The sequence below is a fragment of the Ochlerotatus camptorhynchus genome, unplaced genomic scaffold, assembly GCF_037179485.1.
Source record: "Ochlerotatus camptorhynchus isolate MF236.1 unplaced genomic scaffold, CSIRO-AGI_Acam_v1.1 ptg000380l, whole genome shotgun sequence".
NCBI lineage: Eukaryota > Metazoa > Arthropoda > Insecta > Diptera > Culicidae > Ochlerotatus > Ochlerotatus camptorhynchus.
In genome coordinates, this window is record NW_027040868.1 from 608,577 (window position 1) to 896,934 (window position 288,358).

At 38.6% G+C, this 288,358-nt stretch overlaps 9 protein-coding genes across 9 annotated transcripts in view; 5 read left to right on the forward strand and 4 right to left on the reverse strand.

The window, feature by feature from the left end:
- LOC135710384 (uncharacterized) overlaps positions 1-1,824 on the forward strand; it is a 4,131-nt gene extending 2,307 nt beyond the window's left edge. Inside the window, exons 1-2 of the mRNA XM_065232948.1 lie at positions 1-960; positions 1,292-1,824. The exon at positions 1-960 is cut by the window's left edge and continues 2,307 nt beyond it. Of these exons, the coding sequence (XP_065089020.1) occupies positions 1-960; positions 1,292-1,822 (1,491 nt within the window). The 3' untranslated portion in view covers positions 1,823-1,824. The remainder of the gene's footprint in view (positions 961-1,291) is intronic.
- A 30,232-nt stretch (positions 1,825-32,056) lies between these two features.
- Positions 32,057-42,343, forward strand: LOC135710389 (phenoloxidase-activating factor 2-like). Its single transcript, XM_065232954.1, has 3 exons — positions 32,057-32,195; positions 41,555-41,760; positions 41,825-42,343. The coding sequence occupies exons 2-3, from the start codon at positions 41,575-41,577 to the stop codon at positions 42,341-42,343; spliced, it is 705 nt and encodes a 234-aa protein (XP_065089026.1). The 5' UTR covers positions 32,057-32,195; positions 41,555-41,574.
- A 27,229-nt stretch (positions 42,344-69,572) lies between these two features.
- LOC135710390 (uncharacterized) lies at positions 69,573-71,274 on the reverse strand. The gene is made up of 2 exons (XM_065232955.1): positions 70,192-71,274; positions 69,573-70,139 (listed from the first exon to the last, which is right to left on the reverse strand). Exons 1-2 carry the CDS (start codon positions 71,272-71,274, stop codon positions 69,573-69,575), a joined length of 1,650 nt encoding a protein of 549 aa, XP_065089027.1.
- Positions 71,275-73,379: 2,105 nt separating this feature from the next.
- On the forward strand, positions 73,380-91,043 carry LOC135710394 (phenoloxidase-activating factor 2). Its single transcript, XM_065232960.1, has 5 exons — positions 73,380-73,453; positions 73,840-74,003; positions 74,093-74,226; positions 90,000-90,165; positions 90,230-91,043. Exons 2-5 carry the CDS (start codon positions 73,848-73,850, stop codon positions 91,019-91,021), a joined length of 1,248 nt encoding a protein of 415 aa, XP_065089032.1. The 5' UTR covers positions 73,380-73,453; positions 73,840-73,847; the 3' UTR covers positions 91,022-91,043.
- A 9,234-nt stretch (positions 91,044-100,277) lies between these two features.
- On the forward strand, positions 100,278-202,593 carry LOC135710401 (uncharacterized). Its single transcript, XM_065232967.1, has 7 exons — positions 100,278-101,495; positions 146,964-147,418; positions 155,677-155,866; positions 187,873-188,074; positions 189,521-189,888; positions 189,952-190,411; positions 199,137-202,593. Exons 1-7 carry the CDS (start codon positions 101,484-101,486, stop codon positions 202,163-202,165), a joined length of 4,716 nt encoding a protein of 1,571 aa, XP_065089039.1. The 5' UTR covers positions 100,278-101,483; the 3' UTR covers positions 202,166-202,593.
- A 12,178-nt stretch (positions 202,594-214,771) lies between these two features.
- On the reverse strand, positions 214,772-217,004 carry LOC135710391 (uncharacterized). Its single transcript, XM_065232957.1, has 3 exons — positions 216,768-217,004; positions 215,314-216,699; positions 214,772-215,272 (listed from the first exon to the last, which is right to left on the reverse strand). The coding sequence occupies exons 1-3, from the start codon at positions 217,002-217,004 to the stop codon at positions 214,772-214,774; spliced, it is 2,124 nt and encodes a 707-aa protein (XP_065089029.1).
- Positions 217,005-217,904: 900 nt separating this feature from the next.
- Positions 217,905-233,752, reverse strand: LOC135710395 (uncharacterized). Its single transcript, XM_065232961.1, has 3 exons — positions 232,672-233,752; positions 218,463-218,737; positions 217,905-218,393 (listed from the first exon to the last, which is right to left on the reverse strand). Exons 1-3 carry the CDS (start codon positions 232,769-232,771, stop codon positions 218,307-218,309), a joined length of 462 nt encoding a protein of 153 aa, XP_065089033.1. The 5' UTR covers positions 232,772-233,752; the 3' UTR covers positions 217,905-218,306.
- A 7,717-nt stretch (positions 233,753-241,469) lies between these two features.
- On the reverse strand, positions 241,470-243,668 carry LOC135710396 (leucine-rich repeat neuronal protein 3-like). The gene is made up of 2 exons (XM_065232962.1): positions 243,651-243,668; positions 241,470-243,588 (listed from the first exon to the last, which is right to left on the reverse strand). Exon 2 carries the CDS (start codon positions 242,973-242,975, stop codon positions 241,533-241,535), a length of 1,443 nt encoding a protein of 480 aa, XP_065089034.1. The 5' UTR covers positions 242,976-243,588; positions 243,651-243,668; the 3' UTR covers positions 241,470-241,532.
- Positions 243,669-283,261: 39,593 nt separating this feature from the next.
- Positions 283,262-283,909, forward strand: LOC135710392 (uncharacterized). Its single transcript, XM_065232958.1, has one exon. The coding sequence runs from the start codon at positions 283,262-283,264 to the stop codon at positions 283,907-283,909; it is 648 nt and encodes a 215-aa protein (XP_065089030.1).
- Positions 283,910-288,358: the final 4,449 nt, after the last annotated feature.

The following is a 288,358-nucleotide window of genomic DNA, read 5'->3' on the forward strand; positions in this document are numbered from 1 at the left end:
GAACTGGTTTGCTGTAGTTCCGAACCTGAGGTAATTGCCAGTACATGCCAATGTGTACCTTTTAATCAGTGCTTGGACGGTACTGCCAACATGAGCGGTAAAAATCTGCTAGACTTGAGGAGTACTAATCAAGACTGCCCAGGAAATCAAGTTTGCTGTTCTAATCCAAGACCTAGCCATATGGAAACGGCAAACTCAAACGAGTGTAAAGGAACGTGCGTTCCATTTTATCAATGCTTGAATGGAAAATTCAACACGGGAGGAAAAGACATTCTAGATCTTCGTTTAAATAACTGCCCTGGAGATTTAGTGTGCTGTGAAGCTCCAACAGTACCAAAGATTCCCGATAAACGAGTTTGTGAGGGAGCATGTGTTCCAATACGGCAATGCAATACGGCTGGTAAGGATATTCTAAACTTACGGAGCTATTACGATTGCCCAGGTGACCAGATCTGTTGTGAATTATCAGCGAAAGTAAAACAAACAAGCAAGCTATGTGATGGAAAATGTGTCCCCCCGGCGCAGTGTAGCGATTCGCCAAGCACAATGGTGACACAACTCATAGATGCTCGATTAGGATTAACCTACACTGGATGTTTGGATGGTAATGTGTGCTGTGCAAATCCAATAAGAATGACTCCAGATGCAGATAAATGGATGGATTGGATAAACGACATAAACAATATGGTCGTTGCCCAAAATGTTAAAAAGACTGGAAAGTGCTCCTTGGACATTGTTCGTGGTGTTGAAAGTATCAAGGAGAATGAAATTCCGTGGTTGGTGACAGTTTGGAGAAGAAATCATCGTTTAGGGGTAATGCATGACGAATATCTTTGTGCTGGAACACTTGTGAGGGCAGACGTAGTTTTTGTTCCAGCCGATTGCATCCAAGGCGATCCTAATGCCCGATTATTCGTAAGAACAGGAAGCTATAATTTGAAAGCGATGAGTGGTTATAAGGTATGTATCTAGACATTACAAAAATTTCTTATTAGAATAGACATTGCTCCCGAAAACACGACCACAAGTAAATTCTCTATCTGGTAAATTTTCTCTAATGTAGCACAAAATGTACGAAGAATCAATGAAAATTAATGGCATACAATAACTGTTGGACTACTATTTCAGAATGCCCATTTATTCCTTTTTTTTAGAACTTAAAATCATTAGATGGATCAGATCTCAACATTGGTGGATTAATTAAGTTCTTGTACGTTTAAAATAATCTAAATAACTCCAAATTAATAATTAATTTAAAACATCACCTGCATTTTTTCTTCTTCAATTTCAGGAGCTCCAGATAATCAGAAAAATTATTCATCCGGATTACGACAACGCATACAACCCGAACAATGCTGCTTTACTATTCCTGCCGGAACGCAGTAAAAATAAACCTCATGAAGCATGCATATTCGGCATCAAGGAACAATTGCGCGAACAAGACTGTCTGATCGCTGGATGGAACAGCCTTGACTTGCGGGATGTTCGCAATCCGTTCACCATGCCGAAGAAATTGTACTCACCAATTGTAAGGACAACAACCTGTCGGCCGGGTTCTTTCTGCACGGGAAGGAATCAGTTCATTGAAAGCTGCGACAGACTGCATGGCTCACCGGTTATATGCCTCGATCAGTCCGGACACAACTGGAAGATAGCGGGAATGGTTGTAAAGAATAATGTACGATGCGACCAAAACGGCATCCCGGATTCGCTGCTCGAGGTTACCCGTTTGGAACCTTGGATTCGAGAACAACTTTCACCGAGCTTTGTGCAAAAACCGGCTGTCCATGAACCATCTCGAAAGTATTTACCTGTTAAGTAATGAGATGACTCAAACTCTCTGTTCGTACTTAATCAAAAACATATGTTCAAGTGCGGGCATTGTACAAATGTAATTAAATCTAGGGTTATTAAATAAATTTTGAACCGGGTAGTAGTAGTAAAATTTACGTTTATTTTCTGGGTTTTATGTTTCAACATTTGATTTAACATTTCAATTGGTTAGCCTTTGGCTCTTCATCTTTGTTCTAGTTAATTGGTTATTCTAATGTGATGATTGCGTTTAGCGCTAATTTACAGGATACCCTTTGTGGGATTGTTTTGGTTTGAATTTAAAAATTTGATAACCTACCTACTTGAGCACCTAACTACTTATACTAGGTTGCCAAATCACGAATGATCTGGTGGTTTGATCGCAGACAGGCGACTCTGAACCTTTCCAGCGTGGAAGTCTTTCGTTCCTCGAGTGTTTGAAGACCGGCCAGGTGGTGAATCTCAGAATTACGAGTTCGCGGTGGACTGTTAAGGATCATTCTGAGGATCTTGTTTTGGATCCTCTGAAGCTTTAAGTGGTGGCACTTAGCACAACTCTCCCAGATTGGCATACCATACTCAATAGCCGGCAGAATGATTTGCTTGTGGACAGCAAGCTTGTTTTTGAGGGACAGGGTGGACTTCCTGTTTATCAGAGGGTAGAGCGACCTGATCAAGATGTTACACTTGGTGGATGTCTTGTCCACATGGGATCGGAATAGCAATTTGCTATCGAGGGTGAGACCAAGGTAGACTACTTCACTCGACCATTCAATGGGAGTGCTATCAAGATGGACCTTGTTGTTAGCAGGTGGAACAAGCCGAGGTGAATTCGAGTGTGGGAACAGAATGGTTTGTGTTTTAGCTGCATTGATACAAATCTTCCAGCTCTTAAAATAGTCGGACAAAACATCCAGGCCTGATTGTAGTTTACTCGCCAGAGCACGGATCACTCGACCCTTATAGATGATGGAGGTGTCATCTGCGAACATTGACAGGATACCACCACCCGGCAGGGGAGGAACGTCTGACGTGAAAATGTTGAATAGGATAGGCCCAAGCAGGCTACCTTGAGGGACCCCTGCATCAACGTTGAACGTATCAGAGGAGACATTGTTCAAGTAGACCTGGAATGATCTGCCCGACAAGTAGTTTTTGATGATCTTCACGAGGTAGTTCGGAAAGTTGTATCGATGCAGCTTGTACACTAGACCATCATGCCAGACATTGTCGAACGCCTTCTCGACGTCCAACAATGCCATGGCAGATGTTTTGGAAACGGACTTGTTCCGCTTGATGATGTTAGTAACCCGTGCGAGTTGGTGGATGGTAGAGTGGCCTTTCCTAAACCCGAATTGCTCTTTGAGAAAGATGTTATTATCATTTGAAAACACCAGCAGACGGCTGAGTATCAATTTTTCGAATAGCTTCGAGATGGAGGACAAGAGGCTGATGGGGCGATAGCTTTTGGCACTGGTAGGGTCTTTGCCAGGTTTGTGAATTGGAATAATTTTGGCTAACTTCCAGCATGCAGGGAAGTAGCCAAGCATTAAACACTTGTTGAAGACCACTGCAAGGTGCTTGAAGAAGTCAACACTCAAGTTTTTCAGCTCGAGGTTGACCACTCCATCGACACCAGCGGCCTTCATGTTCTTTGTTGCTTTAATCGCTGCTATCACCTCATCAGCCGATATTCTACTTTCGTCAGGGACAACTACGGGGGTGGCAGCGACACTAGCCATTGCCTGTGATACTGCAGGCTCGTGGGGACTCACCATGGCGTGGCCAAGGTTATGTGAATTTTCAAAGTGTTGTCCAAGAGCATTGGCCTTTTCAAATGGGGTTATTAGTAAAGATGGGTCCGAATTTTGGTTAGGAGAGGAAAGGGGAGGAATGGGCCTCGGCTTATTTTTCAAAATCTTTGCCATTTTCCAGAATGGCTTAGCACAATCTGGGAGAGAGCGAATCTTGTTTGCAAAATCGATATTTCTGAGATCCACCATCCTGGCTTGGATGATTTTGCTCAAACGGTTGCAATTGGTCTTCAGATTAGGCAGCCCAGTACGCTGGTACTGCCTACGGATCGTGTTGCGGAGTCTAATGAGGTCTTTAGTAGGCCTGTCAAGGTTCAGAGTGTTACTCACCTGTCTGGATACTGGCACATGTAGCTCCCTGGCCCGGGAAATTGCTTGATCGATGGAACGCAGACACCGGTCAACATCTTCGGACGATTCCGGTTGGACATCGTAGTCTACAGCGGTGTCGACGCAATGTTGGAACTGACCCTAGTCAACACGATGATAGTTGCGCCGGAAAGCTTCAAATCGATTTACGGAGGATCCCACCTCAGTCACCACCGGGTAGTGGTCCGAGCTGAGTTCCTGATAGGTGATAGGTTGAGCGATGTTGTTGCCCATGTTGCTGATGAATATATCGATGGTAGCGTGAACACCGGACCGACTCAACCGGGTGGGAGTTTCCGGACTCAAGATGTTGTACTGCGCTTCCTGCAGGTCGTTGTTCAGGATGGTGCCGTTTTGATTGCGCCGATTGTTGCCCCAAGCTTGATGTTTGGCGTTCAGGTCGCCAGCGATGATAAAGTTTTCCCGTCGTCGTGTTAGCTTGATAATATCTCGTCGCAGATCTGCTGCTGATCCGTCCCTGATGTTGACTTGTTTGGGGCAGTAAGCCGCGACGATGGTGATGGGGCCGATAGGAGTAGAAACTTCCACCCCTACGGCTTCGATGATCTTCAGCTGAAAGCTGGGCATCAGTCGACAGCAGATGTTTCTCCTTATTGCAATAGCCACTCCTCCTCCTCCAGAGTTGGTTCGATCTAGCCTCACGAGCCGGAAATCGGGAAGGTAGACGTTTGTTTCAGGCTTCAGGTGGGTTTCAGTTATGATGGCAATGTCGATGTTTCGTTCATTGAGAAACTCAACAAACTCGATGTTTTTGCTCTTCAAGGAGCAAGCGTTCCAATTTACGATCTTGATGGCTTCACGGTCCATACTTAGTGACAAGGGACAGGGCAGCATGAAGCTGTTCAGATCGAGTCTTGCAGGTGCGCAAGATGATGATGACCTCGGCCACGAGCGTCACAAGTTCCTCCGAGGTGAACGGAGAATCGTCGACAGGCTCACCTGAGACAACACCAGCGTATGATAAACCAGGGGCGGTGGAGGGACCTGGCATTGGCTGGGCAGCAGCAGCAGCGAGACGATGCTGGACTGTTCGATTGTTAGGAATACTCACATGCTTGACTTGTTGGTTGTTGAGCGGAAGTGGTTCTAAGTTCGGAACATGTCGACGGGGCTGGAGAGCTGGGTACTGGACTTCCGTGTGTGCAGGAGGCGAACGATGATTACGGAGGCGACCGGGCTGATTATTGATCGTAGCCTTCCGACGGATATTGATGAACTCCACTCGCTTGGGACATCCGCGATTTGAGGCTTGGTGGTTACCACCGCAGTTGACACACGTTGGCTCGATGTCATCATCTTGCTCACAGGACGCAGTCGAGTGAGTTCCAGCACACTTGCCGCAGATAGTCTTCATATGGCAGTTTTTGGTGCCATGGCCGTAGGAGAGGCAGTTCATACACTGCGTAACATCACGATGTTGGGATTTGTAATGCTCCCAACTGATGATGACCTGAAACAGGTCCCGGATTTTGGATCTCAGAGCCGCTAGACTGGTGGATCCCTTCGTGAAGTGCACCAGGAACAACTGGTCACGGAAGCTGGTGTTGTGGTTGGAACGCCGGTTTATTGGGAACACCGCCTCAGGTTTGAGCCCAAGCCGCTCCAGCTCGGATTTAACCACAGCCGCCTCGAACGACGGTAATCCACGCAATACCAGCTTCAGTGGCTTGCTTGATGGCAGATCGTGCGTGAAGAAGTCAACGTTGTTTTCCTTTAGGAAACATCCTGTTTGATTGTACTCCTCCAGGCTGGAGCACATGATTTTGGTGCCGATGCTGCAAAGCTTGAAGCGAGGCAGCAGCTTGTGTTTTGCCAGTTCGGCACGCAGCTTGGCAACATCCTTCTCCGACGTGAAAAGCGGGGGAATCCGCTCTCTTGCAGCGATGGGAACGACGTCACCATCGCCATTTTCTTCGGGGAGCACCGCAAACTGGTTGGCTTGCAGTACCCGTTTTCCGGCGTCATCCTGCGACGCGCTGTGCTGGATTACCACCTTCTTTGAAGGGCCCGCTGCTGAATCATTGGTACGTTTACGCACCATTTGTTTCGTGTTGGCAAGTTGCAGTAAACTTGCCAGAACGCGCGAAGGTGGCGACGCTTCCACGGCGCAACGCGACAGCACAAACCGAATCGAAGCGAGAACTCGAGCGAAAAAGAAAACGAACTGAACAGCTCAACAGTCGAGCAAAGAGTGATTTTTGAACAGGGGTTTTTACTGCTGTTTTTATATTTCGTTTTCACTTGTCCTAGCATCCATTTAGACTACATTTTCTTCAAGCACCTCTGTCACTTCATTCGTTTCCTGGCCACTGTTGTCCAAAGACCCTCCTACATCAACGGACGTAGGGTAAGAAGTTAGAAAACGCCCCCTGAGCATGTCTATGAATAAAGCATACAGCCTTTAGCATACAGTATACAGCCTCTTTGTTGCGGGAGCATATTAGATGATATAGTTTGTATAGTTGATAGATGGGGCATATTGCCCCGCCTAATTGAAGAACCCAGAATTTTAGTGCAGTCGCAAAAAAAAAGTACTTTTTTGTTAACTACCTCTGGAGAAAAAATAATGATTACCGGTTATTTCTTATTCCCAATGCCACGGGAATACATGATAATTCAGTTAATGATAGTGAAAACGGTAAAAGCATAACTGTCTCTCCTTAAGGTGATTCCTTGTAGAGCCCACAAATGGCCGCCACGTGCACTTCCACCTCGAATTTTCAATTTCACAAATATCGGAAATTAGAGTTCCATTTCACTTAAAATTGCTACTGCTTGTATGTTGCAGCGCAGCAAACGTGGAGTAACAGTTTCATCGTAGTACGTGTTGTCGAAACTGATATTTGTGCACTTAAAGTTTCGAAGTGGTAGCGAGAATAAGGATCTCACAGCGATCTCATTTGTGAGCAAATGAAACAACGCAAACGTTTGGGGTTTTTTTTGCATTAAATTGCTTAAATCTTTGACTATATGTTTTTAGTATTACTTCTACGTGAAGTCAACAATTTACATAGTTGAAGATGCTAATTTCAAATAACAGACTGTAGTGGTAATTTTTATACGATAGATGGAGTAGATGAAAGCATAGAGTTGATAGTTCCGTTAGAGTACGGCAGTGTGAAGATTGTATATAGATATTAGACAAGCGAGATAGGACAACTTTTATGGAAGGTACAAATCGGTTTTTTCATCTCTCTTTGCCAAACTCCCCCTTTGGAGAGGGATGGTGAGGGGTTTCTCCTTTAGCTTACTTAAATCTTTGGTTTTAATTAGTTAGGTAGGTTCCGATTCAACACATTGTAGTTTCATTTATATACCTGTGATCTTGACTTTTATACCTAGGGGATGAGTACTTAAAGGGGTTAGATTTTGATAAGTTCTTTAGTGGGAATGACACTGATGAAGACTGCACATTGTAGTCGAAATACGTATCTGTCATGGATACCAAAATTAATTAAGTGGAATTAAATGGAAGATAACCTTTTTTTGCTGTTTTATTAAAGCATTCCGCTAACAACCCAATTTCATTACTTCATTGTGATGGCTACCAAGCCTTTGGGATTTTCCTTATTAGAGAGTTGAATAGATTTTTCTCCTTTAGCTTACTTAAATCTTTGGTTTTAATTAGTTAGGTAGGTTCCGATTCAACAATTGTAGTTTCATTTATATACCTGTGATCTTGACTTTTATACCTAGGGGATGAGTACTTAAAGGGGTTAGATTTTGATAAGTTCTTTAGTGGGAATGACACTGATGAAGACGGCACATTGTAGTCGAAATACGTATCTGTCATGGATACCAAAATTAATTAAGTGGAATTAAATGGAAGATAACCTTTTTTTGCTGTTTTATTAAAGCATTCCGCTAACAACCCAATTTCATTACTTCCTTATGATGGCTACCAAGCCTTTGGGATTTTCCTTATTAGAGAGTTGAATAGATTTTTCTCCTTTAGCTTACTTAAATCTTTGGTTTTAATTAGTTAGGTAGGTTCCGATTCAACAATTGTAGTTTCATTTATATACCTGTGATCTTGACTTTTATACCTAGGGGATGAGTACTTAAAGGGGTTAGATTTTGATAAGTTCTTTAGTGGGAATGACACTGATGAAGACTGCACATTGTAGTCGAAATACGTATCTGTCATGGATACCAAAATTAATTAAGTGGAATTAAATGGAAGATAACATTTTTTTGCTGTTTTATTAAAGCATTCCGCTAACAACCCAATTTAATTACTTCTCTGTTATTTGAAATTAGCATCTTCAACTATGTAAATCGTTGACTTCACGTAGAAGTAATACTAAAAACATATAGTCAAAGTATATAACTCTGGATGGGAGCATACCATCAATTACTGTCAATGGTCGAAAGGTACAGTAGCAGCACCTACCCCACCCGTGTCCCCTCGAGATCGTCAAGTCGACGATGACAGGAGCACATATGACCTCTGTGGCTCCTTGGGGTCACATCGGAAGAAGGTCGCCTCCGGTGGGGATTGGTAGTTGGCGGGCGTTCTAGAGACTTGAAAAATGGACAAAACTTACTTTAATCAAATGGAACTTATTCAAAAAAGAATTTTGTTCTATGTGAATCTCTAAAACCCAGAAAAAAAATATTTAAAATTTAGAAAAAAAATAGGGGAATTTACGTATTCTCGGCAACCTTAGCAGCGAACTTCTTTCTATAGCCTTTTTCTCTAACGAACGGACACATATGCAGTATTGGTTTGTTTACAATCTTTTGCTGCCAGCTGCTCTAACAATTTCAGTCGAAAGAATTGTCAAAAACTGTTTTGAAACGCTTTTACAAAGCTCCAATCTTCTCTAGTGAGAGCGAGTATTGTCGGCAACCAGTTTTTCTTCGGCAACCGTTCCATTTGAACTGCATGTAAATCTGCTGTTCTTTTATCGGCAACTCGAAATCAGCTATAATTTGTAGTGCGTGTGTTGCATTTCAAGAAAACCTTGCTAGATTGCTTTTTCTCAGTGGTAAAAATATAGTCAAATTGAAGCTGAAAGCATAAAGAATCGTTTGCATGCATTCAGCGAAGTGTTTTCGTAAGAAAATCCAGTGAAAATAGTGTTTCAATTTGGGTTGCCGAAAATAGTCTGGCATGCCGAAGCCGTCATTTCCCCTATCTGAAACAAAAGTTGATTTTTCACTGTTTTTTCCACTTTAGACAGACCTGAAAATTACTCATTGTTAATTTTTTTTTTCATGATATCAGTAATTCACATTGAGTAAAAACCTATTTCCTTTAAGATACGCCAGGTTTCAAGTCATTTGGATGAGAACTTTTTGAGTTATCTTTCCCGCCAATTTGGAAAACACCGTTTCGAGAAAAACGCGTTTAAAGTTTTAGATTGTGTAAAAACATGATTTCTGGAACTTACGGTTAATCGGCGATACCGGGGCCAAAGATCACTCCTTCCTGGTGCTCGTAGTATTTAAAAAAAAAATAAAGTAAAATATAAAAAATCGATAAAATATTTTTTTTACTTGTATTTCCCCCCTTAAGGGGGCGTGTTATACCCATTTACCCTACTGCTGCTGCTAAACACGGTCACACAAAATCAAGTATAGAAAAAAATATTATAAATTAATCATCTATTCTATGTTGAAGTACTGAAATTGGGTTGATAGCGGAATGCTTAAATATAACAACAAAAAAGAATATCTTCCATTTAATTCCACATAATTAATTTTGGTATCCATGACAGATACGTATTTCGACTACAATGGGCAGTCTTCATCAGTGTCATTCCCACTAAAGACTTATCAAAAACCTAACCCCCTTAAGTACTCATTAGACAGATGCAAAATTTGAAATTTTCGAGTTGTGGAAAACAGTAGGCTGTGGAGTTTTGACTTCTTCAGAAGAGTTGTTTATTTTATCAAGATAAATAACTTTGCCAAAGTCGTGAAGTCTTCAAAACGCCATTTCAATGCATTAAAAAAAGTTTTAGAAACAAATACATGCTCCAATGAAATGATAAAATCTCGAAAACACCAAAATAAACCTCTCTCAAATTAAGATATTTTGTTTATCGAGTATTGCTAAATTTTTGCTGGAAATGTCAGGTTGCGATTTTTTGCGTTTTGGGAGATATTAAAGTTCAAAAATTGTTGTTTTTTTCGGAATTTCAACAAGATCTTTAAATTTTAAGCTTTAACCAGTATGTTTCTCCACAAAAGTTATTTGTTTAATGCATTGGCATAAGGAAAAATGTAACATTATATGGTTGTCAGCAAAAAAAACCGAAACAGAAAGAAAAAACCATATAATTCGGAATCAGTAGGCTGTGGAAATTTTACATCTTCAAAAGAGTTGTTTATTTTGTCAAGGCAAACAACTTTGCACAAGTAAACCAAGTCTCCAGAACGCCAGAGAGAGAAGTTAGATTGTGGCGCCATCTTTGCGGAAGAGTTTTGAACTATTTGTTTATGTCAATAGATGGTCCTTATTATGATCAGAAACTTTACCGGAGACATCAAGTCGTGGGAATGCTTCGTTTCGGAGTTATAAATTTTGCTCCGCTAGATTGCATTTTTTAATTTTTTATTATTATTTACTTGTCTTCGTATAATAAAAACGCACAGACAGAATTATTAATGTCTAGTTAAAGAACTAATCCTATTTTTAAACATGGTTTCCGAAATATTAAAATCATAATCTTCACGCGATTTGTTGAAACGACGGCAGCAAACATCCAGTGGATTGTTTTGACCGTAGACTGTACGATGCTGAGGAATACGGAGTAGGTCATTTTGTCGCGTCTGCCTAGCCGGTGCATTGAACTGGATTTTCCCTAGAAGTTCAGCACAATCTACATTGTTGTCTAGAATGTCGAATATGAACAGCCGTTGCAGAAGAATCCTTCTATCAGCCAATGTTGAAAGACGAATTAAAGCACAGCGATCCTCGTACGGCGGAAGAACAACCGGATCGTTCCATAGTAACAGTCGTAGAGCGCTACGGACAAAGTTACGTTGAATCTTTTCAATGCGAAAGCAAAGCGTGACGTGATACGGTGCCCATACTAGAACGCCAAATTCCAGTATGCTACGCACTAGCGAACAATACAATGTTTTTAGACAGTATACATCCTCAAATTGCTGCGTGTTGCGCTTGATGAACCCTAGTATCGCATATGCTTTGGCGGTGGTTGTTGCAATGTGCTCGGTGAATTTCAGCTTACTGTCCAGTATTAATCCAAGATCCTTGATTGATGACACACGGTTGAAATTGAAGCGTTCATCTTATAATCGAAAATGGCAGTTGTCCTAGATCGGTTGAACGAGATGATGTTACATTTACGAATATGTATTCACTTCCATTCCGTTTAATGAGCACCATTCAAGAAGCGAGTCGATATCCATCTGAAGAGCGCAACAATCGACCATGGAGGTTATCAGGCGGAAGAATTTCAGGTCATCAGCGAACATGTACTTCGGTGATCTGATGAGTCCGCACAGATCGTTAACAAACAGCACGAAAAGTAATGGTCCCAAATGACTTCCTTGGGGAACCCCGGAAGTAATTGAGAACATTTCAGATGAGGTTCCACCGAGGCGTACAAAAGCCCAACGCTCAGACAAGTACGATTCAATCCATTGATTAACCCCTTGAGGGAATCCCATGCGTTTGAGTTTTTCCACTGTCAGTGCATGCGGCACTTTGTCGAATGCTTTAGAAAAGTCGACATAAACTGCATCGACCTGTTGTCGCTTTTCAAGGCTGTCGACAAAAGAAGAAACGTAGCACATCAGGTTGGTTGTTGTTGACCGCTTCCTGACAAATCCATGCTAACTCTCTGATATCACATGTTGAACGTTACGATACAAATAATCATGGACAAGACTCTTCAAGACTTTAGGAAAGCAACTCAAAATCGAAATTGCACGATATCTTTCGACGTCATTAACATTACCACTTTTACGAACAAGACTCTCCAAGACTTTAGGAAAGCAACTCAAAATCGAAATTGCACGATATCTTTCGACGTCATTAACATTACCACTTTTATGAATGGGAGTGATGGCTGCAGTTTTCCATTTTTTGGGAAATATGCCCTCCGAAAGATATCTGTTGAAGAGTATACTCACAGGCAAAGCGATTGACTCCGCACACCGATTGATGAAGAAAGGTGACAGACGATCTGGACCTGCTCCTTTCGAAGTGTCGATAGAAACCAGCTTAGCAAAAACATCTTGCCGAGAGAAGTTGTAGACGGTCACGTTCAAGTCGAAGTGCGGAAAATTGCTCAAGTACGATTCAGTCAAAGGTGGTCGGTTATTACTTTGCACACTTCGAAAGAACGCCGAGAACAGATTTGCAGATTCTGATGGAGATTCAGCTGCCTCACCTTGGTAACGAAAATGTCGAGGCATTCCGTTGGATCACTTACGGGTCTTCACATATTGCCAGAATTGTTGGGGGTCCTATTTCAAACTTGCTTCAGTACGATGAATGTAGCAGCGAAAGCATTGTGCATGCAAAGAGTTATATTCGCTCTCTAAGTCACGCAGCTCAGCCTTATGCTGTTCATTCCTAGACCGAAAGTAACGCTTCCTAGCCCTGCGTAGACGATTTCGCAGCCGTCGCAGTTCATTGTTCCACCATGGTTGTTTCTTCCTGTGGGTGTGAATCCGTTGTTTTAGAGGCACTACTTCGCTGATGATTCCATAAAGCTTGTCGTAGAATATCGATACCGCTTCGTCGACACTGCAACCAATTAGAAGATTCATCCATCCGACGTCCGAAATCATTGAGCTCAAAACTGCAAAATCACATCGCTTGAAGTCAAAACCTAACGGATCAGTTACTCGGGAAATTTCACATTCGCTTGCAGTTTCAATCACAAGCACCAATAGTGTATGATGTTCATCAACACGCAGTAGCGGTGACGGGGGCTCCACAAGCTCGAGTACATTGATATCAGTAGAGAAAACCAAATCTAGTATCCTTCCATTCGCATTACCATAATGATTCAACTGATGCAGACCATTAGCGATGAACGATTCAACCACAGTGAACTCCTGATCAGAAGACGTATTTGTATGTAGCAAACATTGCAATTCATCATCATGGTCCCAATTCAAGAAGGGTATTTTTTTTTTTTTTTCCTTTGGTTTGTTTTTTCCGTCGATCTTGTTTTCCGTGCTGAGCATCAATGCTACCGACGTGCCAGGAAGGCAGCTCCCACACCTGGACCCTACCTATCGACCCATCAACTCATGAACCGGGGACCAACGGCTTTACTTCCCATCCGAAGGAAGGCGTGTTTCAAGAAGGGTAGATTGTAGTCACCAACAACAACAACCAAACCACGATCACTCGCTTGATCCATCAGTCTTTGAACACATGAACAGTGCTGTTCATACAATGCATTGTCGCTGTTGGGAGGGAGATAAATACAACAGACGAAGAGTTCAAAAGTAGGCAGCTTGATCCGAACGATTATTTGCTCCAGACACTCGGTACCAGCAATCGAAACAGCGGCACTGTTCAATGCATTACGGACGCCGACCAAACACCACCACCTCGTCGAAATTGGCTTGTTGTGGTGTTGCGATCACAGCGATAGATTGTATAGTTGTGTGATAATTCAGAATTTGAAATATCAGCACCGAGCCAGGTTTCGGTGAAAGCTATCACATCGTAGTCAGATTGGGATAGTGCTAGCAGTACTTGGTTTGTTTTGGTGCGTAACCCACGTACATTCTGGTAGTACAGCGTGGACGTACAATGTATATTGTTAGTGAATTGCTGCTGTCTATCAGTGGAGTCTGGATGTAAAGGAGTGGTTGTGTTTCGGGACTGTGTTGTTGTGGTTATTGCCATATCAGTTGAACAGCTGATCATCTGTGAGGCTGCACCGATATCTAGGCCGCCCAGTGAACTACTGTGTTGTGGGTCCGAAGCGAAAAATAGGCCGATCCGACGATGATTGCTTGGAATCGAATGGACGAAATACTATTCCTTGTTGGCACGTCGATCCAAAGCAATCCAGACTTTGAAGGAAACAAAAGTAAGTTCGTTAAGATTTTTGCCTTTGGGAACTAACTTAGTTACTTCAATGTCATCATCAGTGTCGAGATTATCCTTGACGAGCTTTTCGATTTGAGTTGCTGATGCTGAAGGGTCGAAACCGGACAAGTACAGCCAAAACTTCTTTTGCTTTTTAGCTGTTGCAAGTGGGATGGTAAACCCGGGTTCAATTTGTTTCGTCCCAGTAGACTCTGTTTGTTGTCGTGTGTCGTTGCCAGAAGTTATCGGTGTTGGCTGGGTTTGTTCGTTAAGCGTTGCTGATTGTTCGAGAATTGTGTTGATTTTGGTAGTGTTTTGAGCGATCTCGTTCCTCAGTTCATTCAATACCTTGTTTTGATCTTCAACCAAAACATGCATTGCAGTATTGGTGGACGCAATTGCTTGTCGAAAGGAAGCGTTCGCCATCATTTTGGTGCAAGCTTTGCACATCTAAAATAGTTGGGAACAAGCTGCAATGTTATCACGAGTAGCTGGGGTCTGATGAACGCATTTCAGATGAAACGACGACTTGCAAAATCCATTGCACATAATTTCATCAGCTTTGGCGAGACTTCTGGCACAAGAGAAACACACAGTTTCCATTGTTACTATGGCGGATCACACGTAGTGTACGTTGAGACGGTAAATCGATGAATTTGGCTGATTAAACGGTATGTAGGTGCGGTACTCCAGCGGGATGCGATAGGGTGATGTGAAAAGTACTCGATGGGTCGTTCGAGTGTAACAATTTTATGAAAAACGTTAAAAAATCACGGCCCAGTGTGCATTGGTGTTTATGGTGCGTAGTATAGAGGACAAAAATCATGGCTACTATGTCACACTGCAGAATTCAGTGTTGCTTACAATACAGTTGCCTAATCTTTCCATAAGATTAGCAATCTCTTAAACAATTAATAACTATTTCATTTGACGTTTGTCTGAATTTTCTGCAAAGTTGTAGCTGATAAAAATCCCAATCAAACGGCGCCGGTGGTGTAGTGGTAAGCGTGATTACCTCTCACCCCAGCAGGCCTGGGTTTAATTCCAGTCGGCGTTGCCGGGATGTTCTGAGGCATAACATCTCTGATCACGCCTTCCTTCGGATGGGAAGTAAAGCCGTTGGTCCCCGGTTCATGAGTTGATGGGTCGATAGGTAGGGTCCAGGTGTGGAGCACTGTGGAGCGAAAATTTCAAATTTGCACCAGTCTAGTACTCATCTCCTGGATAAAAATGTCAAGATTACAGGTATACAAATTAAACTACATGAATCGGAACCTACCTAACCTATAATAACCAAAGGGGAATCAAAACATATAAGGAAAAACCCCAAAGGCTACCAACATCATAATTTAAATGTGTTATGGGGAAATAGCTCTAATGTTGGCCTATGGATATATGCTATTTATCAATTTTATCTAGATGTCATTGGGACGGTACTAAAGACTGAAACGCGCACAAAATGGTCAACTTCAAATTGGTGTATTTCTGTTAAAAATGCATAATGCATACAATGGTTGCTATGATGAGTTTTCACCGTTTGCTCTCCAGTTTTCAAAATGACGTCCAAGCAAGAGGAGCAGCGGGTCAAAATTTTACTCGCGCAGCAAGAGAATCCGACGTTCTCACACGCCAAGTTGGCAAAATTGCTGGAAGTGGCCAAATCGACCGTGACAAACGTTTTGAAAGCGTTCGGGGAGCGTCTGTCGACCACCAGGAAGCCTGGAAGCGGCGGCAATCGTAGTCCGGACGTGGCAGCGACGACGAAGAAGGTGGTGGTGAAATATAAGCGGAATGCTAACCTCTCTATCCGGGATGTCTACTGTGCAGCGGGCCAAGAAACGAGCCGGGTTGTCGACGTTTAAGAAGGTGAAGGCGGCGAACCGAGATTACAAACAAAACACGTCGGCAAAGCAGCGGTCCCAAAAGCTGTATACGAATCTGCTCACAAAGTTCGACTGTGTCGTCATGGACGACGAAACTTACGTGAAGGCGAATTTCAAGCAGCTTCCGGGACAGGAGTTTTATACCGCATCAGGAAAAGGGAAGGTGGCTGAAATTTTCAAAACCATCAAACTATCGAAGTTCCAGAAAAATATCTCGTCTGGCAGGTCATATGCACGTGTGGTCTAAAAAGCGGCATTTTCATTACTACGGGAACCATCGATCAAGAGATCTACGTCCAGGAGTGCCTGTAAACGCGGCTGCTACCATTCTTGCTGCTCTGACCGGACTTAGTGAGCTACCACTATGGGAAAAAGGCAATCAAGTGGTACGATGCGAACAACGTGGTCAGCACAGAACTCCGCCCTATCGAACGGTATTGGGCCTTGGTCAAACGGAATTTAAAAAAAAAGCTAATAAATCCATGGAAAACGAGCAGTTTAAATCTAACTGGCGTTCGGCGATGAGGTCGATGAGACCACTGTGCCAAATTTAATGGAAGGGGTTAAGCGGAAGGCACGGCAGTTCGGATTTGACAAACCAAAAGAATAAACGAACATTTTTCCTTTAAATATATGAACTGAACTTCCAAAAGAAAAATAAGAAGATTTTTGTGATATGAATTTTGACTGAAAGAAACGATTTTTTGTCGACTAATGTTTGCGCGTTCCAGTGGATATTTTTGGTCGCTATTGAAAATTTATTCGATTGCTGAATTTATGCATGGGCTCAAATTAGGGGCATTTAGGCCAACATTACATCCATTGCCCCTATTAAAAAAAACTCTCATACGTAAGTACCACTTGAATTCCATTACGACCATTTTTTTGCTATACGCTATGAATTCACTAAAAGTCGATTAATTATAGCACTAGGATATTAGGACAACCCAACAAACAATTTTAGCAGCAGAGTAGTTAAAAAGCTAATCTGCTGCTAAAATCTTTTTTTTTTCAATTTCAAGATAATAGAAGCGATATTTCATGATCAACGTGGGACTTAGGCTGAACGGCAATGCTTTTAATGCAGATTTTTCACGAATAATAGGGCTATCCACGTAAATCACCAGCCCCATTAAAAACGTAAGAGGAAGTCTAGAGAATGCCAAGACGTACAACCAAGTGAGATTCTGTAGAACATCAAATAGAATTCTAGAGTATTCTAAGTGGTATTCTAATTCTGGCAGAAACTCCGAATAATCTGAACAGGAGAAAATGAAGAACAAAATAATGAATTCCGCAGAATTCCTCGAGGAATTGAAGAGATGAATCTTATTTGAATTCTAAAAGTTCTTATGGAGAAATTTTGAAAAATGTCAACATTTTAATTTAATTTTTACCTTAAGAAGCAAATGGCCCGATATTTATGGAGAATCAATGAGGAAATCAAGAAAATAACATAAATCGGATAATTCCACTAATACATAGATTATAAATAATCCGGACAAAAATTCAGTATAATCCCATCAGAAATTTTAGAGCATCCTACAAGATGTGCCGATCATTTCCAAGTGGGATTTTTGAGGCCCCAATTAGTTATTTTGTAGAATACTAATCCAAGAGTGCTTCACAGAATTCCGGAAAATTTCTAGAAACTTGCTAGACTGCTTTGCCGTAGACAAGGTACTTCTCCCAAGTAACCATAAGCATTAGTATTGTATGTATGTATGAAAAGGATACCACCCATTGTTGCAAGGTACAGCAATTAGACAGTGGATCGTCCTCCAAGTATGACTTGATCAAATTTGACATCTGCCAGTATTCATACTAACACTGTATGAAGGGCCAATAATGGAGTGGTGGACCCGCAAGCAGAAACACTTACGAGCAATTCGCGGGATCCGGAGAATCTCCTTCTTATGATAAAATCCTACAACCTGATGTAGAACAAGCCCAAGGCGGATAATCCAGACGGCTACTGAACATTTGAAGTCGTTGCACGTGGTCATCAAGTATCGCCACCAAGGCTGGCCCGAATCATCATCGGTAGCATTCGGCCAAATGACCTGGAACCTTAAATTGGTATCGATTAGCCTGACATAAGACGTAAAATACCAAAGAATAATAGCTAAAAAATGTTCCCACAATATCATTGCAAATCCAATTTATGCAAATGCAATACCAAAACGATACAACACAGGAAATATTTTTTTATAGCCATGTTATAAACGAAAGAGATAGTCGGTAAAGAGAATCGATCAATGTTACTTAGGACCTAGCCCATTGTTCGAATTAATATCTGTTCTGATTCAACTGTTTACTCAATCACAATATGCAATAATCCAAAATATTAGAACATTAACACATGCTGTAGCCTTGATTTCATTCTCTACTCGACTTTGCTCAGATATCAGTCACACCATGCCTGTTTGATCAGAAAGGATTCCATTGTAAATTGATTCGACTGTGATTGTTTATATTTTCGAGTTATGGCTCTGTAGTCTTAAGATTTGAAATCACTGATATGCTTTCTTATAGCATATAAGTGTTTTCAATGTTAAAGATTGTAGAGCCAAAACCCGGTAACGAAAGGATTTCGCATAACGCTACCAGGGATCGACTAAAAACTCAGAGTGGTGCAAAAACACTGGTGCTTCTCTAAAATAAGGGAGCGCGTCCCTTATATTTGGAAGGAGAAAGAGACTAAGGAGAGAGAGATTTCATATTTAGGAGAGAGCAGTTGGAAAGCTCAGGTATAGGTGCGTATAGCACAATCGAGTAGTGCACGGTGTTATGACGGGAGTAGCACTTTTCAATCGGGAGAGACGTGGCTTAGAGATGGCTGCTTATTTTAGGCTGGGTGCAGAATATTTTTACACTCATATAATATATGTTGCAGTGACTGTATGGTACTCAGAAGCGTAGGAAAATGCAAATTTTTATGCTTTTCCTAAAGAGATATTTTTAAGATCGATGTGTAATTTTCTTCACAAGGGGGTTAGCTCTGGTCGACATTCCGGCGAAAAATCTAAGCCAACCCGATACCAACCTGATTTCTAGCAAACCCCAACCCGATGTTGACCTGACATTGACCCGACATAAACCCCAAATTGACCCAACAACAATACGACATTGGGTCGACATCGACCCTAAATTAGCCTTACATTGATCCGACATCGGGCTGACTTGTCTGTTCGGGATCATTTTGCTGGGCTATTTCCACACTCCACTGTCGTATATAAAATGATAGTTGGGGACTCAATTGACAGTGAGAATGAGCTTCGAATGAGAAAGGGGCTCTTCAAATAATGGGCACGAGAGATTTTTTTTCTCTGAATCGATTTAATAGTTGTATTGGTTCATCTTCAATCAAATGATATGAAAATTAACAGTACTGATGCTAGCTATCCTACAATGCTACAGTTATAGAGAAAGTACACTGTCGGAGAAACAAAGAGAGAGAGAAAGAGACAACACCGTTGGAGCGGCAGCTCTCCAACACAAGAAGAATGAAATGTGCTGCACGATTTAAACTGCTCTTTCACGTCTCTTTGGAAATGAAAGTGTAGTCTCGCAACAGCGTGTGTTTTACTCGCGAAAAATTGAGTAGCACCCGATCCCTGAACGCTACTAGAAACTTCTTACGATCCCATAATATCGATGAATAACGTGAAAGTAGGGAAACAGGTTTACAGAAACTTAAATTCGGGGATTTTCTTGCAGAGGAGTTAACAGCGTTTATCCAGTTCATCACTGATGGCAGTCAGTCTAAATAGTGTTTGCAGATTGACTGGACGGAAATATTCGAAGTGGAACATAAAATGACGTTGAAAATTGTACGGCTCTTTGTGATTTTATGTGCCATTTTTCAGAATCATATCCAGTCATTGGTAGAAGAAGTACGAAGTAAACGAAGATTACAGTTCTAAAACGTTATTATTTTTCCCAAAGGCTTGCGATGGACGATGTGAACTAATTGTCTGCGATAAGGAAAAAATAGCTAGTGAGGTCGAAAAGCCCACGTTCAATCTCAGGTAATATATATATTTTTTTTTTCTTCATGCGTGCGTGTGTATGAATGTGTCTGTAAAGAAGGGTGCTAAAGCATATATTTGAGAAAAAAGCCCTCGAATTAGTTAAACCGACATATACAACATGTTTATTGAATCGAAAAAATATCAAGTGCAAAATTTTGGCTCAATCGGACGCAAAATCGCCAATTTAGGGGTCGCTCAAAATAGCCAAAGTTTGAGTTTTTTATTAAACCGATAAATCACCCGAGGGAGAGAGGAACATTAAATATCAGTTAACGATAAAAAAATGATGCTAAATCGAGATCTGGTTCGAAAATACACTGGGGTCGCTTTTTAAGCGGTTTTTTTTTACACGGTTTTTTTTACGCGGTTTTTTTTTTACGCGGATTTCGGAATTTACGCGGTTTTTTTTTACGCGAATTCCGGAATTTACGCGGTTTTTTTTTACGCGGATTTTGGTTTTTTTTACGCGGATTTCAGAATTTACGCCGTACATCGCTTTTTACGCGGTTTTTTCTTACACGGTCTTTTTTTACTCGGGTTTTTTTTTACGCGGATTTCGGAATTTACGCGGTTTTTTTTTTACGCGGATTCCGGAATTTACGCGGTTTTTTTTACGCGGTTTTTTTTTACGCGGGACGTATCACCCGCGTCAAAAGCGACTCCAGTGTAACCAAATAACCTAAAATAACGCGGGAACACCTTGCTCAAAGGGCTTGAAGTTTGTATGGGAAAAAGCGAATAAATGTATTGGAGAACGAGCCATTTTCACATTCGTGGCTCTAAGTGGCGCGGTAATTGGTCGATTTTCTTCGTGTACACAATGTAAAAACTTTGGAGTATTGGGAACAAGACCGGATGTGAATCCGAGTTAACCCCGAAAAGTTATTAGCGCTTCAAATGAACACCACCTGCGCTTTGTGAGGTTTATACGAACAGGCATACGAATAGCAATTGCTGTACGGGTTTTTGATTCACCATTAAACTGGCTGAAATTTTCACAGTGAGTAGAAAAGTTATCGAAATTATGGTATCCTGAAAATTGGAACAGAATTGGGCCAGCTGGTTTCAGATTTATTCTAGGTTTCCGAGTGGCAATCGAAAAGGTACCAGTCATCTAGATCAAGGTGATGCTGGAAATCCACAGCAACAGGCATCAACAGTTATAGAGGAAATGGCTCTAATGTTGGATCTAAATGGATCTAAGATTGGGCCCATCGCTAAAAATCTAGTTGAACGCGTCATTGGCTCCAAGTGGTGATCAGATGACCCACTGAAAGATTCGGAACATCCGTAAAATTGGTTGCTGCGTAAATTAGATCAAAGTAGGCCTTGTTTTTTCTTTGCAACTATTTATAATTGAGTCAAATTGTTATTTTTGACATATTAGATGATCATTGGCTTCGAGTGGCCACCAGATGACCCACCGGAAGGTTTGGAACATCTGTAAAATTGATTGCTGCGTAAATTTTAACAAAGTAGGCCTTGATTTTTATCTGCAACTATATAAAATGTAGTAGAATGGTGATTTTTGATATATTAGCTGGTAGTTGGCTCCGAGTGGTCACCAGATGGCCCACCAGAATATCCGGAACATCCATAACATTGATTGTTACGTATATTTTATCAAAGTAGGCTTAGTTCTTTTTCTGTAACTGTATCCGAGTGGTCACCAGACAGTCTACCGGATGAGTCTTAACATCGGTATACTTTATTATCATGTGTTTCAAATCAAAGCATACCGGGACCTCCGTTAGTTCAGTCGGTAAAGGCGCAGCTACAAAGCAAAACCATGCTGGAGGTGGCTGGGTTTGATTCCCGGTCCGGTCTAGGAATTTTTCGGGTGGGACAATTTGTCGACTTCCCTGGTCATAGAAGTATGATTGGAACACATGCAACACAATTATACCAATGTAAGAATGGTACAGGCATCGAAAGCTCTCAAATAATAACTGTGGATGTGCATCTAGAACACTAAGTTGAGAGCATGCAAAAAGCTAATATACGATAAACAATGCTACCGACGTGCCAGGAAGGCAGCTCCCACACCTGGACCCTATCTATCGACCCATCAACTCATGAACCGGGGACCAACGGCTTTACTTCCCATCCGAAGGAAGGCGTGATCAGAGATGTTATGCCTCAGAACATCCCGGCGGCGCCGACTGGGATTGAACCCAGGCCTGCTGGGGTGAGAGATAATCACGCTTACCACTGTACCACCGGTGCCGTTGTTGTAAATCACTTTGTCGTTTCTAAAACCGTCTTTGGCGTATTTCATCAATCTTTTTTGACGAATTAAGATAACTTTTATGTGATACGTGACAACATTTCGTGTTTAGGACAAATTTGGCGTTGTTAAAGTTAGTTTGTTGCTTATGATCCATTTTGGTGATTCTAGGTCCTTTTGGCATTTCTAAGACAATTGTTGGCGTTTTTAAATGTTGATGATTCGTGGGTATGTTGGCGTTTCTAAGTTTGGCGTTTTGGAGTCATTTAGGCGATTAAAGGGCATTTTTGGTGTTTCAGGACATTTTAACGTTAAGTGGTCATTATGAGTGTTGTTTATTAATTTATTTTATAAGGATCAATCAAATTAACTTTACAGAGCCGAGGGTTCGTGTTCATACAAAACATCTTAAAACTATAATCAAAAGGTACAGCACAATAAACACTTTATCTTCCGCTATCCAATAAGCCTCCTCCATCAGAACAGGAGCCGCTTAAAGTGATTTCATGGTATGGCAGTATCGCCAACGGAAGGCAGAGCGCTTTCATTGCAGCAATGGACGAAAAACGTGGTTAGCACTCACACACTCACCACTAAACGGTTTCCTTTCCAAAGTCGACGACGCATCGACTGAAAGAACTGCTGATGAAGAACAATGAGGAGGACCACACAATGGTTGCTGCCGAGTAAACAGACGATCGCGTGACACACATCGAGAGTAGCCTGCTTCTGTCGACAGCCGAGTGGTCATTATGGTGTTTTTAAATTTATAGTAGATTTTTAACCCATTTTGACATTGTCAGGCCTTTTTGTTGATCGGCGTTTTATCATGAGCCGAACATTATTTTTTATGATATTTATTTATCTTTTAACCAAATTTTAGTAGCCCCTTTCGTGTTGTCAGACCCTTTTTACCTTTTTTGGCTATTTTGGCGCTTTTAAGCGATGGCGATCGGTGTTCTAATGGCATTCATATGGCTTGCAAGTTATTATGCATTTTAATGTCTTTTGACGTAGGACTACGTCTTTTATTTCTATATGGGGGTACACTTTGTGAAAACCGAAAACGGAACATGTAACAAATTAAGAAAGATTTTGAACGTTATTAACTCAGCTGCCCCTGGTCAAATTTCAATCATTTTATCACCAATCGATCATAAATATGGCTACGCATCGATAAAAATGCTTCCGAATGTTGATTTTCAACAAGAAACTATTGAAAAACTGGTAAATGTCCAGCATTGTCCAAAAGCGTCGAATTAACTAACAAATCCACCAATTACCTACATGCATATGCTGCTACCCCAGCACAGTCGTCAGAGAGTAGTAAGTAGACGAAACAAGTTGAAGTGGCATTCGCCTCCGATCCTCGGGCGCGTGCAAATAGAGAGGATGGAATTGCGTAATATTTTGCACACTCATCGCCATATTCAGAACCAAACGCAAATTCTTCGAGATAACTACCATCCGTCGTCTGGCTCGCCGTGGCGGTGTCTGACGTATCTCCGGTCTGATTTACGAGGTGTGTTGAAGGTGTTCCTGAAAAATGAGATCCGTGATGCTGTCACCTACACTAAACACGCCAAGCGTAAGCGGCCATGGATGACATCTACGTTTTGAAGTGACAGAGACGCATCTGTTTGGTTTCGGATGTTAAATCATCACCAACTTTGGCAACAAAACGTCTCTTTTCAGGGCCACCAAGCTTATTACAGTAAAGAGTAGGAATAGAATTCATCTGCCTGTTTGTCCATATTCAGAACCAACGACCACACAAATCGCTCATGTAATCAAACTGGAAGCAGGGGTACAAATTACTTGATCAACCTTGATCAACTTTGAATCGCCACGGCCGGATATTTTCGATGGAAGAAGCAACAATCTAGCATCTAATTCGACGAAGACAGCAGGAAAGATTTGTGAAGCCGAGCCGAACAAGAGTGTTGATGAAGAGAATCTATCAATGTAGATAGGACCTATTGAAAAGTGATGCGAGATTTGTTTTCCGTACTGAGCTTCAATGCTACCGACGCCAGGGAGGCAGCTCCCACACCTGGACCCTACCTATCGACCCATCAAATCATGAACCAGGGACCAACAGCTTTACTTCCCGAAGGAAGGCGTGATCAGAGATGTTATGCCTTAGAACATGCCGGTGGCACCGACTGAGATTGGACCCAGGCCTGCTGGGGTGAGAGGTAATCACGCTAACCACCGGCGCCGATATCTTTCAAGGTGATATCACGGCGAATGAGAAAGACCCAAATTTGAGTTTAGTTATCTCAGAAATAAGACATAAAGTGCAGAAACTCAGCAATGAGTAAATTTGCCTCATGTTTTCCTAGATTTTTCCAGGATTTTCCAGGGAAAAATTCCCGAATTTGAGAAAAGTAAAGATTAGATTCACTCAGTCTATTAGTACTACTCCGAGACTGAATAAAATTTTCGTCAATTTCCTCATTTTCTGGCATTTTTTTTAGGTTTTCCACAGGAAACCATGAAACAAATTTACTCATCACTGAGTTCCTGCACTTTTGGCGATTATGAGTGAACTACGCAAAAGGAAAAGAGCCAGTGTCGCTACTTGATAGCAAACTACTCATAATGGGAGGAGTCTTTGTAGCTTTTATACCACTTGGTTGCACATCATTCTGCTTTAACCTGAAAAGATATAAAAAAGCGCTGCTGTATGGCATTAGCTCATTTTCGCTTCGGACGGCGTGGTGAACAGCAAAGCTCTTCGAGATAACCGCCATCGGTCGTCTGGCTCGCCGTGGTGGTGTCAAACGTATCTCCAGTCTGATCTACGAGGTGTGCTGAAGGTGTTCCTGGAAAATGAGGTCAGTGATGCTGTCACCTACACTAAACACGCCAAGCGTAAGTGGCCATGAATGTCCTCTACAATAAAACGGCTATTTTCAGGGCCATCAAGCTTATATCAGTAAAGAGTTGGAATAGAATTTATCTGTGCCTGTTTGTCCATATTCAGAACCACAAGCCCCCAACGACCACACAAAATGCTCTCCAGAGTTGTAATCTTGTAACCAAACTTGAAAGCAGGGGTGCATGTGAATTTGATTGATTCTCGTAATCAACTTTCTCTTTGAAAAAGATTACTACAAATTTGGTACGCCTACAATTCAAAAACGGAAAGGGTTGAGATAATAGATAATTGATCAATTAAAAGAACTAAATGCTCTTCACATTTATTCCGTATTTTGAACGTTAATAACTCAGCTGCCCCTGAACCAATTTCAATAATTTTATGACCAATCGATCAGAGCTACGCTTACGTATCAATGCTTTTGACTGTTTATGTTCAACAAGAAACTATTGAAAAAGTAGTAAATGTCAAGCATTGTTACGTACATGCATATGTTGCTTCCCCAGCACAGTCGTCACAGAGTAGTATGTAGACGAAACAAGTCGAAGTGGCATTCGTCTCCGATCCTCGGGCGCGTGCGAATAGGGAGGATGGAATTGCGTAATATTTTGCACACTCATCACCATATTCAAAACCACACACTTCAAACGACCACACAAAATGCTCTCCAGAGTTGTAATCTTGTAACCAAACTTGGAAACAGGGGATACACTCAAAAAATATATCACATATGTAATGCATGAAATCCATGTGAATTTTACATAGCTTTCCAAAAAAATTGACGACAACCTAAAGAAATCGTTTATGGACTTTGTCGTTCAGTTCTTTCCTGGAACCATTTGTTAAATAAGCTAGAATTAAATAAAAAGGGTTTTTTTCCCATACATTTTTCAACCGCTTTATATTCCCCAAAAAAGTATATTCCCCAAATCTAGCAACACGGTCATTACCCGAGTGCTGCGATGCATATTTGATAAAACAAACAAATCAAGTGTCAACGTATCATGAGGGCAAAGAACTTCGCCAACTGCACATATGCTTTGTAAGCAGTTGCGACATTTATTTGTACTTTGTTCTGATCGCACGATGGTTATTCCAGGCTGCTCCAAGTAGGTCACCATGCATGCGTGTACAATTGGATAGCTGAATAAACTCACTCTTGTTTTAGCCTTCTCCAAGGGAACATTTAATTGAGAGAACAGTCCCCTTCAACGAGATATGTTACACTACCAATCCCCAGAGAGCCAAAATATTCAAATTTCAAAGAGAAAATTCACTCTCACGATCTCAATATCTCAACATGCCATGTATTTTGATGGCACTCTGTAACATTTGGTAGGGGTGGGAGGATTAACATTTGAAGTCCCTCCCATTTTACATATTCTGCATAAAAAATACATAAAAATTCCCTCCTGTTTAACATATTCTGCCAGAAAATACTAATTAACAAAAATTTCTAGGAAAAAACTGAACGATAATGAATGATTTCTTTTGACTTATTTTGACCATAATATGCATCGAAAGCGTTCCATCCACTTTTCAAATTTCTAACTTACTATCAATGGAACAGCGCCATCAATGAGAAAAAATAGCCTTCTATCATAGCGTTGGTGGTATTCGAAGTAAGACGAACAGTGAGGGTAAGACGGTCAGTTGATGGCTTAACCATTTGATAATACGTTTCACAACTTTTTTTTATGTGCGAGTGAAAGGGACAGGTGCTGAGGGTTAAGACGACAGTCTTGTCAATTTAATGTTTCTGCATTATAATATCATATTTCGGTTGATTATCTTAGGTCATTATGAGAATTTAAGACCGCATTAGCCACGTCCGGATACCCTGAGGGAAGTGGGCAACAACTAGTATGTGCCGATAGTTATCATAAGACACATTAAGTCACTTTAAATAGCATTCAAGAACAAGATCATTAGCGGTGACGGTTGATCTATTTTCGAATTCTAGGCATCTATAACATTAAGTGAATTCGTACATTAGAATTTGTTTCTTATGAATTATTGGCTGGTAAACTATTTACGAAAACGCTTCTATTTGCAAACGTAAATTCAAAATTGGATTATTTATTCATGTTATGGTCAACAGGTAAAATATTCACCCCAATGGCAGTATATTTATTCTAGAAAAATTAACATAACTACTCTTGAAATTGCGTTTTTTTTTTTTTTTTAACGGGAAACATTGAAGTCTAATACATTGTAGCATCCGTTAAAGATGCGACACATGCTCCGCATGGGCTCATTCCATCCGTAGTTGATTCGTGAGAGGCGGTTTTTCAGGAAAGCATGCGATCGTAGATTACGGTGGCGGGTATTGATATCGATACTACTCAGCAGTTTAGAACAGTCAATGTTTCCCTGAAGAAGATCACAGAAGAAGCTCCAAGTTGATAAGCATACAACGACTTTCATAGCTAGGCAGATTTCTAGGGTCATTCCAGCGAAAATTAACTTCCGTTGAATAGCTCCAAAATAGTCGCACCAACTAACAGTATAGTTGTGAAGAAGCTTTGGATACTACGTATGCAAAATGATGCTTGAAGCTGAGCTTAGAGTCGATCAGTATTCCCAGATCCTTGATAGTTGATTCACGTTTCAAAGCTATGCCCGTCAGGGTGTATTCATGATGAAGAAGCGAACGCTTGTGGCCAAAGGAAAGCAATTGCTTTGTCAATCTAGGAGAATATGTTATATTGAGGTATTTTTAAGGAGTAGCAAGTTATAACGAAAAAAATGTCGCCGTATGAACAAATTTCACACAGTATGAATAATTACGCTTTAATTGATAGGCAATAAAACACTTTCATACATCTATGTATAATTAAATAATATGTGACTGGTTATTGCTCAACAGTTGTAACAGTTTTTTACTAAATAGATAATCTTTGAATGACTCTTTAATGCATGGTGCTAATGCAGACAAATTAAAAATATCCCTATATTTTAGTATTCATATGGCGCACTTAATTTATGCTCCTATTTGGTATAATAATCACCATAAATATTGCACGGCATGCTGTGAAGCATTTACAGATTGGTTTAAAATTATAACAACTGTCTTATTTTCAATGTACAATAATATCAGCAATTATTACCAACTGACAAGGATCATGATTTCACATCAAACATCGAAAGAATAAAACCACAATAAAATATTTCTCAATATTAACTATCATCCAAAAACCCCAACTTAAAACCTTCAAAGTTGTCAAAATGTTTTGCGTATCATGTTTTATCAACTTCTTCAGGAGCGATTTATGCGGTTGTAATATAGTTTTATGGTAGTCATTAGAAGGCTGTTAAAACTTTCTGACCTGGAGGAGGTTTTATGTTTTCATTTTTCACAATCACGTCTAGAGTGTGATAAAACTGACATAAATCCTATGCTCCTAAAGTAGTTCGCATATCAAGTTTTAATGACTGCATTAAAACTGGGCCAATTGGCCATGAGATTGTTAAAGCAATGTGGTCGTCAGTGAAGGTTTTATAATTTGGTTATATCAACTGCTATAAAACTTAAATAAAACAAAAATTGTTGCTTGGGAATGCATTTCGAGACATTCAGTGACATGCTATTAATACGACACCACTTAGCGAAGACTTCCAATTTCTAATGCAAGAAAATGGCATCCCTAGGTTCTTTTATCACGAAGTAGAGTTTCAGGTCGTTCGCATACGATAGGTTGGTATTGACGTCATTCATGTACAGCCGAAACAAAAATGGCCCAAGATGGCTACCTTGGGGAACGCCGGATGTCACGGAGAAGGATGACGAAACATAGTCTCCAATCTTGACAGGCATGTTTTGACTAGGTAAAAGTAGAGTTAAAGGGTGTCCACGATGAAATTGCCACACTATTAAATTGCTCTAACTTTTTAACCGTTGGGTAGAATTTAATAAAAATTTTGGTGGATTTAGTTCATAGTGCATTATTTACATCCTGCAAGTTTTAAAGTCCTGTGATCAAAACTCGCGGAAATGGAGTCGAAAGAACAGCTCGTGCGTGATAAAATCTTGCGCATTCATCACGAGAACAAGGATCTCTCGCATCGTTCCATCGCTAAAACGTTGGGAATCGCGAATTCCACGGTGTCGCGAGTGATTAAGCGGTTCGAGGAACGGTTGACCACCGATCGGAAGCCCAGAAGTGAAGGAAAAAGTATTCCGTACAACACCAAAAATCACAACCGCGTAGTTGGGGCCTTCAACAGAAATCCGAACGCCTCCGTTAGGGATGTGGCTAAGAAGCTGCACCTAAGCCGAAGTTTTGTCCAGAAGGCCAAAACTAAGGCTGGGCTTCGAACGTTCAAGGTACAAAAGGCCCCTAATCGCGACGAGAAGCAGAACAAGTCCGCCAAAACCCGTGCCAGGAAGTTGTACCTCAACATGCTGACGAAAGTTGAATGCTGCATCATGGACGACGAAACATATGTGAAGGCCGACTTCAAACAGATCCCCGGCAACCTGTTTTTCACGGCCAAGGTAAGTTCAGCGTTCCGGAGCATGTCCGCACTCAGAAGATGTCCAAATTTGCGAAGAAATTCCTGGTTTGGCAAGCCATCTGCACGTGCGGGAAACGGAGTGCACCTTTCGTGACCCAGGACACGATGAACGAACAGGTGTACATAAAAGAGTGCCTCCAGAAGCGGCTGCTTCCTCTCCTGAAGGCCCACAACGTCCCAACAATCTTCTGGCCGGATTTGGCCTCATGCCACTACTCCAAGGACGTGCTGAAGTGGTATGCGGACAATAAGGTCAATTTCGTGCCGAAAATGTTCAACCCTCCCAACACTCCGGAGCTCCGCCCCATCGAGAAGTACTGGGCGATTATGAAGCAGCACCTTCTTAAACGACCTAAGGTAGTGAAGACAGTCGAGGAACTGAAGAAAGTATGGGTTTACATGCAAAAAACGGTTGATTCACAGGTTGTGCAGAATCTTATGGCCGGGGTTAAGGCCAAGGTGCGGGCATTCGCGTATGGACTGTAAATAAAATACGAGTAAAATGGTAAAATGAAGTTTAATGGTTATTTCTCAATCCCTGAAAATTTGATGGCAATCGGATGAAAACTCGAATTTTGCGAATCAATTTTGTGTGTGGCAATTTCATCGTGGACACCCTTTAAGTAAGCAGGTCGTCGTGAACACCTATCCTGTGTTATTTATATAGCCAACGCAATGTCATGGCTGATTTTGTCAAATGCTGCGAAGAGGTCTGTGTACATCTACTTGATGGCCACGTTTTACTTCACGAATGATGAACGAAGTGAACGTAACTAAATTGGTCGTCGTGGAACGCTTACGCATGAAGCCATGCTGGTCCGTCGAGATACAGTGTACAAAACTTAGAACCAATTTTTCGAGTAAAATCACCTCAAAAAGTTCGGAGGTTGCACTTAACGAAGCTATTCCACGGTAGTTTGAAACAGTCCTTTTGCAGCCATCCTTGTGGATGGTAACACGAAACACTCTTTCCAGCAAGCTGGGAAAACCCCAGACATCAAGGAGAGATTCAAAACGTTGGCTAGAGGTGTCGCGAAAGCAGTCAGGCAGCGTTTGAGGACTAACGTAAACAATGTTGTCAGCATTTTACTGTTTACTTATGTTTACTGGGTTTTTACTCGTACTTTACAACCATAGAAATTGTACACTGAAATTTACATCACTTGGCTGCTGGAAGAATTACTTTTTAATTTTGCTTATAGTTTTTACATTTGACAGCTCACGTGTGTTGGATATCATGGAATGCAATAAATATCGAAAATTAAGAGTGGATGTGACAAAAAAAAACCTATTATTCAATAGTTAAGCCTTCATACAATAGACTGTCCTTCTTACCCTCACTCTCTGTTACTCCGAATACCGTTATGCTGTGTTAATACAGTTGTCTTAATCACCTTTAATGCAAGGAACCTTTTTTTTTCCCTTTATTATAGAGATTTTTAGCCATAGGCTAGTTCATCTCTTAATGCAAGGAACCGAGTTAAATAGTTAAGCCCTCTGAAGTGTGAAAACACCCTTTGTCAATTAAAAACAGAGCCCTTGGTGACAACATCAAACAGTGACAATGATATGCTTCAAAGTCCTTGTCTCAACCACTTCAAACATCAAGAAGAACGAGTCACATAGAAGACTAACCCATTTTTCCTTGTTTAAAGATCATACTCGATGGGCAAGCCGAGTCTTGTCACTATCAACATGGTATGAAACGTAGTAAGGACTAAGATATGTTCCTTTGATTACTGAAAAATCTAAATGTCTAGTTTGAATCAGTTAGGACAAGGGATCGGTGGTACATCTGAAGCCGTAACGCACCACGAAAAGGTGATCTATCCGCTTTACGAGGCTACAAAATGCTGTATTTATTGACGATAAATAATAAACACTCCTTTAGGTGTCCGTCTTACCCTGGTTTCTCCTGGGTAATTTTAATTAATTTTGGTATCCATGACAGATACGTATTTTCATTTTTATATCTGTGATCTTGACTTTTATACCTAGGGGATGAGTACTTAAGGGGGTTAGATTTTGAATAGTTCTTTAGTGGGATTGACACTGATGAAGACTGCACATTGTAGTCAAAATACGTATCTGTCATGGATACCAAAATGAATTAAGTGGAATTAAATGGAAGATAACCTTTTTTGCTGTTTTATACAACTTTCTTTTCCATAGACTACTGTTCATAGTGTTTACGTTGGGATTCGCTACTGTTGGATTTAGGTGTGAACATTTGGTTCAACACTGGTAATTTTAGCATATTCCCGATTTTTTCAAACACAATTGCCTTTCCATTATCTCTGTCCATCATTTCTCCAATGCTATTTGTATTTTATGGTGTATTTTTCATCAGTTAACGATTTAATTCATATTGTTATTATCTTAGGGTGAAGGATTCGCTGTGTTACCAAAGCAATTTCCAATTAGATTTCAGAACGATGAATGCCCAAACAACAATATGGAAGTATGCTGTTCGCTGGATTCAATCAACAATAATGAAATAAAACCCCTTCCTGCCGATAAAATCAATAAATGTGGTGTTCGAAACAAAGAAGGAGTTGGTGTAAAAATAGTAGGAAATGAGCTAGGAGAAGCACAGTATGGTAAGCATATGCTAGTTTTACATTGTTATTACAACAGGGATTAAAAAAAAATCATGGCTTCGCATAATTAACGTGCACTAGTAGGGGAAATGGCTCTTATGATTGGGCCCATCGCCAAAAATCTGCTATTTATCAATTTTATCTAGATGAATGCGTAATTGGGATGGTACTAATGGATATTTTTGGTTGCTATTGAAAGTTTAGTCGATTGCTGAATTTATGTATGGGCCCAAATTAGGGACACTTAGGCCGACATTACATACATTTCTCCTATATCTGGAAAACAGTGGAAGAAAAGAGTCGAAATAAGCGATGTTTTGGGAATTGTCATATTATTAAAGGAATCTGTACCACCCGTCCATTTCAAACATTAAGGTGATCGAGAGGCGGTCCGAAATGGCGGATTAATAAAATTTCATGTACATCGGGGATTCGCCAAAAGTTATAAAATATGTTTGTACAACATTCAAAAATTGTTGAAAATCTTAGAAAAAAGTGATACTAAAAATTAATGTTATCAAAGGCCTTTCACAAACAACGGTATAGGGAAATGGCTTCAATGTTGGCCTGTGGATCTAAGATTGGGCCCATCGATAAAAACCTGCTATTTATCCATTTTAGGTAGATTAAAGCGTCATTGGGACTAATTAAATAATGGATATCCTCCTACGCTAAAGATATTTCACCAACAAATGTTCACTCGCTTGATGCAAAATGCCCAATATACGTAGGAAATATCTCAGATAACTTTAAAACTTCTGTGCAACTGCTAAAATTTCCGTAATCTATACAATTTTGATTGTTAATTTGCATGTTTATAAATGGGTGGCAACTATGATATTTTTTCATAGTTCTGACCATGTTGATCAATAGCTGCATTTAATGAGATCAAAGTGTTGTACATTCATTTCTGTATTTTCGGGATTTTTTTTACCGCTATTTTTCTTGTGATCAAAAAGCAACTTTTTTCAAACAATCACATAGAAAATCATCATCTTCTTCATTGGCTTTATTACGTCCTCACTGGTACTTTACGCCAATTCTCTCAACTTAGCGTTCTTTGAGCACTTTTACAGTAGTTAATTGAGAGCTTTCTCAGCCTTCATCATTTTATCATAAGTTTTATTTTGTGGCAAGAACAATTATTAGGACTGTATCGAAAACAAGTTGTAAACTAATCTTTCTTTCCAAATCCGTAAAAAAATATGTGTTAATACAAAATAGTTCTTCGATTATGAGTGTCATGTCCTTCTTTAAACCTTAATAACGAAAAACAAAGCCAACAATATTCCTTAGGAAACTGGTATCATGTTAGATTTGGTTATATATTTTATTTAATGATTTCAACCGACTAGTTTGATGTCCAAAAGACTAAAAGCTAACAAAAGTTGTCTTCGAAGAGAGTCGCGTGACATGTCAAAATCAAAAACTGAGGAAACTCGGTTGAACGTTCGTTGGAGGGTGGTTAGCAAGGACAAGCTCTTGAGATCCAGAGATATCCACACTTGCTCAACGGAATTCCATTATTCATTTTCGATAATAGAGGCCTTGAGCCCGTTACGTACTGCTACTATGACACTCCTACCGAAGCCTGCGGATTGGTATGATTTTTGCTACCTTCCGGACGCTTGGAAAGTAGTGCAGTTTCAAGCATCTGTTCAAGATAGCAGTTAGAAGAGATTACACTTTCATGCTGAGTCTCTTCAAGATCAAGTTGAATATATCGTCAAATTCGGGGTCCTTCATGTTCTTGGTGCATTTCAGCACTGAGAAAATCTGCTGTACTGTAATCATATCCACCGGAGGCACGACACAAGGAGAGGCATCTAGGGGTTTGAATTCATTGCGCAACCTGTATCCCACCAGTTGAGATGGTGGCAATCTTTACGCAGGCAGCTTCTAGCAGGCACCACGTTGACACCGACTTCAGTCACCACCGGTTGGTGGTCGAAGCTGAGATCGTTGTGCGCCTCCGGCTTGGATAGTCCATGATGTTTGGCAGGCAAAAGTCCACGGTGGAGAGATTTCCCGCCGGAGAGATGAAAATTGGTTCGTCTGGAAATTGCACAGTGTACAGTCCATGTTGTGCGTGGTCGAACATTAGACATCCGTTTCGGTTCCGCTGGTAGTTCCGCCAAGCTTCATAGCAGGCATTCAACGATGAATCGGGAGCTAGTACGGGTGATGGCGGTCAGGTCGTTCTTGAATTGACCACGCACAACATGGACTGTACACTGTGCACTTTCCGGACGAACCAATTCCTAGTCAGTTGCCTGCGGTATACTGGCGTGGGCAGTAAACAGCGATAAACCGGACGTTTCCAGTTGGTGATTCCACCTCCACACTAACGGCCTCGATGATAGATGTACGGATGTGGGGGAGAGTGCAGAACTTTATTCCCTTTCTGACGATGACAGGTACACCCCCCCCCCCCTGGAGCTGATGTGATCCAGCCGGATAATGTTGTGGTCAGGCAACCAGAAGCTGTCACTGGACTTTAGGTGGGACTCGGTTGGAAGACCCATGTCGATGCTATGCTTGCGGAGGAAGTCGACAAGCTCAATCTGTTTAGCTCTTACAGAGCAAGCGTTCCAGGTAGCGATGGTTAGTGGCTTAGGCACCATACTGGATGATAAACTTACCGAGCACTTGTATATGTTCGGGCTTATTGCGGCACTTACGTAGAGCACCGGTCATGTTGATGAAAATCTCCATCAGTTCATCCGCTAAGCACAGATCGGTATTATTTGTTTGAGCTGTTGGTTGTCTCCAGAATCCAGGGGGATAGAGATCTTTGTCCAGCAGAAGATCGAGACGTTTCTTGATGGGGGGACGGATCGCATCCGTGAATTCGCTTGTCCATGAAGAGGCAGAAAGTCCTCCGCCCTGAAAGCCGGAGCCTTATCCCTACTTCGTCCTGGTTGATTATTGGTGGACGCCTGTTTTCGGATGCGCCTGAAATCCTCGTGTTTAGGGCACTGCTTGTCGGATCCTTGGTGAGCACCACCACAGTTGGCGCATTTGAGCGGATGGGTTCCAGCGGGTTGAGCGTCACCGTTCCCTTCTGGAAGTGTACCAGGAAAAGGCAATCCGGATACGCCTTCACATTCTCGTCTCTTCTTGTCATCCGATAGACTGCACTTGGGGCCAGCTTGTTCTTCTTCTTCTTTTTCGCATTTTTAAGCTTATTGCTTAGCGCAAATTAGCTTATTGGGTGCTCTCAACTTAGTGTTCTAATGCACTTCCACAGTTATTAATTGAGAGCTTTCGATGCCAATACCAATGCATGAATTTTGTATATTGTGTGGCAAGCACAATGATACTCTATGCCCAGGGAAGTCAAGAAAATTTCCAAACCGAAAGATTCCCTCGACCGAACCGGGAATCGAACCCGCCGCCTCCGGCTTGGTAATACCGTGCCTTTGCTGACTAGGCTATGAGGTCCCTGCTGACTAGCCAGCTTGTATCGGTCTCTGATTTCAGCTTCTATAAACTTCGGGTCGAAGTTTGGTAGGCCCCCGATAACGACCAAGAAGGAATTCTTCACCCACGACATTCCCGGTGAGAAACCGTTCATCACCGGGAATGTCGTGGGTGAAGAATTCCTTCTTGGAAGTTCTCAGGTGGGTGACGACCATGTCATACTCCGCTTTGGTACACAGCAAAAAAATAATTTTGATATCACATCAAAGTGGATGCACTACAATCATGTCGAAAATTTCATGTAATTTTTATGACCACATAAATAAACAAATGCAGTAAAAGCAGCGTAATGTCAGTTCTTGCATTGTATTAATGATAATTTTGTCCGTTTTAGCAAGTAATATTACACCATATTTTCGACATGATTGTAGTGCATCCACTTTGACGTGATATCAAAATTATTTTTTTGCTGTGTACGGAGTACCACCTTGGTGCCGACTCGCCCAACTTGTATTCAGCGTCCAGCGTCGCTAGATCCGCGATGAGCTCATTAAGATGGGCATTTTTCACTACCAATGGAGGTAGCTTCACTTTTGCCGCACTCGAATCGGCAGAATTTTCGTTGTCGTTGTCGTTGTCGTTGTCGTAGTTAGCGGCGCCGGTGGTGTAATGGTAAGCGTGATTACCTCTCACCCCAGTGCTCAATTCCAGTCGGTGTGTTCTGAGAAATAACATCTCTGATCACGCCTTCCTTCGGAAGGGAAGTAAAACCGTTGGTCCCCGGCCCATGAGTTGATGGGTCGATAGGTAGGGTATGGGAGCTGCCTCCCTGGCATCGGTAACATTGGTGCTCATCACGGAAAACAAGATTGACAGAAACAAATCTCGCGTCACTTTTCAACTTTTCAACTCAACCACATCTTGTTCAATGCTCCACTGCCAACAACATTAGCTCTATCATTAATCATATTATGATGCAGTCCTCTCCCTCTGCCATACCGATGTTTACCGCATCAACTGCTACAACCGCTTTTTATAAAAGTCACAAATATTTACTAAACAGCTGGTTTATAAAGCATTAATTATAAACCAGCTGTTTTTTTCAGGTTTTTTAATGTTTTTTTAAATTTGCTGTTGAAATTGCATTAATCGAATCTAACATTGTTTTAATGGGAGATTTCAACATAAATCTCCTTAAACGTGATTTATCTTCTACTGCAGCATTAATAGATCAAGTAAATTTAATGCCATTTAAAATATTACCTACTTCTACTATTTGTTTCTCATCGATTATGTTACTAGGAATTGTATCAGAACGCTCATCAATCTTCTGCGGCGGGAATCAGCGATCATGATCTTATATATTTTGATTTTAGAACTAAACCCTCTAATCAAATCTCTGAAACGTATTACACAAGATAATTTCTTAAAATATATTTTGATAGCTTTGTCACAAATTTACAAAACTGTAATTTGAACCTAATTTATACCTGCTGTGGTGTTAAATCAAAGTTACAGGTATTGAACAATTTCATTCTTGATCCTGCTGCTCCTTGAATCAATTCCCAAGTGCACGTGCTTTTTAATAAACTATCAATCGGGAATAAATGGAAATTGATAAATCGAACATGGCTAACTGAAATATTTTCACTAGAATACGAAATAAAACAAATCATGTTATTAATCAAACTAAATTATCATTCAAAGTGTTTTTATGTTACTTCATACGCGAAGTTAACGATTTTCAGAGTTGGTTGGAAATGCTAACATGAAGCTTTAGTGTGATGATTTATTAGCTAGAGAATGATCTTTAGAAGAGGGTAGGTGGATAGTTCCGTTAGAGTACGGCAGTATGAGAATTGAATAGAAGTTGAAAATGAGCGAAGGGCCATTAATGCGACAGTTTTTCAAGATAGACGCACATTTTTGCCTAACCCGTACGATGTACGCACCACCCTACTGCTTTCTCTCTGAGATGATCACGTTGGTCATGACGAGAGGAGCACACAATAGTTGGGTAAAGAAGAACTGCATTATAACACACCATCGACTGGAAATGCTCTCGCAACGTGGGGCTTTAGGTAGTGATGAAAACGTCGCTAGAACTATTCCACAGCCGCAGTCAGTTTATGAGCAACAAGAGGGACGCACATTTTTGCCTGTGGACTTGGAGACATACTTCAAGTCCCCGCGTACATCGTACGGGTTAGGCAAAAATGTGCGTCTATCTTGAAAAACTGTCACATTAATGGCCCTTCGCTCATTTTCAACTTCTATTCAATTTTCATACTGCCGTACTCTAACGGAACTATCCACCTACCCTCTTCTAAAGATCATTCTCTAGCTAAATGAATCATCACACTAAAGCTTCATGTTAGCATTTCCAACCAACTCTAAATTATCATACTTTTCACAACAACTAAACCCTAACCATCCATCTACTAAATAAACTTTGGAAAATTTAAATCAACTGGAGCGGTGCAGGTGGTGTAGTGGTAAGCGTGACTGCCTCTCACTTCAAAGAGACTGGGTTCAATCCCATTCGGCAGCGTCGGGATTTTCTGAGGCATACAATCTCCGTTGGTCCCCAGTCCATGAGTTGATGGATCGATAGGTAGAGTCCAGATGTGAGTGCTTCCTCCCTGGCATCCGTAAGATCGACGGAAAACAAATCTATTTGTTATTTGTAGAACATAGGGGAAATGGATGTAATGTCGGCCTAAATGCTCCTAATTTGGGCCAATACATAAATTCAGCAATCGACTTAATTTTCAATAGCGACCAAAAATATCCATCCCTATCGTCCCAATGACGTGATCATCTAGATAAAATTGATGTAAAGCAGATGTTTAGCCATAGGCCCAATCTTAGATCCATAGGCCACAATTAGAGCCATTTCCCCTACCTCAGTTATTTTTGGTACTTTTTTTAAACAGTTTATTTGTTCCAAATTCAAAATAAATTTCATTTCATTTTAACCTAGGTGCTCCAGTTACTACAGTAACTTACCAGCCTTAATTGTTTTGATATATATCTAAGTGTTTAAACATTGTTCCTGCCTTGGCAATTCAGTATTTTAAACAGGTTTTTTAAACCTACATGTCAGTATAACAATTGAAATCTTAAAACTAAAAACTAAAACTAAATCTTATCTAAGTAATAAGGGAATTAATCGCTGCAATTGAGGATTGCAACGATTTTTGCCGGAAATTATTAATTATTTTGTTGGAAATTTGTTCTAAAGTCTCCTCTCAACATTCGAAATTCTATGTACTTCGGAAGTCCTGTACCAGGGAGGCGACTTCAAAATCATCTTCAGAACTTTGTGCTTTTTTCCTGGTAGTGCAACAACTAGACCATATTGGCACAGCGTAAAGCATGGTCGGTCTAAAAACTTGTTTAAATATTAGAAGTTTATTCATCAGCAAAAGTTTGGATTTCCTGTTTATAAGAGGATACAAACATTTTATATATTTGTTACATTTGGCTTGAATGTCCTCAATATGATCTTTAAAAGTTAAATTTTGGTCTATTACTAATCCACGATATTTCATTGGTTTGACCAGGAAATTGGAACTCCGTTCATAGTGACTATGTGACTACGACTAGGTTTCAAAAAGGAAGCTCTAGCCTTATGTGGAAATATTATATGTTGAGTTTTGGAAGCGTTGGTAGAAATCTTCCATTTTTGTAAATAAAAAGAGAAAATATCTAAACTTTGCTGCAGTCTGCTGCAAATAACACGAAGACTTTTTCCTTTAGCGGAAATGCCTGTGTCATCAGCGAACAAAGATTTGTGGCAACCCTGAGGCAAATCAGGCTGGTCCGAATTGAAAATGTTATACAATATAGGCCCAAGAATGCTACCCTGAGGAACTCCTGCTCTAACAGGTAGTCGATTAGATTTGGAATTTTGATAATTTACCTGCAGACTTCTGTTAGTTAAATAATTTTGAACTAATTTCATAATATAAAGTGGAAAATTAAACTTTTTCAATTTAGCAATCAATCCTTCATGCCAAACATTGTCGAATGCTTTTTCTATGTTTAGAAGAGCAACTCCAGTTGAGTAGCCTTCAGATTTGTTTGAACGAATTAAATTGGTAACTCTTAAGAGTTGATGAGTAGTTGAATGCCCATGGCGAAATCCAAACTGCTCATCTGCAAAAATTAAGTTCGTATTGATGTGAAGCATCATTCTATTTAAAATTATCTTTTCAATAAGTTTACTTATTGAAGAAAGCAAACTTTTTTTTTCATTATTAAAGAGACTTTGCGCCTGTAGCTGGTTCGTCCTTTAAGAAAACAAACTTATTGAACGGTAGCTAGAAGCTTCAACTGGATTTTTATCTGGCTTCAAAATTGGAACAACTTTTGCATTTTTCCATTTATCAGGAAAGTATGCCAAATGGCAGCATCTGTTAAATAATTTTACCAAGAAAGACAAGGTACTCTCTGGGAGTTTTTTATATAGAAAATTCCATCATCATCTGGAGCTTTCATATTATGAAACTTTTTAGTAATAGATCTTACTTCGTTCAAATCAGTCCCCCAGGAAGCATCAAAAATATTTTTCCGAGAGAAAATATTCAGATAATCCCGAGCAACCTGATTCTTAATAGGACTAGTAAGACACAAACTGAAATTATGGAAACTCTCGAATTGCTTAGCAAGTTTCTGAGCTTTTTCCAAATTTGTGATCAAAATTTTACCACCTTCTTTAAGCGCTGGAATAGGCTTATGAGGTTATTTCAAAAATTTTGTGAGTTTCCAAAAGGGTTTGGAACTCGGGTCTAATTTAGAAACATTATTTTCAAAAGTTTTGTTCCTCAGGGTAGAGAATCGCTTTTTAATTTGTTTTTGCAAATCCCGCAAGATAACTTTCATGGCAGGATCGCGTGATCTTTGATATTGTCTCCTACAGACATTTTTAAGACGGATCAAGAGCTGAAGATCGTCGTCTAATATAATTGAATCAAAGTTTCAAAAACTTTGGTTTCAAATGAAGAAAGAATTTTATGTTTGATTCGTCTATGAACAATGATGGCAACGCCACCACAGGATCCATTAAGACGATCATTTCTATAAATGAAATAATTTGCGTTCTTCTTAACCTTATGGTCAGCTGTAAGGAACGTTTCAGTTATAACGGCAATATGCACGTTATGAACCCTCAAAAAGTTAAATTACTCGTTTTCATTATCTTTAAGAGATCGAGCATTCCAATTTAAAATATATAATGCTTTAAAATCTATTACTGAATTTAAAAGTCATGACAATATTGTTTGCAAATTTTACTCCAGCTTGAATAGCATCAAACAAGGAGTTAGATTTAAGCATATCAGAAAGCATGTCAATTAATGATTTCTGTAAAAATTCCATTTTAGGGGCAGTAATGCTTACTAAGTCAAAATTGTCAAAATTTCCGTTAGAATTACGTTGGTAAGTATTTTGATTTCTACCCGGTGCAATAGCGGAATAGCGGGAAATTTTTCATCTATACCTACTCCCCTCGCTGCAAACAATGTTCAGCAAGTTAATGGAGCTACCTATGCTGACGGGTAGGCTCCAAGCAAGGATCGAAGAGAAATAAGAGTTGAACAAGGTAGAAATTTTACACGTGCTGTTTAAATTTGTTGTAGCTTTAGGTAGTAGTAACACTTCCTTCAGCAAAAAGCAAATAGATCCGCACGGCAAGAGACTTTAGTTCTGATGTTAGGCTTGTTAATACCATACTTAGGTAACCAGTTACGTTATTTTCATACCAGCAATTAGTATTTATAAGTTATTTTCTGCTGCTCGAGTAGGCACTTCTTATAGTTATTTTCTATGCGGGAACAGGAAAGTTTAATAATATAAATATTATATAACCAAATGACTTTTGATCTTGTAAAATACAGCAGATTAATCCAGATTCATATCCTTACCCTAAATAGGTGAACTACCATGGATTCTGATGGTTCTCAAATCTACAATAGTGTTGGGTACTGATAAATTTCAGCAAGTTGGATCCGCCTCACTGATTACCTCAAATGTGGCACTCACAGCCGCCCACATTTTGGCCGATATTGACCGTGATGCACTAATTGTTCGGGCTGGTGAATGGGACTCACAGAAGGATAACGAAATATTTCCAGTAGAGGTACAGTTTAGTAACTTCTAGTACGGCATGCTTAGATTTTACTATATTTTTTCAATTTCATTAGGAGCGGAAAGTGAAACGAGTTATAATACACGAAGGATACGATTCTCAGTATAACAACAACATAGCTTTACTGATATTCAACAAACCTCTGGAACTGCACAAGCACATTCAACCAATCTGTTTACCGTCACCAACAGTTCAATACGATCGTGAATCTTGCTTAACGAGTGGATGGGGCAAAAAGAATTATGACGACAAGCAACATATGCACCTTATGAAAAGAGTCGAACTTCCGATGGTAGATCATGACAAATGTGAACGAGCCTTTAAATCTACCCGATTGGGCCCAAAGTTCTCACTGCACAAAAGTTACGTTTGTGCTGGAGGTGAAGAAGGAGTAGACACCTGCACTGGAGACGGAGGTTCTCCATTGATGTGCCCTGGGCCGGACAACTTATACTATCAAATCGGTATTGTTGCTTGGGGCATAGGTTGTGGTCAGAAGGACATTCCAGGAGCGTATACAAATGTGGTCATGTTCGCCGATTGGATTCACAAAAACGTAGAAGCAGTAGAATGATTATATGTAGTGTTTTTTAATAATTTATAACTATAATTTATCCTTCAAGGTTCAATTGCGTTAGCTTTGTGGAGCCATAATTCAACGTTTATTAACAATACAAACTATTTTTTACAGTATGTTTTTATTTATTTTTTGAAAACATTTCTAATTTTGCTATTTCAAAACATCCATAATTAGGGTTACTTTCATTCATTTCGCATAAAACAATGTTTTGTGGGATTATGGTTGCATAAGATATCATGAAAATGTTTTGTATTTGTATTGTTACTTGAGAAAGAGAATGTGAAGATTGTATTTGACATATAAAACCTTTCAGAAAACGACTGATAAATGACATAGGGGAAATGACGGCTTCGGCATGACAGACTATTTTCGGCAACCCAAATTGAAACACTATTTTCACTGGATTTTCTTACGAAAACACTTCGCTGAATGCATGCAAACGATTCTTTATGCTTTCAGCTTCAATTTGACTATATTTTTACCACTGAGAAAAAGCAATCTAGCAGGGTTTTCTTGAAATGAAACACACGCTCTACAAATTGTAGCTGATTTCGAGTTGCAGATTTACATGCAGTTCAAATGGAACGGTTGCCGAAGAAAAACTGGTTGCCGACAATACTCGCTCTCACTAGAGAAGATTGGAGCTTTTCAAAACAGTTTTTGACATTTTTTTTCGACTGAAATTGTTAGAGCAGCTGGCAGCAAAAGATTGTAAACAAACCAATACTGCATATGTGTGCATTCCATAGAGAAAAAGGCTATAGAAAGAAGGTCGCTGCTTAGGTTGCCGAGATTACGTAAATTCCCCTAGCTAATTTTTTTCTAATGCGATACAAGTGCAAACAAAAAATCCTGAATTGATGCAAATTTGTGCAGGTTTGTATGCATTATATTAGGCCGCAATTAAACTAAAAAAAAACGAATGCATGTTTAGTTTATTAGAAGTTTCCGAAGCATACAGTTCAATTAATCAAATTTAACTTTAGGTTTTCTTTGACCACCCTTTTGGACGGTTTTCCACAGCTTTGTAAGTGACTAAGGCATATTTTCGGTTTTTATTTGATAATTGCATTATTTGTTCAGGCTCAATCGAATAAACCAAGTTATCATTTGCGTTAATGTCTTAAATCTAAAGTTAAAGGAATTGAGCTGAATACTCGCGGTCTTGTCGAGTTTAGTTGATGACAATTTTTTGGATGGGGAGAGGGTGAAGGAGATTTTCAATATGATTTATGATACAAACCTTTCAATATTTCTAAAAAATATTAAATTAATCCTATTCAACTTTATATCAGTTCTGTAATGGTACAATTATTACAGAAACAAATATACAAACACACACACAAACAAAATACAAACATAAGGTTAATCAAACTACAAGGTTTGATTAAAACTCTTCAAGAAAACATATATGAGTCGCATAAACTTCAGATCGCGTCTAGTCAAAATATTCCGAACTAGAACATTAGGTTGTCTACCTCGCGCCCGAAGAGAACCATACACCTCTGATCTGACTCCACGGTGCTCAGCACAATACCAAATAATATGATCTACGTCCTGGTAAACTTGTCCACATTCGCAGAAATTTCTGTCACCCAGCCCAACATGGAACAATTGAGCACATAGCGAATAGTGATTAGACATGAGGCACATGAATGAAGTCTCGATTCACCTTCAACCCTTTTAACCAAGGATACTTCGACACCTTGGGGATGATCGAATATAGTCATCGTCTCAAACTCCCTTCACTCCATTTATTCTGCCAGCTGACGAGTGACTGTGACGGTAAATGAAGAAAAATTTGTTGTAGGCTATTTGTCGATCGTAAATATCGCCTTCCATAGCACCCACCTTTGCAAACGAGTCCGCCTTCTCATTGCCCGGAATCGAGCAATGAGATGGGACCCATGCAAAGGTGATGGCAAAAGATCTTAAAGATAAAGCGCTTAGAAGCTCTTTAGCAAATATGAGGAGTGCTTTACCGGTCTCATGGAGCGAATAGCTTCTATTGAACTGAGATTATCCGTAAAAATTGAATAGTCAGCCGATGGAAGCGACAGCTCAGTAACATATACGGAACGAGGTGCTTGAAGAATTCGAGAGGCGCTCTATTAGTGATCCATATGTGAAGAACAATCTTGCGGAATCAACTTGGCCAAACTTTGCAGCGAAAATAGACGAAGCAATCATGGAATGATGATGCTCTAGGATCCCGCGACATTTTTTTTTACCTTTGTGTTGCTGAGAAAGTAGTCAAATGCGATCCGTCCTTTAGTTTGCTTTCGAGAAACTTTAAGGCTGCAATTTATTTGAACATTAGGTTATGATTTTACAGAGTTAAATAGGCTACTTACAAAACGGTTCTCTTTCGTATCCTAACCTAACTTTCTTCCCTGCAATAACCCGAAATTGTGGGTACCTTATTCTAGTAAATAAAAGTAATTAGGATTAACGAAAACATTTGGAATGGTTTCTCTTACTTGAACAACTCTCGATCTTACATTCAATTATTCGAGTTCAGAACTAACTTCCTGATTTGAGATATAATCGCGCAAAATGAAATTCTAAATTGTGAACACGTTTGTTTCCTTCGTTTCAACTCACTCTCTCTTTTTTGACACCTCTTCGATCGTGCAGCGCTCCCAGTTACACCTCTCCGTTGCCCAATCGAGGGGCTTTCTCAACATACCCAGCCCCGTGTTGCTGGGAACCACGATCATCTTCTTTGCTCTGAGCCTTCCTGACATCCAGTAATGCAAGCTTCGTTACGGGCCTCTTCTTAATGCCAGTACTGGTCTGGACCATCGCCGACCGCACATGACCATCCGATCCTGGGTAGATCTCGGTAATAACTCCACGCTCCCAATGATTCCGTGCTGACTCCTTAATGACAATAACCAAGTCATTGACTTCCAAGGGTTTGGTCGGTTAAAACCATTTCACTTGTCTCCTCAAAACTGGAAGATACTATCTAACCCAGCGACACCAGAACTCGTCGGCCAAGTGCTGAGTAAGTTTCCAGCTGTCCCTCAATGTTTGACAAGGTGCCACAAACTCCGTGCTTGGTTGAGTAACCCCTCTATTTCCGTACAACAAGAAGTGGTTCGGGGTTAATGCTTCATCTGTGGCCACGTCCAAGGGCACGTATGTGAGGGGTCGTGTGTTCACGATGCTTCTAGTACGACTGTCTCCAAAGTTTCATCGTCGGGATGGCGTGGTGCTCCTGCTACAGCTGCCATTGCAACTTTCACGGAGCGAACCATTCGCTCCCACACGCCACCCATGTGAGGAGCTGCGGGAGGGTTAAACAACCACTTGGTTCTCGCATTTGTAAAAACGCTCGCACATCCTCCGTTGATTTCCCTCAGCTGTTCCATCAATTGTCGGTTGGCTCCGATAAAGCACGTTCCGTTGTCGGAATATATCTCGTCTGGGGCCCCTCTTCTGACCACAAATCTTCTGATAGCCTTGATGCATGAGGAGGTGTTCAGCGAATGGACCACTTCCAAGTGGACTGCACGTATTGTCAGACAAGTAAAAAGTGCAATCCACCGTTTGACCAAGCTGCGTCCTACCTTGACGAGTATAGGACCAAAATAATCCAGTCCGGTGTAGGTGAACGGCCTGATGAACGGCGTCAGTCTCACTTTAGACAGAGGTCCCATTACTGGAGGTTGAGCTGATGCTTTGCGGATCCGGCAGAACTGGCAGTCCTTGCTCACTCGTTGTACCACTGCCCTGTGCTTCGGAATCCAAAAGCGTTGGCGCACCTCGTTTACAACCGTTTCACGATTGCTGTGAAGATAACGTCGATGGTACCTGTCGATTAACAGAAGCGCTACGGGGTGATCCTTAGGGAGAAGAATGGTATATTTAGCTTCGTAGGGGATTTGAGGTGCAGCCCCTATACGACCTCTAATCCTCATCACTCCGTTCTCATCCAGAAATACCGCGAGATTGTATAGAGGACTGCACCTCGATAGCTTTTCTCGGTAGGTCTTTAAGTCAGAACCACATTTCTCCAACAAGGAGTATTCGTCGGGATAAACTTGTCGTTGGGCGACCTGCCACAAGTAGTTTTCGGCTCGTTGAAAATCATGTTGTCCTATCGCAGCAAATGTTGGCTTGCTTTCTGCTCCATCTTTTTTGCATCTTTGAATGAACAAGTGTACGTGTATGCAACTGTCCGTAGAAGACGATTCCAGTTAGAGAATCGGTCGAAACGTATTACTGGTTCCCACTTTTGGTGCAAATGTACTATCTTCAGCAATTCTTCGGTGGTTAGTTCAGGAACATTGTGTGTCCATTCACTTTCTGGTTCACGCAGAAATTCTGGTCCGGTGTACCAGCGACTATTAGCTTCAAAACTCGATTCACAAGATCATTTGGTAGCATCGTCTGCTGCGTTTGATTTCGATGGTATGTATCGCCACTCTGAAACGTCCGTGTGTGTCAGTATCTCGCCGACTCGAACTCCAACGTACTGATGATAGCGACGACCGTCTGACTTCAGCCATGCCAAAACCGTCGTACTGTCCGACCAGAAGACTCGTCGTGTTATAGGTAGCGAGATTATCTCGCAGACGTTCGTCGCCAGGTGAGCTCCAATGAGAGCGGCTTGTAATTCCAGCCTAAGTATACTGAGTGGCTTTAAAGGCGCAACTTTGCTCTTGGTTGTTACCAGAGAACATTTTACCTCATCACCTACATAAGAGGTACCGGATGTACACGACGCAAGCATAAGCCGACTTGCGCGCATCAACGACGGTGTGCAGTTCGACCTTCGTGACGGGTTGATTAATTTTTTCCGGAAACATGCATCGGGGAACTGCCACCTTTCCTAATTCACCAAGTGCTCGACTCCATCTCTGCCAATCAACGAACAAGTCCTGGTTTATGTGTTCATCCCATCCCGTTCCAGTTCTCCAAATTTCTTGAATTAGAATTTTCCCATGTACCGTGAAAAAGGAAATGAGTCCTAATGGATCGAAAACAGTCATCACCACCCTCAACACTTGCCTTTTGGTTGGAATCGTTTCGTCCTCTATCAGTTGATGAATCACAGGATTCATGTGGGTGGAAAAGGAGAATTCATCGCTTTGTGGACTCCAAAGCATACCTAGCACCAACTCATCGGCTGTGGTTCCTTCCAGCTTCATACTTAGGTCGTTAGGACGGTCGGAATCTTGTTGTATGGTTTGCATCACCTTGACGGAGCTTGAGACGAAGTTGCGGATCTCAAAGCCTGCTGCCTTGTGAATAGCCCGCACGTCTTGAATCAATCGAATTGCTTCATCCTCCGTGTCTACATTATCCAGCCAATCGTCAACATAATGGTTCTTCAATATAGCTTCAACCGCTCTTGGGTGTTGACCTATAAAATCCTCAGCATTCCGAATTTTTATGAACTGCGCCGTCGACGGAGAGCAGGCTGCACCAAAGGTGACGACATCTATAACGTAAACCTCCGGTGGTTGTGTTGGGTCCCTTCGGTATAGGAACAATTGCGACTGCTTATCTGCCGAACACATTTTTAACTGCAAAAACATTTCGCGTATGTCCCCTGAATCCGCTATTTTCCGTTGACAAAACCGTAGCAAAACTGTTTTTAGTGGCACTAGGAAGTCAGGTCTCTTCAGCAGTTGACTGTTGAGTGACACACCATCGACTTGCGCCGCAGCGTCCCACACGAGGCGAATCTTCGACTTTTTCGGATGCTTCACTACGCCGAGTGGCAGGAACCAAATTCTTCTCGGATCGAACGTTTCCAGCTCTTCCTGGGTTACACGATGAATGTACCCTTTCTGTTCAAAATCTTCAATTTACATTTTAAGTTCTGGATCCTTTTCGAATCTTCTTTCGAGACATTTCAATCGATTGAACGCCATGGTATAACCATTAGGGAATTCTACGTGGTGGAATTTCCAGATTAATCCGGTCTCAAATCCAAATTCCGTCCTTTTCGTCGATCGCTGTAAAATTTCCATAGCTCGTTTTTCGTCTTTGCCTAATGGCTGCTCCGTTACCCAAGAATCTTCAAGAGCTAACTGCGCTTTTACCATCTGATGGAGTTCCTCGTCGTCCTGGATTCTGGAACATTCACAGAGGTGAATGCAATTTGTGTTACTCTTGAAATCCGATTTAGTAGCAGCATCCAGCGTTTGGCATTTCTGGCAGTGGAAACTGCGTTCATCATTTCCTATTGATTGGTTTACGTCTACACAACCAAAATGGAACCAGCAGGAACAATCCTCACATTGTACCACATTGTCGGCAGAATTAGATCTGTCACATAGTGGACAATCGTAATCCATTGTTCGTTTTCCTTAAAGAAAATGTTGCAGAGAAAGTAGTCAAATGCAATCCGTCCTTTAGTTTGCTTTCGAGAAACTTTAAGGCTGCAATTTATTTGAACATTAGGTTATGATTTTACAGAGTTAAACAGGCTACTTACAAAACGGTTCTCTTTCGTATCCTAACCTAACTTTCTTCCCTGCAACAACCCGATATTGTGGGTATCTTATACTAGTAAATAAAAGTAATTAGGATTTGCGAAAACATTTGGAATGGTTTCTCTTACTTGAACAACTCTCGATCTTACATTCAATTATTCGAGTTCAGAACTAGCTTTCTGATTTGAGATATAATCGCGCAAATGAAATTCTAAATTGTGAACACGTTTGTTTTCTGTCCTTCGTTTCAACTCACTCTCTCTTTTTTGACACCACTTCGATCGTGCAGCGTTCCCAGTTACACCTCTCCGTTGCCCAATCGAGGGGCTTTCTCAACAATTTGTAACAGCTTTAACTTAAATTTAACACAGTTTTATCTCATTCGTGACTTGTCCGGGATAGCATTTAAACTATAGACCTACAGCGTGGATGCTAACCCCTGCTCCTAATCCAAAATTTCAATATTAATGTGCTATGCCAGCACCGAAATACATGGTGCGTATCAGTTCAGAACACTCAAACGCTGCAGGTCTTCATCAACAGATCATTATTAGATTATAGATGTGTGAGTCAAGACAGATGGAATCGTATGCAACAATTTAGGTTTACTTAAAAGGTGTCCCTGATGAGCTGACAAAAACGAACCATACGAAAATAAAATAAATTATTTTTTAACTTGTTGGTAAATTCAGTAAAATATATTAGTAATAATTTGTGTTATTTATCCATATCCATATCCAAATGACCGCATCATTCTCTTCACCACATTCATCAGGTTCTCGTTCTGTAAAACCTCCTGACAGTTTCTACTTACTGAAGCCCGTCTGCCCGATTCATACCTCGACGCTAATTATTGTACCCAGATTCAATCTAGCTAATTTTCATATAATTCAATTGAAGGTGATCCAATTCAACCATTTAATCAAATCTGCGCAAAGTATTTTCTCATGTCCATCAATTGATGAACCACTTTTTCAAACGACTGTCATCAGTGTTCATCCGGCACATCTTATTATTTTTTAATCGCTTAGTTTTGACAGATAAATGTTCTTCTAATCTAATCTAATTTAAAACCAACACAGCCAGTTCATGAAAGCATCCTATCCTCATAGATATACCTTCATCCTTTTTCTTGTCTATTTGGTATATTTTGTACATCAGAGATGCGCAAAATATATCAAAACCGGCCAGGCCTACTGTGCAGCATTTAAGGGGCAAGATGATTCAGAAATATCGGGCCTATTTAAATCAAAGATTTAAACACGATGCTTCAGAAGCCAATAAATGGATGAAACGTGGACATCTCGTACCGTACGTTCCGTTGTTATGTTGGTCGTTCAGAGCATCTAATCTAAAAAAGTTAAATGATGCTCCATTTTCCTCGAGTGGTTGGGACATGAGCACTAACTCTTGTCTTAGCCCTATATGGCTTATCGGATAAAAGGCTGTAGGAGAATGGAAAAGGACGAAGGAACCCTAGTTCTATCTTCCCTTGTGTCAAAATTGAAAAAAATGGATCAATCTACAGGAAAAGTTCGCTAAAACTCACAATGACTCGCGTGCTTTTGTGTGTTTCATAAAACCTCGCAACATTTTCCAACGCTGAACACGAACAGGTAAGAGTTAGATTTCAGTAGAGAGTAATAGAACGAAAATATATTATAAATTTTAGAACATATAAATGAAAATAAAGGGAAGATCTCAGCCAGTTTAATTAATTTGGTACACTGGAGTCGGTATTTACGCGGTTTTTTTACACGGTTTTTTTTACGCGGATTTCGGAATTTACGCGTTTTTTTACCCGGCACATATCACCCGCGTAAAAAGCGACTCCAGTGTACTCTTACTGGCCTGCTACACCACTGTTAAACCAAAGGCACTTCCAAGACTTTTCCGGGTTTTTCCAACCTATTTCAAAAATTCTTCAGGCAAATCATGATCACAAAAATTGAATTTTAAGGTACAAAACATCAAACGTCTAGAACCAGAAAAAAAAGCACTAGGGCGACTCTCTTGCCGAACGAACCAATTGGCAAATCTATGTTGGAACTTGGCCATACCCACTCGTTCCCAACCTTTGACAATAGCGCACTCGACATTTGATTTCTCATCAAAATACAGCACGAAAGCGGCTATTCAAAATGATGTCTAAGACAAAGTTGTAGAAACCGAAACAGGTGAATACACGGCGAATGAGAACGACTCAAATTTGAGTTTAGTTCACTCATAATCGCCAAAAGTGCAGGAACTCAGCGATGAGTAAATTTGCCTCATGTTTTCCCTGGTTTTTCCAGGATTTTCCAGGGAAAAATTCCCGAATTTGAGAAAAGTAAAGATTGGATTCACTCAGTCTTTTTGTACTAACCCGGGACTGAATAAAATTTTCGTCAATTTTCTCATTTTCCGGCAGATTTTTTAGGTTTTCTACAGAAAACCATGAGACAAATTTTACTCATCGCTGAGTTCCTGCACTTTTGGCGATTATGAGTGAACTAAACTCAAATTTGGGTCGTTCTCATTCGCCGTGTATATAAACAGGAACGAACTCACCAAATGAACGATGGTTTGCCCGTGAAGCAAAAACTTGGAAGACTGTTGCATCTCCTAGTTCTAGCTCAACACTTCAAACCATTCCATCGGATCTTTAAAAAAAAAACTCTTGCACAATCCGCCTCCAACCCAATTAGAATCATCTTGGCCCAACTTGCCAATCGCCTAATAACAGTTCTGACGAAAAGGATGCTGATAAAAAACACTTTGAAATGCATTTTACCCGATCACTTGCACTTGCTTTGCACTAAAGTTCATTTCTAAAACCTAAGATTTTTTTACAGTATACTGTAATTTTTTACCGAAAATGGAACAGCTAAACATTCGGTAATCGATTCGGTATTTTTTTATATTTACAATTCGTTCGATTAATTTGTCTTGTTTGTCAACAATTACTGGCCTGGACTGTGAATAATACTGAAGGATTGGTAAAGCTTACAATAAGGTTCAGTAATGTTTTTACCGAAATATCTGCAAATTATTTTCCTATGTGGTTATATAAATTACAATTTAACCAGCAATAATTACCGAACGTTTTGTTCCATTGACATGTCTTATGTGTTTTCATCAAATTAAATGATTACAACACAGAAAACGTTTTATTTAAAACTAAAAAATCGATTATATTTAAATATTTGCGACGCCAAGAAAAGGATTCTCCTGGTCCAGGTCCAGCAGGGAATCCAAACAAGGTTATCGAGAGCAACGTGCGCACACATGGCATTGGCTTTTTGCAGCTGAGGGAAACATTAGGTCGCCTTAAGTCCAAGATGGCTGGAAGCGATGGCCTAGGATTGAATTGCAAGTAAAATAATTATCCACTCCGTAGATTCAGCGGACTAAAGTACCGTAAAACGGGGTATCTTAGATAATGCGGGTAGCTTTGATAGTAGAATATAATGATTGAATTTACTCTCTGCGCTTTTATGAATTGGAATCATTGGTATTGTAGCTTAGGGTATTTCCGTTGAGATGGTATATAGTTTTTGTATAGTATGTTTTAAATTTTTTACAAACGTATTAAAAAACAATTTTGTTGTTTTTCACCTGTTTGAAAAAGCACTGAAACCATCACTTATGAAATGGATTTCCTATATAGCCATCACAAATTCAATGTTGTATTCTTATTGCTTATGATGTTTTCTGATTATTTACTCATTCAAAGTTTCATTTAACAAGAACTAAATTATTTGAGTTTCACGCATTTTCATCTACATTCATCGAGCATTATCAAAGTAACCCTAAATCAAAATCCTGATGTTCGGTCACAAGGCTTTAAAAATAGTGCAAATGCCTTAATTTCTGTTAAACATATTACTAACGAGTTGACTCTAGGATCCTCAGAACTTGTTTAAAATAAATAAAATTTGATAAACATGAATTGCTGTAAAAAATATTTAGAATATACTTCAAAAAACTATCAATGTTACCCCGTTTTACAGTAATTACTACTAGTACGTTCGCTACAGTATTGTAGAATTGCAGTAATTTACAGCTTAGATTAGTAATTTTTATTTACAGTTTTCGGTAATTTTCGGAAAGTACGGATTTTCATTTCAGTATTATTTATTGCTGAAAGTTGGTACAACAATATATTTTAAAAAGCTTTCGGTAAAAATTATATTTTACAGAACGAATTCCGCAAAAAAAGTACCGAATGGAATTTAAGAAATTTGGTGTGTAGAACTATGTTATCGAGTGGCACATTGCTTAGGGCTAAAACACGATGAAAAAATCAATGACAGAAAAAATTAAGCCTAAAATTTTACACTCAGAAATTTTTCACGTCCTTACAGAAGCAGAGCACACTTCGATCTCCTTTTGACAGATAAATGTTCTTCAACTTAAAACTTGGTTCAGTTAGCAGACTTTCAGATAGTTTAGTCAGTTAATTTACTACTTAGTATAGTGCAGTAGTTTAAATATAGATATTGTTGTTGTTGTTGTTGTTGTTGTTTATTACCGACACTTTACATCTACTGATGCATTCGTGTCTTTTAAAAATGTTAGTACACAGTGTGATTTTTGTGGTGTTAGTGTTAGTTGTTAAGTTCACACTTAGCTTCTTTACTGCTCCGGTCCAGATTTCATCGCTTCTGCTACTGCTGTGTCTTCTTTTCCTTGCTTCGTTCCACTACATATTCATCACTTCAGATTCAATTCTTTGCACTTTTTGTTTTCCTCTCTATTACATTCATTTTATACACAATTTTCTTCCTCTCCGTCTGTTGTTAATTTCCTTCGTCATATCATATTTTTTGCTTCTTGTATTCCCATCCGCTACCATATTATTTTCCTCTCCGACAGCTTCTGCTTCCCCTCCATCATCTTTTCATTTCCTGCTTCTTGGATTTCCATCCGCATTAATCTTCTTTTGATACCCAGTTTCACCTTCTTTATCGCCATCTTCTTCATCCGTGTTTCTGTCTGTAATTCACCCCTTTTCGTTTTGCTTCGCGCTCTACTTCATCCTCTGCATAACCATCCCAAATAAATAAATACTATATACGAACGATAACCCAAATTGTCGTACTTTTCCACTAATGGTTTGTATGATACCCCAAACACGTCGTTAAGCAAAATAACCATAACAATTTTATTAGGGATCTTCTTTTCCATCTTCTTCTGCTTTCTTCGCATCATCTTCTGTCATCTTCATCAGCTTCCATTTTTGCCCTTAGGTAGCGGCAACTCTTATCCTTCGTCTTCTTGATTTTCCTTCGTTCTTCGCTTGATCTTCTGCCCCGCTTTCTTCATCTTGTTCTCCACTCATGTCTTCTTCTGCTCCCACTTTGTATGTTTCTTCTCCATCATCCTCCATTTTTTTCTGTTGTCCTTAACGTCCTCTGAATCCGCTTCTCTCTTTCCCTCGTTTTCACAATGTTTGATAGATATTAGCTTCATGCAGGAACATCGGTCACCGCTTTTCACTGTCATCATCGTTGCATAGTGCCGTATAAAGACTAGTTGGATCGATCTCATATTTCATCTTGACTGATTCAAATTTCCTGCAGTGTAGAAATACGTGCCGGACTACCATAACCGTTCCACAGCATTCGCATGTCGGTGGCGATGATTTCTTAAATAGAAATTCGTGTGTCAGCCTAGTATGGCCGATGCGCAAACGAGTGAGTACTCGCTGGTCGGCAGAAATTTTCTGATCGATCCACTTTTTCGTGTCACGTTTTATCTCCTTCAGCTTAACTTCTGTAAGTTGCGCCCATCGTGCCTCCCACTTGTTGACGGACAACTTGGTTAATTGCCTTAATTGCATATTTTCCTGGAATACCGATATTGATTGGTGGATTATTTCGTGCTTCTCCGGCGAGTCGGTCCGCTTTTTTGTTGCCACGGATGCTGGCGTGGCCGGGAACCCAACACAAGTGAATTGGGCGGCTTTGAAGCAGACATTCAATTTCTTGGATCCAGGGATGCTGCGATTTGCCACTCTCTATTGCTGAATCAGGCAGAATGATCACATCAATTATTGTACTCGCCTCGTTGACAGCCGATTTTACCGTATAGGTCTCCGCCAAAAAAACGCTACATTGTAACGGAAGGCCTATTGCTCTCTGCACGCTGCCGCTGAATACTCCTGCTCCTACTCTGTCTTCACACCTAGAACCATAGGTATAGATAGCCGTAGCACGGTGAAACCGGTTTGCCAGCAACTCCTGATTGATGGGACTCACTGTATCTGGGGGATCTCCTGCTTTCACCTGTCGTTTCACGTCCCAAACAATGCGTGGCTTGGGAGCATGCCACACTCGATTGGCGAAACGTGTCCGTACAGCGATGATCGGAAAATTTATATCAACCGCCGCCAGACGATCGGATACACGTTGGAAGACTGGAAGGTCGACATTTCTGTGATCCTTTTCCAGCAAGTGAATAGCAACTCGAGCTGTAGCTTGAAAAATCAGGAGATCGAACGGTAATGTGCCTGGTTCAGCCATGATCGCTGGAATCGCGCTGGTGACGTACGCTCCTAAGGCGAACCGGACCATCCAGTTGTAGATGGGTGCGAGAGCTTGCACAACTTTATCCTTCGCTCTGCTGACAAGTCCGATGCCGTAAAGAATGCGTGACGTAACGATTGCCGATCCTATGCACAGAAGAGACTCGCGTTGCCCTCGTGGAAGTTTAGGCCCAATAATGTAAAGAATTCGCAGCCTTGAGTCGCATGTAGTTTTCACAGTCTTACAATGCTGTTTGAAAGTCAGTTTGAAAGCTATCGAGGGTGAGACCGATGACTTTCAAACGATTCGTCTTCGGTACAATCAACAATCAATACGAAACTAACGATTTTAAATTGGCTCACTACTTGACTAGCCCATTGGTCCCAAGCAAACGATTAACGTACTCCATTCTAGTCGAAATTCTACTACTACACAATGTTTGTTTTGATTCGCTATGAAAGTTTGACAGATAAAATGAAGGGTTAGTGAATTTTCCTATGTTTCGAGGGGTGAATCGATTAGCTTGGGACCGAAAATAGTACCAGAGCTGAGCCAAAAAGTTGAGCACATTTCTTCGGGACCTACTAGTCTTAGAGTTACCTCTAGTGTACAACTACACGCTCGATGCTGATATTGGTGCTAGGCTCTCGACGGGCGTTGGGACTGCCGTAAAAGATGTTCAATTTCGTAGCTGATATTTTGAACCCAACGCTCTTCGCCCACTTATCGACAGCGGTCGCTCCTTATTTCTCCGTACCACCAACAAAATATCGTCCGCATCCGTTTCTTCAAAGGAATTTGTATCAGTTTGTGTGACTGAAAAACGTTAGGAAATCGAAAAGTAATATTTATTTATATGATATACATTCCTGAACATACATATGATGCAATATAAAATAATAACTTATTATATGAGTGAAAATTCAATCAACTTGGCTGCTATATTTACATATCGAAATAAAATTCATTACATTTTCATTTGTTTCTATGGAAACGATAACACATTGTCTAAAATAACTATCAATTCTTTTCAGAACCAAAGTATCGCTTACTAAATATGAAAACATGTTTTTGAATAGCTTTTTTGTGTTAAGTTTTGTAGCAACAATAAACGTCGCATTACTTTTAGCAGTTAGAATCTGCTCAATTCGGAAGAACTCTACATTTATATAAACATACGAATCGTCATAGCAGAGTTTTTTACAAGCTTTGTTTGTTCGAAACTGGATATTGATATTCGATCATGATAACTGAATTCATGCTCCTGTTCGTCAGCATCATTAGAAACATCTTCTGGTAACAAATATAATAGTCGATGATCGTACTGTAGGTTAGAATTTTTTTTTTGTACTCCATATTCTGGAATGCCACAACATAATTTCAGAATTGAAATGAGATTTGTATCTTTGATCAGATACGGTTATTTGAAAATTGACTCTTGACATTAAAAAAAATCACATTAATCGCGCGTAACTATTCATATGGGCAGAAGCAGTGCTCTGAAAAAAAATCTTAAATCTCATTCATTAAGCCTCAGTTGATAGAATAAACTTGCGTGCAAATGTGGCAAACAAATCTCACGCTTGAGATTCTCATACGTTTTCACGCACTCATATTCAAAACGCCAAAAAATCATTCCCGCTTAAAACTCATAAAAAAACTATCAAACGTTAATCGATAGCTTATGCATGTCGGGTTAGTTTCCCATCCAATGATGTCAAAACAACAGTATTAACAATGAATAACGCCAAAATATAAAGCAATTAATTTTTTAGCCTGAAAACTCATCGGTGACTTTTTCTCAGCTGAATTTAGCAAGGTTAAACCCGCAGGTGAATAAACTCAGGCATGAGATTTGGGTTTTGGTATTCCATTTTACTTTTAAAGCATTTCGCATGCTGTATAACGGTATACACATTTTTTTATTCATGATAGTGAGGTTCTACTATGATGCAAATTCTAGACAACCTATTTCGATTCGATCAACTATGAATTATTTTTATTCAGCATAGTCCGTTGTCTCGTGTGTGCGTAGTTATCGAGGACGCCAAACATTTCTTCAAGTTTTAAAGTTTCTTAAAATGGCTCGGAAACGCACTACTGCATAAAAAAAACATGTGCTTCAGCTGTCCAACGAAAGAAACTCTGAGTTTCTTTTAAACGAGATTCCAGAATCGAGGGTAAGTCAATCTGCGAATTAATCTGAATTCTCATATCCATAACCTCACTTCGTATTTTTGGTTTTTAGAATTCATCAAGCTCCTGCGTGTCGAGTGGCGAGCCTGACAGCAAAAAATCCTCACTTGGCAAAGGAATGCAAAACGACGTTAAGTCTGGGGTCATTAATTCCCAGACTCCTTGCTTTGTAGAGCCAAGATCATCCTCTTACTTGGCACTGGCTACTGAAGGTCCAAAACGAACAACAGGGGAAACAAATAATTTCGTTGGACTAGATGACGAACCACAAGCTGGTCCAAGCAGACCTCGAGGATCTAGAGTCGAGGAAACTGCTCTACCGTGTTCCACTCAGAATCCTCGCTTTATAGGACCAAAATTCTCCTCAAAATCGGCACCGGCAAGACCAGAGGAAACGAAAAATTCAATTGAATCGGATGATGAACCACAAGCTAATTCAATCAGACCTCGAGAAACTACTGTACCGTGCTCCAATAATTCTCATAATCCTCGCTTTGCAGGACCAAAATCCTCCTCAAAATTGGCACCGGCTGCTGAGGCTCCAAAACGATCAATAACAGGTAAAACTCGCGTAAGGCGAGAAGCAACAAATAATTTCGTTGAACATGAGGATGAACCACAACCTGGTCCAAGCAAACCTCGAGAATCTAGAGTTGAGCAAATTTCTCCGCCATTCGGTACTGCTATCGATTTTGAAGAGACTTCGGGTGAATCTGATATCGATAACGATCTGTATGGTTGTAATGATGACAAAAACGATGAATTGGAGGAAACCATGAACGGATTGACCCCTGGCCAGCAAATGAAAATTAATTCAGGTAAGTAATTTATCGAAGTTCAGATAGACACATTAATAGTGCGTATTTCCATTTTCGTAAGTGTCACGTGATTGAGATCTGTTCTAACGACATGGTCGCAAGCTGTCGCAAGTAATGCAAAATACATTTGGTTATACTTGTAATCTTTTTCATGCTTTTATTCAGAATGTACCTGTGGTTTGACAGAGGAAGTGGCAAAACTGAAAGCTGAAAATCATAAATTACGGAAGCAGAAAAATTTCCTGAAAAAACGGAAAATCAATTTTGAGAGGTCGCATTCCAAGCTGCAGCAGGCTTTGGTGTTGAAGTTGCTGCCTTCGACTCATAAACCTTTTAAGAACATCAATGGATTTTCTGAATGTCCGACCGCAGACATGATATTAAAGATGCCCATGGTAGCAAAGGACAGTGACTATATATTTGTCAAGCTGCTCATGTATGCCATATGGCCTGAAGGATTCGCAGGAAGGTCAGTTACAGGACGTACATCGAATAATCCAAAAGGCCGTGCAAAAAAAAACCAGCAACCAATCGATGATAATCCAACAGATACTAATAACAGCACCTCGTACTGCGCTGGAAGCAAACAAAGTGAAATTTGTCAATGGTAATGTATGAGAAAAAATATTTGATTTTATTTTTCTTAATTTTAATTGTTTTATTAGATTGCCTCATTGAGAGACGTCTTCTGCTGCACGACGATGATTTGGTGGCCCGGAAAGTAGCTTCAAAATGCAATCGATTAATGCAGATGTTATTAGCAACTTCAACCGTTACCATTCGCCGTAGTTAGATCTTGATTATTGAGTTGTGACTGTCAAATCATTCGTTGAATTTAATTTGTTATAGAGCATTTCCAGCCCAAAACGCAAACCGGTTGGTCATGAGTGTTTCCGATTTGAATGAAACATTTCTCACGTGTTCGCTGCTACTAATGGTTGCATTTCTCATTTAAATATGATTTTTTCCTCCAGAGTAACTTTTGAAAAGGGCGTATAAAAAAATGGATTATTTTTTTTTCAAAAAATCATAACTTGAAAACTATTGATCTGATCAAAATGGCATATGAGAAGAAGTTTTAGGTAGTTAAATTATCTTTGCGGAAAAAAATACACTGAAAGAAAAACTTAGTAAATTAGTATTTAAAAAATGTAAAACGATGATTATCTCAAAACACCCCCCCTTCGATCTTTATAATTTTTTTTTTCAAGAAAACTGAAAAAATGCCCTAATATTTGGTGAAGAGTGTATACTGGTAACTTTCTTAAAAAAAAAATTATGATTTTTTGAAATTTTTGTTGGTTTTTACAAGTTGGTGAAATTGCATATTTTTTAGTAAAATAGTAATTTATTTGGATTTTACGCATAATTTTCAAAAACATTGCATATAAAAATATTTTTCCTAAGTCCAGCCGTTCTCAAGTTAATACAATTTAAAAAAAATAATTATAATAATTTTCTACATTTTGGGCCATTTTCAAATGTTAGTCGTGATGTCCAGCAACGAAATGTTTTTCCATGAATATATATTAAAAAACAGACAATTTATTCTCAAATATGGTAGCTATCAGACTTACCCGTTTCTATTTAGACGCAGCGGAAAAGAAACAAGTTTATAAATAAATACTCTCAAATATACCCAAATAATCAACAAACCCACTCATGTGCCTTTTTTCTGTCCTCTATTAGTTGTATACTTGGATAGAATTGTGTATGTCATAACATAGGCTCAAAACATAACCAGGTAAACAAATATGTTATTAAACCTGTAATTGAGATAAATTCTCTAGGTACTTCTCTGACGTATACCATATTGTGCCTTAAGAGCTCATCCCGCGATATCACAACTACATAAAAAGGCACCCCGTGGAGGCTTCTTACACTCACACTTAAAAAAGTTTGCTATAATCAATTGTACCTAATGAAGATAGGTATAATGTCAACATTGTAATTATTCTGCTACATACATATATATATATATATATATTGGGACGATCTTCACCTGTTCCATTCAGTTCATCTCTCTTAGTGTTTCAAGTTAAAAAGCAAGTAGTTTTTTACGATGGATAACAATTTCAAGTGTTGTAAACCTCCACCTAAATCAATTTCAAAGCATGACACAGTAGCAGTTCAGTTGTTTATCTCAAAATGATTAGAATTTTTAAAGTTGCAAATAACAGTCCAAAAGTGTATTTTTATGTCAGATGGAGCAGCATCACAGTACAAAAACATAAATTTTTTTGCTAGCATTTGTGATAAGCAAGATAAGCATAATGTAGAAATTGAATGGCATTTTTTTGCAACTTCACACGGCAAAGGTCATTGTGATGCGATTGGCGGTACCCTTAAGAGAATGGCAACCAGAGCAAGTTTAGCTAAGCAACACGAGCACCCTATAACGAACCCTTAACAACTGTACGACTGGGCAAATAGTCGTAAAGAAGATCTTCAAACAAAAATGTCATTTTGTTATGTTTCTACGGAAGAATACAAAAAGGCTGACACGGAATTTGATCCAATTTTTAAGAAAGTGAAACCAATTCCTGGAACTCGAAAATATCATTGCTATATTCAGGGTGCCTTCCATTCATTTTGACTAAAAAAATGTTTTAAGAAATTATGGAATAATAAGACATAATGAAAATATTTTGATTATGTAAACAACAAGAAAAGATTGTTAAGTTTGTGTTTGACACATAATACCTGCCAATTTTGCCACATGAGAGTCGCAATAAGCGATTTTGTAATTTATCTCACCCACTCTTCGCTCTTCACTCTTCGCGAAGAGGCGATCAGAAAAACGCTCATTGTGACTCTGTAAAAGCTAAATTTGCTGGTTTGATGTGTGAAACACAAACTTTACAATCTTTTCTTATTACTTACACGTACAAAATATCATCATGATATCCTATTATTCTATAATTTCATAAAACATTTTTTTAGTCAAAATGAATGGAAGGCACCCTGGCTATATTCCAGTTTCAAACAACCAAATTGCAGTAAAAATATTCTCTAATTCAAACGATACACCCAAATTATTCAATGTATTCAAATAATATGAGTTGTAAAATAAAATAATAAATATATACTGTTTTTTATCTCAACAAATCTTTCATTTGACCACATCAACGTGCTTCTCTGATAGAAACGGGTAAGTCTGACAGCTACCATATCTGAGAATGAATTGTTTGTTTTTTAATATACAATCATGAAATAAAATCTCGTTGCTGGACATCTCGACGAACATTTGAAAATGGCCTAAAATGTTGAAAATTGTTATAATTATATTTTTTTAATTTGCATTAACTTGAGAACGGCTGGACTTAGGAAAAAAGTTTCTATATGCAAAGTTATCGAAAATTATGCGTAGAATCCAAATAAATTGTTATTTTTCAAAAAAATATGCATTTTCATCAACTTGTAAAAATCAACAAAAATTAAAAATATTATAGATTTCTTTTTAAGGAAGTTACCAGCATACACTTTTCACCAAATTCAAGGGTATTCCATCAATTTTCTTGAAAAAAAAAATTATAAAGATCGAAGGGGGGGTGTTTTGAGATAATCATCGTTTTACGTTTTTTAAATACTAATTTACGAATTTTTTTCTTTCAGTGTATTTTTTTCGCAAAGATAATTTAATTACCTAAAACTTCTTCTCATATGCCGTTTTGATCAGATCAATAGTTTTCAAGTTATGATTTTTTGAATAAAAAATAATCAATTTTTTTATACGCCCTTTTCAAAAGTTACTCTGGAGGAAAAAATCATATTTAAATGAAAAATGCAACCATTAGTAGCAGCGAACACGTGAGCAATGTTTCATTCAAATCAGAAGGGGTCGAGACAAAATTGACATTTTTTTTAACGATTTGAGCTAGAAATGCTCTATAACTTTATTATGTAGATTAATTTTACGCGATAGTATTGCTGAATTTTATTTTAATTGTTTTGCTTTTATTATAAAAATGTCGCTAGAGTTGCCCTCAGGCACCCTGATATATATTAGCATTGTCATTTTTAATTTGTTACTTGCTTTGATGAATTGAAACGATTTATTTTATATTTTAATGGCAAATCAACTTTCTGTAAGCATACTTTTTTTTAACTTTATTAGAGAGATTTTTAGCCGTTGGCTACTTCATCTCTATAAAATAGGAGGCCCCAGAGGGGGGTTCTGCCAGCAAATTTTGTTAGGAATTGGCTTACAATTCACATGTACTCAAATAGAAGCAATTAAAACAGATTCCAGTAAAAAGACTAACAATACAGGCAACGAGAAAAAAAAACAATCTGGTACATCAAAGTTAGGTAGGGTTTTGAAAGGTAGGGGTAATCCCCTGTCCGGTAGAGATGTACCATCAGCCAAAAGAAAGTTAAAAGGACCTAAATGTTGTTGTATAACCCAGCGTCCTTGAGGAAATAAATAACTGTCGCTAAAGTGGAAGGTTCGTCGCCCAGTATATCCCTAATGCTGGGAAGTGCGTACTGCTCCCTTAGTTGTTGGTATTGCGGACACAGGCATAGGATGTGTTCCACCGATGCAGTGGTTCCGCAAACGTAGCACATTCTGTGGAACTGCGTCCCACCAAAACTATGTGAGATCCTTGTATGGCCTGTCCTAAGACGAGAAACCACCTTCTGGTCCCGTAGTTTTGACATATCCGTCCACTTGCTCGTCGTTCCTTTGATTCTTCAGATCATTGCTCTGTGTGATGGCAAACAGTGTAGTTCAATTTGTTGTGCAGTGAAAAAAATTATTTTTAATTACGTGTGAAATTGTGTTGTGTGCCGCGATTGATTAATTGCAACGCGTGCCCAATTGTATTTCATAACAGGATAAGTAGGAGAACAGGTTACAAAAGTAGCCGTTCTCGTAAAATTTGGCTTATTCTTCGATCCCCCCGGCGCACTGAAAGGAAGCAACTGCTTTCCTATAGTAGCTGCGGCGGTGAAATCGATATTTAATTGTCTCTTCTGTACCCTGTGTATTGTTGCATGCAGCGTCTGTTGACTGTGTTTAGGTAGAAATGGAATGTCCAAAATGCGAGTCGGGGGTAATGGCAAGCGATCTGCCGTTAACCTGTAGTGGTAAGTGTTCTCGTGTGTTCCACATGAGATGCACTACACTTACAAGGAGTACGGCAAAGGTTGTCATGGAGAATGTTAATCTCCTATACAAGTGTGACGATTGTCTGTCTAGTTGTGACGAGCCGAGTGATTCGATCTCGCATGTTAGAAATATTGAGGAAGAAGTGAAGAGAATATCTTCTATTTCGGCCTCGATCACAAACATGCGAGATCAGATTGCTGCTCAAATTGATAACGCGTTGAAGACCGGTATGGAAGCTATCCGTTTAAATGTAAATGGTACCCTGAAGGAAGCCGTTGGCGGACTTGAAATATTATTAAATGAAAAATTGGAAAATATGACTAGTTCATTTTCGAGAATTATTGCGGACAAAAATTTAGTTGCAATGAATAAAAGCAGTGGATCTGAGCCGATTCCCTCTGAAGCGGGTCAAATCCCCGATGGTAATAGTAATAGTCATGACGAAGAGAATTCTACTAATGATAAAGTTAAATGTAGTTTCGCGGATGCTTTGAAAAACGGACAAGGGGACGGTAAAAGTAAGAATATCAGTAAAAATAAAGTTGAAAATGATAAAAGTAAGTTTGAAAGTAAAAAACTGAACAACCGTAAGGCTCGCCCGGTCATTGTGATTAAACCTAAAGAGTCCAAACAAGATTGCGAGGAAACTCGCAAGTTTTTGAAAACAAACCTGGATCCAAAAACACACAAAATAAGTAACTTTAGAAACGGGAAAGATGGCTCCATTATTGTTGAGTGTGCAACAGGATACAATGTAAATGAGGTGAAAAAGGGCATTGAAAGCAATTTGGGTGGAAACTACAACGCTGTTGTTCCCACATCGGTGCCAATGTTAAAAGTGGTGGGCATGAGCGATCAGTATTCCTCCGATGTCTTCATTGACTTCTTAAAAAGTCAAAATGAAGACATCGCAATTAATGATGTAAAAGTAGTTAACATGTTTGAAAATCCACGCTTCACTTACAACAAGTTTAGTGTTGTGATTGAAGTCGATATCGAGACGTATAAATGTTTGTTATGTGCGAAAAAAGTAAATGTAGGGTTTGATCGGTGCTCGATAGTTCCCGCGATTAATGTTTTGCGATGCTTCAGATGTGGAGAATTTGGGCACAAAAGCACGGATTGCAAAAATTGCGAACGATGCTCTAGATGCAGCAAACAACATAGCACCTCTAAGTGTACGTCAACTGTATTGAAATGCGTTAATTGTTTAAAAACTAATAAAGAGCGTAAATTAAATCTGGACGTCAACCACGCAGCATTTAGTTCTAATTGTTTTGTGTATAAAAAACTATATGATCAGAAAAAAAGCAGCTTACATTTCAATAAATAGCAACCAAGTTCCAGTAGCAATGTGAGTAAATTAGAGATTTTGTATTTGAATATTGCGGGGTTATCTACAAACTACGTAACATTACGTCAGATTGTAGAAGATAATCGTCCACTTTTGGTTTTGTTAGCAGAAACACATATTGTAGAAATTGAATCTTTTGATCAGTATAGCATTCCGGGATATAAAGCTGCTGCTTGTTTGTCACATTCAAGGCACACTGGCGGTGTTGCTATTTATGTCAAAGAATCAGTTCAATTCAATCTTCGCCAAAACGAAGTTATTGATGGCAATTGGTTCTTAGGCATTACAGTTGAACGTGGCATGAAGATGGGTAATTATGGTGTTTTGTATCATTCTCCCAGTTCAAGTAATCAGCGTTTTATTGAAATTTTAGAGAACTGGTTCGAGACATTTTTAGATTCTAGTAAATTAAATATACTTGCGGGTGATTTTAACATTAATTGGCATGATACTAGCAATTCGAACCATCTGAAGCAATTAGCTGATTTCTTTAATTTAAAACAATTAGTAAGTGAATGTACGCGTATTTCCCGGCACAGTAGAACTTTGATTGACCATGTTTATTCTAATTTTGATTCTGTCAGTTCAGTTGCTCAAGCTGATTTGAAAATAACCGATCATGAAACTTTAGTAATTAATGTTTTAGACAGTGTTAACGATAACGATAATTTTGTAAAATTGAAGTGCTGGAGGAAATATTCGAAGCAAGCTGTTTCGAATCTTGTTGAGAGAAGCGTGGATTTTCCATTAGTTACCGGAACTTTAGATGAAGATGCAGCTGTTCTTACTAACGTTTTGAAAACTTGTACCAATAAATTAGTTGAACAAAAGTTTGTTTCTTTGAAAAACTCGAACAGCTGGTACAATTTGGATCTTTTGCGTCTTAAACGTAAGAGGGACAAATGGTACAAAAAGTTTTGTAGATCTAATAGTGATAATCATTGGAATAGGTACACGGTCGCGCGTAATAAATATTCACAATCAATTAAGAAAACTCGATGTGAATATATTCAGAGGAAAATTGATCAGCATCAAAACAACAGCAAAGAGTTATGGAAAATTTTGAAATCTTTGATGAAGCCTAGTAATTGTAAATCGCGGACCATAACTTTTGATGGCATATTAGAACAGTCAGAACCAGTAATTGCTTCTAAGTTCAATGACTATTTCGTTGAGAGCGTTTCACTGATCAATCAATCTATTGAACTGATCAATGAACCGGACGAAATAAAACAGCCGATTAATAGTAATTGTAGATTTAATGGTTTTCACCCAATTTCATTAGATGAACTTAAAAATATTTGCTTTTCATTAGGAAAAACGGCTGGAGTAGATAATGTTAATGCTAGAGTTATTCAAGATTGCTTTCATGTCATTCGACACACTCTGCGGGACCTTATTAATCAATCATTGCAATCTGGGCACGTGCCGCATATTTGGAAAGAATCTTTAGTTGTTCCTATACAAAAAGTTGCTGGGACGATTAAAGCCGAAGAGTTTCGTCCCATCAACATGTTGCACACATTAGAGAAAATTTTAGAACTTGTTGTAAAAGGCCAGCTGTTAGAATATTTAAATAGTAACTGTTTGTTGATACCGGAACAATCGGGATACCGGGAAGGCCATTCTTGTGAAACCGCGTTAAACTTAGTGTTAGCTAAATGGAAAGAAAATTTGGAGCATAAAGATACGATTGTTGCTGTGTTTTTGGATCTAAAACGCGCTTTTGAGACAATTTCTAGGCCCTTATTGTTGAGAACAATCAAGCGCTTTGGAATTTCGGGTTCTGCATACAAATGGTTTGAAAGCTATTTATCTGACAGAACACAAAGGACTGTTTTTAATGATTTTGTATCTTGTCCCGTTGACAATGACCTTGGAGTGCCTCAGGGAAGTGTATTAGGGCCCCTTTTATTTATTATGTATATTAATGACATGCGACGAGTTTTACGGTTTTGTGATATTAATCTTTTTGCTGACGATACTGTGTTATTCATTGCAGCTAAAGATTTAGAAGAAGCCGTTTCACGCTTGAATGAAGATTTGCGTTCTCTAAGTAGATGGTTGAAGTATAAACAATTGAAATTGAATATAAGTAAAACTAAATTCATGGTAATTTCGCGGAATCGTGTAGATGATGATGTCTCTGTTGTTATTGATGATGAGACACTTGATCGCGTTCAGGAAATTAAATATCTTGGCGTGATTATTGATGACAAACTCAAGTTCAATTCTCATATTGACAATGTCATCAAGAAAATTGCCAAGAAGTATGGAATCCTATGTCGCTTGAAAAACGATTTAACTATTGGTAGTAAAATACAGTTATACAAATCAATCATCTCCCCTCATCTAGACTTTTGCCCTTCCATTTTATTTTTGGCCAATGAAACACAAATATCGAGATTACAGCGTTTGCAGAATAAAGTAATGCGTTTGATTTTAAGATGTAATAGATTCACTTCCTCAACTTTTATGCTAGACGCTTTGCAATGGCTGTCAGTGAAGCAAAGAATTGTGTTTTTGACTATGGTGTTCATTTTTAAAGTAGTTAACGGTTTGCTGCCTCGATATTTGTGTGATCGGATTGAAAGAGGAAGTGATTTTCATAGATATAACACTAGAAACGCGGATGAAGTAAGAACACCACATCTTTTGAATAATGCTTCACAAAATTCATTATTTTTCAAAGGTATAAATGTTTTCAATTCGATGCCTAGACACATCAAGCGTGCAACTACACTTACAGAATTCAAGAGACGCTGCATTTCACATGTAAAAGCTGTTTATTGAGCAGTTAATTTTTTATGAATGGATAAATCATGTATCTTGACAAAGTTATCACTAACGGATTATTTTGTATGGAGACTGTCATCAAGACATTTTAGTAATTTGTGTAGCATATACAAAAAACTACATTGTTTGCCTCGATGGTGATGATGGATTTTTAGTTGTTTTGATTTTGTAGTAGTAATAGTAAAAATAGCTTTGAGTAGTCTACAATGGTTTGAGCCTCGCGCGCGGAATACAGGTATAAATGACTAATACGTGGAAATTGTGGCAAAAGCCTTAAATTAGTAAAGGATTGGCTGGAAGTCGTTTCCTTGGATATAGTTCTGGCACTGCGGAAGCTTAAACGTGTAAATCCCAGGTCACGTGTAAATGGAAGTATTGTCGAGGACTATACTTGGACTTTTGATAACTAGCTACACCTTTGAATGTTTTTGGTTGATGCCTATAGCATATTTAACAGGACATTTATATCTGTAATTGTAACCAGCTCGATTTTGTTTGCAAACCTGGTTAAAATGTTTATATTTAATTATCTTAAAGATAACTCGTCCAGCTCAAACCTTTGTAGGGGTAAGAGGTGGGACCATCATCATCATCATCACCACTCAGCTTCCCAGGCTTCCCACATTTTGCTGACTATCCATCGCTTTATGTCCTGTAGTGGCACTTCGTCGGTGTAATGGGGGCCAGCTGGTCCAGACCCTGCCAGGCTGTTGGCTTCGCTGTTTCCTGGGATACCGCAGTGCCCAGGGATCCAGGAAAACACCGTGTTCAGAGGTGTGGCCTCCACAATACCCTGTATCCAGGGGTGAGTCATGGTCTCCGATGTATCACGCTTGTATCACGCTGTACGAATCGGATAGCACCAGTATGGGCCGGTCCGAGGGTGTTGTAACGGCAACAAAGATGGCCGCAGCTTCGGCGGAGAATACCGAGCATTGTGGTGGTAGGCTGCTACTCATCGGTGCTGAAATTCCGGCTACTCCAATTCCGACCCCGGCTCGGGAAAGCGATCCGTCTGTGTATATGTGGGCATGGGTTGGGTAGTCCAAGCATAGCAGTTCGGCTATTGTTCTTTCAGTGCTGCAGAGTTATCTCCAGCCTTGAACCTGCTTTTTATCCGACTATCGATTTTTGGTGGAGGTATGCGCCAACTTTTGTCTCCGTACCAGTGGACCTTGGCCACTGGGGGGAGCTCCGAATTGGCAGTCATGCGGAGGAGTCTGTTCCCCTCATCGAGGGGAAAGATCCTGTCATTTCCAGAGGTCATTGCGGTAAAGGCAGTGGCTTTCGTTGCAATTGCTGCGGTTATACGATGACGGAAGGGCAGAATACCCGCTTCGATGCATGCGGCCTCGGCGGGCGTTGACGGAAGAAGACCGGAGACAATCCGAACGTAGGTGTTAAAAGTTGGTGCTAGTATCTGCACGAGCTTTTCGGTGGCGATGCACGTCATCTCAAGACCGTACAGTAGGCGACTATCGATGACGGCTCTTGCAACCCGGAAACGAGTGTCACGATTGTTAGACCGGTGGGGGCGAGAGATAGTGCGGATCAAATTGATCCTACTGCGGCAGTTGTTCTTGATCGCCTTAAAGTGCTGCTCGAAGTTGAGGGACCGTTCAACAAGTACCCCCAGAATACGGACCGTCTTCTTCAGTGGTATGGGTTGGCTTTGAACTTTAATAGGTGGCCCGCTGACACGGTGCCGGGATGGACACACGTGGCACCTGACGCTTTTGGTGGCCGAAAGCTGGAAACCTACCGCGCTGGCCCACATGGCTACAGCGGAGACTGCTGCCTGGGCCTTGATCCTGTTGCGTGCTGCTGTTGGGCCGGTAGTTACGATAAGTACATCGTCTGCATACACGAAAATGTAAACATTTTTCGGCAGTCCTCCGAAAACTCCGTTCATGGCCACAAGGAAGAGGGTAATGACAATAACTGAACCTTGTGGGACGCCCGTCTCTTCTCTGAAATGCTGGGACTTAGTGTTGCCCACTGCGACTCTGAAAGACGAGGGGCGTCCACGTCCTGTTGAAGGCCTTCGATATATCCAGCGAGACGATCTTGGTGTGGAGACCGCTATCGTTGGCACTCTTGAGGACCTCCCCTAATGTTGCAAAATATGTTGACGTTCCGTACCCTTGATGGAAGGCGTGGTGTCGATGGTCTAGCAGGTTTTCGGCTTCAAGGAAATGCTTTAGCCTCCTGTTGACCATTCGCTCCAGGACCTTGGCCATACAGCATGTCAAGGCTATTGACCGGAACTTGCTAGCTTCACGGGTTGTTTCATTGGCTTTTGGGATGGGAATGACTAAGCTCTCTTTCCACGACGCTGGATACGAGTTGGTGAGCCAGAGCTTGTTGAAAGCTTGGTTGATGTCCGAGTTTCCAGCGTCAGAAGAAACAGAAAAACTTGCAATGGATGACGTCAAAGGCTTAGCTTTCCGCTTGAATTCGTCTTCGTACTTCTTGATGGCTTCGAGATCGGCAAAGTACGAGCTGAGTTCGTCCGCTACAATTGCAGGGTCAGAAACAGCTTCACCGTTAATCTGTACGTGGAGCGGTGTCATGCGCCGTTTCCCACTGAGGGCGTTGACTTGCCTCCATAAGTCGGCCGAAGACTGTGACGAATTCATTCAGAAATTCCATCCAGCTGGTTCGTTTGGCGACACGGATTTCTTGCCGGCATTGATTGTGCGACTCAGCGTCCTCGATAGGAAGGCGTTTTACACGGCGAAGTGCTTTACGCCGGGCTTTAACGGCTTTCCTTGTATCTTCATTCCACCAGCGTAGCGCTTTTCGCCCCGGAACGCTGCTGGTCTTTGGGATGGTTGCTGTTGCTGCTTCGTATACCACTTCTGAAAAGTCTTCAATGCTGTTCGGATTACGCTGTAGTAACAAGGACTGAAAGGCTTCACCATAGCTATCCCAGTCCGCTTGTTCATAGCGCCATCGGGGCCTCCGTGTTGTCATCGGAAAGATGGCGGTTGAAAGTTGAACTTTGATGGGGTAGTGGTCAAAACCATAAAGATCCGTGTTCGCGCTCCACTGAGTTTTTCCGGCAAAGCAGCGGCTGACAGCAGAGACGTCGATGGCAGAAGTATGCCGCCCGTTAGAGTACGTGGGCACACCGTCACTCAGAATCGACATGTCTTCCTTCTCGAAAATATCGACCAGGGTAACACCTCGAGGGTCGGAGCGGGGGCAGCCCCAGCTTGGGTGGTGCCCGTTCAGATCCCCAACCAGGATGCGCGGTTTCGGTAGTTTAGCTATGCCTTCGCTGAGTTGATCGTGCAGGTTTGGCAGCCGTCCGCATGGCAGGTATGCACACGTATACTTACCGCCTAGAGAGTGTTTCATTTGGTCTGTTGTCGCTTTGTTAGTTTCCTGGAGTGCAATGACCCAGGGGGGATCGTCGTGGCAAAGGAGCTCTAGATCACCAATGTGGTTCAGGAACCCGTTAATGTTCCACTGCAGGATGAAGTTTACTGGCTTAGGCAAGGCAGGAGTGGGGTACGAGCGCGCTGTGATTGTGGAGCTAGTGTCATCGCGACGGTGACTGCCACTCTGGTCGACGGGTAGATCTATATCGTAGGTGTCCGATCCATCGTGATAGTCGGAGCCAGCAGACAGATTGATGTTGTATGCTGAATGAGACAGGGCCCCACCAAGGGCTGTAAGCATACTTGCTCTGGATGAGAATTACAGAATCTACTTATTCAGTATATTAGTAGTTTAGCGACTATTATAGACATATATACGAACTATTTAGCATTAAATCAACTGTTATGATTTGTTAATTCGACTAAAATAAAAATCGAATTCAAAATGATAAATTAACAATGGCTTTAGTTATTCAATCAAAAGAAATAAAACCAAATAAATAAAATTATATTCTGTTGTCACTAGCACATTTTAATCGCAAAACGATAACTGAATTTGTTATTAAAATTTTGTTTTCGGTAGGACATTTTTAAAGCAAATCTACATCTGAATATGCTGTTGATTTTGTTGCTTTCAGTAGTGTATTTTTACAGCAAATCAACCACTGAATATGTTGCTGCAGTTTTGTTTTGATTGCCTTGGCAGAACATCAAATTGAATACTCGTTGTGTTATCAACAGGAACAAATGTATATCAAATTGAGGTTTCAGTTTGCTCTCACTGAATCAGATTTTAATTTGATCTCACAGGATGATTTTTTTGCTCTCAATTTTGAGATTTTAACCGTTAAAACGACCAAAACGACAGCAGCCCACCTATCTGCCACTTCCGCAGAGTGCGTAAAAATGCCGTATATACAGGTAGTATAATATGCTTTCGATATGCCGAGTGATGCTATCAAGCAGTGTTCATCACGATTGGGAAGTGACCTATTCAACTCCGCCATGTACGTTTAAACCCGCGTCCAGCTCTAAAAGCGTGCTGTCTTTTGTCTAATCGTCCTTTTGAAAAGCCATTTATCTAGAAGTATATAGTATATGACAAGCCAGCTGTAAAGTATTTTCAATCTAGCTACTCGAGCTGTATAGAGCTTAAATAACACACTTTGCGTATAATCATATTTACCTATTTTTGGGTACAACTAACTTACTTTTGGGTAGAAAGCTAGTGGAAAATTCCATACGAATTGCACACAAGTAAATGAAAACTACTTTGATTAGCTTTACCTACTTTTGGGTTCCTACACTATAGTGCCGAGATGAGTGAACAGAACTTACTTTTTGGTACTTTTTTCTTACCGTGTACCTCTGCTTGAGGTTTGCACTGACAAAAATTAAGGTTTGCCGCAAGTTTGTATGTTTCACACTAAAAAAAAAACGAATTCAAGCTGAACATTGCATTAGGTCCTAAGTAACATTGATCGATTCTCCTTGTCGCTTTTTCTTTCGTTAATATCTTGAGCTCATAACCGTTTCGTGTTGTGTTTGTCGTACTAGATGCTAGATAAAAGCTTCTTTTGTCGATCTGTGTGCTGAAAATACCTGGTAATCTCCAGAGAGGATACAAAGAGAAAGTCGACGAAGAGAATCTGTCAATGTTACTTTGGACCTAATGCAATGTTCAGCTTGAATTTGCTAATAATCGAAAGAAGAGCAACCACCACAAACACAAAGCATATGCTCTTGATAGGAAGCATATTTCTTTCTTGATGAAGCCGATCCATCGCTTCACTGGGCAAACGAAAACATTGATTCGATTAATCGTTTCAACTGTACCGATAACAATTTACGCTGAATAGTTTTTGAGGTCCCTCGAACCTCGCCCCGAACTGCTTCTTATTCGATTACATCTTATGCAATATAAATAATTATTTCTGCCAACGATCATGACTTGGCTGATTAAATTTAAAAATACAACGTTATTCAAGTTTGAAACACCTGGAGACAATTTTTTCAAGGAACAAATAGCAAGCACTAAAATAAGAACATAAGTAATTTTCCATTTATTCTTCTGGATCGTCCAGCTTGGGATTCCCGGCGTTGCTCACCACTCTGCGATGAACCGGTTGTAGTGTTCAGCTGATTTGTTATTTTTCATTCGTTCGGCGTATGTACCTGTTTTCTTATTCGTTGACCTTGGGGATCATCCGAGAATCGTATTAAAGTAATGAAAAATGAGTTCTTATATTTTTGGAATGTTCACAGGTACATAAAATTAGGGTCCTGGCAAGCTAATCTTTTATTGCACTACAGAGCAGAATGTTACTTTGTTTTCGGTTGACCCCTATCAACGCCAATCGGACAACGTTCGTTCATTTCGGTCGATTTTAGCCTCTCGCCTCAGTTCACTGTCGGCCTCGGAAGAGTGCAGTTTGAAAACGTATTTGTGGTTAATCTGTTCTCTTGACCGTTTAAATAATGTGAGTGTTTTTTTCCTTTTGTTTGTTATAACAATTTGATGTTAAAAAAAAACAACCCCAAATTGATTTTTCTAATGAGCTGGGAATTTTTAATGCCTGTTGATCCGTGTGATCCAAAGGCTTACATGCTATCGATTTAATCATGTTATTTGCAAATTTATCTGTAAAATTAAACGATTATTGAAACTGGGCCGAGTTCTTTCTAGTTAAACTTTATCGCAATCGTTGGAGGTCACAGTCCCTGACATTATTGAATAACCCAACTTGATTGCGAACCTTCCTTGGCCAATCAGAGAGCGTGGTGCTTGTTTCCGCTTCAACAGAAACGTTTTGTTCGTTGAACCATTCAAGGACGTCTGTTTAAGGATTTTCCTTTCGTCTTGCAGAGCTCTAAATGAAGGTGGCATTGGTGGTAGCTGCAATCGCCGTTGCGGTTGCAACGGCCCAACAGTCGATTGACAAAGTCTATTTCCCAGAAAATGAAACATCAATTCTGGACTTTGCCAACCGAGCTAGCATCGATGAAGTGGTCACACCAGATCCGTTGGGGGTAGGTTACATTATACAGTTCGTTTTCTGACAATATTACCGGTTTATAGACTTCTTACTATATTTTTTATTCTTCTCCAATCGAACTAGCCAAATTCGCCTACACTCTCTCCGATGACACTAATCACGGCTCAAGGAGAAAAATGTACCTGTGTGCCGTATTTTATGTGCAAACCCGAAGCCGAATTCGCTGACCAAAACAAGTTTAACGAGATAGATGTCAAGTAAGTATAAAAAGTGTAGAATCGAACTCTTAAGACGATAAAAAATCGACGGTATCGAATCTTTATGGGCAATTAAGAAACGCAGTATATTTTTCTACTTAACAATAGCGATTGCTAAAAAAATCAATGTGATTACGGCAATTGTATCCAAGTATCGGAACTAAACATTATGTTTGCTTTTGTCACCATTAGGGTGGGGCATCTTTACAACCCTCCGCTGCCTAGGGACCTATGAGGTTCTTAGAAATATATTACGTAAGCATAAACAACCCGGGTACAGGGGGAATAACAAATATCTTCTTACGTAAGTTAAAATGCTAAAACATGTTAAAATCTTATTCTGCTATCAGAGCATAATTTGAGATTGCTATGATATTTTGATATCACGAATTCAAGAGCTAATATTGATTCCGTAGCAAAATAAGCTATTAATATGTCAATAGGGGAAATGGCTCTAATGTTGGCCTATGGATCTAAGATTGGGCCCGTCACAACAAATCTGCTGTTTATCAATTTTATCTAGATTAACGCGTCATTGGGACGGTTCTAATGGATATTTTTGGTCGCTATTGAAAATTTCGCCGACTACTGAATTTATGTATGAACCCAAATTAGGGGTATTTAGGCCGACATTACATCCATTTCCCCTATATTGATTAACTCAAGCAAGCTTTATGAGAAATAATAGCAAAATGTGATATTAGTTAGCTATGATTTTTGCTATTGTTTAGATAAGGCAACAGGTAACTTTACTATTACTCAATTATTGTAGCATAGATTTTATGGCATTATAATGTGAGTGTGCGTGTGCTGTTGTCCAGTTGTGATTATGACGTACTTGTCTTTACGGAAACATGGCTCCGTGCAGATATTGATAGCTGTGAAATCTCGTCTGATTACGTTTTTTTCCGTTGTGATCGCAATGAATTGACCAGTTGCCATTTGCGGGGTGGTGGAGTGCTGATTGCGGTTAAGAACACACTGGAGTGTGAATCTGTTTCGATGGCTAACTGTAATGAACTAGAACAAATCGCAGTTTGCATAAAGTCACAACTTCGTTCGCTTTACGTAGTTGCTATCTATCTCCCACCTAATTCGAGTACCGAATTATATACTGCTCATGCTAATGCAGTGCAACTTGTTGCAGATCGTCTATCGGAGTCTGACATAATCTTGTCGGTTGGCGATTTCAACCTTCCTAATTTGCGATGGCATCTTGACGAGGACATTAATGGATTCATTCCTTCGAATGTATCTACTGATACTGAGTTGAACTTTACAGAAGCAATGTTTGCCAACGGGTTGAGACAGATTAATAGTTTCGTCAACACAAATGGCAGACTGCTGGACCTTGTTTTTACCAATCTACCGGAATATCTTGACCTGATTGCACCATCTTCTCCGCTGTTGCCTATAGATAACCATCACACACCAGTTATTTTACTACTTGACGAGAGTGACGCACCAACACTACTTGACGATCATGATCATTGTTTCAAATTTGACTATTCTGCATGCGACTTTGTCTTGTTGAACTCTACTTTTATTGATATTGAGTGGGAACGATTATCGAATAATGATACGGTAGATCAGATGCTATCAGCTTTTTACGAATCTCTCTCAGAAGTTATCAACCGTCATGTACCTCGAAAAAGACAAAAATCGATATCTGTTTTCAACCAACCGTGGTGGACTCCTGAGCTACGTAACCTTCGTAACAATGTACGTAAGATGCGCAACCGATATTTCCTTACAAAAACTGGGTCTGACAAAGCTAGACTCCGTGAGCTTGAGTTGGAGTACAAAGTCATTCTTTCTGCAACACATGAAAACTATTTGCTCAGTATTCAGTCAACCGTCAAGCAAAATCCTTCACGCTTCTGGGACTTCATCAAGAAACGGAAAGCTGGAAATGGAATCCCTGGCTCAGTCAACTTCGATGGAACTACTTCTCGGTCAAGCTCAGAAGCAGCCAATCTTTTTGCTACTTTCTTCGAGAGCGTGTTTAGTAAAGCATCACCCGTGCAACGTCAAAACTGTTTTGAACAGATACCGTCCCATAACATTAATCTACCGTGTATACAGTTTTCTCCAGACGAAGTACAGAAATTTCTCGATGAGCTTGATTCAAAGAAAGGACCCGGAACAGACAGCTTGCCTCCTGTGTTTTTGAAGAACTGCGCCGCTACGCTGGCGACGCCCATCGCTGCTGTTTTCAACCGTTCGCTCCAAGACAGAACGTTCCCAAATGCATGGAAAATGGCGTCCATAGTACCGATCCATAAATCCGGAAGCTACAAGTGTGTCACCAATTATCGAGGTGTATCCATACTTTGTAGTCTCAGTAAGGTATTTGAGAAACTGATCCACACCGTTTTGTACAGAGCTGCTGCACCGATCATCTCCAACAGTCAGCACGGCTTTATGAAGCATCGTTCAACAACATCGAACTTAATGTGTTATGTATCAGCGACATCCCGTAGCTTAGAATCGAAGCAACAAGTGGATTCGGTTTATGTTGATTTTGCGAAAGCGTTTGATACAGTACCGCACAATCTCATCGCTGCCAAAATGAACCACATTGGATTTCCGACATGGATCACTGAATGGCTCTATTCATACCTGTCTAATCGCAATGCTTTCGTGATGGTGAATTCCGCACGCTCCAGGACTTTCAACATACCATCTGGCGTACCACAAGGCAGTGTTCTCGGTCCTCTTATTTTTATCATTTATGTTAATGACCTGTGTGACATGCTCTCATCATCCAAACTTTCTTTTGCCGATGATCTAAAATTTTTCCGTGTGATTGTTTCTCCCACTGACTGTGTCGCGTTGCAAGAAGATATACATCGTGTGATAGTCTGGTGCGGTGACAACGGCATGCGCGTAAACAGCAAAAAGTGCAAAATAATATCCTTCACTCGCTGCAACAACGTTATTCACCATCAATATTACATGGGGCCGGATTCTCTAGAACGTGCAATTTCAATCTGTGATCTAGGCATTACGATCGATTCGAAGCTAAGGTTTAACGAACACATAAACATCGTAACTGCTAAAGCATATACTGTGCTTGGTTTTATTCGTCGTCATGCTTCTGGTTTCACCGATGTTTATTGTCTCAAGACGCTATTCTTCTCGCTGGTTCGCAGCATTTTAGAATATGCTTCCCCGGTTTGGTCTCCATTTTACGTTACGCATATCCTTGCGGTTGAAAGGATTCAGAAAAGTTTTATAAGGTTTGCATTGCGTCAGCTCCCCTGGAATGATCCAGTCAATCTTCCAAGTTATCCCGACCGATGCAAGCTGATTGATTTGGAATCCCTCTCTGCCAGGCGTCTCAAATTGCAACGACTGTTTATCTTTGACCTCATAACAGGAAACGTGGACTGTCCTGAACTTCTGGAACTGATTCCATGGAATACTCCACCTCGACGATTATGTAATTCCCCGTTGCTTGCAATTCCATTTCACAGAACGAACTTTGGATTCAATAATTGTTTTAATTCTTGTTTGCGTTCCTTTAATGATGTTTGTAGCGAGTTTGATTTTATTTTGACCAAACATGTGTTTAGTGCTAGAATAAGGCGTTTAGATTAAATTAGGTTTTAAGTAATGAGTCTGTACGACGTAGTCGAAGATGGTGATCAAATAAATAAATAAATAAAATAAATTATTTTTTAAATTTTACCTCATAAATCACTCAATTGCTATTAGAATGTTTGATGTTCTGGTCCCCAATTTCAATAATAGAACTTGCTTTTGATTTGATATACACACTATTTAAAGATTTGATGAAAAATCTTGCACCCCCTCCCCTCCTCCTCCATTGTGCAACATATTACTAAGACTGCTTGATGGGGGGGGGGGGGGGAGGAAAGGATTTGAAATCCAAAAAAAGTGCATACATAATTAATGAATGATCTCCAACAGCTTTTTCGGTTTGAGTTGACGTATGGACTGTTCTTCTTCTTCTTTTTCGCATTTCAAGCTTATTGCTTAGCGCATATTAGCTTATTGCGTGCTCTCAACTTAGTGTTCTACTAAATGCACTTCCACAGTTATTAATTGAGAGCTTTCGATGCCAATACCAATGCATGAATTTGTATATTGTGTGGCAAGCACAATGATACCATAGAGGTAACTCTAAGACTAGAAGGTCCCGAAATAACGTGCTCAACTTTTTGGCTCAGCTCTGGCACTCTCTTCGGTCCTAAGCTAATCGATTCACCCCTCGAAACAAAGGAAAAACCAATAACCTCTTATTTTATCTGTCAAACTTTCATAGCGAATCAAAACAAGCATTGCGTAGTACTAGAATTTCGACTAGAATGGGGTACGTTAATCGTTTGATTGAGACCAATAGGCTAGTCAAGTAGTGAGCCAATTTAAAATCGTTAGTTTCGTATTGATTTGTTGATGATACTCTATACCCTGGGAAGTCGAGAAAATTTCCAACCCGAAAGATTCCCTCGACCGGACCGCGGAATCGAACCCGCCGCCTCCGGCTTGGTAATACCGTGCCTTTACTTACTAGGCTATGAGGCCCCTAACGTAGGGACTGTGCCATGTTTGAATAGAATTTGTTGTAACCTGAAAATGTTCCCGTAAAATCCTGACATATTGATTGGTAAAATCGTGCAAAATGACTTTGTTGAAGACTGCATTTTGATCCAGCTTTTGAACAAAAAGTTAGCTATGCAGTAAGGACAAGGTAACTTTTCTCCGATTGTTAGAACACATGCTCAGTGATCTGGGCCCTAAAACAAATGCGATAGTCATTACATTTACATCATGTTGTATGGAACAATTACAGACTTTATTAAGTTTCAGTGCGTATGTGGATGATGTAAAAATATGTCATGTGCATTTGAAGAATTGGAACTCTTCACACATTCCATGAGAAAATATATCCGGTAAACTGATTAAGGTATACTGGGGCAAGCTGAAACTTTTTTTTTAAATCAAAGTTTATCTTTGAAAAACAATTTATTTATTTATTTATTTCGTCAACCAACGTAGACTAGCACATATTAGAATACAGTTTTGTTTTCTTAAATTTATTTATTTATTTCGTCAACTTTGCACAGAAGGTTAAAAGTATATTTTTTTCTTTAATAAAAACTAAGCAGAGTCAGCTTTCCTATTTTTTATGAGGTATAATGCCTTATGGAGTAAAAATATTGTTTTAGTTTATGCCGAGACATTGTAAAGTCAATGGTTTCGCAGTATTGATTGTAAGAGGCCATTATGCGGTTTAATGGCCCATATTTTGCATAATTTGTGCGATGATGTTTTAAGGCAAATAAATATCGATTTCGGAGTAGCCGAGTAGGTGCATGGAAATTTAATTTGATAAAAGTTCTGTAGAGTCAATGCGCTGCGAAACTATATCGTTTACAAATGAAACCATTGCATATTCACGACGCTCTTTTAATGTTTGTATGTTTATAAGCATGCAGTGTGCTTCATATGATGGAAGAGGAAATGATGTCCAACCTAATTTACTAAGAGCGTATAAATGAAATTGTTTTTGTACAGAATCTTTCTTCGTACGAGATTGAAAAAGTAGACCATACAATGCAGCAATATTCCAGAATTTATTGACCTCACATAGGCAATATATAGTGTTTTAATTGTGTATGGGTCCTGAAAGTTATAGCAAAAGCGCTTGATAAAGCCTAGATGTTAATTGATTTCCTAGTGCAATTGAAATATTTGAAGTTGTTCTTTTCCTGCTAAATGATATTAAGTTACATTTTTTTACATTCAATTCTAGTAGACTTTTTTTGCACCATATGTAGAATATGTGTATTTAATGCCGGAATATATTGATGTCTTCTTCATTTCTCATTCCCAAAAAGAGCTTCATATCGTCGGCATAAATAAGCAATTTAAGTTTTTTGAGATGGAAAGAAATGTTGTTTACGTATAGAATAAAAAGAAGAGGTCCCAAATGAGAGCCTTGGGGACGCCTGAAGTGACTTGAATTGTACTCGATTTCTTTCCGTTGAATTTAATTATTTGTTGGCGGTTATTTAAATATGATTTAAGCCTTTTTAGGAGCCCTGACTCAATTCCAATTTTTTGCTATTTAAAAAGTAGCATTGGTATGTCTATGCGGTCAAATGCCTTGTTAAGGTATGTATAGAGAGCTTCTACGTGGTTTCCATTATCCATTGCATTCAATGATTAGTCTATAAATTCAAGTAAATTTGTCGAGGTAGAGCGACCCTTGAAAAAGCCGTGTTGCATGTCAGTAATTCTATTTTTGATTTGGAGAAATAATTTTTTGTTGACAATTGCCTCGAAAAGTTTAGGAATGCAAGAGATAATGGCTATACCACGATAATTACGTACGTCAGATTTTCGGCCAGATTTAAAGATAGGCACTAGGAATGAGCTTTTCCGTGTTTTTGGGTTTTATTAAATACCATATACCTACCAGATGTTTTGCATTACATGTTTCGTGCAAGCGTCATCTATCATGAACAATTACTGAACGCAGAAACTATCACTTTTATAAGAATACAATTTTTTTCCTTGATTTGTTTTCCGTCGATCTTGTTTTCCGTACTGAGCACCAATGCTACCGACGCCAGGGAGGCAGCTTCCACACCTGGACCCTACCTATCGACCCATCAACTCATGAACCGGGGACCAACGGCTTCACTTCCCTTGATTCCCGTTATCAGAGATGGTGCCGAGTGAGATTGAACCCAGGCCGGCTGGGGTGAGAGGTAATCACGCTTACCACTACACCACCAGCGCCGCTATGAATACAATTATGGTCTGAATCATTTCACCTTACCCCATATAGTGCTCAAGAAACATTGCAAGTTTTATAGAGGTTTTAAAGATTGCTACAAGTCTAAATCATAGTCTACAGAACCCTTATAAAACCTAAATTGTTACTTGGGGTGGGTATCTCGTACCCACACTTCAGCATTCAGATTTGAGAATGACAGTTGAAATGATCATATTATAACCACAATAGGTTACAATACATGCTGTGTTTTCAGAAGTTTCATGAATAGAATAATATTTGAATTTCCGGATTTATATTTAAACAGCTTCTCTTACAGTTTTAGCTGCTGTACAGCTTACATAGCTAACTATTGCCATATATAGCTAAAAGTAGGCTTATTCAGCTAAATTGTTCATTGGCTTCGGTTAATGGCGAAAACATTATTTTCTATAGTTATGATAACTCATCCTCCCTTTTCTATTGTACAAATCAGAGCGGTTCGGAACAGTTTGGCGATTTTTCACAGTTTTCCTGTAATTTTCCACTGGTATTCTGTGTACCGAACGATCAGCTGTTGAGATTTCGGCAAAATTTATCAGAAATCTGTGAAATAATCTTAGTGTGTACATTAACACTCCGAATACGGTGGGTAAAATACTTTACGCCGACTACGAAGCCTCCGGAAAACGTGTAACAGCAAGTTTTACATAACTTAGCCATTTCTTGATAGTACCTCTAGAATTCCTAGGCCCTGTAGATTATTTTAATTGCAGAAATATTGAAAATAGGGTCGTCTATTTTTTTAAAGCGAAAAGAGTCGTTACACAATTTTTTAAAAGTTTGTTTATGGGTTTTGCAAGTGGCTTAAGATCCATAATTTAGATTAATGGGCAAAAATGTTCATAATTAGCCCGAATACAGTCATGGTTCCTATATATGGAACCTGGAGATAACCGAACCGCCCTCGAAAGAACCGGCACATCCGTAAAAGTGGTCTATCTATAAACCTAATCCTAGAGCTCACGGGTTTTTTTCGAAAACATTAGGAACTATGATATAAGAAAGAATTTGGGATCATGACATAAACATAGATCCGGATGGCCATCGGACCGTCCTCTGGAAGTTCCTGAACATCTGTTAAAGTGTTCAATCTATGATACTAATCCTAGAGCTCCACGGTTTTTTTTTCGAAAGCACTTGGAACTGTCATATATAAATTAATTAGGGATCATGACCAGTGCTGCAAAATCTCGACAGTACACGGTGATATTGACAATTCTGCTTTGGTCACTCATTTAAGTTAACAGTCATAGTCAAGGCAAACCATGTCAATTGTCAATGACAATGCTGTCAGTGACGAACATGTGTAGATTTTTAAATAAACTAAATTTGTAACGAAATTAAATGACTTGAGCAAAACAATTACATGGAGCCATTTTAGTGAACAAGCATCTACGTCCTGAACTACTTGGATAACAATAATGTGACACAGAATGTACTAAATTACACGATTTTTTACCAGGTGAATCTTTGTCATTGACGAAAAAACGAAGAGATTTTGACGAAGGTTTTTTTGAGGATCAAGTCTGTCAGTGACTATGTGACGAACAATTTTGTCAATTTCGCGCAAAAGTCTGTCAATGACAATGGCAAATCTCAGCACTGATCATGCCATAAACATGTACCTTGAAGGTCATGAGACCGTCCTCCGGAAAAACTGGAGCATACTTAAAAATGGTGAATCCATGAAACTGATCCTAAAACTGTGGAGCTCTATGATCAGTTTCATGGATTGACCACTTTTACAGATGTTTCGGATCTTCCTGAGCACGCCCCCATGGCCATCCGGGTCCGTGTTTATGACATGAACCCAAATCCTTTCTTATATCACACTTCCTAATGTTTTCGAAAACCGCGGAGCTCTAGGATCAGTTTCGTGGATTGACCAATTTTACGGATGTTCCGAAACTTCCGGATGACGGATCCATTTATAGAAACCATGACTGTATTCTGGCTACTTATGAACATTTGTGCCCATGAATCTAATTTATGGATCTTAGACCACTTGCAAAACCCATAAACACTCCTTTAAAAAAAAAAAAACTTTTAACGACTCTTTTCGCTTTTAAATAAAGTAAACGACCCTATTTTTCATCTTTTACAATCAAATTAATCTACAGACCCTAGAAATTCTAGAAGTACCACATTTTTTTGAAATTCATCAAGAAATAACTAAGTTATGCCATTGCAAACTTACCGTTACACGTTTTTAGGAGGCATCGTATTCGGAGTGTTAATGAGAAAATCAAATTAAAAAAAACACTACTACCATTGATCTCATACGTGAGTTTATATGTCTATGAGTTTTTCCTGCGAAAAATCACCGATGAGATTTCATGCTCAAAAATTCATTGCGTTATAATATGAAAACTAACACAATGTATAATCAAGCTATCAATTGTAATTTGAGTGGTTTTTGGCGTTGTGATCGTAAGTGCGTGAAGATGCACGAGATTCTCAAGCGTGATATTTGTTGCCAGATTCGCTTGCGAGTTTAAAATAAAACAGGTTTTCCCAAAACCTCTCACTCACACTCGCTTTCTTCACTCTTCAGGTTCATGCGGTTTGCTATATTGATTTAAACTGAGGGTGTTTGATTATAACACAGTTTGTTATAATTCTCAAATATTGCGAGCATTACCGTCGCCAGTTAGAAACTCTCCTTTAGTGAAAAACTAAGAAATTTCGAAACTCAATAAAAAAAAAAAGATAACGTTCACTTTTCTTCTCTTCCTATGCAAACATACTTTGTTAATATTCTGTTATAAATTCTTATTCTATCAAAATGTGTAAGAAAATGTGTTATAATTGTAAACTGCCTAGATAATTATTGTTCACACCATACACCTGAATCAAGATTTTAAGATCAGTTGATATTAATCACAGTCGTTAATATACTTATGTTACAATTTTGATATTCCTTTATAATTAGAATATAATTGTGCTTGCCACACAATAAATAAACTCATGCTATATCTGGAAGCACTGTTTCCTAAACTTGTAAAAGTATTTTACCAGAAAACTGATAAAATTCAAACAGTGCATTTCGACAGTTCAATTTGGAACATGTTTTGACAGACATCCAAACTTTTACTAGATGGCTATACTGTTTCCTACCCAGAACATCCGTGGAAATCATTCCTGGGAATTTTACAAATAATTACGTTTCCTGGCTCCTGGGTTTCAATTTCCCGATAATTTGTTAAGTTTACAGGCGAACATCGGAAAAACAGCTTTCATGTGAAGTTGAAGGAAACATCCAGAGTAAGACAAAAGCAGCGCCCGGATGACATTAGAAAAGAAAAAAATCCTGATGAAATATGAGAAACCATTAGGGGGAAGTTCGATTTCAATTTAAGAATGAATATTCGATGAGAATTGCATCCTGAGAAGCCAAAAAGACTGTTGAGAAAAGTAGATAATTAGAAAAAAACTTCACGAAGAAGTTGGAATATGCTTCTGGCGATACTTGATATTCCGTTCTGATTCATATTTCGATCACCTTCTTATTTCGGACACTTTATAATTATGTCTTGAAATACAAGAACAAGTGTGATATATTTTAATGTATACATTCAGGGTTATAAATTTTCGAGGCTCTAAAATGAACTCTAATTTTATTTCTTCCACTCAACGAGTTTAACGCATCATTTGAGTAACGCCTAGCTTAACTTTAAGCACGAAACGATAATGAAAAAGAAGCACACTTAGAACGAAAGGCTGGCTGTAGATCTTCTCGTCGTTGTTATGCTCACCCTTTTCAATGAAAGTATCGCCGATTTCCGAGTGAAACGAAACCTTATGGCTTTCAATCCCTTTCTCCGACACTCTGTCACGGCTCTTTCAATTTGTTAGATAAGCGTTATGTCCCGTTTTCTTTACTTTTATTGATACATTTGTGGATGGAAGATAAATTAAAAATATTACGTGTAACATTTAAGTGCTTGCAATTGCCATGGTGGCGCCACTGAAGCATTGAGCAAGCCACCACATTTCGAACTTATCAGTGATGCCAGTTCTTTTTCACGTCTAGTTAGTAGATGTCAGCTCTTGAAAATAATAAGTGATCAAGGCATCCCACTGGAGACACATACCACATCTGACGAATACATTACGTTGTACGATGTACACATAATTCGAGAACAAATCAATCATGTTGATGACTGTAATATTCTATCATTTTTTACCAGTTAATGATGTTCAATACTTCACCATGAATATCATTGACTGGTACATACTGCATTGACACATCTACATTAAGAAAGGACACCAATAAGTGATGCATTACCTCGTTTAAAAACTTGTTTCCAGCAAAAGAAAAAGCACAATAAACAAACAAAACAAATCCCTAAATAAAATCTTAGCTTCTGTAAATGTTTCCTACAGATCCGTATTTCTGTAGAATTCAATCAATTGATCGACGAAAAATTTCGTAGAATCGACATCACTGACTTCCATCTGTTTTGTTTTTATTCAACACAGCTGACGCGTTGACAGAACGAGGGAAAAGCAACTAGTGAAAAAGTAGCATGAACGAGGGATGGCCCTGTTGCAAAACAATGCTTGGGAATGTGGATGATAGATGGTGCTAGTGCAAAATACGCTTGACGATATTTTTTGAAAAATTTTCTTCTAAATGTTATGTCTGTGTGTCTGTGATATGGGTGTACAGGTATTTCATGATATAATTATAAAGTGCCCGATATATGATCCTCCCTCCCCTTGGCTAGTTTTTGCACCTTGCTGTTGGTGGGCGGACTTAATTTCATGCTTTATAGTGGAGTGTTGGAGACGGTAGGTTTATGGTCGGCGTTGCTGGCTCATGCCGCGATAGAATGGCGTCATGGGCAGGCAATGGGGATTACTAAGCTTCCCCTCTCTGATAAACCACTGCATGAGAGAACCAAAGATCTAGTCTAGCAGTGATAGTATCACACTTGTTACTCCTTTAATTGAGAGCCGCGTCGTAGTACGCTTACGTATAGGCACTGACGTTGGGTGTGATACTGGCGGGTTTTGCCGCAAATCACTCTTATTTTATTTATTTTCACGCAGAGAGATTTATTTGGGCTTGCAAGGGAATTATACTATTGAAATATTTCAGAAAGTGCCCAACGGTGCTCCTTCTATTTGCGTGACAAGCTTTCATTGTTGTTTTCATTGAAGTATTACTCAGGAAACAATGTTAAACGCCATGTTGGTACATGGTATTGTAACTAATCTTATATGTGCTTCATTTTGATTTGGGATAAGTGTTTGAACTATGGCTCGGGATTTCCACTGTGGCGTGCTTCTATTGTTACATATCCATACGTATTTTTGTGGTGCGACATAGTGGAAGCGTGTGAGCATAGTTGGAGCATATACCCTATATAATTTAAAAATCAGCTAGGAAACTAACTCCAAAGCGAAGAATTTTAGTCACTTCAAGGTGTCACTTGGGTCGAACAAAGATATAATAAATAGGTATAGGTCAAAATCAAAAGTACTTGAAACATGTTTAGTTTTAGATTACAAGCACAAGTGCAGGTACTTAATAAAGCATGGGTTATGTTTGCTTAGGTGAATTAGAGATTTCAATAATTTATTAAATTAGACTTATGAGATATCATAATCATCAAATGAACTTAAATAAAAAACTTCAGAAAGTCTAATGACATTAAGTAGATTAACAAAAGAATTAGGATGCGGGGGGTCCGCTTAGGGAGGCAACTTACCTTTAAAGTTGTAGAATAAATCTTCTTATTTAGTCTTGAACTTTAATAAGAAAACGCAAGCAGGCCAATAGCATTAAGCAGATTAACAAGGAGAGGAATAGTTTAGGAAATAAGTAAAAGTAGAGGTATGTGACAATTAATAACTTTTAAACTTTTGGAGGTATTGTATTCCCCTGAGTTTGTTGTACTCGATTACTATATTATTCTCTCAATACGCGAAATCTCTTATATATGCGGTTAAAGCATTTGAGTTAACTTATTTCTTAGTGTTCAAGTACGTACATTTGTTAACAGCAGTCAATGTTAATCTATGAACTAAACCCTACGTAAAATCGATCTTTCCTTATGTGGTATTGATGCATGTTTAACTTTTCGCGGCTGTCGGAATCAACGCGCCTAAGTCTACGGAGCTTACGCAGAAGTGATTCGCAATGCGGTAGAGCTCACCAAAAGTTTTTTTTAGCCTCTGTAGTATAGAATTTGTTCGATACGGTCGCGAAATCTTGAAATGATTGATACGTGCGGTAAAATAACTAAATTGAAACAAAGCTTAACAGTAAAATAAGTAGAATATTTAGGGAGGATACCAAAATTAATCAACTTGCCAACATAGGCTTTCACATTTATTTTGGTGGCACTCTTTAAATGATAATAAGCCTTTTTTCTCGCTTCGGTTGTCTCGCACGGCTTTCGGAATTCGCGCGGTTTTCGTAACTTACATAATTTAGATATTTCGTTCGAAACGGATTTACTTATTCAATCTGTTTACTACGTTGATGTATCTACGCGCACACGTCACAGCATTTTTTCTATAACTATCTTGCAACAATACATACGGAATCCAGTGTTCAAGCGGCCAACATAGGCTAGTCCTTCTGCTGTATTGTCAAAGATAGAAGCTAAATTTATTCAAATGGGTCAAGTCTTGAAAACTAAGCTGTCACGCGGCTCCAGCTTGATACCCAATAAAAAAAAAAGTTCCCGAAATATGATCCAGAACAGTTATACTTGTAGCAGACGTCGGAATAAATTACAAAAAAAAAAACTTCTGAAGAAGCTTCTGGTTAAATCAGAAGAAACTTTTAAGAAAAGTTGTAAGAAACTTTTGGAAGAATTTGTAAAAAAAAACTCGGAATTGGTCCAATGGTAGTGAAACAAAAAAATCCAGGAAAAGTCGGAAAATCGCAGTTTGTTACCAAAAGTTTAGCACTACTTTGGTATATGGGACCAATTTCCATTATACGCGTTAAAAACAATGAAGACAAACATCTAAATCCAACATTCATGCAACAAATTCTTTGCTCACTAGTTAAATTTCAAATGCTGAAAAAAAGCAAAAGTAGATTTGACGTAGGATAACGTGCTCGGTATCAATATTCGGTGACTGTGTTAGGGAAATCACTTCTTCCCATCACAAAAACTCCTCGTTTCCTGATGAAAAAAATACGCATTTTCGTGCACAAAACGCACAGAATTTTTGGTTAACAAAACCAAAATTGATTGGAGGAATGCTTGCTTAAAAAGTGACCTTAATTCAAAGTGTTTCTAGTTAATTAACAAGGTCATGTAATATTCGGTCATTGCGAGAATTTTTATGCACCACTTCAATGCTGTTACGCATTTGACCACAAACGTTTCGTTGCTGGGTACATTATCAAAGAGCTTTGTGGTGATGTGGCTGGCAGAAAGGCGAGCGAACGTTCAATGAAAATTAACTCTTAGAGCTATTAGTATGTTCAACGCGGATGAGCACTGTTCGACGATTCGATTTTGAAATCTGTGTTAGGGAAAGCGCTTTTTGCAGGCAATTGGTGATGATTTTGATCACCATTGCAATAGTTCGACATTTGTGTAATTTTCAATAGTGACCTATTAAAAATTCATGAAGTGTTCATTTTAGCAGATTCGTAGACACATTTCCAATCGATTCACTTGTTTAGAATTAAAATCCATCTGCCATTGACATAATTATGCAATGTAAATGCATATATCCTGAAATAACAAAGTAATATTCAATGCCATGAAGATGAAGAAGTGCTTTTTATTACAGTTTACGTCTAAGACCATCAGCATAAATGATATACATAAATGATAATTTGATTCGAAAGCATTCTTGTCTTTGCAGAATCTATTATATTTATCACAGCCAAACCCTGTGATCCTGCTCGCAAAGTAAATGCCATATAGTGCTTGCTATCGCAAAACAGTCGAATTTGAATAAGAATTCTGTTGGACATGGCACATGGACATGGACATACAAAGGATTATTTTTGAAGCATTACACCCTTAATAAATGATTTTTAAGAGATATGTATAGATAGTTCTTACAACAGACTCTATTGTGAACTAACATTCCAGAATTTTTTTTCGCACAAAATATTAATATGATAACTTTCTATGATTCATGCTTTGGCAGAAATGTTAAACAATTTAAAAAATAGCTAAGACAGAATTTACCCTATAAAAGCCTTCCGACGAACCATCACAGAATCTAGGTATTGCCTAGTTTGAGATCACCAGTTTTTACACATTGAGGATGATTGCTGGTCCCAAGCAACGTCTATTGGTTCTCTGTGTAATTACAGTTGGTCTGGCAATAACAGAGTAGCAACCGTGGGTGGTCAATCATGCTCATGCTCATGCTCATGCTATAGCAAAACAGTCGAATTTGAATAAGAATTACGTTGGACGTGGCACGGTTATGCGAATGGCGCTAATATACAAAGGATTATTATTGAAGCATTACACCCTTAATAAATGATTCTTAAGAGATTTGTATAGGCAGTTCTTACAACAGACTGTATTGTAAAGTAGCATTCCAGAATATTTTTTTCGCGCAAAATATTAATAGGAAAACTTTCTAGGCTTCATGCTTGGACGGAAATGTAAAAACAATAAAAAATGGCTAAGACAAATTTACACAATTATTTAAAAAGCCTTCCGACGACCCATTACAAAATTTGCATATGTATAGGATAAATTACGGCTTCGGCAATACCTTTACCTATTATCGTCGGGGAGGTTTCCTTTAGCTCTCATTTTTTGGCTAAACGATGGCTTGAAACATGATGTACACTCATGCTAAAAGTCAGTCCTTGAGACTTCATTCATCCCCTGCCGATAATAGGCAACGGTATTGCCGAAGCCGTCATTTACCCGATGTCGTGATTCCTTTCAGATTCTGTACATCTGTGTGAAATCTAGAATCTCCATTTCCTAAACACTTCCATGTTTATTCTCTTCAGCTACAATCCGGATAGCTGCCAAGATGTGCTGGATGTTTGCTGTCGCGCCGAAGATTCCCTCGTAGTCCCAATGAACAACACTCCTGGAGCGATCTCCTCTGTTAAACCTACTGGATGTGGTTTGCGAAACATTGGTGGCATTGATTTTACGCTTACAGGCAATTTCGTGAGTTTTTACTACCTGCTGCAGCTTTTCACTTTCAATCACTTCCTATGCTTGTATCTTTCAGAATAACGAAGCTGGATTCGGCGAGTTTCCGTGGACGGTTGCAGTCATTAAAACTTCTGATGGTTCTAGTCATTGTGGGGGTTCACTGATTCATCCAAATCTTGTGCTAACTGGCGCACATTGTGTTCAGGGGTACCGCAAGGGACAGCTGAAAATCCGAGCCGGCGAATGGGATAGTCAGACAACGAAAGAACGATTACCGTTCCAGGAAAGGATAGTTATTCGAGTTAACAGTCATCCGGACTTTAATCCTCGATCGTTGGCTTATGACGTAGCTGTCTTGGAACTAGAAAGTCCTATTACACTCGCTGATCACATCAATGTCGTGTGTCTGCCACCCAACAACTACGATACACGACGAACCGATTGTTTCGCTAGTGGCTGGGGAAAGAATCAGTTCGGAAAATCCGGACGGTATAGCGTAATTATGAAAAAGGTACCCCTTCCTATTGTCGATTCGTCAACTTGCGAAAGGCAACTGCAGGCAACCCGTCTAACGACTCGATTCAGATTGCACCAGACTTTCATTTGTGCTGGTGGTGAACAAGGTGTTGACACATGCGAAGGAGACGGTGGTGCTCCATTGGTCTGCCCGGTTGGTCCTGCCAATGAAAATCGATACACTCAGATGGGAATGGTTGCCTGGGGCATTGGTTGTCACGGAAAAGTTCCCGCAGTGTACTCCAATGTGATGAGATTCAGATCATGGATCGATAATGTCGTCCGGACGCTTGGTTTCGATACCTCTGTATACGACGCAAACCAGTCGCAGTTCTCGGTGCTGTTTGCTTAATTTTGATTGCTGATTTTGTATTTGAATAAACACACGATAATATTAGTATAAAACCTACGACGAGTTTTATTTAAATGTGAACACGTTTCTACGTCATTATAATGGAAGAAGATTAAGATTTGATTCTTTGCTTTATTGAATACCTAGTTCAGATGTACGAGTATAGGAAAAAAATATCAATCATATCGGCTACCCATCAGTTCGATTTATAACCCAAAAATATCAGTATATGCAAAACAAAATGATATAGTCGAAGGAGGTTTTAATGTTGTGCAGCGGTTCTCAATCTTTTGTCGATTGCGACCCGCTTTGTAATTTTTTATAAGTTTGCAACCCACCAATATGAAAGGCGAAACAGGCCTTAACCCTCAAAAACGGCTGTAAAACGCAAAAATAAACTGCATATTTGCCTGGAATCCAAAAACAGAGTGGTATGGGGTTCAAAACACCAAAATAGCCACATACACCATTTTCGCAAAGCATTTTCCGTCCAAGTTATGAAAAACGGTCAACTCTGTTAATAATCTTGATAACGACTTGCTTGGAAATTCTCATTGGCTCAAGAAAGTTTAAATGGCCTAGACTACTCAAACTTGCTTTACAATGCCAAAATGGCCTTGTTTCGCATATTTTTAATGATTTGATTTCAGTCCGTTTTAACTAGCAAAATACAATAGATTGCTATGGTAGTTCAATTTGAATTATCCTAGTATAATTTTGAAATCAGATAAATTTTCCATGAAATTTTTAAAACATATTATGGCTGGTTATTGTATGGATGGCTGGTACAAAAATTCAGCGATGGACTAAATTTTCAATAGCAATCAAACATATCCATTAGTACCACCCGAATTACGCGTTCATCTAGATAAAATTGATAAATAGCAGTTTGTTAGCGATGGGCCTAATCTTAGATCCATAGGTCAACATTAGAGCCATTTCCCCTACTAAATTTTCTCTATTTCCGCAACCCACCTGGGAGCAGCCCGCGACTCTCTAGTGGGTCACGATTGAGAAACGCTGATGTTGAACAAATGTAATAAAGGTTTCTGATGAGTGCTGATGTTTTTTTTTCCCTCTGATAGGGACATCCTCTGCGACCAGTAATTTGATCTATTTTGGTGTATCCAGCGTCCTTAGTTTAGTGCATGCCGTGTTACTAAATTACTATTGAAAAATGATAGAGTATTCGGTTTTGTTACAGTCATCATTCTTGCCAAGATCTCACGGAACCGATTCTAATTGAAAGGTTCCGCTATTTATATCCTTCGAAGAGTGAAAGCCACTCTAAAGACGCGCCCCATTTGTCAGTCAAAACCGCAGTCATTCCATCCCTAGCAGGAGAAAATAACCAAATACCATAAGAATACCAAATTTAGGTATGAAAATAGCATAACTGGCATCCTAAATATCAGGCATAACATTTGATAACGGCACAAAAGCTTTTGTAAACAAACTTTTTAAGGTTGTAACAAACTTTACACGCTAATCGAAGTACGCTCACGCAAAACAACAACATCATCGGATAGGGACAACTCTCACCTTTTTGAAAGTGGTATTGGTTTGCGTGGGCGTACTTTGGTTCGCGTGTAAAGGGCCTTAAAAAGTTTGTATACAAATGTTTTTGTGCCGTATCCAAATGTTACGCCTGATATGGTATTAGTGAGGCTGACATAAAAAGTAAAATACCAAAAATAATACCTCAAAAATGTTCTTCGAATAACGAACTAATAAATAATTTAGTTGTTACAATTACAAACGGATAACAGGCCAGAATACCAAAATTTGTTATTTTGAAGGTCTTCTAATACCAATTCAATAACTCTGTTAGGTGTTATTGTCTAAAAACTGAAAGATAAATTTTTTTATTTTGGTATTCATTTGTATTTTACAATAAATTTCGATAACTGAATAATATCAAAACAAGGTTTCATACAAGAAGCATACCGAAATCTGGTATCATACCACATGTTATTGATTTAGATATTGATATAGATATTCATTTGTTATCGATTAGCTATCGGTTCCTGTTTGGGATAGTAACAAAAATCAAACAATGACACCGATATTTACCATATATCAGATCCCAAGTCGTAACCACTTCAAATTAGAGATCAACGAATAAAAGATTAGAACTAACCCTTTTTTATCTTGTTTTGTTCATCGGTACAGCAATCCGAGTTTTGACACTATTAACGAGGTAGGGTAGGGTGGTAGGGTGTTTTTCATTGCTTTCCGATTGTCAATTCATGATTTTGCAGCGACAGCATTTCTAGTTCAGTACTTGAACTAGCAATCTGGCACATAAAATCCCAGTTTAGGGGCCATTTTACCCCATGGGTGCATTATGGACTGTCCTCCCCTACACAACGTGACAACTACGATAACAGTTAACTTTCAGCTGTTGTTATATCTCTCGATGTCGATCGCTATCGAGAGTTTGTTTCCTCGATCAAGTTATTGTTCGACGTACTGCAACTCGATCGCTTTTATCGTTGTCGTTGGAAGCAAACAGTTAGATAATGAGTGAAATTAAGAATACCGTCATGTTTAGCTTCGGAAATGGAAGTGCAAAACCCACCATGGGTGAAATTGCAAATTTCGTGAAAGCGCCTGATGCGGATACCTGAGGAGAAATCCCTTTTCATAACGAGTGAGGGTAGTCTGCGCTTGTGAACAAACGAGACTTTCGTTTTGCCGTTAAGTTTTTATAATTCTTTACAATCGGTTCCTGATCTGGTCTAACCCAGGCCCAGGATATGGTTTTCAGTTCCTCAACGAGTTCACTAACACAGAAGAAGTCCTACGAGAGCTGCACCTCAATCCATCAAGCAACTGATAAGCTGTTTTGAAGTGAAGTCGATCCTCCATGCGACCCTCAACGTCCCATCGATGAGTCTCAGCACTGAACCTGGCTATTGGCCACGAAAAGGCTTGCCATTGCACATATAAAATCGACTACATCCGAATATATTTTATCTCAAGTGTCTTCCCTCCACTCCCATCCAAGTTCTACTACAAACCGGACAAGTTGATGTTGGTTTTCGTCAAGTGGACCGTCTGCGATTTGGAATTTTAAATCAAAACATGTCAAGGCAAATTATAAGGATCAATGGCACAGAGGTCCAGCATGAGAATTTACCCGGAATAGTAGTCCTTGAGATTTTTTTTGTAATAAGTTTGTTAAGACGTTTGGTTTATGTGCAAACAAATTCCCTTCTTTTGGTGGCTATACACATTTTTATTTCAGATTTCTCATGAAAGTCATCTTTAAGAGACTTTTAAAGATTTTTAAAACGAATGTTTAAAAAAATAATACTTTTCGGTAAAAAGTAAACACTAAAAGTAGGCAATTTTTAAAAATTTACGCTTCTCCCCCACCAGTATCTAATTTAAGGTAATCGAAGTTTACCGATAATGTAGATATGTGCCCTTCTGTGCGATTAATAGCAATGTTTACCGACTTTTGCATATTCCTGTCTTAGCGTGTAGATATCCATAATTTCACAAGTATTATTTCTTGACCTCAATATAATGGAGAGGATTGCTAAAAAAATAACATTTTAATTGTTTCATTTAGTCTAGTTGTTTTTCAATGTAAATAACAATACACACGGCCAGGGTTACTTCCACTCACTTCGCTATAAAAAATGTTTTCCGGAATTATGTAATCATTGGATGCTATTATGAAAGTTTGTACTTGTAAGAAACAAGAAAAGGTTGGAAGGTATGTATTTGACACATCAAACCTGTCAATTTCGCTTTCAAAGCGTCACAATCAGCGAATTTATGACTCGTGAGCGTTCACTCAGAGTGAGCGCTCACGAATCGTAAAATCGTTGATTGTGACGCACTGAAAGCAATAATGACAGGTTTCATGTGTCAAACCCCTAGTTTACAACCTTATCAGGTGACTTACAACTACTAACTATCATTATAATATCTAATGATTTCATAATTCCGAAAAACAATTTTTTATAGCAAGTGAGTGGAAGCAAGCCTGCACACGGCGAATGAGAACGACTCAAATTTGAGTTTAGTTCTCTCATAATCGCCAAAAATGCAGGAACTCAGCGATGAGTTAATTTGCCTCATGTTTTCCGAGGTTTTTCCAGGGAAAAATTCGCGAATTTGAGAAAAGTAAAGATTGGATTCACTCAGTCTATTGGTACTACTCCGAGACTGAATAAAATTTTCGTCAATTTCCTCATTTTCCGGCAGATTTTTTAGGTTTCCCACAGGAAACCATGGGACAAATTTTACTCATCGCTGAGTTCCTGCCATTTTGGCGATTATGAGTGAACTAAACTCAAATTTGGGTTGTTCTCATTCGCCGTGCATATGTGTGGTTATAAAGTTCTTAATTATCAACAGTGGAAATGCTCAGCAACAAGTAAGTTTAGGGCACGCATATAGTTTCAGTTAGAGCGTAATCTAGCCAAGAAAAAGATGAACTTATGCTTGAAAACTCGTATGAATCTGCTTGCTGGGTGATTTCTCCAACTCAACATTGAATGAAACAGCTCGTGCTTTGAAATAGAATTCGATGTTCAACATGCCACAGCTTTTAGTAAGCTCACCGCACTCACTGGTCATTTATACCTGACATAAAGCTTTTATAGTACAAGCTCCAATGACGTGTTTATGTTTAAAGCTCTGTACACACAACGAAATTAGTTGAATGCCATAAACTTAATGCGAATTTCGACGTAGGACTAAGCTTAAGGTTAAGCTGGGCTTAGACAAGTCAAGTCAACTCAGTTGAATTCAACTGACTGGAACGCAAATTGAACTGACTGAGTTGAACCAGGCTGTTTTACACGTTCAATTTGCCTTCAAGCCAGTTGAATTTAACTAGACGTGCCTTGTCGAAACCCAGCTTTAGTGTGCTTGTTCATTGAGGATGGAAAGCTAATCCCATGAACCATCTATGTGGTTCTCTGTGCAAGTGCACAAGTTCTGATCAATCACGGAAGAGCAACTACGAAATGCATGGTTTATATAAAAAAAAAGTACACCTCAAACATGCATATTGAAGATGAATGAGAAAAATTTAGAATTACGGTTACCGTCGTGGCGGACTTCTTTGGACTGGACGGGTTACTTTGGACACTTTCAATCCTGTTGAATATTCATCCACAACATGTTACTGGGATTCCCAGCAGTGCTGTTAATGTTCATATCATTCCATTGAAGCTGAGCCAATCAGTGTTGGGAAAATATCAAAAAATCAAAACTCACCAATGCCCATAATCACGCTTGATTTTCGTTGACAAATATCAACAAACATACAGCTGCGGTTGATTTTGCAAGCTGTGATATCGCAGCTCAGAATATCAAGCTAACAAAACTCAGTTGAATTCAATTGGCTTGAAAAGTTGAGCCTGGTTCAATTTTTTCAATTCAAGTGAGTTGATCAAATCAGTTGAATGGCATGGTTAACACTTTCAATTCGCGTTCAAGTCAGTTGAATTCAACTGACTTGATCAATTGACTTGCCCTGTCTAAACCCAGCTTTACATCCGAACGCAACCGAAACTTCCATAACGGCTGGCAGCAGTCACTTCGTGACTGCCATCGGTGAACAGTAAAAAGAGATAGCAGGCTATATTTTCTCTTTCTAAGAAAACGATGTACAACGGAATCATTTTTGTGTCTAGTCAACTCTCCGTTTAATTTTTGCACGTTGTGAATAGTCTCGCAATATCAAAGGAGCTTGTAAAAGCAATATCAAGCATGATATTTTGTTCCAATATCACGCGTGATATTGGGAGCGTATGAGAGCGGAAAAATATAATTTGATTGATGATTTTGCCAACACTGGAGCCATTCAATAAATTCTGCAAAAACAAATTCTCTCATCCCCATCATTTGAAGAGCCTCTTTCTCAATCGAACCTCATCCTTACATTGAGTTAATTTGTCCTAAAGTCCGACCCAATGTCGGGTCGACTGTAGGACAATTTGGGTTGATGTCGGGTCAATGTCGGCTCAACATCGGGTCGAGGATTGGTAGAAGTCAGGTTTGTGTCGGGTTGGTTTAGCTTTGTTGACGGAATGTCAACCAGAGCTCCGTGTGCAGGTTAAACTCAATTGAATGATATCAAGCGTTTCTCAAATGAGAATGATTCATGCATGGCATGCCTTCGTCAAATGACTAAGCAAACTGATATCACCCATTCGAAGGAGGTCCCTTTTTTATCTAGTTCGTTTATTTGGAAGGTTCAATCGTGTTAGCTTTACGGAGCCGATAATTCATTGTTCTTTGTTTGTAGCTTAATTCTATGCCTAGTAGGAGTTGGGCCGAATACTCGCGGCTTACCCGAGGTTAGAGGGGTACATCGTCGAAGGATTAGATGATCCCTTTAATAGCGGATAGATGCTTTTCTCATTTTCTGTCTGTTGTGAATGACTTTTCAGCCTCGACAAAATCAAAATACTGCTATTTTATTTTTTTCCATCATACACATCAATTCCCAGGCGAACCATACCAAACTTTTCTCGTTTTCATCAAAAAGAAATTTAGGTTCCCTGAGACCGACACATGTAAGCGGCCCTTTTTACATAAGAATCAGTTGAAAGCAACAAGAAAATCATTTCAATCAAACGTTCTCTTCGTCGGCTTGCTTATATTTCGGTTTGTTTACATTCCATGATTTACGTCCAATATAGATTACGTCTCGTGTAAAAATTATTTCTAAGAGTGTACTATTGAGGCCACTACCACGTTAGTAAACCTCTAGTGCTACATGCATTCTACAACTAAGTCGCTGGTATCACGTTTTGTTAAACATTCAATTTATACAATTCCTGTAATAAGAATAATTATTGTATTTTTCGAAAATAATCCCTCAAAATTTCATTCACTCATAGGGTAGAGAACTACTTCGGCTAATCGCCCATTTTGGGCCTATCGAGCAGAAAACTTCAAATAAATCCATGATTTCAGAGTTAACAAGTCAATTGTGCGTTTGGTACGATACTTTAGTTAATAAGCTACCGAACGAAGTCAATGAGAACACGTGATATGAAGGTTTGCACCCATTATTCCCAAAAACAAAAGAAGCGCTCCGACCGAATCAATTTTTATCTTCATTCGATAGGCCGAAGTGAATTCATTTTCGTTTCATTGGCGTTTTAATGCGTTAGGCCTAGTTTAGAATCCGTAGGCCGAGTTTGGCGTCATGAAGCAGTGTTAGACTTTTGACAACATCTCAACGATTGGTTTCTCTTTATCAAATCTTACAGTACGTACGGTAAGGTTAATAAATTTGGAAGCCATCAGTAATAATAACACTTCGTTTGGTGCTAAACTGCGCTAGATTAAGAAAGACAAAATGCGGGTTGTGCTTAATAGGCCGGAAATGGGATAGTTAACCCTACTAGAAAAAAAAAATAATAGTTATCAAAGTTCTATTGCTATTTGTCGATATACTCTATAGTAAAATGAAGCATTTTGGAAAATATTAAAACTTATTGAGCCAAACCAAAAAAAAATCTGTGGAATTATTTAATGCACAGGAGTCTACTTTGGTGATTCTCGTAAACAAACGTTATTTAAAATCTTGTTGCATACAATTTTCTCAAGTCTGGCGTTTTTTCGGTTTCAACAGTTGATTTTAATGTTGCCCAAAAATCATACGTCGTTAAGTTTTTTTTAAGGATGCGTAGACTGAGCTCCGTAAAATCTGATGTGACCGCTCCAAATAATCTGGAACAGATTGCACCATGCAAGTTAAAATGGACGAATGTAGGCACAAACCTGCTTCATTTGTCCTTACTAAACAATTACAGTTGTATTTGAAGTTTCATAGAAGTCTAATAGGTGAAATCTGAAAACTTATTAACTAAGTGTACGCACTACCACCAACAATCAATACGAAACTAACGATTTTAAATTGGCTCACCACTTGACTAGCCTATTGGTCCCAAGCAAACAATTAACGTACCCTATTCTATTCGAAATTCTAGTACTACGCAATGTTTGTTTTGATTCGCTATGAAAGTTTGACAGATAAAATGAGGGGTTATTGGTTTTTCCTATGTTTCGAGGGGTGAATCATTAGCTTGGGACCGAAGAGAGTACCAGAGCTGAGCCAAAAACTTGTGCACGTTATTTCGGGACCTTCTGGTCTTAGAGTTACCTCTATGCTACCACTGAGTTATAAGAAAATTCCGTAATTATATGAACTGAGCATCCGGAAGATTTTTACCTCCAGAAGAACTTTATCATGAACGAAAATTCGAAACGAACGGTAATCAGGGCTTAGAAGTACAGACAACATTTTCGAAGGAGCAAGGATTGAACCCAAGACTGCTGGGGGTGAGAGATAATCACGCTTACCAGTACACCACCAGCGCTCTCACTGAACAGGTTGTTTAAATTTGGATGGAGCTTATGATGTCAATTTTATCAATTCTATGATCAAAACAGTTGAAAATTCCCAACGTACTCCACGCCCTATTATTAACTACTTTACACGGCGAATGAGAACAACCAAAATTTGAGTTTAGTTCACTCATAATCGCCAAAAGTGCAGGAACTCAGCGATGAGTAAAATTTGTCCCATTGTTTCCTGTGGGAAACCTAAAAAATCTGCCGGAAAATGAGAAAATTGACGAAAATTTTATTCAGTCTCGGAGTAGTACCAATAGACTGAGTGAATCCAATCTTTACTTTTCTCAAATTCGCGAATTTTTCCCTGGAAAAACCTCGGAAAACATGAGGCAAATTAACTCATCGCTGAGTTCCTGCATTTTTGGCGATTATGAGTGAACTAAACTCAAATTTGAGTCGTTCTCATTCGCCGTGTATTGATTTCACACGAACATGTTCAAGTTCGCTAACACCAGAAAAGTGTCTAAAGATGCCCGCCATAACGATATGTGAAATTGTTGAAGATAAAGGCTGATGTGCAGAAAGGCTGCCAAAATCGGGTCATTACTGTAGCGTGCAGTACTAGCAGAATTTGTATATGATCGAATACATAGAACGTACCCGCTGTTTGGTGCTACCTACCAGAGCTGCCTACACTCCATTCAACAGTGCTTCGATTATGCTACAAAGCGATTGTGCTTGTATGCGCGACAATCCAACGAGCTTTCCCCCACGTCTCTGCCCTATGCCATCAATGATACAAGCAAGCTCTCTCAAAGCTCCAGTCTAGTGAGTATGTATGTTCGTAGCAGCCAGCACTGACTGACTCGGTAGTTCTCTCATTTCTCTGTTGTTCAGTCAGTCTATGAGAGACCGTCGTGCAGTAAGGGCGTTTCGTCTCGGTATCGCGTAAATCGTATTTTTTTTATTCAGTTTTATGCATAAGAACGCGCGGAAGGGTGAAAATAACACTCACAAAAAAATCTGCTTGCATTGGTTCCCTCTCTGTCTTTTCTTCTTTCCTTTGCTGCTGGTGAGAGGACGGAGGGTGGAGAGCAGGCGGCGAGAAAAACATCGCTCACCAAGGGGGAGGTGAAAACTTGGCTGATCCACCAGCTCCAACGAGTAGTGGCAGTGAGTGAAGTAAGAGTGGGGAAGGTGGTTTTTGGGGAAAAGGAATAAAACGAAGAAGATTGTTTAGCTCGTGGAGCCTCATCATTGCCGGACCGGGTGTGCGTGTTTGTGGTTGAAGTGAGACGTACGGGGTGGCACAAGAAAGAAATGAATGAGCCCCTGAGATAGAGCGAAAAACCGATTTTCGACTTGACGTATAGTTGAGTATTATTATTGTTGTGCTCGCATATGGACGGCCTGGCGATATGGAAATGGTCCTAAACTGGTGTGTGTAGAGAGAGTGAATGCACGACACATACGGGTTCATGCTGTATTTTAATTGCAATTAATTTAAGTGCGAAGAAGCGGAATAACAGAAGGAAAAAAGTGCACGCACATGTCGCATATTGTGAATCGGTCGCTGGTTGCATTTATGGTGGATCTAAGCAACTGATATAAGTTTAGATTTTTCGAGAGGTGGGTGTGCACTTTTGACAGTGGTTCGAAGTGCTCTTGCGTGGGTGTTAGTGCTTGTGTCCATACCACTCGGGTTGATAGCTATACCTACCTGTGTGTGTTTTTCTTCCGATCTGTTCGGCGATGATGGTATAATTAATTAAAATAAAATAAAACGGCTGTGCCGGGTAAATAGGAATACAGAAAAAAGGTACCCATGAAATATTTCCTATGTGTGATGAAGTGAAATGAAAATCGAAAGCAGAGAAGAGCAGTACATTGAGTACGAAGATCAGAAAGAAGAAGGCGAATCAAGCTCCAGAAGTGTGAGCCGACTGGAAAGAAGCTAGATAAGAGAACAAAGATTGCAGTGAAAAAAAAATAAAATCATTCCGTTTTCACTGCTGTTTTCCTGGTGCATTGTTGGAGTGACAAAAGTTTTTCTTTTATGGATTATTTTCCACCGCTATCGCCACTTTAAAAGGATTTACCCGATTTTACGGAAACAGATTCGATTATGGATATTAAGGTAAGTTGTTTAATGAAAATGGAGGAGTCATTCCTAGTTTTTCAGAATTGTTTAATTTAGAGCTGAATGTGACATGTTTTAGATATATTTGCTGCTTTTATCATCCAAATTATAATTCTATTTGTATGATAAATTATGAGCCCATCCATGATTACACTTCTATAGTTTTAGGATGTGCTCATAATTTATTAATCAAATATTGCTCACGTTTTACATACAAGTGTATTCGTGGCATTACAGGGCCTGCCTCTCAAATGTGCCTTAATTGTAACAATCTATAAATTCATCAAATCAGCGATTATAGTTCGCCCTATGTATGTATGGTTTTCGTGTTTATTTCTATTGAGGTATATCTTAAATGATGTAATAATAATAATAATAATAATAATAATAATAATAGTAATAATAATAATATTTAGTACTAAAATGAAAATCTTCAATATCTTCGTTGTGACATTTATGACAAATCTACTAATTCACTAATTATTATTCTTCGATGCTGGCAGTGTAAATGTTTACGTTTTATGGCAAATCCCAGGCAATCATGACATGTAATTAAAACAAAATGAAAGAAGAAAATATACCTTCTGCTATCATGATTACCTGAGTTGTGACAAATAATGTATATGTTATTGTCCCATGCACCAAAGACTAATGGTTTTAAATATTCCAAAGATCTTCATTTTTTATAAGCTTTTTTAAAAATAGTATATAATTTTAAGACAAACTTTTTTAGTAATTTTGAGTTGTACCACTTTTTTTTTTATTTTACACTCAAATTAATTAAAAAGATACCTTGGATATTTTTCCCAAAAAACTGTATTTTTCTCTACAACTTTGTCTCAGACGTCATGAGATGTCTCGTGATGTTTTCGTACTACAATTTATTGATAAATGACAAAGACGCTATTTTGAACAAAATTACAACATCCAAAATGGCCGAATTTGTGTAAAAATGTGAATGATTTCCCATAACACATAATTATGCAAAGTTTTAATGTAATCAGAAAAGGTCGAGTTTTTCCGATTTGTCACTTGGCGTGGGAGTGTTCAATAGTGTCTAGTTTTAAGCGCTTATAACATGGCAATTTATGGATGGATTTTAATTTTTATCACACCACTCATATTTAATATATAATTCGTTTGGCATAGCGATTATAGCAGTTTATCATTAGCAAACTATTGAAAATTGATCAAACTTATTGGTCATAATCAACAAATCACGTGCTTTCTTGTTATAATTACCGAGATAACAGAGAAACTAGCCGATAGTGAGGTTATAAAAGAGCGTTCCTGCACGTTTTGTTTCAACGCAGCTAAAACTATTTCCCCACCATACTATTTCCCCATTCCAATTCACCTCGACTTGTCCCGCCTGGTAACTTTAAGGTCCGCCTTGATAATACTCCCATTGAATGGTCGAGTGAAGACTTCTACCTTGGTTTCACAATTGATAGCAAGTTGTTGTCCCGTTCCTATGTGAACAAAACATTCACCAAGTGTAATATCTTGATTACATCGCTCTATCCGCTTAGCAACGAAACGTCCACCCTTTCCATTAAAAACTAGCTTACTGTCCACAAGCAAATCACTCTTCCCGCCATTGAATAAGGAATGCCAATCTGGTAGAGCTGTACCAAGTGCCATCACCTCAAACTCCAAAGAATCCAGAACAAGGTCCTTAAGACGATCCTGAACAGTCCACCGCGGACTCGAAATTCGGTGTGTTCTGTGAAATTCATCGCCTTGTTGGTCTCCAGACACTCAAGGAGCGGAGTACGCTCGTCCTCAAAAGGTTCAGAGACGCTTGTCTGAGATCAGGTTAGGTAGGTTATCAATTTTTCTTTTTTAATTCAATCAAAACGCACCCTCAAAGGGTAAACTAGTTGAAAAACGTGAATACGTAAATTAGAATAACATATGAAACAGAGATGAAGAACCCTGGGGTACATCAATTGAAATGCAGGAATAATGTAAAATCATAATCAATGCGAAATAAAAAGTAATTTTACTGCTTTTACTACGTTTTGTTTCGTTCAGTTCGACTGCGGATGTGGCAGTTGTCACATCGTTAGCGTCACGGCCGATGAGAGTAACTCAAAATGGAGTAGGACTTCACTAAAAATCCTAGAAACTAGAGAACTCGGCGAGTGACTAAAACTTTCCCCGATTTTATTTATTTATTTCTTCCTTGATCATCTGACTGAATATCGTCATTAAGATTTAGATGGAGAAAAACCTCGATGCAATTTTCTTTGATGCATTTTCGAAAAATTTAAACCCAGTTTTTAACGACGCATCATTTTAGATTGCAAAAAACTCGCATCATTTTGTGTAAAATAGCAAAAGGAATATAATGACAAGAGCTATTTACTATCTGAATAGATGCTTCGAAAAAACTGGGTTTGAATTTTCGAACATCGCATTAAAGTAAATTGAACCTTGCCATCCTCTTTCCCTAACACCTGCTTGAATGTATGGGAAATCTAGGAAAAGTCGCCAGGGAGGCAGCTCCCACACCTGGACCCAACCTACCGACTCATCAACTCATTAACCGGAGACCAACGGCTTTACTTCCCGAAGGAAGGCGTGATCAGAGATGTTATGCCTCAGAACATCCCGGCGGCGCCGACTGGGATTGAACCCAGGCCTGCTGGGGTGAGCGGTAATCACGCTTACCACTACACCACCGGCGCCGCTGGTTCAAATTATTTACCAGAGCTAATTTATGCACTCATACTATTGTGAAAAAGTGTATGTCTGCAATGGTGTCCCGTTACGAAATTTATTGCGGTATATTTACTATATATTTAGAAGTTATATCCTTAAATGAATATCACATCAGAAAGTATTTTTAGTAAGCATAATGTTGAACCTGTTTAATCACTTTGTCATAAAGCTTATTTCCGATACCGTGCTGAACATGGTAATGACAGTCGGTGCCTCATGGTGTCCCGCTACGCTGTAAAATGTATTTTAAAACAAAAAAAAATCAGAACATGATGTTAGGGGCTATTCAATAATTACGTAAGAACATTTGGGGGTGGGGGGTCTTTGAAATTTTCTTCCGTTTTCTTACATGGGATGGAGTGAGAGAGTAACTTCTACTCAGATCGAAGAAAACAAATCTGAAAACTTAGGTTACTCCCCGAAAAAAAAATATAATAAAACAATGAAATTTCAATGATTTTTACTGTTGACTTTCGAGTATATTAAAATTTATTGTTAAACTAGCTGAGTGTGCCCGGCCTTGCTCTGGATTCAATTTAAGCTTGAGTTTATGCGCCAATTAAAAAAAAAGCATTCTATACTGTACCCCTCCCTCTTATCTAAGGGGCTACCCCCTATGACCTCCACATGCCAAATTTGGTTCCATTTTCATGATTAATTCTCGAGTTATGCAGAAATTTCTATTTGATTTGTATGGGTGTTCCCCTGTACAGTGGGGGAGGGGTCTCGAACCATCATAAGAACCTTTCCCTGCCCCAAAAACCCTTGCATACAAATGTTCACTTCAATAGGTTCAGTAGTTTCCGAGTATATAAGGGTCAGACAGACAGACAGACAGACAGACAGACAGAAATTCATTTTTATATGTATAGATAGATAGATAGATACCCGAATAAAAATTTACCATGCAAAAACAATAAAACCTATTGTTACAATGCAATAAAACCTACTGTAGCAACAATAAATGTTATTGTCAAAAACAATAAAAATACAATAGAACTTATTGTTATGTACAATATAATATATTGTTAATGAGATATTTACAATAGAAAAGGGGGGTTGTTAGTTACCGTTATCATAAAAAAATAAAAAAATTCTCGAAAAAATTTGATCTCATTACTATAAATTTTATTTTTTTTATCGTGCAAAATTTGTATTTCATAGAATATGGATAACAATAAGATTAACTGTCAACAACAGAATCTATTGTATTTTATTGATATTTTATTGTAATTTTAAGGTTATTTTTATCCGGGTAGATTGTTGTACGGGAGAAAAAGTTAATTTATATTTTTAACGATAAATACTTAAACCATGAAAATTAGTGTGTTGAGATCACATTTGTTCGTGAAAAATCAGTTTTTTTTATTGTTAAGATGCTTAACATCCCCCATTTTTACTGTAAATTTCTCAAATACCACGATTTTCATTGTTGTGATTTTATGGCAATCAACAAAAATGTCCAATGTTTTGACAGTAAATATCATGGTTACAATTACAATGAAAATCATTGTATTTTTATTGATTTTTTATGGGTACTCTCTCTGTGTGAGATTGAACGGCCGTGTTCGTACAATGAGGTATATACAGGTGTGGCACAAGAGGGTATTTGTTGGTATTAGTAGCAAAAAAGAGGTAAACAATCGGTGATGATGAAAAACTCCTAAAAAATTGACATGAAAAAAGCGGAGTTTGACGTCACGGAAGGTATACTTCACGAAATCTATAACATATTTTGCACTACACGAATACCATTTTACAATCATTTCCTCACCTGTATATTTCTCATTTGTGTTCCTAAGCACGAACAAGTCTTATATCTACAGGTCATTCAATTATTCGATTAAGATCTTACAAAGGGGCACCGGGGGTGATTTTTTTTTAAATATTACAAAGTCTTACAAAGGGGAAGGGTTTTTTGAAAATCGAAAAATAGTTCTTATGTAATTATTGCATCTTTTACGCGTACAATGAAATTGCATACCTGGTTTCAAGACTCTTAAGAATTGGAATGACGTCATGAACCGAGTTGTGCAACCATCTCTAAACGCAGCACCACGTATAGTATCTTACTACAACAGCACATCAATTACCAATTCGCATCCGCCGAGCTGACACATATTCCCGTCCGATTTAACGTGGATTTAAAAGTCAATCATTGGCACTGCAATCTACCTATATTATTCACTGTGCGATCTTTTGCGGAGAACTTAATTATATTCTGCTGTGTTTCTTTTCGCCCTTCGTTGATCGCCGTTCCGTGCACACCAGCGCGCCTCAACTACCACCACCATCACCACCACCACCGGGTCTGGTTCAGTGTGTTTAGAAACGAGAAACCGCACAATCACGATTGGCGATGTATTCACCTATCAGTACTATATCGGTACAACATCGCATGTGTGGATGAAATGTCAATACTTTTTCGTTCGGTCGCTTGCAATTCAGGAAGTAGTAACATTATTGGTTTGAAAAGTTTTACCACTTGAAACCATATCCACCGATTTTCAAGGAGACAGAGTCAACCAGCGGCATACATATAGAAAACTAGCAGAAGGGGGTATTCCACTGGAAGGTTATCCGCGAAAACGATTTATTAGATTTCTTTTTCTCTCTCCCTCTGCCGTTGACCGTTCGGTTCAGTGAGCGATGCTCTCCGATTTCGACTGGTTTGTGGTACTCGAACCCATTGGTCCTGCCTCTGGCGCTCTGCCGACTTCTTATCGTTATGTTTTTGGACTGTGGGAATCATTGTCATGAATTATTAATTATGCTTTCATTTCATGGTACCATTTTCTACTATATAAAAAAATATTTTTAATTTATGTGAAATTCTGCAAATTAAATTGAAAAATATCACTTTGTATCAATACATTTTTGTACAATACATAATTTGTACAACAGTAGTATTTTTTGTGCAAATAAAATCGTCCTTCGATTTCGACCATTTTCGAGCCACTGTGTGTCATTTCGTTATGCTTTACCTCGCATGTGTGGTTGGTGTCGCTCTCTCACATATGTACTTATTTGCTCCAAATTGGCCTCTATGGGTCTGGCTTGATCAGGCGGTGCATGGATTTAGGGTGTCACAAGTCTTCCATTTATTGTAATGGTTATTGGCGATAACGATTATGATCATCTACTTGACCACTTTTTGCGTTTTAATTTTTCAATCAAATCTTTGTCCGGTTTTCTTGTTGTTATTCACATAGATTTAGAGTTCTAGCAAGGTGTGTATCGTACAAATCCAACTACCACCCTAGTTTACGCAAACTTTGCTCGCACATGCTCGCCACCACACTCCGTACATGTTATATTACGCTGAACGTGTTTCCCATCTCTTTGTCGAAGAGCTCAAGTTTTTGTATTTGCGTTTTTTTTTCCGCCACAGTGCCGCACCCCGTCCCAACATTTTTTTTACCGCTTTGGCCGTGTGTCTATACAGATATCGCGTGCAACTGAGGCAACCCACTGAGTTTTACTGACTCTCCTAATATCCGTATACTTATAAAGAGTGAGTGCGATGTTTTCCTTTGCCGCTTCTTTTGGTCCATTTTTCATTTCATTCTATGGTAACTTGTCTCTAATTTAAATCTGACTTCGACATGTTTTGCATTTGTGCTGACAAACAGATCCAGTTTTACGAAAGCGCAAGCGATTACCACAGTGTGATGGAGTACTAATTACTGTTGATGGCAGTTGCGCTCTCGTTCGCCCGACTGCTATTGGAAGCTTTCAGTGATAAGTGACTAGGTAGATGCAGTTTACAAAGTGCGAAGAACGAGTGGGCAAAAAGGAACCGTTGCGAATGCAAAAAGCCTTGAACTTGAACATGCTGTTGCTTCTTTTCGAGATGGTTCGATATTAAAATGAATCATTTGTCCATTTGTCGCTAGGTATAAGATGGAAAAGCATTAACATCTACTGCTGATAAAACTGTTAACTCTAGACGAGCATTTTCAGAAGGTCCTATCTGCTTTGATCGATTCACTTAATTGGCTTCTCTTTTGATAGCTACGTATATGCTACGTAAAATAAAATCAGATTTCGTGCTATTTTCGCAACATAGTTTGATTACTTAGGGAATGTTTTTGCAGCTGTCAATGAAGAGAAGCGCTTTATGCAGATAGGAGTTTTTGTAAATTATCATCTAGAACTGATTATTGCATTTTCATTCGTAAACTTTTTTTTATAATCACTTTAACACACTTAGGTCATTCGTGACTTTTCCGAGGATGACAATTTGTAGCTAACCCGGATGAACCGACTTAAATACGCATGGTTTAAGCGCCACTCCACAAAGGAGACCACACGCGGGTGCGCCCTCTTATCCGTCAACTTTTTGCATGGAGTCAGAGTCGAAACAAAAAGGACCGACTCCGACTCCCACTCCAAGTGTTATGAAAAATAATGTTAAACCAGATCGTTCTAAAACTTGGACCATGTGTATCTTTTTTTTTTTAGCAACTAGCCTTTTCATATATCGTCTGTTTATTTTGATGGTTGCTTAAAAATATCAATTTGGTATATATGTGAAAGGATGAATCAGTGGTAGATGGATTTAGAGTCTCTTTACATTTTCAGGGTTGTTACGACAACGCGGATTTCGCGATTTTCGCGGATTTGGCGCGAATTTGCTTATCAGATTTGTTCTGGCGTGGATTTGCATGTTATGGCGCTGATTTGTTTAATAAAGTTTAAATTCTGTATTAACAGGTGTTCAATAAAAAATGAGAATTTTTTCAGTCATATAGCTAGTAAAAAAAAAATTTTTTTTTCAACAAATTCAGTATTTTTTTATTAAAAACATAATGTTAATTCTTCAAAACAAACGCCAATGAATATTGGAAAAGAGGCCCTGGTCAGCCGTACGACGCAACTTAGTCGCGATGCTCTCACAAGAGCGCTGATTAACATACTAATATACCAACAATTAGTTCAACATAAAACATATTCAAAGAATGAGTAAACTACCATGAGTCTGTTTATTTGCATTGCCAGGGTAATTTATTCTCAGGGCCAGGGCGGTTAAATAGTTCCACCACTTCAAAAGCGATAAAGCAGCTTGCTTTTTAAGCTCTGACTGATGTTGAGTGGGTAACTTAGTACATCAAGTTGATCTTACCGCTACCGAATATCAAAGAGCTGGTTCTTTTTGTGATAGGATCAGCAGAAGAGACGGAAAATTTGCTGAAGTTTCTTGAGACGAATGAGTTTATTCTTTTCGATATATATGAAAGGATTCATTCATTTTTGGTCACTTTTGTCATGATAGGAAATTCTGGATACTTTATTTCGAGATGGAAGTTCCTCAGAACTAAGCACATTGTTTAACATTGTAACATGCGTATCGCATTCGAATACAGAACTAGAAATAAAGTTTTCACTATCCAAGCATTTGATGCCAGAGAACCGAACTAGGCTTATTGAACAGCATTTCAATAACCGTAAAAACATTTTGAGTGGCATGCATTTTTTGATAATGATGTAACCAAATTTGTTGTTTCGAAGGACTTAATTTTGAATGCCAAGTTTGCGAGGAAATCTTACGAAACTAAGTAGGAACAAAAGAAAGAAGGTGAATAAATTAATGGAAGCTCAGAAAAAGAAGGAAAAAGAAAGGAAGTTAGTCAGACACAACATTAAAAGACAAGAAGAAGTGATCGGAAAGAAAAGAAAGGCAAAAGAAGATGTTTTTAATTTGATGGAAAAAGAAATCCGAACAATGACATCCAATAATCCAGAAACATCATTCCTAAAAGTTCTTTTGAAGCAAAAGATAACATTGAGCAGGAGGAAAAATCAGAAAAGGAAAAATTGACTAAAATGAATGCTAATGAAGATTATTATTGTTTTGATGCATACATTTAATAAAATAAGTGCTTGATATATCATTGACAAAAAATTAACGTTTATCGCTGACAGAAGTCTCCTTAACTTTATTTGTTGTCCTTCTGTAATCCTATATCTTAGGTTGTATCGTTTTCATCTGAACCTGGGCGCAAGTCAAATTTCGGTCGACTTACGCGATTTTGATATAAAAGTCCGCGCGGATTTGGTGCGATTTTCATTTAAAGCCTGCGTGGATTTGGCGCGGATTTAATTTCAAATTTCTCATAAAAACCCTGCATTTTGCAGCACAAATCTAGTACTAGGTGTCATTTCCTCAAAACCCCTCAATAACCGACCTCTTCAATCCCTTCCTTTGCCCATGGCGTTCAAGTGGTCCGCATAGACTATTCATTAGCACGACATTAGCAATATCCCAAAATGCATAATATCTTATAGTTTCACTGATTTGTATAGATTTAAAGCAATATACGTTTATTTGTTCACGTGTTTACACTTACGTGACCACTTTGCTTAAAATGTTGACATTTGAATGAAATTTGTGAGCGATTTTTTTATTAATTCAGCACCTATTGCGCATCCCGCACATTATAAGTGTGAAAACGCTTAAGTGCGCAAAAGACACCACAACGATGCAACGTAAAAGCGCACTTTTATTAACGATTCCGAACTTTTGAAGAGTCCAGTTTCAAATGTAAAATACTATAACAGTTTTGATCAATTTCGTTACAAGTTGGGAAAACTTTTTCTTGAGATTGTGCTGATTTCTTGTAGAATTAGAATCCGTTCCAATTAAAATGAGGCAAATTTCGTTGAAATGTCTGACCATTCACGTTGAAAAATATAATTTGAATACTGTTACCGACTTTATTATAACCTACGACAAAGCGCATCACAATTTTTATTTTAATCTTTTATTTGCACAGGCTCAAAAGCGCATCACAAATGTTATGTTTTATTAGAGGTTTCACTATTAGAAGCTGTGGCAAATTGCGACTTATTTTTTTTATTTTTCCTTTGGTTTGTTTTTTCCGTCGATCTTGTTTTCCGTGCTGAGCACCAATGCTACCGACGTGCCAGGAAGGCAGCTCCCATACCTGGACCCTACCTATCGACCCATCAACTCATGAACCGGGGACCAACGGCTTTACTTCCCATCCGAAGGAAGGCGTGATCAGAGATGTTATGCCTCAGAACATCCCGGCGGCGCCGACTGGGATTGAACCCAGGCCTGCTGGGGTGAGAGGTAATCACGCTTACCAATACACCACCGGCGCCGTTAAATTGCGACTTATGTCAGTTGTCATTTCTTTTGGGAATTATTTAACGGATATCTGAAGAGGTCCAATTCTTATAAGTTGTGCCCGCTTATGCTAATGATTAAAAAGTTTAGATGAGTTTCATAAAATAGTATCCAATTTGTTTGATAAATACCAATTTTATTAAAATATATCAAACGTAACATTTGAAAATTGCAAGTTTTTGTAAACAAAACTCGTAAATCCCTACGCCCACGCTAACCAATACCACTATCGGAAAGGGGAGAGTTTGTTGGCTAGCGTATGCGTACTTTGGTAAAGACCTACCCACTTGCTTAAAAAAGCTTTTGGCCGTTTTCAAATGTTACGCGAGACATGATTTTTGCAATGGAATAATAAAACCAATCCTGATGAATGTGGGCGTCTTAGTGGAATACCTGTATAATGAGAGAGAGAAGGATTAGTATTTTCCATTTAATTCCACTACTTTATTTGCTTATCCTTGACAGATACGCGTATTTCGTCTACAATGTGCAGACTTCTTCAGTGTCTTGTACTAATACTCGGAAAATACTAATCCTTCTCTCTCTCATTATAATAAAACCATTTTGATAAAATTTGTGTTCGATGGTATTGTGCTTAAAGGACAATGCGAAGCATTCAAGATAATTGGAACTACGTAATCGTAAGTCAATTAGGGGAATTTACGTATTCTCGTCAGTCTAAGCAGTGTCCGAACTTCTATTAGCGATTTCTCAGCGTCACACACATACATGACAGGTTTGTTTGTTGACATTTATCTGCTGCTTGCTGTTCTACCCATTCCAATCGACAGAATTGATCAAAACGGGTTGAACATGTTTTTACAACGCTCCAAACTTCTCAGGTGAGTGTGACTATTGTCGGCAGTCTCTTTTTCTTCGGCACCCTTTCTATTTGAACTGCGTGTTAACCAGCTGTTCTATTATCGGCAACTCGAAATCAGCCGTATTTTGTAGTGTGTATATTTAATTTAAAGAAAAATATGGCATAACAGGATTGCACAGTCGTAAAAATGTAATCTGATTGAAGCTGAAAAGTTAAGGAATCGGCTTAATACATTCAGCGAAGAGTTTTGATGGGAAAATACTGCGAAATTAACGTTTCAATTTCGGTTGCCGAAAACAGTCAATGGGTGCCGAAGCCATAATTTACCCTATTTAGTATTAATCCTCAAAGATCTATTCATCGGATTCCAGATTTTATTTATCTTCCCTTTTTGTTGGTCATCATGTCATCGTGTCCTTTGTTTAGTGCATGTCGTAGTATCTCATTACTACGAAAAAGTAATGAGGTATTCGTTTCCGATACAGTTATCACACATACTTCAGGGCTGGTAGCGAGTCACATTTTAGTGACTTGCTCACTTTTTTCAAGCCGGTCACCAAAAAGTATGCTTTTTTAAGGCCAAGTAACTGAAGTAACTTTTTCTTTAAATCAGTCTCTATTTTCAACTTTTTAGCGTGAATTTATTTCTAGATTGATCATTATTCTTGCAGCGTGGATCTCATATTCCAATCGATGCCTACATTCAGTTCTAATTTAGAATAATACGAAAGTGTTATATTCAGTGTTATATTAAGTAATATATTAAGTAATATATAATGTAATATAATATATTATATATTATAATATAATATATTGCGTGGGTAAGAGTTAGCAGTTAAGACAAATCGTTGATTGAAGTGATTGTTTACAAAAGCAGATACGTCGATTTGAATAGTTACGCATGAAATGCTTTATTTTAAGTTTGTTATTGACTTTATGAAAGATTAGAGATCTTCAATGAAGTCACATTAACTTCACAATAATTGTAGGAACATTCCAAAAGGAACGAAAGGAAATGTTGAGAATTTCGAACGAACTGCAGGAATATAAGGGAAGCTAACATCCTGAAAATACTGAACTTACTGGATGCTTTAAAAACCACAAAGCAGTTATATTAGTTTCTGAAAAACTGTAGGAAATTTTAGGACGTTCCTAGAATTTAGAGAATATGAACGGTGTCGAAAGAGTTTCAGAATAATGGAGAACTTGAGGAAAATTGAGCAAACTTTTAAGAAGTTCTAAGTTGAGGTACTTAAAACTTCTTTAAAGTAGATAAGCTAGCAATAGAGATCTTTGGGGAATTTCTAAGATCTTGAGAGCTCTTAACTTTATTCTGGACTTTTGGAGCAGTTTAAGTATCTATAAACATGAGTTACGAAAAATTTCAGGATAGTTGCATGGTGTGCTGATGAAAACATCAAGAATCTATTTTTTTGTTCTGTTCGGGACATAAAACCACTGCGACCAGTACTTTCATCTATTGTAGTATATTTCGTGTCCTTAGTTTAGTGCATATCGTATTACTCCAGAAATCGTGAAGTATTAAGTTTTGATACAGTTGTCATGCTTGCGTTCATCGCAAGGTATTGATTCTAATTGAAAGGTCTCTCTATTTATACCCTTCGGAGTGTTGGAACACCCTTCAAAGGCGCGCCCCTTTGTCAGTCGAAATTAGATTCGCTAACAACAAAATTAAGCAATGACACCGATAATGACCATGCATCAGAACCCTAGTCTTAACCACTTCAAACTAGGGAACAACGAATAGAAAATTAGGAATCACCTAGATGAAGACTTACACATTTTTTCCTTGTTTCAAGATCATCTTCGGTACAGGCAACCCGCAGGACTTATAACTATTAACAAGGCATAAAAAGTAACAAGGACTAAGATGCGTTCCTTTGATTACTGAAAAATCTTGTTCCCCTAGTTTGAAGTAATCAGGACAAGGAATCAGTGGCAGATTTTACATCCCGCAGGGTGGTCAGCAAACCGGGAAAACTGTGAAATCGGGAAAACCGGGAAAAAACCCGGGAATTAAACGGGAGAACCGGGAAAAATCTATACACCTTAGCATATTCAAAAATAAAGTATAATAACTGCTTGAGCTTAATTCAAGCAAACATATGTTTCTTCAGCTCAGAATACCTTGGAATTCTGTGCTTAATTTTTGTGAAACTTTCTTGAGAATTAAGTTTAAATTTTTCAGTATTTTCATTTATTTAGCTCAGAACACGATCCTTTTGGCATTTTTCTCGGATCTTGTTTTAATTTGTCTTCTGAATCTTCTCCAGTATTTATAAGAAATTATTATCAAAAAATCATTTAAATTCTGTTTGTATTTATTTTTAAATTCTCCTTAAAATTCACCTCCTCACAATCCACATATAATTCTATTCAGAATCACCGAGAAATTCTCCTTGAAGTTCTCCCTACAACTCCCTTGTAATTCTTCTAAGAGTTCGTCAGAACTTAATTCTAGAATTAATGTAAGCTTGTTGTCAGAGCTCTGTTGAATTTTTCTTCGAGTTCTTCTCAGAATTTTGAATTTTCAAAATTCTATAAAAAAAATCTTATTAGAACCCTGAACATTTTTTCCAGACCATCCAATTTTCCAGTGACTGTATTTTTTCAAATCTGGAATTTTGAAAAATTCTCTAAATCAGGGTTCTAGAAAAAAATAAAAATTTCACATTTTAACTATTTTTCTCAGTTTCATGTTGTTGGAAAAAAAAAATCCAATCCTGTTTTTTATTCTAAATCTAGGAGAGATTTTCATAAGTCACAAATATCTAAAAATGGCATATTCTAAGGCTCTAAACATCAGAATCATAGAAATTATAATTGTTTTTAAAATTAAATTTTGTTTTTAAGATTTATATAAGTACAGATCACGATACTTGTCTACTACTTCGGTGTTATGACCCATTCAGCCCGATAGCGTTCGGATATGCGACCTTGAAAAAATCCACTTGGTATATTCTGGCGCTTTATCTCGCCACTCGAGTCTAAAAAAAAGTTATTCAAATTGATTCTAAGTACGGCGAAAATAACGTGATATTGCAATCATTATTTTTACTAAATATTAAAAACCGGGAGTATTTTGAGATTTGAACCGGGAAAACCGGGAAAAAACTAGGAATTTTTAAATTAAAATTCACTGGCCACCCTGATCCCGTAACGTACCACGAAAAGGTGATATACTCACGTTACGGGGCATCAATAACCCTTAAGATATTTGAAGAATTTCATGGAAGTACAGACATTCAGAGAATTAATGACAACTTCTGAAATATTTCAGGAACTTCACAGAAGTCCAAAGAATGTCGAGGAAATTTAAAGGTGTTTATGAGAATTTCATTTACTTCATGCAAAGTGCTGAGAACATCAATACAGATCAAAGAATCAAAGGACATTTCAAAAAATTTCTTGAATTTTTAAAGATGTTTCGAGGACTTCAACGAATTGTTAATGATTGATGAAAATTTAGGAATCTTTAGGAAGTCCATCAGGGAAGTTCAAAAACTCGATGAGAAGTATTGTGATTATCAGGCTAGTTTTTCAAATTACAAAACAACTTCAAGGAAGTTTTATTAACTTCAGGAAAATTTTGGCAACTAGTAGTTCTGAAGACCCTCAGAATAGCCCATTCAGCGAAGATTTCTCATGAAAATTCACTTCACAGTTCTCCCAAGCATTTGCTTTGTATTTTCCCGAAACTCCCGTAGAATTATTCTAGATATTTTGTTGGGACGTTTCTCAGAATTCTATAAAAAAAAAACATCACCAGAAAGTACTTAAAATACTTCTTGCAATTCCAATAAAATATTCATCAACATTTCGTTGGAACTATCCTCCGAATAAAATTTTCTTTGAATTTTCGTCGGAATGTACCTTGAAACTATCCTTAGTAAGAAATACTTTGTAAAGATTCTCAGAATTTTCATTGAATACATTTCAGATTTCTTTTCAAATCTCACTTTGAAAATCTCCTAAGAATTCATTTACATTTCTCCTAACAAATTCCTTAGATTTCTTCTCATAATTTGTTTTGTAAACTAAACTGGAATTCTTTTCCGAATTCTATTGAAGATCTTCAGGAGTGTTTTTGTTTTTTCCGGAATCGATATTACTAAATAGTGTTCGTACATGTGTTTTTCAAAAATTTATGGACAGCTGTACGCTCAATTTTGAGATACACTGTAGATCTCCTGGGCCATCTACTCAAATTTAGTGATACAGTCATTTTGGAAAGTTTTTTTTTTTTGATCCGGTAGAAGGAGGTTCACCATTTGCTGGTCCGAATATTTCATCCCATTCCCAACAAAAAAAAATAAACCACAACTACTAATATTTCAAAGAAAGAATTGCCTCTAGCATTGTGTATGAGCATTAAGCAAGTTGCAGTCGTAGCTGGTACAAGTCCTAGATCACTGTATGAGAGTATTATCACTTTCGTCCGTGGACTTATGCATCGATCGATCATGATTTTTAAGGAAATCAATTTTAGGGAATACATATCAAAGTCTGACATCTTTTAGTCTCAGATTTTTTTTTGTGACCCTCCACTCTCACGCACACCAAACGGCTTGACGCTGAGCCCTCTGGTAGTGGACACTCAAAACTTATCCATTATCAAAACATCTACAATAACGAAAAAAAGAAAACAAATTTATAAAACTTTTTAATCAAGAAAGAAATAAAAAACAAACAAACAAAACAATATATGTGCTTCTAGTTGATTTAATACCCTTTGAAAGAAATACAGCTGCATTCAATTTAATACAACTACATAACATCACATTTTTAATGTGATTACCGGGAAAAAATCATTAAATATTTCAATAACATATAACATTTAACAAATAATTATATTAATTTAATAGTTGTGCAATTCGTTTTCTCACGAAACATTTTATCGTAGTTTTGAAGGATAATTTATGTGTTGTTTGTTGAAGATTTTTTGGTATGTTATTATATTTAATAGGACCTATAAAAGAAATCCGGTTTGACCGGAATTGGAGTACGCACGGGATCTGATTGTTAATTTTCCTGGTATCCTGAAGACGCTTCTTTTTTTTTGTACCAGATTCAGATTTTTTTTTTCAAATCCGGAGTTTTGATTTTCTTGAGTATTGCTTGCCACAAAATATTCGAGAATAAAAATGGTACACAGACTCTTAAATTAAAAATTGTGGAAGTTCTAAAATTTATACTATGTTTAGGGCACGTGCAAAGTTCCAGTTGGGGCGTCATAGCCAAAGATGAAAAATAAGAAGCATCAATAGTTTATGCTTCTCCATATGGTTAACTCACACTCGAGTATAGCACGAAGTGAAAAGACACTTTCCAAACCATAGTCCATGAACCCAGCTAACTTCACGTCCTGTGTATACTTGGAAGGGAACCAAATGACGAAGAGCGCAGGAACGGAAAAGAGGGGGCAGACCTCCCCAGCACCTCCACTCCAACGATAGCTTTCCTATTCTACCGTTGTTTTTACATGTCGTTTTTTTTTTTACTTTCAAGCCAGGGGAGAATATCACCATGTGCTTCGCAGAATAAAGCTAGCTAGAGGATGGTGAAATTTTATCCATTCCATTTTCCACGACAAAATCGTTCGAGATGGGTGAAGACCGGAAATTTCAATTCCGTGCACAAGTTTACTTAGCTTTATTACTGCTGGGCTGGCTTGTTCTCAGAACCCATCTACATCAAACTCTAGTGAATTTGTTTTTCTAAATTTTCGGAATTACCCTTCTCAAGAAATAGACAATCCTAGTATACGTTTTTGCTCTACAATTGTACGGTTGCACTAATAATTGGATTAATCCTCCAGATTGTCAACGTGTTAGTTGGAATTTCTCAAAAACCATGGTGATACAGCAAAAGCGAAAATGCTCGAAGCTTCTTTCGAGTTTTGTTTCGTAGTGTCCAATTTGATAGGATAGAAATCGAAATTAAATGAACATCTGACAATGACGTAACCAGCAGTAAGGCAACGTGCGGGCATAAATAGCATAGTATACGACAAAAAGGAAATAGCCAAATTTTATGTTTGATGATGGCCAGCCGTACACGCAGTTACGTATAATTTTTTTATGAGGTCGATTTTCGGTCAGTGTGAAACATGTTTGAAGCGAATGAAATGAAACAAATGAGTAAAAATACAAAACAACGTATTCCTATCGACTCGTACACGGTATTGTCTTTGTTGAGTCTACTCAGGAATACAAGTAGCGGTGTGCACGAGAAGGGTATTATTTGTGTGAGCAGTGAACTGCACTGATGCAACGGGTTCGTGTTTACCACCACACTGAAGTGGTCGCAAGGTTTCGACAGAGGAAACACGATGTGTGCGCAGTTGTTTGTTACAATTTCTACTTTATGAACCTTAAGTAATGGTTATGAGTTATGATTTCTACAATTAGTTGAGCAAAACGTAGAATGTTGTATTTGATGTACAAATACAGGAGTTGTTCATTCTTCGTCCAAACATATGCAAACATATGTTTTTGAAAGATTTGACTGCAGGTTATCTTTAATTGTTGGTGGAACACTCGGAATAAGAGTGACATTTTTCTTGAACGCCCAACGTTTCAGAATTTGTTGGAGTGTATTCACAATAGCTTCGTCGTTAAATAAAATTAAAAGTATTATTTTTCCTGTATTTAAAGCAAATAGATATGATTGTAAACACTCTAACATGCAATAATTGCGAAGGAATAAAAAGGCTCCAAATTCTTTTACTTAGAATGAACCATCCATGCTGGGTCACGTCTCTTGTCACGCCATCCGCTATTAGGCAGTGTGCATTTAATGTGAGCTAGTTATGGCCAGGCAAACTGGCTACTTATTTTCTTTTTCGATAGTGAATAAACTTTGCTGATGCTTTTACGTTGTTTCTGCTGTCCCGCTCATAATGCACGTGTTTAACTTGTCAGGCGAGCGTGGTGCTGGTAAGTAAGTGAATTAATATCGATGGCATCAATACCAGCAAAAGCATTTCAAAAACCAGTAACGTTTACCTACGCCTTTGTTTAGTTTTCGAACGCATATAAAAATAAATGCATTGCTTCAATGAGAATTGGCTTGTAGCTGCTTCTTCTGTTTCATACATATCAATTTATTGCTGATACGGTAGCACCAGCACACCCACTGATCGTACAAGAGAGTAATTTAAGCATATACACTGATAAGGGTGATTTTCGAAGCGCTATCAGTCGGACAAGGCAAACAATTATGTCAGCTCGCTTGATTATATTCGTTGCAAATGTTGATGTATCCATAGAAAAAAATAAAGGGTTGTGTCCTAGACGTAGAACTACGCAAAATTGATGTATGTCATGCATTTTGGACCATTATACTTAATCTTAAATGTTTCAAGTATTACAATGTTTCGGTTATGGTTCGAAACTCGGGATAATACATGTTAGCACAATCAGACCACCGTTACTCTTACGCACGAGATAATGTACTTAAATTTAATGCAATGGTAAATAATTGACAGAATTTTCACTACATAACTACATTGGGTTGATCAATGAGCTATTTTGCTGTGATCAATGTGCACTAAATTCGACATCGACATCTACTACAATAGGAACTCCCTCCCCTTGGCCAAGGTTGCAAAGACTCATTTCAGTTAAAATAATGTTTTTCGGAATAATAAAACCAAAAGATGGTATGATGGCATGTTTTACTTGTAACTTACAAGAAGAGGTTACAAAGTATGCGTTGGAAACATAAAACTTGTAAATTTTGCTTTCTATGAGTCACAATCAGCGATTTGCTGATCGCTGAGTGAGTGAGTGAGTGAGTGAGTGAGTGAGTTTGTGAAAAATCGCTGATTGTGACTCTCATGAAGTGAAATAAACAGGTTTAATATGTCAAACACATTCTTTGCAACCTCTTCTTGTATCCTACCAATTCAAAATTTGATCATGGCATCTAATTATTTCATAATTTAGAAAAACATTGTTTTAGCTGAAATGAGTCTTTGCAACCTTGCCCTTGGCTAGTTTTTTTTTGGTGGGTGGGCCTAATCTTATGCTTCATAGTGGAGCGTTGGAGACGGTTGGTTTAGGTCCGGCATCGTTGGCTCATGCAGTGGCAGAATAGCGTCATGAGCATGCGATGAGAATTACTGAGCTTCCCCTCTCTGATAAACCATTGCATAAGAGAACCAAAGTTCTAGCCTGAAGTGATAGTATCACACTTGTTACTCCTTTATTTGAAAGCCGCGTTGTAGTACGCTTACGTATAGGCACTGACGTTGGGTGCGATACTGGCCGCAAATCACTCTTGCTTTATATATTTTTGTGCAGATAGATTTATTTGGGTTTGCAAGGGAATTATACTATTGAAATGTTTCAGAAAGTGCCCAACAGTGCTCCTTCTACTTGCGTGACAAGCTTTCGTTGTTGTTTTCATTGAGGTATTACTCAGGGAACAATGTTAAACACCATTTTTGTACATGGTATTGCAACAAATCTTATATGTGCTTCATTTTGATTTGGGATAAGTGTTTGAACTATGGCTCGGGATTTCCACTGTGGCGTGCTTCTATTGTGACATAACCATACGTATTTTTGTGGTGCGACATAGTGGAAACGTGTGAGCGTAGTTGAAGCATATACCCTATGCAATTTAAAAATCAGCTAGGATACTAACTTCAAAGTGAAAAATGCTTGAAGGTGTCACCTGGGACGAACTATATAATAATATATTAAATATAGGTCAAAGTCAAAAACAACTTGAAACACGTTAAATTTTAGATTACATTCACAAGTGCAGGTACTTAATAATGCATGGTAGGTAGATTAGAGATTTTAATTTTTCTTTAAATTAGACTAATGAGATATCATAATCATCAAACGAACTTAAATAAGAAAATTTAGGCAGCCTAGTAGCATTAAGGGGATTAACAGAAGAGTTAGGATGCGGAGGCCCCACTTAGGGAGGCAACTAGCCTTTAAAGCAACTGGAAATTAGCCTTTTCATGTATTGTCTGTTTATTTTGATTATTGCTTTAAAATATCAATGTGAAAGGATGAATCAGTGGGAGATGGATTTTCGGTCTTTACATTTAGCATCACTATGTGTCATTTCCTCAAAACCCCCCAATAACCGGCCTCTTCAATCCCTTCCTTTTCCCATGGCGTTCAAGTGGTCCGCATAGACTATTCAGTCATTACCCGTCCTTTATCCTCGGCTTTGGATTGACTTGCGCTCCCATTGCCCCACCAAATGCTGCAAAATGAAAATGAAAAATGACATCTACTACAATAGAAACTGACACTGTTTCGTCACACATTTTTTGTTGATTTGCTCCTCAGTATAGTACACAAAAACGCTATGCATGTGTGATAAAACAGTTCCCAAAACATACGTTTTGCTTCAGTAGCTCCATCATTAGTTTTAAATTAGGTCTCTGAACCAGAGAAGAGAGTGATGATTGCATTTTATGATAACGCAACAGGCAGTTGTTTTCCTTATCAGAAGACGGTACACTGTATCACTTTCCAACAGGTGCTTCCAAAAATTTGGTATTTTTAACACATTGGTAGTTCTTTGGCGAACGTTTCAGCTCAATTGATCATAAGTTAACAAAGTTACATCATGTCAAATTTGACCATTTTGTATGGAAATTGGCATGCGCTGCTATTATATTGAACACAACTGTATATATTTTGCTGTAGAAATTAGAACCAAGTTCTAATCGCTCATTTCTTTAGATATACTTCAAAAAGAAAGATAGAGACCACTTTTTAACAACGCCTCAATCGTAGTTTCTTCAGCCGCGTGGTATAATATGCCCCACAACTAAGGGTCAACATGCCCCATACTCAAAGGATAGTATGCCCCACAACAAAGGGGTGAAAGTCCCAGGGCATCAATATTCGATTTTCTCATACTGCACTAAAACGAACTATGGTAAATGATGGTTTCGGCGCCCATTGACATTTTTCCGTATCCAAAATTCAAACGTTAATTTCGCTGTATTTTCTTCACTGACATTCACTTAGTAAAACTTGAAAAAAGAGGAAATTCGAATTCTCAAAGAACTAAAACCAAATCCGGTATTCTATACAAAAGCGGACAAAGGTAATGCAGTAGTGATTTTGGACAAAAAGGACTATGACAATCGGATGACGGAAAAAATACTAATGGCCCATCTATGGTTAAACATGTGGATAAAACATTGAAAGAGTGCAAGGCGTTTATTGGCAACACTACGAATGCATTGAAAGTTTCAAACCCTATTCTACCTAGGATCAAAGGTTTACCAAATATTCACAAACCAGGAAACGAAATGAGGGAGATTATCTCGGCTGAAAGCTTAAGCTTGCCAAATGGCCTAAACCCTTTACCACTCGCTCAGTTAACAGCACACAGGAATTCGCAAATCAACTTCAGGCATCAGGAGAGATTCGGGAAGATGAAGTCATGGTTTCATTTGATGTCACAGCACTTTTTCCGAGTGCCAGGAAATTTTTATAAACAAACTAAAGTCGCTCCTATGGGCAATCCGCTTTCTCCATTTTTATGTGAATTTTTCATGGCTAACCTAGAAAATACTCTGGAGGATAGGAATTTGTTGCCCAAGTGTTGGTATGGGTAGGTGGATGACATTTTTAGCATTGTCAAAAACGTCAAAATTGTCAATTTTGAAATCTATAGTAAACCAACAAGTACTAAGAGAGTAATATCAAGCACTTCAAACCATTCCCATCATTACAAAATGGCCGCTTTTCACCTAATGGTTTACAGGATGCAAACTCTTCCGCTTAGTGATACAGGCAAATTAAAGGAAATAGCTCACATTTTTGAAATCGCTAGACTTAATGGATATCAAGAAAAACAATTCAAGCAGTAATCGATAAAAGAACAAGGGATCATTTTAGGCGTATTTCGACAACTCTCAACTAGTAACTGAGGGTTTAAAACGGGTAGCAGTGAATTTCGACAAAAAAACATTACCAAACCATTGATTTCGAAGTTTAGAAGTTTTGGCCTAGATTTAGTATTCAGCAGCTGGCCAAATCAGCTGAAATCACTGTTAGGATCAACAAAAGATTCAATAAATCTCTTAGCGAAAGCCAGAGTCTACAAAATCTCTTGTCCAGATTGCAATAAAATCTACATTGGTCAGGCGAAAAGGACTTTGGAAACAAGGTTTAAGGAACAAATCGCAGAGGTAAAAAAGGCTAACAAAGAGATGGATAAAGGACTTCATTATTAATTTAATTCCAAGGTTGCAGAACATATCGTTACAAAGGGGCACAATTTGACAAAGGATAACATTAATATCCAGCGGAGTGTATCTTCGCCTTGGAAACTAGACGTAGCTGAATGTTTATAAATATTTAAACATAATCCATCAACATTGCTTAATAGAGATCAAGGAAACGGATACTCGAGACTCTTTAGCATGCTACCTAAAACCACACATCGTAGCATGCATTTACCTGTTGGATACTGAATTTAGGTACCTGTTTAGGTAAATTGTGACATGGTAGTGGATACCTGCTGACTTTTAGTACCTATTGATTAGTATATAACTCGTTGATAAAAGATGGATTCTTCAGTGATGTTGAGTACTTCGCACTGATGAATCTGCAAGTAGTAGACGAAATACGCGTATCTGTCAAAAGATTAGCAATTATAACGGAATTTAAAGGAAATAAACCAACACACTCAAAGCTCTTCATAGAGGGATTCCGTTAAGAGGTTCGACAAATTTAAAGGATTGTATTTTCTTGCCATAACACTTCACTGAACGTATAAAACCGATTGCTAAGTCTTTCAGTTCCAATCTGATAACATTCATACGACTGAGAAAACCTGTTATGCCAAATTTTTCTTCAATTGAAACATACGCACTACAAAATACGCCTGATTTCGAGTTGCAGATAATAGAACAGCGGGTTATCACGCATTTCAAATAGAAAGAATGCCGAAGAAAACGAGGCTGCCGACAATAGTCACACTCAACTGAGAACTTTGAAGCGTTGTAAAAACGTTTTCAATCCGTTTTAGACAATTCTGTTGATTAGAATGGATATAATAGCAAGCAGCAGATAAATATAATAGCAAGCAGCACCGTAACGCTTAGAAATTGCTATACTAATATAGTGTTATCATTAATTAGCTAGAGAAAGTTCTGAAGAGGATAGGTTGATAGTTCAGCTAGAGTACGGCAGTGTGAACAAATAGAAGTTTAAATTGAGCAAAGGACCGTTAATGTCACACGCACAATCCTTTACCACACATTAGTGAGTGAGGGGACTTGAAATTTTTCGTCAACACAAAGAAAAACTCTAGTTAATAAATTATCACACTAAAGCTTCATGTTGATATTAGTATAGCATTTCCAACGCACTCTGAAAATCGTAAACTTCACGTATGAAGTAAAGAAATTTGGTCCTTTGGGTCGGCTTGTCCGGGGGTGTGATTTGAACTCGTGACTTTGGCGTGGGAGGTATGGATGTTAATCAATACGCCGGGGCCAACTCTTAATGTAAAATACTTTGAATGTTATTTATTTATTTATTTAAGTCGTCAATCATTTCGTAGACCACATTACATGATTTGTCTTAAATTATTCTTATGTATGTCTAATCTAATCTAATCTAATCTAATACAAACGCAGCCAGTACGAGAAAGCATCCTGGAAAATGATTAGGTTAAATAAGGTCTAATCAATTTTCTTGTCTTATTGATGTTTACAGCATATCTGAGATATGATATAAACATCAATACGGCCAGGCCTACTGCGTTGTATTTGCCGCAAAGATGATTCTTGGAAATCAATGTGAACATTTCTTGAATCTACAGGGGTGGAAGGATGCGTGGATATACCGTACCAAACGCTCCGAGTTACTATGTGTAGTTGTGTGTAATGTGTAAATATTTGTACAATATTGAAGAATCATAAAATAATGCAATGGAAGGATCCTACCGAATTTTCTCCTATGTTGGTAATGAATCTTTGCACGCACGCACGTACTCTTGACTATAAACTGCCCAAGTAACCTTGTTACTTTTTATGCCTTGTTAATAGTGTCCTGTGGGTTGCCTGTACCGAAGATGATCTTGAAACAAGGAAACAATTAGTTAATTAGTCTTTATCAATGTGATTCCTAATCTTCTATTCGTTGTTCTCTATTTTGAAGTGGTTAAGGCTTGGGTTCTGATGCTTAATTTTGTTGCTAAGGAATCCAATTTTGTCTGACAAAGGGCGTACCTTTCAACACTCCGAAGGGTATAAGTAGTGATACCTTTCAATTAGAGTCGGATCCTTGCGATAAATGCAAGATTTTTTTCCTTGGTTTGTTTTCCGTCGATCTTGTTTTCCGTGCTGAGTACCAATGCTACCGACGCCAGGGAGGCAGCTTCCACACCTGGACCCTAGATATCGACCCTACATATCGACCCAGGACACCAAAATATACATTTTCAACAGATAATACATTTAATAGACCATATAAATATTAAGACATTTGGTTACAACATTGCTGAGATAGCCTTATTTGAAGTTAGTGGTTTGATAAAACGGGTCCCACCATATCTCATCACTGCCAGTGCACTGCTTTGACCATTTTTGCTTATTTTTGGGGTAAAGGTCCCGTGTGTATGACGAAGGCCAATTTTTGAAAAGTGGATTTAACATTTTTAATTTTTTTTTCATATTAAAAATCGTCAGGATATTGCATATAAAAAAAATCAAAATCCGAATTCGTCATGCATACGGGATACATCTTGTGAGTCTTCATCCCGAATTTCAGCCAATTTGGTCCATCCAGTCCTGACATATCGTGAGACCTGTAAATCAACTCTGTGATTCGAGAAAAACGCTTTGCAAGTTTTACAGATCGCTTTGCGCGTGGAACAAAATTCGGTCAACGAACATCAGTTACGAATCCGTGTTTACTAATACTAGTACTAATATGGGTTTACTAATACGAATCGAATTCGACCATTTTTGAAAAATCGAGTTTTTTTGTCGATTTTACATGTACAGTGTATCTCAAAATAGAGCATATAAGCTGTCCGTACATTTCACAAAAACAGCTGTACAAGCACAACCTAAAAAGATAGATTTCTAAATTTTTGGCTGCTGGCTCATCAACCATTTATTGGCTATCGGTATAGTATTGGGCTTATTTGGATGAGTGTGTAAGAAGTTAGATGAATTTTAGAAAAACTAGATTTCGTAAAAAAAATACATTTTTTTGTAATACAATGAGCCAAACATATTGAAATGTTGCTCATCTGTAGTCATAATAAAAATCTTTAAAATGTCGCTAATTTTACTGTAATCTGCCTACTATGAAAAATATTAAATATCGACCGTTTAACTGAAATTACTCAAACTTCATACATACTTTGCCAATAAAGGCCAAAGCTATACTGATAAATCAATAAATAGTTGTTCAACCACTATCCAAGATTTCAAAAATCTATCTGCTCACAGTTTTTCAAAAAATTCCCATTCAGATGTATGCTCAATTTTGAGATACACTGTTTGTAACCCCTTAACTCAATTTCAATTTACTCTAGCAATATTCCTCCGTGTTATAATTTTTAACCTTGATTTAGTCATATCGAAGTCTAGAAATTCGCTGTGTTTATTATACGCTAACATCAGTTGGTTCATGGGCACATACTTGGCATAATTTGTACGGTAATGATTAGTGACAAACAAAGCTCGATTACGTAGATTCCGCGAAGGTTTATAGAAATTTAGTCTAGATAGAAGAACTGGTGATTCAATATGATGTGCAAGGAGATGAATAATGGAGAAAATAATTGCACATTCACGACGCTCTTTAAGTGTTTGGATGTTTATAAGCATACAACGGGCCTCGTAGGACGGAAGAGGGAATGCCGTCCAGCCCAATTTCCTGAGTGCACACAATTCGAAAAGTAGTGTAAATTTCAGTTCAATATGATGCACATAAAAGGAGCGTCACATATCATATAAGTTTACATTATAAATGGTGTAAAGTTCTGAGACATTTCATGAAATGTAGCAAATATTGTACGCAAAAGCCCATCTTTGTAAACAACATTGCTTACAAGTTACTCGTTTGCGTGAAATTAAATACAACTTTACGTGAATGCATGTTTACATCACAATTAAAATTTCGATTTTTTTTACTGTGCTAGCATGTTATTTGCTCTGTTTATAATTTAATTACAATGGTCAATAAAAGTTATTTTTTAATCCAACACAATGACTTTTGAAATGTGAATAGCTACTATCTCAAATTGCTATATTTGTGTTTTCAATGCTTATTAAATCAAGTGGAATATATTACTTGTGGTTAAACCGAAGTGAGACATCATTAATTTTACAGAAAATGCCGCATTTTATGCCATTTTTTTCTACTAGGGCAGGTTTTCAAAACGTAACTTTTTGTATCAGATTAGATCTACCGAGCCTGGCAAATTTTTTCACCACTATAATACTTCCCGTAAAGAGCCAAAAAATTACATCGGATGGAAGCTATTTAGAATTTTGTTTTTATTATTGATTCTACACAAATGACAGCTGTCAAGCTTGCATAGTAGAGTTCTCTTGGATTATCCATCGTCGTTGCTTTTAAATTAATGCTAAATTCATAGAAATGCAAAGGGGGCGTTTTGCGAAATCAGGTTGTCAATACTAATAGAACTAATGCTATGAATGTTTTTTTCATTGACAAATAATGTGAAAGCTTATGACAGTTCTCCCATGACGGTTATGAAATGTTCCAGCATTGATTGAAGTCCATTTTTATCGTTCATCGATGGATTCGTCTGGATCTTTCTCACTCATGCCTGCCTCAACCTGAACGAAAGAAGCGTCATTTTTCCGCAGAAGGGTGACCATTCATTCGCCAATGCTGATTATGGTGCAATTTAACAGAGTGGAACGTGAACAAGCATGGAGGCGAGACGAATCAGAGGAAAAAAAATACAACAAGCACAAACGGATCGCTGTAAAGCATTTAAGACGGGGAAACGAAAGTCTATACAAACAAACCTTGAACAGTTATACAACTGTGCCATGGTTGCTGGAGTGGGGGAAATATTCTAATGCTGCATTTGTTTGCGATAATATCGGACCGGCAATATATAGCGATAACGTTTTATAGTTTTCACAATGGAATGAAATTATATCATCTTTGAAATTTAATTATTAAATCATGTTCTGTTACTAATGATCATTACCAATATTAAGAAATTGAATGTATTACATTTCTGATCATTCAACCTTATTACCGTGAACTATAATTATTTATTAAATATTTTTGCCGCTTAAAAAAACAAATAGGGGAAATGACGGCTTCGCCAGTCCCTTAACAATTATCGTCGGGGAGTAAATGAAGTCTTGAAGTGTTTATTTTTTGCAAAACAATGCCCTGAAGTAAGATGCACCTTCATGCAACAAAAATCATCGCTCAAGGACTTTATTTACCCCTATGACGTTAATAGGTACAGAAGTTCTGATGCCGCCATTCCCCCTAGTACGAAGGAATGGATCTTCCTGAGCAACAACGGGACAGAAAAATCAATAATTCACCCCAAAACGGCCAAGCATTCATAACATGTACTGCTGCTTCTGTAAAGCTGTGAATTTTTAAGCACATACTATTAATAGATTGTTTAAAACAAGGAAAGTTGCGTTTATGTGTACAGAAGCAACATGAAATTGAGTCTTCATATAAGTTGGGTTGTTTTTATCCGACACGATTAATGATTCAAATCAAACTTTATCAAGACTACAGCAAGCGGGGGCAATGAACTTGTAATCTTCGTGAAATGTTCTAAATTCTAACATCTTTTTGTGTCCACCAACGTCAGTCGTCGCTTCCGAATGGCAACGTGGCACCCGTCAGCCTGCAAATATATGCACGCCATTTTATCATCTCCGCACTTTGCTGCCTTCCTTTAGTCTGTACAAATACCTACTTTCTCGAACGGCGTAGATTGGCGTTATTTGTACTGAGCACCGCACTTTGTTTGCAAAATAATTTCCACTGCCACCGTATAGTTACTTCTGCTTAATCTAGTGCTGACCTTTATCCTTCTTTAAAAAAAGATCAATGTAGAACATGATGCAAAACTAAACTATATTTTGTTCGTATCGGAACTGCCTTCACTCCTTCGTTGATCGATGTATACCTATTTAAAAAAAAACTCGCAAATACATCGATGTAGGCTTTCATGTTGAATTCCCTTGTTAAATTACACCAGCAAGTTCTCATTAAAATGCATCATCTTGTGGTTGCCTTTTCGTTATTAATAGTTGACCGATCACGTGGTTCGACAGAGTAGAAAAAACTATAACCCGTCGTCGTCACTTCGGTGACCGATTAGGGAATTCATCGGTAAAAACAAGAGAAGGTTGAAATGGAAAGGGGGATGTGACGTACCTACCTTCCTACCGAGTGTAAAATTGGTCGCAAAACAACACAGCAGGAGGGAACCCATTTCCAGAAGAGAAGAGAGGGGTAGTGCAGACTTCGCGTGAATTGAGGAAAGCGATTACGAGCAGTTATTTTGCTCGGTGATGCTGATATGTTGAATTCCGTTGCATTGCTGGGAATAAGTAGCTTCAAAGTTAATTAGCAGATCAATATTTTTAGATTTTTTCATGTTGTACATTGAATTTGTTATTAGATGGAAAGTGACATATTAACTGCTTTTTTCGTATTAGGACGATGAAAAACGCATTACACCCACTGCATTTTTTTCGATTTTAACTATTATTCAAATTGTCTTTGTGTTATCCTAATACTTAACATGATTTTGGAAATTATTCTTCCGGAGTCAATAGAAACAAAAAAAAAACACCAACACATCACACACACACACACGCCTGCGCGCACAGATTTGAATAGCAAACTTGTTTCACATCATGCTGCTCTTGGTTTCACGCTCGCGCTGTTTACCAGAGAAAAGAACGTACACAGAAAAATTTGGTCATCCGCCACCATCCTTTTGATTTTTACAGAGCATCCCACACAAACTGATCGATCGATCAGACGGGATCTTTATGGTACTTTGCATAATTGTTCGTTATGAGCCTTCATTTTAATTTGTACTAAAAATCGTTCAGCTTTACTCACGCTAAATTAGGCTAATGCAAATATTATTTTCATTTTGTGTCTGACATTACTCAATAAGTTCGAGGGGAGGGGCAAACATAAATAATCTGGACGCACAACAACACTGCAAAAAATTAATTTTAATATCACATCAAAGTGGATGCACTTCAATCGTGTCGAATATATGGTGTAATATTATTTGCCAAAAAGGGGAAAATTATCATTAATACAGTGCATGTGCTGACATTACGTTGCTTTTACTGCATTTGTTTATTTGTGTGGCCATAAAAATTACATGAGATTTTCGACATGATTGAAGTGCATCCTCCTGGATGTAATATTAAAATTTATTTTTTGCTGTGAAATTTCACATTAAATTTCAAGGCGTGATCAGAGATGTTATGCCTCAGAACATCCCGGCGGCCCCAGTTAACGGCGCCGGTGGTGTAGTGGTAAGCGTGATTACCTCTCACCCCAGCAGGCCTGGGTTCAATACCAGTCGGGGTGAGAGGTAATCACGCTTACCACTACACCACCGGTGCCGCTCAATTGTAGCTGTTTATTTCAGATTCATGGGATTTGATTTAAAAGTTCACCAAGTCGAAATATAGTTATTCGTTATTTGCATAACATTTTCGAACCTTGCGCTTAACTCCATCTATTAGGGTTTGTACAGACTCCTCAGATACTGTGGTGGCCGTCTTGTCCAAATTTGTTGGCAGTGTTTGGTATCTTCACTAATAAAATTTCAAATGTTGTTTTTATGTGTCCCACACATGAATTTTCGCAATGTGATCAACAAATGATATCTATGTGTTGGACATGTGGTTCGATTAACCGATTTTTTGAATCGATCTAAAACACGACAAAAATCGGCTGGATCGATCCTTTGCATTCGATTTTTGTTTCAATCGAAAAAAAAAATTCAGTGCATTAGCATTTACAATTTAATATTGTTTTTTTTTTGTCTTCACTTCTTTGAACATCACTTGCCTTGAACATGGATTCTGTAAAAAAAAAACCAGTGTGACAGTTCAGTAGGCAAGAACAAGAAAGAGAAAGTTTGGGGGTCCAGAGACGATTATAGACCTTTTTGACGTTAAAGAACAAGAATGGTAGCAAGTTTTCCGTCAGAGAGGCTATTCTCTAAAACTGATGAAACCACACAGAATCGATATCGGCTCCAAGCAAAACGCATGGCTCAATTAGCTTTCTTGGGATCCCTCTCGGATGAGTTTTGGGATATCTTAATTAAGTACTTTTATAGTCATATAGTTTTAATAGTCATTTACTACTCTCATCTTGTATGTATGTTACACTCACAACTTTGTACGTAGTAACACAATTTATTTCTAAATTATATCAATCATCACACTAAATGAGTATTGAAATGTCATAACAAGATAGCTTATGTAACGTATATCAATTTTTTTTAGACTTTAGACTTAAGATTTTAGACTGAACTTGGCGTTAATCTGCTCTGCATCTGCATATTTGAATAATTTTTGTGCCATTTTGAAAAATAAAACGATTCAAAATGATTGATTAAATCAGTGAATCGATCATTAAAAAAAAAGGATCGGTTCACTAAGATCGATTCTTGCCTCAAGATCGCCCAATGCTAGTGTACACATAAAAGCCATGTGTAAACAGTGTTTACTTAACACACATACTATTCATTTGACTCATAAATTTCATGTGTGCTTCAGGCTTGATGGAGCCTCGCTCGCGAGTTTGAAATGAGCCGAGCTAGTATTTTTCTGATTAGTAAAATGGCTACTGCCAAATCATTCCACTGAGCTTCAGAGCTAGTGAGCGAAGGGGATAAAATGAGAGTGAGGTTTGCTGCCATTCTTGTTCATGTTTTCTATCACACGCTCTTATTCTCACTCTGGGTGAACTCTGAGCTTCTTACGTCGAACAAAAAAGTCATCCGAAGTCTCGAAAAGCGCACCTCACCAGGGTTGCCAAAAGCAAATCTGTATTTTTGCTTATAAAAATCTTTTCATCTATATTTCTTCTTCGAAAAATCTGTATCAATATCTGTATAGTTTGAATATTACGTATATCGCTCCAAAATGAACAAAAAAGTGTTGGAAGTGCGGTATCGGTCATAAAAGTGCGCTTTTTCATCAAATCGTGTTAGTACATTTTGCGCCGAATACATTAATAGCGGTAAGCTTCAACTTGGATTTACTTTTAACACCGTTCCTGTTTGGAAAATCTGCCAAATGTTTGCTTAAGATTGAATTGGTTAAAGCACCGTCGATACCAAATCAACCCAACATTCGTTATCGGGATTTAAACCGAGGATAATATCAGTTGGTGCTTACCGCCATAAGATTATTCTAGATTAGTATTTTTGGATACGTACATACGTACATATATGCAATTTGTTACGTAGGTAATTACATGTACGTACAGTGCTGTCATGCAGTTGTGTGCGCCCGATTACTTCACCACGTTAATCCAGTTCATTGAGTTCTACAATCTCGAGGCAAGGTTACGGTAAAATGAAAGTAAGACTATCGCAAAAATGTGGCTGAATTAAAGACATACCTCAAAACTCGCAGACAGGGGTGTTTTAGAACCTCCAGTGAGTTTGAGAAGTTTCAGCAAGCCTGGTATGCTTCTGGGTGGATTCTGTTTATGTGTGGTCACATGACAATCATCTGAAATTTCAAATGGAAATTCGACAATAAAAATGTGTGGAATTTTATTAGTGTTTTATTCCCTGTTTCTTTTCAGAAAGTTTCCACCTCATCAGAGCCCATTAGCCCTATCTCTCGATTGGACGTAACTCTGAACAATTTGGCGGATTTGCGGTTTTTGGTAAAATATTCACTTGATTTGCTTCGTTACCACTCCATCATAGTTTTAGCATAATGGCAGTAGATAAGTTATTTTTGTCTGTACGATGTTTTTATATATCGAAGATTTAATACATAAATGATGCCAAATCGTTCCAGAAAAAAAGGTTTTCTTTGTGGCTTTTGATGAAGGGTAGCAATTCCCGAGCAAAGTCTGCGATCAAATTGAAATCTAAATTTGATGTTGTGATTTCGCTGATAATGATTACTCAGGTTGCTGTTGTTTTGGTCGTTTTAACGGTTAAAATATCACAATTGAGAGCAAACAAATCTTCCTGTGACATCACATTAGAAACTATTTCTGCTATCAGTGAGAGCAAACTGAAAACTAAATTTGATATCCATTTTTCCTGTTAATAACAAAACAAGTATTCAATTTGATGTTATGCTAAGGCAATGAAAACAAACCCGCAACAAGATATTAATGAAGGGCAAATGTACAGCAAAATGAAAACAATATTAGGTATCATCCCGAGCAAAGTCCAGCATCAAAATGAAGGCAAATCGAAAACAAGTTTTGATTTCAACATCAAACTGAAATCATAATTTGATTTTGTGGAATTTGGAATTTTTCATATCGAAGATGCGTCACACATATCAAAACGGCCAGCCTACTGTGCAGCATTTAATATCGATAAAAATGCTTCCGAATGTTGATTTTCAACAAGAAAGTATTGAAAAACTGGTAAATGTCCAGCATTGTCCAAAAGCGTCGAATTAACTAACAAATCCACCAATTACCTACATGCATATGCTGCTTCCCCAGCACAGTCGTCAGAGAGTAGTAAGTAGACGAAACAAGTCGAAGTGGCATTCGCCTCCGATCCTCGGACTCGTGCGAATAGGGAGGATGGAATTGCGTAATATTTTGCAAAGTCATCGCCATACTCAAAACTACACGTTCCCAACGACCACACCACTGTGTGGTGGTGTTCGGTCGTCGAAATTAGTAGCAGCAGTAGCAGTGCTTTCGGCGTGTGGCGTTGAAAATTGTTCTCCAGTAACAACGAAAGGCGGCCTGCCAGCAGCGAGCTGCAGAGCCCACATAAGCAACCATCAAAGGAGGAAGAAGCTGCACCGCTATGCTATGGATCGGAATCAGTAGCTCTTCGTGAGTCGCTGCGGGTCGGTCATCTATGCCAAACGACATACAGCTCGACAGCCTCATCCGTGTTGAACACCCAGCTCAGAATTACTCAACCATCACTACAAAACGGTCCTTTTCAGGGCCACCAAAAATTTGTTAAAGAGTATTATTTGGACATTGGTCAAGGTCATCAGTTCCCGCAAGCAGCTAGCTATCAAGGCTCAACCTGGTCTCTATAGAAGGTGTGGAACTGCAGGGCCGAATGTATTGGTGAGATTAATCATCGTCCGGCCATTTTCCGGAACACGCTGGTAGGAAGTGTTAAAAATCCATATAGAATTTGAGAGAAGTGGGAATAATTCGCCTTGGGCATATAATTCGGAAGAAAATCCTGTGAGGGGTGAATTGAATACACTTCAATACCAAAATGCACAAAACTTAAAAATTCATGAATAACAAAAAAAAAATCAAATTACACCTTTTAAAGTCGGGTAGATGAATCGAAAATACTCAAGTTGACAGTCCTTTGGATTCTCTTCACCAACTTTCTCTTTGAAATAAATACTACAAATTTGATACGCTTACAAATAAAAAAACGGAAACAGTTAAGATAATTGATGATTGATCAATTAAAATAACTAAATGTTCACATATGTTCCGTCCACTAGCGGTCCTACGTCAAGCTTCCGTTCGTGCCCCTAGGCACAGATTCTTCTACTTTTTCTTTGGTGCGATTTGATTTTTTGATATTTTTCCAACACTGCTCCCAGCTATACCTCAGCGAAATTGTACACACCTACGTGCAATATTTCAACAGTTACAGTGATTTGAAGGTGTCCGGATTAATGTGGATACAGACCTTAACAATGGACGACAAAAAATGTATTCACTACTCTAAATTTTAAAGGGGGGGGGGGGGTTTGTGGGTGGACATATAAATAAAATTTGAATGAGTTTTATGCAAAATTGCAATTAAATTATTAAGTTTTATCATATTTTTTCATAAAATTACTAGACTATGGCTCTGCTAACCCCGATCATTGCAATCCAACACAGAAAAAAAAAATCTGAAATTTAACTGTCGCGTAAATTTTCCTCTCGTTGAATTTTGAGCTATAGTTCCCATAAACAAAGAAATTGTTTACAAGCTTGCATACTTAAATTTACAAGAAATATTATGTAAATGTTCACCAAATCTAGCGTTTATAACGTACACGCAAATCAAAAATGTACACACTTAGTTTTTTCTACCGAGCTCGGCTGTGCAAATCTCGGCAAAATAAGTTTTACTGAGATATCAGCAAACATTTCATTTGTTTGCTGAGATTCAGCTAAGCATTATCCGAGACTCAGCTATCAAATGTCACTTTTGCTGAGATCTCAGTGAAACTTATTTTGCCGAGATTTGCACAGCCGAGCTCGGTAGAAAAAACTAAGTGTGTATAACATTCACTGTTAGTTGCATTTCCTATCATTCTCCGCGGAGAATACCGCAGATAATGATATAAGTTGGGCAAGCAGGCGATTATTTTTATCTCTTTCATTCCGTATTCTGTCTACGCTTTCGACTATAATCTTTTAACTGATAACATTGTAGAACGACGCACACACTTGCTCCGATTATCTGAACTTTCCGTTCAGCAGAAAAAGTATGAGAAATCAAATTATCGTTCTTATTCGCAGGCTAAAAGTCAATTCTCCGAAATATGGAGAGAGCAGTGTAGAAAGCACAGGTCTGATCATCGCAACATTCGTGTTTCGATTCCAGTTAGCAACCAATTTTTTCCATCATAATTAATTTCTCTCACTTAAACACTTCTCATTTTTTGGTCTCCAATTGTCTTGCATTGGACCGCAGCTCGGTATATCTCATCCTCCGTTCATGCGGTCTCCACTAACATCCTGCGATGATGAATACCACATAATTGTAGGCAAATCTTACATTCCCGGCTGGGTGTATGCGCTAGATATCGCAGAAATTTGTATGAATTTTTCATACGGTGTAGGGGATGAAAAAAATGTTTGTAAAAATCCGAAAGTAACCAAGAGAACACAATAATATCTTAAATATACTTGACACAGTCTATGCTACCAGTGGTAAGCAAATCTAAGTAATATTTAAGCGATGCTAATCGTTAACAAATAAAAATTCGCTATACGTTAACCCGCAGATTACACTACAGGTATACCTCGATATAACGTAACTATCACTTTTGACTTCCATCGCTGATTTTTCTTAAACGATCATTCAAACGCGCAAAGGAATAGCACCATCAGACAGATGAGATAATCCTCCATCTATTGGTATTATTAATTTGTATGATTCAATTGTTATTAGCGAGATATTGACATGGAAGTCAAAAGTGACAGTTACGTTATATCGAGGTATACCTGTATATGCGTAAGTTATCGATCACTAATCGCTAACTATTAATTTCCCCGAGAATAAGTGAACAAATCAAGCCATGCGATTAACGAATTAGCATAATTGTGCCAATTACATTGATTTATTAATCCAGCGAGATGATTAACGTCACCGTTGACCAATTTTTGCTGTGAACATTCTTTGGTGTAAAAATGAAAAAAAAAAAATATCTTCAAACACTAACGTCGAGTAAAGGCATTTTACTTTCCTTCACTTCTCTACGCTTACTTTTCTTTTCCAATTTTCATTTTCTTATCTCCCGATGAGAATTCGAACACGAGTCAAATATTTCGTAGCGCGTTCTTAATAATATGTTGCTGTGGTTGTTGAAGCTTTTGTTGTTAATGTTGGTACAGTGGCACATCAATTCTCGATTACTTTTTCAAATGAACGTATCTGCTTTTGTGAACAAAGATTCAAATGTCAATTTGTCGAAACTCTTAACACTCTCCCGCAATCTAACAACACCATTGTGTTGGGAAACATGACCTTTTCTGAGTGGGAGTGCTAAGAGTATTGACAAATTGACGATTTCATCCTTGTTTACAAAAACAGATACATACATCCATTTGAAAAAGTAATCGAGAATTGGAAACGAGATGCGAATGAGGTGGAGGAATAGTGAACAAAATTGCTGTGCGCAGTAGATGGCATAAGGGGAAAAGGCTCTCTGTAAACTACGTAAACAGTACAGAAAAAAAGCTTCCCATAATATAAGTATGGATCATATACCTACGTATATGAAAATGTATAGATTACGCGTTGACACTCACATCAAAAATATTCGCGTAATTTATGGACGGCCATGATTTTTTTAATCAAGCACAACGCGTTGGAAGATGGTGATGACGAAAGCTGCTTGGCGAAGAGGTGGAACTCTGGATAGGGATGTACATGATATATGTTTCATATTCATGTCAATCAGTACTGATGCAAATCGAATAAAATCAGATTTCATACTTAATATGATATTTTTCGTAATTTCATTTATGTTTGATAGACATTTTAATCATCCCTAAAAAATGAGAACTGTGTTGAGGCTATGGCTATATGCATGGATTTAAAGATAGAAGCACAATAAGAACAAGTAATTCGAGATGCTGGTGGAATTGTAATGACATTTATCAGTGGATGGTTTACGGATAGTGTATTTTTGTAGGAATATGTATGTAATTAGCCTAAATTAATTGACCTAATATCTTTTAGAAATGCTGATTAAATATATTTATATTATTATTATTATTTTGTGTTTTCGACAGATTTCGGAGGCATTCCAGTTAGCTAGATGAAAATTTACTGAAAATACTGAAACAGTGATTTAACTCGAATTTTCCTTCGGTTTGCCGGTTGTTTAAGTTGAGACAAAATTTTGATAACATTGTATTCCTCATCTACAAGCTATTATAAGATTTGGTGTTATTTTATTAGTTTACTGGTTCACGAATTGACTGATTTAAAACTTTATTTAAATCGGAAAAGCATCATTTCGCTGCTCAGTCAGGCTCACAAACCCATCAAATGCTTTACCTTCAACCATACAAATCGGAACAGAGACGGAGAGTCGACAGTCGGCCTGCAGCGGGTAGATCTGCACCGCGCGTGTGCCTGTTTTCGATTGCCGTTGTTGCCTTTCTTGTGACGATGAACGAGGGATCGTCCATCAACGGTGCTCTGTAAGCTTTCAAATTGCATATCTTGCACAGTGATTCGTAAGCTTTGGTCGGCTTCTCGTTGCTCATCCGCGAGTACAAACACAGTATGAAACGACAAACACGGCGGCTATACGTTGTCGGTTTGCCTGGCTGGGAATGGGAATGTAAGGTTGTTTTTTAATGAGAGTGAAGTTGAAGTTGAAAAACAAAAACACAATTTCCATCATGAAGCATAATAATGCTAGATATAGGTATGTTTATGCGCTGTGCTCGGAAACGATTGGATATAATCAGGTGGATGTTAGATTTCTGGATTGATTTTAGTTTAAATATTCATAGGGTAAGGGGGAGTAATACGCGCCACGGGGTATTATTTATTTTACTCTTCAAAGCCCAATGTATATGAACAGCTTTTCAAATGATGGCTCAGCAGGTTATCTATACCATAAATTCAGATCACCGAAGTCGGTAAAATTTTACCGGGTTTTTAAAAACAGCTGAAAAAGTCGTTCGATTTTTTTTTTTTTTTTATCTTTAAATGGGTAAACTGACCAAAGTCTTTTCATTCGGCAGTTCGAAATAAATTATATATATTTTTTTCACTGATTTTTTAACTTATACCGAACAGCTTCATCGTTTAAAAATTACAGAAGTGCAGAGGCCTGGTGTAGTGTGTAGTAATTGTGTGTGAAAAACATTTGAATTGGGTTTTTAAAACCTCCATCCTTACCCTACTACTTTTAAAATACATTTTATCAGACTGAGAAGACACTTTAATGCGTTCGTGTATCTATGAATGCGAATAACGATTTTTTTAAACATCTGATTATTTCAAGCGTATTTTTTTACTGACTACTGTTGGACAATGCAGGGGTAAACAGTGTGAAACGTACCAATGAAACAACATTTTTTGAAAGACTTTTTACTTAACATTTGTGGAAAAAACTTCGATAAAATAGACAATTGATCACATAACAACGTTGGGCGCGTATGGCACCCAGTTCCCCTGCCCAGTTTTTCTCAATCTCTGGTCTATGTGAATTGCACGAGAACACAAGAGTATCTCTGTGTTCGGTAATACACCCGTGCCCGCAAGGTTCACTGGAGCATAAGAATATCTGTCAAGTTATTTCCACTGAGATTGTTTCCTCTCTCTCTCTTTCGCTTTGCTGCTGCTGCTACCATGGCATTTATGGGTGATGCTGAAATGATGAAGCAGTATGAGGCAGAATCCGAAGGGCAACGCAGCGTAGTTTGGTATAATGTCTGTCGATGCACTCCCCTCTTCCTCTCTCTCTTTCCTTCTGGCCGTTGATGTTATCACGTGGCCTCGCGAGACCATTTATGCTTAGTTAGGTATTATATAAGTACCTGTTAGTGACTTACACTTGGCCTTACGGTTCTGACATCTTGTTTATTTTAATTATTTTCTGTTGCGTTTGCGTACTTGAAGCATTATTATGCATACTGAATAAATTCTGGTCATTTGACAAACGGCTTCGTATTGAAGAAAATTCGCATTTAATTCTAAATTAATTGTATATTTTCTACGTTTTAAATATAAATTAAGCTAAGAGTATAGGTTTGTTTGCACAATAACGTGGTCATTACTGATAGGTTTGTTTGCACAATAACGTGGTCATTACCAAAAGAAATCCAAAATCAGGGTTGTCTTTTGTGAAATGATTCCATGTGATATCAATAATTAAGTATTATTCTTCAAGAACTTGTACGCGAAATTATTTGCATAAATTGGATATTAATTTTCAATCCGTGTTATTTTTCAATACCTGTAAATAACTTTTTTTGAGAAGCAAATTATTTGTTTTAAAATTTGTAATGTCGTATTCCAGTGGTTCTCAAACTTTAGTTGATTGCAACCCACTTTTTGAAATGCCGTAAGCTTGCAACCCACCAATATTAAATATTGATGTTTTAAGACTAAAATGATATTAAAAACTCTAAAATGGCTATAAAATCGCTTTCAAATTACATGATTTACTGAAACCAAGAAACAAAATGACATAAATAGCCGCACATAAAATCAAACAAGTTAATATACTTAAGAATAAGAACGACGGAATTGAGATTTAAACAACAAATCAGACCAAAACACGTCTAAAATTGAATGAAAACACTTAAAGAGTCAAAACGCATGGGTAGCAATAAAATATGAAAATAGTCTTAAAATTAAAAATGTCATTAGATCTAAAAATACGTAGAAATAAACGTTGAAACGACCTGAAAACTCTCAAAGTAATACAATAAGCTCCAAAATAACCTCCAAACCGTAAGATCGTCAAAAAGTCGCTTAATTGGACTAAAATTACTAAAACTGCTTTAAAACGCTAAAATGGTCTAGAATAGAAAATAAATTTAGTGGTCACGGCTGAAAAAGCGCAGTACAGTCGATACTGAAGTGAAGCACAATAACGGTTACTAAATTATTATTTTCTTAAGAAATTTTTCGGTGGTGCGTTCATCCGACACACCTGCTTCTTTATCGGTATTTTCATTGGCTGTCAAAGTTTCAGGTCACTTTCCATTGGGAAGTTAATTTAGAGTTTTGATTGAAGTATAAATATGGCCGTCTTTTGATTTGAAATCTAGAATATTACAAGATTCCGGCAAACGAGTTGCTAATTTGCACTCTGCTCGGTTTTTTTTTTATCGAATTCGGGATTTGCCAGTTTGTACTGCTGATACTCGCATATCAGTCCTATATGGTTATTTTTTCACTATTTAATGGTGTTTATTTTACTGTACTTTCGAAAATTACAATTGTGTATGGACAAAATGCAAACAAATACCAAATTATGTGGGTTCCATATTGAAAGTATCCGCATTAATTTGGCCCAATATGACACTTTATTTATTTATTCATTTCGTCAAGCCAATGAAGACTACACACAATGTTTACTTACATACTTTGCATTATTTATATTCTGTTTTAGCTCAAGTTTTATTTGCTGCTTGGCAGGTCTGTCATATGATCACTCAATGCGCGCAATGTACTGATTTTCTGAAATAAACAAAGTGAGAATAAAGCACACACAAAAGTTTGCTTGTCTTTCGTCTGCGCGAGTGTAAAGCAGCGGAGAAGAGAAGACAAACACACACCCAGAAATAATGAAAGCTCAATGTGAAGCCATCGCTCAGACTACTCCAGAGCAAAGAGCGCCACTCAGTGTAGGGTTGCAAATGTGAAACCCAGCAAAAAGAAAAAATCTTTTTCGTTATGCCCTTCTCCATCTCCTATGCATGCAATCGTGGTAGGCAAAGTATGCAAAGAACTCAAAGAAGACATTAGCCACAGTACAGAAGGGGAAGTGTAAACAAATCAGTGAATCAAAAAGTGATACGTTTTTCTGCTCAACCAGCGATGCGTTGTGCTAGCGTTCCACACTATCCTAGCATGCTGCTTATCTTAGCTGCAGGCAGAAGATGCCTTCTACCGCTAGGTGCGCTAATGTTCTCCAATGAAAAGTGGAGCCACTTTCTGATCCGAAGTTCCCCTTCTCTTCTGTGCATTTGCGCTTGTTGTATTACATGCGCTCCCTGTGCCGCACGGAGTGTACCGCTCATTGTGTGGATCGCTTTCTCACAGATTAGTTGGAAAAGAGTGTGCGAAGTAAATGGGAGAACCACACACTCTTTGTCGAGTGTTGTGAGATGCATGCACAAAGTTGCTTTGCTAACGCTCTGATGTGCTTTCCAGCCCTGCTGCTTGGACATAGTGATGTCAATAGTTCTACAATGCAAATTATACAGGCGCATCATTCGATTGATTGGGCTAGTTTTTACATATGTAGTTGGTTCTGAACGATTTTTCAGAAAATAAATTACACGTTCTAAGATGTCCAGGTGTGTAAAAGTTTAATTGTGCGAAAATTTCTGCCAAATCTGTGCGCAGAGAAATAATGTCGTTGATGAAGAAAAGCATTGCAAATTGGCGGCGTTCGTATATTGATGAGCATGCAGGGCGCTTCATAAGGTGGTAATGGAAATGCAGTCCAATTCCATTTACGTAAAGCATATTTTTTTTTTTTGTTAATTACTTTATTTGTACAGGCTCAATCGAATAAACTTTACAGAGCCAAGTTATCATTTTCTTTATACATTATAAATGTCTTAAATCTAAAATTAAAGGATTTGAACCGATTACTCGCGGTCTTCTCGAGGTTAGTGGATGACAATTTCTTTGGATCGGGAGAGGGAAAAGGAGATTTGGAATATGATTTATGATTAAAAAATTTCACTATTTCTAAAACATATACTTAATCCTATCGACGTTATATCAACTCTGTAATTATACAATTATTACAGAAACAAATCTACAAAAAAAAAAAAAAAAACACACGCACACATACAAAATACAAACTAAACACAAGGTTAATCAAACTTACAATCTATGGTTAATATTCTTCAAGAAAACATATATGAGTTGCATAAACTCCAGATCGCGTCTAGCCAAAATATCCCGAACTGGAACATTAGGTTGTCTACCTCGAGCCCGAAGGGAATCGTACAACTCGGATCTGACTCCACGGTGCTCAGCACATGATCAAATAATGTGATCTGCGTCCTGGTAACCTTGTCCACATTCACAGAGATTACTGTCCCCCAGCCCAACACGGAACAAGTGAGCGCTTAGTGAATAGTGATTGGACATGAGGCGAGACATCACACGAATGAAGTCTCGACCCACCTCCAAACCTTTGAACCAAGGAACGTAAAGCATATAAAAGGAATTGTTTTTGGACAGATTCTATGCGTTCTTCGTGTATGGAAATGTATGGATTCCAAACTAGGTGGAAGTATTCCAGAATTTCTCGTACATATGTGGTGTATTATAGCTTAATAGTGTATAGGTCTTCAAAATTATTGAAGCTTAGCATTCTGTTTACTTTACTAATGATAGTATTATAATTTTCTACAAAAGTTAGTTTGAAGTCTAGGATTACGCCTAGATCTCATACAATTTTGCATTTTTTCTACTATTTGGTTGCCTAATGATATTTCAATATGCGATGTGTCAATTTTTCTACTTAATGCGATTGCGGTACATTTTTTAACGTTCAGTTGAAGTAGACTTTTACTACAGCAGGTGTTGAATGTATTGATTTTATTCTGGAATTCTTCTACATCGCTAGAATGACTTATTTCCATCAAGAGCTTCATGTCGTCTACATATACAAGCAGTTTTATTATCTTAAGTAAGTAGGAAATGTCGTTTATGTACAAAATAAAAAGAAGTGGGCCTAAATGAGAACCCTTCTGGTTCTCATTTCTGGAGGTTTCTGGAATTGGTTCAGAAAGTTTATTTTGAAAGCGGACTGTTTGTTTACGATATGTTAGGTATGATTGGAACCAATTCAAAAGTCCTGGCTCAATTCCAATTTTCTGCAATTTGATGATTAATAATGGTATGTCGATGCTGTCAAATGCTTTACTCAGCGGCGCCGGTGGTGTAGTGGTAAGCGCTATTTTTCTACCCCGTAACGTGGGTAGATCACCTTTTCGTGGTACGTTACGGGATGTAAGATCTACCACCGATTCCTAGTCTTGTCTACTTCAGACTAGGGGAACAGGATTTTTCAGTAATCAAAGGAACACATCTTAGTCCTTGTTACTTTTTATGCCTTGTTGATAGTGACAAGTCCCCGGGTTGCCTTGACCGAGGATGATCTTGAAACAAGGAAAAAATGAGTTAGTGATTCCAAATCTTCTATTCATTGTTCCCTAGTTTGAAGTGGTTAAGACTAGGGTTCTGATGCATGGTCATTATCGGTGTCATTGCTTGTTTTTGTTGCTAAGAGATCCAATTTTGATTGACAAAGGAGCGCGCCTTTGGAGGGTGTTCCAACACTCCGAAGGGTATAAATAGCGGGACCTTTCAATTAGAGTCGGATCCTTGCGATAAATGCGAGAATGACAACTGTAAAAAAATCGAATGCTTCATCATTTCTCAATAGTGATGGAGTAATACGACATGCACTAAACTAAGGACACGGGATATACTACAATCACAGCTACAATAGATCAAATTACTGGTCGCAGTAGTTTTATGTCCCGAACAGAGGAAAAAAAATATGTACGTTAAAAACCCTTAGCTTTTATTATGTGTCATTACTGAGAAAAACGTCTTTTTCAGTTGCATGATCGACGAAAATGTCAGACGTCACGCGTTGTGTTTGTTTTGTCTAAGGATTCGGTTTTTGAAATTTAAGTTTAATCTACGTTGTTTTCATGTTTTTTTTTCTGGCTAAAATCAGCACATTTGGCAGGCATGCAATTAGTTTTGCTCGGTCTGACATTTCTCTCCTGGCATAATATCAGCATTCTCAGAAGCTCTTGTAAATCTTACCACAAACTTTTTACTGGCCGATTATGTTGTCCTTTTTGAACTTAGAACAGCATTTGAGAATTTTATAAGATAGAGTGCAACCTTTAAGTGCTTGCTGTTAACTGATGTGACAAGCGAGTACTTTTGCGCTCGTGTAAAAATGTACTCGCTTATGAGCCCATCTGGTTTCATTTCACGTATCCTATCGAAGATCAATTTTTTAAATGTTTTCAAGCTACCAACGATTAATTTATGATGCAATGAAACTACTTTAACATCAGTGCTGGATTGTATTACTAGAAGTAGCAATTTTGGCAATTTTATAAATAAGAACGATATGCCAAAACCGGCAATGTAGCTTTGTTCAAACTTTACCGACTATAAGTAAAACATTTTATTTTGCTGAAAAATCTGTAATCTTCGTTTACCGATTATTTTCGGTAAAAAATATTGAACACGGGAAACTTGCAAGCTTGCTATATCTGAGTGTGTAGACAGTTTTTGAGAGATCTTCCTAAATTTGTTAAACATATGTTCAACTTTATTGCATAGTTTCTTATACGACATTTGAACCATTTCAAATCAACAAACAAACCCGCCATGCTGCATTGCATCATGCTAGCTGCATTGAAAATGACGTGATGATGCTCGTGTATCTTTTTACACAACTATCGATAATTGTTTTCCATATTATAAATCAAAATATCATTCCTGAAATTTCAAATTCAAATAGCAAAGCTAGTTTTTGTTTGAATCGAGACTGAGGAGCTAATAAATCACCTCGAAGATGGAAGTTTGTCGATTTTTTCACATGACCCTGGACGGATCATGAGATCTTGGTTACTTTTTCAAAGGGACGTATCTGCTTTTTTAAACAATTGATTCAAACGTCAATTTGTTGAAACTCTTAGTATTCCCACTCAAAAATACACCAGAAAGGGTAATGTTTCCCCAACAAGACGGTGTTTTTAGTTTGCGTGGGAATGCTAAGAGTTTTGTTTACAATACCAGATACGTCCATTTTAAAAAGTAATCGAGAGTTTTCCTTCAACCTCGGTTAGCAACTAGGGAGAGAAAAGGAACATCGAGAGCTGGCTCCTGTTGGTATTTTTTTCACATCCCAACCCGGTACGTGTCATACTTCCTTTTCCATTGGCATTGGAAAATTGTAATGTGTTTGGCCTTCGTGGAGCACGTCGGGAAAATCCAATATTAATCAATATTCCGAGAGATTTGCCGTGACATTGATTCGTGTTTAAAACAGTGCTACTCATCGAATGGTTTGCTAAATATTTGCCTCAAATTTCCAACAATGCGTGTAATCCAATTAGCGTCACAATATGCCGTTTGGCTACTGAAAATGATTGAAGACACTCCCTGTTACCGGCCAGCGGAAAATTTCCGGTGTGGGTGGAAAGGGTTCACCGTTTAGCCATTCTGTTTCGTTTTATACATGTATGGTTGAGCTCTACTTCGCTTGGAGATTCACATTTACGTTACTCTGTGGCTCGGTTCTTGTTAAGGAAGGTATTATTTCGCCTAGTAGCACACAGCCACAAATTCGTGGCACTCGGGCTATATCGGGGGATGCCTAGCATGTACAATCATATGTATATATTTTCTCATTCCTCTTGGTTGGTACATAAGGGGCTGTTCATAAACTACGTCGACAGATTTTAAAGGTTTTAGACAATCGTCCATACATTTTTTTTTGAAATTTGTATGCACCGAGACACCAATTTGTATGCACCGAGAGGCCAGCCCGCCCCCTAAGTGTCTACGTAGTTTATGAGCAACCCCTAAGAAGAATGTATATATAAAAATGGATAAATACAAGGAAAATATAAGGGTGTATAACGATCCACTATGGGATGAAAACTGCTGAAGGACCGTTGGGTAGACTCCAGTCTACCAGAACAACCCTATCGAAATAAAAATCGCTTCACTGAAAAGGCTGGTAAAGGAGAATAAAGTTCATCTTCGTATGAAACTTTCTATCACGCTGATCTACTAGTTGGAAGATGCAAGATGTGTTTACTCATTCATAAAGCGTAGGAGTTTTGGATTCTTTTTCTTCTGCTGAATCGGGATTCTTGAGGTGTAAATATTTAAACTTTTTATAGCTATTGAGGAACAGGTCAAGTGAAACTATTTAGCATACATAATCGTCTAATTAATTGATGCATCGGATCTCATATCATTATGCATTTGCTGCTCTTCCTCTGACAAATGCATTACATAATTTCCCGACTAATTTCAATTTTCTTTTTTATTTCTGTAGGTTGTCGGTGGAGCATGTGGCTATCATGGACCGTACACATTCTACAAAGGCGTTAAAATCACATTTCCCAGCACTGACCCCTTGTCACCAGGAGAAGGAGGAGGAGGAACAGGAGCAGCATCAGCAGTGACAAACGTGTCCTGTTCATCGACATCCTCGGTATCAACTGAGTCGCCATCATCACAACCATCGACGGTTGCGCCGTCGTCAACGGTACCGGGAACGGTGCAATCGGCGGAACCTTCCGGTCAGAGCCAGGACACTACCAGTCAAAGCAGTAGCAGTAGTTCCGACAGCAGCTGTAGCAATAATAATAATAATAACAACAACAACAGCAAAACGCAAACCAACGCTAACTCGAAGCCAAAACAGACGCAACGAAAATGTGTCAGTGAAAATAACAGCACCGCGACCGGTGTGAATAATTTATGTAATGCCACGGCAGCGGAAAAAGAGTACGTATCGGGCCCATGCACGGACTTGGGTAGGGAAACTGAAAGGGAAATCCATGCGATGGTGGTTGGTGGGGAACGTTTTATGGATTTTGATTGAGTATTTGGGTGTTCATAAAGAGTGCTACTTGACTTGAGGGTTTTTGGTTGGGAAAAGAATGCAGCTCCAATTTAACGTGCTCAAATTTCAATCCGCCGTGTATTGATTCCATTCGTGGTTGCACATAGGAAAGATTCCACTGATGGGGCCGATGGCGGGTCATATATATAGTGATTTTGACCCTCGAATTAAATCAAAAGCTCAAATCAATAACCCGTAGTAACATTGATTTTGTGAGGATGGGAAAGACATCTTATGAAATATTCTAAAAGCTGTGAATATTGAGTTCACAAAACACAGTTGAAGCGTTTGAACAGTTTCTATGAAAATTGGCTTGTGCTGCTTTCGAGTAGGCGCATGCAAGAATTCAGTTTCATATACTTAACTAAAAAGTATGAATCGGATGAATACAGTCCATTCTGTTTTTAGCGATTTTTTTCGTACGAATGTTTTAACGTATGATATTGAACTACAACAACTTGTTTGAAAAAAAAATAGAAATAAACATCACCATGGTGTTTTGAATTTTCTGTGTTCATCCTAAATGAAGATAAAATCGGAGAAATTAAAATCGTGGAAAACCATGATAATTCAGATGAGTGTTGATGCTAGTCGGTATTAATTTGGCACGGCTAGATTTATCATATAGGGTACACAGCAAAAAAATAATTTTGATATCACGTCAAAGTGGATGCACTACAATCATGTCGAAAATATGGTGTAATATTACTTGCTAAAAAGGACAAAATTATCATTAATACAATGCATGAACTGACATTACGCTGCTTTTACTGCATTTGTTTATTTATGTGGTCATAAAAATTACATGAAATTTTCGACATGATTGTAGTGCATCCACTTTGATGTGATATCAAAATTATTTTTTTGCTGTGTAACTGATGATGGTTGGACTATTTCACACGACGTCAAAATTCATGTCGTATTTTTTTATGAATTCAACATATAATTATGAAAAATGCGTGCTTAGGGAAAAGATCTACATTTCTTGTTTATAATAATAGCATAAAAAGTTAAATTTTATGAACAAATGATTTTATAAAACGTTTTTATTCAGCAAAGAATTATGATGTTGGTTAGACCTATGCTGATCTTGGTTAGACCTAAACAATGATGATGGTTGAACCTATTTTTCTAATGCTAGTTTAGCCCATATTTGACCAAAAACTTTGTTTAGAGCTGATTGGTATCATGAAAAACCCTTTTTATACAGTTTTCATGAATTTGTTATTTAAAAAAAGACATCAAATTTGAGTTTCACTTCGTTTTAAAAAAAGTTTACTTTCTACGCATTAGCTATTCATCATGGCTCATTTTCTCGGAAATCACTGACCCGATTTGGAAAAAATTCAACGTCAAACTATAGGTATTGTGGTCCTACTGAAAGCTATCGAATATTTTTGGAATCGTTCAACTGGTTCCGGAGATATGGCCGAAAAATGTTCGAGAGTATATGGGGCATGGAAGGAATAAAACCTATCATGCGAACCATTTGCATTACTTCAAATGTTATAACAATATAGAGTGCCTTAGACGTATAACTCTTTTCTTTAACCATTTTTTCAAACGAAGGAACTGAGCACTCGGCCAACACGAAATCGAATTTCAAATCAGCTGCGAATTAAGGATGTAAACAAACCGAAGCGGTCGTTTTAAAAAACACCAGTGGCGTCGCGTCCACATGTGCAAATTCAAAATTCTGAATTTGTAAGAATCCATGCATGCAGAAAATAATTCATGTGAACTCCCTTTTCACGTATACTAGCTACTTGCAAGAAATGTTGCTTTCAAAGATGGATGGTTGTTTACAATATTTGGAATATTTAATTAATTAAATATTCCAAATATTGTAAACAACCATCCATCTAACAAATTTACACGATCTATAATGTTAACTTGTATGATACAATGGAAAGGTGATGCTTCAATACACTATTAAAATAACTGATTTAACACTATGAACCATAAAGTAATATTGTTGAAATTGCAAAAGACATTTTCAAAGCAGTGGTTGATCCGGTTGACAAACTGATCCAAACTCTAGAACGATTTGGAGATCCAGGAACATCTTATATACATGGAAATAGATCGTAAATGATGTACATTGACATTAAAAATACATTGTTTAGTTCGTGGTTGATCTCGTGATCAACAGATTTGATCTCCAGAACTGTTTTAAGCAATGCAGTAATGAAATTGGGTTGTTAGTGGAATGCTTTGAATAAAACAGCAAAAAAGGTTATCTTCCATTTAATTCCACTTAATTAATTTTGGTATCCATGACCGATACGTATTTCGACTACAATGTGCACTAAAGAACTTATCAAAACCTAATCCCCTAAGCTTTTGGGAATTTTCCTTATTAAAGATTTGTATCGATTCTTTTCCTTTAATTTAGTAAAACCTTTGGTTTTTTCGTTAGGTAGGTTCCAATTCTACACATTGTAGTTTCATTTTTATACCTGTGATGTGGACATTTTCCCTAGGGGATGAGTACTTAAGGGGATTAAGTTTTGATAAGTTCTTTAGTGGGAATTATACTATTGAAGACTGCACATTGTAGTCGAAATACGTATCTGTCATGGATACCAAAATTAATTAAGGGGAATTAAATGGAAGATAACATTTTTTTGCTGTTTTATTTTGTTTGAAGAAATTAGAACATCTGATATACATGGAAATGTAGTAGAAATGATGATCATAGAATATATGAATATGGTTAGACGTGTGTCGTTGCTTTGGACACTGTTGAAGTCGTGGTTGATTTAGAAAATCATCTGATCTATCTTTTTTATCTAGTTCGTTTATTTGTAAGGCTTAATCACGTTAGCTTTATGGAGCCGACAATTCATTGTTCTTTGTTTGTAACAAAATTCATTTAATTCTATGTCTAGTAGGAGTTGGGCCGAATACTCGCGGCTCACCCGAGGTTAGAGGGTACATTGTCTAAGGATAGGAAAAGGGTAGGAGCTTTGGGGCAGGGTTTCGTTGTCTCAGAGTGATGTCGCCAATATGAACGGTACTGGGGTTCTAGATTCGTCATCATCTGATCTAAACTCCAGAACAATCTGGAGAACCTAGAACGCCTACACATGGAAAAAATTTGGCAAATGATGCATATGTTTGGACGCAGCAAATCATTTGAGAGTTCAAATGCAACATTACATGCGGTCATAACCTGCTGGCCAGGACACATCTAAGCCCTACATTGTGGTTTCAAGGCAGCAGGTTCGAACTCATTGTATCACAGATTTCAGTACTATAATTACCTTTTATTTTATTGCCTTCGAGACGCATCCTGCCTGCTTGGAGGTAGTACGTTTACTTAAAAATATTTACATGATCATTCTTCCTTTAGAGCTAACAAAGTTCAATTTAAAGTAACAATAACAATCATTTCAAAAGGCAAACAATAACGCAACTGAACATTTAAAAACATTACATCTGTGTTGGTATGTACAGTAATATTCAATGTGGCAGAGCCCAGTGCCGATGGTCGAACATAACCACGCATAATAATCACGGAAAGTAGTCAGAATCTATTTTGAGCCAAATCCAGTCCCCAATTGATGTCGTTTCGCGTGCCTCATTTGTTTACCTGTGCACTAAACATTATTCGTTACAATTTACCACCACATATTCATTTGGGTTTTATTTTTCAATGCTCCATGAATTTGAAGGATTTCTAAATTACTATATTAATCACTATCTCACGTAACATTTGATGGGCCTATGACCTTGTACGGCCCTTTTTGCGTGACCCGAAGTACGCCTACGCAAGCCAAGAACTCTATTGGGAAGGGGAGAATTTTAAAACTTAACATAATATATTAACATATATTAACATATTATGTACATTTATTCTTGTTTGTATCACAAGGCTAACTCTTTCGATTGAAGTGTTATAAAGAATATCTGCCAAACACTTTCGAAAACATTTTTGATTTAGGACAGTGTCGAAACCTAGAGAAAATTCATGAAGTCCCCAGGGTAGCAAACTTGAATTAATTAACTATTCATTGATCAGAACAACGCTATCAGAATGAACCTTGAGCTCTTGAGGTTTTTGCAGGCACAACTGGCACAACGACCGGTAATTGAGAAATTTGCAACTGGCAAGAGAGCGAGAGCGAATTATATTTTCTCGTCCTGCGCGGGAAGGCGGGAAAAATTAACATTTTGAGAAAGCGTTTGCAGTTTGCACTCCCTTTCTCTGTTACTCTGTTGCCTACAATCAGATATTCAAGTGCATAGCGAGAAGTGCACGCTTTAGGCACCCATACATCACCAATGTTCTGCTAATTTAAACTCACACATTGAAGCCGGTCTGCAAGTATGATACACGTCCAAAGCGTACCAGTTTCTGTGCTACTCCCGTTTAGCGTGTGCTTGTTGAAAAATTCAATTAAGACTAGTGGCGAACCGCCATGTTTAGTGGACAATTTGTAGTATGTTTCAAACATGCTTTAATTTTATCTCCAGGTGATAGAAAGTCTAGCAATCACTTAGCTTACATCAAGCATTTGACCATTCACAAACTGGCCGCCAGCCACCAAAAAAAAGCTCGCTTTTGGGTGCACTATTTAACGAGTTTTTTTTCCTTGATTTGCTTTCCGTCGATCTTGTTTTACGTACTGAGTACCAATGCTACCGACGCCATGAAAGCAGCTCCCGCGCAACTGGACCCTACCTATCGATCCATCAACTCATGGACAGGGGACCAACAATTACACTTACTTCTCTTCTGAAGAAAGGTGTGATCAAAGATTCTATGCCTCAGAAAATCCTAACGACGCTGACTGGGATTGAACGTAGGCCATTTGGGGTGAGAGGCAATCGACCGGCGCCGCTTGAATATTGTTTTTGATCAAAATTCCGTACTACTAAGCAAAATCCGCGGGTTTACCTTCCATTATTCGAATGGTTTTGAACAGAACAATTTAATATTTCTACTAAATATGACTTCTAAATGTATTTCCCTTTCCACATGTAGTATTAGACTTGATAAAGAATCTCAAATTGTTTATATTTTGTCAAACATATAAGGTACACCGGTTTAAGTTCTACAAATGTGATATTTCAGTTTTTTTCAATGTACAATAATGATTATTTTTAAATTTACAATGCACAGTAATTATCTACTAATATCTGCGCACAAGTTGAGGTACATAAAAAGCCAATCAACTTAACGAAAATCTGGGAAAGCAAATTCATAGAATGCGCAATAGGTCTCACTTTCCCCGTACACTGGGCCATGAAGGACCTATAACTATCCAAATATCTTAATATAATATAATTTATTACATGAATATATTTTTGAAAATTTAACATCCAAATTTATTATATTGCAGAGTGTTGCATACGAATAAAACAAGGAAACAAATGTAAACAAAGCCTAATGTCCCAGAGCCAAAGCTCTTGATGAGGAGGAATAAGTATGGATAAACAAATCCAAGCTTTACGTGACGTAATTTATTAATAATAACGTCTACTTTACATACACACGAAAGTTAACTTATGTTTTATTTATTTATTTATTCTTTCAACCACTACAAATGTAGGCAAATGTTTCTGAAATGAAGATTAAGTGTCCAACAAACAATTCAAAGTCACAAATAAGCATACACAATGAATAAATGCTGCATAACAGTGAACAATGCTGAATACAACAAGATGTCGAATTATGTGCTGAAAAAAGCTCATTGAGATCGATAGATGCGCCTTTATTCCGCCGTTTGCTCTATTAAAAGTTTTATAAACGCTGAATAAGTGTAATTTGCACATACATTGACGCTTTAATTCGACTGTTTTAAATTGATTAAATAAAATGCCTTATTAGACGTCTAATAATTGTTTTCTAGCTCCATTATTAGATTCCATTGCATTGCTTAGCAATATTGCTGAATAAAGGTGAATACAGTCAGCATAATAGCTCTTAAACCACTATGCGTCCATGTTTTAATTTCATGCTTTGTAAATGCTTTACAAACGGCGTATTCATTCATTATTCCACAACACTGCTTCAGGCTGACAACAAAACGAAATTGGTAGCATAGTGGTTACCGTTTCCGTTTTCCAAGTAAAAGGTCGTGAGTTCAATCCCAACATCAACCTTTTTTTTTATTTATTTTCTACGCCTAATTAATTTAAATCGTAATCATAGATCGTATCACTCACGACAACCAATTCATAGATCTACCGAAAAGAATAGCATCCTTTCCATCGAAATTAGAAAGATGGAGAGGAAACGTTGGTCTCATGTTGAACAACTATGGATGAATTAATCATTCTCACGTCTCCTTGAATTAGCTAGAGTTACGGATGGGAGTGCTGATAGGTTTTCAGATTCAAGCTTTTATTGATTATTTAGCTGCCCATATGATGTAATCTAGGATAGCTCAGATGGCAAGGCAAGCGGCTGGTGATCGGAAGGTCATGGTTCGAATCCCATCTAATAACATGTGTGTGTATGTATGTAGTAAATTTTCTAGTATCTGTGTGGTGGTGGGTGCGTGCTTCGACACAACAAATCACCAACGAGAAAAACAAACCCTGCTCTGTGCTGTGCCGTTCTTATTTTCGGATTAATTATCCCGTAGTTGAATAATCGTTTAATAAACGTATAATAGTGTTTAATTAAACATATTTCACATGAGAATCAAGCTTCTATAATACACATTTATACCATCGCTGTTTAAAGAAATAAATGATGTCTAATAAACGCTGAATAATCAAAAAAATGATCGAATAAAGCTCTGTTACAACTCTTGTACGTTGAATAAAAGCTTCTCGACATACCTTATTCAACACCAAATATTTCGATGTTGTGGTTAAATAAATTCTCCAGATTTGTGTGAACAAAGCCTGAACAGTTGCTATTATTAAAAATAGTACAAGTATTATTGAGCATGCAGTTGAATAGAATCGTCAAGAGGTCGTTTCTTCAATAGGCAATTGTTTGTTGGGTGTTCTTATAAAATAATTTAACATGCATTGTACAGTGAAATTGTTTGATGAAAGTACATAATTGATAGTTCGGTTCGTGTACGGCCGTGTGAAAATGTTTATGGAAGTTGAAAATGAGCATGAGCTTGTATGGACGATATAAATTGAGCAAGAATGTTGTTTACCAAGCTACCGATCAAATAGTAGGCCCGTGGGGAATCTATTACAGTGTCCGTTTGATTTTGACAACACGTCTCTAATGTGTACAACTAGATTGTCCTCTGCAGTTTAAAATCTTAAACTTTGCTTATTTGTTCCGACTGTCCAGATAATTGTAAAAAAATAGAAGTGATCAGGTTCGCATTTAAAAAAAAATGTGGAAAGCTAAAAAGTCAAAAAATCGTGTTTTGCCAAAATCAAACGGTTAATGTACTGGGTTTTTTCCCTTGTTTTTTTTTTGCCGTCAATTATGTTTTCCGTGCTCAGCACCAATGCTACCGACGTCAGGGAGGCAGCTTGCACACCTGGACCCTCATATCGACCCATCAACCCATGAACCGGAGACCAACGGCTTACTTCCATTCCAAAGGAAGGCGTAATCAGAGATGTTATGCCTCAGAACCCAGGCCTGCTGAAGTGAGAGGCAATTACGCTTACCACTACACCACCAGCGCCGCTAATGTACTGGGATTGAAACTAGCAAAAGAAGTCGTCTATATGCAGATATACACACTTAGAAATAACTAATTTTACACGTGACGGAATCCATCTTAGACATAAAAGATGAGACGAAAACAAACATGTCAGGTATGTTAAGTGCTCTGAGACTGAAAAGTTCGTTGCTCGACAAAAAGTACCTACGTTTGATTGAACTATATTTCGCGTCTGTTATGACTCAAACTTAAGTCAAAATTGACGCTCGTATATGTCACTGTCGGAGCATCTAAATTTACTGGAATTTTTCTAAGTGTGTCGTTTTAGCGATGTTTCGCTTTCTATTTCTCTTTCACTAAGTTATGTCAGTTAGGTTTTTAATGTTTCCTTACTGGATGGTTCTATTAGTACCACATAATGGAGAGTTGTTTATATTAAATAAACACAATTTTAAGCTGCTCAAAAGTTGGTATAAAGCTTGGAAATTAGTTCACAAAAGTTAAGCAACACGATAACATTTATTTTCCTTCTCTTATTCCTGCAGATCCCTGCTACCGATGGTGTTGGCCCTGGGGGATTGCTTCCCAGTACGGCCATGGTCGGACTCACCGATTACGTGCCTCGCCGAGCTGCGGATGGTCTGGAAGGATCGAAACGAGCAATGTCTTTTGATTGCCCTGCGACTTTACTTCCTGCCAGAAAACACACCGTTCGGCCGGAACTGCCATGGAGAGGTAAGTTCAGGAATAATGATTTATCGAATAGTATCTTAATTATTATAATATTAAAAACTTTGTAACAACACTTTCCATTTTTGAGGAAAATGGGCCTAATGTCATGCACATTTCAATTTCCATCAAACCACATTGCACGGCTAAATAGATTGCTGGGCTGATGAGAGCCGTAGACTTTCTGTTTTGCTACCCAAAAGTTTTGCCCCGACGACCGCTTGCAATGTTTGCCTTTATACGTATTTCTGTTCACCAACCACACTCTCGCTCCAGTTGCTAGCATACTTTTGCGCTTGTTTCCCAATCATGCTTGGTGGGTTGGGTGTAGAAGTGAAAGATAACAGGGTGAGTCTATCTGATAAAGCTGTCGTGAACTTATCGTTAGACATTTTTATTCTCAGATTGCACGTCTAGTTTCAAGCAGCAGCACTTTGGATAGAAAAATAAAATTCTATTTATTAGTTTTTTAAATTAGCTCCTGAGCTATGAGACACCCTGTTGAGTATCTTCGCTGCGCATGGATATATTCATGCGAATGGCTGATGGCACTGCAAAATCTGTTCCATCTCCATGATTTTATTATCAATGGTTTAGATTCAAAAATAACATTTACTAGCGTCTACGGTTCATACAATTGTATGAACGATTGTCAACGCAGGGGGTTTCTCAAAATCGGCCTACGTAATTTATGAACAGCCCCTTATGAGGTTATCAAAGTTCGTAAAGCAGATTAACATTTCACTGCCACTTCTCATCATCACTCATCGGAGTTTGTGATTTATGCCATATTAAAGGCGATATACTTGATAGGGAAATCTAATAGAGGTCCATGTGTAACAATTGCTTCATTGCGTGACAAGAATAATAATGTTCATTCGCAATCCGCGAACAACTGGTACTTTTTATTTCAAAACCGATTGCTGGAACTATTATTCACACCAAAGTTGTTAGGTTGTAAGATAAATCCCCATCGATTTATCCTACGCGCTTCGTTCTTCTTTTTAATAAGACTATTTGTCACAAATCATCCATCTTCCTTTAGAAAACCGGATAATAGTTTTATTCCAAACAGTTTCCATAATACAGTCAGGAATCCTTATTGCCGGGGTAACGGGGGCGTGAATAAGGAACCGCGAATAAGGATACCCACAGCTTATGGGATTTTCACTAATGGGGGCTGTAGTGGATTATCTCATTTGTTTCAATACATAAAGCTATACTGTCTTCGACAAAGTTGCTGTACTGGGTTATACCAACAAGCCTGTGCCATTGGATTCGGGTTTAATTGAGAACTACGCCGCTAGAGGCGCTTCACTTTTATGTTACTTATGACGGGTGCTATAATATATGGATCATATTTCCAACATAGAATATTTCGTGATCCTGACCATATAGAAAATTACTGTCTACAGCAAAGTTGTTCAGGTGACCAAGTCCTTTCGGATGGTGGCCATATTAGTTCAGAACTCTCTCACTACGCAGCGCTAGTGTGCATATGCAATTCCTATATAAACTGTATCTCGAGAGCCTGGCCATATAGAAAGTTGCTGTTTTGAGCAAAGTTGTGCAGGTGATCAAGTCCTTTTGGATGGTGGCCATATTAGTTCAGAACTCTCTCACTACGCAGAGCTAGTGTGGATGTGCAATTCTTATATAAACTGTATCTCGAGAGCCTGGCCATATAGAAGGTTGCTGTTTTCAGCAAAGTTGTGCAGGTGATCAAGTCCTTTTGGATGGTGGCCATATTAGTTCAGAACTCTCTCACTACGCAGCGCTAGTGTGCATGTGCAATTCCTATATAAACTGTATCTCGAGAACCTGGCCATATAGAAAGTTGCTGTTTTCAGCAAAGTTGTGCAGGTGAGCAAGTCCTTTTGGATGGTGGCCATATTAGTTCAGAACACGCTCACTACGCGGCACTAGTGTGCAAGTGAATTTCCTGTATAAGCTGTATCTCGAGAACCTGGCCATATAGATGGTTACTGTCTTGAGAAAAGTTAGTCAGGTCACTAAGTCCTTTCGGATGATGGTCATATTATTTCAGAACCCTCACACTACGCGGCGCTAGTGTGCACATGAACTTTCTTAATATGTTATGACTCCAAAGCTTGTCCATATAAGATGTTGCTGTGCAATGTGAGAACAGGAACCGGAAAAGGGATGACGTGTAGAGGCCGGAAATCGATGTCAGATGCCATTGTGGAATCCAAGATGGCGGCCATCGGTTCAAGAAAAACTGTCAAATACCGTACAATATGGATATTTTTGGAAAGAGGATGACGTGTAGAGGCCGGAAATCGTTGCCACACGTCATTTTGGAATCCAAGATTGTGGCCATCGGGTCAAGAAAAACTGTCAAATACCCTATAATACGGTTATTTCCGGAAAGGGAACGACGTGTAGAGGCCGGAAATCGATGCCAGACGCCATTTTGGAATCCAAGATGGTGACCATCGGGTCAAGAAAAACTGTCAAATACCCTACAATATGGGTATTTCCGGATAGGGAACGACGTGTAGAGGCCGGAAATCGATGTCAGACGCCATTTTGGAATCCAAGATGGTTGCAGTTGTTGTTGTTGCCTGCTTTGATAAAATTTACACAAAAATCAATTTTACGGATGTTCCGGATCTTCTCACGGACCATCTGGTGACTACTCAGAGCCATTGAACAGCTAATGTATCTAAAATCACCATTTTACTACACTCCACATAGTTGCAGAGTAAAATCAAGGCCTAATTTGATCAAATTTACACAGCAATAAATTTATCAGATTTTCCGGATCTTCCAGCGGGTTATGTCGTGGCCACTCGGAACAATTGAACCACTAATATAACAAAAATCACCATTTCACTAAATTTCACGTAGTTGCAGATCAAGGCCTACTTTAATCAAATTTGCGCAGCAATACATTTTACGGGTGTTTCGGATCTTTCGGCGAGCCACGTGGAGCCAGTGAACAGCTAATATATTAAAAAATCATAATATTACTACATTATATACAGTTGAAATTAAAAATCAAGGCATACTTTGATGAAATTTACTTAGCAACCAATTTTACGGATGTTCCAGATCTTTCGGTGGGTCATCTGGTGACCATTTGGAGCCAATGACCAGCGAATATTTCAGAAATCACCATTTTACTGCATTCCATATAATTGCGGAGGAAAATCAAGGCCTACTTTGATCAAATTTACACAGCAATCAATTTTACGGAAGTTCCGTATCTATCAGCGGGCCATCTGGTGATAACTCGGAGCCATTGAACAGCTAACATATCAAAAATCACCATTTTACAACATTTCTCATTGTTGCAGAGACAAATCAAGGCCTACTTTGATCGAATTTATGTAGCACTTAATTTTACGGATGTTTCGAATCTTCCGACGGATCATCTGGTGACCACTTGGAGCCATTGAAACGCTTATATATATCTAAAATCATTAATTTACTACATTTCATATAGTTGCAGAGAATAATCAAGGCCTACTTTGATCAAAAATACATAATAATCCAGATTAAGGTTGATCCAGGTCATCGGAAGGCCTTCCGGTGGACGCTCAGTATTTAGAACCAGGTTATGGGTTGATCGCCATATGGTCGCCATCTTGGATTCCAAAATGGCGTCTGATATCGATTTTCGGTCTCTACACGTCGTTCCTTATCCGGAAATACCCATATTGTAGGGTATTTGACAGTTTTTCTTGACCCGATGGTCGCCATCTTGGATTCCAAAATGGCATCTGGCATCGATTTCTGGCCTCTACACGTAGTTCCCTCTCTGGAAATACCCGTATTATAGGGTATTTGACAGTTTTCCTTGACCCTATGGCCACCACCTTGGATTCCAAAATGACGTCTGGCATCGATTTCCGGCCTCTGCACGTCGTCCCCTTTCCAAAAATATCCATATTGTAGGGTATTTGACAGTTTTTTTTTGAACCGATGGCCGCCATCTTGGATTCCAAAATGGCATCTGACATCGATTTCCGGCCTCTACACGTCATCCCTTTTCCGGTTCCTGTTCTCACATTGCACAGCAACATCTTATATGGACAAGCTTTGGAGACATAACGTATTAAGAAGTTCATGTGCACACTAGCGCCGCGTAGTGTGAGAGTTCTGAAATAATATGACCATCATCCGAAAGGACTTAATCCTCTGAACATCTTTGCTGAAGACAGTAACCTTCTATGTGGCCAGGTTCTCGAGATACAGCTTATACAGGAAATTCACTTGCTCACTAGCGCCGCGTAGTGAGCGTGTTTTGAACTAATATGACCATCATCCGAAAGGACTTGATCACCTGCACAACTTTGCTGAAGACAGTAACCTTCTATATGGCCAGATTCTCGAGATACAGCTTATACAGGAAATTCACTTGCACACTAGCGCCGCGTAGTGAGCGTGTTCTGAACTTATATAAACATCCTCCGAAAGGACTTGCTCACCTGCACAACTTTGCTGAAAACAGCAACTTTCTATATGGCCAGGCTTTCGAGATACAGTTTATATAGGAATTGCACATGCACACTAGCTCTGCGTAGTGAGAGAGTTCTGAACTAATATGGCCACCATCCAAAAGGACTTGATCACCTGCCCAACTTTGCTCAAGACAGTAATTTTCTATATGGTCAGGATCACGAAATATTCTATGTTGGAAATATGATCCATATATTATAGCGCCCGTGATAAGTAACATAAAAGTGAAGCGCCTCTAGCGGCGTAGTTCTCAATTAAACCCGAATCCAATGGCACAGGCTTGTTGGTCTAACCCAGTACAGCAACTTTGTCGAAGACAGTATAGCTTTATGTATTGAAACAAATGAGATAATCCACTACAGCCCCCATTAGTGAAAATCCCATAAGCTGTGGGTATCCTTATTCGCGGATAGCCCGGCAATAAGGATCCGGCAATAAGAGATACCGGCAATAAGGAATCCGGCAATAAGGATTCCTGACTGTATATTACACCTTACTTCGCATTGCACAACCAGTCAGTATTCTATTTATCGTATGAGGTTTAAGGTCAATTCAGTATGTATGATTCATATATTTGCTACCGTCATCTCACCCATGCATCGGCTTGTAATTACATAATGACCGATTTTACCCTATACATCGAGAATACGAAGCAAAACACGCTTTACCTCGTCATTCTCCTGCGCGGTATTTCGAGCCTACCGTTTCGGATTTCCATCCCCACCACCGACCGTGCGTCTGTCGGGCGCACAAGTTCGAATCCAACGCTTCTACCTACTGCCTACTTTGGCTACTGACAAACTGACCCTCCGTCCGTGTCTCCGGTAAACTCATGCTTATTCTAATGATCATCATCACATCATCATCATCAACAACAACAACAACAACGACGACATCACCACTTTCGGACTCATATCGCAAAAGCAGTAAGACAACAATAGCAATAATGAGTTGAATAATAGCGGTTGAGCAAAAAAGTTATAAACAAGAAGGAAATCGGAGAGCGCACTGTAAATAAAACATCGCGAACTTGCAAACGGGCTCAAAATCGACCGCTGGGTGTATGCTTCTGTATGCAACGTCCGAGTAGAAAGATGTTACAGAATGGAGTTGAAAAAATGTAACATAAATCATTTATTTGCTTCTCTCAAAGATATGTAATGTGATTTTTTTTTAATAGAGATGCATGAGTCTGGTACATTTGGCATAATGACGTTTGTCACAACGGTCATTTGACATAAGGACGTTTGGCATAATGGACAGTTGGCATAATGGTCATTTGGTGTATTCGCTCTGAATCGACGATTTTTGAAACTGAGGCTCCTTTAATTGCTGCTCGTTCTTTTTGTAAATTTTATTTTTTATATTTTAAAGAATCGAATATTCCCTTCTTTTAATAATATTGTGGCAACCGATTTTTCCTTTTTCAAAAACAGCTCATCTTTGAAAAAAAGAAAAAAAAAATGAACAAAATTAAAGCAAAATACCGATTTGGATTCTGTGAAAGAACTAACAATCAATCGAAGGAATAATAATTGATTGTAAATTAACTCTTAGTTTAAAAAATATGTCAATTTTTAGCGATTATTATCAAGCGTCCATTATGTTAAATGTTCATTATGTCAAACGTCCATATGCCAAATGTCTTTATACCAATCGTACCAGATCATTTTTTTACGTGGGAGCAAAGGGGTGGGTCTAACCTTATTTAAAAGATTGGGGGTGGGTTTGAATCCTTCCAAAAACTGTCTACGTAATGTAAATCTTGCAGTAATAGTAAAAAAAAACTCGGTCCTCTCCGCAATTTTCGATGCAAATCGGAGAATGCCGAACAAATGTTTGACTATTACTGCAAGATTTATTTTGCAAATTAAACCAACAATAAATTCTACTGCAAATACACCTCTCTTCACGTCCTTGCTGGTAATGATAACACTTCTTACTCGGGTTATTTTATAGAAAAGTCGCTGCCTAAACTCTTGAACCAGTCAACCAGAGAAAGAGAAACGAACAAACGAATGCTTCATATCGCTGCTGCCGGGTAGGGTAGAAGATGCTCTCTTGTCCGTCCTCTCGTCTTGTGCCCCACACCCCATGGCCCCTAGAGCGTTGAGTGTAGTGAAACTTGTAACGACGAGCCGGGGAAGAAGACCTGCCTTTGCACATGACACAGTCTGATTTATTTAATATTTATTTTGTTTGGATATTTGTTTCTTTCGATTTTCAGCTGAACGTATTTGCGTTGAAGTTGACTTTGGGTGGCACTTGAAAGAATTGTCAAAATTCAGCTAAATTTGTTTCGTTTGTTTATGATAACACCTTCTTATGTAAACTGAACATGAAAGTGATATTGATCATAATTTTTGAGAACAAAAGAAGTTGGTCTACAAATGGTAAACTCATTATTTTGTTTACAAAAGGCACATTTTGAAGAATGCCGACCTAGCATAATTCTAAAATTTATTGACTTGCTTATCGTTACATGTTTATGTAAATCATTAAAACTGTATTAGTGTATAATTGGTTGGATGATATTTGTGTTCAAACGTAGAAAGTATGAACTGGCCCGCTCGCCTGTACATATGTAGTGGAGTAGCTCCGATGAAAATGAACGCTGTTGGCGAGAGCTTTGGGAATCACGCTTAGCTTTGTGTTCTCTTCTCTGTGCTACATTTGGTTGATGACGGTGCATGGCGATGAATGCAGGGTGGTTATTGAGATATGAGCGAGGAACGAGATAATTTCATAAATGACTATCACTACGTATATTATCATGCGCAGTAAAATTGCACCAACTAGATAGCAAGCTTGAAGGATTGATTGATGAGATTGATATATAGAGTAATTGCCTAACTTGCACTTATTATTAATATATGTTAAAAGTATTTAAAAAATTATTCATTGAATTTAATGATCAGTAATTGAATTCGAACTGATCAAAATATTAAATCGTATTTGCATTCGTAGTCGTTAACCACATGCACCACACGCATACTATGCATCGTCAATCATCCTTGAAGTAATGAGTAAACTCGAGCGCAGAGTAGTTTAGCTTTTCAATTCACTCACTCTGCACACACGTCGGTCAATGTCAATGTAATTTTCGACACAAATCGCAAAAGCGTAACATAAATTAAAATAATGTACTTCACGTTAACCACACGAGCATTGTTTGTTCTGGAAACGATGGTTGCTTGCGCCTGAGAACAGCAACTACTGTAAGTTACTGTAAATATATGGCGAATTCACCTACCTGTTTGCCCACCAAGGCCCATGATGTGAATGAGAAAGGAGGGGCAAGAGAAATAAACCATTTTATTGCGCTTTGACGACATGATGTTCATGCAGCAGCGTGACTTGTTTTAAGAATGATTAGTAAATGATTTCCTTACCGGTCCATTCCGTTGATTTTATTATGAGTGTAGATTCCAGTTTGAAGTGCATGAAAGAGCTTTAAAACACAACAGCGCATATTTTATGGTTATTAGCTACGATCACCTCCTGCTGTTGAAGCTTGTGCGGGTCATTGATGGCCTCTACCACGGACACGTGCTGGGCTTCGCATTTCTTTCGCAACTAAATCGCTTGCTTCGAGTCCAGGTGCATCTAGACTCTCACTTTCACGCGGCGACAGATGCGGCGAAAAATCGTGCCGAACGTAGCTGACCCAATCATGGCGTTTGGTTTGGCGTTTCTTCTTGAAAAATGAAGGGTATTACGGCACCTGTATTTGTCAACCCCTCCCCTTCCTGATTGTTGTGTCTGGTTACTGGTTTTGTGATACCTGAACTGTCAATATCTTCTTTTCCCGCACCAGAGCTATAAGCCCACGTAGATAACAACCAAGATAAAATGCCTTCAGTAAGACGCTTCGATGCCACAAGAAGCTGTAGCGTACTGAAAGTTGAGCTCTTCCCGTTACCTTGGATACCTGTGTGCACCGCACGGTAGGCTGATCTGAATTTGGAACGTTGTCTAAAGACACTATGACATTGTTTTTGATAATATTGTTTGCAGAATTTATATTCATATTTATTTGTAACTACTAAACCGTAAATTGGGTTCTTTAATTTAAAAAAAAAATATCTAGCGTTTAGAATTACAAGGACCTGGAAAAGTGATAGTTTTTTTTGTATCCCACAAACTTAATTTATATTTTTAAATCGAGAATTATTGTTAAATTTTCATATTGGTTTTTTTTTACTGCTAACCAGTGTTCGAAAAATCATCATCAAATCTCATTATTTGAGCCTACCTGAGAGATTCAACTCGCGTGCGAATTTTGCAAACAAATTTCTCGCTTGAGATGCTCATGCATTTTCACACACTCACACTCACAACGCCAAAAAATCATTCCAGCATCCAGCTTGAAACTCCTGAAAGCCGCTCCAACGTCAATTGATAGCAGAATTATGCATGTTGTGTTAGTTTTCCATCCACTGATGCAAAAACAACAGAAATAACAATGAATAACGCCAAAATATAAAGCAATGCATTTTTGAATCTGAAATCAGATCGGATGAATTTTGCAATGCAAATCTCATAGACTAGTGAATTCACGTATAAGATTTTAGTTTTTTGAGTATTTTCCGAACACTGCTCTTAGCGAATAAATTAATGTCAGTGCATCAAAATTCATAAACTTTTAGATTTCGGTTCCATTTTTGATGCATATTACCAATATGCAATGATCTCAATTCCCCTGAAGAACCCAATTCGTGATGTTTTATGGATATATTTTTATTAATTATCTTAACTAGGGTAAACGCTTCTATAGTTGCGGTACGTTAGAAGCGTTAGGTTCCTATAGTTGTGTATTGAGTCTCCATGCAAAACTATAGGAACCTAACGCTTCTAACGTACCGCAACTATAGGAGCGTTTCCCTTACTCATAGCATTCATCTTAGTTCACCAAAAAATTATTTTCCATAATATGTTGCAAGCACAATGATATGAAAAATTTGCAAATGACCCTCTCCGATTTCTATGATTACACTAGTTTACAAAACAACATAAAAAGTGTGAACTTTAGTGGTTGACCAACGTTTCTAATGCAAAATTTTACGCTAAATTCAATGCCGTGGTCAGAAAAAATTAAAGTAGAGCCATTTTTGAGATATACAAAAATTTTGATTTTTTGAATTTTGGACAAAAGTACGATTACTAAAATGTCAATATCTTTGAAACTAGTGCACCAATTTTAAATCTTTTTTTTTATAAAAATGAAGCTAAATAAATATGCTATCGTTCACTAGAATACTATGTCTTAATTAAAAATTTAATTTTAAAGTCATTTAAAAATTTACAGCATTTTTTTTTATTTTTCCTGCGAATTTTCCATAAAAATCTTGTTTTAATCAACATTTTTAATGCGATAAAAAGATTCAAAAAATCATTCCATAATTTATTCTTAAAGTCCATTAAAAACTGGAGAAAATGAGCCTTTAATGGATGAAATCGGTTGGAAATTGTCGAAGTTATGAAATTTTTTGTAAAATCATGGAAATTGAATGTTCTAAGATTGGCCGTTGTCCCGCTCCTAGGTTCATGCACCACTTCCAGTAAGCCTTTCTGCGGACGTGTACGCATACGGTGCATTTCACTAACACTACCAGCTGTCACGCAAAATTAAATGGGATATTTTCAACAATATAATTTACGCTAGTGTTTGTGAGACCGCTCGGCGAGAACCTAACGCAACCAACTCAATTTGACAGCTTTCTTTCTTTAACATTGCTTAACGATGTATGCGACAAAACGTGAATTCAAGTGTAAAAATGATCCTCAAAAGTTTTGTTACGCGTGTGGCAACTATATATTTACAAAATCGGTCAATTTCACTGCTTCGTTGCAAACTGCATACAGGCTTTATTTTAAAATTGATCCTGGAGACTTTGACGAACCGTGGATTCCAAAAGTATTATGTAGTTCGTGCAAAACGTGCTTGGCTAGGTTGATGTCAGGCGCAAGGTAAATTGATTTTTTGAATAACTTTCATATAAACAATGTATGTACAGCATGGTAGTGCTTTGTTCTTTCCTGATCGACATTATCTTACTTCATCTATTTTTGATAAGTGTTAATGTCTTACTTACTAACTCACTTATTTGTTATCTATCAGTCGCTATTTGTCCTTTGACATGCCCACCATATGGCGTCGAGCTCGTAAGGAACACTACGTCCGAAAAGATTGGCCAAAACGGGATAATTTCACAATTGGTAAAGACAACGTTAAAAATCATCCTCTTGTGGTAAAAGAACGCATAATACTTCCACCACTACATATAAAACTTGGGCTATTCAAAAATTTCGTCAAAGCGTTGCAAAAAGAAGAGCCGGCATTCCAGTACTTGAAATCAGTATTTCCAAATTTATCTGACGCAAAGATAAAGGAAGGTGGATTTGTTGGCCCACAGATCAAAAAACTGCTCAATGATTACGCATTCAATACAGTTTTGACACCAGATGAAGAAGAAGCGTGGAAATCGTTCCAGCGTGTTGTCACAACCTTTTTAGGAAATTTCAGAAGCCCAGATTATGAGGAAGCCGTCGATGAATTGCTCAAAAATTATGAGAAAATAGGTATAAATCAAAAATATTGTGTTTGTTACATATAATTAATTTTAAATCCTTTTATTTCACTGAACACAGGTGTGAATATGTCTTTGAAGATACATTTCCTACATTCTCACACGGATTTTTTCCCGGAAAATCTTGGTGACGAGAGTGATGAGCACGGCGAACGTTTTCACCAACAAATGAAGATGATGGAACGTCGTTACCAAGGGTTTTGGGATGAAGCAATGATGGGTGACTATTGTTGGTTTCTGATTCGAGAAACAAGTTCAAAACATCGAAGACAAAGTCATTCGATTCTCAATCATTTTTACTAAAACCTAAATAAATTTCTTTTGTATCAACTCGGTTTTAAATCCTGATATGCCTTAATCAAATTGATATGTTGAGAAAAGAATCTCCCATGAAAACTTTACATGCGATTTGGATGCTTACAACGACACCTAGAAAAGGAACTCTAAAGCTGTTGTATTTCAGCAACATTTTTAAGTGTTTTACAAAAATGCTCATAACTTCGACAATTTCCAACCGATTTCATCCATTAAAGGCTCATTTTCTCCGGTTTTGAATGGACTTTAAGAATAAATTATGGAATTATTTTTTTAATCTTTTTATCCCATTAAAAATGTTGATTAAAACAAGATTTTTATGGAAAATTTGCAGGAAAAATAAAAAAAAATGCTGTAAATTTTTAAATGACTTCAAAATTAAATTTTTAATTAAGACATAATATTCAAGTGAACGATAGCAAATTTATTTAGCTTCACTTTCATAAAAAAAAGATTTAAAATTGGTGCACTAGTTCCAAAGATATTGACATTTTAGTAATCGTACTTGTCCAAAATTCAAAAAATCAAAATTTTTGTATATCTCAAAAATGGCTCTACTTTAATTTTTTCTGACCACGGCATTGAATTCAGCGTAGGATTTTGCATTGGAAATGATCATCACCTTACCGAGTTCAAAAATGCTGTAAACTAGTGTTATTTTCACATGTCTTCACTTGATGTATGGGAGATCACATACTACCATATTCCGTGAAAAAGCCACGCAATTTTCTTCAGATGAAACACCGCAGCACTCAACACAGCCCATATTTCTTGATATTAATGAAGTACAATCATCACAGTCTCTCTTGAGACATGGCCATTCGTTGTAGTAGGCAAATGCTGCGTAGAATTGGGGCAAATGCGCTCCGCGGTGTTTCCCGAAACGCCGCTTGGCATACTAGATTCAGTGAATCTATGAGTATGTTCCACAGGTCGAGGGACCATTTCAACTCAAGAATCATATTTGAAAAGAACATGTGTATTTGCTCATGTATGTTTGTATGTATCTATGTAAGGTAGACACCCTCCCTTCCAAGATCTTGTCTTCTATGCGGCTCCACTTAATAGCAAAATCAAATTGTGTTACCGGTCTCAATTCTCAATATCGTTGTACGAAGGGCCAAACACGGAAGGGCGGACCCATAAGCAGAGAAACTTACGCGAAATCCTTGCGAAGATAAGAATCATCTTCCAGCAATACGATCCTACAAATCGAATAACGCATTTCTCTATACTTATTAACCTTCCCACGGGATGGTTTGTTAAGAAGAGCGCGTCAATCTCACATAAACTGTTGGAGTATAATTAATACCACTACAATTGAAGCCATGGAATATAGAAAATGAAAGTGTTCCTTCTCTCCTAGACTTCGGTTGTCACACCACTACATCGTCCAGTTCCAGGTTAAATGAGACCCTGATGCTCCCTCCCAACCCAGCATTTATTAAATGTAATGTAGTGTTATATAAATATTATGTGTGATGTAGTATAAATATGTTTTTTAACCCTTTTATCCACATAGTAGTGATTCCTCGTGGAAGTGCAGAGGATTTCTCGGCTTCCATATTTTCACATTGAGGATGAATGCTAGTCCCAAGCATCTTGTATTGGTTCTCTGTATAATTAAAGCTGATCTGGCAATAACGAAGTAGCATCCGTGGGTGGTCAATTATGCTCATGCTCATGCTCATATAGTTTATAATAGAAATATGATAAAATGCTGAGAATACCAGTAGGGAAAACGCTCCTATAGTTGCGGTACGTTAGAAGCGTTAGGTTCCTATAGTTGTGCATGGAGACTCAATACACAACTATAGGAACCTAACGCTTCTAACGTACCGCAACTATAGTAGCGTTTACCCTATCTGTATGTGAGTTAATATGTTTCTTGTTTTTTCCCCCTTTTATTTACAACGTTTTCAGGCTGGTTTCTTGATGCTTTTTCTGCTTCTGACGAATATTTGAGGTAATGTTAGTTGACTGAAATTTGAAAATTGAGTTAATCGAATAGATATGTTAAGTGCAGATGATTCCGCGATATTTTCATTCAATCTGAATAATAAATTATTATAACAGTATCAATGTTAGTCATATTTCTCGACAAAAATGAAAACATTTCCTTAATATGATATGAAATAATATGATTTCAAAAAGGTAGGTCCTATTTTGTTAACACGTCACCAATGTATTTAATTTGCTTGTGCCCTGCATTTTAAAATCATAAATTCTATTGAATTTTTTTTCCTAAAAATTTTCAAATGATTTTGGAATAGTGTACATACTTGAATATTCATGTTTGACGTTTTTTTTTCAAAAGACGAACGCTTATAGTCATTATATAGTAATTAAAATAGAATTTAAAATCTATACAGGAATTTAAATAGCATAGCATAAACAAAGTCGCACAATTTTGCAGGAAGCACAAGCTGTAAACTGTTGTTAAGAAGAAGATTCACACAGTTTAAATATTTTTGTAATTTTACACGAATGCATGGACGGAAAAAGAGCCGCATATTCATGTAAAATTAAATTGGTTTTTAAATTTACACGACCTGTAATTTACATGTATGTTAAATTAAACGTCACTTGAATCTTACATGTTTGGCTTGAGATGGGCTCATCTTGTAATTTTACAGGACATTTAAAATTACACGCATTTTGGTGTATACCTTATACTTGTTTTAATACTTTGCGATGTTCCTAATGCACAATCATATACGTATTGTCAATGGTATTTTGAGCTTGGCCAGATATGAAAACGTATGTTGATCTCTTTTCCCTATAACAAGGGAACAGTGGTTGCAGCAGCATCATTTCAAAACTATAGATAGACAAAATTCAAACGTACTCCGAGTTATGAACGGCACAAAGTATCACAGCAAAAAATTCTGAATTTTAATTGTGATGTAAATATTCATACACGTAAACTTGTGTTTCATTAAAGGCAAACGAGCAACTTGTATACAATATTGTTTACAAAGATGGGCTTTTGTATACAATATGCGCAACATTTCATGGAATGTCACTGAACTTTACACGATTTATATCCTTTTATGTGCATCACATTGAACAGAAATTTACACTTCTTTTTCGCACCGTGATGGTACCTGCACGGTTCGCGTGTAATGTTATGATGCTCAATGTATTTTCTGTTCAAATATAAAAAAAATATATATATATATATATAGCTTTTTGAACAAAATTGCATAAAATAGAACTGATTGTCAAGTACGCGGAATAACCCGCCTTCACGGTACAGTACAACCCCTACACTTCCACCACTGTGTGTGTGTGTATTCAATCTAACCCGCACTGGCCGGCAGTGTTATTATGGAAGAACTCTCTCTACAATGTCGCATTTATGGTCATTGTAGACAGCTTTAGTCCGGGAGTTAGAAGGTGATAGCTCTATTGCAGATCCAGCAACCCATTTCAGAATGTCTGGAGAGTCACGCCCATTCCGAGGTTACTTTCACTTACAATAAGGCCCGCATGTATGCATCACCGTTATCAAATGGATATTGGTATTACATACACGCTTCCAGGTTCGAAAATATATTTTTTCAAACCTGGCTTGTATTTAGTTTAATTTTGATATATATTTTTTTAATAATTGGAAAGCTCTCACCATATTCTGCTCTTCCGCCGTCGTTGATTACTTCTTTTGGAATCCCTTGGACTTTTTCTCTAACGCTTAACCCCTACACTTCCACCACTGCATCAAAACGATCAGTCAGAAGAAAAACAGGAAACACGAAAGCATTTTTTTTTATGTTTGTCTATTTTTGCATATCAAAATTTTTGATTTTCTGAACGAACTAAAAGTGCTCTCTGGATAAAACCGATTTGAGCAATTCCCTACGAATTCGCAAATCGGTTTATTTTTGTACTTTTTTTATTAGGTTGAAATTTTGCAGAAACGTTCCTTATGACCGACAATGCTATTTTCTATTTTCATATCACCATTTTGAATCCAGCCTTATTTTTGAAAAGGGCATATAGAAAAATATCAAGCTTATTTTCAGAAAAGTTTTACTCGAAAACTGTTTGCCCGATCGGTTTGGTGTCTTGGGCAATATTGCAGATAATAGATGAGACTATTTGAAAAAAATATGCACTCTAAAAAAATTACCCAACTTTTTTTTATTTCAAATAAAATCTTAAAACTATTTTTTATTAAAAAAGGATTTTTTGTATTTTTTTTATTTGTTGATATGTTTTAGGTGACAAAAAAAGACCAGCTATTGCACTATAGGTCAAGATGGAGAAACGATGAACCAAAAAGTTATGATTGAAAAAAAACTCATATTTTTTTGGCAAAAATATCCAAAACTTGGTCGAATTACTTTTTCAATATTATATAATGAAATTACTCTAAATTTACAATAAAAAAGCAACAAAGTAAAACTTTGCTAAGTCACACCGTTTTCAAGATGTAGTGGTTTGAAAGTAGATACCAAAATAAAGTAATGTATGACGAAGAAGTGCCGCATTCTATAATTATTTTTTTTTTTCTTCTTCCTGGGTTAGAGGCTCTTACATGAGCTTATGCCTACTCTCAACTTGTGTTTTGAAGCATTTGTAATGTTATTATTTGAGAGCTTTATACCAACCAATGATTTGTATATCTGGTGGCATCTAAGATCTGAGATCACACTATGGTGTTAAAACTGGTACGCACAATATGTCAAAACGCAACTTTTGAAATTTGAGCGTTCATATGAGGGGCTTAGATGAAAAGGGTTGTAAGTGACTTTGATCGATTCTCTTCATCGACTTTCTCTTTCGTTAATAATTCAGCTGCAAACACATTCCTTCATTCGTGTGCCATTCTGGATGCTAGATGAGAACCTCCTTTATCAAAATATGTGGCAGAAATGGCGCAAAATCTGTTTATAAAGCTGTAGCTATCAAAAGAGTACGTCGATGAAGAGAATCGATCAAAGTCACTTACACCCCTTTCCTTCTAACCTCCTCATGTGTGATTTTTTTTTTTGGATTGGCGGTCAAAATCGAACTGTTTTAATTTTTTTGGTTTGAAAGTATTTTAGTAAAATTTACCAATAAGCATAATTTCAGCAAATGTCGTTCTTTGTACTTTAAAAAATACAGTTAACTATCCCTAACTCGATATTCTTTGTAACTTTGTAACCATTCAAAATTTACCAGCGTAACTATATCGAGTTAGGTAGATTTTACTGTAGGATTTTTAAAAGGGGTACCGTAAAACGGGGTATCTTTGATAATGCGGGTAACTTTGATAGTATAATACAAAGAATAAATTTACTCGCTGTGCTTTTTCCAAATAAGAAACATTGGTTCCATATTGTAGCTTAGGCTATTTCCGTTGATATCGTTTATAGTTTTTATATAGTATGTGTTACATATTTTACAAAAATATTAAAAAACCATTTTCGTGTTTTTCGCCTTTTTGAAAAAGCACTCAAACCATCACTTATGAAATGTATTTCCGATACAGCCATCACAAATTCAATGTTGTATTCTTATTACTTATGAAGTTTTCTGATTATATACTCATTCAAAGTTTCATATTTAAAGAACTAAATTGTTTGAGTTTCACTCATTTTTTTCTACATTCATCGAGCATTATCAAAGTAACCCCAAATCAAAATACTGAAGTTCGATCACAAAACTAAAAAAATCCTGCAAATGCTTTAATTTTCGTTCAACATATTACCAACGAATTAACTCTTGGATCCTCAGTACTTGTTTTAAAAATATAAAATTTGAAAAACATTCATTGCTGTAAAAAATATTTAGATTATACTTTAAAAAACCATCAATGTTACCCCGTTTTACGGTACTAAAAAAGAAACGTGTTCATAAAGTTGTCCAAAGTTCATGCAGACTGAGCCAATCAAGCACAATCGATAAACCTTGAATAGTTTAGTTGGAGATGCTTAACGTCAGATATCAGACTTAAAGTAGTGATTTTATATGATAGGTGAGGAGATGAAAGTATAGAGTTGATAGTTCCGTTAGATTACGGCAGTGTGAAAATTATATTGAGAGTAGAAAGCGAGCAAAGGGCACGAATTGGGTTGATCATCTTCTTTGCCAAACTTCCCTGTTGGCGAGGGATGGTGAAGGGTATCTCTCCCCACCACCAATGGCAAAAGAGATGATCGCCGATTTGCTCACGCGGAAACAGTTCAATCGATTTTTTCGTACTAAAATCGTCCTCTGACGTAAGCATATAGTCGATAGGTTTGGAAATTGCAGCTATTGTTGCCTATACCGCTGTATGTTGATGAAGTGTTAATCAACCAACAGCCAAGTTTTCAGAAATGTTGATGCCCATCACGTATAAAGGGCGAACACGAAATTATTGCGACACCGAAAATGTCATGCCAATTTTCTTATGATGTTTAGAATCAAACCAAAATTTAGGGTAGTTTTATACATATATTTACTTCAAAAATCAAAAGAAAAGTTAATCGATGGAGCCTTGAGTGTAAAATTGAACGCATTTTCGCTTGATGCCCTCCATCAAAGTCTTTACAGTGTCATCCGGTACCAGTTTCTCAGTTTTTTTTTTCCATTTTCTTAACATGTCCTTCTCGTCTTTGACTGTCTTCTTGCTCTTCCGAAGTTCCCGCTTCATTATTGCCCAGTACTGCTCCACCGGGCGCAGCTCCGGACAGTTTGGCGGATTCATGTCCTTTGGAACAAAATGGACAGAATTGGCCTCATACCACTCCAGGACACTTTTAGAATAGTGGCATGATGCCAAATCTGGCCAAAATAGCGGAGCTTCGTCGTGCTGCTGCAAGAACGGCAAAAGGCGCTTCTCGAGGCACTCAGATTTGTAGATCTCGCCATTTACTGTGCCCTTTGTCACGAAAGGCTCACTCCTCAGTCCGCAAGGGCAGATGGCCTGCCAAATGAGATATTTGGAGGCGAACTTCGACATTTTCTTCTTCTTAAATTTGTCGTCCACATCGAACTTGCTTTTGCCGGTGAAAAACTCCAACCCAACTTTGCTTAAAATCAGCTTTTATATACGTTTCGTCGTCCATCACACAGCAGCCATATTTTGTCAGCATCTTCTCGTAGAGCTTCCGTGCCCGAGTTTTAGCCGTCGATTGTTGCCGCTCATCGCGGTTTGGGAAGTTCTGTACCTTGTATGTATGTAGTCCAGCTCTCTTCTTTGCATTCTGGACGTAGCTCTGCGACATGCCGATCTTTTTAGCCAAATCACGGCTTGAGACGTTGGGATTTGCTTTAATCATCCGCTTCACCTTTCCCTCCGTCTTTTTGTTCTCCGGTCCCGGTTTTCTTCCAGCTCCTTTGCCGTGGTCCAACGTCAACCGCTCCTGGAATCGCTTCAACACTCTGGAGACGGTTGAATGGTGAATGTTCAACATTTTTCCCAACTGCCGGTGCAACAGGTCAGGAAATTCCAGGTGTTTGGAAAGAATTTGTTCTCTCAACTCGCGTTGGTTCTCCTCCATTTTCGTTGAATCGAAAAACACGACTTCGAGTTTGACAGCATGTACAAAATACACATCAATGAGAAAGTGTGCAAAATTTGGTTGATTTTTACCCAATGGTAAAAAAGTTATGCCCTGTTGAATGTGTCGCAATAATTTCGTGTTCGCCCTTTAGTCTGGAAACACGCGCACAGCTCAAAAAAAGGTTGTGTTGTGCGCTATAAGCGATTAGAAATCAACAGCTGGTAGTTATAACTAGCAAATCGGTAATTTTTTCTGTACATGTTTGGTGTTTTCCAAATTCTGTGGGTCTGCGATTAAAATTTTTCCTTGTGACGAATACAACAACTATCCACAACTCTATTCACGGCAAGGGATGGAAGTTCTGTTTTCAAATGCTTTACAGATTCGCTTCTGCAATGGGAAGAACTCTTGAGTGTCCACTATTTTGATATCGAATTTAGAACTATAGTAAAAATGATTTTCATGGCTAGGGGATGGTCCCGTTTTTTTTACATTTTCATCTCTCACGCCAAAGTCACAATTTCAAAATTTCGGATAAGTCACGAATGACCCAAGGCCCTCAACAAATCAAAAGAGTATTAGGGAGTGAAGGTTGTGATTCAACATACAAACTTGACACATCCGCACATCGGTTATTTTATTATACGTTTGTCATTTTGTGTCCCTTGAGCTGGGGTGTGTTGCTGCAGCAAATTTTGTGTGAATTTGGCTATTAAAAGGTTAGCAACAGCGCTGCCCTAGCGGTACAGTTCTGAACTATATTGATGACATTTTTTCCGTGTTGGGTATGTTCATCACTTTGGTTTGTTTTTTTCCGTCGATCTTGTTTTCCGTGCTGAGCACCAATGCTACCGACGTGCCAGGAAGGCAGCTCCCACACCTGGACCCTACCTATCGACCCATCAACTCATGAACCGGGGACCAACGGCTTTACTTCCCACCCGAAGTATATTCATCACGACCATTACTTTGATCTATTGTGATATTCCCCGTTTTTATAATGCTTTATCAGTTATGTCGTATCACTATTTAATGAAGCGACCGGCATAGACTGACCAAAAGCATTTTTTTCAGCCTGGTATTACATTTCGAATGAAATGTACTACTTGACTGGGACCTGCATTCCAAATATCAAAGGGTTCTGCCAGCCCCTTATCCAGAAAAATACGCCATTTATTGAATACTGCTGCACAAGAGCACAAGAGTCTTCCTTTTCTATGCCACAGAATCGACACACATCCTCTTGAAGTTTTCCTATTAACTTCAAGTGATATTTTTTCATCAACAATGTCCTGTTATCAAACCAGTTTAGACACTGAGATCTTTCTTTGATAATTCAAAAATTTTGCTAGTAATTGAAATATTCGGAATTATGAACCGTTTGGATTGCCTAGCAATGAAAGGGTTGTTCCAATTGGTCTCCACTTTCATTTTTTTTCCATTTCTTGATCTCCATTTTAAGAGAACAAGCAGAAACTCCACAGAATGGTTCTGGTCCTATGAATTGCTGAGATGATCCTAGCCTGGCTAACGTGTCGGCTTTTTGATTCCGTCAGGCCGTCAAGTCGTCTATAAAACTGTTTTATGACTACTAAATTAAAACTCAGACTTCATAGTTTTAACGGTAGCTGTAAGATGGTTCTGCATCACTACTTATAACTGAAGAATAAAACCAAAACAAAACATACAATTATGTTTTATGGTACACTTTTTATGACCGATATAAAACTTGAAGCAGTCTTAGACCTTCATTAAAGCTTCATTACAACTATCATCTTTATCAGAGGCCTAAGATTCACAGATAAGAAATATACTGCTACAACAAAAAATACTCTGAAATTTTTTGTCATTATAAAAAACAAATCTATTCAGATATATGAAATGAAAACCCCTTCAGTGCTTCTGAACACGATGAAGATGAGACGATCGACAATATGAAACTCCTGGAGGAACTACAGTTATACGATCCCTACATAAGGCACAGTGCGGTGAAGGAGCTCTTAAAAATATTGAACAAGCGGCTTTCCGATACACTTCCGAAAGATCCACGAACCCTTCTTAAAGCAACGCCGACAGTTTCACTAAATCCGTTTGGAGATGGCCAGTATTGGCATCACGGCTTTAAACCTTGTATTGAAAAAGCTTTTAGTGGATACAATAAGCATTTCTAACATCTTGATTACAAGCAAAAATAGGAGGATGTTGACTTTTTGACAGGTGGTCATGGTTTTTGTTTTGTTTTGATTCGCTGTACCGAATAAAACCAGCAAGCTTATTATTATATAGCTTAAATATAACTTAACGCTCTCAATTTGGACTACGACATGCTAAGATACAACCATTAGGTTTATGTTATGCTATAGAATTCCAATCTAGGAGAATATGTTATATTGAGGTATTTTTAAGGAGTAGCAAGTTATAACGAAAAAAAATGTCGCCGTATGAACAAATTTCACACAGTATGAATAATTACGCTTTAATTGATAGGCAATAAAACACTTTCATACATCTATGTATAATTAAATAATATATGTGACTGGTTATTGCTCAACAGTAGTAACAGTTTTGTACTAAATAGATAATCTTTGAATGACTCTTTAATGCATGGTGCTAATGCAGACAAATTAAAAATATCCCTATATTTTAGTATTCATATGGCGCACTAAATTTATGCTCCTATTTGGTATAATAATCACCATAAATATTGCACGGCATGCTGTGAAACATATACAGATTGGTTTAAAATTATAATAAAGTCGTCTTATTTTCAATGTACAATAATATCAGCCATTATTACCAACTGACAAGGATCATGATTTCACATCAAACATCGAAAGAATAAAACCACATTAAAATATTTCTCAATATTAACTATCATCCAAAAACCCCAACTTAAAACTTTCAAAGTTGTCAAAATGTTTTGCGTATCATGTTTTATCAACTTCTTCAGGAGCGATTTATGCGGTTGTAATATAGTTTTATGGTAGTCATTAGAAGGCTGTTAAAACTTTCTGACCTGGAGGAGGTTTTATGTTTTCATTTTTAACAATCACGTCTAGAGTGTGATAAAACTGACATAAATCCTATGCTCCTAAAGTAGTTCGCATATCAAGTTTTAATGACTGCATTAAAACTGGGCCAATTGGCCATGACATGGCTGTATTGCGGTTCTCAGGAGATTGTTAAAGCAATGTGGTCGTCAGTGAAGGTTTTATAATTTGGTTATATCAACTGCTATAAAACTTAAATAAAACAAAAATTGTTGCTTGGGATATGCTCAAGGCGTCAACTCAACTGGATGTAATACCAGAGCATTATTATTTTTTCCCTGCTAGATTTAATTCTTGGCCTACTGTTCATTAAGATTTAGAGATTTCCACTTCAACTACCTCAAGGTACAGATCACATACCGTCGTTGCCACTGCGTTTGGTTGCCTACAATATTTTTTAATATATTATTTAAAAAAATCCAAATGACTTTTTCAGATAGTCCATATAGGATTCCGTCAATTATTGTTCGAAAGGGTCTCGCCCCTAATATGGCGCCTAAGATGCTGCACCGTTATTGCATAATAATTAGGTCTGTTCCCGTACTTGCGTTTCTGTAAGATGCTGTACAGCTAAAAGAAAAAAAGTTCCCGTACTCGATGCCAGATATACAGACTTTTGTACACGATAAAGGTAGACACTATCTGTTTTGAGCCCTTGTAACTTTAATTATAATAACGATTTTTCTAATCTCATTAGATACAAAAATAGTGACATATATTAACTAGTTATTGCATTCAGAGTTCGAAATTTTCGCCTTCTTGAGAAGAGAAACGTCATTTTTCACCTGCTAGGAGAAATAGATTGGAATGTGAGAAGCGAGAGAATATTATACGCTCACAGCAGTTTTCGAGAGAAAGACAACAGCGATTTATTTTTTTCGGAGAGCATGAGCGGCAGATAAATCGTTTCTTTTTCAGTGAATTCGTGATGCCGATAATGATTTTTCACTTCTTTCATACACCTGAAAATTCACTTTCCGCACGCAAACGATGATCCGAAATTAAGAACCAAAACAAAAGTTAGTGCACATCCATAAATTACGTAGAATCTGAGGAGTAATGGAGAGGTGGTTTCAACATTTGTAACGGACCATGTATAAGGTATAGAAAAAACGCCAAGAGGGGGAGGAGAAAGTCCAAAATTGGTAAGAAAATTGAATCGTCATTTATGGATTACCCTTATGATTTGACAGAAGGTATAAAAAGGAAATAATAAAAAAAAAAACTGCCGGGCTGGTTGAAACCAATGAAATGCAAACAGGTAAGGCTATGTGAAATCGTTGTCCCTTTCGTTTTGCCGCTGTTTAAATGGATAACACAGTATGATTTCACACTCCGTAAACCATTTAATAAGCGGAAGAGCAAAAGAGACGGCGAAGAAGCCTCAACAATTTGGGAGCCGAACAATTTGGGGTGGTATTTTTTTCACTCTTGGTAGTTTTCAGCCAAATGGGTGATGATAAAGTATTTTCGTTGGGTTTTGAAGAGAGATATTTTCGGATTATGTATGAGAGAGGATAATGAATTATCGGTGAAAAAGGAGAGATGAAAATTTGAGCGGTTCACAACTCACCGAAAAGTAGCTTTAGTGAGGAAATGCTTAACGTGCAGCTGAGTGAGAATTTCTGTCTCTGATTGCATTGATTGTAGCTTCACGAAATACTTCATTTGATATTTTTGGATAAAATTAAAAAAGGGTAACCACTTTTTTCGTGTACAGAAGTCTGTATCGTTGCTATTGGAAGATTGCCGCAAAAGCTCAACGCAGATGTCGCCACTGCATGATGATGATAATGTTGACGGACTGCATATAAAATTCGTGAAAATTAGCATTAAATTATAATTTTCATCAAGCCTACGTGAAATTCTTCCAATATAACATTCGAATTGAAGAAGAAAACGTTTTTACGATCAGACTGATGTGCATCTTTGACTTTTTCAGGTGAACTTTCAAAAGATATATTCATTTCATTTCACAGCTCCATCAATGCTGCATCGTAAATATGATGGTAAACAGAAGTAAATTGCTCAATTACTCAAAATAAAGATGATTTGTCATCTTGTTATCACTTTGAAGACCATCTAGCATCATTTTATAGTATGGTGCTTGTTAAGTAAATCAAGTTCCGGTTCGTTTTCCGTCGAAAATTGTGAGTATCAATATGTTTGCTTAAAAAAGGCCAAAATGAACATTTATTGAATATTGGCGTCCTATACAACCAATTCTCTATTACCACCAGCATGATACAACCTTTCCTAAGTAAATGCACTTAATTTCCACTTTCATCTTAGTGAAAATCGCACATATTTACCATTTTCTGAAAAATGCAGCTGCGCAGGAGGTAACCTCTCCCTGTGGGTGCAAACTTGTTATGCATAATTTTCCATGAAAACATCTCCGATCCATACCGAAATAATAACAAATAGTTTTCAAACACGTTTTCTTACACGATTCAAGCAAAAGTTTCCACGGGAAATTATTAGTTTTTCTTTATGGACCGATTTGCCCCAAAAAGCGTCTGTTTTACTTGGAAAATTTGGAAACTATCCTCCTTCTAGTAGTTCTCACTTCGAAATGTAGGTGGCGAAAGCTTGGAAAAGTTTCGCTGCAAGACGCCAATTGGCGTCTTGCAGTGAAACTTTTGCAAGCTTTCGCCACCTACATTTCGAAGTGAGAACTGTTAAATGGATGATGGTTGCAAAATTCTCCAAGGGAAACGGGCTATTTTTGGGGAAAACCGCTCTATAAAGCAAAACTAATGTTTTCACGGGGAAACTATTGCTTGCGTAGCGTAGGAATACGTTTCCGGTAGCTAACTGTTTTTCTTTCGTATTATTCTATGATGTTTTCACGGTAAATCATTCATTTCAATTTTGCACTCACATGTAAAGCATCTTCATTTTTCGGAAATTGGTTAAAATGCGTGATTTCCACTGAGATTAAAGTGGAAATTAAGTGAATTCGCTAAGGACAACTTTTGTCATGCTGGTGATTACGGAAAAAGTGTTGTTCAGGACGGTATTATTCAATAATAATCCTTTTAAGGCAAACATTTAGATACTCACAAATTTCGATGAAAAATACAACTGAACTTCATTTAATAAACAGGCACTCTAAATTAGAATGATTCTAGATGGTTTTCACAGTGATACCACAGACAAACAGACATAACTCTCGCAAGTTTTTCATCGTACACACTTAGATTTTTTTGCCGAGATGGGCACCACCGAGCAGCTCGGCATTTTATTTTGCTGGAAATTCAGCAAAAAATATGTTTGTTAGCTGAGATCTCGGCAAAATTCCCGTTTGTTAGCTGAATCTCGGCAAGTTTTTCACTGAGATCCAGCAAAATAAAATGCCGAGCTGCTCGGTGGTGCCCATCTCGGCGAAAAAATCTAAGTGTGTAGTTGGTAGTACCACCACCTGTGGCACGCATAGTCAATTCCCTTGCGTTTGATGTTTACACACTACCGCCATCTGTTCAATGTAGTGCCCACCACAGTGTACTCAACAGATGCCGGTAATGTTTTAGCGACGATGTTGTCCAGTGAGAAATATTCAATGTGTTATGTCTGTTCGTCTGTGGTGATACCATAGTAGCAAATCACCTTTATTTAGAGCAATTTAAGAAATTTACGTTTGTTTACATATTTTGTGCGATGTACCATTGACGGTCTCGTGAAATGAAATGAAAGTTTAGTGTGAAATTCCTACTGGAAAAGTCAAAGATGTACATCAGTCTCATCGGAATGACGTTTTCCTACGCAATTCGAAGGTTGTATTGCAAGGATGTTTTGCAGGTTCGATAAAAATTGTGCTCATTTTTATGAATTTCCTATGCAGTCTGTCAACATTATCAACATCATGCAGTGATGACATCTGCGTAGAGCTTTTACGACAAGTTCTCAATTTTCTAACAGCAACTGAGAGAAAGCTGCAGCAATCTACAACAAAAACAAAAAAAAAAGAAAGTGCGGGAACAGACCTATTGTGTCAGCCTACTCTGAGTAGAAAATCGACCGATTTTGAATATTTCGTCGCCACATTTCTCCCCCTGCTTCTGAATTCGATCGATTGCAAATCGATATTACCCCTGTGATTGTACCTACTGCTACCACTTTCTTCAAATCAAACCAGTATTATGCAGATGTATTAGATCCGGAAGTAAAACGATACTTAAAAGCCTATAAACATTATGCCACATTTTACACAAATACCATCGCATGGTTTGAAAAACAGAAACAATATATTTCAATCACGCTGAAAGCTCACGTCGTTCTTATGTCGTTTTCGTTTTTGCGGTGTAGCACTGGTGTAGTGTAAGCAGGAATAAGCGCGAGTCTTTGACAGCTCAACATCATTTGTTTGTAAACAAAGGTGCATTCTATATCTACACCCTAAAATATTTCGGTGTACGGCAGTGTAGCACCGGTGTAGCTACACCGCAAAAACGAAAACGACATTAGTAAAACTTCAGAAACGAAGGGGAAGAAGCAAATCACACCGAGAAATTTCAATGCCAAACATGAGGCCCAAGCAATTATACGACCAGAGGGAAGAGAAAAAAAAGCACACCAACCACGCTGCGTCGACACTAGACAGGCTAAAGTTGAACTCAAAACCGGATAATGATCGGTGGTCTGTCATCGAAAAGCTGCTAGCTTTAGCTGGCCTGCATGCGATACGGCGAATCGAAGCAAAACTTGGCCATGTATCTACATAATGCGTCTGCTCGAGCAAGTGTTTAATATCATCATACCAGAAAGGGGGGGAAACGATGAGGTGAAGTTGAACTTTGTATATACCTACCTATTTACTTGGATACTTTGAACACCCACGCCCACCGTGGAATGAACTAGGGAAAGTGATAAGGGATGATTACGGATCGTTTGGTGTGCAGTTGAAGCTATAAAGTCAGTTATTTTCTTGCATTCCGCATACCACTTGTTGAGTCGAGCGTTCTCCATCTAGAAGTATGAATCTATTATTCGGTTGTGTTTGTTGATGGTCAATCATTGCTTTGCTTGCTAAGGCACCCCTATAATCATAATTATTATTGCATCCCTACTGCGAATTCAGTTTTGTATCAACTGTAAAATGAATGTGATGAATTTGGTTTTTGTCAAGCTTCAAGGTCGTTATGGATTTTTGATGCTTGTTGATTCTGATTTCAGTGTTCATGATCCATTAGGTCAGCTGAAAGGGGCTGTTCATTAAGTACGTATCGAGTTGGAAGGGGGAGGGGGGAGCAATTATACACGGCCTATACACATTTTAAAAATTAAATAAATAAACTATTAGCCTTTTTATGCACAACGCAATATGTCATCATCGAACTCAGGTTAGACATACCAACACAGAACACAATATAAATTTGCAATCTGTAATCTTTTCTATAATTAAATCATTCATTTTACAACAATACAAAGAGAAGGTGTTTGATAAGCTTTCTTCATGCTCTTTTATTCATCATCTCTTTTTTTCATTAGTATGCCGAAAGTGAAAACGATATAGAGCGGAATCGGTTCCGCTGCGATTCGTTGTAGAGGGAAACCGATGTTGTACTGGTTGCACTGTTAGAATATCGAGATATCGCCTGATTATCAAAGACGCACACCGTCGGTTGTGAGTGGTGAGAGAACTGGCTATTGGGTGTTTTGAGTCGACAAGCGCTACGCGGCGTTGTTGTTCGTTGTGAGGAAATAGTGGGTTCCTTCCCGAGCAAAGTCGAGCATGAAAATGAACGCAAAACGAAAAGAAATTTTGTTTTCACAATCAAGTTGAAATCATAATTTGATTTCAGTACCTATACTTTTATGAAATAAAATTGTTTTCATTTACCCGACTCACGTATAAAAATGCCTTAATTTAGCTTTCATTGAGAGCAGCAATAGTATTTTATTTGACATTTGCTGAGGAAAAGAAAAGAAAGCGACCCGAGTAATGAAATTCAAGATCCGTCGGTGATTGGCACTAGATTGCGGAACAGAGACCGACGTTAAATAAAGGAAATAAGAAGAAATTCAAGATCATCACAACATCAAATCTAGTTTTCGATTTAATCGTGCTCGGGTTCCCGATCAGTCAGCAAGTCAGCAAAACAAATGACATGAACATCAAGGGTAAGGGTCGATTTCTTACATCCTCTGCAATTTTTCTTGCAACAAATGAATGGCAGATCTTTCAATGGACTGTAGCGTACAAGCAAGTTTTTCCAGAATATTTGTTTTTCCTAAATCATCATCACGAGATGATTTTTAAGCCACAGTTGGACAAACCTAAGAGGAAGAGGGGACAATTGGCTTCTTCCTCTTTTATTTCTATCTCTATCTTTCTCTATCTCTATCTCTATCTTATGCACATGAAATCGGCCAATCACGTTTGACAGAAAAGTGGTTCATTTTTGCCCCCGTATTGTCACCTCTTCTCTTAGGGAGAAACAAACTTTGTTCTAAAAAATAGCTATCAAAAAATTCAGTGCTGATACCTACCTTCCGGTCGTATCAAACAGGTCCAAATCTGTTTAAATCCGTCCGTCAAATTTCAATGTTTGGACATTTTGTATGGCAAGACAGTGAATTTTCTTGAAGCACTGACTACTTTGCCAGCTATCATTCCTCCATTTAGCGATAACGTCAGCACGGCCGTTGAATACGACTCAAATTTGAGCTCCATTTACTCAAATTCTCAAAAAACGCAGGTAAAATTTATCTCGATTTTTCTAAAATATTTGCTTGATTGTAAGGAAAATGGTGGAACATTTTAGTTCCTCAAAAAAATCTCGATTATGTACTATGAGGAAAATTGAGTATTCAGAAGAGATCGTTTGGAAGCACGCGCACAGCCCAGAAAAAGATTGTGCTGCACTCGATTTTTTTTAGAGCAAGAGACCAGAGAGAGCATGCTAAAAATTGAAAGACGTGCAATGTGGGTAGGAGCGCACAAATAATGCACTAGTAGAGCTCAAAATAAGGACAAGATAAACTAATTCCATTATAAACCTTTTAAAAATCAATGTAAACATAAGCAACATCAAAACGGCGCCGGTGGTGTAGTGGTAAGCGTGATAACCTCTCACCCCAGCAGGCCTGGGTTCAATCCCAGTCGGCGCCGACGGGTAGACCTTTGCGCCGATCAAAATAATTTCGGCGGTGGCGTGATATGCTATTTTCTGCCGGCGGCGGCGGCGTGGCGACGTCACGCCGTTTGCTTTCGGCGGCGGTGGCGTGGCGGCGTGGGTTTATTTTTAACAATATAGAAAAAAAAAAAACTTTTCAAACTAATCCCACATGTACAAAAAATGCTACCCACATTTGAGTTCAGATTACTCAAAATCGCTAAAACGTAGGTCACTCATAGTGTGAATAAATTTTGCGATACTTTCCCGGGAAAAACTGTTGAATATGTGGAAAATTTAAGAAAATTGTACACACGTTAGAAGTGCACTAGTGGAACGATAGAGCTGGAATTATGGCGAAACAGCTTTTGTAAACAATGACTTCTCTCGATGATTTCTCGAAACTCAAGGCACGCCCACGCCAACCAACATAACCAACGGGAAGGGGAAGTCTTCCGCTACCCGATGGTGACGTTGATTTGAGAAGGCGAGCCTTGACTTTCTAGAAATCATCGAGAGAATTCATTGTTTACAAAAGCTGTTACGCCCTAATTCCAGCTCTATCTAGAAATAGTGATTCATCCCTGTGTGCTAGAAAGAGCAAGTGCGAAAAAAAAAGTGTCAAAAAACTAATAGCGAATTCGTTTATTATTCAGTTCCAATCTGGATCGGGTATCAAAATTGGGTCTGGTTGTTTTCTGACAAACGTCAGTTTGCTCGTTTGTTTTTAAAACCCAGCTCAGGTTGAGGTTCGCACTGCCAAAAAGTTCGGTTTCACACCGATAATAAACGAATTCGCTATAGATGACGCTAAATAGTTGCCTCATACAGGCTTGTTTGAGGTTACTCAAACATGAGTCAGACATTTTCATTTTCATAACTTCTTTTGAAACGTCAAAGCATGAGTAGTTGGGATTTCTGAATATGAGTAACATTGACTCAACGATAAATAAATAAAGGCGGATCTCAATTTTGAGTTTTCAGCCCATTTGTTGACTCAAAAAGAAACAAAATGGAATTGTGAACAGGCCTGAAAAATCTCATTACCGCTAAAACGCCACTCTTCAAAATTATGAAACTATGAGATATAATAATAATAATATTTTTTATGTAAGATGCAAGAAGAGGAGGTTAAGTTTGTATAGGACACATAAAACCTGTCAATTTTGCATTCTCCGGGTCACAATTAGCTATTTTAGCTGTAATGAGATATTTCAATGAGTGAATACCCTTCGTTATACCTAATAGCTAATTGCGACAATCTGGAAGTGACATTGACAGGTTTTATGTGTCCTACACAAGCTTTACCTCTTCTTCTTGTATCTTACATATGAAAATTATTATTACAATATCCCATAGTTTCATAATTTCTAAAAGTAACATTTTAGCTGTAATGAAATTTTTCAGCCCTGATTGTGAGAATGTAAAAATACGAAGTTTTCCTTGCCGTCGTAGAAGAAAATTTGAAAATTTCGAAAGAAATCATTCGAAAATGATGCAAATTGCAGCCTCCGTGGATGCAGAAACGTACCGCAAATTAAATGGTAATTGTTTGCATTTTGTTTTATTTGATGCTTGATTTAACTGTTTTTCCAGTTTTTGGTTTATTTATCCTAAAGGAAAAAAGAAAAGACACCAAATATTTGCCCATTTGTGTATTTTTGACTCATTTCCCTATGTTTTGGATTCTATGGAAATGAGTAGAAATAGCTCATCAACAAGTACCTCGCTGTTTTACTCAAAATTTAGTTGTGGCTATGTTACTAAATTTAGAGTAGATCCGGTTTTAATGAAATTGAGTGAGTTTTCACTCAATTTTGAGTAGCCATGAACGAGCGTGCACACACATTCTACGCGTCCAAGATGCATTTTACCGAAAAGGTGTTGGGGATTTTTCATCGGCGTGACATAAATTTATTCGGCGGCGTGAACGATTTTACTGCGGCGGCGCGCCGGTTCAATTTCATCGGCGGCGGCGGCGTATGAAAATCGTCGGCGGCGGCGGCGTGGCGCGGCGGCGCACAGGTCTACCGCCGGGATGTTCTGAGGCATAACATCTCTGATCACGCCTTCCTTCGGATGGAAAGTAAAGCCGTTGGTCCCCGGTTCATGAGTTGATGGGTTGATAGGTAGGGTCCAGGTGTGGGAGCTGCCTTCCTGGCACGTCGGTAGCATTGGTGCTCAGCACGGAAAACAAGATCGACGGAAAAAAACAAACCAAAGGAAAAAAAAAATAAGCAACATTTTAACTACTGGATTGCTATGTTTTTGGAAATAAGCACATTCTACATGAGTACACATTTTTGATTATTGTTAATAATAGATTCCTTGCGATGAAGGCATAAAAAACGAACACTAAGTTCAGTTATCATTTATCCATAGTGATGGAGTAATATAGACACCACAGCAAGAAATTTACGGTTGATTGGTTGAATCATTGTTTACAAAAGCACTTAGGGGAGAATGGTAAATAACGCACCCCCAAGGTAGGACGCACTTTCATGCAGAATTTTGATTTTAGATGCTATGCTAGAAGTGCTGCACACCGGTCGTCCGAAACAGATCCGCCAGCTTCCATTTCAGATCCCTAAATCACGGAAACAAATTCCGGTTTTAAACTTAAAAACTGCTTTTGAAATTTTGAAAATATTCCGCGTGGGACGCTTAATACATTTGTGCGGATTTGCTAGCTCAAGTATACTAGGACGAAACTAGCACGAATTTCAGTTGCTCCTGAAATCTCATGCTGGTAGACGCAGATGCCCTTTTTACATTATTCTGGCTACTTTTTGGCGCAATGATAGTTCACTAGCGCTAGCAAATCCACACAGATGTAAACACCACATAAGGGAGGTGGTTTCTACCTAAATTACCATCCTCATTCATCATCCATGTACATTATTTTCTTAACTAAATTATGCAATCCTTTCATATAAATCTTTTAAATAAACCTCGTTTAACTTTACATCATTCCAGGATGAAGTGCTAGCCATCTCCGATAAAGTGATCCTGCGGGCTGACGATCTACTAACGTGGGTAGCGATCGACCTGGAGTGGAACTGGGGCCTTCGGACGTTATTCAACAAGCACAGTGCAAAAGATTCGATGACCACCACCCGCAATCTGAGCAGAAATTCATCACTGGACTTTGGCGATGTGGACAAGGAGAAGCATGCTGGTAAGTTTACTTCCACTTATCGCATTGTTTGTATGATATGTTTTTTTGAGCTATCAAATTGGATGACTTACTCATTCGTGTTTGTTTTTATTTGGAAAATCATGAACATTTTTCACATTAACGCTTCATAAAATAACGCTTCACTTCGCAAGAAAATTGAGATGGATTAGAAACACATGCATCGTTTTACGATCTTTTTGCTCTTGAGGCTCAATCTCGCACGTTCTGTTATTCGCTTTGGTCTGTATAGTACCTACGTCGGTCAAATGCGTGTTTTGGTGTCCATTGAGGAGGCAGTTCTCATGTTTCACAGCACACTTTTTCACGATGATGGCAATCTCGTCTGTGAAAAGAAAAGCCGCAAAAGAAGAGGGAAAACCAAAATGAGACGTTTTGGAGTAAATATTGATCATTACTATAAATAACACACATCAACGCTTGGCAGGTCGGAGTAAAGTAGTAGAGCAGCTCTTTCGATGCAAGTGCTTGCAATTTCTGATGATGTTTTCATATTGTAGAGTTAGTACTTACGTCTGCAAATTGATGATATTACGTGGCGAACGACACTGGTGCCGAGGAATACATTCACACTGTTTTCGCTCGAGGATGTCCTCCTGGATGATAACGCTTACTTCGAATCTGTTGGTTGTTAACTTTTGCTCTCCAACTGATTCAAAATAGGTGCGGTACTTGGGCACCGGAAGAGTATGGCCCGAATAAAAGATGGACGCTTGTGCAATCGTTAAATATGCACCGATTAAACCTAGTAGTGCTAGCCAGCGAAAGCATGGCAGATGCACAATTATGCGACCAAGCAACGGCATGAAGGCGGCTTGCACGAGCTAACGGAAGAATGCGAATGTGTGTTTTTCTGCTCGCCAACCTAGCCGGTCTTGTTCTATTACAGTTGGACTTTGGCGAACATGGTAATACACATTTTGCTCGATCATAGACCATGTGGACATGATTTTCAAATACACTAAACGTTCGCTAAGTGAACGGAACGGTTTGATAACTTTAGAAATTCCAACTTCCCGTAGCCAAATGTTGACTGCTGCCAAAAATATGACAGCCGACAACTTATTTCAAACAAAAAAACTTAATTTAAACAGTTACAGGCAGTTGTTTAAAAAAAAAACTCTTTCAGTTAGTGAGCGTTTAGCATACTGAACAAAATAATTTTGAATGAAAATCCTTAATCGTTCTTCATCACTGAAAGCACGCTAAACATGTTCCAACTGTATCCACCCATTCACTGCAAAAGCAAACAGAAATTCAATATTTTTAAACAAGCTAAATTCTGTACCATCAGCAGAAAATAAACCGCGATCGCGAGCAAAGACATAAATCGCATTCGACAGACGAGTTGTTGAATTTAATTATCCAATCCGATTTGCCATGCAAACCACTAAACTCCTACCATTCGTTTTTTTTTTCATTTCACAGCGGAAAATAAAGCCTCGAAAATCGCAGTATTAAGCTTCCCCCGTTACTGTCGCTATCGAGCCGTATTGAAGCGGCTGGAAGGAGTGGATGATGACTGGCTGCGGAGTACGCTGGTGGAGACGCTCAGTGGATATGTGGCCACTACACCCAACTTGAAGATCATGTTCTGCAAGGAAACGTTCGATTATCCTGAACTGGAAACTCATGAGCTGCTGTGCAACCATTTGGCGCCAAAGCTGAAAGGTCGACCTCGAGGAAAACGGAAGAAAACGCTGTCCGATTCTTCGTCCCAGGTGATCAAAAAGGAGGGTGTTTCCGAAGAAAGCGAATCGAATGAATCAGATATATCTGATTATTCATACAGCAAGGTACTTTCAGCATACATCGCGCAATTGAAATTATCATTTAACCATCGATCGTCTTCATTACAGGCATCACCATCCAAGAAAGTAGATTTGCAGTCCACTCCTCGCTATAACCCTAGGCCATCAAGGACAACACCGGTGGTAAAACTGGTGGATCCAATTGCTGTACCTCCTGTACCACTGCCTCTTCCACCGGGAAAAAAAGATAAAAGTAAATCTAAATCTACGAAAGGAAAAGGTAAAAAGTCAAAGGCTGGCCGTAAACCGAAGGTCGCACGAACAGCAAAACAGACTGAAGGAAGTGAACCAGATGAGGAAGTCGATGAAGCTTCGGTGTGTGACGAAGCTCTGGTGGAAAAAGAGGAACCGGAAGATGTGCAAGCTGATGAAGAGGAGTTAGACAATTTGTTCCAGATTCATGATCGCATGGCAGCCGATGAACGAGATTTCCTGCAACGCCTTCAGCAGTATCTGGACTCTAATGCGTTGGCGTATGCCGATAGTCAAGCAACGTCGCTGAAAGATGGTATGTTACTTGAATTGGGTCGATACAAATTGCGTGTTTGGCTTACGTCAGTAGTTGTCGTTAAGTAGGGTTAATGTCCCTTATATTGGGCCAATATTAAAATTTCGAAGATAAGCATTGTTTGTCATTTTTTCACTAGCATCCAATATATCCATTTGTACAAACTTCGAAAAAAAAATCATGTAAATTTACGCTAAATCTAGCGCACAATTAACGCGCCCTTAGCATAATTTTACACGTGTTCATAAATTTACAAGCTACTTTTTTCGAGTAATTATAGTCAAGTCAAGTCAAGCGTCACTCCTGGTCACTGGAGCATAATAGAGCTCTGTATTCAAGCTAGAAATGTATTCTATTGGTTTGGGTCCTCTGGGCAGTATGACCAGCATAAAATACAGAAATCCGTTTTTATACCGTGGAAAACGAAAAAGTCTTTAAAAAGCATAAACAACAAAGCATCACGTATTGTCAACCAACCATTACTATTAACAAGCATTTACTAGATTTTAGAATTGTGATAACGAAGATTTTGTTTGATCATGAAATTAGAAATCAACCAAAACACTGAATTTCAGTACACGTTGCTTAAACTATATGGAACAACTTTGTTCTAAGAATAATTGAAGAATAGGAAATTTCAATCGATGTGCCCAATCTGAAGATCTATAGGCCAACATTAGAGCCATTTCCCCTACACACAACCGGGAAATGTAAGCTTCTAAATAATATTACAAATTTGCATGAAAAGTATGTAGAAATTGCAATGTTTCGCGTCATGAACAGATTCTGTAATGTGGTCGGCGGAAGTTTCTTAAAATAATTTTGGTATTTTTGGTTAGCTTATTTTTCGAAAAAAGTTTGTTGCATTGCTTGTAGGAAATCATTTCGTGAAGGATTAATACAAAAAAATGCTAATGAAAAACTTCATAGTACGCTGCAACCATTGCAAGAACTGCCATTACGTTTGTTGTATGAAACATATGCAGAAGATGTAATAAATCTAACCTTGCATGTTTTGCATGTACTTAAAATTTTAACATAAGCATGCACATAAGTTTAAAATGCGTTTTGTCCAAATCTACCAATCCAAAGTTCAAGGGGCTGGGCTAACGTCTACTTGAGTCGTCTAAATCGGGCTTTATTGCATAAAATCCTAAAAGACAACATATCAGGACGACTGGCAACTCTGTCTGAATACAATTCAAAAATGATGTGCTCTCATAATGATCTTCTTAAAGATTGACATCTACATTATCATATTATGTTCGATGCTCGACTGGTAGACGGTGAAGTTATTTCTGCTACTTTTATTATCTGCCTTTATATAAGACACTATCCAATAAAAAAAATCTTGAGAGTATTGTTTAATTATTGTCTACTGTCAAGCGAAAGTATTCTGCAACAGTGGTTAGCATCCATCTCATCCCTGGACTGGTCACAAATGAATCAAGAATATTAAAGTGACCCTAATAAAAAAAATCTAAATCTAAATTAGAATGTTCCACAGTCTGGGTAATGCAGATAACTATTTCGTCTTGGGTTTATTCGAACTGTTACGATCTGAGGTAACTTTACTTTAAGTTCAATAATAGCCGTTCATATTCAAATTTTCCCTAAAAGAGGGCAACAAAAGCTAGCTAAAATCCAGTTAGTAGGTAGCTTGTTTGTTCTTACAAGCGATCGGCAGGTTTTAGATGCGAAGTATTTTGAGTAACGGTGGTAACTGGTTCACAAACAAAGTACTTCCTTGAAGGTGATCTTACAGGACACCTTAGCATTTTAAAAATGTTTGATATTGATTATCTTAAATAATGAAGACTGGATGGAGAAAAAATATAATTTCGATCGTTTCTACAATGTAGCAGAATTTGATCGTAATGTTTAGGAAAGTGGGGGACCAAACATCCGTCCAGGTTCAACTGTTTTTTTATACATACGGTTCAAGATTGAACAACCGTGTGGGAGCAGGGGTAACTGGTCCAGGGATTGATATCTCAATATCCATGGGTTACTGGCCAACCGTGTTCCAAGCAGAAATTCAAGCAATTCTTGAATGCTCTGTAATATGCTTGCGCAGGAATTATAAACATTCGAATATCTGCATTATGTCTGATAGTCAAGCAGCATTAAATGCTTTAAAATCAGCAACATGCAATTCCAAACTCGTATGGGAATGTGCAATGTCACTCCAGAAATTGGCCTGTCAACACCAAGTAAACTTATATTGGGTTCCTGGCCACTGTGGAATTGAAGGGAATGAAAAAGCCGATACGTTAGCCAGGCTAGGATCATCTCAGCAATTCATAGAACCAGAACCATTCTGTGGAGTTTCTGATTGTTCTCTTAAAATGGAGATCAAGAAATGGAAAAAAAAAAAATGAAAGTGGAGACCAATTGGAACAACACTTCCATTGCTAGGCAGTCGAAACGGTTCATAATTCCGAACATTTCAATGACTAGCAAAATTCTTGAATTATCAAAGAAAGATCTCAGTGTCTATACTGGTTTGATAACAGGACATTGTCCATGTAAATTTCATTTTAAGCTAATTGGAAAACTTCAAGAGGATATGTGTCAATTCTATGGTATAGAAAAGGAAGACTCTGAACACCTGCTATGCTCTTGTGCAGCAATCTTCAATAAAAGGCGTATTTTTCTGGATAAGGGGCTGGCAGAACCCTTTGATATTTGGAATGCAGGTCCCAGCAAAGTAGTACATTTCATTCGAAATGTAATACCTGGCTGGGAAAATGCTTTTGGTCAGTCTATGTCGGTCGTTTCACAAAATAGTGATACGACATAACTGATAAAGCAATATAAAAACGGGGAATATAACAATAGATCAAAGTAATGGTCGCAGTGATGAATATACCCAACACGGAAAAAAACGGCGGATATGAAACTCAGAACTAATTAACTAAGGCTGCGATTCATGCGATGCGATTCAAAGGCATCCCATAAGGAATCTAGTTTCTTTGGGAAGGGAAAAATGGCATTCAAGAATAACAATTTGCTGTCTAGGGGCCATGTATTTATTATGTCATGAGAAATTTATGAAAAATGAACCCTCCTTACCCTTTTCGTCTCGTTTTTCCTATCCCAAAAGCAGTCCTTGTAACAGAATTTTACACTCTTTCCCTCTCCCCTTAGACTGTGTGATAAATACCATCATTCGTTACATTCGTCTGTTTAGCCTTCCACTAGAGCTTGACGATCAGGAGATCCATAAGGTCATGTAGAAATTTGGAAAGGTAATCCAGATGGTCAGGACCTATTGGGACAGCTGTAAGAGGACTGTTTATTGAGGTTAAATATGATGCTGAAATCTCGACACCGGTCCTTTCCAGAAATTTGAATTTCCCAATGTGGCTGTCTGGAACATATCTATGCGGAATGTCCCCATAGGAAATCAAGTAACGAGCGACTGCAGCTCGCAGGGTGTTCCAGCAACATTGGTGCTTTTAACATGGCGAGGGTATTCACTCAATCTAAACCCCAACAAAATGGAGGACTTTAATTTAATAAACACAGCAGTGAACGCACCATGTGTTACATGATCAACAAATATATCAGCAAAAAGCAACCAAGCAACTTCTTTGGCAAGCTTGGTCACGAAAGTGGAAACAGATTGGTTCATATATGATTCAGCGTTCATTTTCCATTATAGCAAAGCTTGTTCAAGTTCTTTTTCATGCACTGCACGGGCGTTCTTTCAGCTTGATCGCGTTTTAATGCATCACTGCTGGCATTGATACTATTAGGATCTTGAAAACTTGTCACAGGCATGTCACAGAATGCACGTATATAGAAATTTTTTCCCAATTTGAGATCTCACATACCTTATTGTTACACTTTTATGAAATTTCTAGGACCATAATCTCGACCAGTTTTCTAAGACCAGGGTTTTGAAATTTTATTAAGTTCTTGTTAATTCTGGATCTTGAATTTATGTGTACGGAATCTTGAACATTTTTAAAAGTTTGATTTTACTAAATCTTTTATTTGCTTCTTATCTCACAATGTCCTTGCAAAATATTCAAGGATTTCCTTAGGATCATTCCAACATTTATTCAAAATTACTTTCACTTTCAGTATTCCCCTCAATAATCTTATGATGCTGTTCGGTATTCCATAGATGTTTTTATAAGTATTGGAATTCTAGTGCCGAACACTTTAAGAAACCCCTCCAGGAGATATTATATTCTCCAAAAATGTCTGTGGGTTTCAATTCCAAATGCCATAGCAATTTTCCTCTTTATTTCCTTTAAATTCTTCTCGAAAGCCTTTAAGATGAATTTTCTTGAAAATCACCTTAGAATTTTCTTCCGAAATACTTGGAAAACTACTAAGTGTTTCTGTGGAAAAATACTTACAATTTTCTGTCAAGCCCTCCAGAAACTCATTGAAATCCTCTGAGTCTTTCAAATTCACTGTTTATAAAGTCCAAACTGATCAAATGGCAAGGTCTCTCAACTTTCATTTGATGAACCTGAAGAACAAACGTTAATTAAGGAGTCTCCTGGGAACTATGCGGTATTCAAGGTAGGCTATTTTAAACTACAAACCTGGGCTTTGGCAAAACTTTGAGCTATAGGGTGTCCCATAATGTCTAAGCACGATTAAAAAAAAAACGATGATGTAACTCTATTTACAGCAAACTCGATTTTTATTTCGTATTCATGTTCTCTATAGCATTCTCTTACAGTTAAACGTAGAAAATCTGAAATCCGATCAGTCGTAAGCCAAGGAGCAGATTATTGATCTCACGCTAATCATTATCGTCAGCACAGTTGCCTTTCCAACAGTCTCTCGCAAACTTTGTAACGGAATCCGCTGCCTTTACATGTTGCCGCAAATATGCTTTGGTCAGGGCCCAAAAAGTTTCGATTGGCCTGGCCTGGGGACAGTTTGGCAGATTCATCTCTTTGGGTACGAATTGGACCTTGTTGGCTTTATACCAGGCTACCGTGTCCTAGGAATAATTAACCGACGCCAAACCAGGATAAAAAAGTACTGAGGCGTCGTGTTTGCGGATCATGGGTAACAGACGCTTATTTAAACATTCACGCACGTAACATCGGTTGTCATTGTCTCCGTTGTCACAAACGGTTTGGAAAGCATACCACACTCACAAATGGCTTGCCAAACCATAGCCTTTTTTCCTAATTTTTCGGTAAAAATCGACTTATCCGCGACTTGTTCTGAGGCATAACATCGCTGATCACGCCTTCCTTCGGAAGGGAAGTAAAGCCGTTGGTCCCGGCTCATGAGTTGATGGGTCGATAGGTAGGGTCCAGGTGTGGGAGCTGCCTCCCTGGCGTCAGTAGCATTGGTGCTCAGCACGTAAAAAAGATCGACGAAAAGCAAACCAAAGGAAAAAAAAAACACTTCGGCCATCACGAACGGTGTAGTACTGATCACAAGGAAGAGTTTTGTAATCAAATTTAACGTATGATTCTTCGTCCATAATCACGCACACCGATTTTCCGCACAGCAATTGGTTGTATAGCTGTCAAGCCCTCGGTTTGACGGATGCGGCTTGTTTTTCACTCCGCTTTGGCTTATACGTCTTTAGACCCATTCTTGCCTTGGCCCGCTGGACGCAACTTTTCGAGGATCCCACTTTTTTAGCCACGTCTCGAAACGACGCACTTTTCTTGCGAGTGAAAGCTTGCACGATTTTCCGGTCCAGATTTCGGTTTTCAGGGTTTGGTTTACGTCCAGATTTTTTTCTTTTCCTTGAAAGTTGCTTCATCACCATACTTCCGAATCGCGTTTCGAACGGCTCCGATGCACCTTCCAATTTCGCTAATTGACTCAGAGAAATGTTGGGGATAGTACACCACTTGTGCACGATTTGTTGCACGAACTTTCCCACCAGCACATTACAGTTCATCGTTGTCATCAGTCGTATCGAATTTGCGAAAACAACACCCAGAATGTTAACTACATTGACTGTTTGTAGTGTTGATTGTGTAGCCTTCGAAAAGCCCAACATTGACGGCAACAGTTTTTCGGAGATTTAATTTGCGCCAGTAGCTCTCTCGAAGCCAGTGAACAGCCTATTTATCTCATTTATTGGCCTGGTTGATGTGACGGTCACAGTGATGTCGTCCACTACGCCACCAACAGAGAACGAAGGTTGCATGGATAGCGGATCCCCTGACCGTACAGAGCGTTGCATTTCGAATGGACGAGAAAGGTGCCCATTGATCAACATCCAGGAGGTGGACCGGCTGGCGATGCGCGAAAGAAGAGCGATGAGATCTTGGTTGAAGCCGAGCGAGCGCATGGTCTCGAATAGAAAAGAGTGCCGGACCCGATCGAAGGCGTGATCGAGATCAAAGCTGATTAGCTTCCTGGCACGGCGGTGGTGGCGAAGATGTGCTATCCGGTCTCTGAGCAAGAGTGGCTTGAAAGATATTGCGCTCTGTGTTGGAGTGTTTCTGCCCGTCGCTCAAGACGTGGTGCTCTATCATCACTTGCTCGAGCCTAGTTTTGATAATGCGGGAGAATAGCTTGTAGTCGCTCGCTGTTGAGCAGCGATATCGGACGATATGAACGGGCTGTGTCGTCGCCGCCTCTCTTCTTAACCAGCTCGATGATGCCTTCGACAAATGATGGAGGAAGATTACCGCTGAGTGCCTCATTCTGCAACAGATTCAACTCTCAGTGGATGACGTCGAACATGTGGTGGTAGAACTCAGCCGGGGAATTTGCGTGGAGCACTTGCTATTGTTGCAGACCAGATTTCTGCCGTCGTGATGTCGTCCGTGCAGGCTTCATTCGATGGGTCGTTGGGTGTGATAGCACTAGGATTGGGCGATTTTTAGTAAAAGATCGATCTGGGAGGATCGATTTTATTTACGGCACTAGAATCAATCTATCGATTTAATCGGTACAATAGAATCGATATTTGCAAGATCGATCTTTTCTTCATAATGCAGTAAATACCAGACGGTCGGTTAATCGGGAAATTTCCATTGTAATTAAATATTACGTCTACTTTGCAAGATAACAAACATGTGCGATTCAAATTGATACTAAAATACTATGATAAAATTTACGTGTTTTTCGAGTATAGTAGGCAGTGACGGTGGAAACTAACGATTTGTATTGGCTCCCTACTTGATTAACGTATATCATTCTAGTCAAAATTCTAGTACTACACAATGTTTGTTTTGATTCGCTATGAAAGTTTGACATATGAAATGAGGGACTCGTGGATTTTCCTATGTTTTGAGGGATGCATCGATTAGCTTGGGACCGAAGATAGTACCAGAGCTGAGCCAATGAGTTGAGCACGTTTCTTTGGGACCTTCTAGTCTTAAAGTTACCTCTATGGTGATAATATGCGATCGGGGCGTATTTTCTGGCTTTTGAACACGTAATTTAAAACCACGACAGCTTGCAGTGGTGTTGAATGAACTTGACGCATTGTATGCTCATTGTATTTGCACAGAAGCTGCTGCAGGCTGCCTGCGTATGCGTGTTTTCGGGCCAAGGGATTCACTCTGGCTCTTCGGCAGTTCGGGAAAAGCGTCTGACTCAAAAGCTGGGTGTAGACAGGGCAAGTCAATTGATAAAGTCAGTTGAATTCAACTGACTCGAACGTGAATTGAACGTGTAAACCTTGCCATTCAATTGAAATGATCAACTCACTTGAATTGAAAAAAGTTGAATCCGGCTCAACTTTTCAAGCCAATTGAATTCAAGTGAGTTGATCAATTGACTTGAATCGCCTAAACCTAGCTTAACGGTGACAACTGGATTTTTTTTGCAAAATGATTCAGGAATTTTATTTGGGTTTTACATAAACTAAAGGTCCAAACTATTCTTTTGCAGCATTGCTATTTATAAAGCCAAGGTCTGTAATTTGATAAGTTCAACCATCCTAGTTAAGGGCTTGTTTAGGCCTATAATATAATAAGAGTCCCGCCAAGAGAAAATGTTGCGAACAATCAACACTATTTGTGATTTATTTTTCGTCAGAGTTTACGGCAACCAGGATTTTTGCGTTAACATCGGATGACTTTCATTCAGAAGTAAAAAAAAATGCATGTCGGTAACGGGGCTTCTGGGAGACACAAACAATTATTGAACCTGAAAAATGTTCAAACAAGTGCTTGGTATTACTTATAAATACCACAATGTATTAAATAAAATATTGTCACTAATGAATGCAATACTTGTAGTTCACTGGCTGTGGGAACAATAAAATTTATTTACTTTGCTTGTTTGGTACCCCGCTTGACAGTTCGATTGATACTTCTGTCTTCATTCTTGGCGTCTTCTGTCTTCACTCTTATTATAGCCGGCGCCGGTAGTGTAGTGGTAAGCGTGACTGCTTTCTCACCCTAATGGGTCTGGGTTCAATCCCAGCCGAGGTCGGTGGCATTTTTCTGAGACATAAAAATCTCTGGTCATGGCTTCCTTCGGAAGGGAAGTAAAGCTGTTGGTCCCGGCCCATGTGTATTTGAATGGGAGCGATATTCTACGCAGGTGTGGAAGTTGCCTTCCTGCACATTCGATTGCCGTCGGTGATTGGCACTAGATTGCGACGTTAAATAAAGGAAAGAAGAAGAAGGATTCTTATTATAACATTGACTCTGGGTTAGGCATGAGAACTAGACTGAATGTTGAGCACCGTGCACCGACCTTGTATCGACTCTGCTGTATTTCACTGTGATTATTAATACTAATGATGTAACTTCCCTCTTTCCAGTCAAACTTTATCTCATCTACACGCGAGTGCTCAATCTGGGCGGATACAGTGAGATTAGCAGTAAGGACCAATGGAACCAGGTGCTGGAAGGAACTGGAGGGGAAAATGGTGTCATGACTCGGCGAAAGTACGAAAAGATATTGCTCCCGTACGAGAAACATCAGCAAGATATCGCCGAAGCGGTAAAGAAGGAAATTGATGAACAGGAGGAGGCATCTCACGAAAGTCAAATCTCACCGACCCCTCGTGAACCCGACACGAAGGAAGGCATTTTGGAGGTTAAAATCGAGAAACAGGAAGCTGTCGATGATCAAGTAGTAGCTGTGAAGATGGAATGCAAGGAAGACAAAGAGAACCAGAAGTCTGCGGCGCCCTTAGTGGAGGAGATAACGGTGAAAAAAGAACTGGAAGAAAAGAAAGAAACGGAATCACCCAAGGATGATTCTGCGGAAGTACAAAGTAAACTAAGAGCAAAAGCGTTATCTCCTCTTCTGGAGAGTAACAACAGTAACAGCAGTACTGTGACCGGGAGTCCCAAAGGAGTACATCTGGGAATGTCTCCGGTATCCGTACCGTTGACGGTTATCGTTCGTCCCAATATCGACGAGAAAGATCAACAATCGTCCCAAATACAGATAAATCAACCACATACGACCATCACGGTGCATCAGACCACTATTCATCCACAGAACAGTCAGCAAACAAATAGTCAACAGATTAGTGGACAAAGTCCCCAACATATAACGAATCAAATTCAAATTACGAACCAGATCCAAATACAACAAATTACCGTGCAATCAAGTGATAAGGGCTCTAGTGGTGGTCCCAATGAAGGTTCGCAATTCAAATATAGCTTTAAGCAAGACAAATCTGGTCAAGAGATTAATATTGAGTCTCCATCTGCGGACAATTCAAAAGGTTCCAACTTCGAGAACAATATAAGTGCGACCTTGTTCCCTCTGAACTGCCCGGTGAACACAGATCCTGATTTGACTATCAAAGAAGTATCAGTTTGTCCCACTAGCGGTACTGTGTCGATCAGTACTGCTAGTACAAACCCACAAGTCAATACTCCATCGAAAACTTCTTCCTTGCGAAACGTTCGCATGAAAACTGATAGAAAATTGTCTGGCAGTACTTCGAATCTTTCTGCAGGGACCATTAATAAACCATTTGAAAAGGAAAATATTCCTCTACTCAGTACCAGTGGAGGTCTCTTTGGTAGAGAAAGTCTCACCACGATAACTCCAATTGCGTCAAGCATGCTAGGCAGTCCTGCAGGAGCAGCTGCATTAGCTGGATTAGCTTCCGGTTTAAGTGGGAATCCTGTTCGATCTCCAACAGCTGGAGATGGTGGCATATCCAAGGCAAATGTCCCAGCACCTACTGAAGTTATTGATCTCGTTGATAGTGATAATGAAAGTGACTCATCAACCCCCACCAAAAGCACCAATAACAATATTAATACTGCCAAACAGGCGGGGCTTTCAGTTCGTCCAATACCATCATTGCTCCCACCCATGAAGAAGCGTAAATTAGATATTTTGCGTGAAGGTGGTCTCGAAGTAACGCCAATCTCCAATGGAGCAAGCATTTTCTCTGCCATCACTCAAAATAGCTCTAAGACCAGCCCCAATCCTATGCGGATCAACATCACTGCCGAACTGAGTCCACAACGGGGTAAACAGGCTGAGGAATCTCGTTCACGAGATCGGAAATGCATTCCTATACCAATCGAATGCCAAACGCAGGGAATGTATGCCAAGACTGGACAAATCTTTGGAAATCCCAAAGATATTCCAACTATTCCTACCATTCCAATAAGACAAATTTCTATTCAAGATCCAACGGATTTGCTAGACCTGACTGGAAGCAAACATTCTAGAGCTGAAAATCTCTCTGCTAAAGTTCCAGCTGGTCTGGACTTCACGACATCGTCCTTACAACAGCGAACGACTTCCGGTTCCAGTACAGGTCGTGCTCCTCGAACTGCTCCGAGTTTGCACATCACACTAGTACATGGACCGAACCAAGCACCATCACAAATTCAGCAGCCCTCTGTAACCAGTCCACAGCATCAAAATCCTCCGAGTCTAAAGAAAAAGCCTTTCGAAATTGTGCCATTGCCGACCGCTGCCGGAACTCCCCCTGCTGCTCAGCCAAAAGTACCAAGCCCCAAAATTTCCTTGGGACCATCATCCTCTGGATCTTCGACATCTAGTTCTAACGGAACGGGATCAAATCCAAATTCACTTCTTGAGACTGGACTTTTGTTAGCCAACTTGCAGAAAGCCAATCCACTCCTAGTTGCTAGTATTCTTTCCTCATCCGGACTTTCGAAGACATCAATCCCCGGTTTAACTCAATTACTGGGCACTCTTACCGAGCAACCACCGATGGCTTCCAAAAAAGCCACTCGTCGAAGATCAAATTCACAAGCTCATCCACCACCTCAACAACAAGCTCCACCCCTGCAGCAGATGACTCCGCCTCCACTTCCACCACACCTTCAACCCTCGAAGATAATCTCCTCTCCTCAACATCCACCTCCAGCGGATTCACCATCCTCCCACCCACTCAGTCAGCAAATCAAACTCCTCCAGCAAGTTCAGATGCAGCAACAGCAAAAGTTTCGGTTCGAGCAGCAACAAAAAGCAGCGCTCGAACAACAACAGAAGGCAGCTCATGAACAGAAGCGTATACAGGACCAGAAACAGAAACAGCTGCAAATGCTGCAGCAGCTACAAGCACAGCAACAGGCTCAAGCAACAGCAGCAGCATTGTCCTCTGCCAACTCATCTTCTCCCACCATACCAAACACACGAGTTCCAATGCCCCCAAGTCCATCTGCGCCATCGACACCAACAACGGGAACATTGGGCGGAGGATTTCCCTTCGATCCCCTCTACCTTTCTGCAATCTACTCGAATCCTAACCTATACCTGCAAGCTTTAAGCCAGGAGCAGCTGCTTCAGTTCTACAAGAATCTTCCCAACGTGTCAGGCATTCCACCAAATAACAAGAGCTAGCTGCGCTAAGCTTAACTTCAAATGCAATGTCTTTTGGCATGATTTGTCTAGTAAGAGTAATGATATACGTATCGTTTGTACCTATGCATAAAAAAGAGGAAACTTGGAGCGATTTTTGACTGGGCAAAAATAAGGAACGATGAATTTAGACTAGACAACGTAGATCAAATTATGATTTTTAGTACTGTTAGTCCTTAAGTTAACTGGTAATTGTACATTTTTTGTTGTTTGGATAAGGGGCCGAATTAGTGTATGTATGTTTTTTTTTTAGATTTTCTACCATCAAGGTCGAACAATTAGTTGTTTTTTCTTTATTACGTATGGTTAGCTAATTTAGAACACCCTAGTGAACTAGAACATCTAGATGTATGGAGATTGGATGCAAATGAATTGGTTCTGCTATTGATGTTTTGTAACATTTGAAAAGAGTTGAGTGTGTTTTTACTGATGAAAGAAACGTCCCCCATGCACACTATACTGCCGGTGGAGGCAAAACTGTCCCACCCATGGTATATGGATGCTCCATATAGAACATGGGACAGTTATGCTTCCACCGGTAATATTGAGCTTCCATTGAAAAAATCAATCCCAAGATTTGAAGACTAGTTTCAGTTTTAGGTCATTCGTGGCTAGTTTGATAATTAAATCTGATCCCGCGACTTTCAGCATCAAAATCGTCTCCATGTACGGGGCATCAGCGTCGCGGTGACGTCGCCGTCGCCAAAGTTTCCGCCAACGTTCCCACCGACGCCCCCACCATTTATGTCAAAAGATTCCAGAACCGACCACTAGGAGCGCTGTAACGAATCAAAAGAAGCGCACCGATTCTAAATTGGCAGGGCTTTAGATACATCAAATCACATCAAAATAAGAATATGTAACCATTTGTACCGGTCATGTTCCGAGTGCTTCCTTGCAAAAAATCTGCCATTAGCCAAAACGTATTGCATGAAACACAAACGCACATAATCATTGAAAAATTATCTTACATCTCTTCTCAAAATGTAGAGTTGACCAGTTCAGTTAGAATTTAAATAAGTAAAAATGTTCGAATGTCACCAGAGGATTCTCTGCTTGACCGTCAAGCAATACATTTTGGTTTTTGCTCGCTCTGTCGAGTTTATAGTTTATTTCAAATGTTAGCAGCTTTACGGCGCGTTTAATCGCGTTGTCAGTAGTGTCGATCGCTTCGTGTGATGGAAAGACCAACAATCAATATGAAACTAACGATTTTAAATTGGCTCACTACTTGACTAGCCTATTGGTCCCAAGCAAACGATTAACGTACACCATTCTAGTCAAAATTCTAGTACTACACTATGTTCGTTTTGATTCACTTTGAAAGTTTGACAGATAAAATGAGGGGTTAGTGAATTTTCCTATGTTTCGAGGGGTGAATCGATTAGCTTGGGACCGAAGAGAGTACCAGAGCTGAGCCAAAAAGTTGAGCACGTTTCTTCGGGACCTTCTGGTCTTAGAGTTACCTCTATGGAAAGACAGCGCTCCCGAAGCAGGCTCCGAGAGAAAGCAGAGAAGAAGAACAGCGGTGAGGGAAGCTCGAGTATACCTATTTCGAATACACTACTCTTCCCACCGATGTTGAGAATACTACTTCCGTTATGGTGAAGCGGACGAAGAAGAGGAAGAAAAATCAAGACCAGTCTGATGGTGCGAGTAGACGTGACGATGCTACCGTGATGAACGTAAGTGAGATCGGTGATTTCGGCGACGCCGTCAACAACGAGAATTCTGCGGCCCGAGTGCGGCAAAAATTAAGCTTCCTCCACTAGTGGTGAAGAAGGTGCCACTCAACACGCTCATTGGCGATTTCACATCGCTGTGCATTGCAGCTGAGTACAAGCAACCGGTGAAAACTAACGATTTAAACTTGGCTCACTACTTGATTAGCCTATTGGTCCCAAGCAAATCGATCAACGTACCCCATTCTAGTTGAAATTGTAGTACTACACTATGTTCGTTTTGATTCGCTATGAAAGTTTGACAGATAAAATGAGGGGTTCGTGGATTTTCCTATGTTTCGAGGGGTGCATCGATTAGCTTGGGACCGAAGATAGTACCAGAGCTGAGCCAAAAAGTTGAGCACGTTTCTTCGGGATATTCTGGTCTTAGAGTTACCTCTATGGTACAAGTGGCGGTGAAATACTTGAAGGATTCCAAGGCGGCATATTTCACGCATGGAATCCCCAATGAGAAACCCTTCAAGGTAGAAATCAGAGACCTGCCGAACTTAGACCCCAAGATGGTCGAAACTGAAGTCAATGCACACTGGGCCAAAAATGCAATGTAGCGGAGCAAAATTAATAACTCTGAAACGAAGCATTTCCGCGACTTGGTGTCTTGGGTGAAGTTTCTCATCATAATAAGGACCATCTATTGACATAAACAAATAGTTCAAAACTCTTCCGCAAAGATGACGCCACAATCTAACTTCTTTCGCTGCCGTTTTGGAGACTAGATGAAAGCAGGTGGCAACCAACAATCAACCAAGACGCAAAAAGGACAAAACCCCGGCATTTCACGCCTCTTCGTGCTCCTCAGCAAAGACAAGCGAATTCGCGGGTGCAACCCGCCCCCTCAAGAAACGTCTGGATCTTCTGCTGGACAAAGCTTCCATCCCCCCTAGATTCTGGAGAAAACTAAGAGCGCAAAATAACAACCCCGATCTGTTATCAGCGGATGAACTGATGAAAATCTTCGTCAACATGACCGGTGCTCTTCGTAAGAGCCGCAATAAGCCCCAGCAGATTCAAGTCATCGTTAAGTTATGGCGTCGCTAACTATCGTCACCTGGGATGGTTTCTCTGTAAGAGCAAAATATATTGAGCACAGCATCGACCTGGGCCTTCTAATCGAAACCCACCTCAAGTCCGGTGACAACTTCTGGTTGTATTACTACAATATTGTCGGGCTTGATCCACCAGCTCCACGGGGGTGGTGTTGCGGTAGTCGTCAAGAAAGGAATTAAGTTATACACACTGCCTCACATCCGCACTTCTATCATTGAGGCTCTTAGTGTGAAGGTTGAATCGCGAACTGTAAATGTCTGGTTCATCGCTGTTTACTGCCCTCGGCAGTGTGCCGCGGGCAACAGAATAGCAAGCAAATTCAAGAACCTGATTGAAAAGTTTCACTTAGCAATTGAATATTCAATCTTCATACAAAATACCTCTTCCCCCAGCGACTGGGAGTACAAGAAGTGCCGGAATATCATAAAGCAAATTACAAACAAGCCAATCATAAACTATGTACAATAAATTTGCAAAATATAATAATTATTGAAGGAAATGTCGACACTGAAGTTGGCAGATTTCATTCAATTATTCGTAACCTAATTTCAGAAACCGTACCAATAGAAAGAAGAAGGCAAACACATAACAACAAACTGCCAGTGTGGTTCAATCCACAATTAAAACATTTGAAGAACAAAAAGCAGAAAGCACACAAATTATACAAAAAAGAAAGCACTAGCACAAATTTACAACACTATCATAACATATGCAATCAACTCAACACAGCCATTAACACTGCACATGGAGAATATAATCGTAAAGTCGAAAATGTAGTCAAATCATGTCCTTAGATTTTTTTTAATTATGTAAAAATGAAATTTAAAAGTAATAATTTTCCGTCACGAATGCATTTTGATGGAAATGTAGGTGAAAATCCTTCTGAAATCTACAATCCCTTTCAAATTTCTTTCAGGAAGTAGGGGAAATGGATGTAATGTCGTCCTTAATGCCCCTAATTTGGGCCCATACATAAATTCAGCAATCGACTAAATTTCAATATCGATCAAAAATATTCATTAGTACCGTCCCAATGACGCGTTCATCTAGATAAAATTGATAAATAGCAGAGTTTTAGCGCTGGGCCCAATCTTAGATCCATAGGCCAACATTAGAGCCATTTCCCCTATACACCACATTTTCTGAAAAAGACCGCGACTTCTTTGTATTCATTCCCGAAGTCTCTAACAACATATCTGTCAATCAAATATGTCAACACGAAGTCCTCAATGCACTAAAAAATTTGGACGCTTTTAAAGGACCAGGACTTTTTTTTAATAATCCATTTATTTGTCAAGGCTCAAATGCGTGGGACCAGGACTTGACGGAATCGCACCTGTATTCTTGAAGAATCGTTCAGAACAACTTACCCATCCCTTAGAACGCCTTTTCAATAAGTCTCTGAAAAATTGGAAATTCCCTGAAGTTTGGAAATCGTCTCATTTGTTGCCTATTTTAAATCAGGCAAGAAATCTGACATCCGTAATTATCGTGGAATTGCCATTATCTCTTGCATCCCAAAACTTTTTGAATCAATCGTAAACGAAAAAAAAAAAAAAAAATCAGCAAGTAAAAAAAACAAATTATAAACAAACAGCACGGCTCTTTTAAAGGTCGTTCAGCTACCTCTAATCTTCTTGAATTTGTAATCTTGCCTTAAGAATGAGCAATGGACAATGGCAAGCACGTTCAAGCTCTTTATACTGACTTCAGTAAAGCATTTGACCGAATCGACATACCATTATTTATCTTTGAATTGGCTCCAATAATACGTAACGCAATAGTTCGTTTTCAAAATAAACTTTCAGAACCTATTTCGGTCACCAATTCTTTTTATTTTTTACGTAACGACATTTTCTACATACTTAAAAAAAATAAAAGTTCTTATACATGCAGGCGACATGAAGCTCTTCATGGAAATAAGTAATTCTAGCGACACAGAAGAATTCCAGAATGAAATCAACTTATTCAACACTTGATGTAGTAAAAATACAACGCAATTGTAGTTAGCAGAAAAGTAGAAACACCTATTTTTAAAATATTTTTAGGCAACCAAAAAGTAAAAACAAAAAAGAAAAATTGTAAGGGACCTAGGTATAATCCTAGACTCCAAACTCACTTTTGTAGAACATTATAATACAATCATAACTAAAGCAAATAATATGTTGGGCTTCATTAAGAGGCTCAGCTAGAATTTGCATGACCCATACACTAATAAATTATTATATATTACGTAAGACCTATTCTGGAATACTGTAATATAGTATGGAATCCGTACATTGCCGTACACGAGGAACGCATAGAATCCGTCCAACAACAATTCCTTTTGTATTGCTGATTGCATCTGAAACTGGACTGTCCCAAAAATGCAAAAAGTGTGATAAAAGTGCATGTTTCCGTCAAATCGTTTTGATGTCTTCGGAGCACTTATTGCTTGCATCATAAGGAATAAGCACCCAATACACCAAGACGATTAGACGTAAACTTGCAGTTTTATCACACTTTTTAATAAGTGAAAACGCGCTTATTAGTCCAATTTGGTGTGAAATGCGCAACACGTCCTTCGCAAATTGAATTGGATAATTTTTTTTCGACTTTCCTCTTCCATCATATGAAGCACGCTGCATGCTCATCAACTTACAAACACTCAACGAACGCCGCAAATTTGCAATGCTTTTCTTCATCAATGACATTATTTCACATCGCATAGAATCATAAAATACTTTCACAATTAAACTTCTACACCCTAATTAATTTCTTCTTTTGACATAGTGACTTCACAGTTTAGATTATACTGTCACATCGTTCGATTGAAAGGGCCATTTTTTGCGTAATTTGTTCTGTGTGATTTTTTTGAGAATAATTTTCGTGTTCTTAGATGCCGACAGGGTGTTTACTATATTCGACTCGGATCCGACGACCATTGATTTCGATTTCCGTTGGCCGAAGATTTTGGATCATATTATCCACATGCTCTTTTTCTCTGAGGGTAACTTCAGTCATCTCACTTACCAACTGAATTCGCACGGGTCGGCAGTATCTTGTTGAGGATGGTATAGATTTTTGCACCATCGCTTTAATTTCACTCTTTTCTAACCAAAATATATATTGACAACTGGAGTAAAATAAACACACAAAGTGCTTGTCTTAGAAAATGTTTTGCTTAAATGAATCATTTTTTGTTAATGCATACATACAGAAAATTTCACGGATGGGTTTGATAATATCTGTTTGTATAATCAGTAATTTACCGTTCATAAATGAGGAGACAGGGTTATTTTTATACAGAAAAAGGCCAAACACGTGAACATTCAACGTGACCCTATTGAATCACTTATGAATTGGCGCTAACCAAACCTTCATTACTTTGTAGTAATGTAAGATTAAAAAAAAAGTACTTGGTGCTGTGTCCCGGTTTGCCACCTTCTCCTCTATATGCAGTTGAAATTGAGGAAAAATAAATGTAAAAGGTACTATAACTTTGAAAGGAATGATTTTAGCATTTAGCATTCTAGAACATTATTTACTTAAAAAACTGTTATAAAAAAGTTATACTTAAAAAACTGAATTTAAGGGGGTTTCAATAAAAAATGCTTCATATCTTCTTAAGTATTGGACATAAAAATTTAATATTTTCAGCAAAGTTTCATATTTTTGTGAGTACTACAACTTTGCTGAAAAAAGTACCATTCTATCTCTTTTGCAAAAAAAGTATTTTATTTTTATTTTTTCATAGTATGCTATGACAAATATTGGTAATTGTCATAAAATGCGCAATGTTTTTGTTAACGATTCTTCTCAAGACAGTTTTTGGATTAAGTCAACGGTTTGACCACAAAACAATTAAATTCACCAAATTGGCATCTCCGACCACTGTGCATTGTAACCATTGTATAAAGCCTACTTTGCTTCACGAAATAAATAAATAAATAAATAAATTCTAACATCACTCGTACTAGCTCCCAATTCATCGTTGGGGGCAACCTGAATGCCCGCCATGAAGCTTGGCGGAATTACCAGCGGAACCGGAACGGATGTCTATTGTTCGACCACGCTCAACGTGCACTGTACACTGTGCAGTTTACCGACGAACCAACTTTCATCTCTTTATCCATCTATCCAAGCCAGGTGCACAACGATCTCAGATGAAGTCGGCATCAACGCTAAAACTACCACCACATCAACTGGGTGCAGTTCGGATGTGTGGTTGACAGAGGCATTGACGAAGATCCACCGCTTGACACCGTATATGACATCGACCTGGCGTAGGAAGAACTCCAACTTGTCCGTGGCTGACGAGGCATGTGTTCGACAAGTTCTTGTGAGGGGTAAGTTTGTTGCTATTGATTCCAACACCCAATTACTGATTCGCTTGAGAAATGTGCGTTGATGCCAGTTTCACAAAACTGGAGATCGTGAAATGGCCGATCTGAACAGGCAGATTGCTTCCAGAATGTACTCACTCCGAAATTAAAGTTTCGGGCGTGTTTTCCTGAATCCGAATGACCACTCCAGACCATTCTGGAAGGTAGCCAAGGTCTTAAAAACTCATCCCAAACCCGTTCCACCTTTCAGAGTCGAAAATGACGACGATTGGCTTTCAATTAAACCACAGGAGAAAGCAAATGCGATCGGCGAGCATGTCGCTTCATCGCATTTGCTTGGCTCGACCATCCAAAGTCTGCTCGAAGATCAGGTTGCGCAATGTGTTCAACACCCAGATGCCTCCCTTGTGTCGTGCCTCCGGCGGATAAGATTACAGTACAACCGATTTGCTCAGCGCTGAAGTGTACCAAGAATTTAAAGGCTCCCGGGTTTGACGGCACATTCAACTTAATCTTGAATAGACTAAGCATGAAAGTGCAGTCTATTTATGCCGCTAACAGATGCTTGGAGCTGTACTACTTCTTAAGCATCTGGAATGTAGCAAAAATTGTACTAATCCGCAATCCCGGTAAGGATCCAACATTGCCTTCAAGCTACAGACCATTCAGCCTCCTTTTAGCGCTGAGAAAATTGTTCGAGAAACTCATTCTCAATCGTTTGCTCAAGTTTGTCGAGGAAAACAATATTCTCTTTCCAGAACAGTTTGGGTTCAGGAAGGGGCACACCACCAATCACCAGCTAGCACGGGGGATGAATAACATCCGAAGTAACAAAATTGTATCCACAGCCATGACCTTGCTAGACGTTTAATAATGTTTGGCATGACAGGGCTACCATATCAATAACTTGAAAAGGAGGACATTTCATTGACGTTTAAAGATAAAGGAGGACAATGTTTCCTTTTCTAAACATTAAAGGATGACAATGAGTTTTTATCAAACGGGTATTCATGATTTTCAAAGGTTCTATTGAGATAGTTAATATGTAGTAGTCGGTATCAATTCAACTCATCTTCTCGTTATACTTTTGAAATATGCATCAAACTAGCCTTCTTAATTCATTGTTGATACTTGGAAATGATCTAGTCGATCTTTTTTGCATGTAAATTACAGCTTTACAGCCTCAAAACCATCCCAATCAATTAGTATAAGATATTCTCGAAATGTCAAAATTAAGTGAAAATCCTTCAATCGTATTACAGGCTGTGACTCTTCGAAAATAAATTATAATGATCGAAAATCCCTCTATTGTCAAAATTGATTCCTGGTCTGCCAAAAATAAGTCTAGTAGAATGGGAGGTTTATTTAAAAAAATTCCATCTGTCAAATTCAAGTGAGAATTCACCAAATATGCCACAGCCTAAATGTAGGGCTGTTGACAACTGTAGTATACTGCTGGTCCCACTATCGAATGGCATTTGTTAGACAAGACGAGGTTGCGACATAATTAAACAAGCATGCCCTACAACAACGCTCTTTGAAAACTGTTTTATAAATATCTCAAGTAACATTTTTGGTTATATGAGGGTTCTGTAAACCATAATTAAGACTTGAAGAATGCTTTAAATCCTCGATAAAACTTACAATGTTACTTGGGATGTTACTGGAAAAAATGCAAAGAGAGGGACATTTTCGGGCAAAAGAAGGATGTAGACAGAATATTGAAAAAGGAGGACATGTCCTCCTTTAGGATACTATATGGTAACCCTAATAACGGACTTGGGTACAAGATTTATAAGTTCAACTTCCCATTACATCTGGTTAAAATCACCCGTAACTACTTCCAGCAAAGGTCGTTTAAGGTATGGTTGAATGGTTGTCTTTCGGACACGTTTTCCATCCCAGCAGGTGTTCCGCAAGGAAGTCTGTTGGACCCTTTGCCTAATAGCATCTACACTTTTGACATTCCTCCCCTCGGAGACGGTTGCGTGTTTTTCATGTTCGCAGATGATACCGCAATAGCCGTCAAAAGAAGGAGGTGCCTCACGAAATAACGAAAAAACTTCAACGATGCCTTAACGTATTTGCCAACAGCTGGACAATTAAAATCAATGCCTCCAAAACTCTAGCAATCATCGGCAATCGCCCAAACTAAAACCGGTTCCACCTTGTACTATAATCATGGATGGTACAAGGGTTGAATGGTCTGCCGAAGTAACCTATCTCGGGATATTGTTCGATGAAAAGCTCCTCTTCCGTTCGCATGTAGAGAAAAACGTAGCCAAGTGCTCTGCCTTGGTTAGGTGTCGGTATCCGCTGATTTGCCGCAGATCCCGCCTCTCAAGGAGGAACAAACTGGCCGTCTACAAACAAATCATAGCACCTGCGATCCTCTACGCAGCTCCGGTGTGGGAATCATGTGCACAGGCTCACAGGAACAAAATCCAGGTCTCTCAGAATAGGGTACTGAGGATGGCCCTTGATCATCCCTTCGACACAAGAATTTCTGATCTTTGCCTAGAGGCGAACGTACCTAAATTAGATTATAAAATTGATGACATTAAGACTAGGTTTGTGCAGAAATGCAACACATCAGAATATGCTTTAATAAGCAATTTGTATATAGAAGGTTAAGTGTATGTATATAGTAGACGTAGGTTAGGTAGTAATTGCGTATAGTAGTTATAACTTATAAGTAGTTTTCTTTTTTTCAATTCCAAACAAACCAATCCTACCAAAGTGGCCATTCTCTGAACAGGCCTGATAGGGCTAGGAACATTAAATAATAAATAATTAATAAATAAAATTTCAAATCAACTAAAGTTGAAAAGACGCATGTGTGTCGCTTGAAAATTCAATCATGTAATCCACACAAATTCAAAAAATAAAGATCATTTAGAGCAAAAAACAAGTTCACCATAGATCGATAAATTTAAGTTTTTGTACCTATTGTAAACACCGTCCGTTTTCGGATTCCGGCCAATCTTCACCATTGGCCCAACAACTTCCCGGACTTACTTCCCGACAAACCGCCAACGAACGCCTTTCCCGTGTTTCGGATACACAAAAAGAAGTGGTCTTACACGTTTGCTTGCTAATTAGATACTGATAGGGGAATTTACGTATTCTCGGCAACCTAAGCAGCGACCTTCTTTCTATAGCCTTTTTCTTTAAAGAACGCACACATATGCAGTATTGGTTTGTTTGCAATCTTTTGCTGCCAGCTGCTCTAACAATTTCAGTCGAAAGAATTGTCAAAAACTGTTCTGAAACGCTTTTACAAAGCTCCAATTTTCTCTAGTGAGAGCGAGTATTGTCGGCAACCAGTTTTTCTTCGGCAACCGTTCCATTTGAACTGCATGTAAATCTGCTGTTCTATTATCGGCAACTCGAAATCAGCTACAATTTGTAGTGCGTATGTTTCATTTCAAGAAAACCCTGCTAGATTGCTTTTTCTCAGTGGTAAAGATATAGTCAAATTGAAGCTGAAAGCATAAATAATCGTTTGCATGCATTCAGCGAAGTGTTTTCGTAAGAAAATCCAGTGAAAATAGTGTTTCAATTTGGGTTGCCGAAAATAGTCTGTCATGCCGAAGCCGTCATTTCCCCTATATATTTCAATTGTCCATGTAGAAAGTTCATATAGTCCATATAGTTTCAAGGTGTGAGTAATACCCGGTTTTGCTAACGCCCGTTAGCATCAGCTTCAAAAAATTGTTTACAACCGGACACCCAGCCCAACCTGATTTCAAATTAGGTTTAATTCACTTTCAATACAATCCAAAATTCAATCTACATCGAAAAACTATTTCACACGTTAATCTTCGCTTTCACTTCCCGTCGTCTCATCAAACGTCGCTTCGTCGTACCCTTCGAGATCCTCGAGTTGGCACCATCGCTTGATTCGATCAGCTGCATACACCGTTGTTCTCGCTCGGCTCGATCCATGCAAGCCCGGAATATCTTCCAGCTCGTACCGCTCATTACCCAATACCGCTTTCACCAAATATGGGCCTTTAAACTTCGCCTCCAGCTTCCGACTATGACCCATCGCCGTGAGATCTCGTTCCACTAATACCATATCGCCGACTTCGTAGTTGATCGGCTTTCTGCGGCGTTCGTCAAAATACCGCTTTTGTAGCCGTTGTCTTTTCTCGATCGCTCTTGTTGCTTGCTGTCTCAACTCTGAGGTATTCTCCAACACGTTATCTTCTTCATCCTGCAGTGTCAATATGATGGTATTCTGGTGTACGTCTCGTGGTTTATAAGACAACACCAATACACTCGGCGTCAGGTTTGTGGTCGAGTTCGGCATGTTGTTTACTGACCACTGAATCTTCTGCAGCTGCTCATCCCAACGCGTATTCTTCTCCCCAACCATACACCGAATTGAATTGAGCACTGTTCTGTTCGCTCTCTCAGCTTGACCGTTCGCTCTCGGCGACCCTACTGATGTTTTGATGTGCTCGATAGCGTTCACCCGACAATACTCCTCGAACTTCTTCGCAGTGAATGCAGTACCCCTGTCTGTAATAATGCGACCTGGTGTTCCAAATATGGCCGTTACATCTTCTAGAAAGTTCAATACCGGTCCCGTTTTCGTCGACCGAACCGCTCGGGCAACCACAAATTTCGAAAACCCACAAGTGAGAAGCAACACATACGAATTACCTCTGGCCGATCGGACAAACGGCCCCATATGATCCATGTGTACTGTTCTAAACGGCACGGGTTCTTTTGGTAGTGGATGTAAAAATCCCTCGGGTTTTCCACCTTTACTTTTATGGAACGCACATTGCGGACACGCTTGTATGTAGGATCGTACATACTTACGCATCTTCGGGAACCAGAATTTTTGCTGCAGCCGTTCCAACACTTTGTCCTCCCCGAAGTGGCCCATTTCATCGTGGTATGTGTAAACTAGACGCCAGCGAACACGGTTTGGCACTACAAAACATTTCTCCCCTTCCACCAACCTTATCAACCGATGCCGATCTAACTGATAATTCTGCTGCATTTGTCTCTCTTCATCAGTTAACGGAGATCTCCCTAACACATCTACAATGTCACACAATCGAGGATCTTGTCTTTGCAGAGCCACTAGAAAATCACTGTTGCTTATATCGATAGCCATCATATCGCACAGAACGGGATCAACACTACTTCCGCCTTCCACTGGATTTCTACTCAACGCGTCCACGTGTCTCATGGAGCTTCCTGGCCTATGCTCCAACCGAAAATCGTATTCAGTGAGCTTCAGAAACCACCTGCCGATTCGTGCATTCATGTCTCGTTTTTCGTATGTGTCTCTCACTGCACTGCAATCGGTACGCAGAACAAAGAACTTCCCGATCAAATAATGACGAAATCTTTCGACGCTGGCTACAACTGCTAACACCTCCAATTCGTAACTGTGGTATTTTCGTTCTGCCTCCGATGTACGCTTACTGTAATAGCTAACCGGTTGCCAACCTTCATCCGTCTGCATCAACAAAATTCCAGCCAGACCCTCCGTTCTTCGGCACTTCAAATCCCAGAAAATCGACGGATGATTTAAAAAAGTGTGATTTCTTCAGATTAATGGTGAAACCACTCTCCTTAAGCACTTCTAGCAACTTTTCAAATTTTCGCATCACTTCGTTCACATTTTTTCCACCAATCACCAAATCGTCTATATAGGCAACGATGCCCTCCTTCCGCAGCTTTGCTGTCAACTGGTTCATCGCTCGTTGGAATACCGAACAGCCATTCGCTAACCCAAACGGCATTCGTAGAAAGTGGTAATGGCCGTCACGGGTGGAAAACGCGGTACACTCTTGGCTGTCCTCCGCCACTGGAATTTGGTAATACCCGGAATAAAGATCTACCGTAATAAACACTTCTGCCCCACTGAGTTTATTTAGGCACCACTCGATGTCAGGCATGGGATAACGGTCTTTCACGGTTTTTTTGTTCAGCAGCCTGTAATTCACTGCCTGTAATTCAAAGCACCATCCTTTTTCGGCACCATTACAACTTGGCTACTGTACGGCGAATTCGATTCCTTCACAATACCTGCTTCAATAAGTTCTTCCACTATACCACGCAGAGCAGTTTCTCGCGCATATTCCATACGATGAGGTTTGATGTACACTGGTTCCTTATCACTCAATAATATTTTCATTACCGTGCCCTTTGCAACACCCAACTCTTTCATGTTCTTTGCGAAGCAGGATCGAAATCGATTTACTAAATTCAAAACTTCTTCTTTAGGCCCGTCAGCATTCACATCTTCAGCCCGGATTTCCGCGTATTTCACTTGACTGTCAATAGTAAACATCGTCTCGTATTTTCTCGGCTGTACTTCCACAACCATCTGATCCGATTCCTCGCGAACTGCACTTCGATCCCGATCCCGTCGAAATTCTACCTTTCCGTTACGGTTTACCATCACAACTCCCTGTTGGTTCAGCATATCACGTCCTAGAATCAGCGCCGTGTTCTGAGCCCAGTTTGGGACCACGTTTAGTTTCACCGGCACTTCTATTTCGTCGAGTTTCACGTTCGATCTAACGATTTTGTCCACATTCACTTTTCTTCCCCCAAAACCGACCAAGGTCGTATTTGCCATTTCACTATTTCCAGCTTTTTCAGCAAACCGACATTGAATCGTTGAAACTTTACACCCTGAATCGATTAGAGCGTTTAGTTTCATGCCAGCCACTTCCACGACTCGCACAAAGTTATTATCCTCGTCCACTACTTGCATTCTCGAAGGTCCGGCCTTCGGCGGCTTCGGATTCGGGCAATTTTTCGCCATATTACCACTAACACCACAATTGTAGCAGCATCTTTCCGCAAACGCCGGACAAGACATCGCTTTATGCCCCGGCTGACTACACCTATAGCACGTCGCTACTTTCTCCTTCTGCCTCTCGGTCACTCGTGCAGCAACCGATTCCGATGGTGTATCGTTCATACCTTCCATCCATTTCAGCTGAGATATCAACTCTTCTACCGTCTCAATTCTTCCACCCAACTGTACTCGGGACTTAGACACGAACTCTCCCAATCCAGCGATCACGTATTTCACTATTACACCTTCACCAAAGCCGGCTCTTTTCCCTAAAGCCACTTGAGAGTAGACATACTCTTCGATCGTCTCATCTCTCCTTTTTCGACGCTTGGTCATTTGAGTGTGATAGTAGATTTGGTCGCGAGCCGATGGGTAAGCTCGGATCAGCTTCGCCGAGAACAGAGCCCATGTGATGGCTTCATTTTGAACGCCAGACCACCACAACTTAGCGGAGCCTTCCAAGTTCAAACGAGCACAATGCAATTTTGTCGGTCCATCCCATCCGTAATGAGCAGCAGTAGTTTCGATCTCTTGGATCCACTCTTCGGCCGAAAGGCACGTGGCTTCCTTCGGGTCAAAGTTACTCACTAGTCTCGCAACTCACGGAAATCTGGCCGTCGAACCACCTCACGCACCTGGTTATCTTCCGAATTCCTCGTGGCCACTGTTAACCGTTGTTGCAAGCGTTCAATTTCGGCCACTTTCGCGTCCAACTCAGCCCTTAGCCGATCACCGTCCCGTGGCATTTTGCTCGGTTTCCGTACAGTCACAAATTGATCTGCAGGACGAGGGGAATCAAGTTCAGTATCACTGATATTTTCACGATCAGTTCCGCTTTCGTATTTTTCGGAATCTGAACCTTCGTGGCTCATAGATGAACCTTACACTTAATTCTGCCACCTTTCAACAAACTTTTTCCGCGGCAACCATGTGCATGACCACGCGTTTCTTTTGTCACTCACTCTATTGTCTTCCAAGCTAGTGTTCTAGTGTTCTGTGGGCAGTATCACACTACGGGTTTTTAACTCGCGCGGCTGAATATCCTGTCTACAGCATGTAAACACCGTCCGTTTTCGGATTCCGGCCAATCTTCACCATTGGCCCAACAACTTCCCGGACTTACTTCCCGACAAACCGCCAACGAACGCCTTTCCCGTGTTTCGGATACACAAAAAGAAGTGGTCTTACACGTTTGCTTGCTAATTAGATGCTGATATATATTTCAATTGTCCATGTAGAAAGTTCATATAGTCCATATAGTTTCATGGTGTGAGTAATACCCGGCTTTGCTAACGCCCGGTAGCATCAGCTTCAAAAAATTGTTTACACTATGTTAAATAAAAGTTGCCACGTATCTTATAGCATCTGGACGCAGCTTAAGCCTGCATACATTTAATTACGTTGATTGACCATATGGGGCTGTCCACAATCCACGTAGACAGTTTTTGAGAGGATTGAGACCCCGATATCCCAGCGGTATTGTATGGACCGAGGACGTTCGACTCTGCTCCTTCTAATGTGTCTACATAGTATATGGACATGGAATAGTCCATTATATATTTACAGTATTTATTTCAATAAATCATATATCAGATATGACGACCCAGACCTAGATGTAATTAAGGTGATTTGCAATAAACATTACAGTTAAATGATTGAGAAGGAGGTTGGATACAAACAACTTATATTTGTTGAATAATTTATTATAATAGTTCAATTGTAACAAACATTAACTATATCCTGAACATTTAAAATCTCAATAATATGTGATAGTATTTAACATTATTTCACGGGATGCATTATGTTGATGTATATTTTTTATCATTTCTGAATATTAATATACCTAACCTTGAAAATGCTGTTTGATAGCAATCCAAGCTGAAGGTCCTATGTAGCATTCTCTTCGCCGACTTTCTCTTAGAATCCTCATTGCCATGTTAAGACATTCCCAGCTATTTTTAGCACACTATTATCTAGCTTCTAATACGCCAAAAAGGACAAGAAAAAGTTCTATACCCAAATTATTAGCGGAAGAGAAAGTCGATGAAGAGAATCGATCAATGTTACTTAAGACCTAACCTTTGAATTGGGACTTATTATCCTGCTGAATTCCTTCTTACGGTACGATGGACAAACATTAACATTGTCACATTTTTGATTAAACACTTAAGGTCTCAAATAAACGAGTAACGTGGCTGATCCTGTCCTACACTTTTAACTTTGTCAATTTCGATTTTTGGTACCACTGGGTCTGGTTTTGCCTATTTGAGGATATTAAAATAAAATTAGATAATCAATGAACCAAAAAAAGAGATTGCTAAAACATAAACCTGTTTCAATCCATTGGAAGCCGGTCGTTTGACGGACCGTGTCAGATTCATCTTCTGTTCCTCGTAGTTGCGGCGCATTTGCAGGGCCCGACGATGCTGCCACCGGAAGTAAACATACGTAACGATGCCGATTAGGATCAGCGTTACCAGCAGGATCAGTAGAATCAGGTTGTTGTTGTGGGTGAGATAGAATATCGGCACGCAGCCTAACAACAGAAGCAAGATGATGATAACCGAGAACAAAATGCCCACCTTGTAGCAGCCGTAGTGTTTCTCTGCAAGTAAAATGTCGAAGAAGGAAAACTTTATGCGTGGTGTATGAAAACAATGAAAAGTATGTATGAACGCAATCAAACAAATATGGAGATGATAGTTACAAACGGTATCAAGGATGGTATTGGGATTCGGAGCACGTTTTATTTGACAAAAGTTTTGTTTTATTAAACTGTAGGTATATCTAGCTAGTAACGGGAGTGGGAAGTATTTGTAAAAGTAGGTCATTTATGCGAGAATCACGTGTCTAATCTTAACACAACGTGACACAAATCGGGTAATGAAGGAACATTGAACCTTTAGCTCGTCTTCGGAATGTAATCGCCCAGTAAAGAATGATATTGAGTTTATTACACGTTATGAAGTGCGATTGCTTAGTATTTTAGAATCCATTTTCATTTCATTATCATTATGCTTCTATGAATTCATCGTAATAAATAGGAATTGTCGTTGATAGCACGTTAACAATGATATTGATTTACTTGAAAACGGTTCGCTAGTTTACTACCTTTTTAACCCTTAGACTCTGTACCCCCGGAGACACTGTTATGCTAATCAATTGACCTTTTTTTATTGCTTTCGTTTATGTATACAGATGCCGCAATCTTTTGCTAAGCGAAAAATAAATGAGAGGCGCATATGTGAACGTGAACCAATGTGGGAGCACTGCAAAGTGCGGGAGTATGCAGAAACCAAACAGGGTAGCAAGGCCGTTGGAACGTCTTCTCTAGCTTGTTAGTACCGACATGGTTGTAGCGAGTAGTTTTAATAGGTACTGACTACAAATTGAAATTCCTTAGGTAGGCAGGAAATGAAAATGTGTAAAGATCACGCACACAAGAATCAACCCAGATTGTGGAATGTCACGTTTTGTTATACTTTGCACACCAATTTATCTACGCAAACGATTTGTCAAATAGGAGAAGTGGATGTAATTCATTAAGGACCAAAAATATCCATTAGTACCGTCCCAATGATGCATTCATCTAGATAAAATTGATAAATAGCAGATTTTTTAGCGATGGGCCCAATCTTAGATCCATAGGCCAACATTAGAGCCATTTCTCCTTCGTCTAAAAATTACCTTTGCGTTTCGAGATTCAAACCGGCAGCCATTGATTTACAGGCGTCAACTATACCTACTGGATCACTCATATGGGTGGCAAAATGTATGATCATTAACTTGAAGCACGTCAAACTTTAGTAGAATAATAGTAACCGGAAGAATATTATACAGCAATTCAGAATTGTAAAAAGTAAATTGTGACAGTAAAACATTCCTCTCATTTTCATGTGCAGTAAATACAATGCGGGCACAAGTGCACGATTTATTTCGAGGGTCATTTGGATGCGTTTTTTATAGTGCCGTAATTGAATACTATTTTTGAAATGCGGTCTGAAAATTATCTGCGATATAAAGTGGTGAACAGTAAAAACACAGGAATACAAATGTTAATGTTTCCGACATCGTCGTAGTCTACTTCTACCTGGAGCTATTCCTATAGAGCATTTCTAGCTCAAATCGTTAAAAAAAATGTCAATTTTGTCTCGACCCCTTCTGATTTGAATGAAACATTGCTCACGTGTTCGCTGCTACTAATGGTTGCATTTTTCATTTAAATATGATTTTTTCCTCCAGAGTAACTTTTGAAAAGGGCGTATAAAAAAATTGATTATTTTTTTTTCAAAAAATCATAACTTGAAAACTATTGCTCTGATCAAAACGGCATATGAGAAGAAGTTTTAGGTAGTTAAATTATCTTTGCGGAAAAAATACACTGAAAGAAAAAACTTCGTAAATTAGTATTTAAAAAACATAAAACGATGATTATCTCAAAACACCCCCCCTTCGATCTTTATAATTTTTTTTTTCAAGAAAATTGATGGAATACCCTTAAGTTTTGTGAAAAGTGTATGCTGGTAACTTCCTTCAAAAGAAATCTATAATTTTTTAAATTTTTGTTGATTTTTACAAGTTGATGAAAATGCATATTTTTTTGAAAAATAACAATTTATTTGGATTCTACGCATAATTTTCGATAACTTTGCATATAAAAATTTTTTTCCTAAGTCCAGCCGTTCTCAAGTTAATGCAAATTAAAAAAATATAATTATAACAATTTTCAACATTTTAGGCCATTTTCAAATGTTCGTCGAGATGTCCAGCAACGAGATTTTATTTCATGATTGTATATTAAAAAACAAACAATTCATTCTCAGATATGGTAGCTGTCAGACTTACTCGTTTCTATCTAGAGGCAGCGGAAGAGAAGCACGTTGATGTGGTCAAATGAAAGATTTGTTGAGATAAAAAACAGTATATATTTATTATTTTATTTTACAACTCATATTATTTGAATACACTGGAGTCGCTTTTTACGCGGGTGATACGTCCCGCGTAAAAAAAACCGCGTAAAAAAACCGCGTAAATTCCGGAATCCGCGTAAAAAAAACCGCGTAAATTCCGAAATCCGCGTAAAAAAAACCGCGTAAAAAAAGACCGTGTAAGAAAAAACCGCGTAAAAAGCGATATACCGCGTCAATTCTGAAATCCGCGTAAAAAAAAACCAAAATCCGCGTAAAAAAAAACCGCGTAAATTCCGGAATCCGCGTAAAAAAAACCGCGTAAATTCCGAAATCCGCGTAAAAAAAAACCGCGTAAAAAAAAACCGTGTACAAAAAAACCGCGTAAAAAGCGACTCCAGTGTACATTGAATAATTTGGGTGTATCGTTTGAATTAGAGAATATTTTTACTGCAATTTGGTTGTTTGAAACTGGAATATAGCAATGATATTTTCGAGTTCCAGGAATTGGTTTCACTTTCTTAAAAATTGGATCAAATTCCGTGTCAGCCTTTTTGTATTCTTCCGTAGAAACATAACAAAATGACATTTTTGTTTGAAGATCTTCTTTACGACTATTTGCCCAGTCGTACAGTTGTTCAGGGTTCGTTATAGGGTGCTCGTGTTGCTTAGCTAAACTTGCTCTGGTTGCCATTCTCTTAAGGGTACCGCCAATCGCATCACAATGACCTTTGCCGTGTGAAGTTGCAAAAAAATGCCATTCAATTTCTACATTATGCTTATCTTTAAATCCACAGAGGCTAGCAATTTTTTTATGTTTTTGTATTGTGAAAATACAAATACACTTTTGGACTGTTATTTGCAACTTTAAAAATTCTAATAATTTTGAGATAAACAACTGAACTACTGTTACTGTGTCATGCTTTGAAATTGATTTAGGTAGAGGTTTACAACACTTGAAATTGTTATCCATCGTAAAAAACTACTTGCTTTTTAACTTGAAACGCTAAGAGAGATGAACTGAATGGAACAGGTGAAGATCGTCCCAATATATATATATATATGTAGCAGAATAATTACAATGTTGACATTATACCTATCTTCATTAGGTACAATTGATTATAGCAAACTTTTTTAAGTGTGAGTGTAAGAAGCCTCCACGGGGTGCCTTTTTATGTAGTTATGATATCGCGGGATGAGCTCTTAAGGCACAATATGGTATACGTCAGAGAAGTACCTAGAGAATTTATCTCAATTACAGGTTTAATAACATATTTGTTTACCTGTTTATGTTTTGAGCCTCTGTTATGACATACACAATTCTATAAAGGTATACAACTAATAGAGGACAGAAAAAAGGCACATGACTGGGTTTGTTGATTATTTGGGTATATTTGAGAGTATTTACTTATAAACGTGTTTCTTTTCCGCTGCGTCTAAATAGAAACGGGTAAGTCTGACAGCTACCATATTTGAGAATGAATTGTCTGTTTTTTAATATATATTCATGGAAAAACATCTCGTTGCTGGACATCACGACTAACATTTGAAAATGGCCCAAAATGTAGAAAATTATTATAATTTTTTTTTTAAATTGCATTAACTTGAGAACGGCTGGACTTAGGAAAAAAGTTTCTATATGTAATGTTTTTGAAAATTATGCGTAGAATCCAAATAAATTACTATTTTACTAAAAAATATGCAATTTCACCAACTTGTAAAAACCAACAAAAATTTCAAAAATTATAAAAAAAAATATAAGAAAGTTACCAGCATACACTCTTTACTAAATATTAGGGCATTTTTTCAGTTTTCTTGAAAAAAAAAATTATAAAGATCAAAGGGGGGGTGTTTTGAGATAATCACCGTTTTACTTTTTTTAAATACTAATTTACTAAGTTTTTCTTTCAGTGTATTTTTTTCCGCAAAGATAATTTAACTACCTAAAACTTCTTCTCATATGCCATTTTGATCAGATCAATAGTTTTCAAGTTATGATTTTTTGAAAAAAAAATAATCCATTTTTTTATACGCCCTTTTCAAAAGTTACTCTGAAGGAAAAAATTATATTTAAATGAAAAATGCAACCATTAGTAGCAGCGAACACGTGAGAAATGTTTCATTCAAATCGGAAACACTCATGACCAACCGGTTTGCGTTTTGGGCTGGAAATGCTCTATAAAGCTCCTCTTCCTTGTCTCTACTGCTGGCGCTGCTTGGGGTTAGAAAAGTAGGCAGTGAATTTAGAAGAACTAAAATGTCAAAAATGCAACACGATTTTTAACAATATTGTGCAAAAGATTCATATTATCCTATCAGACTATCAAAATATTTAAAGCGCATTGCTGATTTGTGAAGTAGTGTAAAGCTTAATTAAGTCTTGTTCAGATCAGTTAACTTAATGAGGTTGAATTATGGGGATACAATTCGCTTTATGCACTACTTATGAACTATTTACTCAGCCTGGTGTTTATAAGCTTCGTACACCTTAAATCAGTTGTTCTTACTGTTCAGCTTGAATTGTTACTTGGGGAATAAGGGTTTCATCCTGTAATTTTCCCTGTTTTCTGAAATTTCTGAAATGGAGTTCTTGAGCTCCCTGATTCGAAGCAATTGACATAGCTTACATTATCTATCCATCTCACTCTCCTCAAACCACATTTGGTAATTTAAGGCTTTTTATATTTGATTTAAAAATTAATATCTGAAAAGTAGCCGAATCACCGGATGAAACCCCTAAACAGATAGAGATGACTACTTACCCAAGTAACCAAAAGTTCTGATAAAAGGCTATTTGTGGCTCAAGCAGCTTCACGGGATCAAATCCAATCTCCGAAATGAGAAAAATGACTCATGATTTCATGAACATAGCATATTTTCATGTTTGCGTAACGCACCCAAGATTCCCGAAATCATGAATAATCAAGTTAAAATCCTGAAATGAATTGATGTTAAATAAGCTTTTAAACCAAAATACCTATCTAAAAATAAAATAAAATAAAGTATCAGACTGGATTAAACCCATACTTTGACCACTAGACTATCAGTACTTGTATAAGATGGAAGGCAAAAGGCGTATAACAGATACCTATGTAGTGCGGTGAACACGGTTTACCATGTAACACTTATAGCGGTCATGATTCCGTTGAATTATGAAATCATAAATTTCCATCACGAAATCATGAATCCTTTTTTTTTTCATTTCATGATTTTTTATTCATGAAAATGGAATCGGATTTTTTTCCGTATTGGTTGAAGGTGGTCTATAGAATTTTAAGTCGTTATAAGAACTTGAAAGTTCCGGTACCCACAATTGAAGAGCATTCTAAGCAGCTTCTGGCGGACTTTTTGAAAATAAGTTAAAGAAGGTTTTGTCCTCTTCACCTATTTTATATTTAGTTCGCAGTTTTATACAAGTTAATTCTAAAGTCAGGTCTTAATGAAAGTTATTTCTAAAGGCAGATAGGAACAAGGGGCAAGACAGCTCCTAATCATGAGCAATTTCAGAGTTGCTTTTGAGGCACCTCAAGTAACTAACATTTCTCCGTGAGCAAGATCACTGTCATTTACTTTCTAACTGTTTGCATCACAGCAACATATGGAGGTACGAAGCCTAAAATCTGCTGTCTAGCAAAACAACAACAAAAATATGGGACTTCCGGCCTAAAACTCCAGGCGAGTATGGTTGAGATTCTGAACATTCGGTCCTAAATTTTCTTCGGCTCCACGGGATTGCTTCTCCAATGGCATACGGATTAAAAAAAAATCAAAACGTGCCGCTCTTCGCATGTCGGTCCCATGGCAAAAATCAGCAAGCCGAGAAAATAGCATTTTAAGCTTCATTCGTACCATTGCTTCTTATGTGATGAGACAACCAATTTGGCTGTTTTTCAAACTTTTTCAGATCAAAGTTTATGAGTTCATCCAGTATTATGAAAATATGGGTGATCAGCATTGTAAAACTCAGTTTAGATAAAAATTGCTTTGGGACCGACATGCGAAGAGCGGCAGTGAGCACTAAAATAGACTCGTTTTTCTTGGCTGTTGGATTTGATCGTACTGACGGAAACGGGACTGGATAACCGGATCTTTGCATCGCAACTTCGGATCACTTTATTCCGTCTTCAAGTGACCGATCTCCCTTGCACAATAAAAAATCACGTGGTGGAGGCGTTCTGGCTGCTGTCTCAACTAGACTAACCAGCTCTCTAAGTACCTCACCCATTTCCAGTCTGCTGGAACAGCTCTGGATTGTCGTGGAATTTCCACAAAACATTCTCAGTATTGACGCTGTCTACCTTCCGTCTGCACGATCATCCGTGAGCATTATCGTTAGGTCTCGATTGAGTCCCCGCTCTCCCGCACTACTATTTGGCGACTACAACCAAGCTGGTTTACAGTGGTGTTTTACCGACAGTGGTACACCATTCATTGACCCACTGCTATTGCATAAGCCGGTGGTTTGCTGTACTCTTTTGGACGGATTTAACTTACACGGGTTTAGTCAAATAAAAACTTTTCCCAACCGAAACGGACGTTTGCTAGATTTTGTTCTGGCAAATGATTTTGTATTACCGACCACTGATCAGTCTATATGCTGACCATTCCGCTCTCGTCGTGTCATTCAGGTTACCTACTCCTAATTCAAATAGACCAATCTACATTCTCTCAATTCTCAATTCTCTTCATAGACTCTCTCTTTCGTAAATAACTCGGCTACAAAAACATTTCCTGTCGTCTTTGTCGTATCAGATGCTAGATTGTTGCGTCTTCCTTCGATCTGGGTGTCCAAAATATCCGGAAATGTCTTAACACGGCCGCGACGATCCAAAGAGAAAGTCGATGAAGAGAATCGATCAATGTAGAAAGGGCCTATTGAAAAGTGACGCGAGAATTTTATTTTGTTTACAAACAAGACTGACGCCTAATATATGAAGGCAGTAAACGGAGTAAGCCGAGGAGTCAGACAGTAAATCGATGAACGTTGATTTAATTTTTAGGTACATTGAGTTACTCGCGAGTTACTCGCAGAAAAAACGGAACTCAGAGTAAAGCTGTCTCACCCCTTTGGTATGAACGGGTATTGATTTATCAGCATTACTAGTAGTATTAGAGCTGTCTGAAGTATTAAACCCAGTCCTTCTCCGTGAGAGCCCCAGCAAGAACCGTTATGTCATCTGAGATATATAAGCTGTTGTCCCGCCTACCGTTGGAGTTTTCAGTGCCAGCTGACTGACTTGAATACGAAATGCTATATGTACATTGATAAATTTTAAATTGGTGGTTCCCCGCTTGGTATTCCAACACACTTGTGGTGCAGTGGTTAGCATTCATAGATCGCATGCCGAATACATGGGTTCGAATCCAGGAAATTGCTCTTTAATTTTTTTATATTTGGATGGAATATTGATGCACTGTATAAATATAAGAATTATGATTTATTTAAGCCTCTGATCATTTCATATTTACGTACATTCTTTTTAGTTCTTAAAAAAGACTTGTGTGGATTGCTGGCAATGACGGACCTTTTAGGAAACTTTCAAGGTACTAAGAAGTTCGCAGGGAACTTTTTAGAAACTTTCAAGTTTATGGCACTTGGAAGTGAGTTTTGTTGTTGAATGCGAATCTTTTGGATACTTGGGTAGTAGCTTCAGCAAAAACATATGCCGAAAAGTTTCTAGAACAAACGAGAAATCAATGTATTGAAAGTTAATGTGAAAACGCTGTTTTTTAGGGGTCAACCTTTTTGAAATCAGTACATGAAAACTCACGGGCCTCATAGCCTAGTCAGTAAAGGCAAGGTATTACCAAGCTGGAGGCGGCGGGTTCGATTCCCGGTCCGGCCGAGGGAATCTTTCGGGTTGGAAATTTGTGCATAGAGTATCATTGTGCTTGCCACACAACGTACAAATTCATGCATTGGTATTGGCATCGAAAGCTCTCAAATAATAACTGTGGAATTGCATTTATTTAGAACACTAAGTTGAGAGCACGCAATAAGCTAATATGCGCTAAGCAATAACTAACTGGGGAAACGCTAACAGGTATGTCCTCCTAAGTGATCATCGATGATCAATCAAAAATTTTTCAGATTTCTTAAAACTTCTACCGATTGGATCTCCATAAAATTTAGCAGAAATCAAGTTTAATGATTAATATTATATTTTATATTTTATGATAATTTTGGGTCCACAATAATTTTTCCATGCTAAATCGTGCTTCGAAAATGACCAATTTACCATACATTTTTGTATGACGTCCTTGTCTTTATTTGCGAAGGAGAAAATCACATTGCCATTTGTTGCTCTCAATCGATTCGACTTCTGTGCAATAAGTTATTTAACCTTTTACTTTAAGTAGATGGTGGTTTAATTTTTACTGCCTATCCCCTGCAATTGTGAGGATGTGGTCAGGTGTAAATTCTGATGTGTGGGGAAAACCACTAATCTTAAGTGTTTTTTTACGGCAACATACGATATTTTTTGCAAAATGCATAGGTTGGCCATAATACTATAGCCCCCACGATTTGTACAAACGAATATGCTAAGCTGTTGCTGGGGATCTCAATACAGATTTAAAAAAAGCCGTGGATAGCAGGTTGTCACCTGCCATACAAACTTAAACTATCTTCATTGTGAATATTATGTACAAAGTATAATTATGCTTGCAGGCCCAGGAAAATTCCCATGTTGAGAAGATACTTAGCCTGATCTGAAAACCCACCGTTCAAACATGATGATACGGCCGGTTGCTTTAAAACATGAGAGAAACTAAAGTATTTTTAGACAGTGTTATCGAAAAACCCAGTTCTACAACCCTGAATTGAACCTGAGTCAGCTTCATAGAGCAGAAATTACTCCCGAGAAGCCGATCGCCTCAGCCAAGATGATGACGAAGGAAGAAAACAGAGCATACAAGACGCACCACATGTTCGGATGGCGTCCCGCAGAGCGGCTGTCGATGGAGGTGCCCTGCAGAAGGATAGATATGTAGATACACGGTACCGGAATGATGCAATGAAATGATGCTGATTTTGCTCTTCGCTTGGTCCCATCGAACTAACGAAATGTCGCCCGTTCCATGTGATTATGCTGATGTGGAAGACAAACTAGATTAGGTTAGTGTACCTACTAGTATCTGTACCGTCAGCGTATGCATACATGTGATAGCAAACAGCTTGCGCGAAGGTTCATCTTCCTATCAATCAGATTTACATTACATTATCTTCCCCATTCAGCGAAAGAAAGAGCTGAGACAGGATGCTACCAAGCGAGAGAAAGTCGAAACGGTTGCAAAGTAGCGGAAATGAGACCTACCATGGGGAGAACAATTTTTCATTTCGCGAATCAATTATCTCTAATTGATTAATCGAAAACTGGGTCAATGGAAAATGTACGGTTCTAGGATTTTCCCGGAACGTACTGACTTGTTACTGATTACAAATTGAATTTTTTAAAGTTTTTTTTTTGACTTCATGCTAACAGCACTGAAGTACAGTGTAATGCTCTTACTGCTCAGTTATCGAAACGAATCGCATCATCTACTCCGACATACCTGGATTGCAGTAGCCTCACCCGTCAACCATCATTGAAACGGCACCGTGATGAAGGCTTGCTAACCAAGAAACCTTTTGATGGTGGCATAGAAGTATTGTCAAGATTCTCGAACGCTTTCAAGTCAGGTTTTCGAGCCCGACAAAACACTTCATCTTTGCGAAGAGGTGTTCTTGTTGTTGGCGAGGGCAATCGAGAAAGATCCGTGGAGCAGTGTGGAACAGGTGTCATCTATCTGGGTAATCGCATACTATTTGTTTGCGCTCTGTAGGGAACGACAGAGTAAGACGGCCACCATAAGATCAAAGTAAAAAAAAAACTATTCAAAATTGCAGCAATAAATAAGCTAAATATTGATCTTTGAGTGCTTACCCTAATCACGTTGATTTTGTGATGATGATTTTCTTGAACCAACAAAAGCCTGAATAAGGCATGACGCAAATCATGCAGGGTATCGTTAGGGGTAAGATTACCACATGGAATATCTTGTGATCTTGCCAATATAAAATATTACTATCTTCATAAAAGTTGTACAGTGGGTCGAGGTCTTTTGGTTAGAGAATAGTAGTTCAGAATTAATGTGCATATTAATTTCCTGTATCAGATGTATGATACCGACAACCTTTTTTTTTTCGTGATTATTTTGATGTTCCATCTTTTGCCAAGCCAATATAACTTTTAAAACAAATAATCCAGAAGGTGGATAAGACTACCCCGGGTGGCCGTCTTCACCCGTCGTCCCCAACATTGCACCTGTCCGAGTTTGGGATTATGAACTCATTGAAACTCACTGTCGGTCAGTTTCCACAGTAAATACGAGGAACGTTACGAATGACCATCCGAGTATGACAGCCGAACGAACAAAATACATGAATAAGGACGAGCTGTCGTGTACTGCACAAGACGGCAACGTTGCATGTCGTATGACAGCCTCACTGTGGGCTGTCACTTATAGCTCAATCTCAAGGTAGTCGTAGGAAAAAGAAAGCGACAGCCGTTGGAATACTATCATCACAGACAGACAGATGTAACACTTCATTGTGTATCTTCGTTCACGTATTTAAGTTAATTTGAATATTATCAGTTCCGCGAACTACTCGCCGCAGCGCTGGCATCGGATCACTTTGACGTTTCTATACATTCTATAGAACTTTTATGCAATTATTGTTTGCGAGTTAGCGAGCAAGCTTGTTTTCCGCGAGAAGGCAGAGAGATGTCGTTACTGAGGACCTATGTTTTGAGATACTATGTTTTGAGATACTATGTTTTCAAGAAAAACTTTTTAAAAGTGTTGCGTCTGTTTGTCTGTGCTATCATGAGGCGGTACTTTTGGTATGCCTGTGTAGACCTGCCTTTTGTAAATCATAGGTCTTGATATCTTGGGCAGCTTTTCTCAATATTATGACTTTTTTTTTCCTTTGGTTTGTTTTCCTTCGATCTTGTTTTCCGTGTTGAGCACCAATGCTACCGACGCCAGGAAGGCAGCTCCCACACCTGGACTTTACCTATCGACCCATCAACTCATGAACCGGGGACCAACGGCTTTACTTCCCTTCCGAAGGAAAGTGTGATCAGAGATGTTATGCCTCAGAACATGGCGGGATGGCGGCGCCGACTGGGCTTAAACCCAAGCCTGCTGGAGTGAGAGGTAATCACGCTTACCACTAAACCACCGGCGCCGCTATCAATATTATGATGAAATGCAGAACTTTAGCCAAGAAACCCTCTTCCTAGGACATGCATTCTAGGCGGTGGGAATTAGAACTACACAAATCCCACTACACAAAATAGTGGTGCTTCGTAAACCGAGCAACTTTGTCGAACACCGTAGAGCTGTAGAAAATATGCCACCGGCTCTAGAGATTTTGGCCAAGCTATCGTAATCTGTTTATATTTTTCTTTTCATGTTATCAACTAGTATGATTTATTTTCATGTTTTCAAATCATTAGTGTTCGATACAAATAAAAAACTAACCAACTATTATGCCCCGTAACGTGGGTAGACCACCTTTTCGTGGTACGTTACGGGATGTAAGATCTACCACCGATTCCTAGTCCTGACTACTTCAAACTAGGGGAACAGGATTTTTCAGTAATCAAAGGAACACATCTTAGTCCTTGTTACTTTTTATGCCTTGTTGATAGTGACAAGACTCGGCTTTGTCCACCGATGATCTTGAAACAAGGAAAAAAATGAGTTAGTTAGTCTTCATCTATGTGATTCCTAATCTTCTATTCGTTGTTCCCTAGTTTGAAGTGATTAAGACTAGGGTTCTGATGCATGGTCATTATCGGTGTCATTCCTTAATTTTGTTGCTAAGGAATCCAATTTTGACTGACAAAGGGGCGCGCCAGGCGATATCTCTGAGCCAGGGAACCCCTCTTAACTGCGCCCACCATTGCCCTATTGTTAATAAGGCACTAGCTTTAGCAGCTTTTCAAATGGCCAGTACCGAAGATACTGGTACCAGAAAAGCAGCGGGACTACCATTGATACTGGTACCACAAACCTATTGCGTATGATAATAAGTATAAACATAATAAGTAAGTAAGTGATACTAGGGCACACGATTCTGATCATCTTTTTTTTTTGTTCATGAATAAATTACGACAGAATGCAAATTCTTAGCCACTGTGACAAGCTACATCAATATCAATAGTATGCAAACTAGCTCTCGTCATTTTATAAAATGAACTATGTATTTAAAAAAAAACATGCCTCCTCAAAAATTTCTCAAATTTGTGACTTCTGATTGCACCATGCATCTAGTTCGCATTTGTATCAGTTTTACTAACAACAGTGAAAACGCTTACAGTAGGACCACAAACAAACAGACATAACACATTGAATATTTCCCACTGTAAAACATCGTCGCTAAAACATTACCGCCATCTGTTGAGTACAGTGTGGTGGGTAGTACACTGAACAGATGGCGGTAGTGTGTAAATATCAAACGCAAGGGAATTGATTATGCGCGCCACAGGTGGCGGGTTATGTCTGTGGTAGTACCACCGACAAACCGACATGAATGACCATAAAAGATATCGTCAAATTTCTGATCAGATCACAAAACTGACATCTGCCGCTGTGTTCGCGAAAAATGTGTATCTTAGCCACGAACACGCATACAAAATGTATGAGTTGGTTCGTGTCTAATCTATTTCGGGCAAATTATTTTTATCTAGATAACAAATTTCTATGGTTTTGACAGATGGGATCGCTGCACATTTGAATCCGCCGTTATGGATTCTCGATCAAGAGTTAAGTTTAAGATTCATGTCGGTTTGTCGGTGGTAGTACAGTTGACGGTTTTCAGTAGTGCCAACACGGAACCGAAAGATTACCCAAAATTAAGTTCTTTTCACTCATCTCCCATGTTCCGTTCAATAAGCTAATTTTCAGTAAACCGCTTATAGTAGTTTACATTTGACTACGGCAAAAATAATTACTTACTCGTGAGTATTTTCTACCTAAAATTAAGTTCAATTGACTCAAATTTGAGAATATCTCATATACTCACTAGTAGCTTATTGAACGATATTCATGAGAAAATGGAATCTCTCGTTCCGTTTTTGACAACAACAAAAAGTGAGAGTGGGATACAAAACTCAAAATTACCCAAATTAAATTAAAAGAATTTCAATTTAGGGTATTTTTTTCTCTGTGCATTAAAGCCAAACAGACGTTCTCGCGTAGCATTTGAAAGGGACTATGATATGTTGCAATCAAAACTGGTAATGCCCCTTTTGCTTTAATCGATGCCCACCTATGCCAATCAACAACACCATCGGTTATGGGAAACGCTCCCCTTCCCGATAGTGATCTTGGTTTGCATGAGGGATCTTCGGTTCACGCAAAAGGGGCCTTTTAAGTTTTGTTTACAAAAGTTTATAGGGTCTTTGCAAATGTTACACGTGAATTGCGGTCAATTCTATCACAAGAACCCAAGCAGTAATTATAAAGTCGTTTTACAGCATACGCTATGCCTTCGGACATTACGGGGAATCATAATTTCCTTTGTAGTATTTCAATCGAAACGAATTTGGAATCCGAAAATCAACCACTCCAACATACCAACCTGTTACATTTCCACTGTCTTGGCCGTACGGGTAGCCAGAACCACTTTCCCCACTTCTCGCATTACTATTGCCACCACAAGAACAGCAGGAACACGACATTTTACGATTATTACAGTCCTACGATTGCACTCCGACTTTGGATCGGGTATTAGAAGACAAGGGCGTTTTCCACAATGGTAACTTGGTGCTTAACCGCCGCGCTCGCTGCTGACGGGTTACTACATTCATACGTACGCACGTTGTTTGGTGGTCTCGGCACCGACTGTTTTGGTCTAATTAATCTTCTCTTGGCTCATAGGGGAATGTAATATCCATTCACTGCACGACAAATTTCCGGAATTTAAGATTAGCTACGGTACCAGCTTCTACTATTGATAGGTGGATTGTCAAGCCATGCATCTGTCTTCAGGCATCAGTTATTCAAATTCGTTTACAGGTATGTTTGAGTAAACAGCAAGCAGATTTCCGTTGCAGACCGGTTGATCAGAATCGCGTTGGTCATTATCACACAGCAGCAGTGAGTCGTGACCCATTTGGGTTTGCCTGTCCACGGCGAAAAATTTCACACGAGAGAGCACTCCTCAAAACAGCACAGAAACAAAGCATTGACCTTTCTGGCATTCACATTTGGTAAATATTTCGACTTAGTTTTGTTTTCACTGGGTTTGTTGTTACGCGTCAAATGTAGGATATTCAAAACAGTTCAACACTTTTTGCAAGGTTACCCTTGAATCTCTCATTTACCGGCACTCGTAAAGCTTGAACCACGATTAAATGAAGCTTCGGGCGTGATTCTAACGGTTGTCGCGTTTCATTGGGCAGGTGCACTGGAGAAATTCTTCGCTGACACAGATATTTTCTCAACGCGCCCGTTTTTGATTGAGGCGAAATTAGACGTACACAAGATAATAACACAAAATACAAAGAAAAAAAAAAAAATCTTGCGGGGTCTTGGTTGAGCAACCCAGAAATGCAGAGCGGAAGATGCTGACCGGTGAGAGTCCACCAAACACACCGCATCCGATTAGATAACGCTGGCACGGTTGACTGAAGGTGGTGGTGCTCTGAGGTGTTGTCTTTGGAAGCTGTACGATCATGCTCTCGGTAGTGGCCAAGTTCGCGAGACTCGAGAGCATGCATTTGTTTGTTGAACGGCGAGAGAAAATAAATAGCGATCTTCCAAATCGTGAGCAAATCTGCATGAATGTAGGTATACAAAACACATCACACATATATGCGATATTGTTATCGTTGTGTTTGCAATAGGTAGCTATATGTGAAAACAAGTTTATATTGTTATCAATCTTGTTTCAAGAAGAGTATGGTTTTTATTTGCATTTAGGTTGTAATGTATTTTATGAGTTTCATATGTTTTAGCTTATTTTGAAAACTAATTGTCAAATGTTTGTCAACTATTACTGTGTCATGAACTTTCGCGCACTCATATGTGGATTGATCTCATGTCATCCACCTCGCCAGCTTTTTACGAGTGTTTGCATCCTCTTGGATTGGCACAGTTTCTCTTGATGCCTAGTTTTCAACGTTTGTCCGACATAGCATTTGTCGGAGCTAGTTTGGCTAAAACTGTTATAGAGACACTCTTTCTTTCCGTGCTCTCTTGAACAACTGAGCGCGTGTGTTTGGGCGAAAGCTCGCATGTGGAGATAATACGAATGCGCATAATTTGCAAGTGAATTCTACTTCGTTTCAAGCACCACACGCTTAGGTATGCGCGTGAGCTAAATTTGAACTGCTTTTATCAATTTTGTTTCAAACAGAGGTAGATAAGCTCGTTTGCTAACAACTTTCACTCATCGTCAACTACCTATAGTTTTTTTTTTTATTTATAAGAGCAGATTGTGTAAAGCAGCTCATAGTTTATTTAAATAATTTGCGATTGAAGCAAATGACTGAGTTGTGTTCGGGAAGTTTGGGAGTAAGGGGCTGTCCATAAACTACGTAGACAGTTTAGGGGAGGTTGGCAATTATCCACGGCCCATACAAATTTAATATTTTTTGTATGAATCCCAAAAAACTGTCTACGTAGTTTATGAACAGCCGCAAGTAGCTTTTTGGGATTTTTTACTAACTCCCTTCATTGACTTACTGAAAGCATCCCGCCAACTTAAGTAAGATATAATATTTAAATATTATAAATTTGAATTTATAAAGTTTGGATAAGATGTTTTTGAGACGCGTTGGGTATGTTGTAAGATAACGTACCGTGAAGGTGGGTTATTCCGCGCACTTAACGCGAGAGTAAAGTCTTTCCCTCTACAAAAACTTGTTTTTGAGACTTTATTAATGAGATTTTTAGCCTCCAGGCTAGTTCATCTCCAAGAAAAGTTACTGTCAAATGTGTCATTTGATACATTCTTTTATCATATTTTCATTGAAAAATATAAAATATAATATATAAAAAATTGCCCCGCAAATCGATGTGACGGTGCATATAATTCCGCGCACTGATTCGAGCGATGTATGTAATTCCGCTCGAATCATTTCGCGAAATTCCGCACACCTTTATTCATTTGAAATTAAAACCCTATGCTGGTATTTAATTTGCTAGAAAGTCTTGCAACACTGTTTCCATTATGTGATGTGGAAATTACAATCAGGAATCCTTATTCCCCGTTAATGAGGAGCGTGGATAAGGATCCGCGAATAACGACATCCAACCCACAGCTTAAGTGATTTTCACTAATAGGGTCTGTGGTGGATTATCTTATATTAGTTTAAGTTGTTGTACTGGGCTTAACCAAAAAGCTTGTACCATTAGATATAGGTTTAATTAGATTTTACGATCAAGCTGGCAAAGGGTAATGTAACCAAATCCGTTGGTTACACTACTTCGTGATCTTGAAAGTTTTCCTAGCCTGACACCAATAATGGTCTAGAGGTTTTTTTTAAAGTTCTCGAGTTTTTCCAATGGCTAGTTAACCTTTGAAGCCAAGCCGCAAGTCTTTGAAACCATGTTTACAAATATTAGAAACCATATTCATGTTGCAGAATCTTATGTTCCTTTTTAAGCTCATTAAATTATACTGATGAATGTGGGCGTCTTAGTGGAATACCTGTATAATGAGAGAGAGAAGGATTAGTAATTTCCTTTTAATTCCACTACCTTATTTGCTTATCCTTGACAGATAGACGTATTTCGTCTACAATGTGCAGACTTCTTCAGTGTCTTGTACTAATACCCGACTGAAGAACAAAAGGAAATTACTTCTCCCTCTCTCTCTCTCTCTCTCTCTCTCTCTCTCTCTCTCTCTCTCTCTCTCTCTCTCTCTCTCTCTCTCTCTCTCACTCTCTCTCCCTCTCTCTCTCTCTCTCTCTCTCACTCTCCCCCTCTCTCTCTCTCTCTCTTCTCTCTCTCTCTCTCTCTCTCTCTCTCTCTCTCTCTCTCTCTCTCTCTCTCTCTCTCTCTCTCTCTCTCTCTCTCTCTCTCTCTCTCTCTCTCTCTCTCTCTCTCTCTCTCTCTCTCTCTCTCTCTCTCTCTCTCTCTCTCTCTCTCTCCCTCTCCTCTCTCTCTCTCTCTCTCTCTCTCTCTCTCTCTCTCTCTCTCTCTCTCTCTCTCTCTCTCTCTCTCTCTCTCTCTCTTCATCAGGAATCATCATGACAACCAAGCCGTTTGATCCAAATACATTCATCGGATTTAAGAAAACCATCGCAACGCTACAGAAGGACGAACCATTTCCAAACAAATGCCAAAACCATAAGCTTACACCTACTGCCCACACAATTACACTACAGACACCAACCCTACCACCACTGTGACGAGGATGAAGGTTTTGGAACGTTATTATCTACATCACAAAGCAGAATCCAATTATATACCACGAGTTTCTGTCTAGGGCCAAGGTAGCAGAGGAGTGCGAATCGGACAGGAAGCGAAAGCTGCAGGATAGGAAGCTTAACAGACTACGCCAGGAGTCTCAATGGAGAAGGACGACACACCGAATGGGTGAACAAATCCCATCAACCATCACCACGACGCCGAGGGTTCACTCCATTGATGGGTTGGTTATCAACCGATCGTCGACCGCATTCAGGAAAAGAACAATTGACACACCTCAACAAGGGACTAGGATAGGTGGTTACAACCAAGCCAGACGTGGAGCAGATCATCATTGACGTAGAAACAGCGATTACCAAGACACTTCCAACATCAACACAGAATACGGTTAGGACTATCACATCGAACATTATCAAGGACGGACAGGAACAAAGTCGCGGCACAGGAACAAAGGAGATAGTAAAGCAGTATATTAAATACGTGAAGGCAGACAAGGGAAACGCGGTCGTTATCATGGACAAGGACGATTACACAATCAGATGACAACGAAGATTAACAACGGACCGTATAGACAGCTTCGAGTAGACCCCTTACAGAACATAGTGAAACGCATGGAGAAAGCACTGAAGGAGTGCAAATCGATATTACGAGATGGAGCAGGTCGTTTACGGGAACCCAATTCCATTCTACCCAGGATCAAAAGTCTTCCCAAAGTCCATAAACCGGGAAATGAAATGCGAGAGATCGTGTCTGCAGTTGGTCCCCCCACCCACAAACTAGCAAAGTGGCTAGTCAAAGAGTTCCAGAGTATGCCGCATCAGTTCCAGAGTAAAGCAGTTAGTAACACTCAGGAGTTCACCCAGAAACTACAATCTTCAGGAGACATCAACGAGGACGAGATTATGGTATCTTTCGACGTCACAGCTCTTTTTCCCAGCGTACCGGTCAAGGAAGCGATCAACCATTTGGAGGACTGGCTATTAAGACAACGAGAGGATGCAGCATGGAGAAACAAGGTTCGGACGTACCTTAAGCTGACCCACCTTTGTATGGACGAGAACTACTTCTTTTTCCGAGGTAACTTCTACAAGCAGACGAAAGGAGCCCCAATGGGAAACCCCCTATCTCCCTGTTGTGTGAACTTTTCATGGCCAACTTGGAGACAATCCTGAAGGAGAAAGGACTATTACCAAACCGTTGGTGGAGGTTTGTTGACGATATCTTTAGCGTAGTTAAACGGGAAGCCCTTCCACAAATTTTAGATGAGATCAACAGAGTTCACAAGGATATCAAATTCACTCACGAGGTAGAAAAAGACAGGAAACTCGCATTTCTCGATCTTCTATAATTTTTATTATTTCTATCATTTCTCGACTATAGTCATTAGGGAATCGTCATCATCTTCCTCGCTTGAATACGAAATTTACAGGAAACCAACAAGCGCCAAAAGAGTTATCCTTTATACTTCCAACCATTCGTTCCAGCAGAAAATGGCCGCCTTTCACCACATTATTCTCCGCATGCAGACTCTTCCACTCAGCGATACAGGAAAGGTTAAGGAATTACAGTACATCTTCGAAACAGCGAGACTCAACGGATACATTGAGACCACAATCCAGGCAATCATCGATTAAAAAGCGAGAATTCTACAAAGGAGATTATTTCCAACCCTTACCGCAGCACCTGAACCATTTAAACGGATGTCCGTTACATTTGATCAAGATATTACTTGTAAGCTAAGACCACAGTTAAAACAATTCGGATTAGATTTAGTTTTCACCAGTAGACACAACCAGTTGAAATCATTGACCATTAAAGACCCAGTTAATGGTTTAGGTAAAGCATGTGGAGGGGCTTGAGATTAAACAGTGCGGCATCTCTCAGTATCACTATAAGCAACCGGACGTTGGCCTCCTGGATTCACATCATCGCGATCTCCTTTGGTTCTTCGCACAGCTCCCAACAAACACCGCTCCTGTATCTTCCTTTTTTTTGTTTATTAATTTATTTGATAAGGCTCAACCGAATTAACTTTACAGAGCCGAGGATTCTTGGTCACTATACAATACATCTTAAAACTATAGTCAAAAGGTACAACATAATAAACATTTTATCTTCCGCTATCCAAAAAGCCTCCTCCATCAGAACTGGAGCCGCTTCCAGTAGTTTCATTGTATGGCTAATTGTTGTACGCCAACGATGGTCAGAGTGCGTCCATTGCAGCAATGGACGCAAAACGTGGTCAGCTCTCACACACTCATCACGCAACGGTTGCTTTCCAAAGTCGACGACGCATCGACCGAAAGAACTGTTGATGAAGCACAATGAGGAGGACCACACAATGGTTGCTGCCGAGAAAACAGACGATCGCGTAGCACACATCGAGAGTGGCCTGCTTTTGTCGACAGCCGAGTGAACACTGCTGTATCTTCCTTAAAAGGTGTGAAAAAGCGCTTATGCCTTCATCAAATTTACTTTGTTTCGATTTGGTCCTTACGTAAGACGGGATAACTTTAAACCTTTCATAAAGTAAACTACGACTAACTTGACGATTTTACCGACGTACAAATATTGCAGATCATTTGAGCTATCTCGACCAAACTCTATTGCGTATTAAAACGACTGTTTTGTCCTTCATATTTGACCGGACCGGTGAAACTATCGCATGAAAACCCCCCAAACCATACAATCAAAGACGACCCGTCAGTCTTCAACCACGGCCCTCATGATCGTGTTAAGGACACACGTAACAACACATAAGAAACTAATCGGTTAAGTGCCAAGCAAGCATGTTCGATCGCGACATTTATTTTCTAAACTAATCAGGGCACCTAACCTTAGAAACGGAAGAACAAGCCTCACGCGATCGAGGTCATCCTCTGGAAAATGGGAAACGATGAACATAAATCTCTATTACTCCTTCGAAGGGACGCATCTGCTCCCGCAAACAATATTTACATCCGATCCCCAATTTGGCGCAACTGGCATTCCAACACCACCTTCAGATAGGGGAAATTTTCCCCTTCCTGATAGTGAGTGTTGCTATTTTCAGCAGTCTCTTTTTCTTCGGCATCTTTTCCATTTGAACTGCGTGTTAACCAGCTGTTCTATTATCGGCAATTCGAAATCAGCCGTATTTTGTAGTGTGTATATTTCATTTAAAGAAAAATCTAAAAAAGGTAAGAAATCGGTTGAATACATTCAGCAAAGGTGTTCGATGGGATAATACAGTAAAATTAAAGTTTCAATTTCTATTGCCGAAAAAAGTCAATGGGTGCCGCAGCCATAATTTACCCTGTATGGTAGCGCATTCCACGTATATTTTCCTCTATTTTTAAACAATTCCTCTCATTTTGCGATCTGCATCTGAAATCAATCAAAAATGAGATAGGGAAAGTGTGCCAGTTAGAGTACTAGTGCTGCAGTTTTTGGCCCTTAGTCTGAAATATATAGGGCGGAATGTCAAGTGACCGAGAAAAATACAAATTTGTAATAGACATCTTCCGATTTGGATCAAATTTTAAGGAGATTTTTATTTTAGTCTAATGAATCCAATTGTTTATGCCGATCGCAGCATCCCTCGATCCAGGGTAGCATTTTCTATTTTTTTGTTATTTTCAAGAAAGTACTACTATAGCGGTGCCGGTGGTGTAGTGGTAAGCGTGATTGCCTCTCACCCCAGCAGGCCTGGGTTCACTCCCAGTCGGCACCGCCGGGGTTTTCTGAGGCATAAAATCTCTGATCATGCCTTCCTTCGGAAGGGAAGTAAAGCCTTTAGTCACCGGTCATGAGTTGATGGGTCTATAGGTAGGGTCCAGGTGTGGGACTGCCTCCCTGGGACCGGTTGCATTGGTACTCAGAAGGTAAAACAAGATCGACGGAACACATATCAAGGAAAAAAAAATATTGTTGGGGCCACTTTTATTCTATCCTGGGGTACAGCTGAAGATGATGGGATTGTTGCTTGGAACTGTTATAGTTATAGTTCATGTCCTTGGGTACAAAAGTGACCCCATTGGCTTCGTACCTGGAGTGCCAGGACAACATTTGAAACGTGGCACGAAGCTAGATCGAGCCAGAAGATCGTAGGGCCCTCGTGTTCCTTCAGACACTCCTTGAGGTAGTCACGAACGGCATACACCGTTTGCCACATGAGCAGATCGCTTGCCAAATCATGTATTTCTTGGCAAACTTTGAAAGTTTCTACTTCCTTACTTCCTCCGGAACACCAAACTTGTGCTGGGCGGTGAAGAACAGTAGCCCACCCCCCCGGAAGCTACCGGAAGTAAGTCTTGACGTAAGTCTCATCATCCATGATGAGACAATGAGGCTTCGTCAGCATCAGGGTTTTCAGTTTCCAGTTCCGTGACTTTCCCACCGTATTTTGCCGTTCGTCACGATTTGGAGCCTTCAGCACTTTGTACGTATGCAGTCCTTCTCGGTCCTTGGCATTCTGAACGGAAGACTTGGACAGATTCAACTTTTTGGCCACATCCCTGACCGAAGCATTGGGATTCCGCTTAAACGCTTTCACGACACGCTTGTGATCCTGATCACTAATATAACATCCATTCTGACCGCTCCTTCCGTTCGATGCTTAGAGTTTCGTAGTAACGTTTAATCACACGACTCACTGGACTGCACGATTCCGAGTTGTTTTTCGATGTACCGATGAGAGAGTTGAGGATTTTCCAGGTGCTTGCGCAAAATCAATTCGCAACGTTGCTTTTCGGGTGACGCCATTTTTCCAACTTTCGGAAAAAAGACAGCGATTAAAATACAGTGTAAACAGTACACTCTAAACTACTTCTACCCAAATTTTCATGAGAAAATACCCAATGGGTAATTTTCTACATCGTTTTTTTCCAGGATGTAATTTGATGTGGAACACCCTTTAAAAGCTGTGGAAGTGCCCAAAAAAGTTTGATAAGAGTTGTGAAAATGCTTAAAGAAAGCTTCGAATGGGACGTAATAGCCAAAAATAAATGAAAAAGAATAATATTAACTATCAATTACTTATTTATTTAACTTAAAATACATTCGATGCAACATTCATGCTGTGTTTTAATACACATTTTCAGCCTGATTGGGCTCTATCGTTACTCTAGCGTAGGGACTATTGACGCCAACTTTCCTCAACTGGACTTGTTGTCGAGGTCTAATTGCAATATACACCAAATATACGGCCACGATTACCAAAACGATTAGAAGGATTACTAATAACACATTGAAAACCATGTATATCCACGACTTTTCTACTTTGCATTGCAGCTTGTCAATTTCGATTTCAGATAAGTGTTGCCCTCGTAATGATGTTGGTTTTGAGCAGGACGCGGTTGTCGAAAATTGCATTTCCTTCAGCCATCGGATTTCACAGTCACAATTCAGTGGGGTTCCCGATAGATCCAATACTTTCAGCTGTTCGAACGCAAACTTTAGCGATGAGTTGAGTGTTCGTATGTTGGTTCCCTTGAGGATAAGCTCTTCCAATATGGTGTCGGTTTCATTAAGTACAACATTTTTACCGAAGATGTGAGGGTCTATTGTGGTTAGATTTCGTGATCCTTGAAAGTTAATGTGTGTTAAACGTGGAAGTCCAAATAGCGCGTACTCTTCCAGTTTGTAGAGATTGGGCATGTCCTCCATGGTGAGACTTTGTAAGTTCGATAAATGTGGAAGAAACTTGGCCGTCATCACACGAATAGGATTGTTACTGATGTCCAGGTTAGCGAGTGCTCTCGGTAGTTTTTGGATTTGCGTCAGCTGGTTGGAGCTAAGTACTATGTGGTCAATGCCAACCCCATTCGACAGATCTATGTAAACAAGACTGCAATTTTCTAGTTCGATCATGTTTAACCTGGGTGTAACTCCAAGTTTTAGGAAAATATCGTTCTCCGATGTATTGAAAAAATTTCCTAACGGATTGTTTGAAAGGATCAGGTGTTCCAGCCGAATGAACGTAGAGAATGCATTGGCTTGAATTGTTTTTATTTTATTTTCTGCTAGGTTAAGCTTGCGGAGCTGCTCTAACCCTTCAAATGCATCACTGTTGATAAGGTCGATTTCATTTTCGCTCAGATCCAGCTCCAGTAGATTTGAAACGTTGGCAAAGTTCTTATCTTTCAAGGCTGTTATCGCATTATTGCGTAGGGTGAGATATTTCAATTTATCACCAGTAAATTTTGGAATCGACGTCAATTTGTTGTAGGACAAATCCAATGCGATGGTACCTTGTGGTAAATTTTCTGCCTGAAGTATGTCATTTTGCAGGTGATGATCCTGGCAGTTTATAATCACCACCGGTATTCCCCATGGAGGCGAATTTTCTACATCACAGTCACAGTATTTTCCACCGGCATCGTCGGTTGGGTCTATTAGCGGTTTATCAAAGTTGCACAATTTCGTCATCACCACACCTGTATCATCATCCTGTCCTAGTACAAGCACGACGCAAGCTGTCAGAATATTAATTAGAAGACACAATTTCCCGAACGAAATCACAGCCATGCTCTTTTTTTACGGCACAAATTATCCTTCTTTGTACGCACAGGTTAGCTTTTCCTTTGTAAGTTTCTAACCCCACACTGATACGAGTTTTCCACGATATATTTATACCTTTCTTATCAGTTTATGTTGATCACAAGTTTAATTTTAATTAAAATTATCATTCCTCATCAAATATTTAAACACACGACGTTTTCCGCTTTTTCCTATAACAGAGGACGCTTCCTTTTTTCACTCTATTCACTGATCTCCCTTTTTTGGAGAGGCAAAATTTTTAATTAGTGTGAATCAACCATTAATTAACTACCATCCCGTTCCTTCCGCTGGGCGACATTTACTTCCCTAGTGCTGCTGGATTGAAATCGTACGAGAGAATTCCTTTCCAGCAGAATTTAGCTCCTCTGGATAATCCGCAGCAGCTTCCGTTCGTTCTTTTTCTTTCCAGCGAACTGCAAACTTTACCAGCGTTTGAATTTTTCGATTCCTGTGGCCCTCGCCTCTTCGTGAAAATTGATTTCCTGGTGCCTGCTTCTCGGAAGCGTGATTCAATCAGCAGTTGTGTGTGTATGTGTGTATGTTTGAACGTATTCTGAAGGGGGATCCGACCCGGTTTGTTCTAGGTTCCAAAGTTTAGATTTTTTTTTATTTCGAGCACGGAAATTGAATCAATCAGTCTACCTTGTACGGGGTGTTCTACAGCTATGGCGATGCATTTGTGTTATCAGTGAGACTAGGCGCAGCACACACAGCCATAATATCAAGGAGTGTTTACCTGATGATAAGACAAGCCGCTGTATAGATAAGCCTCCGCTGCTTGGTATCAGTGCGCTGCTACGTAATCGAGTCGTGGTGAATTTCTCGGAATAGTCTGAGCAATTTGTTTCTGAAAATTGTTTGATACACAGGAGTTGGAGTTATGGGGTACTGATTACTATCCGATCTCAGATTTCAGGTGAACACGCTGAATCTGATATCATTAGAGGAGCTTGTTGGATTGTAAGATTGTATCGGTTGGTTTTCACAGGATTGTACAAATTGAATAAGCAAGTAATGTTTATTGCTTTCATATTGTGCATCTACATTAGAGTGATGCAAAATTTGAAATTTTCGCTACACAATACTTAAACGATTCCAAATCGGATCCTGACTAACCTCTCAAAATTTGAACCCATTTGGTGAGAAACTGAGATGGCACAAACCATTTGAAGTTTGTATGGGAATTACTATGGTAAAACCAAGATTTTTGTTCATGTCTATCTAATAATTCACCATAACGGTCTGTTTGAAAAGTTTTCAACTGTACTTGTAGGAAATTTTCCCAGCTAAAAACCACTTTCTGATTAAATGCAAGAATCGAAAGTTATCAATGGTTCAATGCACTGATGTCTTATGATCATGCTCAATCAACTGCTCAGCAGGCAACATTGGTGTTTCTGGGGCGTTGAATAGGACACACACATCACGGCTACCATGTCCTACTGCGAAACACAGTGTTGCCTACAGAGCAGCTGCTTGATCATGTCATAAGTTTACCAATCTCTTAAATAATTAATAACTTGTTCCTGTCTCATTTTACATAGAAACAATCTTCAGCAAAGTTGTAGCTGAAAAAAATTTCTATAAGAATGGCTAGCGAACTGTTTCGCAGCTAAATATGGAGAAAGACTAGAAAGCAATGAACAAAAAGTTGAGATTTCCCATAGTAATTTACATGTAAACTTCAAATAGTTTGTGCGAAGTCTGTTTCCAACCAAATGAGTTGTAACTTTGAGAGGCTAATCAGGACCCGATTTGAAACCATTTAAGCACTGTGGAGCGAAAAATTCAAATTTTGCATCAGTCTAATCTATTTATTTATTTTTATTTCGTCAACCAACGTAGACTAGTACAATTAATACAGTTTTGTTTTCTCAAATATATATTTATATAAAAAAGTAGTGTCAGCTTTCTTGTCTTTTCTTTTATGAGTTGTTATTTCTTATGGAATAAAAATATTGCTTTAGTTTATGCCGAGACATTGTAAAGACAATGGTTTCGCAGTGTTTATTGTAAGAGGCCATCATGCGGTTTAATGGCCCATATTTTGCATAATTTGTGCGATGATGTTTTATGGCAAATAAATTTCGATTTCGGAGTTGCCGAGTGGGTGCATGGAAATTTAATTTTGATAAAAGTTCTGTTGAGTCAATTCGCTGCGAAACGATATCATTTACAAATGAAACCATTGCATATTCACGACGCTCTTTTAATGTTTGTATGTTTATAAGCATGCAGCGTGTTTCATATGATGGAAGAGGAAATGAAGTCCAACCTAATTTACGAAGAGCGTATAATAGAAATTGTTTTTGTACTGATTCTAATCTTTCTTCGTGCGTGATTGAAAATGGAGACCATACAATACTGCAATATTCCAGTATTGACCTCACATAGGCAATATATAGTGTTTTAATTGTGTAAGGGTCCTGAAAGTTATAGCAAAAGCGCTTGATAAAGCCTAGCATGTTATTTGCCCTGTGAATAATTGTATTGTAATGGTCTATGAAAGTTAGCTTAGAGTCTAAGATAATTCCTAAATTCCTAACTCTTTCACATTTGTCTACAGTTTGATTTCCTAATGCAATTGAAATATTTGAAGTTGTTCTTTTTCTACTAAATGATATTAAGTTACATTTTTTTACATTCAATTCTAGTAGACTTTTTTTGCACCATATGTAGAATATGTGTATTTCATTCCGGAATATATTGATGTCTTCTTCATTTCTTATTTCCAAAAAGAGCTTCATGTCGTCGGCATAAATAAGCAATTTAAGTTTTTTGAGAATGTAAGATATGTCGTTTACGTATAGAATAAAAAGGAGAGGTCCCAAATGAGAGCCTTGGGGGACGCCTGAAGTGACTTGAATTGGGCTCGATTTCTTTCCGTTGAATTTAATTATTTGTTGGCGGTTAGTTAAATATGATTCAAGCCATTTTAGGAGCCCTGACTCAATTCCAATTTTTTGCAATTTAAAAAGTAGCATTGGTATGTCTATGCGGTCAAATGCCTTGCTAAAGTCTGTATAGAGAGCTTCTACGTGGTTTCCATTATCCATTGCATTCAATGAATAGTCTATAAATTCAAGTAAGTTGGTCGAGGTCGAACGACCCTTGAAAAAGCCGTGTTGCATGTCAGTAATTCTATTTTTGATTTGGAGAAATAATTTTTCGTTGATAATTGACTCGAAAAGCTTAGGAATGCAAGAGATAATGGCTATACCACGATAATTACGTACGTCAGATTTTCGACCAGATTTAAAGATAGGTACTAGAAATGAGCTTTTCCAAATTTTAGGGAAGGTTCCGGATTCCAGAGACATATTAAAAAGCCAAAACAATGGAGCAGTGAGTTCCATTGCTAGACATTTAATAAATACTGGAGGAATTCCGTCAGGTCCAGGACCTTTTGAGGCATCTAAATTTTTTAAAGCCTGCAAAATGTCCTGCACTTGAAGTTGATTGAGGCCAATGTCCCTTGAAAATTCTGGATAAAATGCAAAATAATCGCGGTCACGATCTTCTTCAGAAAATGTCGTATAAATTTCTTGAAAAAATTTTGCGAGTAGATTACAGTTTTTTCCGAACTATCACCGACATTTTCGTCTAGATGCATTATTGAAGGAAAATTGTCAGATTTTAATTTCGTTTTTACGTAATTAAAGAAGTTCTTCGGACAGGACTTTATTTCACGTTCAGTTTTTGCATTATATTCTTCAAATGCAGTACTGATAGCTAAATTCAGTTGATCGCATAGATCCAAATAAATTAATAAATTATTACTACTATTGCGTTTTTTATAAATTTTATGTGCTTTTTGCATTCGATTTTTCAAGTTTTTTATTTGTCTGTTAAACCAGACTGGATTTTGTGTGTTTCTGTTGCGTCTTTTTTTCTTCAAAGGTATTTCTTCCGAAATTATTTCTGTTAAAATTTTGTAGAACACGTCTATACCAATTTCGACATTTCCTACATTCCTTAAAATTAATTGCCAATTGACACTGTTTAATTTAAATTTTATTTTTTCGTAGTCTGCTAATTTGTATTCAAAGACTTCTTCGTATTCGCAGTCGTTGGGTCTTTGGTTTTCATGCATAAATAAAGAATATTCGATTGCTGTGTGAAACGCTTCATTTTTCCACAGTGGATTTAATGATTCGGTCATACAGAAATCTTCATAAATATTCGTTAGTAAAAAGTCCAAATAGCAATTTTGTTGGTTTTTGATGTGGTTAATTTGGTTCAGTCCTAAATTAGCAGTTTTGTCAAAAATGAACTGCAATGTTTCATTATCCCCAACGACTGGGAGTAAGATACATTCATTTTCAGAGTCCAGAATGAAGTCAGCATGGCGTTGATTAAAGTCTCCATAGATGTGAACTTTAACCTCAGGAGGAAGGTCAGATAGAATTTGTTCAGCACTTTGGAAGAAGGCTTCATAAGTGCTTCTATGAGCATGGTCTGGTGGAAAATACACTGAGGCGAACACGTGCGTTTCACCGGCTATGTGTGATTTCACCCAAATATGCTCAAATTCTGTAAATTTTGGTGTAAAGATAATTTCTGAGTTAAAATTGGCCGAAAGAGCTATAAGAACTCCACCACCTGACTTCTTCTGTGTTGCATGAAAATTTCTGTCGTCCCTGAATACATTAAAGGCATTTCCAAAGATTTCTTCACTGGACAGGAATGTACGGTAGGATTGCAGGTCTGCCAAGGCGTCGTTTCGAGTAATTCCAAGTTCTTCATGGACGTCCAGGAAAATTTCGTGCAGGAGGTTTCTGTCTTTTGGTAGTCCTTCAGCTGCTAGCATTAGAATAGCACTGGTTTTGGTGATTCCGCGAATACATGTTGATGATGGCTGGTCATGAAGGAAGGAGAGGTAGGTCCGAACAATGTCCATAATTTTCGGGTCCCTTAGACGCGCCTTCAGGAAGCGTTGGTCGCCAGTTACGGACTGTTCAGTAAGTCTCACTATTGGCGGACGCATGGGGTCCAGAAGAGGAGGGTGTTCTCGCTCAGTTGGTTTTTCAGTTCGATAAGGGTTAATAGTTTCCCCTTTTTCGAAATTAATGAAATTTAGTCCGCTTTCTTTGGGTGGCCGAGAAAATTGTATTCGTGCAGCAGCCAAAAGTTCTTTATCCAAAGGTAATGCAGTGCTGTTGTAGAGATGGCTGCTTCGGGTCCTGTTGTTGTTGATGTTGTTGTTGTTGTTGTTGTTGTTGTTGTTGTTGTTGTTGTTGTTGTTGTTGTTGTTGTTGTTGTTGTTGTTGTTGTTGTTGTTGTTGTTGTTGTTGTTGTTGTTGTTGTTGTTGTTGTTGTTGTTGTTGTTGTTGTTGTTGTTGTTGTTGTTGTTGTTGTTGTTGTTGTTGTTGTTGTTGTTGTTGTTGTTGTTGTTGTTGTTGTTGTTGTTGTTGTTGTTGTTGTTGTTGTTGTTGTTGTTGTTGTTGTTGTTGTTGTTGTTGTTGTTGTTGTTGTTGTTGTTGTTGTTGTTGTTGTTGTTGTTGTTGTTGTTGTTGTTGTTGTTGTTGTTGTTGTTGTTGTTGTTGTTGTTGTTGTTGTTGTTGTTGTTGTTGTTGTTGTTGTTGTTGTTGTTGTTGTTGTTGTTGTTGTTGTTGTTGTTGTTGTTGTTGTTGTTGTTGTTGTTGTTGTTGTTGTTGTTGTTGTTGTTGTTGTTGTTGTTGTTGTTGTTGTTGTTGTTGTTGTTGTTGTTGTTGTTGTTGTTGTTGTTGTTGTTGTTGTTGTTGTTGTTGTTGTTGTTGTTGTTGTTGTTGTTGTTGTTGTTGTTGTTGTTGTTGTTGTTGTTGTTGTTGTTGTTGTTGTTGTTGTTGTTGTTGTTGTTGTTGTTGTTGTTGTTGTTGTTGTTGTTGTTGTTGTTGTTGTTGTTGTTGTTGTTGTTGTTGTTGTTGTTGTTGTTGTTGTTGTTGTTGTTGTTGTTGTTGTTGTTGTTGTTGTTGTTGTTGTTGTTGTTGTTGTTGTTGTTGTTGTTGTTGTTGTTGTTGTTGTTGTTGTTGTTGTTGTTGTTGTTGTTGTTGTTGTTGTTGTTGTTGTTGTTGTTGTTGTTGTTGTTGTTGTTGTTGTTGTTGTTGTTGTTGTTGTTGTTGTTGTTGTTGTTGTTGTTGTTGTTGTTGTTGTTGTTGTTGTTGTTGTTGTTGTTGTTGTTGTTGTTGTTGTTGTTGTTGTTGTTGTTGTTGTTGTTGTTGTTGTTGTTGTTGTTGTTGTTGTTGTTGTTGTTGTTGTTGTTGTTGTTGTTGTTGTTGTTGTTGTTGTTGTTGTTGTTGTTGTTGTTGTTGTTGTTGTTGTTGTTGTTGTTGTTGTTGTTGTTGTTGTTGTTGTTGTTGTTGTTGTTGTTGTTGTTGTTGTTGTTGTTGTTGTTGTTGTTGTTGTTGTTGTTGTTGTTGTTGTTGTTGTTGTTGTTGTTGTTGTTGTTGTTGTTGTTGTTGTTGTTGTTGTTGTTGTTGTTGTTGTTGTTGTTGTTGTTGTTGTTGTTGTTGTTGTTGTTGTTGTTGTTGTTGTTGTTGTTGTTGTTGTTGTTGTTGTTGTTGTTGTTGTTGTTGTTGTTGTTGTTGTTGTTGTTGTTGTTGTTGTTGTTGTTGTTGTTGTTGTTGTTGTTGTTGTTGTTGTTGTTGTTGTTGTTGTTGTTGTTGTTGTTGTTGTTGTTGTTGTTGTTGTTGTTGTTTTTGTTGTTGTTGTTGTTGTTGTTGTTGTTGTTATTGTTGCAATTTCCAATAGTGTAGTTGTTACTGCCGCTGTTTTTGTTGGTATTGTTGTGGGGGTTGTTACCTGGTTTCTTTTCTCGTTTTTTGCGCCTAAGTCTGGCTTTTTCCTCGTTTTTTTCCTGGAGACGGCGGGAATGTTGCTTGGCGTCATATTCTGTCCAGTCACGCTTCCATACTTTTTTATTTCCCAAGATTCGCCAGCTTTTGCCATTTCTTTTATGTGAGATTTTATTTCACATGCTAGAGTACTTTGGGAGTTCGCTAACTCATTCTTGAGTGTGGAAATTATTGCAGGTAGTTGGTTAATTGAGTGCGTTGTTGTTGTTGTTATTGCTGCTACTGCTGCTGTTGCCGCTGATTTGGCTGCCGCTTTTACAGCTGTGCAGGTGTCCGCCGAAGGTGTGTCCAGAATTGATGAAATTGCATTTTTCATTTCAACAGCAATAAGTGTGTTGCTACTGGTGACGGTCGACATGCTACGCTTAATATTGTCAAGCATTTCTTCAATGTGTTCAAGCACTGCGTCATGCGTCGCACTGAGGTTTTTGAAGTTAGTAAGCAATTTGTGAATTGCTTCCAAAGTATTGCCAATGTTTTCTTTGATGCCATTCAATGTTGTAGACAGTTCCTTCAGATTAAGTTCATATATGAACTTATCCTGGCAGTCTTGGCACAAAGGCAGCATGAAGGTCCGAAGAATGTCTTCATGATTTCGCTGTGCACCAACACAACCTGCGTGAAAGGTCCGGTTGCAGGTGCCATGGCAGCGCCATAGAAAGCGATTGTCTTTTTGCGCGCAATTCACTATTCCGCACTTCATTGCACTCGCGTCGGATGATAAAAAAAAACGTTTAAAATAAACACGGAGTTCGCGCGGGTCAGTTTTTAAAATATGATAAAAAATTGTTTGGATATTTAAAAGTATATACAAGAGCGCTGCTAAAGCGCGTCCGAACGCAAAGGTGGTTCGTTATGGAATAAAATCTACAAATATAATACATGTATAATACATAAATTAGTTGTATAATACATAAATTAGTTGTACCTTATTTCCCTTCTTAAAACAAAAAAGGAGAAACACAAGCTGGTGATTTGCTCAATCTTCCACTTAAACTGTAAGCACACCAACAAATGAAAATAAAATAGTGGATGGATATTTTCCTAAATAACTGTAGTAAAGTATATATATATATATATAACCTTTTTTTATGCGTTTTTAATTTGACTACAGAGTGTGCGACTCATAACGACCATATACTGATCGGATGTAGCATTGGTCATCTGGAACCTATAGCAATGCAATGCGGGCAACGAGAACAAGCAAGTGAAAGTGGAAGACGAAGGTTTTCGACAAGGTTCTCTTTGTTGAAGCCCTGCGTGTATACAGCGTCGCCCGGTTAGATTTAACTAAAAAAAGTGACGTTTTTGATTTAAACAACCTCAGCTGACTTCAGCTAAAAACCGGTCGATCCATAACATTGCGATTGCTGCTAAGTTGATTTTATAACTTGCGCTTAGTTTTTATTATTTTTTCTTTATTATTATATACTCATTCAAAGTTTCATATTTGAAGAACTTAATTGTTTGAGTTTCACTCATTTTTTTTCTACATTCATCGAGAATTATCAAAGTAACCCCAAATCAAAATACTGAAGTTCTGTCACAAAACTAAAAAATAGTGCAAATGCTTTAATTTTCGTTCAACATATTACTAACGAATTAACCCAGGGATCCTCAGTACTTGTTTTAAAAATATAATGTCTGAAAAACATTAATTTATGTAAAAATATTTAGAAAATACTTTACATAACTATCAATGTTACCCCGTTTTACGGTATCGAAATATGTCCAAACAAATTTGCAGTGTCTATGTGGATCGTGCCAACCTATTTCCGTGTATGCCAAATGTTCTAGGATCTTATCTTTATCTTTCTTTATTAAAGAGACTTTCAGCCATCGGCTGGTTCATCTTTGATGTTCTAGGATTTCCAAATCGATTTTTCGATATTACAGATACTATCCCAGTCTTTGTTGATCTAGTAAAACAAATCATCTGAACTGCAGGACGATGTGGAGAACCTAGATCATCTGGTATACGTGGAAATAAATCATACATTTTCCATATAAACACTGTGCATCTTTGACTATATGTTTTTAGTATTACTTCTACGTGAAGTCAACGATTTACATAGTTGAAGATGCTAATTTCTTGCATCTTCATCTTCAACCACTGTGCATCTGTCTGGAAATATTTCGATACTAAAGACATTGTCCCAATCTCGGTTGATCTAGTAGATCAAATTATCTGAACTCCAGGACGATTTGAAGAACCTTGAACATCTGGATTACTCGTAAATAGATCATGTATGATCCACATAGACACTTTGAATCTGATTGGACATTTTTTGATACTACAGACATTATTGCAGACTTGGTTGATCTAGTAGAATAAATCAACTGGACGATTTGGAAAACTCATAATTTCCGGAGTACATAGTAATAAGTCGCGCATGATCCACAAAGTCACATATGAGGCATTCCACGAAGGTTCGCAAATCGATCCTGACCGATCATTTCCAATTTCGCTGATACTTAGCACAGTTGTTCCTTTTTAGTAATGGCGCTATTTTGTGCTCTCAGTTTTTCATATTGAATCACGACTACTTTTTGAAAAGGGCCTGTGTAAAAATAGTACTAATGAGTTTAAAAATATATATTGCCGAAACGCTTTGTTCGATTGATTTGGCGTCTTGAGCAAAGTTGTAGATACTATTTTGGCAATTGTGTTAAAAATTTACACTGCAAAATAATTTCGTTTGTATCAATGAAAAAAAAATATGTATTACTAAAAAATTTAATTTCCGTTTTAAGACTCATTGAAGCTCATAATGTTTGCTACTAACTGGCAAGGTTTGGTGATGGTAAACTCAAAATTTTTGCGTTTGCACAACATTTTATTAAAACAATTAGAGGAAAAATGAATTGATCAGCTTTCAGTTGAACAGTGGGTTACCACGGATAGATGTGATTTAGAAACTATTGTAAAGCCTGCAGACGAGTTTGTTTAATTTTTCTGCTTGAAATTGACAAGTTTGATACCACATGATTTCATAAAAACACAGCAATCTAATTTTTTGAAAACTACACGAAATAATTTGCAAGAAGGTTTTTTTTTTTTTTTTTTTTTTATTATAGTCACTTTAACGCTCTTGGGTCATTTGTGACTTGTCCGGGGGTGAGATTTGAACTCGTGACTTTGGCGTGAGAGGTATGGATGCTAACCACTACGCCGGGGTCGCCCCCTGCAAGAAGGTGAATTTTTAGTTACTTGCGATTTTTCCGAAAACTACAGCTTTGTGTTACAGGATGAAGTTCAGTCTCATCTTTGGAATGTCCAACAAGCTACCATTCATCCATTTGTTATATATGTTAGAGAAAAAAGGAAAGTTAAACAATTTAGTTTTATTATAATTTCTGAAGAGTTGAGGCATGACTCAGTGGCTGTTAACTTATTTATTTCTAAAATAATAAGTTTTTTTTACGCATTAACCAAAGTAAAAATATCAACAAGATTTATTTTATGTCCGATGGAGCCGCGTCACAGTACAAGAACCGGAACAATTTTGCTAGCCTTTGTAAATTTAAAGCAAAGTATGGAATTGAAGTCGAATGGCATTTCTTTGCAATTTTACATGGGAAAGGTCGACGTGGAGGTACAATAAAACGCATGGCTACTAGAGCAAGTTTGGCCAAAGAACGTGAACATCCAATAAAAAAAATGCAAGAGAGCTTGATAATTGGGCAAATAATCGAAAAGAAGAAGAATTAATAAAATTATCATTTAGTTTTGCCACAACAGAGGAATACGAGCAATATAATAATGCAAAGCCAAACGTTACTCAAACTGTAATGATAATGATGCCAAAATATTCGATGTATTTAAGAAGTGATGTAAATAAAAATAGAAAGTAAGTGCATTACAATGAAAATAAATTATGTATCATCTGTCCATAAGGTTTCCGAATAAAAAAAAGTAAAAAAGAGCAGAAAAAAGTATTTTGTGGATTTAAGTTGAAATTTGAAAATAAAAAAAGTAGTCGGGATTCGCTATTACAAATTGTAATAGCGAACCCCGACTACTTTTCCAATAGGGCCTGTGTAGAAAAGCGCTTATAAAATAAACATTTTAATACATTGCAAAAACGGCTTGCTTGATTGCTATGGTGTCTTCGGGAAAGTTGTGCAAATTAAAATGCGATTCTTGAAAAATATACACGGTTGAAAAACATGTGTTTTTAATGAAAATGTAAAAATCGTGAAATTTTCAAAAAATCAAAAATCTTTTTTGTTTTTGAGTTTACTATGACCAAACTTTGCCAGTTTGTAGCAAACAATGAAATTTTGAGAAATTAACTTTTTTAATAACAAATATAATTTTTTTAATTGAAACAAACGAATTTTTTTACAGTGTATATTTTTAACATTATTGCCAAAATAATATCTACAACTTTGCTGAAGACACCAAATCAATCCAACAAACCGTGTCAGCAATATATATTTTTAACTCATTAGTACTATTACACACAGGCCCTGTTAGAAAAGCAGTTGTGATTCAATTTGAAGAGCTGATAACACAAATTGGCATCTTTACTAAAAAAGAGCAACTGTTCAAATTTTCTTCAAAAACGGAGCCGACAAATAAAAAAAAAAATAAAAAATCGTCAATCTGTAATTGCTCATACATACGATTCGGTTATGATTTGACAACGAAAAGTGGTAGGTTCATATAAGAAATAAAAAAAATATCATGAAAATGTCTCTCCATTGGACAGACCCCAAGGAATATAGTACAGAACCGCGACGTGACCATCAAGGTAATTTCTCGATTATGTACAGGGTGTTTGGTTGAATCGGTAAAAAATTGAGAAAACTAGAGCCAAATTAACTTCTACATTTAGGACAACAAAATACGTCAGGGACGCAAAGATTAATTTTCAAGAAAATTGGCATTTCAAATTAAAATGCATTATTTTTTTTCAAATCTAGGCCAGAATTATTCAATAGAATCTCATAATGTAAGGGTGTTTATTATGTTCACTAATTACTCAGAATTTATACTATACATAAATAACTGAAGATGATACATTGTTATTTTTTTAATTTTTTTTCCAAGGTTACAAACGATACTCCTTTAGCTCAGTCGGTAAAGGGGCAGCTACAAAGCAAGTCCATACTGGAGGCGACTGAGTTCGATTCCCGTCCGGTCTATTAATTTTTCGGGTTGGAAAATTTCTCTACTTCCTTGAGCATAGGATGAACACTAAGTTAAGAGCAGGCAAACATCTAATACGCTATAAGCAATAAGCTTGAAATGCCATGTAGTAGTATACGCATGGTATTTTTAGGCAATGGAAACAATTTTTTTTTGTCGCGGATTAGTATTTGAAGTCGCGGATTTATTTTGAGAAATCGCGGATTTCACGGATCAAATTTAGACAATCTTGTAACAGCCCTGTATTCCATCTTCGGCGACCAAATATTTCACCTTGGAAGAAAGAAAATGAGAATTACTATTAATTTTTCCTTTATGGTGTTTGGAAATTGTATAAATCTTACCTGTGCTACAGTATATCTGTTGACACAGAGTTCATCCATGATTCTTTGTACAGACCAAGATTTGGGTAATACGGATAATACTTGTATTTTTCCTTCTCGAGTGCATTCCGGATCCACGTATTTTTCTTTCAGTTGGCTCATCACTTCATCCTAATCCTCAAAAATTATTCAAAAGTTAGTAGAATAAGCACTGCTAATGGAGGGAATGCATCATCAATGTAGAATGGTGCATTTCACATGATTCAAGTACCCCCGAGGAAGTGGTCAAAATAATTGTGAATCAAATTGCATCAAACCACCAGATAACCAGGGGCCTCACGGCCTAGTAAGTAAAGGCACGGTATTACCAAGCCAGAGGTGGCGGGTTCGATTCCCGGTATGGTCGAGGGAATCTTTCCGGTTGGAAATTTTTTCGACTTTCCTGAGCATAGAGTATCATTGTGCTTGCCACACAATATACATATTCATGCATTGGTATTGGCATCGAATGCTCTCAATTAATAACTGTGGAAGTGCATTTAGAACACTAAGTTGAGAGCACGCAATAAGCTAATAATCACTAAGCAATAAGCCTTAAATGCGAATAAGAAGTAGAAGAACCAGATAACCAGATGATAACCAGACCAATAGGAGCGGAGTAAGTGAGTGCCCAGGACTACATTGGCCACATAAGGAGATGTTCTGGATGCCTCCAGGGAAGTGGTCAGAATCTGACATGAGCCTACACTCATCATGTGACATACCAAATCACATGAGAATTCAATCACATGCTGACTATTGAGTGAAGTTTTTTCTGACTTCTCCCGGAGGTATCTTCAGTGATCGCTGGGTAGCTTTTCCTATTTTTTTGGAAATTGCGTTCATTTCCTTCGGAAGCTTTTCAAATTCACCCAAAAGAAGTTTTTCTTCTAGAAGTCTATCTGGTTTATCATGGATTTTTTTCTTTCGACTTCCTGCTAAAGTAACTTTATAACTTCACCAGGAAGATTCTTTATCATTCGTGTTCTCTTGGTAGTTTCCTTTAAGGTGATACGATACGTCACGCTTTTTTTGCTTTTTTTTCTCTCCTTTCTATGTGTCAGTGAATTGATTATCATTGATGCTGTAGTAGTGTGAGTGTACATCATGCACTATCACAACTACCGTAAACATAGCTGCTAGAGTTCGTTATTATTAGGTCGAATGTGTAACAGAGACTATCACTACATTTCCATTCAATTTGTCAATATTATCGACCTACCACCTCCCAGGACACCCCTTCCTATACAGAAAACAATTTTGCGCCTAGCCTCCAAGACCAACATGTCAAGTCATCATAGAAGTTAATTGATTCAACATCACACTTTGGTTACATACGACCTGTCCAAAAGTGATTTCAGAGCTCAAACCTCCAGATACACGGTTAGAAAAAAGATCCCAAAATGACTTAATTTCACAAATCTCGGCACTATATTGTAGGAAGCCAAAAGCGAGGCCAAAAGTAGGTAATGTGGGTCGAAGAGTTTTTATTTGATTGTTTTCAATTAGTATGGAACTGACAATTCGTTTCTACCCACTCAAAGTCAAAAGTAGGCAAAAATGAACTGGCCGCTGGATATTTTTTCTTATAGTGTATGTTTTTGTTTTTGAATCATCCTTTGCCGCTTTTTGCATATCAGCTGATGGCTTCGAGCAGTGCAACCAGAACGACACATATTTTTTCTATAGAAGATTTCTAGGATCATTTACTATCATTTTTTTGCCTTGAGAAACAAAATAAGAAATTGTTTTAAACATTTTTTAGTGATGGTTTCTAAATTGCACCCAGTTTAAGTACCTTAAAAAGCAATAAAAACATTGTTTTTACACACTTTGTTTCAATTAAATCGACAACACTGGATACGATGAAAGATGATTCTTACACACACCTCCGTAATGCGGTGTGTAGAAAAAAGGTAATCAAAACAGTTTCAATTTGCAAAATTATTCGCGGCTCGCGTTTTTAACGATGCAAATGATATTATTTAAGTAAATATCGTCTTTAAAAGTGAATTAACTTGAAAGTACTTGTAGAAGCACGTGTCGTAATTGTTTTTAGTGTGGTTCTGAGAAGTGAAAGCTAGTGAAAACAGTTGTTGAAATTTCATGCCCTGAGCAGAGCAAAATCCGCTGATCGTACTTTTTAATGTAAATATTACCAATGAGTGAATGAATTGGCAATATTTGGGTGGCAAAGTATTGAAATATGTATCCAGATCTTATTCATACAATTCAGGCCCATTTTTAAGGTATGTAATTAGTAATTTACTGTTTTGTAGGAAGATGTCTTTCGTACGCATACCATAATACGTTTATTTAATGATTTTAGGGACAGCCATTGTTGCATGACGTGCCGTAAAGGGTTATACGGTCAAAATTTGGTCAATATCAACTTGACGTATTTCTTTCAATTTTGCATTTAAAAAACCTGAACACCCCTCATTTTGAAGGTGTGTGTGTGTAGAATGTTGCTCCTATTTTGATTTTGGAATTCACTCTTCAGTTGTCAAAATGCCGTCCAAGCAAGAAGAGCAGCGTATCAAAATTTTGCTCGCGCATCGCGAAAATCCGAGCTACTCGCACGCAAAGTTGGCAAAATCGCTAAAAGTTGCCAAATCAACCGTTACAAATGTAATTAAAGTGTTTGGGGAACGTTTGTCGACAGCCAGGAAGTCTGGATCGGGGGGAAATCGAAAACCGGAAGCCGCTGAGACGACAAAGAGAGTTGCCGGTAGTTTCAAGCGAAACCCTAACCTCTCTCTCCGAGATGCCGCAAATAAGCTGGGTGTATCGTCTACAACCGTGCATCGAGCCAAAAAACGAGCCGGACTATCGACTTACAAGAAGGTAGTGACTCCAAATCGCGATGATAAACAAAATACGACGGCCAAAGCGCGATCCCGGAGGCTGTACACGACGATGCTGACGAAGTTTGACTGCGTGGTAATGGACGACGAAACCTACGTCAAAGCCGACTACAAGCAGCTTCCGGGACAGGAGTTTTATACGGCAAAAGGAAGGGGAAAGGTAGCAGATGTTTTCAAGCACATGAAACTGTCAAAGTTCGCAAAGAAATATCTGGTTTGGCAAGCCATCTGTACCTGTGGCTTGAAAAGCAGCATTTTCATAGCTTCCGGGACTGTCAACCAAGAAATTTACGTGAAAGAGTGTTTGAATAAACGTCTGCTGCCTTTCCTGAAGAAACACGGTTGTTCCGTACTGTTTTGGCCGGATTTGGCATCTTGCCATTACGGTAAAAAGGCCATGGAGTGGTACGCCGCCAACAACGTGCAGGTGGTTCCCAAGGACAAGAACCCTCCCAACACGCCAGAGCTCCGCCCAATTGAGAAATACTGGGCTATTGTCAAGCGGAACCTAAAGAAGACCAAAAAAACTGCTAAGGGCGAGCAGCAGTTCAAGGCAAACTGGCTTTCTGCGGCGAAGAAGGTGGACAAGGTGGCTGTACAAAATCTGATGGCAGGGGTCAAGCGTAAGGTCCGGCAATTCGGATTTGGAAAAGCGGAAGCCTAACTGAATATTTTTCCTGAATTTTATACTAATTGAACTTGAAAAAGAAATTTAATTTGATTTTTTAAATAAACGATTTCACTGATTTACACGCGTTTTCCCTTGACCAAATTTTGACCGTATCACCCTTTATCACCTTAACTTCCTTCGTATTGTTCTACCCATTTCCTCTGGATGAATCTTCCGATGTAAAATTATGTAATTTTCAATTACCACTCGCGACAAATTTCAATCATGCGTTGTAAACATGTAACGTTAATTTGAGTAAAGTTTTGAGAACCATCTGAAGTTAAAAAAAAATCCCACGAGCCACTGAAGCGACTCGGAGCTGCTCTAATATCGCATGAATACTAGTAGCGGAAATCCTTTCAGAAATCCAATTTGATTTATTGACAACCGGTATTCCCCTCTTCTTTTTTTCCAACCACTTCATCGATGCTTTGAAATGTATCTTTATGTGAGTATTGGATCCATCGTTTGTGTCGAGAAGCGAGGTCTTAACTTGAATGTGGCGGAAGCTAAATCCTTTTCGTCAACCGACCAGCCAATCATCTTGGTTGAATAGCTTCCAGTTGCGTGCGATGGTTGCCACATATTTCTGCGTTCGTACGTAACCTACACTGACGAAACTATAGATACGATTTCCATAAACACCATCGTATGAATGCATGAACTTCGGATTCTAAACCATTTTCATACGCTTTATTAACATTCTTATGTACATTTTTTTTTTTAACTCTTTATTTGTTCTAAATTCAAAATAAATTACATTTCATTTTAACCTAGGTGCTCCAGTTACTGCAGTAACGTACCAGCCTTAATTGTTATGATATATATCTAAGTGTTTTTACATTGTTCATGTCTTGGCAATTCAGTATTTTAAACAGGCTTTTTAACCTGCATGTCAGTATAACAATTGATATCTTAAAACTAAAAACTAAAACTAAATCTTATCTAAGTATAAAGGGAATTAATCGTTGCAATTGAGGATTGCAACGATTTTTGCCGGAAATTATTAATTATTTTGTTGGACATTTGTGCTAAAGTCTCAACATTCGAAATTCTATGTACTTCGGTTGTACTGTACCAGGGAGGCAACTTCAAAATCATTTTCAGAATTTTGTTCTGAATCCTTTGAAGTGCTTTTTTCCTGGTAGTGCAGCAACTAGACCATATTGGCACAGCGTAAAGCATGGCCGGTCTAAAAACTTGTTTAAATATTAGAAGTTTATTCGTCAGGCAAAGTTTGGATTTCCTGTTTATAAGAGGATACAAACATTTTATATATTTGTTACATTTGGCTTGAATGCCCTCAATGTGATCTTTAAAAGTTAATTTTTGGTCAAGTATTAATCCAAGATATTTCACTTGGTTTGACCAGGAAATTGGAACTCCGTTCATAGTGACTATGTGACTACTACTAGGTTTCAAAAACGAAGCTCTAGGCTTATGTGGAAATATTATAAGTTGAGTTTTGGAAGCGTTGGGAGAAATCTTCCATTTTTGTAAATAAGAATAGAAAATATCTAAACTTTTCTGCAGTCTGCTGCAAATAACACGAAGACTTCTTCCTTTAGCGGAAATGCCTGTGTCATCAGCGAACAAAGATTTGTGGCAACCCTGAGGCAAATCAGGGAGGTCCGAAGTGAAAATGTTATACAATATAGGCCCAAGAATGCTACCCTGAGGAACTCCTGCCCTAACAGGTAGTCGATTAGATTTGGAATTTTGATAATTTACTTGAAGAGTTCTGTCAGTTAAATAATTTTGAACTAATTTCTTAATATAAAGTGGAAAATTAAACTTTTTCAATTTAGCAATCAAACCTTCATGTCAAACACTGTCGAATGCTTTTTCTATGTCTAGAAGAGCAACTCCAGTTGAGTGGCCTTCAGATTTGTTTGAACGAATTAAATTGTTAACTCTTAAGAGTTGATGAGTAGTTGAATGCCCATGGCGAAATCCAAACTGCTCATCTGCAAAAATTGAGTTCGTATTGACGTGAAGCATCATTCTATTCAAAATTATTTTTTCAAAAAGTTTACTTATTGAAGAAAGCAAACTTATTGGACGGTAGCTAGAAGCTTCAGCTGGATTTTTATCCGGCTTCAAAATTGGAACAACTTTTGCATTTTTCCATTTATCAGGAAAGTATGCCAAATGGAAACATCTGTTAAATAATTTTACCAAGAACGACAAGGTACTCTCTGGGAGTTTTTTGATGAGGATATAGAAAATTCCATCATCACCTGGAGCCTTCATATTTTGAAAATTTTTAGTTATAGACCTTACTTCGTCCAAATCAGTCCCCCAGGAATCATCAAAAATATTTTCCCGAGAGAAAATATTCAGAAAATCCCGAGCAACCTGATTCTCAATAGGACTAGTAAGACCCAAACTGAAATTATGGGAACTCTCGAATTGCTTAGCAAGTTTCTGAGCTTTTTCCAAATTTGTGATCAAAATTTTACCATCTTCTTTAAGCGCTGGAATAGGCTTTTGAGGTTTTTTCAAAATTTTTGTGAGTTTCCAAAAAGGTTTGGAACTCGGGTCTAATTTAGAAATATTATTTTCAAAAGTTTTGTTCCTCAGGGCAGAGAATCGCTTTTTAATTTGTTTTTGCAAATCCCGCCAGATAACTTTCATGGCAGGATCGCGTGTTCTTTGATATTGTCTCCTACGGACATTTTTAAGACGGATCAAGAGCTGAAGATCATCGTCTATTATAATTGAATCGAATTTAACCTCGCATTTTGGTACTGAGGCAGCTCTTGCTTCAACTATAGAAGTAGTCAGAGATTCAAGAGCATAATTAATTTCATCTTTGGTTTGCAAAGGAATGTTTGGATCGAAGTTATATTCCATAAATGTTCGATACTGCTCCCAATCAGCTCTATGGTAATTGAAAGTAGAGCTGTTGGGATTACAAATTATTTCTTGGGATATTTCAAAAGTTACTGGAAGGTGATCAGAACCGAAGTCAGCATGGGTAACCAATTGGCTACAAAGTTGACATGAATCAGTTTAGACCAAATCAATAGTGGAGGGATTTCTTGCAGAAGAAAAGCATGTTGGGCTGTTTGGATATTGAATAGTGTAATAACCTGCAGAACAATCATCAAAGAGAATATTACAATGAGCATTATTCCATGAGCGGTGTTTTGCATTAAAATCACCAATAATGAAGAATTTAGACCTATGACGGGTAAGTTTCTGGAGGTCACCCTTGAGAAAATTCTTTTGCTGGCCTACGCATTGGAATGGCAAATAGGCAGCTATAAACGTAAGTTGTCCAAATTTTGTTTCAACAGAAACTCCCAAAGTTTCAAAAACTTTGGTTTCAAATGAAGAAAGAATTTTATGTTTGATTCGTCTATGAATAATGATGGCAACGCCACCACAGGGTCCATCAAGACGATCATTTCTATAAATCAAGTAATTTGCGTCCTTCTTAACCTTATGGGCAGGTTTAAGGAACGTTTCAGTTATAACGGCAATATGCACGTTATGAACTCTCAAAAAGTTAAATAGCTCGTCTTCATTATCTTTAAGAGATCGAGCATTCCAATTTACAATATTTAATGCTTTAAAATCCATTACTGAATTTTAAAGTCATGACAATATTATTTGCAAATTTTACTCCAGTTTGAATAGCATCAAACATAGAGTTAGATTTAAGCATATCAGAAATCATGTCAATTAATGAATTCTGTAAAAATTCCATTTTGGGGGCAGTAATTAGGAAGCATTACTAGTCAAAATTGTTAAAATTTCCGTTAGAACGTTGGTTAGTATTTTGATTTCTACCCGCTGCAATAGCAGCATAGGTAGCTCCATTAACTCGCTGAACATTGTTAGCAGCGAGGGGAGTAGGTACATATGAAACATTTGAAGCAGGGGTGATATTTGTACCTACGGGTACGAATGTAGAATTTGTTCCTCGCTGACCGTTGTTAACAGCAGAGGAATTTGTACCTGGTCGGAAACGTGGAGCGTTTCCTACCTGTCGGTTAGAACGAGATTGTAGGATCGCTTTGCGAGTCTTACATACCCAAAAATTGGATTTGTGGTTTTCACCACAATTTGAACATTTAAATTTCTTAGGATCTTCCTTCACAGGACAGTCGTCCTTTGCGTGAGAGGAATCACCACAATTCATGCATTTAGCTGGCATGTAGCAATTTTTAGTTCCGTGACCCCATCCCTGGCACTTACGGCACTGGGTGAGGTTTTGGAAATTTCCTCCAGTCTTCCTGAAGTGTTCCCACTTCACTCGGACATGGAGCATAAGGCTAGCTTTTTCTAAGGCCTTAAGGTTGTTTCCCAAGCAACAATTTTTATTTTATTTAAGTTTTATAGCAGTTGATATAACCAAATTATAAAACCTTCACTGACGACCACATTGCTTTAACAATCTCCTGAGAACCGCAATACAGCCATGTCATGGCCAATTGGCCCAGTTTTAATGCAGTCATTAAAACTTGATATGCGAACTACTTTAGGAGCATAGGATTTATGTCAGTTTTATCACACTCTAGACGTGATTGTTAAAAATGAAAACATAAAACCTCCTCCAGGTCAGAAAGTTTTAACAGCCTTCTAATGACTACCATAAAACTATATTACAACCGCATAAATCGCTCCTGAAGAAGTTGATAAAACATGATACGCAAAACATTTTGACCACTTTGAAGGTTTTAAGTTGGGGTTTTTGGATGATAGTTAATATTGAGAAATATTTTATTGTGGTTTTATTCTTTCGATGTTTGATGTGAAATCATGATCCTTGTCAGTTGGTTATAATGGCTGATATTATTGTACATTGAAAATAAGACGACTTTATTATAATTTTAAACCAATCTGTATATGCTTCACAGCATGCCGTGCAATATTTATGGTGATTATTATACCAAATAGGAGCATAAATTTAGTGCGCCATATGAATACTAAAATATAGGGATATTTTTAAGTTGTCTGCATTAGCACCATGCATTAAAGAGTCATTCAAAGATTATCTATTTAGTACAAAACTGTTACTACTGTTGAGCAATAACCAGTCACATATTATTTAATTATACATAGATGTATGAAAGTGTTTTATTGCCTATCAATTAAAGCGTAATTATTCATACTGTGTGAAATTTGTTCATACGGCGACATTTTTTTTCGTTATAACTTGCTACTCCTTAAAAATACCTCAATATAACATATTCTCCTAGATTGGAATTCTATAGCATAACATAAACCTAATGGTTGTATCTTAGCATTTTGTAGTAAAAATTGAGAGCGTTAAGTTATATTTAAGCTATATAACTAGCTTGCTGGTTTTATTCGGTACAGCGAATCAAAACAAAACAAAAACCATGACCACCTGTCAAAAAGTCAACATTCCAAGTGATCCTCCTATTTTCGCTTGTAATCAAAATGTAAGAAATGCTTATTGGATCCATTAAAAGCTTTTTCAATACAAGGTTTAAAGCCGTGATGTCAATACTGGCCATCTCCAAACGGATTTAGTGAAACTGTCGGCGTTGCTTTAAGAAGGGTTCGTGGATCTTTCGGAAGTGTATCGGAAAGCCGCTTGTTCAATATTTTTAAGAGCTCCTTCACCGCACTGTGCCTTATGTAGGGATCGTATAACTGTAGTTCCTCCAGGAGTTTCATATTGTCGATCGTCTCATCGTCATCGTGTTCAGAAGCACTGAAGGGGTTTTCATTTCATATATCTGAATAGATTTGTTTTTTATAATGACAAAAAATTTCAGAGTATTTTTTGTTGTAGCAGTATATATCTTATCTGTGAATCTTAGGCCTCTGATAAAGATGATAGTTGTAATGAAGCTTTAATGAAGGTCTAAGACTGCTTCAAGTTTTATATCGGTCATAAAAAGTGTACCATAAAACATAATTGTATGTTTTGTTTTGGTTTTATTCTTCAGTTATAAGTAGTGATGCAGAACCACCTTACAGCTACCGTTAAAACTATGAAGTCTGAGTTTTAATTTAGTAGTCATAAAACAGTTTTATAGACGATTTGACGGCCTGATTTTATGACAAGCACACAAAACCGTAATACAACCACAGGCTGGAAGGGATGCTATGATAAAACAATGATAAAATAAGAATAAATCTTCCAAGCATTTAAATTGTTACTTGTGTTAGTTCACTAGACTTGAAGTGAACTAAATAAAAATCATTAGAAATCCCGTTGCGCGAATCGCCAGGACGGGATTTCATTTTCATTTTGATTAGTTGGAGTGGCACAACTCCAAGTAATTTTGCCAGTTCATCTTTGATCTGATCCAGGGATTCACCACTGGGCAGTCCTTTCATGACAACCTTGAACACACGTTCAGTTTTGGTGTCGTAAGTAAAAAAATTGTGCTTCTTCTCAGTAAGATACTTGAGAAGACATTTAAATCCGTCCAAGGTTTCAGCCAATACACGGCATTCACCCCGACGTCCAATTTGTAGTGAAAACTTAACTTTCACGAAATTCAAAAGTTCCATGCGAAGAGCATGGAAATCGGTAGTGGTTATCACAATAGGGGGAATCTTTTCCTTCTTGGCATTAAGCCGGGAAAGTTTACTAGAATTTTTCTTGGATGATGGATCATTCTCATCATCCGTGAGCAAATCAAATTGATTACTCAAATTAATTTCATCAGAAGGGGGGTCAAGAGTTTGCCCCTTTCTTTTGCGTTTAGGCGCCATGGCGGCAGTAAATTTTTATCCAAATCGACTTCCAAGCAGATTACTATAAGAATCTGATGGATCGAAGAGGAATTTTCCAAATCGATATCCAAGAAGGATTACCTCGGGTAGGGTCCAAACAAGGATCGAAGAGGAATAAGAGTTGAACAAGGTAGAAAATTTTTACAGGTTGAGCACTGAAAAGTGCTGTTTAAATTTGTTGTAGCTTTAGGTAGTAGGAACACTTCCTTCAGCAAAAAGCAAATAGATCCGCACGGCAAGAGAGCACGATGCGGACTGATTCTTATGTACATTGTTATTCGCAAATATTAAATTGGGTAAATGACGGTTTCGGAGTACCTTATTTTATTATCGTCAGGGGGTGAACAACGTCCTTGAGAGCTCAATTTAGGAATATGGATACATTGCGTTTCAGAGCATCTATTGGCCAAATCTGAGTGCTCTAGGACTTTGTTTACCCCCTGATGATAATAGATTAAGATATTGCTATAAGATATTGATATTGAGTGGTGGAATGGTGTAAAATGCAGTATAAGCAGTATTCAGGGTTTTGATGCGCTTCCCAATTAAAAATCGACCATTTTTGCTCCCGATAAAACTATAAAATCAAAAATTTATTTCAGTGCTTTTTGAAGATTTGTTTGATGATTTGGTAGAGTTTTCATAGGCAAAAATAAGAGCACAAGGAAAACAGAATGTTTTTGGCAGGTTTTGGCAGGCTGCTCTGTGCAAGAAACGATATATTCACTATGAGTATCCAGAGAAGTCTATTGATATTCTGCAACAAATTACTTATCTTGATCGCAAATATCTGATTAATTTGATTTGAAATAACAGACTAAAGTGGTAATTTTTATACGATGGAGGAGGAGAGGAAAGTATGGAGTAGATAGTTCCGTTAGAGTACGGCAGTGTGAAAATTGTATATAGAGTACTCTAAGTCTGTCTTTAATCTGTTATTTGAAATTAGCATCTTCAACTATGTGAATCGTTAACTCAAAGTAATACAAACAAATAGTTAAAGCATCTGATTAATTGTTTTACGCACTGGTTAAAGGCTTTTGATTGGATCCACGAAGTTCATTCGTTTGATCTTATGCAAAATAATAATATTACCAAGTTTGAACTGCTTAATTCAAACCCAAATATCTAAAATATATCTCAATATACCTCTGAGATATTTTGAGAAATTATAGTTTATTTGATGTACATTTTGAATAACTGATAACATTTTGCGCTCACTTGCGCATTTTCGAGAAAAGTAATTCAGAAAATCATGTGTTTTTTCATATTTCATGTATTACTTATTGTTTAGTATGCTAACAAAAATAGTATTGTTCTGGAAAAGAATAGATTGACCATTTGACCTATTGAAGAAAAATTATGAAAATGTTCATTTGAACAATTTTACAAAACATACCACTAAAAACGTGAATTTCAGACAAATTTTTATAAAACTTCGTACATCGTAGTTATTTGAGGATGAACAGGTTTCATGTCTTGGGAAATTTTTTCATAAAATTTTAGTTCTACAACTTTACCGAAGACAGCAAACATCTAGAGTGCGAAATAATAAAGTTTAGATCGCTGCGTTATCTTTGCGGCCAAAAAATGAACTATTCATATGAATAAAATGCATAACTTAAATCTTCCTTCAATTTTGTGACGTCTTGATTGTCAAGTTTTCTTCGTACAGCTAAAGAACATCCAGCTAAGTTAAGTTTTCTTTATTAGGGAGGCTTTCAGCCTGAGGCTGGTTCGCTTTCGGCCTAAAGAACATCCATTCCAACTGTTGTTTTGCCTATTTGCAGCATTTTTGAGGTTTTGGCCAACTTTTGTTCTAACAAAAACTACTGTGTGGTGGTGTAGTTGTAAGCCTCATTACCTCTCATTACAAAGGGCTGGGTTCAATCCCAGTTGGCGCCGTCGGGATTTTCTGAGGCATACAATCTCTGGTCACGCCTTCCTTCAGGAGAGGAAGTAAAGCCATTGGTCCCCGTCGTCGGTCCATGAGTTAGTTCTATGGCTCGATAGGTAGGGTCCAGGTGTAGAAGCTGCCTCCCTGGCCTGTCGTTGGTAGCGTTGGTTCTCAGTACGGAAAACAAGATCGACGGAAAACAAATCAAGGAAAATCAAAACTTCTTACTTACTTAGCAGTATGTTTTATACATTTCTCGATTACTTTTTCAAAGGGACATATCTGCTTTTGTAAACAAAGATTCAAACGTAAATTTAACTCTTAGCACTTCCACGCAAACTAACACCACCATCAGAGAGGGTAATGTTTCCCCAAACAACATATTGTGTTGTTAGTTTGCGTGAGAGCACTAAGATTTGCGGGAGAGGCATGGATGTTAACCACTACGTCAGGGCTGTCTTCTTGATTTAAAATATTAAATTTGAGAAATGGAGTAATTTTGTTGTTCTCGTCCCAGGCCTTGAATGATTTTACCATCCGGGACTTTGAGATATTTTCATCATTCTTGACTTTTCACAATTTTAAAATTTATCGGGATTCTTAAGATTGGAATTGTTGATTCATTTTGAAAGGTGAATTATTCTTTAAACATGAACAGTTCTTTTCGGTGTGTAGCGCGCAAAATGCGGCTACCGGTTTTCCGTCTCCTGTAACGTTCCCTGGCTCGATAAACGGATGCTTTAAGCGCCACCTCGGGGGAGGACCGTCCGTCGAGTCTTGTTTGCCCGGCTAGAAACCCTACCTCAGAGCGGGTTTGTTTCAATTAGAACCAAAAATTTAAATTGAGAACAAAACATAACACTCAAATGGAATGATGGATTGAGATTCTCCACAAGTAGAGGTCGCCTCTATCATTACAAGAGAATGGTTGATTCTACCGGTCGTTCTATCTTCTCACGAAAAATCTCAACTAACAATTTTAGCTGCAGATTAGCTTATACAGCCAAATATTGGCCTATACAGCAAATTTGTGCCTGTATAAGTTAGTCTGCAGCTTAAATTGTTTGTTGGGATGCCACTCACCAGTATCATCATAGGAGTAACTCACTTATCAGAAAAAATCCCCGCCGATCGAGACACGCGAGTGGAGAGACTGAAATCTAGAACGACGCGAAATGTGAGAACTCTCGAAGCCAAAAATTAATTTACATGGAAAACTTTACATTTAACGAATAAACATTTATTGGGATAAACTACTTAAAACATTCAAGTAAGTTTATTTAATTGTTTTCATATTCGTGTTGCTTCTTCTCTAGTTTCCCTACTGTGTGCGGATTTATTCTAGTGATCGTTAGCTTTTTTCGCTCATCGAGCTCTTCTTTCGTGGTGTGTGTGTGGTGTAGTTAACGCACAGCGTTGCCAGATTCTTTTCAAGCTTATCGGTATCAAATGTTTAAAAAATCGGTATTTATCGGTATTTACTATTTTAATTCGTGTTATATTGTAGCCTTTTTGTAGGCGGAAATTCAAACCTTTGGACTAAGAACGAAGTAGTAAGAAATTTCCGGGAATATGTGAACTAGTCTCTTAATGATACCGAAAAAACTTCCACAGAAAGGATGAAGAAGATTTTGTGGTGGAAGTTTGCAGGAAATTCTTAGAAAAACATCCGATGAGGATCTTCCAAGACAAATATTGAGAAACTTCTGACGAAAACTTTAGAAACTGTCGGAAAAAAATCAGATAACACACCCAGAGGAAACCAGAAAAGTTTTGGAAATTGGAAGGCAATTCCAGGGGAAGTCATAAGAAGCTCGGAAAACCCTTCCAATAGAAGTCGGAAAAAACCTACGGAGAATGACTTATGGAGAAACTTCCAGAGGATGAAAGAAACTTCTGGGAGAACTTCCTGTAGAAGATGGAACAAACTTTTCTTAGGCGCTGGGAAAAACTTGCTTAGGTAGATTGGAAGAAACTTCTGGAAGAAGGCGGAAGCCAGAGGGCTTACGGAACAGAAGGAGAAGTTGGGAAAAAAAACTGGAAGAAATACATTTCTGGGCGATGTTAGCTACATTCCCTGAAGTTCCATACATGATCAAATGATCCAGCAATATTCCTGATATTTATAAAACATCCCTGAAATCTCACAATTTGTCGGAAGTTTTCAGAACATTCCTGAAATGTACTTCGAAATATTCCTTAATTCCTTAGAACTCCTTGAAAGTTCTAGCAATTCTCCAAAAATTAATGGGGCTGTTTTGAAGTTTACAAAGTTTTCATGAACCTCTGGGAACTTTGCTGAAGTTTTTGGAAATTCCCTGAGTTTCTTGGAATTCCTTTAAAGGTTAATTTTTTTTTCATGAATTGGTGTGTCCTGATGTTCCAGAGCTTTCCTAAAGTGACCTCAATTCTCCTGAACAAATGGAAGTGTCATGAAAACTATTATGTTTCTTTGAAGTTCTTTGGACTTGTGAAGTTTCCAAATTATTTCAGATGTTTCCTTCAGTTCACGGGAGTTCTCTGGACTTTCCTGAAATTCCCGGGTTCTCGAATTTTAACAGCAGTAAATGAAACTGTCTTTAATTTATCGAAACTTACCACCCTTACATATCTTTAAACTTACCTAAAAGTCCGAACTATTCTGCAGTTTCAGAATTTCTGAAAAGATCCTGCAGTGTTCCTGAAGCTAATGGAACCGCAATAAATCTCTGGAAGCAATTCTGAAGTTCCGGGGACGTTGAAAAAACTGACGCGAGAAGACGAAGTAGAAGGCGACCTGCGGACCCTTCGTAGACTACGAGGCTGACGACGTATGGCCATGGATCGAGTAGAGTGGAGACGACTTCTTCGGACAGCAGAGGACAACAAGGCCTTAGCCTGATTGGTAAAATAAGGGAGAAGTCGAAAGAACCTTTCAAGGGCAGCCAGAAGAAGCTTCCAAGAGAATTCGAAATAGATTTCCGAAAGTAATTGTAAAATAACCTCGAAAATAACTTACAGGGTAAGGTGGACGAAAATTGCTAGGGAAAGTTGGAAGAAACTTCGAATGGAAGATTAGAGAAATTTCACGAAGTTGGAAAATTAACATTTTGATGGATTTATTTGTTCACTGAATAAAAGTATTTCTCGATTTACAGGAAATACCGGGATGCGCCATCAGCTGTTTCTCGACCCCTTGGTAGCCAAAAAAAAGCAAGGAAATGGAAGCATTAGTCGAAAGAATATCAAGCAGAATACATTTTTAAAGAAGAAACCTCTCACAATAGTTTCAGTGCGGGCGAGCAATAATCATTTTGATTATTAAAAAAAATCGGTATAAATCGGTATTAAAACTCAAAAATCGGTATTCTGAGTTACCTTATATGTACATCGGTATCAAGTTTTAAAATCAGTATAAATACCGATAAATCGGTATATCTGGCAACGCTGTTAACGCATGCGCATGGTTTGATTGAGGGGTTAGTCCACTCTGGCGGCATGAAAAATAGGTCATTTTCACGAATTTTTTTTGAGGGTAAATAACGATCAATTCAAAAAAAGGAATGCATGGTTTTGTCAATTGAAATGTCCTCTTTAATTGAGATTTTTTTTGGCGCGATTGAATGTCTCCTGTAGCCGCTGCACCAGGTTCCCCAGGAGACCTCCCGTCTGAGTAGTCGCGGGTTGGAACTACTAAGACACGCCGTTTCGCCGGTAACGGGCGGGTACTCGGAGCGCTTACCTGAGCGTGCTTGGAGCGTCTGGACACGAGTCCACTAATCGGCCTATAACTTTGGAACGATGTCACTTGCGGACTTGCGGTCAAGTCTATGTCAAAGTAGACATTCCAAAATATTTTTTAGGCCAAAAAAAAAAAAGACTTTTTGAAATTTCCAGATTGGACTACCCCCTTAATTGTTTGGTTTACACATGGTACCGAAACAACTGCCCGATGAATTGGTCGGAAAAGCAGATACCGGTTGGTTTGCGGTGGTATTGTGGCTATCGCCCGAAATGTGGCGATAGACGATGATGCTGCGGAGATTCTCAGTCGATGGTTGGTCTCAAAACTGGTACTGAACTCGCGTGGAAATGGATAGGCGCTGGAGACCACGTTGGGGAACGTCAGTGTTTTTACACGTGTTTACCGCGTATGGCGGGAATGGCGAAATGGCCGCTGTGTCAGAACGTTTTGTTCTCTTCCGGCTTTCCCCTCAAACTGGGACTCTTGACGCAGAAGCGTGGGGTCGAGTGCAGCGTCTAACTAAAGATGCGGTGTGCCGAGCTTCGGCCGTATATCGCTAGAAGCGAATCCTTAATAAAAAGCCGTCGAACGGTTTTTCTCTATACCAACGCACACACAAAAAATTGACCGCACGTCAACTATGACCTAACTGCTGAACTTTTGGGCTATGCGAAGGAAACGAAAAGTAACATGAAATTCAATCACAAGACTTCTCACAATTTAATAACTACCAATTTAAAAAAAAAACCGCGACTCAAGGCCTATTTCACGCATTCTCGTCCCTTCCACGGTTCAGGTTAAAATGGACGAGTGGACGTTCCAAAAACTCTGAGATCAAATCGTGATCATGGTCTTTGCGGCCGGAAGTACGTCGATTACCGAAGTAATTAACGACCTTTTTAAACGACAAATGTCATCAACTACGATCTTGAGCCGATTGAAACTCTATCCAGTGAACGTTTCCAGTGGCGGTAAAAATGAATTTTGGAAGGCAGCTTGTATGCAAGCGTTTCGTTTTTATGCGAATTTACAATACGTTTCATTTGTAATAGTGATTTCAATTTAACTTAAGTGAGCGTGTAATTATTCCACAAAATGAATAATGTAAATGGTAAATAAATAACGTGAACGATAATAAATATTGAAATACAACAATAGATGGCTAAACAAATTATAAATTCAGAATAATCCTTGGAAATTAAATTATATTTACATAAAAGTGACCATGATATGCAAAACTTATTTGTTTTCTGCATCACCATTTGTTGTCTGATAAAGTTTCAACCAAAAAAGTAGCAACAGAATTGAAACAATGAATGCAAAATCAGAATCCTGGGACATTTTTTCTTCTCATAACCTGAAAAGTTTCTCGGCATATTTGATATTGCAAATGGAGTTGAAAAATATTTGAAAATAAGGGTACGATAGTATGGAGAAATGTAGCATGTGCAGAGATTTGGAAAATTTTGATCCTGATTACAAAATTTAATAATTTTAACATTTTTTGCATCTTTTGATTAAACACTGGAGTAGCTTTTTACGTGGTTTTTACACGGTTTTCTTACGCGGATTTCGGAATTTACGCAATTTATCGTTATACACTGGAGTCGCTTTTTCGCAGATTTTTTTTACGCGGATTTCGGAATTTCCACAGTTTTTACGCGGATTTCGGAATTTACGCGGTTTTTTTACGCGGCACGCATCCCCCGCGTAAAAAGCGACTCCAGTGTACATGATTGCAGCTTTTTAATTCTTCTACTCATAAGAAGTTCATGCAGATACAATTTATATTCGACCAAATGGCTTTTGGCAAAATGACGTTCGGCCAAATGGCGTATATGGCCAAATGGCATTCGGAACCGATGACGATCTCAATTAAACCTTTTCTCTTCTTTTCCTTTATTTAACGTCGGTCTCTGTTCCGCAATCTAGTGCCAATCACCGACGGACATCGATTGCCATCCATTGACGGCAACCGAATGTGCAGGAAGGCAGCTTCCACACCTGCGTAGGATATCGCACCCATTCACAACACACATGGGCCGGGACCAACGGCTTTACTTCCCTACCGAAGGAAGACGTGACCAGAGATTTTTATACCTTAGAAAAATCCCACCGACCTCGGCTGGGATTGAAACCAGACCACTTGGGGTGTTAGAAAGCAGTCACGCTTACCACTACACCACCGGCGCCGGCTAATTAAACCTTTTGAAAATCATAAATTTTGTGATCGGGGTCATCCACCAATTAATAAATCCACAAATCAAATAGCTTTGAGCGATTATTCAACAGTTCCTTGTAAGACTTTGTAAGATTTTAAGTTAACCCCCCCTCCGTCTCCAAAAAATCGATGAATACTGAGTTGGAAATATTAGAGGCTTATGTTTCTAAACGTCTTAAAACTGTTTTTGATTTCAATTGGCATGGAAAAATATCAAACAGAAAGCAGCACTAATGTCCCTCATGAGTTTCATACGATAAACATTATGAAATAATACAGGCATAAAATGACAATTACTCATGGTCAATATAATTTCAAGTCGCAAAAAAGGATACGATATTCTAATGGAAATAGCTCGATTGATTTTCTCAGTGTAACTTTGAGAGGGAATTTTCTTATCCTTCTTGTGAAGTAGACTAGTGAAGAAGAAGACCACTAACTGGTTTCGATTGCGTTCGTTACGTTGTGGGATTGAGAAATGTAATCTACAAATATTTTCTCATGGAATCGCCAACGATTAAAATTCTCTTTCATCTCTGTGTTATGTCCTAGCAGCCCGTTTCAAAGACTATTTGTGCTTACAGTGGTAACACATTAAACGTAATTTTTGAATCGCGAAGTAAATCAATTTCTTAATTTTTTTTTTATTCTTCCATCCTACTAATAATCAACTCGTGAAGATTCCAAGGAAAGTACGTGTATTGAAGTTTGAATATGTAAACATAAAGGGCTGTCTTGCTGTATTTGTTATTCATTAGATCACATGACAGTCAGTGGCGCTGTGTCCCGCAACAAATAATTCAAGTTTTCTCCCTCAAAGCAAGCAAAAAGTAAACCGTCTACGGTAATTGCTTTATGTACCGCTAGCTAACTTTGCTCATACTTTTAAAAGATTTTCCCCTTGGGACTGGCTTTTGAAAGCAAATTGTGATGTTCACAGTTCTTTGCACTACCAAGTGTGTAGGTACTTTCGCCGTTAACTATCCAAAGCGCAGCATTTTCTAGTGCTCTTTCAGATTCTAGAAGGGAACCCTATTGTGTACGATTGGGACCTGGTTTCTAGGGGGATTAAACTTTTTTAAAGCCATAATCAGTACAAAATTTCACAAGGCCCATTCTTATTCAATTGAAGGAAAAGTTTTCGCTTTCATTCTGAGAGGCCTCTTTTTTGGCTGATGTGCGTCGAGCATTGGTAATTGCTGGTATTGGGCAAACACAGAAAGTATTCCCTGTGGATTAAACTTCTTAAACAGCAACGTGCATTTATTGACTTTATTATAAGTGTGAAAGAATCTGATCATTTAGAGAAGTAAATGCATGCTGTGCATGCTTCTGCAGACTAATCAAATAATTGTTTTTTTGTTCCATCAATGATTTTCCGATCTGATGGAAGTCCTTCCATTCAATTTAGATTGGTTTCCTATCATCACCTCATTATCATTGCAACCTTCTTTCATTACTGTAAGGCCTGCACTTGCATAGGCCAATCGGATAGGCAGATCACGTAGCATTTATGCTGTGGTCTCATATTGTGGGCTGTGCAGCTAAATTCTGATAGTGCAAACGATGCAGCCGAAGGCGAAATACTGGGCTCCATTTGTATTCACCACCAGGAGACAACCACACCAGCTCTTAATCGCAATCTTTGGTATCCTTCGAATTACACTTATTTGGCACATCGCATCTCGTAAGGCACGAGTTCCCATTTAGTTTTTTCTTCTCGCGTCTGAATTACGGTAAATAAAGCAGAGAAACACAGCGCAGTACGGAATATGAAAAATGGAAATTCTTTTCGGTTTGGTCCAGGTTTCCTTGCTTCCACCCACCCTAAAAGCGCTATTCCCGAAGGACACGGTGAGCCAGTCGCAGCTAGGATCAGTTCAGCAAGCTCATAGTCACTTAGTTTGGTGTCTGGATGTGGCACATGGAGCAACTTTTCCACTTCTGCATCCATATTTCGTAACCCCTCGGCGATTCACCATACCACCACCCTAAGCCCATATACTAGCAAGGAGGCGTCTTGTTGCAGCCCAAGGACTTACCCGCTACCGCAACAACGGATGCTACCATGGTTGATGGACTGCCGCTGGTGTCGGTAATGGAAAATTCTTACGTGACTGGAATTGAAACGTCACCACGCCAGCGACTCTTTTAATATTATGTCTGTAGCTGGGAAGTTCGTTTCAAGTTTTACACTTCTGAGAGGTTTGTGTTGAAGTCTGCTGATTTAGTTCGGAACCGTTATATTTCATTCGCCATGCAGTTGCGCTGCTCAGATACAGCGGAAGTGCTACCTAGATGGCAGTAAGGGGGACACTTTATGTTTTATTCTTAGAAAGTGCCTGGAAGAAGAAATGTTAATGCAATACATCTGTTAACAAACTTGTCAGCATGAAAAGTCTGCGAGCTGTAGCGTTTTAAACGCATAAGATGAAGTTGTCATCCCTCAAGTGATTTTCCAATCTCTTAGGAACTAGTTACGGGCTGTCCATACACGCAAAACAAATTTCTCGTAAATCCAATGTTTGATTGGATTTATTACATCTTCTGCATATGTTTCATACAACAAATGTAATGGCAAGCGGCGTCTGTGGTTTAGTGGTAAGTGTGGTTGACTCTCACCCCAAAAGGCCTGGGTTCAATCCCAGTCGGCACGACCGGGATTTTCAGAGGCATAAAATTTCTTATCACGCCTTCCTTCGGGAGGTAAGTAAAGTCGTTGGTATCTGGTCCATGAGTTGATGGGCCGATAGGTAGGGCCCAGGTGTGAGAGCTGCCTCCATGGCGTCGGTACGATTGGTGCTCATATAAATTTAACGGAGAAAGAGTTACGTCACCAACATTTAATTGTAAAACTTGTTCAAATAGCTTTTCTGAAAAGATATCGAAAATTAATTATTTTCAATGTGATCTTCGATACTAAGAACTATCTATATTTGATTAAATTATTGTTTATCATCACTTAATTTTTAAATGAACTGTCCTACTGAGATTTTTTTGGACTTAATATAGAATGGAACAAACAAATTTTTGACGTATGAGGAGGAATGGTTCAAATTGACCATAACTGTCTTAGTATCTTACACTCAACCGGCTTAATAAGGCGTGATCAGAGATGTTATGCCTCAGAACAACCCGGCGGCGCCGACTGGGTTTGAACCCAGGCCTGTTGGGGTGAGAGGTAATCACGCTTACCACTACACCACCGGTGCAACTACGGGACATCGGATCACTTTGACGTTTCTATACACACTCTCGAACTTGTATGCAACATTGTTTGAAACATTGGTAAGCAAACGTTTTTATGCGAATAGCTCGCGAGTTATCGCTAGTGAGTTCCGTGACGATATTTGAAAGGCAAATTTTGTTTAAGGATTTCGTCTGATTGTTTGTGCTACAACGGTATAGCCAACAATCGTGAGCCATTGACAGTTTAAGACAGTTTATTTGCAAGCAAACGTACATCTGATACCTGAATCCTAAATATTTTGTAATTTTACAATTGGTCTTATTTTTTATCAACTCTTTTTTGAGTTTTGTTTTTCTAAAAACATTGATATTTTTTCACATTTTTCTTGAACGAATTTCTCAGAAACCACTCTACCGAATTGAACGCAACAGCCATCAAATGAAAGGTACCATGATTCTATAGAATGCCCTAATAAACATGTATTATACACTAACGATATCATAGATGGTACGACCATACCACATAAAGATGAATTGGTGATTAGGTGCTTCTTATGGTTATTGTGCTAATTAATAAATTTTCCATCGAACAACTGGTCCCGGAGATATGGACGGCACAAGACCCGAAAATCGCGGAATTCGGGAATTAGGGGAAATGGCTCTAATGTTGGCCTATGGATCTAGGATTGGGCCCATCGCTATAAATCTGCTATTTATCAATTGTATCTAGATGAACGCGTCATTGGGACGGTACTAATGGATATTTTTGGTTGCTATTGAAAATTTAGTCGATTGCTGAATTTATGTATGGGCTCAAATTAGGGACACTTAGGCCGAAATTACATACATTTCCCCTATGTGGTGTTTTCAGCAACCGCATAACCGAATAAACGAAACAACCAGCTAACAAAAGGTATTATGGTCACATTGAATGCTGTTGATCAAATTTAGAATCGGTCAACTGTTTCCGATAAACATGGATTTTTGGAGCTAAGTCCTATTTATTGGTAATAACCAATGAGAACTGCAAGCAACAACCACCAAATGAAAAGTATCATGATCCCATGGCCTCGTCCATAGAGCATTATTGAACAGATTCAGAATCGGTCAACTGGTGCTGGAAATGTGGCAGGAACATGTTTCGGGGAATGTGAGCAATGATACTAAATTTGACCGGCAAGGAATGAAACCTATCATGTGACAAAACAAATTACTTTAAAATATGATAACCAATTCAATTGTGGCCACGGATCACATTGGTCGGTTCCGGTCCGGTCCCAGATGCCCCCGAGGAATTTACCAGACCAGACCAAATCGATTAAATTCCAAGATACAAGGAAAATAATGCAACATCAGTAATACGTCTCACTCAAAATTTATTCTTGGCCTGCTTCCGAAGTCCACATGAAGTGAAACAAAAACATTTTTTCTGATGTGAAAAAAGTTGTGCCACCCACGATGGCTGACCCCATTGTTTACGTACGGTGGAGCCATCTACAATTTTTAAGTGGGTACGTGAAACTAACCGGTCGAAACTAACGATTTAAAATTGGCTCACTACTTGACTAGCCTATTGGTCCCAAATACATCTATAAGCGTACCCCATTCTAGTCGAAATAATTGTACTACACTATGTTTGTTTTGATTCGCTATGAAAGATTGACTGATAAAATGAGGGGTTCGTGGATTTTCCTATGTTTCGAGGGGTGCATCGATTAGCTTAACAACGAAGATAGTACCAGAGCTGAGCAAAAAAGTTGAGTTCGGTCTTAGAGTTACCTCTATGGTGAAACTAACTTTTTAAAAAAATCAGTAGTTCAACAGGGGTTTCGTCACCTGCATAAACTATAACCATAAGAAGCAACTTACTACAAATTCAGGATATAATCTAAACTATATGTGGTATGGTCGCACCATCTATGATATCGTTTGTGTATGGTACCCGTTTATTAGGGCAGTGAGAATCTAGAAATGTAGCTGTTCAGTTGTCACGTGATATTTTTGAAATATTCCAGCACTGCTCATAGGCGTAGCCAGAGGGGGGCAGAGGATGGGCATCTGCCCCGCTAAACTCAGCAACACAAAGGGCGTTCGGTAAAATAGCATTCGGCCAAATTTTCCATAGTACATTTTTTTTCGCCCCTCCCTAGCTCGAAACCTGGGTATGCCCTTGGCACTGCTGTGCAGTCGTTTCCGGTACGTTTTTCTCAGTTTTTTTTCCACTTCCTCATCATTTCCTTGTCGTCCTTCGCCTCTCCTTTGGTCTTCCGAAGTTTGTGCTTCAATATGGTCCAATAGGTTTCGATTGGACGGAGTTCAGGATAGTTTTGTGGGTTCATGTCTTTCGGCACAAAATCCACAGAATTCGCCGCATACCACTCCTGCACGGTTTAGGAGTAGTGGCATGAAGCCAAATCGGACCAAAACAACGGTTTTGGGAGGTACCTACTTAGTTTTGCAATTCTCACCGTTTATGGTGCCTTTGGTCACGAATAGTTCACTCCGTTTTCCACAAGTGCAAATGGCCAGCCAAATCAGGTACTTTGAAGCGAATTTCGACAGCTTTTTCCGTTTGAAACGGTCATCCACAGCAAACTTGTCCTTACGCGTGAAATATTCCTGTCCCGGCAACTGCTTAAAATCCGCTTTGATGTAGATCTCATCATCAATTAATTATACAGCATCGGTATTTCGTTAGCAGCTTCGTGTAGAGTTTCCGGGGGCGTTTTTTTGCAATACTTCGCTGGCGTTCGACTCATTTTTCGAAGTTCTTCACGTTGGACGAAACTATGTGAGACATCAATTTTTTTTTGGCCAGGTTCTGCGTCGAAATGTTTGGATTCCGCTTGAAATGAGGAATCAGCACTCTCTCGTTTTTTGCGCGTTGTTCCCGGTTTTCGTCCAACTCCTGGCTTGTGGTCCACTGTCATCCGTTCCTGGAACCTTTGGAGGACCCTTGAGATGAATGATGTATATTCATCAGTTTTCACAAGGCACAATGCGACAACCCACACACTTGTAAATAACTTAAGAGGAAGAGGAGACAATACGTCGGACATTGATTTCTGGTTTCTAGATTTCACCCCGATACCAAAAAAACCACATTTATCGGTATTTGACAGTATTCCACAGTTTCTCTAAACCAAAGCCGCCATCTTGGATTTAAAGACGGCGTGACATTAATTTTCGGCATTTATGTCTCATCCCATTCTGAAAATAACCATATTTTAGAGTATTTGACACTTTTCCGCAAATGGGAAGTCGCCGTCTTGGATTTCAAAATACCACATCGATGATACTGTTCTTAGCAGAGTGGATCAAGTGACGGATCTTGGTGTCGTTTTGGACTCGAAGTTTTCCTTTCATTCCCATTATGCATCGATTATTTTCAAGGCTAATCGTCAACTTGGCTTCATCTCTAAGATTGCCAAGGATTTAACGGATCCACAATGTCTAAAAGCATTGTATTGTTCACTCGTAAGGCCGATCCTAGAAAAGTATGGGCTCCAAACGACGTATCATGGAATCTAAGAATCGAGAGTGTGCAAAAAAGATTCATACGACTTGCGCTCAGAAACCTACCGTGGCGTGATCCTTTGAACCTTCCAGTATATCCCGATAGATGCCGTCTGCTAGACCTCGAAATGCTTGATCGAAGAAGTAAGCTACAACAGGCTACGTTTATAGCTAAATTACTCAACGGTTACGTCGATTGCTCTCATCTTCTGTCACTGCTTGATTTCCGTGCTTCAAGTAGGATGTTACGTCAGCAATCCCTGATGCAATCGAGCTTTCATCGTACTCTCTATGGTTATAACCAACCTATTTGTGAAATGGTTCGTATGTTTGTATCCGTCGAGTCTGCGTTTGATTTTGGTATGTCCACACCTCAATTTGTGAATAGAGTAAGAAGACTGAACCTTATTTAAGACGAATAGTTTATTAATTAAGACAACTTTGTCAGATGACTTATTAAATAAATAAATAAATAAATATGTCCCATTTGTTCTGAAATCGGAAGCCGCCATCTTGGATTTCTAAATGGCGTTGCATATGAATTTTCGATGTGTGGACTTCATACTGATTACAATAATATCAATATTGATGTGTATTTGACTTTATCACCACTTCTTTTTAAGTCGGAAGCCGAATATCAATTATCGGTCTCTAGACGTCACGCCGATAGAAAAAATATCCATATTGATGGGTAAACAAACCACCCAACAATGATAAATTTTACATCCACGTGCACAGATCTATGCACATACGCTTAAATGAACCGAGTAATCAACAAAAGTCATAAAAACTGCGTGAATTTGGATCGAACAGCTTCGCTTCAATGCAAAAGTAAGTTCATTTGACAATGAAAGAAGAAATAAACACGAGTCAAGCCAAAACAAACAGCATAAAAACTGATCAAAAGTGGTTCAGTTGATGTTGACGGGGATCTGCTCGAAGAGAAGACAGAACGACTTTCAATTGAAAGTGATGGTTTCCAGCTTCATCGTCACTTGATGCTTTTCGATTGAAAGTGATTTTGTGGGGCCCTGGCTCTGAGACTGATAAGTTCGTTGCTCGACGAAAAGTACGTTTGATTGAGCTATATTTTGCGTCTGTTATGACTCAAATTTATGTCAAAATTGACGCTCGTATATGTCACTCTCAGAACACCTAAATTTGCATGAATTTTTCTAAGTGTGCAGTATTTTGCATGAGGGTGAACAACATTCTTTCGTGAACGGTTTGCTGATTTTCTTCCATCTCGACCGAAATCTCACTGACAACTGTACAACTGAACGGATGTTAAAATACACTCTAAAGATAAGCTGGACAATTTTTTTGTTAATTTCGATCAAGTATGGACTCACAACACAATTATTCACAAGGCAAATAACATGCTTGGCTTTATAAAGCGCTTTTGCTATATATTTCAGGATCGCTATTTATTGCCTATGTAAGATCAATACTGGAATATTCAATGTTACCATATTCATCATGGTCACCTTTTTCAATCATGCACGAAGAAAGATTAGAATAAGTACAATAACATTTTCTATTATACGCTCTTCGTAAATTAGATTGGACAACATTTCCTCTTGTATCATATGAAGCACGCTGCATGGTTGTAAACTCACAAACATTAAAAGAGCGTCGTAAATAGGCATTGGTTTCATTTGTATACGATATCGTTTCGCAGCGCATTGAACTTTTATCAAAATTAAATGTCTATGCACCTAATCGGCAACTCTGAAATCGAAATTCATTTGTCATAAACTATCATCGCACAAATTATGCAAAATATAGCCCATTAAATTGCCTGATGCTCACTAACAATCAATACTGTGAATCCATTGACGTTACAATGTCTCGGCATAAACTAGGACAATATTTTAACTCCATACTCAATTTAACTCATAACTTATAATATGAAAATTAGGGAAGCAGACACTGCTTAGTTTTTATTTACTTTTTTTTTATCTCTTTTCATACTATTAAGACAAAATTCAGCGGCGCCGGTGGTGTAGTGGTAAGCGTGATTACCTCTCACCCCAGCAGGTCTGGGTTCAATCGGTTCAGTCGGCACCATCTGGATGTTCTGAGGCATAACATCTCTGATCACGCCTTCCTTCGGAAGGGAAGTAAAGCCGTTGGTCCCCGGTTCATACGTTGATGGGTCGATAGGTAGGGTCCAGGTGTGGAAGCTGCCTCCCTGGCGTCGGTAGTGTGTGGCATACACTATCGCTAGTGTTAGAAAGACTTAAACTTGTGCTTAATCTCGGTTGAAACCCTTCAACTGGGGGCACTGCTGCTGAACTCACACGAGTGTTGGTGACGGCGAGTTGAAGTCCTCGTGAACGGCTTTCACCTCAACTCATCCTCTTTTCGCTCCCGACCGCCTCACAGGTAAGACGTGCCAAAGCTTGTTGCATCAAGCGCGATACCGTGCTGGGGGATTGCTGCCATTTGCATATTCACATTGGCGATCCTGCCAGTGTTTAATAAAGAACCCAACCAGAATCCCCCACGCGGTAGTAAGTTTAATAAAACAGTGAAAACCGTGACCACAAAGACAAAATGGCTGTTTGACGGGAAAAAAGTACAAACACATAAATTGCGCATTAGGACAACCGCCTTTTGTCCAGCTAAACTATGTTCTGCTTGATCGACGCCATTTTGCAATCGCAGCAAAACCCTTCTCTTGAAAAAAAAAGAATGCTTCAGCAGCCGTTTTCCCATTTTTGCCAGCTTGCTCTAACTAGCATTTTTGCCTAATCAAGCAGAGGTGATCGCTTTACAGGTTTGATACACGCAAATTGCTATAGCAAAGTGAGCAATTCATCTTAAGTTAGCTATATAGGAGTACCTCTAAGCAATGCAAATTGTTGAGCCACACAATATAATTTAGCATGCATCGGAAGTTTGCCAAAATACAATAGCAACGCAATAAAAAATGCATTATAGCTTGCCATGCATTAAAGCAGCATTGCCAGTCATTTATGTTTTTAGCAATTCTCTTATTTTAATGCAATCTAACTAATAAAAGTTCATTAATAATTGCAGGCTGAAAATTCGAAATTTAAACACATTATTCCAAAACAAGCGGAAAGAATGGCAAGCAACGGCAAATATATTCTGGCAAATGACGAAGCCCATTCAAGCGATGGAGAACTCGAGCAGGAAGCAAACCACAGTGGCATCGACGAAAATAACAGCGACCATGATAGTGAATGCTCAGAAACCGATAGCGATTGTAGCAAACGCCCTGGAAGCAGCAGTGATAGTGAAAACCAGGATGGCAGTGAGAATGACGGAAGCACTAATGACCGTAGCAGTGCTTACAGCACAGGAAGTGTTCGTTCTCTTATCGAAGACAAGTTGCCCAGCCCCACACAAAAAAACCAGCAAACTAGTAGCACGAACTCGGAACCCCAATCAAACCGGACTGCAGAGCAAGAGAGAGAGGATAATAGCACCAGTGACCGCATGAAGCAGATTGAGAAGGTCCTCGCCGATCTGACGAAAGCTATTAGCCACTTCGAGTCCAGCACCTCGCAACCGATGAATCGCGAAACTGAAAAAAGTTGGGATTTCAGCCGTGAATCTCCTAATGCCCAATGTTTATACTCAAACGTGCGCCCGAACATATTAAGCCCTTCCACAGTGGCGTCCGCCCCAATAAAATGTGGTCCGAGTGGTACGAGTTCATCGAAAACTTTGAAGTTGCGGTGTCCTTGCATAATGCGAACGATCCCGTGAACAGGTCAAAGTTGTTGTACCTTTCTCTTGGCCAGGAGTTACAAGCAATTGTCAAGGCTGCTAATCTGCGACCAAGTCTAAAGGACACAAACTGTTATACATCATTCGTACGGAACATTGAAAACCACTTGCGCTCAATGACGGATACCGCCGCCGAACACCAAGCTTTCTTACGGATGAAGCAAGAGAAAGGCGAATCTACCGTTGCTTTTCACGCTCGTCTAGTGAGAAACGTTAAACTTTGTGGCTACAGCATCAGCGATCAGAACCGATTTGTACGAGCGCAATTGCTAGATGGCTTGCGAAACAAAGAGTTGGTAAAGGCGGCACGTACCTATGGATACGAAACAAACTTCATTGTACAGTCATCCACTCGCGATGAAGCATACGAAGCGCAGACAGCAGAACAACCGGTTGACCCCAACATTTTTGAAGTTTATCAAAGCCATAAACATGGTTCGAAGAGAGTTAATCATCGACAATGGTCCAGCCAACCCCCTCCGAAGCTACGTCGTATGAATCCTGATTTCACGCAAATACAAGAACGGCATTCAAGTGCACTGGATCGAGGAAATAGTTCCAGACAGCAAATGAGAGATAATCGTCCAAATCGACAATGCGCTGATGTTAATTACAAGGCCGTCGCACACGCTGCCCAAGGTGTAACAATGCTTTCCATCGGAACCCGCAATGCCCTGCTCTATCCAGAAGGTGTAATACTTGTGGCCAGCGAGGACATTTTGCTGTTACTTGTCGAGTAGGACAGCTCAGGATGGTACAGCAAAACGCAAGATACTCGGACGGAGAATCTTCTAGTGAAGACATTCATGTTGACTCGAAACAGGTAAAGCAAAAGTAGTTGAATTCTTTTTTTCCTGAAATAAAATGCAGTTATATGCGTCACACACAAGTGTGTGGTATACATTATGATACACCGTATTCAGTGTGATGTGGGCTGAACTCTGATTGATCCACCCTGTATGCCAGCACTCATCGTAAGTGCGACTGAGGAGGGTCCGTCATCGCAACCGCCATTACAACTTCCTCTCGGCTTCCAATCTTTCCAGAAGTAAGACATGCGATCGGCATTCAGCGCTGGGTGATTCCTTTAGCCAATTATCAGGTATTCACAACAAGTAATCCCGTTTTATCACACAGTCTACCATAAATCCCTTTAACTCCCTTTTTTTTAGAGTATCAATGCTCTGACTTTGGATGACGCATTGATCGACTGCAGCATCGGATCAGGCAGTCCCATACGCTTCCTTATAGACTCAGGCGCTGATGTTAATGTTATCAACGGTAAGGATTGGTTGTACCTAGAACGTGAATTGCAATCGGGTTTAGCGAAACTTGAAATCATTCGGCGATCTCAAAAAAGATTGTACGCTTACGCTTCTGCAAAAGCAATGCCGATCAAATGCACATTCAAAGCAAAAGTTGAAGTACTAGGAACAACAAAACCTTCAATGGTAGCAGTATTCCACGTTGTCCCTGACGGGGTTAGATCACTATTGGGTCGCTCCACAGCAAACGATTTAAAACTGCTACATATGGGAAAGAGTATCAACACTCTTGAGATTCTTGACGATGACATCTTCCCAAAAATGCCTGGGGTTAAAGTTCAGTTTAGTGTGAACAGCTCGGTAGCACCCACTAAAAACGCATACTTTAACGTACCTGCTGCTTTTAGAGAGGCAGCACGACAAAGGTTGCATGCCATGGAAAACCGCGGGATAATTGAAAAGGTCACGTCCGCCCCTAGCTGGATAAGCGGCATGTCAGCCGTAGCGAAAGGCAAGTCAGATTACGCTCGTATGTGTCACTCTCAGAACACCTAAATTTGCATGAATTTTTTTAAGTGTGCAGTATTTTGCATGTGGGTGAACAACATCCTTTCGTGAACGGTTTGCTGATTTTCTTCCATGTCGACCGGAATCTCACTGACAATTGTACAACTGAACGGATGTTAAAATACAATCTAAAGATAAACTGGACCATTTTTTTGTTAATTTCGATCAAGTATGGACACAATTATTCACAAGGCAAATAACATGCTTGGCTTTATCAAGCGCTTTTGCTATATATTTCAGGACCCATAGTAATATTCAATCACGCACCAAGAAAGATTAGAATAAGTACAATAACATTTTCTATTATACGCTCTTCGTAAATTAGATTGGACAACATTTCCTCTTGTATCATATGAAGCACGCTGCATGGTTGTAAACTCACAAACATTAACACTCCGAATACGATGCCTCCGAAAAACGTGTAACGGCAAGTTTGCAATGGCACAACTTAGCCATTACTTAATGAATTTCAAAAATTGTGGTACCTTTAGAATTCCTAGGGTTTCTAGATGATTTTGATTGCAGAAAACTCGAAAATAGAGTCGTCTAATTTTTAAAAAACCGAAAAGAGTTGTTACACGTTTTTTTGAAAGGTGTGTTTGTAGGGTTCTGCAAGTGGCGCAAGATCTGTAATTTAGATTAATGGGCACAAATGTTCCCAATTAACCAGAATACAGTCATGGTTCCTATATATGGATCCTGGAGACAACAGAACGGTCCTCGAAAAATCCGGAACATCCGTAAAAATGGTCAATCCATGATCCTGATCCTAGAGCTCTGCGGTTTTTTTAAAAACATTAGGAACTGTGATATAAACAAATATTTGGGGTCGTGACATAAAATGAACCTGGATGGCCATGGGACCGTCCTCCGGAAGATCCGGAACATCCGTAAGAGTAGTAAATCCACGATCCTGATCCTAGAGCTCCGCGTTTTTTTATAAACATTAGGAACTGTGATGATAGAAAGAATTTGGGCTTATGCCATAAACATGAACCTGGATGTCCATAGGACCGTCCTTCGGAAGATCCGGAACATCCGTAAAAGTGATCAATCCATGAAACTGATCCTAGAGCTACGCGTTTTTTTTTTAACATTAGGATCTGTGATATAAGAATGAATTTGGGTCATGGACCAAGATGGCCATGGGACCGTCCAGCGGAAGATCCGGAACATCCGTGAAAGTGGTAAATCCACGATCCTGATCCTAGAGCTCCGCATTTTTTTTTATAAACATTAGGAACTGTGATGATAGAAAGAATTTGGGCTTGTGACATAAACATGAACCTGGATGTCCACACACTAAGATTTTTTTACAGTATACTGTAAATTTTTACCGAATATGGAACAGTTGAACTTTCGGTAATCCATTCGGTAATTTTTCAATTTACAATCCGTTCGGTAACTTTTCTTCGCTTATGGGCTGTCAAAATTTACTGACCTGTGGACTGTAAATTTTACTTAACGATCAGTAAAGTTTACCATAGCGTTCAGTATATGTTTTACCGAATCTACTGTACTTTTTTTTTCAGAATAAATCATAAACATTAGAATTTGTATTGATTAATTATTTGTTTCTTTCATTCACCAACCAAAAAATTCATTCGACTATTTAGTCATATATATTTTTAATAGGCATTTCCATATTGCGTTAGTACAAACATAATAAAAAAAAACAGTAATGAAGCCGGACTCAGCAAACCGTGGACTTTTGAGCTGAACTCAGCACTTTTGAAGAGGATATTGAGTTGCCTAACGTCCATGGCGTCTCAAAGAAATTGACCCAAAAATGAAAACTAATTAAATTTTCGGTGTAAATTTAACACTATCTAGCAAAAATAGTAAAGAACTTACATTCCACAACATAAAACCGAAGAACACTCAATATCGAAATGGCAGCAAAGGTTGTGTTTGACAGTACAAAGTTTACAAATCGAATGTAAGTTTTACGAAAATGCTGTACTTTATTGCAGTTTGTTTTTGTAAAAGTTTATTTTTACAGTACATTCGTTAACATTTTTACAGAATTGCGGAATCGCAACCATTTACAGTTTCAATCAGCAAATTTGATTTACAGTTTTCGGTAAATTTCTGCAAATTACGGAAATTCAGCAGTTATGATTGCGGAAAATTGGTAAAATAATATTGATTACAAAGCATTCGGTAAAAAATATATTTCACCGAAAAAATCCAGCAAAAAAAGTACCGAACAATATTTAAGAAATTTGGTGTGCATAGGACCGTCCAGCGGAAGATCCGGAACATCCGTAAAAGTGGTAAATCCACGATCCTGATCCTAGAGCTCCGTGGTTTTCTTGAAAACATTAAGAACTGTGGTGATAGAAAGAATTTAGGCTTGTGACATAAACATGAACCTGGATGTCCATGGGACCGTCCTCCGGAAGATCCGGAACATTCGTGAAAGTGGAACTGATCCTAGAGCTCCACGGTTTTTTTTTCGAAAACACTTGGAACTGTCATATATAAATTAATTTGCAGTCGTGACATACACATGTACCCAGAAGGCCATGGGACCGTCCTCCGCAAGATCTAGAACATCTTTAAAAATGGTCAACCCTCGAAACTGATCCTAGGG

Coding starts and splice junctions, on each gene's coding strand:
- LOC135710389 (XM_065232954.1), top strand. CDS start 41,575: ATGGTTCTCAAATCTACAATAGTGTTGGGTACTGATAAATTTCAGCAA. Junction 41,761..41,824: donor ACGAAATATTTCCAGTAGAG/GTACAGTTTAGT, acceptor CAATTTCATTAG/GAGCGGAAAGTGAAACGAGT.
- LOC135710390 (XM_065232955.1), bottom strand. CDS start 71,274: ATGCTTACAGCCCTTGGTGGGGCCCTGTCTCATTCAGCATACAACATC. Junction 70,140..70,191: donor TCTTCGGCCGACTTATGGAG/GCAAGTCAACGC, acceptor CTCCACGTACAG/ATTAACGGTGAAGCTGTTTC.
- LOC135710394 (XM_065232960.1), top strand. CDS start 73,848: ATGAAGGTGGCATTGGTGGTAGCTGCAATCGCCGTTGCGGTTGCAACG. Junction 74,227..89,999: donor TTTAACGAGATAGATGTCAA/GTAAGTATAAAA, acceptor TATTCTCTTCAG/CTACAATCCGGATAGCTGCC. Junction 90,166..90,229: donor TTACGCTTACAGGCAATTTC/GTGAGTTTTTAC, acceptor TGTATCTTTCAG/AATAACGAAGCTGGATTCGG.
- LOC135710401 (XM_065232967.1), top strand. Junction 189,889..189,951: donor CTGATTATTCATACAGCAAG/GTACTTTCAGCA, acceptor TCTTCATTACAG/GCATCACCATCCAAGAAAGT. Junction 190,412..199,136: donor AGCAACGTCGCTGAAAGATG/GTATGTTACTTG, acceptor CCCTCTTTCCAG/TCAAACTTTATCTCATCTAC.
- LOC135710391 (XM_065232957.1), bottom strand. CDS start 217,004: ATGAGCCACGAAGGTTCAGATTCCGAAAAATACGAAAGCGGAACTGAT. Junction 216,700..216,767: donor GGAATTCGGAAGATAACCAG/GTGCGTGAGGTG, acceptor TTTGACCCGAAG/GAAGCCACGTGCCTTTCGGC. Junction 215,273..215,313: donor ATTCGCCGTACAGTAGCCAA/GTTGTAATGGTG, acceptor TTTGAATTACAG/GCAGTGAATTACAGGCTGCT.
- LOC135710395 (XM_065232961.1), bottom strand. CDS start 232,771: ATGTCGTGTTCCTGCTGTTCTTGTGGTGGCAATAGTAATGCGAGAAGT. Junction 218,738..232,671: donor AGACAGTGGAAATGTAACAG/GTTGGTATGTTG, acceptor TTTTACTTGCAG/AGAAACACTACGGCTGCTAC. Junction 218,394..218,462: donor CTTCCAATGGATTGAAACAG/GTTTATGTTTTA, acceptor ATCCTCAAATAG/GCAAAACCAGACCCAGTGGT.
- LOC135710396 (XM_065232962.1), bottom strand. CDS start 242,975: ATGGCTGTGATTTCGTTCGGGAAATTGTGTCTTCTAATTAATATTCTG.
- LOC135710392 (XM_065232958.1), top strand. CDS start 283,262: ATGGCAAGCAACGGCAAATATATTCTGGCAAATGACGAAGCCCATTCA.